We start from the raw sequence: 288,358 nt of genomic DNA, 5'->3' as shown, positions 1-288,358 counted from the left end.
TACCATACTTTAATTCATCTGTCCTTAACACTTTTTTCCAATCTTCCTCTGTCCTTTTGCCCATATTAATCTTTTCCTTTTATTGGCCTTTCTCAGACATGACTTTTTCTTTGCCACTCTGCCTAGAAGGCCAGCATCCAGGAGTCACCTCTTCACTGTAGACATTGACACTGAAATGTTGATGGTACCATTTAATGAAGCTGCCAGTTGAGGACCTGAGAAGCATCTATTTCACAAACTAGAGACTCTAATGTACTTGTGTTCTTGCTCAATTGTGCAAGGGGGCCTCCCACTTCTATCTGCTCTGGTTAGAGCCTGTTTGTGCTGTTTTCTGAAAGCAGTAGTACACACCTTTGTAGGATTTTTTCATTTTCTTGGAAGCATTCGTGTCGTTGAACAAGAATAGACTGTCGCGTTTCACATGAAAGTTCTTTTTCTGGTCATTTTGAGAGTATAATCGAACCCACAAACGTGATGCTCCAGATACTCAACTAGCTTAAAGGGAGGCCCGTTTAATAGCTTCTCTAATAAGCAGACCCATTTTTAACTGTGCTAACATAATTGCACAAGTGTTTTCAAGGATTTTCTAATCATCCATTTCCTAACAGTGATCGCAAAAACCTCAAAAAATAGTGAGTCCTTCCTGTCCTTTATTCGGTCTCAATGGAATAAAGCCCCTCCTCTCCTCTTCTGCCCAGCATGGTACCTACAGATGCCACCTCTTTTTCCCCACATTGCATATACCCTGAGCCAAGGGCCGTGCCGAGCATATATTTTTTTGTAAGCAAACATAGATTTGTGCGCCCCTCACTGTGGCTATTGTGGGTCGAGGGGAAGTATCAATTGGCCCATTCACATAAGGCAAGACAGACATATAATAGCAAAGACATAATCTGGAAACAGGGACAGTGCATGCCGAAGGCATGCACCAAAAATTTAGGGCATTGCTTTGTGGGGAAGAGGCATGGCCACATAATAGTACCAATTTACATTACACCACACAAGAATGGCACTTAAACACACTGCACCAGGATTACGCACAGCATAATGCCCATTATGCATATGCCACACACCATTATGCATTATGCCACATCTATATGCCCGTTACACAACATGCCACACCATTATTCCCGTTACACAACATTCCACACACTATAATGCCCAGTACATATTATGCCACACACCATAATGCCCCAGTACTGTCATGAGCATCACTCTGGGGATATAAACACACTGGCACTTAGAGGGCTGGCAAAATGACAAAGAGCAGGGGAGAGATAAAAGGGGACTGCGAGAGAGCAAAAAAGGAAAGAGATGGAGTGGGGGTGATGAGGGAGTGAGGTGATGTGGTGAGATGACGGGGGCAAGGTGATGTCGGACGACAGGGTGCAAGTTTACGGCGAGCAAGAGGTGGTGACTGGGCACAAGGGGGTGAGAGGAGGTGATAATGTAATGGGGGGGGGGCAAGAGGGGGTGTAGTGATGGGGGGGGGTAAGAGGGTGAAATCAGGGGCGTAACTAGACCGTTACGGGCCCCATTGCAACATTTTGAAAGGCCCCCCTGCTCTCCAAACAGGGTTGCCAGGGGGGCCAGCTGCAGGGAGAGGGGTTTAGGGTTAGGCACTTAGTATGGATTTAGGTGAATAATTGCCACTTGATGGTTTTTATTTTAAATACATGTTTCTAACTCAGAAAGTAGAAACACAGAAGTAGCCATGGGAATGTTTCCTGCGATGTGGCATGCTGCACTGGGCTGTGACTATTCGGAGCCAATCATTGCTTCATTTAATCCTAATGGAGCGATCACCAGCTGCAAATAGTCACAGCCTGGGGCAGCATGCTGCATTGCAGGAAACATTCACATGGCTACAGTACTTTTGTATAGGATTAGAAACATTTATTTGACAATATTCTTTAACCCCTTCCTGACAGAGCCAGTTTTTGCGTTCCTGACAGAGCCCTTTTTTTCAAATCTGACATGTCTCACTTAAGTGGGGATAACTTTTTTTTGCTTTTACTTATCCCAGTGATTTTGAGATTGTTTTTTCGTGACACATTGTACTTCAAGTTAGTGGTAAATTTGGGTCGATGCAGTCTGTGTTTTTTTGTGAAAAATACCAAAATGTCGTAAAAAAATGGAAAATTTAGCAATTTGCAAAATGTTAAATTTTCTGCTTGTGAGACAAATAATCATACCACTCAAAATAGTTAATAACTAACAAAGACCATATGTCTACTTTATGTTGACATCATTATTTCAACTTCCTTTTAATTTTTTGGGACACTAGGAGGCTTACAATATGAATAGCAAATTCTCAAATTTTCAAGAAAATTTCAAACACTGATTTTTTTAGGGACCAGTTCAGTTCTGATGTGACTTTGAGGGACTTGTATGTGAGACACCCCCATAAATGATGCCATTTCAAAAACTGCACCCCTCACAGTATTCAAAACAGCATTTTGGAAGTTTGTTAACCCTTTAGGTGTTTCACAGGAATTAAAACAAAGTGTAGGTGAAATTTCAAAATTTCTTTTTTTTTGCAGATTTGCAATTTTAATACATTTTTCTAAGGAACACAGTACATTTTACTAGAGAAATGTGACTGAAAATTGATTCCCCCAATTCTTTTGTTTTCATAAATATCCTATATGTGGCCCTAGTGTGCACGGTGACCAAACCACAGGCTTCATAATAGAAGGAGCACCTACTTGATTTTGGAGCCTCCTTTTTATGAGATTATTTTTTAGGCACCATGTAGGTTTCTAGGCACCATAAGATGCTAAAAGTTAGGAACCCCCCCACAAGTGACCCCATTTTGCAAACTACACCCCTCAGGGAATTCATCTAGGGGTATAGTGTACATTTCAAACCCCCAGGGGTTTCACCAATTTTGATACAAGTGGGCAGTGAAAATGAAAAATTACATTTTTTTACACAAAAATGCAGTTCTGGCTCCAAATTTGTCCTTTTCAGAAGGTATGAAGGAGACAAAGCACCCCAAAATCTGTGCCCCAATTTCTCCCGAGTACGGCAATGCCTCACATGTGACCAAAAAATACCAGTTGGGTGCATGGCAGGACTCAGAAGGGAAGGAGTGATTTTTGGATTTTGCAGCACAGATTCTGGTGGAATGAATGGTGGGTGCTATGTTGCACCAATACAGTGGAACCCCCCCACAAGTCACCCCATTTTGCAAAGTACACCCCTCAGGGAATTCATCTAGGGGTATAGTGTACATTTCAAACCCCCAGGGGTTTCACCAATTTTGATACAAGTGGGCAGTGAAAATGAAAAATTACATTTTTTTACACAAAAATGCAGTTCTGGCTCAAAATTTTTCATTTTCAGAAGGTATGAAGGAGAAAAAGCACCCCAAAATCTGTGCCCCAATTTCTCCCGAGTACGGCAATGCCTCACATGTGACCAAAAAATACCAGTTGGGTGCATGGCAGGACTCAGAAGGGAAGGAGTGATTTTTGGATTTTGCAGCACAGATTCTGGTGGAATGAATGGTGGGTGCTATGTTGCACCAATACAGTGGAACCCCCCCACAAGTGACCCCATTTTGCAAACTACACCCCTCAGGGAATTCATCTAGGGGTATAGTGTACATTTCAAACCCCCAGGGGTTTCACCAATTTTGATACAAGTGGGCAGTGAAAATGAAAAATTACATTTTTTTTACACAAAAATGCAGTTCTGGCTCAAAATTTTTCATTTTCAGAAGGTATGAAGGAGAAAAAGCACCCCAAAATCTGTGCCCCAATTTCTCCCGAGTACGGCAATGCCTCATGTGTGACCAAAAAACTGCAGGACTCAGAAGGGAAGGAGTGATATTTGGATTTTGCAGCACAAATTCTGGTGGAATGATGGTGGGTGCTATGTCGCATTAGCAAGACCCCCAAAGCACCAATACAGTGGAACCCCCCCACAAGTGACCCCATTTTGCAAACTACACCCCTCAGGGAATTCATCTAGGGGTATAGTGTACATTTTAAACCCCCAGGGGTTTCACCAATTTTGATACAAGTGGGCAGTGAAAATGAAAAATTACATTTTTTTACACAAAAATGCAGTTCTGGCTCAAAATTTTTCATTTTCAGAAGGTATGAAGGAGAAAAAGCACCCCAAAATCTGTGCCCCAATTTCTCCCGAGTACGGCAATGCCTCATGTGTGACCAAAAAGTTGCAGGACTCAGAAGGGAAGGAGTGATATTTGGATTTTGCAGCACAAATTCTGGTGGAATGATGGTGGGTGCTATGTCGCATTAGCAAGACCCCCAAAGCACCAATACAGTGGAACCCCCCCACAAGTGACCCCATTTTGCAAACTACACCCCTCAGGGAATTCATCTAGGGGTATAGTGTACATTTCAAACCCCCAGGGGTTTCACCAATTTTGATACAAGTGGGCAGTGAAAATGAAAAATTACATTTTTTACACAAAAATGCAGTTCTGGCTCAAAATTTTTCATTTTCAGAAGGTATGAATGAGAAAAAGCACCCCAAAATCTGTGCCCCAATTTCTCCCGAGTACGGCAATGCCTCACATGTGACCAAAAAATACCAGTTGGGTGCATGGCAGGACTCAGAAGGGAAGGAGTGATTTTTGGATTTTGCGGCTCAGATTATGGTGGAATGAATGGTGGGTGGTATGTGGCATTAGCAAGACCCCTGAAGCACGGTGAAATTATGAACCTAATAATCCATAGATGTGTGGTATATTTTAAAACACTCCTTTATACATAGGCCGGGTTTGTCGGGGCAAGTGTCACACTGGAAAATAGTTTGCTTTCTTATTCCCTTTTTATAGCAAACTTTGCACCTTTTTTGTGTCCTGCCCTTTTTTCCAGTGGAGGGGATTTCATCAGGAAAATGCTGCCCTGGTACAATACGGGGGCCAGTACTAGAAGTACTGGGGCCCTCAGCCTGCTGGTTCCCAAATATTAGGCCCTTTATGACTTCCTCTTGAAAGTGCATAAATGTCCCCCTCTGGCCGGTAGAACGGAATAGCACGTAAGCGTTATACAGTGCCATCTGGATGATATACACGGCCAGCTTCTTGTACCAGATTTTTGTTTTCCGCAGGGCACTGTACGGCTTCAGTACCTGATCTGAAAGATCCACTCCGCCCATGTACCTATTGTAATCCAGGATACAATTAGGTTTTGAGGTGTGGGTACTGGTACCTCGTACAGGGACGGAGGTGGTACTGTCTCCGTGAATTGTTGTCAGTATAAGGACATCCCTCTTGTCCTTATATTTGACCAACAACATATTTTCGGTGCATATTCCCCTGCTTTCACCCCTTCTCATTACTTGGGCAATGTGCGTTTTTGGGAGGCCTCTTTGGTTCTTGCGCACAGTACCGCAAGCTGCTGTACCTCTTGAACCAAGGGCCTTAAACAGGGGGATGCTGGTGTAAAAGTTATCCACATAGAGGTGATAACCTTTATCCAGGAAGGGGTGCACTAAATCCCAGACAATTTTTCCACTAACACCTACGAGGGAGGGGGGGCATTCTGGCGGTTCAATTCTTGAATCCTTCCCTTCATATACCCTAAACCTGTGGGTGTACCCTGAGGTTCTCTCACACAACTTATACATTTTTATGCCATACCTTGCCCTCTTACTGTGAAGGTACTGGCGGAATTTAACCCTTCCTTTAAAATGTATAAGGGACTCGTCTATGCAAATGAATTTATCTGGGATGTACATGTCTTCAAATTTGGCACTGAAATGATCAATGACCGGCCTGACTTTGAATAGCCGGTCAAAGGTGGGATCATCTCTGGGTGGGCACTGTGCATTATCGTTGTAATGCAAAAATTTAAGGATCGTCTCAAATCGAGCCCGGGGCATGGCCATACGGTAAAATGGGGTGCTGTACAGAACATCTGTACTCCAATATTGCCTAATTTCTGGCTTTTTTACTATGCCCATATGAAACACCAGACCCCAAAACGTCATCATCTCTACTGCATCTACAGGGGTCCACCTAGCAAATGATGACGTGGGGTTTTGAGCAATAAACTGCTGGGCATATAAATTAGTTTGGTCCACCATTAAATTTATAAAATCATCAGAGAAAAATAATTTGAAAAAGTCAATTTCTCTGAGACCTGTGGAATCAAATTGGATTCCTGGCATGGCCAAAAACTCAGGAACCTGGGGCTCAAAATTGTCTGGTGGTGGGGTCCATACGAGATCAATTATTGGGGGGGGGGTCTCAGCTGCTCTATGGGGGCGTCTTTGAGGGGGTCCCTCATCACCAGAGGAGGAAGAGGAGCTTAAGGCGAATCCTTCAAATTCCCCGCTTGCATCACTGGCTGTGTCAGAGTCAGAAGCAAGCAGGGCATATGCCTCCTCCGCTGAATACATTCTTCTGGATGACTGGGATGACATTTGGGATGACATTTGGGATGCCATTTTTATTTTTGTGTTACTGGAAGTGAAATGTTTCAACACGTGTATAGTGTAGGGGGGGGGTACAAACTTTTTTTCAACCCGGGGGGTATGTAGTGTGTATGTAGTGTGCAGAAAAAAAAAATACTTTATACAAAAAAAAATGGAGGGGTTAAAAAAAAAAAAAAAATTGAAGGGGTTAAAAAAAAAAATTGAAGGGGTTAAAAAAAAAAAAAAAAAAAGGTCCTGCGCCAAAAATTGAGCACAGATGTTGGTCAGTAACGTCCGTCACTGAACAGCGCTGAAAGGCAACAGGAATTTGATCAAAAAAAAAAAAAAAATAGATCAACCCTGTGCCGAAAAAGATGATCAGTGATGTACGTCACTGATCCGCGCACAGCGGCCACAGGACACCCACAAAATCACAGTGTGTGTAAAAAAAAATTTTTAAAAAAGACCCCACAGCACACACAAAAAAAAAAAAGGTGATCAGTGATGCGACACTGATTACCAGTGAGGGGCAGCAGGTGCAACTGACAGTGCAACTGGCAGGTATATATATAAAAAAAAAAAACCTCTGCACCCCTAAAAAGTTGCTGATCACCTCAGATATAGTGATCAGCACAAAAGGCGGGGGCAGCAGACACAAAATTTAGCACTCTCTATCACTCTCTGTCGCTATCTCTCTCTATCTCTCTATCTCTCACTATCTAACACTCTATGACACTGCAGCAGCAGCAGTGACAGGTATATATATATATAAAAATACCCTGCGCCCCCAAAAAGTTGCTGATCAGTTAATTTATACTGATCAGCACAAAAGGGGGGGCAGCAGTCAGTTATATAAAAAATATATAGCACAATCTGTCACTATCTCTATCTCTCTCTCTCTATCTCTCTCTATCTATCTATAACTATCACACTGCAGCAGCACAAAATATAGCACTCTGTCACTAGGCCTCTCTATCTCTCTCTCTCTATCTCTCTCTATCTCTCTCTATCTCTCTCTATCTCTCTCTCTATAACTATATCACACTGCAGCAGCACAAAATACAGCACTCTCTGACACTATCTCTCTCTATCTCTCTCTATCTAACTAACGCTATTACACTGCAGCAGCACAAGTTCACAGGAAGTCACAAGTAACAGGATCCAGGAAGCATCCAGCACACTACAAGCACAGATGAAGCAGCCAAGATATTTGCAAGGATCAGGTAAGTATTTTGCAAGGTTCTGGTCAGTATATCGCGGCAGATTGGCACGGTGACCGCACTGCACGCAATTCCAGACCGGAATGGCGTCTGCAGTGCAGTCACCGTTAGTTTAAACCCCCCTCCATGGCTGTGATTGGTCCGTCGGTCCGACGGACCAATCACGGCCTTTGGGGGCGGGCGGGGTGAGGTGGGGTGACACCAGTGTCACCCTTACACCCCGCGGTGATTGGTGCTGTACTTTACAGCACCAATCACCTCCGATCGCGTGTCACCGGCGAACGTTATTCGCCGGTGACACAGAAAACGCTGTAATTGGCTGTTCACACTGAACAGCCAATCACAGCGATCGCCGACGGGGGGGCGGCATCGCAGCCCCCCCTGGGCATGCACGGACATGTCTGCTGTCAGGGACAGCAGACATGTTGAAACTGTCACCGCGTCTATAGACGCGGTGACAGTTAAATGCCATGACGTACATTTACGCCATGTGTCGGGAAGTACTTCCCGACCATGACGTAAATGTACGTCAATTGTCGGGAAGGGGTTAAAATAAATCAATTACATTTATTTAAACATTAGCATATGCTGCTCTTATTACAGACTATTATCCACAGTTTGGCTGCCCAGCACACCAGACAGCAGCTGCAGGATTCCATCAGTCACACTGCAGTCACACTCCGGACTTCTGGACACTGGACAGTCTTTCTTCCTCTCCAGGCACCAACCCCCCCCCCCCCCGTGCGCGTGCGACGTGCTGCTCCAGCTAGGCGCACTACATTGGCTCACCCAGTAAGTCATGCTACTCTGGATTCCCCGCCTGGCGCATACTGTGGCTCCGGCGAGCTACACACTGGCTCCACCTTCCTGTCCATCATGCTTCTACGGCCCCCCGATGAGTGCACCAGTCCTGCTCCTGCCAGATGCGTTTCTCCGGCGCCTGCTTGGCGTGTTAGCGTTGCTGCTCCCCCACTAGCCAGCTGTGTGCTGCTACTCCTACCTTTCTATATGACCGGGTGCCACTGCCTCCTCATCCCTCCTCTCCTTCTTGAAATGCCTGGCAGCAGGAAAGAGGAGAAAGCCCTGCCAGACATCTCCAGATACCACAGGATTGAGGGGGGATCCCCTCAGTTTGTAAAACTGACACCCCGGGCCGCAATTATGAGTAAAATACGCAAGTGCGAACCCTGTCTAACACGATTAGCAAACACAATATATCATTAGAACACTGTAGTGACGGTTGCTGGAAATGGGCCTTTATACACCTATGTAGATATTCCTTTAAAAACCAGACGTCTGCAGCAAGTATAGTCATTTACCACATTAACAATGTATACAGTGCATTTCTAATTAATTTAATGTTCTCTTCATTGAAAACACAAAATTTAAAATTCTAAGGACCCTCTGATCTTAAAAAGTTGGATTGAAGTAATGTTTATGATGCATAAATGAAGACCTAGTTTTGGAAGTTGGCAATTAGTGGCTATAGTGCCAATACCAGTTATCTGCTTTTAAGAGCATTTCCAAAGATATGTTCTGTTCAGGTCAATACCAGTGCTTTCTTTTGATAAATAATAATTATGTTATATGGAGGTGTCTATATAATATCCTATGCAATATATGTAACTCAACATCATGCATATTATACTTGTGCTGTGTACAGGTCCTAATAATCTAGGTTATAATTGTGCACGCTTTGCTTGTTTTTTAGGAGCAGAGCGTTAAATACCATTTTAAGCTATGTTTTCTGAAATATTTTACTTAAACGTACAGCCTTAAGAAATGTTTTCCCTTACTGTTGCTAGGTCATAGAACAATTAAATTGCAAATATACTTTACAGCAAAATAGACAGACAAGAAAGATTTATGGGACTGAGTGTACCTATGATAGGATCAATAAATATTGATTAATACAATGTCAATGCCATCTATAAAGTGAAGGCATTCAATTTGAAGGATTAATGGGGGGAAATTAAATGTTTTATTAAAGAGTTTAAAATAAATCCTTGCATTAATATAGAAAATCAATACTTATTATGTGTATCCTAAATTCAGATTTATTCAATCAAATAATTCAGACACATAAATAGGATTTTATGTATCTATGTGAACATATAAATGAATCTAAACAAGAAACTGTAGTGTATCAATATTGCAACTTTACCCTGAGTTCATAATTTGTATTTATTACACAATATTAATGCAGGCATTTTCTAGTCTGAAATGAGACAAATAGTTAGTTTTCAAATTAATTTCTCAATGAGGTTCTCATTTTTCTCAGTGCAAAAAATGCTGCTTACATATATTTTCATTTGTTTGGCTTCCTGTGCAGCCACCGATTTAAGGGGGGGGGGGGGGGGGGGCGTGTATTCAATCTGAGATTCAGACTGTCAGAATGTTCCAACAGTCGGAATCTCAGATATTTTCACCGACTTCCGTTTCCGCCAAAACAGATCCGACTTCAATGTCAGATCTGCCTTCAGTGCTGTTTATAACTGCAGCATTGCTGTAGTTAACCACAGCATTTAATATACGAGTGTCTTTGTGATATATTGGCACCTTTAAATATACCCTAATGCTGGCCACACATCAGACCAACTTTCCTCCAACCATCCAACTAGTTGCTTGGATGGAGTAAAAATATGGTACTGGTTGGGAGCAAATGTAATATTTACTTCAGAAATTTGTTCCCAAAATCTGTAAAAGGACAAAAACTGTCACTCAGACACGGTACTGTAGTTGAACCTGTTTGATATAAACAATTTGACTGAATGTTTTTGTCCCTTTTCCTGGTGAGCACATTTCTGATTGTCATTTGCTCTCATTCATTGCCATATTTTTATTCCATCCAAGCAATTAGTTGTGATGGTTGGAGGAAAGTTGGTCTGATGTGTGGCCAGCATATGTCTGTATGTTTAAGTTTGACACAGGTCTACACACTTTGACAGTGATTTTTGCCCATTCTTTCTTACATATTTGCTTCACATTGTTTAAGTTTGTTGGATGACTCTTGTGGACTGCAATTTTTAGAGAGTGCTACAGATTCTCAATTGGACTGAGATCTATACTTCTATGAATTTGCGTTACTTATATGTTAGTTGGGCGCCCATTACGTAGTTTGCGTAGTGGTGGATGGAGAATACCAATACACCACTATGCTAGTTACATAAACTACGTAAGTTACGTATTTGGATCTACGTTAATGTATAATGTTTCATATGTCCACTATCCACGTCATACCTCCACTATCCACGTGGTCGTGGAGTTAATTTTATAAAGTGTGTCGAGCGCAGCGAGCCACCAAGCCCGAAACGTGGTGAGCGGACGCGTATCCCCTTACGGACGTATCCACGTCCCCTCGCTGTGCTCGCCAAACTTTATAAAATGAACTCCACGCCCACGTGGACAGTGGGGGTATGACGTGGATAGTGGGGATATGCTCTCTGTGGGTCTGCCATGACAGTCCCAGCGGTTAGGGATGACCATCGATGTTTACAAAACATCAATGGTTTATGGCCAATGTCGAATAGTTTTGACATCGATGGGGGAGAACCAGATGGTTTCCCACCATCGATGTCACCATCCCTGGATGACAATCGATGTGTAAAAGCATCGATGGTCATTAATTGCATACTTATACACCATCGATGGACAGTTGCACTTTTGCCATCGATGTCACCCAACGCTAGCAAAGGCAACGATGGCCATCCCTGGATGACAATCGATGTGTAAAAACATTGATGGTCATCCATTGCATACTTATACACCATCAATAGTCAGTTGCACTTTTGCCATCGATGGGGGTCCATTGTTAAAGTAGAGTTGCACACACGCCATTTTAGGATAGTATGGCCGCCATCTTGGTTCGCACAAAATAAAATATAGTTAATTTAAAGTTTAGTGCACCACACCATAGGTTAATCAACAATACACAATTGTGTCTGTATAATGTTTAGTATTGTTATGTTCTGTTTCTCATGCGCAGCACTCCGGTCGTAGCGAAAACTTCGCAACTCATAAGGTCCGATAATTACGGACAAAATCCATAATTCTATGTACTATTTCTGTTAGAGCTGTGTGAGACAAAGGAATCAAGTTATAACCGGTTCTTGTTGCTTTTTACGAACCCGACGACGATGCCAACACACAAAGGACAATGGAGTACACTCCCCCTGCACCAATCCTATTCAAGTGTAATTCTTTGCCCCAATCACTGAGGACTGGACATTCGAACCCTTGACCAATTACAACGGCCTTTGACCCCCCTTCTTGGACCCTATAAAATAGCTATCCCTGAGCTGGCTCGGTCACTTTGGCACTGCATCTATCCATTGACCGGGCTAAAGTTCTATTTGAACATAGCGAGCTTCGACCGGACTGCGCTGCGCATATCTGATGAGACGGTAAATGGTTGCATTCCTTGTGCTTTCTTATATTGTTTATTGGCTGATTGTATTCTGTAATTGTTTTCTTTCCCCTAGTAGTATTTGACCTGTATTAGTATTGTTAAGGGAATTGTATCACGTGTTATCCTGTATTTCTTCTTTCTGTAAACCCCCTTTTTGTCCGCTAGGAACTAAATACACTATTTGGAGAATCTATCTCCCCCTTTGTTATATCCTTGTCTCGAGTCTCATTCGCATTAAGCGATAAAGGTTTATTACGGACATTGTCCTTAAAAAGGTGTTCGCAGTTAAGGAATTAAGTACTGTGAAGGGATATCCTATTACTGGTACTGATCCAGCGTGTACAACACATGGAAAAGGTCCGCTACGCTTTGTTCGCACGTAGCTAGGGATAAAGGGTACGCAGGTTACGGAAAGAGTACGTAAACTGCGCATTTCACTTATTGTCCTTCTGGTTATATTAATATCGGTATTAACAATTGCGGGCTTCGTCCGGGCGTTTCATACTGTAGAACACTGTACCAAGCGCACGACTTGAGCCTATACCAGCAAAAGGGTGGAAGTGATCATTTAACCATTGCTGGAGAGGCCAAGTCCGCGGCGGTGCAGGGTTTGAGAGGTGCTACCGTATGAACCCGAGGCATAATAAGTGAAATCCAGAAATAAATTATGTTACATGTTTAAAGTATATAAAGTGTTTAGTAATCTGTACTTCTGCCTGCCACAAGTAGTTTAACGGGGTATAGTGTCTTGAATTGCTTGTTTATTATAGTATATGTGCCGCGTGCGATAAAGTTTCGCACGCGTGGAGGCAAAGGCCTGTGTTTATTATAGTACATAGAGGATCCCTTCTGTGCAAAACTATAATCTCTTATTGTAAGTTACTGCAGGGCCAGGGACAAGTTCTGGGCCTTTAAAGTAACGTGAAGCGTCTACAGTGTATTACGTAAGGTACGCACACACGTGCTTACGTTAGGTAATTTTCCATCTTTGTACGTAATTTACCGATTTAGTGCGGGATTTATTTCGCATCTTTATACGTAACTTTCGGACCGAGTTAAGGGATTCATTTCGTTTTTTTGCGCAATTACTGCGTTCATCGAAATCCGATCGCGACCTTACAAATACACTGTAGAACACGTGGGTGGCCGATTCATCGGCGGCCTGTGAACAGGTTTTAACAAACACACGTGCATACGTGGCTGTTCGCGGGCACTGCACATGCAGCACACATAGGAGCCCAGAGGTGGCTAGTATTAATCACAAGCTCTATTTGAGCGGTATATTAACATACTGTGGATAAAGCGGTAATTAATAAAAGAAAAAAAAAACATTTTTTGGTTCATTTTTCAAAAGCCAGCAATTCAAGCATTATTTTAATAGATTCCTATAGCCATTTAAGGGGTTTATACTCGCAATAAGCATCTGGTGAGAAACTGCCAACAAGGGAAAAATTTTCTGTACAGAAATATTTCAGGTTTTAAGTGTAAGGCCCAGGTGAAAATAGCATCCAGTGTGGAAATCATTGGGTGAACGGGTGCATGACGGTGTAACCCATAGCGCTATAGAAATCAGAGATAGAAAGTGTGTGTTCAGATAGGACATAGGCGGTACGTGACGACGTACCCATAGGAACTTCCCCTTTTATAGATCCGCCTATTTGGATTTATCGGAAGGGTACAAGAAGCTAAATCAGAACCCAGTGATCTGATTAACTCTTTATTTAGAGATACCAGTTTTGAGGATACAGGAAAAACCATTTTTTTTGTGTTCTGCAAAACTTAGCCGCACCCTGCAAGTCGACTAGCGATTCATTTCTAGCCGTAAGCAAGTGGTGATTGAGTAGACTCAACCTCGTAGAGTGGGCTTCACACTTAAGTGCGGAATAGTGCCACACTACGGAGAAGGAGTGTTTTGGGAATGACTCATAGACAAACGACCCACCGGCCTCTGCTAGCTGTGAACTTTTAATTCCTATAACAATGGGGAATAACGGGTCACACAGGGAAGCTGTGCTACTTAGGGAAGAATCACGCCGACCAAAAGGATCGGCAGCATTCATTATGTGCAGGAAGCACGGTGAACGAGCAGTTGTTTACCAAGAGAAATGGAAGAAGATGACACGGTTCAGCAAAGTAGAATTTCCCAGTGTTGGTAGTTTTGATCCAGAAATCTTATCTGCGGTTAAAGATAAAATATGTTTACTCTCTTCACGTAGAAAAAGAGTGAAACACATTGAAATACTTAATTTGTGGCAGAAGGAAGGCCAGGAACAAAGGGGAATTGGATGCCCAGAAATTGGCAGGTACAATCAGCCGTAGGAATGCAACCGCTCCACCCCCCCATATGTGCCGGAGGGGTTAATAACCGCTAAAAAAAATATGAGTAAAGATGTAACCATTACTAACCTGTACCCTGTTTTATCCCCTTACAAGGAAACCAGAGAGGAAAACGATCTGCTGTTGACAGATCGGCCGTCTCCCATGCAATTAACATGCATGAAGGGAAGGCTGAACCAGCAAAACCTGCTGCTGGGGCTCCAGCACAGGAAGAGGAGACAGCTGATGCCAACCGCATAGTTGTAGACCCAGGTAAGAAAGCACCACACAGCACAGACACAATCGACCCCACACCAGGACCCTGTAATGCGGATGTGGTGCAAACATAGTACGTACACTGGAGGTTCCCTATGGTAAGGCAGACAGAGAGGGTTTGATACCTACCAGGAAGATGACCAATTTAAATCCATGGACACGGTTAGAACTGCGGTCCATCATTTCAGATTTCCCTGATCCTAGGAAAGATCTGGCACTGTGCCAGAAATTTGTAAGGGATTTGGGAAACTCTGATGAACCCACCAACAAGGATTGGAGAATCATGTTGAGGGCCTGTCTCCCTACCCACATAGACATCCCGAAATTCATTCAGGATAGTGGGTTGAAAGTGGACAAGGAGATAAATGATGAGATCAACCAGGAAAATATACGCCTGATCAACTTGCAGTTGGGGGTACATTTTCCTACAGCAGTGGAATATAGCAAGATATTCACCATCAAACAAAAGGATGGTGAGTCCGCTAGCGAATATTTCAACCGGGGCTTTGCTGACGGTATCCAAACACACTGGTGTCGCCGATCCTAAGGATAACCCAAACCTGAGGGTAGTCTCTGTGCTAGTGGAGGGGCTTAGAGACAAATTAAAAACCAGGGTCCAAACATCTTTTCCCAATTGGTGAGGAATGACCGTAGATGCCCTACGGGAATCTGCTGTCGATCATGACAAAAACATACAGAAAAACCGAGAGATACAAACAGAAAAATTAATGATGGTTAGCATCCAAGCTTTAACTAATGCCCCAAACTAGACCGCATACCAATCAAACACCAGAGACACAGGGAGAAAACCCATGGTATGTTACAACTGCAACAGAGAGGGACACTTTGCCAACCAATGCAGATCAGGAAACCCCAGGAGAAACAGAACACATAGAAAGGACTGGGAACCTCACCACGGTGAGACACGTAGGTACCCAGCGCCTAGACACTGGGAGGAGGCAGATAGGTCACGCAACATGCCTCCTCCCCATTTGATGGCTGACTCAGGGCTAAGAGCAACACAGGTGCGACAATAGGAAAAAGGTCATACCTGTATCCTACAGCCAGTTAGATTGACACAACACCTTAGAGAAGAACCTCAGGTAAAGGTTGATATAGCTGGGGTAAGGCAAACCTTTTTGGTTGATACAGGGGCGGCCAGATCTGTTCTCAATACTCCTCTTAACTTGGGTTTCACTGATCAATCAGGGTAACAGGAAAAGTGCAACATTACCCACTGACGAAACCAGCAGAAGTTACAATCGGGCCTCTGCATACCAAACATTCTTTCCTGTTGGCTGCAGCGGCTCCGACTAACCTCCTGGGTAGAGACTTACTATGTAAGATGGGATGTGTCCTCTATTGCACCCCCGATGGGGTATTTCTGGATACTCCTAGAAATCTTGCACAGGAAGTGCAAGATTTGCTGGACAGTCCTCAGAGGCTAATGTTGCATTCAACTGTTGTAGATCCATCTAGGGTAGCTGAAATTACAGCACAAATACAGAGTTCCCTTTGGACTAAAGGTGGACAGGAAGCTGGGTTGATGGAAAACGTAGCTCCAGTAGAGATTTGTTTAAAGGAAGGCAGGATAGCCCCAAAAATACCACAATACCCTTTAAAACCCGAAGTCGAACTAGGTGTGTACCCTGTGATCCAACGATTGCTCCAACAAGAAATCCTAGTTCGAACCTCTAGCACGGCCAATAGTCCCATCTTTCCTGTGAAAAATAATAGGGATATCCTATTACTGGTACTGATCCAGCGTGTACAACACACGGAAAAAGTCTGCTACGCTTTGTTCGCACGTAGCTAGGGATAAAGGGTACACAGGTTACGGAAAGAGTACGTAAACTGCGCATTTCACTTATTGTCCTTCTGGTTATATTAATATCGGTATTAACACCATCAATGGCAAAGGTAGCTGGCTAGTGCCGCTGGAGGAACCGGGAAAACATGTGATGCTCCCCCGCGGCCGCATCGCGTCACCGCCGCCCACCCTCCTGCTCACGTCAACGCCGCCCACCCTCCCGCATCACCGCCGCCTCACCTCCTGCCCACTGCTTAGCCGGCTGCCCAGCAATGGCTACGCTGACAATGTAGCCAAAGCTACGATGTCAGCATAGCCGGGCGCCCAGCTAACATATAAGTACCGGAATGTCTGTGTCACAATGCTGTGAACCTTGATGGTTGGTTCTGAACAGTAAGGGCTGGCCTATCCCGGTAGCCTGCTGAGGGTATCCCCTGGGGCTCTCTAGCTACGTCACTTATGATGGTATGCTGTTGGGACTGTAGTTAGTCTGCCGGAATGGGGTTCAGTCGGTCGGGCGGTCAGGACCATGCTGATCAGTGGGGGGGGGGGGTGAATAAATGCCCAATTCAGTTCCTGGTAAGGGGGGGGGGCTGGATTGGGTAAGTGTGATCCGGAGGCAAATGTAGCGGGGGTGGATACAGACATTCCAGCACTAACTTTCATTCCCTATATACGTGCTTTTTCAATTCACTGTATATATCTGATACTGATCAGTTTATATCACCTTGTTGTTTTTTGCACCAAATAAAAAGCTTTTTGAGAAATAAGCTTTTCTCTCCATTCATTATTTATATAGGGGCAGAGCGCCGAAATTCCTCAAATTATTTTCTACCTCTGCAGACTGATCTCCTGCATTTTTCTAGCAGCTAACCCCGCACATTCGCACTTAGTGCGCAGTCTCACAACCAACCTTTATCTTAACCCCTTCACGACAATTGACGTATATATACGTCATGGCCGGGAAGTACTTCCCGACCGTTGACGTATATATACGTCATGGCTTAAAACTGTCACTGCGTCTAGAGACGCAGTGACAGAGGGACGATGTCTGCTGTCCCTGACAGCAGACATGTCCGTGCATGCCCAGGGGGGGCGGCGATGCCGCCCCCCCGTCGCCGATCGCTGTGATTGGCTGTTCAGTGTGAACAGCCATTCACAGCGTTTTCCTGTGTCACCGGCGAATAACGTTCGCCGGTGACACGGGATCGGAGGTGATTGGTGCTGTAAAGTACAGCACCAATCACCGCGGGGTGTAAGGGTGACACTGGTGTCACCCCACCTCACCCCGCCCGCCCCCAAAGGCCGTGATTGGTCCGTCGGACCGACGGACCAATCACAGCCGTGGAGGGGGGTTTAAACTAACGGTGACTGCACTGCAGACGCCATTCCGGTCTGGAAAAGCGTGCAGTGCGGTCACCGTGCCCCACCTGCCGCCTATACTGACCAGAACCCTTACCTGATCATTGATCATTGATATTGTGACATTTTGTGACATCCTGTGCTGCATCTTGTGCTGCATCTTGTGCTGCTGCGATTTATTAGATAGATAGTTAGAGAGAGTTAGAGAGAGAGAGATAGAGAGAGATAGAGAGAGATAGAGAGGCCTAGTGCTATATTTTGTGCTGCTGCAGTGTGATAGAGCTATAGATAGAGAGATAGAGAGAGATAGAGAGAGAGAGATAGAGAGAGAGATAGTGACAGATTGTGCTATATATTTTTTATATAACTGAAAGAGATAGAGAGAGATAGAGAGAGATAGAGAGGCCTAGTGCTATATTTTGTGCTGCTGCAGTGTGATAGAGCTATAGATAGATAGAGAGAGATAGAGAGAGAGAGATAGAGAGATAGTGACAGATTGTGCTATATATTTTTTATATAACTGCTGCAGTGTCATAGAGTGATAGATAGTGAGAGATAGAGAGAGATAGTGATAGAGTGCTAAATTTTGTGTCGGCTGCCCCCGCCTTTTTGTGCTGATCACTATATCTGAGGTGATCAGCAACTTTTTGGGGGTACAGAGGTTTTTTTTTTTTATATATACCTGTCAGTACCACCAAAGGTTGTGCACCTGCTGCCCCTCACTGGTAATCAGTGTCGCATCACTGATCACCTTTTTTTATTTTTTGTGAGTGCTGTGGGGTCTTTTTTACATTTTTTTTTTACACACACTGTGATTTTGTGTGTGTCCTGTGGCCACTGTGCACTGATCAGTGACGTACATCACTGATCAGCTTTTTCGGCATAGGGTTGATCTATTTTTTTTTTTTTTTGATCAAATTCCTGTTGCCTTTGAGCGCTGTTCAGTGACGGACGTTACTGACCAACATCTGTGCTCAATTTTTGGCGCAGGACCTTTTTTTTTTTTTTTAACCCCTTCCATTTTTTTTTTTTTTAACCCCTTCCATTTTTTTTTTTTTTAACCCCTTCCATTTTTTTTTTTTTGAACCCTTCAATTTTTTTTTTTTTGTATTTTTTTTTTCTGCACTACATACACAATACACACTACATACCCCCTGGGTTGAAATAAAGTTTGTACCCCCCCCTACACTATACACGTGTTGAAACATTTCACTACCAGTAACACAAAAATATAAATGGCATCCCAAATGTCATCCCAAATGTCGTCCCAGTCATCCAGGAGAATGTATTCGGTGGAGGAGGCATATGCCATGCTTGCATCTGACTCTGACACAGCCAGTGAGGCAAGCGGGGAATTTGAAGGATTTGTCTTAAGCTCCTCTTCCTCCTCTGATGATGAGGGACCCCCTCAAAGACGCCCCCGTAGAGCAGCTGAGACCCCCCCCCCAATAATTGATCTCGTATGGACCCCACCACCAGACAATTTTGAGCCCCAGGTTCCTGAGTTTTTGGCCATCCCAGGAATCCAATTTGATTCAACAGGTCTCAGAGAAATTGACTTTTTCAAATTATTTTTCTCTGATGATTTTATAAATTTAATGGTGGACCAAACTAATTTATATGCCCAGCAGTTTATTGCTCAAAACCCCACGTCATCATTTGCTAGGTGGACCCCTGTAGATGCAGTAGAGATGATGACGTTTTGGGGTCTGGTGTTACATATGGGCATAGTAAAAAAGCCACAAATTAGGCAATATTGGAGTACAGATGTTCTGTACAGCACCCCATTTCACCGTATGGCCATGCCCCGGGCTCGTTTTGAGGCAATCCATAAATTTATACATTACACCGATAATGCACAGTGCCCACCCAGAGATGATCCCACCTTTGACAGGCTATTCAAAGTCAGGCCGGTCATTGATCATTTCAGTGCCAAATTTGCAGAGCTATACATCCCTGATAAATGTATTAGTAACGACGAGTCCCTTATACATTTTAAAGGAAGGGTTAAATTCCGCCAGTACCTTCCCAGTAAGAGGGCAAGGTATGGCATAAAAATGTATAAGCTGTGTGAAAGCACCACAGGGTACACCCACAAGTTTAGGGTATATGAAGGGAAGGATTCAAGAATTGAACCACCAGAATGCCCCCCCTCCCTCGTAGGTGTTAGTGGAAAAATTGTCTGGGATTTAATGCACCCCTTCCTGGATAAGGGTTATCACCTCTATGTGGATAACTTTTACACCAGCATCCCCCTGTTTAAGGCCCTTGGTTCAAGAGGTACAGCAGCTTGCGGTACTATGAAAGAACCAAAGAGGCCTCCCCAAAACGCACATTGCCCAAGTAATGAGAAGGGGTGAAAGCAGGGGAATATGCACCGAAAATATGTTGTTGGTCAAATATAAGGACAAGAGGGATGTCCTTATACTGACAACAATTCATGGAGACAGTACCACCTCCATCCCTGTACGAGGTACCAGTACCCACACCTCCAAACCAAATTGTATCCTAGATTACAATAAGTACATGGGCGGAGTGGATCTTTCAGATCAGGTACTAAAGCCGTACAGTGCCCTGCGGAAAACAAATATCTGGTACAAGAAGCTGGCCGTGTATATCATCCAGATGGCACTGTATAACGCTTACGTGCTATTCCGTTCTACCGGCCAGAGGGGGACATTTATGCACTTTCAAGAGGAAGTCATAAAGAGCCTAACATTTGGGAATCAGCAGGCAGAGGGCCCCAGTACTTCTAGTACTGGCCCCCGTATTGTACCAGGGCAGCATTTTCCCAACGAAATCCCCTCCACTGCAAGAAAGGGCAGGACACAAAAAAGGTGCAAAGTTTGTTATAAAAAGGGAATAAGAAAGGAAACTATTTTCCACTGTGAAACTTGCCCCGACAAACCCGGCCTATGTATAAAGGAGTGCTTTAAAATATACCACACATCTATGGATTATTAGGTTCATCATTTCACCGTGCTTCGGGGGTCTTGCTAATGCCACATAGCACCCACCATTCATTCCACCAGAATCTGAGCTGCAAAATCCAAAAATCACTCCTTCCCTTCTGAGTCCTGCCATGCACCCAACTGGTATTTTTTGGTCACATGTGAGGCATTGCCGTACTCTGGAGAAATGGGGGCACAGATTTTGGGGTGCTTTGTCTCCTTCATTCCTTGTGAAAATGAAAAATTTTGAGCCAGAAGTACATTTTTGTGTAAAAAAATGTATTTTTTTCATTTTCACTGCCCAGTTGTACCAAAATTGATGAAACCCCTGGGGGTTTGAAATGTACACTATACCCCTAGATGAATTCCCTGAGGGGTGTAGTTTGCAAAATGGGGTGACTTGTGGGGGGGTTCCACTGTATTGGTAATGCAACATAGCACCCACCATTCATTCCACCAAAATCTTTGCTGCAAAATCCAAAAATCACTCCTTCCCTTCTGAGTCCTGCCATGCACCCAACTGGTATTTTTTGGTCACATGTGAGGCATTGCCGTACTCTGGAGAAATGGGGGCACAGATTTTGGGGTGCTTTGTCTCCTTCATTCCTTGTGAAAATGAAAAATTTTGAGCCAGAAGTACATTTTTGTGTAAAAAAATGTAATTTTCCATTTTCACATCCCAGTTGTACCAAAATTGGTGAAACCCCTGGGGGTTTGAAATGTACACTATACCCCTAGATGAATTCCCTGAGGGGTGTAGTTTGCAAAATGGGGTGACTTGTGGGGGGGTTCCACTGTATTGGTAATGCAACATAGCACCCACCATTCATTCCACCAAAATCTGTGCTCCAAAATCCAAAAATCACTCCTTCCCTTCTGAGTCCTGCCATGCACCCAACTGGTATTTTTTGGTCACATGTGAGGCATTGCCGTACTCGGGAGAAATTGGGGCACAGATTTTGGGGTGCTTTGTCTCCTTCATTCCTTGTGAAAATGATAAATTTTGAGCCAGAACTGCATGTTTGTGTAAAAAAATGTAATTTTCCATTTTCACATCCCAGTTATACCAAAATTGGTGAAACCCCTGGGGGTTTGAAATGTACACTATACCCCTAGATGAATTCCCTGAGGGGTGTAGTTTGCAAAATGGGGTCACTTGTGGGGGGGTTCCACTGTATTGGTGCTTGGGGGGTCTTGCTAATGCGACATAGCACCCACCAAAATTCCACCAGAATCTGAGCTGCAAAATCCAAAAATCACTCCTTCCCTTCTAAGTCCTGCCATGCACCCAACTGGTATTTTTTGGTCACATGTGAGGCATTGCCGTACTCGGGAGAAATTGGGGCACAGATTTTGGGGTGCTTTGTCTCCTTCATTCCTTGTGAAAATGAAAAATTTTGAGCCAGAACTGCATGTTTGTGTAAAAAAATGTAATTTTCCATTTTCACATCCCAGTTGTACCAAAATTGGTGAAACCCCTGGGGGTTTGAAATGTACACTATACCCCTAGATGAATTCCCTGAGGGGTGTACTTTGCAAAATGGGGTGACTTGTGGGGGGGTTCCACTGTATTGGTGCTTGGGGGGTCTTGCTAATGCGACATAGCACCCACCAAAAAACCACCAGAATCTGAGCTGCAAAATCTAAAAATCACTCCTTCCCTTCTAAGTCCTGCCATGCACCCAACTGGTATTTTTTGGTCACATGTGAGGCATTGCCGTACTCTGGAGAAATTGGGGCACAGATTTTGGGGTGCATTGTCTCCTTCATTCCTTGTGAAAATGAAAAATTTTGAGCCAGAACTGCATGTTTGTGTAAAAAAATGTAATTTTCCATTTTCACATCCCAGTTGTACCAAAATTGGTGAAACCCCTGGGGGTTTGAAATGTACACTATACCCCTAGATGAATTCCCTGAGGGGTGTACTTTGCAAAATGGGGTGACTTGTGGGGGGGTTCCACTGTATTGGTGCTTTGGGAGTCTTGCTAATGCAACATAGCACCCACCATTCATTCCACCAAAATCTTTGCTGCAAAATCCAAAAATCACTCCTTCCCTTCTGAGTCCTGCCATGCACCCAACTGGTATTTTTTGGTCACATGTGAGGCATTGCCGTACTCGGGAGAAATTGGGGCACAGATTTTGGGGTGCATTGTCTCCTTCATTCCTTGTGAAAATGAAAAATTTTGAGCCAGAACTGCATGTTTGTGTAAAAAAATGTAATTTTCCATTTTCACATCCCAGTTGTACCAAAATTGGTGAAACCCCTGGGGGTTTGAAATGTACACTATACCCCTAGATGAATTCCCTGAGGGGTGTACTTTGCAAAATGGGGTGACTTGTGGGGGGGTTCCACTGTATTGGTGCTTGGGGGGTCTTGCTAATGCGACATAGCACCCACCAAAAAACCACCAGAATCTGAGCTGCAAAATCTAAAAATCACTCCTTCCCTTCTAAGTCCTGCCATGCACCCAACTGGTATTTTTTGGTCACATGTGAGGCATTGCCGTACTCTGGAGAAATTGGGGCACAGATTTTGGGGTGCATTGTCTCCTTCATTCCTTGTGAAAATGAAAAATTTTGAGCCAGAACTGCATGTTTGTGTAAAAAAATGTAATTTTCCATTTTCACATCCCAGTTGTACCAAAATTGGTGAAACCCCTGGGGGTTTGAAATGTACACTATACCCCTAGATGAATTCCCTGAGGGGTGTACTTTGCAAAATGGGGTGACTTGTGGGGGGGTTCCACTGTATTGGTGCTTTGGGAGTCTTGCTAATGCAACATAGCACCCACCATTCATTCCACCGAAATCTTTGCTGCAAAATCCAAAAATCACTCCTTCCCTTCTGAGTCCTGCCATGCACCCAACTGGTATTTTTTGGTCACATGTGAGGCATTGCCGTACTCGGGAGAAATTGGGGCACAGATTTTGGGGTGCTTTGTCTCCTTCATTCCTTGTGAAAATGAAAAATTTTGAGCCAGAACTGCATGTTTGTGTAAAAAAATGTAATTTTCCATTTTCACATCCCAGTTGTACCAAAATTGGTGAAACCCCTGGGGGTTTGAAATGTACACTATACCCCTAGATGAATTCCCTGAGGGGTGTACTTTGCAAAATGGGGTGACTTGTGGGGGGGTTCCACTGTATTGGTGCAACATAGCACCCACCATTCATTCCACCAAAATCTGTGCTGCAAAATCCAAAAATCACTCCTTCCCTTCTGAGTCCTGCCATGCACCCAACTGGTATTTTTTGGTCACATGTGAGGCATTGCCGTACTCGGGAGAAATTGGGGCACAGATTTTGGGGTGCTTTGTCTCCTTCATTCCTTGTGAAAATGAAAAATTTTGAGCCAGAACTGCATGTTTGTGTAAAAAAATGTAATTTTTCATTTTCACATCCCAGTTGTACCAAAATTGGTGAAACCCCTGGGGGTTTGAAATGTACACTATACCCCTAGATGAATTCCCTGAGGGGTGTAGATTGCAAAATGGGGTGACTTGTGGGGGAGGTTCCTAACTTTTAGCACTTATGGTGCCTAGAAACCTACATGGTGCCTAAAAAAAAATCTCATAAAAAGGAGGCTCCAAAATCAAGTAGGTGCTCCTTCTATTATGAAGCCTGTGGTTTGGTCAACGTGCACACTAGGGCCACATATAGGATATTTTTGAAAACAAAAGAATTGGGGGAATCAATTTTTAGTCACATTTCTCTAGTAAAATCTACTGTATTCGTTAGAAAAATGTATTAAAATTGAAACTCTGCAAAAAAAAAGAAATTTTGAAATTTCACCTACACTTTGTTTTAATTCCTGTGAAACACCTAAAGGGTTAACAAACTTCCAAAATGCTGTTTTGAATACTGTGAGGGGTGCAGTTTTTGAAATGGCATCATTTATGGGGGTGTCTCACATACAAGTCCCTCAAAGTCACATCAGAACTGAACTGGTCCCTAAAAAAATCAGTGTTTGAAATTTTCATGAAAATTTGAGAATTTGCTATTCATATTGTAAGCCTCCTAGTGTCCAAAAAAATTAAAAGGAAGTTGAAATAATGATGGAAACATAAAGTAGACATATGGTCTATGTTAGTTATTAACTATTTTGAGTGGTATGATTATTTGTCTCACAAGCAGAAAATTTAACATTTTGCAAATTGCAAAATTTTCCATTTTTTCACGATATTTTGGTATTTTTCACAAAAAAACACAGACTGTATCGACGAAAATTTACCACTAACTTGAAGTACAATGTGTCACGAGAAAACAATCTCAAAATCACTGGGATAAGTAAAAGCAAAAAAAAGTTATCCCCACTTAAGTGAGACATGTCAGATTTGAAAAAAAGGGCTCTGTCATGAAGGCACAAACTGGCTCTGTCATGAAGGGGTTAACATATAAGTACCAACTTCACCACTGCAGATCACTCCGCTTTATGATGTACAACCAGGGCCGGCGCCACCACTAGGCAGCTTCAGGCATTTGCCTAGGGCGCCGGCCACTGGAGGGCGGTACCGAGCTGCAGGATAGAAGGAAAGCAGCTGCGGCGCGAGGAGCAGGTGGAAAGCACCCGCCAGAGGAACAGAAAGAAAGCAATCACCAATCATTCATCCCAGCCTTCAGGGAAAGTGCAGGTGAGGCGCAAACCCCACCCCCCACCCACACACTCCTGGAGCTGGTCAGTGTTATCACTGGAGGTAGCGCCCGCACCCCTGCCCCCGGAGCTAGTCTTCAGCGGGAGGTAGCGTCCGCAACCCCCCCGCCTCCTGAAGCTGATCAGTGTCATCGGCGGAGGTAGCGCCCTCACCCCCCCTTGCCCCCTGGAGCAGATCTATGTCATCAGCGGGAGATATCGCTAATTGGAGTGCGGGGCCGCCTGTCACTTGCATCCCCGCCCCCTTTGCACATCACCCGGTCACGCTGTCTTGGATGGAAGGATGAAGCTCCGTGTCCATCAGGAAAGTCAAGTGCAGCAGCCCCTTGCCTCTTTCTGTGCTGTGCTCCTCTGTCACACCGTCAGCAGTGTCCAGTATGCAGAATCTGGAGTGGAGACAGTGCTGGCCGGGAGAGACCAGCACTGTCATCGGCATCCAATATATATACACACACACATGAGATATGGAATGCTCCCTTATTGTTTCTTCACCTATCATGGTTGCTGAGAAACAATAAATAAATAATGCCTCTTTCCTAAGGGTTAATTGGGGGGGGGGGGGGAGTTGGCAGAGGTTTTGCCTAGGGTGCCAAGAACCCTTGCACCGGCCCTGTGTACAACCACACCAGTGTGGCCATGTGCTCAAAATCATTTTCCTATTGAAAGATTAAGTTTCTTACTAGCTTTCCAGCAACCTGAAGAAGGTTGTGGTCTAGATGCTCATTCTCCACTGAGTAAAAGCATCCCCACAAATCTGGTGCTGCCACTCTTTGAAAGAGATCATATTACATGAGTAAAACCAATTAGAGATTGTACCTGAAGTTTATTGACATCACTGACATCCACTTAGGAGTTCACCCTGTGAACAAGTGAAGCTCGCATTGTGCTAGCTGCGCTGTAAAATATTTGTCATCTGAAGTATCAGCACATCACTATAGCTTATACAGCCATCAAGCCTTTACAAGCAGCCAATACAGCAAATAAAGCATCAATAAATTGTCTGTAAAAGTCAAGAGCAGTGTGTAACCACACCTTTTTTACTACAGTGTGCATTGGAGGTCTCTATTCATTTCACTTTGGATCACTTCAGTACAAAATAGAATAAAAAGCTTACCTAAGCTTGAGATGAAATAACCACCCTGTTTTTTGTAAGAAGAGTTATCTGCTTTGCTATTGGTTAGTTAGTGTAGTGGCTTATTGAGGTGTCAATCAAGCTAGTGTAGCCAGTTGGGTTAGTGTCTGGGGGAGGGCTCTAGCAGCATATATAGGTCTTGGCTGAGGTAATTGCTTCCTCTTGACAAGTTTGGATTCCCAGGAGTCTGTATAAGCTGTGTGCTATATAATTCTTATAACTTTCTCTAGTCTATTTTTCCTTTTCACTATATATTTTCCCATCCTAAACCTCCTTCATAACCCCCCCCCCCCCCCCCCCCCGGTGCTGAGGTGGCCAGGCCTCTTCAGGCAGCTGTGGCTTCCCCGGCTATTCGGGGAGCCAGGATACCAGTGGCTTCATTCTCAGTGGGTTTGTGGGCAGCCCTGGCTCCCGCGGTCAGCACTGTGGGAGCGGGTGCAGCGGTGCGTGGTCGCGGCGCTTCAGCGGCTGCCCCTGTGCAGCAACCAGACCACATAATGGTGGCCGTGGTGGTGGGAACGCCGTGCCCAGCCCCCTCTCCTTCCAGCCTGCAGGCTTGGTTGGCGAGGGGGGCACAGAGCAGGAGTCCAGCTGCAATTGGGGGAGAAAGTTTAGCAAGGCCAGAGAGTAGGTTGGCATCCATTACAGCAAGTCCCGCACCCTTAGACCTGGCAGACATTTTGTCTGAGGACAGGCCTCAGGCAGCAGGGGGCATTCCCACGGTTTCAGGAGCTGAGGAAGAGCAGCATCAGGGTCAATTGCTGAACCTGTCCCCTGTTAGCAGGCAGCCAGTTATTAGAATAGCTGACTGGCAATCACCGAATTCTGTTAGGGGATCTTTTACACCAATTGTACATGTTAGGTCATCCCCATTGCCAGTGCTTGCTCCACCTTCACCTCCGGTGTTTTTACAGAGGCCTGTACCAGTTGTGCAGTCGCCAGGGATACAAGGTTTAAGCGGCCGTTTAAATAGCGCATCCGCAGTTCCGGATGGATAGGCTGTTGGCTGGTCGCCTAATACAACAACAGAAAAAAAAAGGCAGCGCTGCATTTAAATTAACACATGAAGGGATTGCCTGTTAAATGAATTTTGTTCATAACACAATAATAAAACATATAATAAAATGATGATAAAAAGTTAATAAACCTTCTTCTGGTCACTTATCATTTTTAACACTCCTCCTTTGAAATAGGCAGGTGACGGCAGTTCATAGTAGTTAAATTCATATAAACACAGTCTCACCACTTTAGTATGGGATTATTTCCAAACTTGGGTACATGGTCCTCACTAGTATGCGGAGATATATTTGTTGGTTTCCGCTGGAGGAATATCTAGAACCTTGTGGAGCTTCCCAATTAGCAGGGTTAAGTGTCCCTTTAGCAGGGTTAAGTGTGTTGTAGATTCCCATAATTAATCAGGCAATCCCACTAATTAAAAATGACATTACACAAATTAGAACTTAAGATAGTACAATATGAGCGTAAGACAAACCTAAAAGAATCGTTTTTAGAAAACTTTAAAAACGAGTCGAATTATTGGAGATAATACTTACAGAAAGATATTCCGGAGACGCGGTACTTCCGCTAGACTTCCGGTATCTGGAGTGTGAAATTACGTACTTCCGGCTTTTGAACGCAGCTGGCTACTAGGTCCCGGAACGCATAGTTTCCGGTGGCTGTAGCCAGCGTCTATTTACAAGGTGCCATGGCAACATTGTGCAGTGGCCGTTCTTCGTGTAAGCTGATTGAGCAAGCATAGCAAAATATAATATGTGAAATTATCAATCTAAACGATAAAAAGGGGGTTTGTGTAGGCAGATGAATATTAATATTTTCCTTTTTTTTCACCTCTTCCCATAGCGTGCCCTCCCTTAGATATACATGTTTAACACAGAATGAAACCTTTTTCCATAATGTACTGTAATGGATTTTAATTATATTATATTTTGTGTGGGGGACATGCTCTAAACCCGAATTTAAGTTCTTTTGGGTCACTGTTGTGTTAAAGGAAAAAATGTCTGGACACACTATGGGTCTGTATTTGGTTCAAGATGTTTCGTCTACGTTCTAAAAAGTTTTAAAGGTCTGGTTTTTCTTCCTATGTACCTCATGTTACAACTGCACTGCAGTAGGTAAATTATATAAGAGGTATCACAGTTGATGAAATTCTTTACCACATATGGTTTTTCATTGTTTTCAGTTTTTATTGTGGTTACCTTGTTTGTAATATAGTTACAAGTGATACATTTATTTTTACCACATTTATAACATCCTAAAATTTGTGCTTTATCCAACCAGTTTTTTTTTCCTTAGTTTCCCTTGTTTCAGTTTTTAAATAGCTAGGTACCAGAACATTTTTTAGAGATTTATTCTTTCGGAAAATAAATGTTGGTTCAAATGGAATAATAGAGTAGCAGAGTAATTATTATATGTAGTTATAAATGATATTTTGTCTTCTTTGAAGAGTGCCAGGTCAATCCTGGCAGCAGGTGGGTGTAGGGAATCATGTCCATCAGTTTTGGCCTGTAAAAACAGGTTATGGGCAAATTTCCCTTAACATATATGGGGCACAAAGTCCTCAGGTAGTCGCACAGCAGGCAGGGCAGCAGAATATATCGCAGATGCCCCCGCCCAGTAGCGCACGCAGGGGGGGTTTCTGAGTACCCAGAAACCCCCACAGGAGTCTAAGGGGCCTAGACTGAAAGCTGAGGGTCTCCTCTTTCCATGGGTACAAAAATTTTACAAATCGTCCCTTGGGAACCGGAGATATCTGACTTCAAATCAGTGGTCCCTATCCAAGCCTATTAATTGCTCTTCCCAGTCAGATATTTCAGGTTCTCTCTGACTGAGAGTTTTTCTGAGGGTATATTCCAAAAGCTGGGACTCTCCCCCTTTGAGGGACATTAGTAGCTTGTCCCTACTGTGCCCACAACCAGAGATATCAGCCTTCAAGCAGCTGGTTACTGCTCCAGCTCCACACACCTGGTATGTAGTTTTATATACTTGTTGGCAGATTGCTCTGCCTCCTGAAATCACATCCCCTAGTGCCCAATAGCATTTGGTAGGTGGGATTCTCTAGTTTTTAATTTCAAAAGCTAAGAAATCAATTTCCGGGAACTGGAGATATCTGCAGTCAAGCAAGCTGTCCTCCCACCAGAAAATTATGAATAATAAGACCACTCCACTATACACCCCTCCTCTGCATATTAAATATCCTCTACCACCCTGGAAGTTATGTATCAGGGCCCCTTCATTCAGCCCAATGCCCCCTTCTCCTACCTCATCTCCCACCATCTGTGTAGTAAAGGGGTAATAAGTGGAAATTACTGATCCAGGCCCTACGTGCTGAGCGGTTGATATCATATCCCGCTGATGTCCCACTGGTGGTAGACCTGTGGGACATCAAAGCTTTCCCCACCCCTACCGCTGGAGGATCGGTAGGGGCCCCAATACATTGTTATGCCCAGGGGCCTACACTGCAGTTGATGCCCCTGTATGTATATATACATATATATATATATATATGTGTATGTATATATATATATATATTTTATTATTATTATTTATATACATTCGGTCTATCTATAATACTTTAACTGACCCGGCATATACTGGGTCACCTAAGTATCCATCTCCGTGCTTTGCTCTGTCCCTCTGGAAACCCCCTTCTGAAAATCCTGCGTTTGCCACTGCCCCCGCCCCCTCCACCTCCTGGTGTTATGCCTGCTGCTCAGAAAAATATGCAGGGCAGGGAGCAGGAAGAGGACTTGGCCGTGGGCCATAATCTGATTTCAGTGAGTAATATTGTGGAAAATGTTGTGAACCAAAGTTCTGTCAATATTCAATTACAGGACGTTCTGGCAGTTCCAGAGCCTAGTAGTGTCTCAGAAGTTTTGGAGTCATCGAGTCAAGTAGCAGTGGGCGCACTGCGCAGCAAGGGACTTTTGGTTGGAGCAGAAGTGACAGCGCTGCCATCGACGTCTGGAGCAGGTGAGAATAACCTGTTAGCGCAGCAAGCAGAAGGGGGGGTCACATTCTTATAGTTCAACTGATTTATCTAGCTCAAATGGTAGGCCGCGCAAGCTTATGAAGTATTTTGCGCAGCAAATTAGAGGGAAAAGGAAGGGGACAGGAGGATCTAGGAGCGTAGCTAGCAGTGCAACCAGGGTTGCTCCTGATGCTTCAGGGGATGCTGAGCACTGTTCAATTATGGCCATTTTAAGGGGGGTTAGGTCTAAAATTAGGGATAAAATAAAGAAGGGTCATTTTGTGGACATGTTCGCGATTACGCATGAAGAAAAATAGGCTTTAGATGCAGCAAAGGCAAAAGGCTCAGTAGTGGAGGAGGCTAGGAGGAGTTATTCAAATTGGCTGACAGGGGCGTACGTATTTGTAGCATATTATACTAAGACTAGGCCATCTGAGTCTTTAAACATGTTTAAATATTTACATTTGGTGGATAATATGTATGTATCAGGTAGATTAAACGCATGGGGCAGTATGAAGAATTGTTGGGCAGAAGGTTTTTAGTTTTGGATTTAGGGATGTAGAGGTCTGGCTGGAGGTGACCCAGCAGATGCGCGCTTCTACAGAAGGAGTGCTAGGATGTAGGCAGCCTTTTCTTGGCAAGCCTGGGTACAAAGTGCCCGGGAAAAGAAAGTGCAATCCATACAGCAAAGGATTGTACAAGAGCAGGGGGGGGGGGGGGGGGCATGCAGCTGGGAGGGGGGAACCCAGGCCTATTGTTAGGCAAGGCGGGGTCCCCAATTAAGTTAGAAGAGTTAAAGCGCTGGTTGAGGCTCTATCCTCTTAGGGAGGAGGCAGCCTTTTTGTTAGAGGGGTTTTCAGTAGGTTTTCGTTTGCCAAAAGTGGATAGGGTGGTTGTATCGGCCAATAGGAATTTGAAGTCAGCCAAGGATTTCCCAGAAGTAGTGAGAAAGAAGGTGGATAGTGAGGTAAGATTGGGTATGAGGTTTGGGCCTTTTCAGGAGTCTCCAATTGAGAATCTGTGTGTTTCTCTGCTAGGGGTTGTGCCTAAGAAGGAACCTGGGAAGTATAGGTTGATACAGCATTTGTCATATCCAGAAGGAGGTCAGTAAATGATGCTCTGGACCAAGGGGTTTGTAGTGTTCGTTATGAATCGTTTGAGCATCTGTTGAGCTTAGTATAGGGTTACGGTAAAGGGGCGCTTATGGCTAAAGTTTATGTGGAGTCAGCATTCACAATCCTACCTTTACACCCAGAGTCATTTAAATACATGGGTTTTAAAGTATAGGGTGAATTTTATGTCGACAAATGTTTACCGATGGGTTGCTCTGCATCATGTTTGTTTTTTGAATGTTTCAGTAGTTTTTTACAATAGTGCATTAAGGCTGGTTGCAATCAACAAGGGGTAACGCATCTCGATGATTTTTTGCTCATAGGTCCAGCTGATAGTGAGGTGTGTGAAGAATTGCTTTTTTCAGTTCAGGCATTGTTTACGGTGTTGGGGGTCCCTATTGCTCGGTAAAAAACGGAGGGCCCTGCCAGTAGACATACTTAGGTATTGAAATAGAAACAGAATTAGGTGTGTGCAGGCTACCAGAAGAAAAAGGTTAACCATTTAAAGGAACAGTTGGGATGCAGTTACAATCCCGGCGGTCAAAATCCCGACCGCCGAAATCCCGACACTTTCTCCCTCTGTGGGTGTCCACGACACCCATAGAGGGAGAATAAATTAGTGTGCCGAGCATAGCGAGGCACTGCGCCCGCCGGGTTTTAGAACCAATCCCGAACAGTTGGAGGCATTTATGTAATTGAAGAAAGTTTCATTAAGGCAGTTACAATCTCTGTTGGGATTGTTAAATTTTGCATGTAGGGTAATCCCAATGTTTTGCCATAGGTTGGAAAGGGCTAAAGCGGGGGTGAAGAAACTGCATAATTTGGTTTCAATTTCTAGGGAGTTAAGAGGATTTGAAAGTCTGGCTTGGTTTTGTTCAGGAGTTTAATGGGGTTAGAATTTGGCAGAAAGTGGTGGAGAATGCAGAACTTCAATTGTTTACTGAAGCCTTAGGGTCAGTTGGGTTCAGAGCATTTTTCAAAGGGCAATGGTGCGCTGAGGCATGGCCAGAATCTTGGAGGCGCAGGGGTTACATAGGTAATATGTTGCTTCTGGAGCTGTTCCCAATAATTCTAGCGGTGGAATTGTGGGCAGTACAGATATCCAGCAATTCTATAACTTTTTAGTGTGACAACCTGGGTGTTGTTCATTCAATAAACATTCAAAGGTCAGATTGCCCCATGGCTATGCGTTTGCTGAGGCATGTTATTTTGCGTTGTTTGCAAGAGAATATCTCATTCTCTGCAAAGCATGTCCTGGGGGTGGATAATGAAATAATGAGATAGCAGTCTCGTTGTCTAGATTCCAGTGGGATAGGTTTAGGAGGCTCGCTCCGGGAGCCGATCATTATGGTTTGTCATGTCCTGTTCACTTATGGCAGTTCATCGAGCCGGCATTGAAGGCTTAGCCCTGAAGGCCTTAGCCCCAAGCACGCTGAAATCCTATTCAGCTGCTTGGAATGAGTGGTCAGCTTTTACTGCAAGGTTTTAGAGTTTGTTTGGGCTTGCCCTGAAGAAGGAGGATCTAAAGCTGCAATGTCGGGTGTGTTAGCAGGAATTACATATTTTTCAAAACGGTCATAGGGACCCAACAAAGTCATTTTTATTATCCAAGGCGCTAAAAGGATGGGCCAAGCAGCAGAGGTTAGAAGGCGATTTGAGAAGGCCTATTGACTTAAGTTTGCTGCAGGATTTAGTTACAGCAGTATCAGGTGTAGCAGTAAATGCATATGAATATGCGCTTTTTGGTTTAGCATTCGTTCTGGCATTTTTTGGAGCATTCAGGATTTGTGAGTTTGTCGCGAAGAATAAGTCTTGCCTGATTACTGGAGTTCTTAAGGACAATTTTTTTTATAAAAATAAATCTTATTTTAATAAAGTTTCAGAGATCCAAGATGGACCAATTGGGTAGAGGGCGTTTGATTTCGATTAAAAAGGAGGATAGGAAAGAAATTTGCCCAGTTGAGTAAGCGAATAGATATGCTAGGGTTAGGCCAACAGGGGGAGCTCATAGGGATGAAACTCCTTTAACTAAATTCCAATTCTCCAGCGTGTTAAGTAAATGTATAGTGGCTTTGGGTTTGCCGATTGAGGAATATGCTACACATTCATTTAGGATTGGGGCGGCAACTTGCGCGGCGGAGGCAGGCAGTTTGGTAGAATCCATAAAGCTGGAAGTCTTCAGCTTATAAGGCGTACATAAAGGGGGGGGGATTATAGAGCAAGCGCTCCTTGCGAGTTTGTTCTTTGGGTAACCCAGGGCAATAAGCTACCCGCTTTCATCAAGGGAGTTTGGATGGCGTTTCACTTTTTTCCTCTTAAAATCTGAGGTTTTGTGTTGTTTACATCCATCTGGGTCGCCTACATAACTAAGTTTACCTTTACCTTGGCTAGTTTCTGTTATTTCAGTTTAAGTTACGATAAGTTTCTAATGTTATCTATTATAATTTCTGTTATAGGTCTGACTGATGTGGTGGGTAGGGTGTGGATTGTAGGACTACATCTATTGGGCAGGAAGGCATGAAGCTAGAGCTAAGAATGCACATAAGGTGCAATGGATTGGAGTTAGGGGGCTGTGTTGCTAAAGGATTTTGGAAATTTTATTGGCTTCAGAGGCAAAATGGGGTGCTCCAGATGTTCTGATTATTCACACCGGAGGCAATGACTTAGGGTCATGCAAGGGTGTTAAATTGATTAGGGCTATAAAAGATTTGCAGAAGATAAAGGAAATCTGGTCAGAGGTGAAGTTATTTTGGTCAGAAGTGATTCCAAGGAGGGTATGGAGAGGGTCACAAGGAGGCGCTGCATTAGATAGAGTCAGGAGGAAGCTTAATGCAGCAGTGTCTAAGTTTGTGGTGAGCATTGGAGGCTTTGTGATTAAGCAGTCAGGTATTAAGTACAAGGTAGTGGAGCTTTATAGGGCAGATGGAGTCCATTTAGACAGGGAGGGTATGAAGTTGTTTGTCACAACCCTGTTGGGGGTGCTGGATAGGGATGGTTGAATAGTTAGGTGGCGTACTTCGGCCTTCTTTGGCGGCCTTTGTGTTGGCGGAGAGCATGGCTCCTCAGTGGCAAAAAATTTACGTGACAGAGATTGACTAGCATTTCCCCTAGGCGAGGTGAGTCGGTCACTACCTTAGGGGAGTAACAAGGCCGCCATCTTACGGAGGTATCAGTACTTTGCCAATTAAGGGGAATTGGACCTACTCGGTAATGTTATGCAGGGCGTGGAAATGTCCACGCCCATTTATTTAGTTATACATAGGCTATTGCCGAGGGGCCATGCTTCTTGGCCACTTTTTGATCAATTCTTACATTCCAGCTATTTGATTATAATAAATTCTGGCTGTGACCTCAATTTTTCCAATCTATACAGTTGTCCGAGTCTTTATTTATTTGCGTTGAGTTTCTGATTAATAAAAACATATGGGTGACTTATACTTTGTGAGTAATTCGCAAGTTTATTAAACAGTCTGCACACCCAGGAACTTAATATACAGTAGGTACTTCTGTAGTGATTACTCCCAGGATAATTCAGATAATCCTGGTTTTAAAGATAGTGAACAAAATGCAGAATGTTTATTGTGAAAAACACTTAAAACAGGAAACTTTTAATCTCAGACTTGGCAATACAGATAACTAATAGTCCAGAAAACCAGAGACCAGGATTCTTGTAATTACAAACTTGGACAAATGCAAATAACTGAAAAGTCCAGGACACACAGAAAACAGGAACGTATACAAACTGAAGCAGTGCTGGTTGGTAGTGAGGCAAGGACAGTGGAGTGTAACTATAGCAGGTACAGGATCCAAAATTAGAAGCCGGCAGGCTGGGGAAACACAGAACCAAAATCAGGCTTGTAACAAGCAGGAACAGCAAAACTTCCTCCAAAACAGGATTAATGACCAGCAATGAGTGCTGGCATCAGGCAGCAAAAAAGGCCAGCTTGCAGCTCTCCCAATTTAGATGATTAGGCCTCATTCCCCAGGCACCTGATCCCAAATGAGGTCCATAGAGCAGCACTTCTGGCTGAAATAGGAACTGCAGTCCAGAAGTGCCTGATGACCCCTAGTGGTGAACCGCATATTAACAGGTAGATGTAACATTATACCCCATTGAAGAAGGTGGATTCCAGACGCCTAAAGTGTCATATTTTCATCCTCCTCTTCTTCTTCTTAGTACCATCTGAAGGAGCCATAACAAAAAAAAACAGACAGATTTTTCAATGTTGGATCCTTTCGATCTACTAGTAGAAATTGGAAAGAAACAAGTTTTGTCACAGTAGTGGTGCACCACAAAATAATTTCTAGACTTAAAATATACCTTTTATTGGTTTAATTTTTAAAAAAAGCTGCGAAATATGACAGACTACATGAAACAAGGAAAAGTGAAAAAATAGTGCAAGTTAAAAAACTAGGGCTCATGCGGCATCCCATAACACTTTAATCCCAATGAGTTCTGTTACGTTATAACGTCTCTTCCCTGCGTGTCGGCTGTGTTGCCTGTAGTACACTCGGGGGATGTATTAAACACCTTTATATGAATAAATTGATACCTTCCTGTCTGTGTGCAATGTCTGGTTTTTCCAAAGTATCAATGTGAAATAAATTCACATCCAGTATAAAGAATGTGTCAATTTGTGTCTTTATTCGCAATTAAACAGATACCACAAAGGTGCTGTAGTCAGTGTTACAATATGGTTTGCTTAGCAATCCTAGTAATGCATTACACTGTGTAACGTATTATTGGACCAACACAGTAAATGGGTTGGACTTCGGGCAGTAGGCAGATATTGCCTGGTGTGTGCTGTTTAGCACTCAAATTGCTTATAGTACCTGTTCTATTGCTATATCGCAGATACCGGATTGCTGACAATTGTACAATTTATTTGCTAAACACAAATCCACATAGGGCGGGTGACTTGTGATAATACACTAGGTCAGGCGGCTGTAACCCCATACGTGCCAAAAGGCATAGCTGCTAGTGCGGGTTTTTACCCGTATGCTTGTGTTCTCTGCTGGACGGGGTGACTGTCAGTCCGCTCTGGTCCCCTTACTATACTGGAGTTAGCGGTAATCAGCACATGGACCAGTCATCTGGTACCAGAGGTGGCCGTAATTGACACAAAGACAATTGCACAATATTTAAGCAAAACATTAGAGTCCTTAAAAGGACTGGAAATCAAACATCAGGCAGGGGTAGGGAAGGTTTAAGGTAGCGGCCGCACGGCTGTGGTGGCCGGCGTACGCTTTGCAGTTCTTCTTCAGGGCAACTTCTGCCTACTGCCCGAAGTCCAACCCATTTACTGTGTTGGTCCAATAATACGCTACACGGTGTAATACATTACTAGGATTGCTAAGCAAACCATATTGTAACAATAACTACAGCACCTTTGTGGTATCTGTTTAATTGCGAATAAAGACACAAATTGACACATTCTTTATACTGGATGTGAATTTATTTCACATTGATACTTTGGAAAAACCAGACATTGTACACGGACAGGAAGGTATCAATTTATTCATATAACTGTGTTTAATACGTCCCCCGAGTGTACTACTGGCAACACAGCCGACACGCAGGGAAGAGACGTTATAACGTAACAGAACTCATTGGGATTAAAGTGTTAAGGGACGCCGCATGAGCCCTAGTTTTTTAACTTGCACTATTTTTTCACTTATCCTTGTTTCATGTTCTATGTAGTCTGTCATATTTCGCAGCTTTTTTAAGAAATTAAACCAATAAAAGGTATATTTTAAGTCTAGAAATTATTTTGTGGTGCACCACTACTGTGACAAAACTTGTTTCTTTCCCATTTCTACTTGTGATACTTGTCCTGTGGTAGCACACCCCCATGGAGCTCATATAAATACCCAAGCTATATCCAACGGGGGGCCTCCTCTACAAATAATTTAGTACACACTACTGTCCTGTGCGACTGACCTACCAAAACCCCGTTTGTCCTTTCAATCTACTAAAGATCCTGCCCACACCAAAGCATCTCCTTTAAATGTCATCAACAATCTCTTCTTGGGTACCAAATGGTTAAAGAAAAAATGACTGAAGTTGGGACACAATCGCCATCAAAATATATGGGCTCGAATTCCCCTATATCCTCTTTCAACGATAAAGGCACCTCGGGCACAACCGGCATCTCTGAGGAGTCCGGAACAGCAGACACCTTGGACATGGCATGCACCTCATACAAAGCATGCTCATTGGACAAGGCCAGCATCTCTGGATCATCGGGCATTGCAGACAAACCCTCTTGGACTTCTGGCATGGAAATCAGATCCTCTCAGACCTCTGGCATGGCAGGCGAACCCTCACAGACCGCACGTCAGATGGATTCTCACGAACCTCTGGCATGGCAGGAATTAATACACTGTAATATAAAAACATTGTGACTGACAGCCGACAAAGCGGCCCTCAACTTATGCCCAATGACATGAGCAATAACAGACTCAGACCCAGAACCCGTGGTGACAACAGACTCTTTTGACCCGGAGGCCACAGAGGCAACAAACTCAGGTGTGCAGGTCGCAGAAGCAACAGACTCCTCTGACTCTGAGGCCAGGGCAGTAGCATCTTTTGACATGGGGGGTCAGGACAGTGGCATCTTCTGAACCAGAGGCCAGGGCAGTAGCATCCTCTGATCCGGAGGCCAGGGCAACTGGAACCCCCTCCTGGGGCTAGACAGACAGGCCCCCCTCCTGGGGATATGCCACCGGCTGAAGCCTCGGCCACCCCTCCTGGGGTAACGCCACCAGCCTCTTTGGCGGGGACCAGGACATTGGTGGAGACAGAGACATCACATGCGGACTACCCTCCTGGGGTGAGAACATCAGCCTCTTTGGCAGGGACCGGGACATTGGGCCATCTGGCAGGGACATCGGACCCTCTGGCAGAGGCTGGGACATCGGGCGTGGACTCCACTCCAGGGGTTGGAACATTGGATGCGGGTTCCCCTCCACATAACAAGATCATAAACATCTTAACTAGGCAGCTCTCTAGGGAGACTCCGGCTGGGCAGCTCTCTTTGAATTGGAAAACTCTCCCACCTTGAGACTGGCAGACAAGACGCGAATTCCCACCTTGGGACTGGCAGACAAGATGTGAAGTCCCTCTTGTGGGACTTACTGAGCAATAAATCCCTGCTGTGGGACTGGCTGGGCAAGAAGCTCCCCAATATTGGACCTGCAATGTGGACAATAGTGCAAGAAGTGTTCAGGGCTGGCACAATATAGACACAAAAAAAATTATTTCTACGAAAAGCATGCTCTGTTATAGTAAGTGGAGCACGAGGACCACTTGAACCTCTGAGATTCACAGTTCTTGTTTGGACTGTATCTGGAGCTGCAGCGACAGATGGTAAAGGGGTAACCTGTGGGCTGAAATAACTTATAGGACCCTCTTGCAGTACAGAGGTTTGTTTTTCTGGCAACTGTTCAGGAATACATGAAGCAAAATTAACTTGAAGCAATGCAGAAATTTTCTTCAAAAACTCGGCAAAAAGACAAAAATTTGAGCTACTGTAACTGAACACAAAGTAGAATTATATCTGCATGCAAAGTGTTAAGTGCAGCTTTTCCACAGGGATCATTAGCAAGATTGCAAACACCAGGGAGCTCTGCAACAAGGGTTTTAATTAGAGAATCCAAACTGACATGTCCTTCAATATTCTCTTGTTTGTTTAGGCTGTTTATTCTATTATGATTCAGAGATCCAGGTATCAAAGATGGTGAACAAAATGCAGAATGTTTATTGTAAGAAACACTTAAGAAAACAGAAAACGTGTAATCTCAGACTTGGCAATACAGAAAAAAGTCCAGAAAACACAGAGACCAGGATTCTTGTAATTACAAACTTGGGCAAATGCAAATAACTGAAAAGTCCAGGACACACAGAAAACAGGAACGTATACAAACTGAAGCAGTGCCGGTTGGTAGTTAGGCAAGGACAGCGGAGTGTAACTATAGCAGGTGCAGGATCCAAACTTAGAAGCCGGCAGGCTGGGGAAACACAGAACCAAAAGCAGGCTTGTAACAAACAGGAACAGCAAGCTCTTCCTCCAAAACAGTATTTATGTCCAGCAACGAGTGCTGGCATCAGGCAGCTTAAAAGGCCAACTTGCAGGTGTCCCAGTTTAGATGATTAGGCCTCATTCACCAAGTACCTGATCCCAAATGAGGTCTATAGAGCAGCACTTCTGTCAGAAAGAGGAGCTGCAGTCCAGAAGTGCCTGATGACCCCTAGTGGTAAACCGCATATTAACAGGCAGATGTAACAGCTTCTTCACTGGCGGTTACAATTTAATTTGCGTTCAGAGATCTTTATTTTCAGTTTTTATTATATTTAGTGACCTATTTTAACAAATTATTTTACACTATTTGGAGAAACCATTTGCCAACCCCCTTCCCCATCCTTCTTTTTGAATATTGAATGCTTAGTATAAGGGGGAAATTTACTAAAGGAAATTTGTAAAAAATAGGTGTAAAAATAGGTGTATTTGTATCCAGAAATACACTTATTTTTGACATTTACTATCCCAAAAATACGGAAATTCGTATTCGTATTGATGTGCTATAAATACGAATATGAATTGCCGTATTTTCGGGATAGTAAATGTCAAAAATAAGTGTATTTCTAAATACAAATACACCTATTTTTTACAAATTTCCTTTAGTAAATTTCCCCCTAAATATTCGTCTTAATAAAACAATTTATGATTCTGCATATCAAACTGACCAGTGCAATACCAAACTTTTTTTTTCTTGTGCTGCCACCTAAATACTTCAACGTTGGGATGTTGTGTGCAGAGGAATGGGTAATTGTCAGCTTCCACCACACATTGAAAATTGGGATCAGAATTACCAATTTCTCTGGATAACATTGCACCTTATTCTGGTTCACTCTTAGAGGCAAATTGCTTCTCTAATGGACCAAACCATGTGCACTGCAGGTGGGGCAGATGTAACAGGTTCAGAGAGAATTAGATTTGGGTGGGATTTTTCTTCAAAGTGAGATCCATATTGCAGAGTAGAAATAAAGCAGTCAGTATTTTCCCTGCACAGAAACAAAATAACTCACCCAAATCTAATTCTCTCTGCACATGTTATATCTGCCCCACCTGTAGTGCACATGGTTTTGTCCATTTGAGAACGAATTTGCCTCTAAGAATGAACCAGAATAAGGTCAATTATCCGAAATTTTAAATAAACCACTCTGGTGTGTTCTAGCAAATGACAGAAATACTGTGATATGATTCTTACTTTTTTACTGCAAACAAACTAATTTCTCTAACCATATTACACTAAACAGACTTACACAGTCCTCTACACATGCTCAGTATAGCTGACAGTGGCCATCTTGGAATAGGGCATTAAGCATCCCTGGAAAACTGGAAGACTATTTATTGTGCAATGGCACACTCTTTCTACATATTCAGTATTATGCTCTATTTTAACTGGTAATCTGGACTATAACTACCCCCAGAGTTACTTGCTGTGACCTTAAGCAGTTCTCTTCCCTCTTGTTCTTCACTTGAACTCTTTCCCACAAGTGATCTTTGTATTTTGTCGCCTCCCCTTCAGCAACTGTGACACTGCGAGGTCATTGAGAGCTGTTAAACCTTTGCTCTGACTCTTTACTGCTCATTGACTGTTAGATACCTTTTCATTTGCACTTGTTATTATCTGTTTATGATTTAAAGCAATGTTTGTATTTAAGATTTGTACTCACTGCTCTGCATAAATGGTATAAATGACATAAATGGTATGAATGCTTGTTTTTTATTTATACCTTTTTCACTATACTGTGTACACCTTGTGTTAGATTTATTAAGTGCGGTGAAGTGATAAAGTAGCCGGTATTATCACCGCCTAATCAGCTCCTACCTGTCATTTTTCAAACCAAGCCTGTAGCTTCACAGTTAGGAGCTGATTGGCCATTGGTAAAAAACACACTTTATCACTTCACTGAGCTTAATAAATCTACCCCTCAGTCGTTTATTTACCCCACTGACTAACTAGTGACATAGCCGACATCTCTTCCCCGCATTTTGGAGGCTCAGCCAATGGCCCCAAGTTTTGTTGTATATTATTGAAATCTTTGATGATTTCCTTGCCATCCGATCCCACACTTTAGTGGTCAACTTATGCTTATATTTTGATTTGTTGCCCTACTGGACATTCAGGTGACAATTAGACACATAGAGAAAGCCTGTGTGTTTCCATGGATCATGGGAGTTTAAGCAAAAGAGAATTGGGTACTTGTGTAGTTTCATGGCGCCACTTACATAGTCAGTGTTGTGTCCCTGTCAGCATCAGCATTGTATTCCTGCAGCCAGCGTAGTCAGCGGCCCTGTCAGTATCAGCATTGTGTACCTGCAGCCAGCATAGTTAGTATGTTCGCAGTTAACCAGAGCTTACGCAGTTAGCATAGTCAGTCAGCGTTGTGTCACTGCTTATTACATTGTGTGGGCTATGGCTGCCTTATGCGAGAGGCGTGTACCCTTGATCTCATGGCACAACCCCAATGCCGGATTGGTGGAACTGGGAAAATCTTAGAGGTGGACAAAAGTCTTTTTGTTCAACGCAAAAGTCACATTGGCCGTGTCCTACCACAACAGTGGCTCTTTGGTGGGATATCACGTAACACTGGTAACTGTTTCATCACACCAGTGGCCAGCCGTGATGCCCGGACCCTATTGTCTGCCATCGAAGCACACATTGAGCCAGGTACCACCATCTATTCGAACTGTTGGCGTGAAGAATATGCAAGAACTTGAGCAGGCGAGGTACCACCACATGCGCGTCAACCACCGTTATAACTTCGTGGACCCAGACACTGGGTCCGTCCCCATTATATCGAGAGGCTCTGGGGCTCCTGCAAGTGGAGGAATAAGAGGCAGTGGGGCACTGCACGCCACTACCTGGACTCATACTTGCAGGAATTAATGTGACGCAAAACCCTAGGGGCGGAGGACGCTTTCCTGCGCATATTATTGATGATTATTGTTTCAGATGGATGACATGACAGGTGTGAATGTGTTCCTGAAACACCCCCACTATCCATGTCAGCCCGAAGCATGGCGAGCGCAGGCAGTAATCATCCTCCCAACCTGTTCATACCCCCACTATCCATGTCACGTGGAGTTGACTTTCTAAAGTGTGGCGAACGCAGCGAGCCACCGAGCCTGAAGCATGGCGAGCGCAGCGATCCCCGCGAGGTGACACATAAAACAAGCCCGAAGCGTGGCGAACGTAGCGGATTACTTGACATGTATTCTGCGTCCACTCGCCATGCTTCAGGCTCATTTTACACTGCCCCTCACGGGACTCGCTATGCTCGCCACGCTTCGGCTCGGTGGCTCGCTGCGGTTGCCACACTTTATAAACTCCACGCCGATGTGGATAGTGGGGGAATCAACACGCGTATTACTGTGCTAGCCAAGCTTCAGGCTAATAGTGGGGGTTTGACATATAGGCATATGCCAGTATGTAACATGGAGCACTGGCAAATGCGTCCTTTATTGTGCATGAGACACAGTTGCTCCGGCAAACCCCCCCCCCCCTTTGTGCACGAGACGCACGCTCTACCGAACCCCTAACCCTGACCGTCTGGGACAGAGCTGCAGCTCACTGTACGGTGACTATGCTGCCTGAGGGGGACACTACGCAGGGCTGCTGCGGCGACACTATGCTGACTACGCTGGGCTTTTGTTGGGCTACGCTGACCACGCAGCATAAGGTGGTGCCGTGAAACTACACAAGTACCAAAAATTGTGTAGTGGAATTAATGCCTTACACCTATTATTTGCAATAATGCAAGTTTGAACATGGACCTACATAAAATATTACACTTTGTGCCTAAAAATTCCGTGTTTGGTACACTTTCCAAGGCTTCAGTGTGCTTCATGCTTGCATCATTCTCTTCTACTATAGCAGTGAGCTTTATCCCTATGGTCACATATTGAAGTCATCACCGGAAGTGTTTAAATCTGATTTCACTATTTAAGCATTGTCTTTACTGCAAATGGTTGCCAGCGCATTGGACTCACTAACTAGCTTTACTATACTGAGTTGTCAATCCTAATCAGTGCGAAGAACTGGCAGGTACAAGTCATAATGGCAGCGGCTGGAGTTTACGACAGCCAAGATTCACTGCCCCATAGGGCCCCAAACACTCTGTGCAAAGTGGTCCTGATTTCAGCCCCTGAAGGGTGCAAATTCACGATTGTTGCCTGTGTTAAAATGCATCAGAATGACACAATGCACCCCTTGCACTGAATAGGATCGACCCCAGAGACTTTTTATCTGTTTAATCCTCTGTGTGATTCAGCACCCTCCTGGCTTTTCCCTGCATAACCCTGGTGACCAGTACGTGATATTTTGGTATTCTGAACTGGTTTTGTAATGACTTTTCCTTTACATTATCCCTGTGGTTTATCTGACCTTAGCTAAGTTTATTTTCCAAAAATCATAATAAAATATATTTGTCATCTAAAACTATTGTAATGTTCATATACTAGTTGTAGCCTCCAGAGAGGTATTTTATTCAATATGCTCGTAATGGGGATACAAGCTTGAGAGTAATTTCATACAAATGGAAGTAAAATGACCATTGTTTTGTCTTATTAGTCAAGACTTCAACGGGGGGGGGGGGGGGGGGGGGGTTCTTCCAAAAAAGGAAATAATAAAGAATGGTAGTGTCTCCAGGTCAGTCAGTTGGAGTTAGAATGGTAGGATTTTTTACGAATACCTTCTAAATATAAAAGTGAACCAATAATAGAATTAACTGGAGGGTTCACTACAAGTGCCAGCGCGTACCTCCATTTGTCAGACTTCCAAGGTAGCTGTCTGCAAACCAAATGTGTGTGTGTGTGTGTGTGTGTGTATATATATATATATATATATATATATATATATATATATATATATATATATATATATATATATATGTGTGTGTGTGTGTGTGTGTATATATATATATATATATATATATATATATATATGTGTGTATATGTAAAAAGAAGGGGGTGGGTAGAGCGCTGAGAACAATAATTGGTTTACAATCAACATGAAAAAAAATATTTCTAAGATAAAATAATCAATTATTAATAATCAATTGATGATTTTATCTTAGAAATAAATTTTTTCATGTTGATATAAATTGATTGTAAACCAATTATTGTTCTCAGCGCTCTACCCACCCCCCTTCTTTTTCCATTGTAACTTTACCAGGGGATTGACACCCCCGAGTAGGAGCAGCTTGAGAAACCACCCCAGAAGGCGCCCTATAACTATAGGCCACCAGGCTACTAGTTATTTCCTTTTTTCGAACCAGTTGTGTATATATGTGTATATAAATATATATATAATATATATATTGGGTCTTTTTTGTTCCTGCGCACGGAATAGGAAGTGACTGGCCCGGCCAGTCACTTCCTATTCCGTTGGCAGTGTCCAAACACAGCTCAGCATTGCGGATGTGGCGAATTTCAAACTTGCGGGTTTGTACTGTACGTACCGCTGCTGTGTTATCTGCGCCGTGACAGCGCTGGGAGCTCTCCGTTACCGACGTCACCGGGTGTCATACCGAGAGTAACGGCGGCGCTGCCTGACAGGTAATTTAAGCACCCAAAACCTGCCTAATAATTGTGTCATCGCACCGAACACCAAAGGGGCGGAGCGCTACACTGAATCCACCATATATATATATATATATATATATATATATATATATATATATATATACAACAGTATGTGGGAAACACACACTTCCAATGTAATTTTGATCGGGGTTCAAGTTCAAATTCAGAATATGGTAAGTCAACCAGAGAGACGCTCAATCTTCTAGAACGACAGGACCAGCACACCCTCGGTAATTGATGCACAAAGTGTATTTATTGAAGCATTGTGTCAAACATCAATATAGCCCAAAAAAATTTCATACTTAGCAGTGACTGGCCAAGGACTGAAGACAGCGGCATACACATATGCAGATATATATAGGAATTAAGGGACTCTGCCATATTTGGCCTCCCTGATCCATATAAGTATGATTCACCCATCCGGAGGGTCATTCTCTTATTAAAGTCAATTAGTGAATGGAATTGTATTTTACACATAAACGGATCGTTTTTTTGCTATCGGAATAAAGACGAATAATAAAAAATCTTCTAATTAAGGAATAATTACTACAGTTTTTATATTTTTTTATATTTCGCTATATTTGGAAGATCCAATAAATCATTCAAACTTCCTTACAAGTTAAAAGCATCTTTAATTGATTAAAGATTAATATCAAACCCCTGATGAAGTCTCATTAAGAGACGAAACGCGTTGGGTACTTGGTATGATCCACACTCCAAGAAAGTACTTCTAATTCCAAGTGTATTACCTTCTTTAATATATTTTTTAATAAATGTTTTATATCTGAAAGAAGTCTTGGTTGATAATAATTCTACATCAAGTGGAAAGAGTGAATACTTTGTATTGTTGAATTGTACATGGGCGCTTAATAACACTATTGGGTTGTGTATTGGATTGTGTGGATCCCTCTAGTAGGGGGTCTAGTGTTAATAGCGACCGTCCCATATCTAGCGCAAATACTTACTGATATTGTATTGTTAGAAATAAATATATATATATGTATGTATGTAGAGATTGGTCGGCACTCTCATCGACTGTAGTTAAGCGCCCAGGTGCCTTCCTCAAAATGGTGTCGATAAATGAAGCTTCGGAGACCCAAACAGGCGACCCAAAGGAACAGGCGGCACTCAGTGGCTGAGGATTGTATCCAAGTTTTATAATCTTAATGCTATGGTACAAGTAGGGTCATGTCGACATTTCAAAGCCGGGCAGCTTTTTCTTCAGGATGTCTGTCTTGTAAAGTGCATAAAGTGCTAAATATATAAATATATATATATATATATTATATATATTCATTCTAGCACCTGCTATCTTTGAAAACCCATGCAGTTCCTCTTCCCTGCCTGGGGTGTCACTGTCTGCTGTAGTGCATCTAGCACAGTGTGGTCTGTATATCAGCACTTATATATACAGTTATCTATGTACTTGTTTCATTTATGTGTTTTTTACCATTTTATCCTATTGACAATAACTCTCATTTTAACAAAAGCTAAAGGATATATACAGTATATATACACTTATTCTATAGTTATAATCACCTCACCCAAGGTTATGTATAGCAAAATCGTCGCCTCTTCTCTCTTCCTTTATGCTCAATTTCTTTTTTTAAGTATTTAATCACCACTTTTTATTTAGAGATTGGCTGGCGCCCCCTAGGTTTAAGGGTTCAGTGTATTTCCTACTATTTATAATTTCAAAATAAAATTAAGAGACTAGCATACACAAGTGGTGGCACTCATCCATATATATGTATATATAATAAGATAAAGTATTGTGCTTTAATCAACGGCATTTCGGGCGAATGCCCGTCTTCAGGATACACTTGTGTATCCTGAAGACGGGCATTCGCCCGAAACGCTGTTGATTAAAGCACAGCACTTTATTATTGAAAGTCCCGGAGTGACACTCATTTTTCATTGGACATATATATATATATATAACTGCCATATTTCTGTATTATGTGAGAAGGTTATTTGAGAAAGGCCTTCCTATAGTACATACATATATGCATATGATTTATACAATGTAGTTAAATAATTTCAGTTTATACAGTAAATTGATCTAGATTCTAAAATATTTGCACAAGGTTAGCAATATATATCACTTCCAGGAGGATAAATAGATGAACTAACAGACATTGATGCACTATTCAATTTACTGCTCTTATTCTCGCTAAACTTGACAATGGTTCCTAACCCCTCCCCTGACTCATTCTCCATAGCTAAGGTTCCTGCTTAATTAAAAAAACACTACATCATTGTTAAATAAAACTGTACCCAGGATTACCCTAATTTCCATATGCAGATTTATCTGCACTGACAGCCCTCTCTTCCCTTCCTTCTCTCTCTCAGTGTGTCTAACCATATCTTTGGGCATTGCATTGAGAGTGCTCCCAATAGCTACCTTCCTAACAGTCACACAATCAAATAATCTGCATAGTAAGGATAACAACCTACTGCGTCCTTTTGCCTTGTCTTAACTTCTTCATCCTGTGGAATCTGTTTGAAATGGATTTAAAGATGAAAAACATCATGCAGTGACCAACAGCTGTTTCTGATTTTGCACTCCAGGAAAGGGAACGCTCAACATGTGAAAGAATATTGCCTTTTATATTATATGGCAGTGCACTGTTGCTTTTATCAGAATATCAACATGTACAGCCCTGGACTAAGTGATGACCAGACAATCGCATGAAACATTTAATCTTCTCTCACTAGAGGTAAGAAAATTGCATCTGATTTTGTTTAACTGCTTAATGTGGTGATGATATCATATAAATATACATTCTTCTCAACATACATATTTAGGTCAATGATATATAAAAGTGCATTGTGTTTGTTTTATACAGTGGTAGCAATAAACCAATAAAACAGAAACCTATTGCACGCGTATGCATCACAAGGTCACAGTGGCTGCCCTAGCAATTTGCTTTTATTTAGTTTGCATAAGATATAATATATTGCATTTCTGTAGATACTTCAGTCCTTTAGATAAACATTTTCAGGCAAATACATTTAAGAAGCTTCATGTGTGTTTCTGCTTTCAAGTAAATATTTGAACTTTGATTAAAACAGTAGTTTCCTGTAATAAAGTAATTAATGTTACAAAATTAAGTACAGTGTTTAATTTGTCTGTTGTGGAGCAAAAGAATAAGGTAATAATTTTTATTGTACTATTCAGTCTCAAGACGTTCTCTGTGTTAATTGGGTTAAAAAAATTGCAGTACTTATTAGAAATTCTAATTTCACAATGCAGCACTGACAATACGCTCAGCCTGTGAATTATTCACATCTTTAATTTGCTCATTTAATGACAGTGTTCTGTAATCAGAAAGCAGAGCCTGCTTCCCATGCATTATGTATGACGCTCAGGACTTAAATGCAGGACATTATGAAGCTCTCAGTGGTTCAGTAATTAGTTTTCCACAAGGCGGTACTTAGATATTAAAGTACTGGAACGCATATTTCAAACAAACTGCACGCTGTAACTAATGATGTTTTATCCCCAGACAGCCTTGTTCCAATATTTTTTCTAAAGAAACACTTGTGGATCCCAGGAAATAAGGACAAGTGCAGACCGGCATTTTATAGAAAGTATTGTTAGTTACATATTTATTTCTGATGTTATCTTTTTAGAATAATGAACTCCCCTTAGCTAAACACATTCTGTTCTTTTGTATCGCTTTAGCCAAAGGTAAACAATATAAACATAACAAAGAAGTGTCTAAAATGTTCTACTATCTCTTTGTTATATATATTAAAGGAGAAAGCCATGTAAAACTCTTTTGCCTATAATTCCCTCATATTATATAATTAAACAGTTGTTGGTATTTTCAGAGACATTTCTCCTTCATGCTCCTGAGGCACATGATGTGGAGATCTTCTAATTGAATCTGCATTGTACATACAGTAGTTGCCTGCTACAATCTGATTGGATGATTTACCCAAGCCAACCACTGAGTGCATTGTTATTATGCTTGTGCTGTGCTTGAGGCCTGATTCAGCTTTGTTAGCAAAGCAAAAAAGCACACAAGTGGCTAAAAGCATGTTGCACTACAGGTGGGGCAGCTGTAACATGTGCAGAGAGATTTAGATGTCAGTAGGGAAGTTACAGTGTAAAAACAAAGCTGTCTAACTTATGCAGGATGCATGCAAAAGCAGCCTTTGTTTATCCTTCAGAGAAATAATAAAAATGCATTTGATCCCCTTGCATTGCAACATGGTTTGTTCCGGACACAATATTCCTTTCTGTTTTTCTTTACTGAATCTGTCACTCAGGGGGGTATTCAATCTGGAGGTCATGGCAGTCGAGCTTTCTCGATCGCTGTGACCCTGTCCTGTTCTCGGTCAGCTTGACCAAGAACATGCAGGCGGGATTCAATGTCCCACCTGCAGCGGGATGAGAAGGGGGCGTGGCCGCGAGTTGCGGCTGGGAAGAGGCGAGCTGCAGCCGGCTGCTCGTCACTTCCCAGCTGTTCTTTGCAGAACGAACCCGACAGCTTGTGTAGTTGTGCTCGTTCTGCCGAGATACCCTGCTCAATGCTGTAGAGGAAGACAGCATTGAATAGGGCCCGGCGTGGGGAGATGGTCGCCGGTGATTGAATACCTCCCTTAATCACTTAGTCCTATTGCCCATATCTACTGCCTGAAAGTATATTTTTCTTTTTATGCTATGTGTCTTTTTTTGTTAATAGGGGCATATTTCTAAAATTAATTTTGAGGGAAACTCTGATTTTTGTGTACTTTACAAGTATTAACTATCCTAGTGTTGTATGAAGGGGTGGGGTAATGTCTGCTGGCCCGCATTCATGATTGCAAAATAAGCTGTTATAAGTTTTGGGATGTGATGTTTCCCAGTGTTTTGCCCTGGTAGCTACCACCACCTTCAAATGGTATTAGTCCGTAGTACCTGTGTATTACTGTATTATCTTTTTTTCAGAGAGAACTCCACAATCCACTATTTTATGACCCATTATTGCTAGAAACGTGCAGTGATATGAAATTATATTTATAATTTATGGGTAAATTATCCCCTTAACACCCAGAAACACTTTCATTTCAGATATCAGTCATATCCAAAACTCATAAATGAAAAAAAAAAGAACCAGAATCATTTTTAACTTTCAAAACTGACTAGCCTTAGTCAAACATCTACAGTATTTGTTTACTGTACGGAGATTCATGATTTATTGTTGCAGGAATATTCAGTCACTACTCAAATTGTTAATTTGAGAATACTGGGTCTGATTCCAGGGCTGGATTATAGTGGGGTCAGTAACCCTGGGCCCCCATATATCTAGGGGCCCCCTGTGGTCGGCATGTATTTTTCAACAACAAAAAAAACTTTTTTTTAGCTAATGGTTTTGTGTATGGGAGGGGGGTAGTCCTGCAGCTTCACCTATCTGCCAATGTGTCAATGATTTATGGTGCTGAGCATCAGGAGTCAATGCACTGACTGCACAAGTGTGCAATGCATTACAGTTACACGTGTACAATGCATAACACTTTGCACAAGAGGTCAGAGGCTGAGAGGCTTGTGCTGAGCTCTGCTTGGTGGAGCTCATCATATGCTTCTCAGGCCCATGAAGGATAGCAGCAGCAGCTGCCTTGTCATGGGAGGGTTTTTAATCAGAGGCAGCACTGAGCCTGTCAGGGCTCCTACAGAGTAAGGTACAGAGGGACAAACACTGGCTTTTCATGTGTTATTTTATATATATATATATATATATATATATATATATATATATATATATATATATATATATATATATATATATATATATATATACACGATCTAGCACATAACGTATACGATTCTCGCAGCGTGTATGGGCACTTTTAGTGCCTGCTGCATTTTGCGAACACAGCACTGAGATGGTGTATGCATACATGTTCATGAACCCGAGATCCTCCATAGGATCACATGTTGCATACGCTCCCACAATCGGGCTGCAGCTTGTTGCAATGGCAATGTGAAAGGGTGCAACATTTATGGTTTGCAGGAGGGCGCCGGACACCCTAGCACCGGCCCTGGACAGGGGTGACCGGGAGATTAATTGTTAAAAGATGGTAAATAAAGCTGGGCACTACCTTTATGGACACACATTAAAGTAAAGGTAATTATAGGAAATATACTTCCTTGTTAGATGGTGCTGGGAGTGCGGTCTACTCCAATGATGTATTTTCAGATGTTCAAAATCATAATAACAGCAAAATAGGGTAAAAATGCAGAGGATACTGGGTATTGTAGGATATAAGGAATAACAACGGCAGCTTTTACACAAGTATCAACTTATGTTCTAGATTGGATTAGATCAGTGGTTCCCAAATTGTGTGCCTAGGTGCCCTGGGGTGCCTCAGGATGTTTGCAAGGGTGCTTCGGGTTGGCGTCCACAACCAAAACAAATTATTTATGCTCAAAGTGATAGGCAAAACCAGTGCTGGTGACTGTCAATCATAAAAGGTATGGACAATTAAAACCATGCCTCTGATCCCCACCACATAACTTAACCTGATGGTGACCGTTAAGCACAATTTTTTTTTTTTTTTATTCAACCATAAACTTTTGGTTAGAGGGGGTTAGTGCTCACCTAGCCACCCTTCAATGAAAGGTATAAAGCAGAAATATTGGGGACATGCGCTAAAGTAGTTTACAATGTGTGAACCTGAGTCACAAGCTGTCAGACAGTATATGTATAGATCACAAGAAAACTGTGCTTAACTAAATATAAATATATTTCTGACAGATAAATGATGAAAGAAAAGTATGTGATGCAAAACTATAAATTTATTATGCAACATGGTAGTTCTGGTCAGTGCCAGTAACTTTGCATAAAAGAAACAGCAGTATGCAAGGGGAAGGGTTTTGGGCCAACTGGGCAGGGTGTGGGTGAACAGCTATTTTAAGCTGTGGGTTAGGGGTGGGCAAAGTCACAGTGGTGGGGGCGGGTAGCATCTGCAAGTGCAGATGAAAGTTTTATGTGTTGTTGATATAGCTTCCACAGAGTGCAGGCCAAAGTCGGGTGTGGGAAAACACAGGCTGGTGGTGCGGGAGCCTGGCATCCTGTCCCCTCCAAAGTGCACCTCTCACCCGTGTGTCCTGATGTGTCTTCTTGCGGTCCTCCATCTGTCCCTCAGCGCCTTCTTCCAGACACCGCTAGGTTGGCACTGCAGCTCCACAACCAGCCCGGCTGCGGGCACTATACCTACAACACATAAAACTTTTATCTGCACTTGCAGACGCTACCAATCCCCACCACTGTGACTTTGCCCACAACGAAATGACAGCTTTAAATAGCTATTCACGCACACCCTGTGCATTTACCCCAAAACCTTCCTCTTGCATTTCTTTCATCATTTATCTGTCAGAAATATATTTATATTTAGTTAAGCACAGTTTTCTTGTGACCTACAGTATACATATACTGTCTGACAGTTTATGACTCAGGTTCACACATTGTAAACTACTTTAACGCATGTCCCCGCCATTTCTGCTTTATAAGAAACTTTTTGACTAATGGTGCCTTGAACAAATGCTGATATTCTAGGATGCCTTGGTTAATAAAGTTTTTGGGTACTTGTTTCCTAGCACGGCGCCCAATATTTTGATCGTAGTACATCTTATACAATCGATTCGATTTTTAATTGTACAAGCACCCATCTGATGGGTGCTTTCAATGTTAAATGCACCCCCATTGTCAACGCCACCCCCACTATCAACGGCAACCCAAAGTGTGTCGAGCGGCGGCGGTACGCGTCCTCCGACCTTTTCATACACCCGCTATCCATGTCGGCGCAGAGTTGAATTTAGATAGTGTGGCGAGCGCAGCGAGCCACCGAGCCCGAAGCGTGGTGAGCCCCGCGAGGCGGATACGGATTACTTTACATGTTTTCCGCGTCCCCTCGCCGCACTTCAGGTTCGTATTCCACGTCCCCTCGCGGGGATCACTGCGCTCGCAACGCTTCCGGCTCGGTGGCTCGCTGCGCTCGCCACACTATCTAAAATCAACTCCACGCCGACGTGGATAGTGGGGGTATGAAAAGGTTGGAGGACGTGTACCGCCGCCCCTCGCGGGCTCGCTGTGCTCGCCACGCTTTGGGTTGGCGTTGATAGAGGGGGTGGCGTTGCCAATGAGGGTGCATTTAACATTGAACAATTAAAAATCGAATCGCATGCCATTAGCGGGCATGCAATGCTATGCGATATTTCATTGTACAAGCACTCCTGTTAATTTAATATGAATATTGCATCGCACACCACTAAGTATGGTATACGATGGCCGCCTTGCTAGGAAACAAGTACCAGTTTGGGAACCACTGGATTAGATGTTGTGAATTAATAGCTGTTGGTCTTACCTTTTCCAGCTCCAGCAGTAGACTGTCTGTCAAACACTCTTTCTAAACCAACATGTTTATGGATTTCTCTCCCTTCTTCAAGGTTCATGTGGATTGGTTGATACTAGTGGGTGTTTTTAGAGTGACATGCTTTGTGACAGACCTTCTGTTTCAAGTATATTCACTCCCGGGTCTGATTTTCTGGACCGGAAGTGTGTAAAAAAAAAAAAAAAATTATCAGTGACAATCTAGAATAAATGAATAAAGCTAGGAGAATAGCACATATTTGACTTTGAAGGAAAGTCTAGAGAGATAAGATGGAAAGGGTCTGAATTCCTCAGAAGTCTTGATTGAGTCCTTGTGGGCTGAGTGTTTTGAGTTTATATAAAGAGCCGGCCCTAGTCTAAATGACGCCCTAGGCAAGATTTTGGTTGGTGCTCCCTAGCACCGCCACTAGTTCCGCCTCTGACCCTGCTCCCCTTTCAAAGCAGCATCAACCCTCATCATAGCAGTCATCATTTTGGTGCTCCTACCTGCAATATTTTAAATAGAAACAGTGCACACATTCAGTGCGCAGCCCAAACAGGGGTGTGTTCTTGCTGGGAAGGGGCATGGCCACCAAATAGTACCCCCAATTAAAAATTGCCACACAGTAGTGCAACTTTATTCACATTATATCATGCGTTGGTGTCTCTTATTCACGTTACATCACACAGTAGCACCACTTTACCTTATGTACATTACTCCTCGCATTATTTACATTATACCCTTAGAAAAAAATCCTGAGAAAATATTGTATTTTAAGCACCTCCATGGCCACACTGCAACCCAGCACAAAGCAGTGTGTGCTGGGCAGAGGAGAAGAGCTGCTACTGTCACTTAAGGGGCCCTTCCAACGGACTTTGGCCTGGGTAATTTGTACCCCCCACCCCTTTCTCTCGGCACCCCTGATAATACCACGCAGTAATGCCGCTTACACATAACACACATTATTAATGTCCTTATAACCATAATGCCCCTTACACATTATGCCAACCTTTATTAATGCCCTTCATACACATAATGCCCCTTACACATATGTTGCACATTATTAATGCCCTTATACACATGACACACATAATGCCCATTACACATGTTGCACATTATTAATGCCCTTATACACATGACACACATAATGCCAGTTACACATATGTTGCACATTATTAATGCCCTTATACACATGACACACATAATGTCTGTTACACATATGTCGCACATTATTAATGCATTTATACATGACACACATAATGTCCCTTACACATATGCCGAACACTATTGCACAACCAACCCACCCGCAGAGAGCACTCACACAGCCGCTAACACTGTGACCTCGGCTTGGATGCAGATGTTTCCTCATACATCTTGCCTCAATAGGCCATGTAGCTCCTGGCCAGTTCTGCTAACGTTGGGTGCCTTTTTCCTGAAAATTCATCTTATTTGCATTGTTATGACCAGTACACACAAAGAGCTTCCGATGAATAAAATGATATGTTGCATGAATATATTCTGGGTGCGACTGTGGCTGTACCTGCATACAGAATGCTATGATAGTGATTTCCATGAATACACTATTTCATATGCAGATACAGCCGCACTCACACACATAATATAGGCATGCTGCATATCATTTTAATCAACAGAAGCTGCTGATGCCCCTAGACATTCCAAATGCCCATGGCAATTGCCTAGTTTGCCTATGCCTAAGGCCGGCTCTGTTTATATTTTTATATATATATATATATATATAATAGAAAGAACTCACAACAGCGGCACTCAGCAGGAACTTTTCAACGTGTGTATTCAAAACCAAAAACCAACGTTTCGGGGCCCGTGGTGCCCCTTTGTCAAGGTGTGGGTAACAATAAAATACAAAACAAGTCTTACCTATATAGCAGGTGAAACATAGGTGAACGAGGATCAGCTGCACGGTGGCGCCGCGTCCAGCGCCGGCGGAAATGGTCATAGACAGAAGTGCTATGGACAGGAAGCCAGGGTGGAACGCAACCATCCGGGTTGCTTGATACGCAAGCTGCCGGGGTTGTCAGGGTGATGGGACGGCTGTGGAGACGCGGCGCGCTCGTGTCGCTGAAAAATCACAAAAGTGGGGACATGTCAGTTTACACAACATTGGAAGGGTAAATTATACATTCTCGTGAGATAACATTTACTGTGACTGTTCTGGTGTACTGAAAGACACAAACATCTGGTTACAGAATAGCCTGTAGACGGATCTGGTGTCAAGTCCCTTCGCAGGGCATATACACCAATATACGGTCTCAGGTGTGGTCCCACTGATAACAGTGGTGGACTTAGAGAAACAAATTCAGGGAAAGTTTTTCGTTCAGTCCATGTGGGCTCATGGAGTTCAACCGATGGATCCACAAGACTTCGCGTTTCAATAATTTGCCATCTCTATCGCCTCCTCTCAGGTTCTCAGGTATGTGATCAATGATCATGTGTCTTAAACTTGCCAACGTGTGACCTTTCTCGGCGAAGTGTCTTGCCACCGGTTGGTCATTATCCTTGTTCTTACCCAGGAGGGCTTTGGAGATGGCAGATCTATGAAGGGCCATTCTGACCCTTAATGTGCGGATGGTTTTGCCTACATATAGAAGCTTACAGGGGCACTGTATCACATAGATGACATGTGTCACTGTACATGTCAGTACGTGCTTAATGGGGAATTTCAAATTATTGCCTGGATGTTGGAATGTTGTGCCAGTGATCATGTGCTGGCACGTGGTGCACTTGATGCACTTGTAGCATCCGTTCGGTCTCCCTAGGAACCCCTTAGGTTCACGTACTGCAGAAGAGAACCCCGCGATGTCGTTGTGGACGATGTGGTCTCTTATATTCCGGCCTCTTGTGTGGCAAATCATCGGGGTCTTGTTTGTGAAGCATGGTAGGCTTTTATCTGACTTCACGATTGGCCACAATGCCCTTGATGCCCTGGGTAGTACATTGCTAGAAATGTTGAATTTAGTGACGAAAGGTAGTGAGTTGGCTTTCTTGGGATCACCCCGAATGTCCTTGAGCTTCAACAGTGTTTCTCTGGGTATCTTAAGAACTTCTTCCTTTTGTTTCAGTAGAAGGTTTCTTTTGTAGCCCCTTTGAAGAAATTTTTCCATCATGCTGTCCAGGACCACAGGGTGGACAGAGGGTTCACTTACGATTCTTGCCGCTCGGGTCATTTGGGATTTTGGGAGAGCTTTTTTGAGAGAAATAGGATGAAAACTGTTGGCTTTAAGAACATTGTTTTTTATCAGTCGGCTTGGTATAAAGCTGGGTGCTGATTTTTCCATCTTCCAATTTCACCTGGATATCCAGGTAGCTGATGCTTTGGGTTGAAAACTGGAAGGTAAACTGTATGGGTCCATCTTCCTGATTGATGTGTAGCATGGTCTCCTCAAATTCTTCCACAGAGCCTGTCCAGATTACAAACAGGTCATCTATATAGCGTGTGAACACTCTAATGTTCTTCTTGATGTTAGGGTTGTCAAAGAACATCCTTTTCTCTTCTTTGAACATATAGATGTTGGCGAAGGAAGGGGAGACATTGCTGCCCATCGAACAACCGGACAGTTGTCTATAAAATTTTCCGTTAAAGAGGAAGTAATTTTTGGTTAGGGTCAACCGTAGTAAATCGATGAAAAGGTCTATATCAAGGGACATTAAGTTGTTACTTTCCAGAAACTCTCTCATGGCTGTGAGGCCACCCTCGTGAGGGATGGAGGTGTAAAGGCTTTTTACGTCCATTACACACAAAAGGGAGTCTTGGGGGAGAGTCTCCACTTGTGCCAGGATGTTCAAGAAGTCTGTGGTGTCCTTGATGTAGGTCGGCTGTATTTTTATCAGTGGTTGTAGGATGCCATCGAGAAATTGGGAGATGGGTTGGTATAGCGAGTTTTGGGCGGCAATAATGGGGCGTCCAGGCGGGTGTGTTTGATCCTTGTGGATCTTAGGTAGCGTAAAAAATATGGGGACCACAGGATTTTCCTGGGTCAATGCTATCCGTAGATTCTCTGAGATCTGTCCCTTATTCCGTGCGATCAGGAGTATGTTGCTTAACTCCTTCTTGTAGGTCCCAGTCGGATCCTCCAGTAATAATTCATACATGGCGGGGTCGGATAACTGGCGGTCACATTCCATGGTGTAATCTACAAGGTTTTGTATGACCAGCCCGCCGCCTTTGTCGGCTGCCCTAAAAATGACGTCACGATACTTGCTAAGTTTTGCAAGTGCATTTTGTTGACACAATGTTAGGTTCTGGTGTTTGGGGTGTGGTGCTCCCATATACCCAGTCACTGATGAGTCCAGTAGCCGGGAATAGGTGGAGATGGAGGCATTAAGTGAAGGGGGATCAAATGTGGATTTCTTTTTGCTTTTAATGAATTGATGATGTGGTTCCTCCACAGGTAGACTGCTTGGACGATGCTGGAAATGTTCTTTGAGCCTGAGATTTCTATTATGTCTGTGGAGGTCAATTTTCCAAGACAACTCATCGTAGGGGGTGGTGGGTACAAAGAAGAGACCATGTTCTAAGACTTTTAGCTCGTTGTTAGTAAATTGGCGTGAAGATAGGTTGTAAACCATGGAGGCAGCTATTTGGTTGCTTTTCTTGAGGCGCGAGCACTGCCCACCCCTGCGGGTGGTCTGCCTGCTCTTCTTTTTGGGGTGGCCGTTAGAACATCCACCGCGGGGGTCCCTAAAGGGACAAGGCGTTCAGGAACATCAGACTCCACACCGAAATCACTATCGCTGTTCGATGAGGCATGTGATTTCTTATGGGCTCCGCCTTGTGCTCTTCTAAAAGGTTTATAACGCTGCGTGTTTCCATACTGGCGTCCATCTGGTTCATTGCCAGACAACCATCTGTAGACTCTGTTATTGTCTTAAGGTGCCCACAGACGCTACAATTGTACTGTGCTATGCGTTTTTGTCTGTACAATGGTTCTATACAATTTTTCTTCCAGCTTGCTATGAGATGTGCATTGGATGCATGTGATGAACCCATGTTTGTAATGTTAAATTTCAGATGTAGTCTAAAAAGTACGTGCAGCACGTACTTTTTTAGACATACAATATCGGGCTTATCGCATCGCACAAACCCATAAACACCATCCAATAATTGTACATAAGATGCAATTTGTGCTTAAAAAGTACAAAACGCATTCGATAATTGATGCGTCTGTGGGCACCTATAGTCTTCTTTTACAGTAAAATATTTGTTGCGCTTAAACTTAAGCAGGTCTCTCTGATATCCATCAACTTGCTCCTGTAGTTTCGCTAGCCAGTCCTGTGAGGTGTCAGCAGTGAAGTCTTGTTGGTATTTAGCTTCAAACTCAGTAATCAACTGTTTAGCTGCTTTTAATTCGGTGCCAGCCTCTTCAATCACCAGGAGGATGAGATCCTGGCTGCATTTATTTAAAATGCCGATCCAACGGCGACAGAAGTTGGGACTATGGCGTCCAATAGTCGGCATGTTTCTGACTCTGAACCACTGGGGGATCATTTTCTCCCGGTGGTATTCAGACAGGGACACGCCATGTAGTAGGTAGTCTACCTCTCTCTTCTTAAGGCGGTACCACTGTCTGTATAGGACCTCCAGGTTAGGCTGTTCCTCCATGAGATGGAGTCTCTGTTTAAACAGGAATTTTTCAGAGTCATCCTCAGAGTAGCTGAATAATTCACCCCTATCAACGGTGATACCTTGATATCCGGGTGTCTCTCTGGAGGAACCAGGCCCATCTGTGTCGCTCCTTGCAGAGGTGCCCTTTGCTTGCATGTTGAGAGTCTGCAGGGACGATTAGGAATTTTTGGAGATACGGCACCAGTTGGTGGTATAATTGTATGGTGCACTGGAATGGTGGGGAGGGGGCGGCCAATAGTTATTTTCACCTTGAAATGGTAGGTAACGGCTGGTCAGCAGTTTGGGGTGCCTTGGCTCCTGTCGACAGAGAGGCTGTCTGTAGGATAAACTGGTTTGGCGGCCTGGCACTCACCCAGCGGGGTACAACTGCCTGGGTGCCTTCCGGGTACAGTGAATAATAGAAAGAACTCACAACAGCGGCACTCAGCAGGAACTTTTCAACGTGTGTATTCAAAACCAAAAACCAACGTTTCGGGGCCCGTGGTGCCCCTTTGTCAAGGTGTGGGTAACAATAAAATACAAAACAAGTCTTACCTATATAGCAGGTGAAACATAGGTGAACGAGGATCAGCTGCACGGTGGCGCCGCGTCCAGCGCCGGCGGAAATGGTCATAGACAGAAGTGCTATGGACAGGAAGCCAGGGTGGAACGCAACCATCCGGGTTGCTTGATACGCAAGCTGCCGGGGTTGTCAGGGTGATGGGACGGCTGTGGAGACGCGGCGCGCTCGTGTCGCTGAAAAATCACAAAAGTGGGGACATGTCAGTTTACACAACATTGGAAGGGTGAATTATACATTCTCGTGAGATAACATTTACTGTGACTGTTCTGGTGTACTGAAAGACTGGTCTAGCCAGAACAATACGTGAAGTAGTGCAAACGTAGATAGTGTCCACATATAAAAATAATAAAGGGCTTTTAAAATATTTTAAAAGCCCTTTATTATTTTTATTATTTTTATATGTGGACACTATCTACGTTTGCACTACTTCACGTATTGTTCTGGCTAGACCAGTCTTTCAGTACACCAGAACAGTCACAGTAAATGTTATCTCACGAGAATGTATAATTCACCCTTCCAATGTTGTGTAAACTGACATGTCCCCACTTTTGTGATTTTTCAGTGACACGAGCGCGCCGCGTCTCCACAGCCGTCCCATCACCCTGACAACCCCGGCAGCTTGCGTATCAAGCAACCCGGATGGTTGCGTTCCACCCTGGCTTCCTGTCCATAGCACTTCTGTCTATGACCATTTCCGCCGGCGCTGGACGCGGCGCCACCATGCAGCTGATCCACGTTCACCTATGTTTCACCTGCTATATAGGTAAGACTTGTTTTGTATTTTATTGTTACCCACACCTTGACAAAGGGGCACCACGGGCCCCGAAACGTTGGTTTTTGGTTTTGAATACACACGTTGAAAAGTTCCTGCTGAGTGCCGCTGTTGTGAGTTCTTTCTATTATTCACTGTACCCGGAAGGCACCCAGGCAGTTGTACCCCGCTGGGTGAGTGCCAGGCCGCCAAACCAGTATATATATATATATATATATATATGGAAAAAAGGGTGAAAAGAGCGCCTCCTAGTGTAGTATTTAGTGTAATCAAAAGACACTTCCACCAATTTTACAACACCCCAAGTCGTGAAGGTGTACCATTTATGGTGGTATCCAACCACCTTGTGTATCACGTTTCTGTTTGTCGCTTTCAAGCCACACTCAGTCAGCAGAGGGAGCCTCCTCAGCCTAGAGATCAACAGTGATGTCCCTTGCTTAATTCATAAAGTGGAGCCATAGTCCTCGACCAGCATCATCTTCCCAGTGATATTTGAGAAGATGGCAAATGTGTACTTAAGAGCAGAGTCTATGGTGCAGTGCAGTCTCTGCTTCTTTCATGGAGGAGGATACACTTGCTTCCCAGAGTTGCTCTGGGAAGCAAGTGTATCCTCCTCCATGAAAGAAGCAGAGACTGCACTGCACCATAGACTCTGCTCTTAAGTACACATTTGCCATCTTCTCAAATATCACTGGGAAGATGATGCTGGTCGAGGACTATGGCTCCACTTTATGAATTAAGCAAGGGACATCACTGTTGATCTCTAGGCTGAGGAGGCTCCCTCTGCTGACCGAGTGTGGCTTGAAAGCGACAAACAGAAACGTGATACACAAGGTGGTTGGATACCACCATAAATGGTACACCTTCACGACTTGGGGTGTTGTAAAATTGGTGGAAGTGTCTTTTGATTACACTAAATACTACACTAGGAGGCGCTCTTTTCACCCTTTTTTCCAGATTTGTACATGAACAGGGCTAAATTGGACTAGCCCACTGGAAAAGAGCAGCCGCCCTGGAAAGAGGGAAAAGTGGTGTAGAAGAAGAGACTGTGTTCCTTCTGAAAAATATTTGACACTCTTTTTAATAAGGACTTTTGTGAGAAATAGTGGGACTAGCGCGGGTACCATCACTTGTTTTCCATATATATATATATATATATATATATATATATATATATATATATATATATATATATATATATATATATATATATATATATATATATATATATATGTATATGTATATGTCTGTTTATTTTAGCTTTTGCCATTTTGCTTTCAATGTTCCTATCTTTTCAATTTGCAGCATTTTTTTGTATCCCAATGAACTTCTTGATGTGTTGAATTGAACAGCTTTTCTTTGAAATTTTGGGAAAAGTCATGGTTCAAAAGTCCCTTTTTGGTGTTCCTTTTACAGGGTGTGAAGACTCAAATAGATAACATTTGAGGTCTGACAGGTAATAACATCTTTTATTTTGAATGATATATTGTTGACCTCCACGTTTGTTGTTTTAGAGAATCATGTTTGGATATTTTTACATCCAGTGCAAAGTCCGCAATGATTAAAACTTTTTGTCCGTACTACTGTATGTTAGGTTTTTCTTCCAGTAATGCAGTGGACAGGGTGTTTTTTTTTTAATTTGCTGATTTCCTGTATATGAATGTTGTATTATCCGAGATCATGTTTTTCGAGACTGGGTCTCTCTGTAGAAGGTGCCAGTTTTTATTTTCAACACATATCTGTGGTTTTTGTCAAATCTGCGGATGAAGGCAAACTGTAGTCCTTTGTCTTTTTTTTTTGTTTTGGTTCGAGATAGGTACAGTGAGTTCTTGTTTTTTTTTAAGTAAGCTGATTCTTTCTCTCGATTCTACTTCTATTTATTTAGTGAGTAGTGTAATATCATAGCCTTTGATCAAGAAAATTTCTGCAATTAAAGGTGAAATTTATGTTTCTTTTGCTGAAATTGAGGGAGAGTATAAAAGTTGTCTAGCATCTGTTGGTTTCCTTCCCACACCAACAAGATGTCATCAATATACCTTCTCCAGTCAATTATTTTAATACCCCAAAATGTGTTCCTATAGATTTAACAGAGATAAATGCCAATCGCACAGGAAATATCAATTTAGGTATGGTTAGGTGGACCCTTTTTATTTTGTATTACTCTGTGACTTTATCACATAGAGACCAGTAAGGGTGTGCTACCATAAGACATTAGGTACAAGCAGAATTTTTGGAAGAAAAAGAATGTCTGTTGCTGGTACACCAAGGATTAACGATACAATAAGATATAACTTTTATTAGAGATTGTTAAAAGATTGCGAAATAAAACACACAAACATATACATAGACACATACTAGCGAAAATAAAAAAGCATAAGAATCCTTATTCAGTTGAGCTCCCGATATGTTCTTTAGTTTGTCGGACAAATCAATATATTATCACAGATCCCCCAGTGTGTATGCAGCAATATCCACGGGGAAAACCCTGTTGGAAATGCTGGATATCCCCCAATATAAAGTTTGTGCTGTATGTGCGATTAACCTGCTAGATATCTCCCATTTAGTCACTCTACCATGAGAGGGGATTGATATCTATTGCAGGAAAAAACTTTAAGAAACAGAAGACGGCATCCTATGTATGGATTCTAGACCTCTGGTGCAGTGTGCGGCTAGTGTTTTTCCTTCACCTGCCCAGGGTCTGATGCTAGCCCTCTCGGACTGTCAGCCGTGGTTCTAAATGCAGCAGCGTCTGGGAGTTATACCCATGCAGCTTCTATAAGTATGCCTGTGCAGAACTCTGCAATACAGGCTGCCTGTTTGCGGTGGGCTGTCCAGCGTTTAGACACCACACTTTCCGGCAGGGGGTTCCGTGTACAGCGGAGACCCATCAGCGCATCATACAGTAATCAAAATACATTTGTATGTGGGGAGGGGGTATCGGGAGTCAAAACTGATGTGCGGTCGGCGCACGCTTCACAAGAGCTTCCTCAGAACCACGGCTGACAGTCTGAGAGGGCTAGCATCAGACCCTGGGCAGGTGACGGAAAAACACTAGCCGCACACTGCACCAGAGGTCTAGAATCCATACATAGGATGCCGTCTTCTGTTTCTTAAAGTTTTTTCCTGCAATAGATATCAATCGCCTCTCATGGTAGAGTGACTAAATGGGAGATATCTAGCAGGTTAATCGCACATACAGCACAAACTTTATATTGTGGGATATCCAGCATTTCCAACAGGGTTTTCCCCGTGGATATTGCTGCATACACACTGGGGGATCTGTGATAATATATTGATTTGTCCGACAAACTAAAGAACATATCGGGAGCTCAACTGAATAAGGATTCTTATCCTTTTTTATTTTCACTAGTCTGTGTCTATGTATATGTTTGTGTGTTTTATTTCGCTATATTTTAACAATCTCTAATAAAAGTTAAATCTTATTGTATCGTTAATCCTTGGTGCACCAGCAACAGACATTCTTTTTCTTCCAAAAGTTCCTATAGATTTGTTCTTCTTCCAAAAATTGCATAAATAAGTTTGTGTAATAAGTGCTGAATTTCATCCCCATTGCGGTCCCTTTAATTTACACAAAGTATTTCCCATCCAAATAAAAATAATTGTTGTTTAAATTAAACAGGGTAGATTTATATAAAAGACTTCTGGGGTTCTTTTTATTTCTACTTAAGGGGAAAAGGGCAAAATTAACCAGTGCACAGGTTAATTTTGAATTTAATGATGCTTAGTACAGTATGTTCAATCCACAATTGGATTAATTTTAGAGGGAGAGTGCAAGTCTTGTCCCTCACTTAGTACATGGTGTGGAGGTACACCCTTGAGAGTAGGTTCAGTATTTCAAAAGAAAGCTGCCCATACAAGGTCCGTTTAACGGATCCGTTCGGGACTTACATAGTACGCATCGCATTGCATGCCTTGTGCATGCAGTGTGCATGCGATGCGATGAACAGCTAGTACAAAAAGTATGTGCAGCACATTGTACCGTACGATGAGATGCGCGGGAGCGCGCATCTCATAGTACAGAATGGACGGTCCAGGAACGGACCGTCTATGGGCAGCTGAAGAAGGAAAAGACTCTCTTTTTTGTCGGGGCACTCTTAAAACAAAGATTATAAAAAATCCTGTAGGATAAAATTTGGATTTTTGTTTTATTGTTCCTTTTTGTTTCACTGTCCATCCATCTTGGATTCCTGTTCTCTTCTTCCTCTATATTATCTTGTTTCTCATTCAGAAATTTCTGCAAAGTTACATGTCTTGTAAACTTGTAACAGAAACAACGGGGGTTTTACCCGCGCACTGTCCTCTGGTCGGTGCTATCTGCGGCACTTGCCGTTTTGACCTAAACGTCTGTGGTAGACTGGTAATTTGTGCTGTGCTCTGCTCCTATTTTTCTGTGTGAGTAATTGATGACAAAGGTACAACACCTGCTAGAAAGGAATTACCGCGTCTTCATCCCAGGAACGCAGCACAACAACTCCCCACCCTGAACCCCAAGGAACCCCACCACCATCTGAGCCCATCCCAACCCATAACACCTGAAAATAGCAAATAGAACAAGGTTTGAGCGCTAGGGACAAGTGCTGTGTGCTGTGTACAGATGGCTGCCCTCTGGAGGAGGGATACCACCCTCAACAGTGGGAAAAAACAGGAAAAAGAACCAGTGGGCACCTTGTGTACACATAAAGACAATTTAATTAAATAACATAAAAACAGTAAATTGCATGCATGCAACAATTAAAGGGGGTATTTTACAATTAAAATAACCACATCAATGCACATATAAAGGCATTAGGATAAACAATAGTTACCAAGTCCTGATTTAAACGATCAGAGTTGGACAGATTGCTGTATATTCTCAACAATTGATGGGGATAAATTGTATGTCCTCCCAGTAGGTAAGTGGGTGAGTTGATGAATTTTAAATCACTCCCAGGTCTCAGGTGCCTGTATTCTGTATTTGGTGGCAGCACCCTGCAATCCACTGTTGGCAACACTGCCCCGAGACTGCTCAAGAGCAGCTGACACCGTCCATCAAAGCTTCCCACTGGGCTGTCGCAAATGCCAAGATGGTAAATGGACACACGCACCGCCGTGCTGTATGAACAGCAAATGTTTTGTATTGCATATCCACAGTAAAGTGATCAATTCTTTTACAACAACACCCAACCTTTGTCATCAATTACTCACACAGAAAAATAGGAGCGGAGCGCAGCACAAATTACCTTTAACTACTTGTAAACTGAATATGGTTAGATAGAATAGTTAAGATTTTCTTTTCCTGTTTTCCTTTTTTTTTTCATCCCCTCCCCTGTTTTTTTGTTGGTACTTGTTTCCTAGCACGGCCACAACGATCATAATCGTGGTCATCGGGGGTAAAATCGCGGGCATCGCGGCCGCTAAAAAATCGGGTGCGATGGGCCAGACGCGATGCCCGCGATTTCCCCATAGAGAACAATGTTAAATGCCTCAATTTACCCGCGATGACCACGATTTCCCATAGGAAACAATGTGAAATGGCTCAATTTAGCCAAATTATCATAGGAACAATAGTAAATGGGCCAAAAACACCCCTGAACATTGAAATGTCCCCCCAAAAGTAGTTGAAGCCACCCCGCCATCAAAGTGAACCCGAAGCGTGGCGAGCGCAGCGAGCCCGCGAGGGGCGGCGGTACGCGTCCTCCGACCTTTTCATGCCCTACTATCCACTAGGGCGTGGAGTGAGAATAGAATAGTGTGGCGAGCGCAGCGAGGGGACGCGGATACCTTCACAGTTATACGCGTCCCCTCGCGGGCTTCCCAGGTGTCCATGGCGACGCGGACACCTGGGAAGCCCGCGAAGGGACGCGTTTACCTGTGAAGGTATCCGCGTCCCCTCGCGGGGCTCGCCACGCTTCGGGCTCGGTGGCTCGCTGCGCTCGCCACACTATTCTATTCTCACTCCACGCCCTAGTGGATAGTAGGGCATGAAAAGGTCGGAGGACGCGTACCGCCGCCCCTCGCGGGCTCGCTGCGCTCGCCACGCTTTGGGTTCACGTTGATGGCGGGGTGGCGTCAACTACTTTTGGGGGGACATTTCAATGTTCAGGGGTGTTTTTGGCCCATTTACTATTGTTCCTATGCTGATTTGGGTAAATTCATCCATTTAACATTGTTTCCTATGGGAAATCGGGGGCATCGCGTCTGGACCATTTAAGCATTTTTAGGTGCACACGACGCGACCGACCCGATTTTTCACTGTTTTCAATGCATTTCAATGGAAAAATCGGGGGCATCGCGTCGGACGCGTCGCAGGCCACTCAAATTACCCCCGATGGCCAAGATTTGTGGCCGTGCTAGGAAACAAGTACCTTTTTTTTTTTTCATTCCAACACCTGTTCCTTTTTTTCGTGATCTTTAATTGTCGAATTCCAGTCTACTTCTCCTGTGATTTTTCTCCAGGGTGAGTTTTCTCTTCTCCAAACTTATTCTCCTTTCTACTGAAAAAGTGCTGATGAAGTACATCTCTCTCTCTCTAGGGACTGATCTCCTTAAATTTGTGGACTTGTGGTCGATGTTTCATCTCTCTTTGTCTGGACTATATGATTCTGATCTAATGTGTTTTTTTCTTTCTTTTGGTTCTAATGTAGTATTCTTCATTTATTTCTTTGTCACTCGCCCAGTTGTCTCTTGGATGAGTATCCAGGTGATTTCTTTCTGATAGGAATTTCTTCTAGTTCTAGAGTTTCTCCAGTTTTCTGAAGAATTCCAATTCTAATTCTGAAAGTTCTTTGTTTCTATCTCTGGTATAACCTTATCTCTTATTCCGATATGTGTATATTGATATTATTTGTTTATATGATATATATAATATTATGTATTGATCACGGAATGGGCATGGCATATACATTTTCTCTTCCATATATCATACGTGTGACTTTGAACATCTGGAGTGACATCATGGGAATAGACCATACCCCCAACACTGTCTAAGAAGGAAGTGTCTTTCCTATAACTACCTTAACTTTACCTTGGAATTATCTGTGTGTCCATAAAAGTAGTGCTCAGCATTACTTACCATCTTTTAACCATTTACAGCCATTTTAGTCCCAAGGGTTAGACTACAGTGTTTTGTATAGCGGTCTGAGTACCTGCGGAGCACTCTATTATACTCTCAAACCTTAACTACATTTGTGATAGGAAGATAGTAGGTGACTGGGGAAGCATGGGTTACAGGGAGATAGTAGGTGACTGTAGAGGCAGTGGTGACAGGAAGATAGCGTTATGACCTCCAGAATAGACACCAAAGTCATAACTCATTTTCTTCCTGCCGCTGGCACAGTTTTGGCATGGTGTCTGGGGAATCTGTGGACACATGATTTATGTGACTCCTATACCTGAGTCTAGTGGTAATGTGGAAACAGCGCACAGTTACAGGAAGCATGATGCTGCAGGAAAGGTTGGTGCTTCCCTTGGCCCATATCTTGCTAAATCATCAGTATGGACATGGCCATGTTGATCTTCAACATGTGATCCTTCCACTACTAATACCAGCCAGTAAGGTAAACCATTGACGGGGATTTTGACAAAGGGTATAAAACTCTCAGACCAATCAGCCAGGGGTTGCCTCAAAAGTCACCAAGTGCAACCAGCCAGTATTGCTGCACTATGACCTCATCACTAAGCCTTCTGAAAGATTTCCTAGTCTTCTGTTTCAGTCTGATAATCCCTGTGCCATTGGTTCCAGTCTGATTATCTCTGAGCCATTGGTTTCAGTCTGATAACCTCTGCACTTTTAGTTCATGTCTGGTTACCTCTGTGCCATATGTTCCAGTCCAATAAAATCTGTTCCATCTGTTCCAGTCCAATAAAATCTGTTCCCTCTGTTCCAGACTGAAAACCTCTGTGCCACCAATTTCACACAGATAACCTCTCTCATCATTTCCATTCGATAGCCTCTGTGCCATTGGTTACAGGCAAACATTCCTAGCACCATCATTTTTGTGCACACTAAATCAGTATTCAGACCTTTTAAGACATCTCTAGTGCTGGTACTTAGTAACTCAGACAGGGAGCTGGGACCTGCCAGTAGGCTGCTGCAAAGCCCATATCCCCTTGCGAGGTTCCATGTAAAGGCCACCGGCGGGATAAATGCTGTGACCCTGTTCTGAGTATCCGGCAATCACCTAGTTCTGGTTATAGTTCCTTTTTGCCCGCTCCTATGATTGGTCTTGTATCTTCTTCTGCACATCCAGCTGCTTGCTGCCTTCCTTTATGTGTAGGAATTAGTGTATATCTAAACCTCATGATTATAATACACCACAAACCAGCCTCCTCTCAGCTCTAACACTGGTCCAAATACTGCAACAACCCAGATTGTAACAGATAGTGGGTGACTGGGTCACCAAGGTTGACAGGCAGATAGTACGTGCCTTGGGACGCAGGGCTGACAGGGAGATAGCGTGTGACTGGTGAGGGAAGGGTGTCAAGGAGATAGTGAGTGACTAAAGATGCAGGGCTGACAGTGAGCTTTCCCTTGTGCTCACATTCAAACTTATTGTCCCGGTAAGAGGCAGTGCTACATGAGAACACTGATATTGATCTTAGTACAGTAGAATACCACAAGCTCAGTAGCAGGGTCCTGGAGGAGCTCATTTTGCACCACAGGTGGATCCACAGTACTGGAACTGGGGCCACAATCTATAATCACAGCACAAAAGGCCCAAGACCAGATCGCTTAGAAATGAAGCACTGATTGCTCCGTGTGTATGGCTCTGGGTGATGGCAATGCGTGGTCCTGCAAACTGCCACTGCCCGCAGGGAAAGACAGTGCTTGCGCTGTCTATCCTTCTAGATTGCGGGGCACATCGTGTTGTGGATCATGGTGTATCGCATTGTGTGCTGAGTGATTGTGCCTTAGGCTTCCCATCACCCCTTGTGTGTTTGGGGCTTTATTTTAAATGTTTCATGATAGTTCTTGCTATAGCGCAACTCTGGGTTTGTTTGAAATCGGTGTCAGAACTTGTGAGTGGTTGGCCCAGGTTCAAAAATATAATTTGGGGCCCCCTCTCCTCCACTCCACCCAAGTTCTCAATATGCATCACAGCAGTGGGTTGCAGACTAGTAGTGAACCCCTTAGTCCTCAGGGGCCCCAGTGCAATGCAGCTGCTTCACCAATGGTGTGGGTGAATTGGAAGGTGGAAATATAACCGTGTAATGTGTTTGTGCTCTTATCAGGTTGGTCTTTCATTAAAACATACAATTGCAAGAAAAAGTATGTGAACCCTTTGGATTTACCTGGATTTCTGCATAAATTGGTCATAAAATGTGTTCTGATCTTCATCTAAGTCAAAACAATAGACAAACCTAGTCTGCTTAAACTAATACCACACAAATAAACATATGTAAACATTCAAAGTGCAGGGTGGACAAAGAGGCAGAACTACCAATGGTGCAGTAGAAGCAGTGCATGGGGCCCCTGCAGGCTAAGGAACCCACTGTTGACCTGGCATCCTCTTCCTATCACCCCCTGTTATTCCTGTTACACTCTGCCTCCCACTGCCCCTCCCTTTCACCAACTGCCTCTCCCTGTTACCCACTGCTGTTAAATATTGTGAACTTGTGTTGGGGTGGAAGTGGGGGGCCCAAATTATATTTTTGCCGTGGACACACCACCCACAAGTTCCACCACTGGCCTCTATGGTGAAAATGTATAAAATAGTGGAAGACCGCGTCACTCGGGACTTGCTGGATAACAAACAACTCGTAGCCACAAGGTGGATAAGTTGACGTTTCAGCCCTTAGGCTTTTATCAAAACAGCTTACATAACTTGTACAATGTGTGCTTACCTCATTAAATAGTGCTGCACTATTAGCCTGTGAGTCGGGACAGAGGTCACTTGTTGACGCCGGGGGGCGCTCGTGCAGTGATGTCATTGTCAGTGAGACCGTTGCCTTGGTGAAAATGTATACAATACATTTAAGTTTTATGGGGAAGGTGGGCCTCTCTCAGCTCTGGGCCCCATATTAGCTGCACTCCCTGAACCTGTATTAGCAGTATAAAGTATACCCTGAACCTCTTGGTTGCAGTATTTATAGCAAGAGAGAATCTTTCCGGAGTCAACACAGTTTAGTACACTTATAATATCTATTTTATATTATGGATTGACTAAGATGTTGCCACCAGAATAAAAATATTCTGAACATGCAGTTAGGTAGGGACAGAAAGGGGAAAGGTTTGTTAATTGCTAAGTTGATTTACACTACTAAATGTGTGCTCTATGCAGTGGATTGCTGATTATTTCCAGTAGCTTGTTTGGAACCACGAGGGCATTCCAGCCTCTTATGGAAGACATACATTGCAAATGACTATTTTAAATTCATACTGCACATAAAGGGGGTTATTCCGGTTGATTAGCAAGGCTGCGAATTCGCCCGGCGAACGACCGCCCGCCGCCCCCTCAAAGTGCGGCTTCGCCCGAACAGCTGCGAATGGGTGTTTTGCATAAACATCCATTCGCATGGCTCGGGTAACCACCCACATCTTTCGATGGTCACCGACCATCGAATGATGTTTAGCGTGCACGCATATATAAGTGACTTTTTAGTTTCTTACATTTGCGTGCGTGCTGGCGTGGATATGGGCGGGCAGCTGACATCCGGTGATGTCAGCTACCCGCCCCCCACACCCGCGTCACTGCCTCATTACCATGAGAACACCCAGCGTTCTCATGGGAACGCCCATGGAACGCTGGGCGTTCCCATATGGTAATGGGGCAGCCGGCACCCCCTGCCCATCTCAACCCCCCTCCATGCCGCCATGGGTGCGCGCACCCGGCGAACCAAAAGGTCGCCGTGGGTGCATGCACCATACACCTGCACATGCGCAGATACCCGCATGCGCAGACGCGCAACATCGGTCCTGCGTGCAAATGCACGCAGGACCGATGTGATCTGAATGAGGCCCAAAGTGTAATCTATTTTGACATCAAAAGGGCTCAATATTATCCTAGAAGAAGAACTTATTGTTAAGAAATGCCTCATGAACACACATTGGGATCTGGACAGCAGATAATTTAATCAGTACATCTATAATGAGACAATGGTGGAAATGTAATATAATAGCCTGCCACTTACAGGCGTTGGCAAGATCGTGACGATTCTGCCTGACCTTTTTAAGTGTCCATTATTTTAAACCAACCTGTGGTGTATAAACGTTTAATGTATTATCTATTAACTTATTAATTTGTTTATGCTCTATTCTAATTAAAGTGAATTTATGAGATAGTCTAAAAGTGCCTTAATTTTTCTATAAAACAAAAATTTGTCTATAAAAGTAAATATGCTAGTGTGGCTTCTGCAGCAAACTGCTTAAAAATATGTCTAAGTGTTACAGGTCAAACTTTGTGGTGGGCAGCTGTTACCCAAGTATTTATGGCCCTTATTCTGATCGGTGCGGATATTCCCGAATTCTTACGGTGCGGTCCGCACGCCACGCTGTGCGGCGGCGTGCGGGCATCGTCCGTAGAAACGCCCACGTGTCCTCCGCATTCGGACGGACTCACTCTTTAAGAACAGGGCGTGTGTACGGGCGACATACAAACCGTGCGTGTGCGGTGGAAACGTACAGATTCTTGCACGGTCTTCCCGCACAAGCACGGTCTTACCGCGTCAGAACGTACGGGAAGCTGTCCGTACGCCCCGATGCGGAGTATTTACGCACAATCCAACACTTTTGTACTGAGTACACACATCGATCACATGACCCACTTAGGCTATTAGGCAACCTCCTGAAAAAGGGATTGTTATCAATTTCAATCAATTAAATGCTCATCTATACTAACCCACATTCCTACTTCATTCATGACACACATTAACCCTTACAGCATGTGACCCTATCATACATCTATATACACTATGTACATTTTGCTTATTTTAAACATTTTAAACAACTTACACATATACTTTAGCATGTTAGGAAAAAACACTGACAACTTTGAACTTTAAATAAATATTTATTCACAAACAATAATAACAAAAATGAAAATTAATTTTCAGCATCAATTATGCTTTCAATGAGGCTCATCATTTGCCGCATCAGGCCTCGTAGACGAAGGAGGGCCCCACGGCGACCCTCCTCTGCTTGGGCAGGCTCATCTGTGGCGGAAATTCAAATTAAAAAATGACTAATGATATTCATGCATACATTTAACATAGTCAAACCTACATTTTAAACATGCATTCTGACAGGTGTGTGTGTGTATATATATATATATATATATATATATATATATATATATATATATATATAGATATCTATATCTATATATATATATATATATATATATAGATATATATATATATCTCTATATATCTCTATATATCTCTCTATATATATATATATATATATATATATATATATATATATATATATATATAGATATATATATATCTCTATATATATAGATATATATATATATATATATCTATATATATATATATATAGATATATATATATATATATCTAGCAAGGTGTGTGTTGACCTGGCACTCCCCCAGCTGGTCAGGGACCCAGGTGCCTTCTGGAACAGTTGTGCAGGAGTAGGCAAAGAAGCAGACAGCGGCACTCTGGGAATTTTCAAAAACGTATATTAGTGCAAAAATAGCATACCAACGTTTCGGGGCATAAGGTACCCCTTTGTCAAGGTGAACAGTGCAGTAACAAAAACAAAGTGCAGTGTGCTTACCTAAATACAAAGTGTAACTGAAGAGGACGAATCACGCCGTTTGGCATGCTGGAGCCATGAACCCGGAAGTGAACTCTGGCAGGAAGTGCCTGTCGGTGGATATCCTGTCCGGGAGGTGTGGGCTGGAGTGCAAGCATCTCCATGGTAACCGGCTTTCACAGGGGTCTGGGGGTGGCTTAGAGGAACACCCGGCGTGATTGGTCCATTTAACAATACAAACAGTAACAGACCTGTTGAATGCTGAAGTGACAAAAATGCATTACTGAAAGCATATGTGAGCAGGAGTGGTAATATTAAAGCATGAGTGACGACAGTGATAGTGGTCAGATACTCAATCCATGTGAGAGTGACATTAAAATTACACTTCTAAAAACAAACACAGGTGACATGTAAAGAAGAATTCTGTCGGTTAAAACATCCAGTGATATCTCCAGACCGTAGGGGGTTAATTGTATCTGTGTCATATGGGTGGACGCATAGTATCGTCTCTCTCAGTTAATCCTTGTAATAGGATTCCTATTTAATTAATTTATGGTGCTGCTGACACTTGTCAACAATAAGGGTGTCGACCTTAGATTATATGTCACTGGCTCAAGCAGGAACGTCTGTCTGTATTAAAACCCATACTGGTCAAATTACTTGGTCACTGCTAGTACATGTATAACTAAACAATAGGGTATAATAAATGCGGGACAACTGAGTATAATTGGAAAGGGGGGCAGGGATAGCGAGATAAGCAGAGAAGAAGAAAAAGCACACCAGAAAATCTCAGTGAGGGTAGTTGGTCTACCTGTCGGCACACTGTATGCGTGTGTCGACTGTCTGGCTGAGAGCCTCAAGTAAGATCCGGGCTTGCATGCTAAGTTGTACGTATTAGCACAATATTAGTAGGGTCAACTAAGCATATCTAACGTGGGACAACCAAAAATACCTGGAAAGGGGAACAGGGACAGAGAGTTAAGCAGAGAGGAAGAAAAAGCACACCTGTGATGTCTACCTAGAAACTGGTCGACATGGATGTGTTGTCCTTGGTAACATGGGCCTAATGAGAGCTCACTTGCTCATAGGTTTAACAATGAACAATCTCGGAGGGTGCCAGTAGCTTCCTACGACGGCCGAACGGCTGCTACAAATGTATCCAGTGTACGACATGTCAGCATATGTTGAAGGGCACAGAGTTCGTCCATCCAATTGACGGCAGATCCTTCCCCATAAGGCATGTGGTTACCTGTACCACAACACACCTCATCGACGTCATCCAATGTCCCTGCAAATTGTTGTATGTAGGGAAGACGATCAGATCTCTACGTACAAGGATGGCCCTACATAGATCTTCCATCAGCAAGGCACTCAGTGGTAGAGAAAATGAACAACCTGTGGCAAAACATTTTGCAGCAATGGGCCATGCCCTGAGTGACCTCAAGCACATCATTGTCGATCACATCCCTGAATCTCTACGCCGTGGTGACAGGGACAAAGCGTTACTCAGAAGAGAGGCTACCTGGATTCACAAATTGAACTCTGTCAAACCGCATGGACTTAACGATAAATTCAGTTACTCCATATTTTTATGAATATACCGATACTTGTGTGCTTTTTCTTCCTCTCTGCTATTCTTACTGTCCCTTTACCCATTCTCTTTGCATCTCAGTTAATCCCCAACCTTAAAATTAAGTTCATCCCGAATCAGGCTAACCAACCTATAATATGAGGCCATCTGACCTATGAGGCCTCTTCTGACACAATAGGCTTCCCAACCCATAAAATACTGGGAGCCGACAGGGTTGACATGCAACCAACTGAGTGCTTTTCTTTCTTCTCTGCTTAACTTACTGTCCCTGCACCCTTTTCCAATTCAGTTTAGTTGTCCCACTTTAGCGATATTATGTTGTCCCCTGATGGTCAACTATCTGGAACAGACAAAATGGTCATTGTTAAACCTATGAGCAAGGGAGCTCTCATTAGGCCCATGTTACCAAGGACAACACATCCATGTCGACCAGTTTCTAGGTAGACATCACAGGTGTGCTTTTTCTTCCTCTCCACTTAACTCTCTGTCCCTGTTCCCCTTTCCAGGTATTTTTGGTTGTCCCACGTTAGATATGCTTAGTTGACCCTACTAATATTGTGCTAATACGTACAACTTAGCATGCAAGCCCGGATCTTACTTGAGGCTCTCAGCCAGACAGTCGACACACGCATACAGTGTGCCGACAGGTAGACCAACTACCCTCACTGAGATTTTCTGGTGTGCTTTTTCTTCTTCTCTGCTTATCTCGCTATCCCTGCCCCCCTTTCCAATTATACTCAGTTGTCCCGCATTTATTATACCCTATTGTTTAGTTATACATGTACTAGCAGTGACCAAGTAATTTGCCCAGTATGGGTTTTAATACAGACAGACGTTCCTGCTTGAGCCAGTGACATATAATCTAAGGTCGACACCCTTATTGTTGACAGGTGTCAGCAGCACCATAAATTAATTAAATAGGAATCCTATTACAAGGATTGACTGAGAGAGACGATACTATGCGTCCACCCATATGACACAGATACAATTAACCCCCTACGGTCTGGAGATATCACTGGATGTTTTAACCGACAGAATTCTTCTTTACATGTCACCTGTGTTTGTTTTTAGAAGTGTAATTTTAATGTCACTCTCACATGGATTGAGTATCTGACCACTATCACTGTCGTCACTCATGCTTTATTATTACCACTACTGCTCACATATGCTTTCAGTAATGCATTTTTGTCACTTCAGCATTCAACAGGTCTGTTACTGTTTGTATTGTTAAATGGACCAATCACGCCGGGTGTTCCTCTAAGCCACCCCCAGACCCCTGTGAAAGCCAGTTACCATGGAGATGCTTGCACTCCAGCCCACACCTCCCGGACAGGATATCCACCGACAGGCACTTCCTGCCAGAGTTCACTTCCGGGTTCATGGCTCCAGCATGCCAAACGGCGTGATTCGTCCTCTTCAGTTACACTTTGTATTTAGGTAAGCACACTGCACTTTGTTTTTGTTACTGCACTGTTCACCTTGACAAAGGGGTACCTTATGCCCCGAAACGTTGGTATGCTATTTTTGCACTAATATACGTTTTTGAAAATTCCCAGAGTGCCGCTGTCTGCTTCTTTGCCTACTCCTATATATATCTCTATATATAAATATATATATATATATAGATATATATATATATATATATATATATATATATAGATATATATATATATATATATATACACCTATACATACATGCATACATACTACATGGAAAGCCTGATTTTGGCCCTCTACCCTTTACTCTGTAGAACACCTCACAGTCATACTGCTCCTTCTCAATCCAAACCCACCCATGACTAAACTCTGAGAAGCATGCCACGCGCTGCACCAATCACAATTCTGCAAACAAAGTTCAGTGTCTGTTATATGATGGAGCCTGGCAGGGGAGTTACACAACTCTCAGGAATGCTCAGTACATTTGTGCAATCAAGCATGGCTTGCCTGCTGATGGTCTGCTCCAGAAATCATTGTCATAATGCCAGTTATGGGGAAGCTGCAGCACTAACCCACTCCCATGCTCAAAAGCATTACTAAGACCAAATCCACACACAATTATGGTGCAAAACATACATGCAGACCGCAGGGGGTGGTTAGCTAGAGGAGGGCCCAGGGGCACTGATCACTTGTTACTCCAGTCTAAGCCACGCCTGGCCATACTCCATTTATGCCATACTGAATCTAGTTTACACAGATCAATCACCAGTAAACTCTACTCACCTATATGAGGCTACAGATTGTATGCAAGCAGCAGGGACATGTAACCCTTACATGAGCAAGTCATCACTTTCTTCCAGGATACAGATTAACTACACAGGTTCAGTGGCACTTAAAATCGACCTGACAGCCATCCGCACAACCTGTGTCATTAATATGTGTCCAGGATGAAAGGGATGGTTTGGCCACCCTATCTAACCCCAAAGTGTGTCTGTTGCTATCCAGTTTGTTTTATCACTTTATAGTATTGCAAAAAACAATTGAATCACCAGTGCTACAAAGCAAATAGAAGATGACTAAAGGAATAATTAATCTTTATGTATACATACCACTTTCCTCCGCCTGCGCCACCTCACAGGCCTCCTCATCCTCCTCTTCAGCTGGCACCACCTCTTCCTCCACCAGCTCCTCCTCCTGTGGCACCATCTCTTCCTCCACAACCTCCTCCTCCTGTGGCACCACCTCCTCCTCCACAATCTCCTCCTCCTCTGGCACCACCTCCTCGGCCATCTCGGCAGTGCCCTCCTCCTGGGCCTGGGACGCCTCTGCCTGCTCCCGTGCCTGTCTTGCTCGATCACGGGCTGTGTTTGGGGAAAGTAAAAAAAGTGCCAATTAGTGGTAATTTGTATTAAGCCTTATCAACCTATAAATGCAAAGGTTATAAGTACAGATAATTGTACAGGCAAACAGCTCCTCAGTGGCCTTTACAAAACACAGCCTGTAACATGGCAGGTATGCTGTGACATTTGGGCCATTGTAAGCATCACAAGCATTAATCCTCCCCAATAACATATTTTATGACCATTACAGGGTGTCAAACAGGAAGTAGCACTCATATATTGTATGCCATGTTTAACTCATGATCAGGCTGGTGACCTTAGTGGATTAAATAATGTCAGGTAAGCAATCATGTCCAAATCCACATTTACTGTTGAAATACTCACATCTAGCAATGCTGGCCCTTATTGATTGAAGCCTCTCTGGCTCCCTGCGCCGGAGGTCGGACCACCGCCGCTCCAGCTGAGCGATGGTCCGCCGCACCTGGGTGCGTGCGTATATCCGGCGGCGGGCCACCGCATAGGCAGAGCGTTTCTGCCTATTCGTTATAAAGGGGCCCGCACGCCCCAGCCTGGTCTCCATAACGGAGACCAGTGTCCTCAGCTCTGCTGACGAAAAAGGTGCTGCTCTGCCATAAGCCGCCATCTTAGCAATGGCACAAATCAAACAATCATGTGCTGTCATTGGTTGATCAGAGTGATATTTGGTATTAACTTTATTGTTCATTTTTACACTAACAGCGTGTATGCGCCCGAACAGACGGCTAAGCCATTGCATCGCACACCCATCCTAAACAGTGTAAAATAAGATGGAAACACATTATATCTAATCTATAACATTCACCAAACATGGGTATAAGCAACAGGTGAAATAGTGTGCATCACTAGACACTTACACCTAACTCAACAAGGTTCTAAACAGCTAATTTATAATGAAAGCTATGCAGCAGAAACATAGCAAATAGTGGCAGACCTTTTCCCAAAATTAGGCCATGCTGCCATGTGTACACTTACCTTCTACTGGCCCCTACTACAGAGGTGGAATGAAAAGTAGCTAGCATCTAAGCTGAATTTGGAGTGGTTTCACATGTGATTTGGATGCTAGCACTGATTACTTGTGGCTAAGTGGTGGACTGGATTGACATATGGAATGGGTAGTGTCAGTTGTACTACATAGCAAACAAGTGCACAGTACAGAAGTACATTCAAATATACATGTCATGTCTGACCTCAGTTTTATTTGGTCATTGGTGTTGGAATCTGCATGTAGCTAATAAATCAGACTTACTGAGTTTGCCAGGTTTTTTTGAAATATTTTTCAACACCAAGGGGTATGCGCCGCACGGTTGACGCTGGCGTACGGGACGCGGCCGTACGGAACGCAGGTTGCAGCTGATTAACGCCAATTACAGAAATAGTATTTAAAGTTGTCCTAGAAAGGCAAACACTTGTTGCAAACATGGCAGGCTCAGAGTCAGAGGAAGACCAGGTGGTGCAGAATCTCTTGTCCCGCATGGAGGCCAACACCACCTATGTCCCACTCAACCCAGAGCACCCAGATGGCCCATCAACATCAGGCCAATCAGCAGCTGGGCCATCCTCAGCAGAATCATTGGGAACACAGCAGGTGGCTTCCCAACAGAGTAGCCAGCCCAGCACTTCAGGTACAGCAACCGGTGGCAGTGCCGTGCCAGTGGCCGTGCCCGTGGCCGCAGTGGGGCAACAGAGGAACCAACCACAAGAAACATGGCATATGAACCGCGGGAGCTTGACATCCTGATGACCCGGGCACGTGATTTAATTGAGTGCCCAGCGGTGAAGTTGACACACACAAGGAGATGGAAGATCTGGGAGGAGATAACGGCGGAGGATAATGCAGTGGCTCCACAAGTTCGTCAGACGGAGCATGTTAAGAAGAGGCAAGTACATGTGTGTTACATTTGAGTAGTACAAGTCCAGTAATGTTAACATTCAATATTAGATGGAGTTGGGCAATGGGTGTTCACGTTGCTTGGAGGCACAGACATGTTGGCCATGACATTGAATTGATAGTTATTGGAGGGTGACTGTTTTTGTATCTTCTAAGGGTTGGTTTGAAAAATGAATATAATGTAAGTTTGGTGTCAGTAGGCACATGTTGTATTATGTTTCAGATTGCAATGGGTGCTACAGCAAACATGAGGAGTTACATGTATTAATATGTACACTTTGATTGCAGGTGGCACGACTTCAAAGGCAACCTCAAGAAGAAATTGACCCAGCGGTGGGAACACAGCCACACCTCTGGGGCTGGCCCCATGCCATCCAAGCTGGAGCTTACCCCCCTGGAAGAGATGGCCCGGTGCTGTATTGCAGTGGAGGAGGTCCGGGGGGTGAGCACTATAGACAGCGAGTCCCCAGCGGAAGTGATGGCTTCTACGCTTGAAGGTAATTATTTGCCAGGCCATAAGTAGATGTTTAAAATTTGGCATGGAATGTGTGGTAATTGGTAATTTCTCGTTCAACAGCATCCCCACCGCTTGGTCAAGATTCTCTTGAGGAGGTTGTGGAGTCTGTGCCACCTGGCCCCAGTAGCAGGCCCGTGCAGCAGCAGCCGGGATTGTCCGCGGCTGAATTGTCCATGTGGGGCCGTGTGCTGGATAGTATTGTGCAGCAGGGAGAGTTGGCATTCGAGCGGGTGCGTAGGGCCGAGGAGGTGCTGCAGGGTTTGACCACCAGCCAGCAGAGTATTGCTGCGAGCCTGCAGGCTATGAGTGCCAGCCAGCAAGCTATGAGTGCCAGCCACCAAGCTATTGCTGCTAGCCTGCAGGTGCTGGCTGATCAAGCCCTGCGGCAAAATGACCTCCTCCTCCGCCATAATGAACTTATGGTGGAGCTAGTTACCAGCAATAGGGCCCTAATGTCACCCGCTTCGGGTGCATTACCAACATCATCACTCCCTGCTGCCAGAGGGGGAAGAACATCCACCCCCTCACCAGCATGTGCTCCACATGAGCCACCATCTGACTCTGGCCGTGGACGAGGCCGAAGAGCTGCTGCACGTGGCAAGGAGCCTGCCAGGGGCAAACGTGCCCGCAAATGAACTTGTGTCCCCATTAATCTCCACCGTTATGTCTTCCCAAATCTTCCATTGAGCTGTGTGTGTCAGCATCCTGTGTCCAAATCCGTGCCCAGGGTCACCACTTTTGCCCGCGGTTCAAATGTCATGTTTGGTTCCCCTGTTGCCCTGTTTCGGCTAGCATTACTGTGTGCTGTACTTGAAGTGTTGGTGCTGTACTTTTTTTGTGAAGCCACCTGATGTGTTCCTAATGATTCTGCTGTGGCTATTTATTCTATATTATTTCTTTTTTGTCCTGTTATGGTCCCATTTGTTTTGTGATGTTTTTGAAATTTTTACCAAAGTTTCTTTAATAAATGTTATTTTGGCCCCACAAATGTCTGTATTAATTGATACATGCAGAAGTGCCATGTGTATTAGTATTATTAATATTAAGTTGTGTGCATTATTTGCAGTGTAAAAGTGTGTGACAAGTGCAGCATGTAATGTTCCCTTTAAGCTGCAATGCTTCCAATTGTAGCAGTGAGAAGCGTGTAATTAACAAGTAATGGGTAAAGTATGTGATTGTATTGGGTTCAGGTGACATTGGTTGAGGTGCGTCCGTCCTGATTAGGCGTTCCGATTGCCTAGCGCATGACCGAGTGGTGTCCGCAAAGCAAGAGTAGCCTTTTGGACACCGCACATTTCTTCCCTTTTTGTTCGCGTGCATTCGGCGTGCTGTCCGAATGCACGCCTACCAAAATATGTGTACTCCCCCGTGTCCGCCCATGTTTCCGCCCAGTTTAGCCCACTTTGAAACTACGCCCCTGTGTCATTCCGCATGACGCCCATAACACACCCATATTGCCCGAGTGATTGCGGTGCACATTTCTGTACGGTATTAATGAGAACAAGTACGGAGACCATGCGTGGCACATGCGCGTCGCGTTTTCCACGCATGCGCAGACGGCTAAAAAACGCCATCCGAAAGAATTCGGAAAAGTACGCACCGATCAGAATAAGGGCCTATGTCCCACGCATTCCACAGAAAAGCAATGAGGCCTACACACGGGGCGATTCAGGGCATATTCTAATCTGACTTAATTTTACTAGATTTCTTAGGAAATGCCCTACATCGCTCCGTGTGTAGGGGCCATAGCAATTAAAATCCAGCATGCTGTATAAATCTAGTTAGATCGCCGGTCAGTGACAGTATTCTCACTGGATAACACTGGCCCTGACAGATCACTCCGCACACATCGCTGTCTAGCATCGCTCAGCTTGCTCAGCAAAATCACGTGTAGGCTCCATAAATCACATGTGAAGATGGGTGGAGTTTTTGCATCCACTACTCACACTGGACCAGTGAAGAGATCTTCCATATCAATACAATGATTTGTATTGTCCTACATTGGGACATTTGCATATAAATATAGCTGGTTGCCTACTAATATGACTTCTGTTGTCCATAAGGTTTCCATTCTGAAGAGAAAATAAGATAAAATGCAAAGTCATATCCAAGTAAAAGGCAGAGTAAATGACAGAAAAAATACCATATTGTTATATCGCAAAACCTAGGTCACTTCAGGTCTCCAAATTTCTAGTTTGTTGCATTTGTCCAGGGACTAATTAAATATTTAATGGATATGTACTGTGGTTATTTAACATTTAACACAATACTTAATAAACAATTCACTGGTGTCTCCCTCTATTCTATTTGTAAAACGTAGATACGGTAGATTAATTTAATTTCATATACTTTATCTTATTAGATAAACAAATCCCTTGTGTGGGAATTTATTAGTTGCTATTTTGTGTTTAAGATTTTGAAATATTTACCAGCCCTGCTCAAGTTTTCCTGAAAGAGTTAACAAGATATTTAGTTAATAATGTCAGCACTTTTGCGAGTAAAAAGATTTTATGCTCTGTTAAACTAAACTCTCTGTGCAATTCTATTTAATTAGACCTCCTCTGTGTGAGGAATACTCAAACTTGAATTGCTTGAAAGGGTCATTGCAAGTGATGCAATGAAATACATCCCTTAGTGATAGTTAAAGCTGCTCATGGCAAATAAAGGTAGATGAGAACCAATTCATTGGTATAAACCGCTACTCCAAGTATAACCTTCCTGTTTTTGCAATTTACATTAGTTACGTTGCCTGCCCTTATCTGTCACTGTATGATCTGAAGCTCTGTTGATTTAGTGTTTTCCTAATGGCAAGTAACAAGAAACTTAGATTTACACTAGCAACAGCAACCTGGTTATTGTTTGTTCTCTAATGCGGTTACATTGAGACAGAATTCAATATAATTAGCCAATAAACTGATATTCACTAGGGCTCATGTAGTATTAAACACAATTGATATAAAAAAAGGTATGAATTGCATTAAAAATGTCCAGTTTGCATAATGTATAGAGTCTGTGCATATTCCTTAAAATGCATACATTGCATAAAATATATCTCTTCAGTGTATTACAGTAAAGATTACTCACGGTTTGATTCACTGTATATATCAAATTATCCCCGGGACTTTCTAAAACCCTTATAAATGGTCCAAGTGTTGGCACTCACCTGTACAAACACATTACACTGGGATTTTACTTTTGATTTCAGTTATACTGAGATATCCTGATCACATTGCCAATACGCCTGTACCTTTATAATATACCTCAATCTAATTTGTGATCTGTCTAAAATAAATGCTGAAAAGACACAAAGTGGTGCTGCTGCTGATGCTCCATCAGTAGATCGATTGTACACACTTCAGTTATAGTCCAATATTGTAACATTGCATCTGATGAATATTAAACTATAAAACCTGATCTTCAGATACAACTTGTTTTCTTCCTATAGAACATGATCGCCGATGGTACACACTATTAAGATATCTCATGAATAGGTCTTAAAAAACAGTGTATACCAAGCTTTACTCACATAAGGGTGATTTAGACTGCTGTTGGGAAAAACATGAGAGATTTAGATTGAGAGGAGGTTTTCCAAATTCAAATCTAAATTGTTATATAATAATAAAATTGTCCATATAACTCTATGCGCAAGATTGGGAGAATGATTTGGGCCAACATTTCGATGAGGAAGATTGGGACGTAATTCACACTGCAATATCAAAATGTTCCAGAAGCATAGCCATAAGAGAAAATTCTAACAAAATATATACAAGATGGTATTCAGTTCCAAACCACCTGCATCAGACAGTATGTATCCTAACTCTTCTAGCCTGTGCTGGAGAAACTGATTTGCAAGGCACATTTTCCCATATATGGTGGTCCAGTCCAACACTTCAGACTTACTACAATATAGTGAGTTCACTTCTTTCACAAGTCATTGCTCTCCCTACCCCTCCTACACCTGCCATTAGCTTATCTTATGTGCCCCTTTAGACCACATTTCCATGGAAACCAACAAACTCCTTCTTCACATCTCTTGCACAGAAAAATACCAAATTGCTCGTAACTGGAAAGTCCCCACTTCCCCTAGTCATTGAGAACTTTTAAATAAGATCTGGTTTGCAACAAAATGGATTACATTTCTAGCTTTCAAAATAACATGGTACACCCCTTTTCCAGGCCTTAAGTAATATTTATTCCCATATAAAACCCATTATGTCCCAACAGATGTAATGGTCATCCTGAGTTGCTAGAATATTGCTTTCATTAGCTTTGCCTCCCCTCACTGATATTCTTTATATCTATGTTCCAACAATATTTTTTGTCTATATTATTTTTATAAAACTTTTGTGACAGATAGTTAATAACATGGACAAGTTTGTAGAGAAATGTATGGTTTTATTCAGAATTTTGTATACATTGATGACAGAATGTTTTAATTTATATATACAATTATTATATTGTTTTAAAAAATGTTCATTATGTTAAATCAGTAATAAATTGTTGGGAATAAAAAAAAAAAAACAAATAAAACAACCTCCATTATGTGTGAGTTATGTACAATAGTTACCAGTATTTACCCATGGGCTGATGTGGCAAATTATCAGTATTAGAAGATCAAAATAACCTATACTAAATATTTCACAGTAAAATAAAATTGCAGATAACAATTGATTGTTAAAATAACACAAAGGCTTATAAATTAATTTGTAATCACACTGTGTGGTGTGTGAAAAACCACACATTTTGCAGATCAGTCTGCTTTCTCAGGCAGCGTTGGTTCCTGAAGTACCCCAAGTTGAAATGTTGTGAGCACCTCATGCTTTTAGCTCCCTGATTTTGCTGCTAAAATGCCAATATTATGTGTAATCATACATCTTCTGAGGAAGCTGCTGTGAATTTAATCATACTTGCCTACTCTCCGGGAATGGCTGGTTGACTACTGATAATCAGAATGTACTCCTGAAGAGTGGGCAAGTCTTCCGGTCAGCCACCACTGCCTGCAGTCCACTGTAGCCACACACAACTCTTCTGCAGCCGAGGGTGTTTGTGCGGGAGACAGTGATGCGATTTGCTGTGAATTGTGTCATTATGGCCCATCCCGCTGCCTCACAATGCATATCAGCATTGTGTGGTGGGGGTGGGTCTCTGATGGTGAAAGACACGCTCATGTTTCCCTCCTCTGCAGCAGCACCCCATATACTGTACCACGCCGGCAGTACGCCATACCACTTGAACCAGCAATGCTGAGCTGGCTAGCTCATTCCATAGGGGGCAGCCAGAATATCAACAAGTATGGAGTATAATTAGGTGGGAAAATTCATCAAGACACTTTAAAATAATGTACTGTATGAGATATTTCACTGCACCAGCTGTTTCAAAATGGAAAAAAAGGGATATAGAATTTCTTTCTTATCTGAATTGATCTTAAAGTTAGTGATGTAGTCATAGATGTCTAAATCCTAAAAAAAACATAGGGAGTAAATCCATGCAGAAGAGAGATGCAGCTCTCGTGCAGAGCGGAGTGGTCAAGTTGGGAGATATTTAGATATAAATAAAAAGATATATAATGGAGTAGTATGGTTAATAGCTTTATATGTGAGTAGAAGTATATATAGAATATGGTAAAATACAGGAAACCAATGGAGGGACTGGCAGAGCGGATCAGCAGACGTTGAACAAGAATCTGTTCTTAGGAAAACCAGTAAAGAGACTATTGCATTAATCAATGCAGGATATGAGTGCATGGATAAGAGATTTAACAGTGGGCGGTATTCAATGAGGCTGATTCGCCAGGTTTTTATGGCGATTTTGTGCTGTAAGGCGAATTTTTGACAAAAACGGTAAATCACCCTATTCAATGACCAGATGGCGAATACATTTCAAGGTTTTTTTCGCCATGATTCACCGAGTAGCAATCGCTATCTTTTTATGGTGAAGTGGAATGTGAACTTTTAAAATAAAGTGTTTTGTTTTTTTACATTTGGTGTAAAAAAATCAGGAATTTTATTCTGAGGAGGGGCATGCTATTTTTATTTATGTGCTGTAAGCACATGAATATATATTTAATAAAAAAAAAAATATATTTTTTTTTTTTACACTGACCAGCCAGCAGGGGGTGCCAGAGCCGAGCCGCTCATTAGATATTCATATATTCACTGCACCCGATCGTTACATATGCCTGATCGGGTGTAGTGAATATACCCGGTCCCCTGCTGGCACCCCCGGGAGGCAGCCTGTGCTGCCTGGCACCCGGGGAGCCCACCTCCCCCCCACATACGCTCTGGGGCAGGCAGGGAGACTTCCATCTCCCTGCCTGCCACCGTCCTCAGGCTCCCTGCGGCGTTCGCCGCAGGAGCTCAAATTCGCCGGTCAGGGGCAGCGAGCCCCTGACTCGTTGAATACCGGAGCCGGCGAGGCTCCGAAACGCAGCGACCAGTGGCGAATCTACAGCGAATCCTAAACAGGATTTGCTGCACGTCGCCGGTATTCACATTGAATAACGCCCAGTGTCTAATGTAAGATTGGGTCATATTTTGGATATGTTTTTTAGATACATGTAACATGTTTTGAAGACAGATTGAATGTGGGGATCAAAGGGCAGTTCAGAGTCAAGAATGATCCCTAAGCAGCGAGCTTGTGCTGTATGGTAGATTGTTGAGTTGTCAACAGTTATGGAGATATCAGAATGGTAACTGCTCTTGGCTGATGGGAATATAATTAATTTGGTTTTGGAAATGTTGAGTTTGAGGTGGTGAGAAGACATTCAAGATGAGATGGCAGAGAGGCATTCAGAGACTTGGTCGAAAACCACTGGTGACGATTTTGGGGTTAATAGATTTGAATATCGTCCACATACAAGTGATACTGAAATCTGAAAAAGCTTATTAGTTTGCCAAGAGATGAGGTATAGATTGAGTAAAGCAGAGGACCTAAAACTGAGCCTTGCAGCACTCCTACTGACAGATGTAGTGAAGAGGAGGTGGAATCAGAGAAGCAAACACTAAAAGAACGATCTGATAGGTAAGATGAGAACCAGGAAAGGGCTGTATCATTGAGACCTAGGGAATGTAGTGTTTGTATGAGAAGAGTGTTCTTAACAGTGTCAAAAGCAGCAGAAAGATCTAGAAGAATAAGTAGTAAGTAATGGCCTTTAGACTTAGCAGTGACCAAATCATTCACCACTTTAGTCAGTGCTGACAATGGAGTGTTGTGAATCAAAGCCTGACTGAAGTGGGTCTAATAGGTTGTGATAGTTAGGGAAGTGTGTGAGATGAGAGTAGACAAGTATTTTGAGTAGCTTGGATAAGCATGGAAACTGAGAGACAGTATGGTAGTTAGAGAGAGAGAGTTAAGTAAGGTATACACCAGAACAACCATTATTGTGTGACAATCTTGAAACTATTTCCTGAAATCATAAGAATGGTTGCATGATTAGATTGGAGAACATGATCTGCACACAATCTACACACGATCAGTACCCAATCCAATGTAGATGAACAACTAATCTTTTGTGCAGCAGGTAAAATCTCCAAAGCGACTAAATGACTGTTGGGGAGGCGCAATATATCAGAATCACATTAAAAACATGTACAATTCTGGTCTTTTTACATACAATCGGACATTAGAATCATTCTGGTGTGTGCCCAGCATAAGGGTCAGAATTGGGATTTTTCGGAATGGGAGTAATCACTGCATTTTTGAATAGAGAAGGAAAGTACCAGTAGCAAGAGTGAAATTGCATATTTTAGTTAAGGTTGGGACAAGCACAGGAGATAGAGGTATAGAATCAAGAGGAGAGGTAGTATAATAGGAGAATAAGAAGAGGGTGGATGCATCCTTTTCATTTGTGGGCTCAAATGAAGAGAAAGTGGCAGAGGGTTCAGGTGGGGAATTTAGTAGTTTAGTGGCTATGGAAGAGCAAACAATTTAATCTAGAATGTTATCAATCTTGTTATTAAAGTAGGTGGCAAGTTCTTGTGCACCGATTGTGATCAGAAAGAGAGACGGGAGAGTTTGTTAAATCAGAGCCTGAAAATAGCCTGGTGAATACAAGAGCAAGGCAGTGGCCTTCCTCATGAGTACAGTAGTCAGACCACTGGGAGAGGCCAAAAGAGGAGGTTAGAGAGAGGAGTTTGGAAACATGCAGAGATTGTGGACTGTCAATAGCGATATTGAAGTCTCCCAGGATTATGGTTGAGATAAAAAGTGAGGGAGAAAATCTTCCAGAAATTGAGGTTTGGGAAGCCCAGGTGGGAGATATATAGCAGCAATATGCAGAGAGAAAGGGAAAAAATTATAATAGAGTGAACTTCAAATGATTTGAATGTGAGTGAAGGAACTGGTGGCAGAACTGTGAAGGATTGGGACTGTAATATACCTACCCCACCTCCTTTACTGTTACCAGGCCTGGAGGTGTGAGTGAAGTGGAAAGCACTGTGTGACAGTGCTGCAGGGGAGGCTGTGTCTGATTGTGTGCATCACGTTTCTGTAATAGCCAGCAGGTTAACGTAAGATATGAAGAGGTCATAGATGAATGTTCATTTGTTGCAAATAGAGCGTGCATTGAAAAGGGCAAATTTTAGTTGGGTGGTGGGATGCAAGTGATATTATAAAGTTAGCTGAATTTCCATATGGCTTAGAACCACCTAAATCTGAAGATTACAAAAGAGAGATAGATGTAGTTGGAAGTTTTTTTATTTTTTTTTTGGTGGTCAGATGTGGATGTGAAAGTACATGTAGAGAAGTATGTAAAAAGCTCATGAGTGTTTAGAAGAGGGGAGTGGATAATAGAAAAGGCAATGTGCAAGTGAGTGTCGCAGATTATAGAATGTATGAAGTTTGATGAAAACTCTATGTAATGAAATGAGATCTAGCAGATTGGTGAGCATGCTGTGATTGTGTGTTAGAGACAGGGTTATGTAGAAAGGGTATGTATAGTAATGAAGATTAATAATTTTTGTATTTACCTTTTCATGATGTTTTTCAACTGTTATTTTTAACTGTTCTTTTAAAAGTAATTCCCACTTTTTAATTTCTTACTTCATTTATTTCTAAATCAGACAACGTCCCTGTGAGACAACTGTAATAATACGTTTGATATATTGGTAATTGTTTCCTAGCACAGCGTCCATTGCATCGCATACCATAACACTAAAAAAGGTATACGATGGTATGCGATGCGACGTTGTACAATAAAATATCGCATCGTATGCCATACAACGGCATAGGATGCGATCGTATACGATTTTTGATTGTACAAGCACCCTAATGGGTCCTTACAATGTGAAATGGCCCCCCATAGTCAACGCCACCCCCAGGATCAACGCCAACCCGAATTGTGGCGAGCACAGCGAGCCCGTGAGGGGCAGCGGTATGCGTCCTCCGACCTTTTCATACCCCCACTATCCATGTCGCCGTGGAGTTGATTTTAGATAGTGTGGCGAGCCACCGAGCCCAAAGCATGGCGAGCGGACGTGGAATACATGTAAAGTAATCCGTGTCCCTTCTCGAGGCCCACCACACTATCTAAAATCAACTCCACACCGGCGTGGATAGTGGGGGTATAAAAAGGTTGGAGGACGCGTACCGCCGCCCCTCGCTGGCTCGCTGCGCTCGACAAGCTTCGGGTTGGCGTTGATCCTGGAAGTGCCGTTGAGTATGGGGGGCCATTTCACATTATAAAGACCCATCAGGGTGCTTGTACAATAAAAAATCATATACCGCATCGCATGCATTGTATGCGGCTATATGGCATGCGATGCGATGCGATCGCATAAGATGTCATAAGATGAAAATATTGGGCGCCGTGCTAGGAAACAAGTACCGATATATTTTATACAAGCTCTGCCTAGTGCCCTGTACCAGGCTTCAACTCACAGCAGCGCTGCGGCAGGGGATCTGTCCCAGCACAGTGCTGCTCATACAGTTTAAAACACATCTTAAACATGTCAAGTGCCCCTGTTAACCACTTCAGTGCCGTGGCTGCCATTACCCACGTATGGCTTGGTCTCTGGCCACAAAAGTGATGGGCCCCCTATGTATTTAAGAAACCAGCGCTGGGCTTTTGGACCCCACCTGATTGAAAGTAGCCATCTCCAGCTCAGCCACAATTGGTTGAGGGAAGTCACTGATGTCTCTGGGATTAACCTCGGTATCATGGAGGGCCTGCATGTGCCCACTGACCAGCCAGGTGGTGATGTTTTGGCCAGGGGAGCTTATATAAAAAGTCTGCCCCTGGTTGTGGCATCACCCTGATGTCTGTTGGAGTCCGGTGCAGGTTCCAAAATACTGTACAACTGTTTTTGGCCCCCATATTTTTTAAACAGGACCAGTTCAAGAGCCTAGTGCTGGTTTCTTAGATACTCAGCTTCTTAATTACTTCAAAGGAATCATCTGCCACAGGTTTAAATAACCTTACATAGGGACATGTTAGGTGCTGGACTTGTCTGTGTTAATAGGGATGGGTCAGGATATTTCCTTGTGGTGATTCCCAATGTGGAACCAAGTGAAAAAGTTTGTGTAAATAACACAATACTGTATATAGTAATGGTGATTGTTAAAAATAAAAAAGGGGGAGGGGGGGAGAATTCGTACAGAACTCACTATAAAGTAGCGTGATTGTGTGTACAAGGGTTTCTTTAGCCCTTCTTTTCATAGGGTCACCGTGTGATGAAATAAAGGCACTATTATTCCAGAGGAAAATAGTGATTGGCTTGTTTCATATGCGTACCGTACTCACTCGGATATCGGACGTGGTGAAACATTGTAAATCACCACGTGGAAATATCCTGACCCATCCTGACTACTTTTTGTTTGTTGTAACTTTATATAGGGGTCCATGAGAAAGCTATTCATTAATTATTAACCCAAGTATACACAGGATATACACAGAATTCCTTTTACTAGGAATGGGGTGCACACCTGTACTCGCCATTTCCAGGTTGGGGTGCAATGGCCTGCGACTACATTGCCTAAATAAATAGAGAGAGCTCAACACTCACCATGGTAAACTCACTCACCTTACTACAAAATAATTCAATAAATAATGGGTTTATGGTTTATGATTGATCAATGCATTTTAGAGATATGACCAGTGTAAGAAAATTAAGCGCCTACTTTTTGCCCACAGTAGATCCAAGTACCCTGATTCTAAGTCATCTTTCTCTCTGTGTTGTCAATGGTGGATTGATCTTGGTGGGACCTGTTATGAAGTATAACTATACACAATGGAATCTTCTTAAGATTTATTAAACATGTCTTTTCAGAGAAAGTATAATCATATATGCAAGTTAAATATCCTAAATATATTCACAGTCATCATGGGCAGGGGCGGATCCAGGAAAAAATGACAGGGGGGGGGACAATGATAGGGGAGGGGGAAGAGGGGTGTTAGTGGTGCCAGTGTGCCCGCTCAGAGTGGAGAGGGAGAGGAGGAGAGCAGAGAGAGGACGGGAATGAGCAGTGGTGTAGCTAGGTGTCACGGTGCCCGGAGCGAGGGCATGTTTTGCACCCCCCCCTCCATTTGTAGCTGACGGGGCACTTGCGCAGAGAAGAGGGGGCGCTGCCAAACATTATACCACACACCATAATGCCCAATGCACATTTTAGCGAACTTTGTAATACCCATTACACATAGTGCCATATGCTGTAATGCCAATTACACATAATGCCACACATGATGCCCATTACATATTATATAACAAACCATAATGCCCATTACATACTATATAACACCGTAATGCCCATTACACATCTGACACATAAGTGCCACTAACCGTACATGCTAATTGCTAGTAACTTCATGCTCGATGCCAGGGGCTTCATGCTCTATGCCAAGGGGCTTCCTGCTCGATGCCAAGGGGGCTGAAATATCTTGTTGCCAAGGGGGACTGAAAGAGCTCATTGCCAAGGGGGACTGAAATAGGTTGTTACCAAGGGGGACTGAAATAGCTTGTTGCCAAGGGGGACTAAAGGTGCCCATACACGTTACAATTATTGTATACAATATCGCATCTCATTGCATCTCGGTTTTGCGCTAAAATCATCTGCTCTCATCGCAAAACCGAGATGCGATGAGATATGATATTGTATACAATATTGTATACAATATTTGTAACGTGTATGGGCACCTTAATATTGCTCGTTGTCAAGGGGGACAAATATTGCTTGCTGCCAAGGGGCACCAATTCCCTCCCCCCTCCTCGGTTTGTTCACTATGGTGCACCCTGCTGCTGTGTCATTCAAGATGAGTCTGCAACCTGGGATGCACAGAAAGGGTGGGCAAAGAGTAAACAGTGGAAGTAGACAAGAAATTGATAGAGAGAAAGAAAGGAGAGTGAATGAGGGGAGTGATACAAAGAAGGGGGGAAAAGGGGGGAATGAGGGGGAGAAAGAATGAAAGAAAAGGAGAGTGAAGAGGGAGAAAAAATACAGATGAGTGAGATAAAGAAAAGGTGAGAGAATGGGGGAATGAAAGGAGAATGGGAGAAGAGACATGCAGAGAAAGGAGGTATAAAGAGAGGGATGAGGGGGAGAGAGAATAAAAGAAAAGTATAGCAGTGCGAGGGAGAAGAAAAAAGAAAAAAGGAGAGCAGATATGACTGTTCCTCCCCTGCCGCTTTCATGATATAGTTGTGCTTTGTGAAGTACCTTAGTCTAGCCGCAGGTCCTCTAAGCCAGGCATGTCCAACGTTGGCCCTCCAGATGTTTTGAAACTACACATCCCAGCATGCTTTGCAATAGTTTTAGCCTTCTCTAATAGCAAAACTGTGGCAAAGCATGCTGGGATGTGTAGTTTCACAACATCTGGAGGGCCAACGTTGGACATGCCTGCTCTAAGCTAAGCAGCGTTCCCGTGCTGGAAGCTTTGGCAGTAGAAGGCGCCTCCATCATCACCTTCTGCAGCAGCGGGTAAGCGTCAAGCGAACAGGCGGCAAAGTCCTCTTCTATGCGCCGAGGCAGTCACTAGTTTGTGACGTCGCACCCGGCAGCAGCGTCAATAGAGGAGGGGGAGAAGAGGGGATGGGCTCCGGAATTAGTACAGCCCGCAGCAACCTGATCGCATTCGCATCCACACTTACTCTGACACTGTGAGCACAGGACGAGCAGGCAGGAGAGTAAAGAGCAGCACAGGTCTCATTCCCTGTGCCTTGTTTATTGTTGGCGCTCCCTGCAGACCCCGCAAGCCACTGCCGGTGCGGTATGGAAGGAGCTCCCCATACAGCCGGGCTGGGGGGGTGAGCGGGCTGCAGGGCTCTGGCGCCAGTTGATGTATCTGCGCCCGGAGCTAGTGCTCCGCCCTCCCTACGCCCCTGGGAATGAGATTACAAATAGGCCCTGGCATTTAAAGTACACAGGCCCACCTTGGGGTCAAAAGTGAGGGAAGTAGTTGTGCGTGCTCTGGAAAAGGGGGTGTGGCCAATAAAATGGGGCATGTCCTTGAGTGTATTGTACCACACCATATACCACTTCTACAACAAAATAGTAGACCCCATTATACTTGCTCCTTACACATGATGCCAAACAGAATGAGCCAAAATTCACATAATGCCAAATGGATTGAGCCAAAATTCCTATGCCACACAGATTAAGCCAAAATTCACAATAAACTCCATAAACAGTGACATTGCAAGCAGAAGGCACGTGCCAAAAATGTACACCATAATGCCCATTACATGTTAAGCCACACACCATAATGTCCATTACGTATTATGCCAAACACCATAATGCCTATTACAAATTATGCTCCATAAATGCTGCTTACCTAAATGCTTGTTGCTAGGTGTGCCCTGCTCATTTCCAGGGGTTCCATTTTCGTTGCCATATGGATTACATGATTGTTGCCATATCGGATTACATGGTCATTGCCTTGTGGGAATAAATGCTCATTGCTAACGGGGAATATGTGCTGTAACAAGGGGACAACCGCTGCCGGGAAGAACTCTAAGCACTGACAGCCGGGCAGAGAGCCGAGGAATGCCCAGCTGTATTTGCAGCACTGCACGTCCCGGCTAGTTTAAATCTTGCGCTGCCGCCTGACGGGTCTCAGGAGTGGCAGTGGAGGCTCCTGACCCGGCAGGTGGCAGCGCGAGATTTCAAAGAGCCAGGACGTGCAGCGCTCTGAATAGTGTCAGTGCTTACAGTTCATCCCGGCGGTGTCTGTCTCACACCCTGTTACCGCGAGTGGCCCTGCATGCCTGGTGGCAGGGGCGTAACTATAACTTTGAGGGCCCCATAGCAAAATATTGAAAGGGAGCCTCCTACCATTTTCTCTATAATGCCCCTTAGGGGGAAGAAGAAAGAGGAAGGCGAGTTAGTGACAAAGGAGGGATCAAAGAAAAAGAGGAGAGAGAGAAAGAGTCAGAGGGGTGGTCAAGGAGAGAGCTTCATAGTAACAGTAATAACTTTGTAAAGCACCTCCAAATTGCACCCCCTTCCTGGGTACCTGGCTAAGTACCCAGTCTCCCTTCAATAATACGGACCTCCTGCTGTAGCTGGCATCTCCAGCTATAGTAATCACTGGCACTGTGTCCAAGGCCGGCTGTCAGGAGCCGCCGCCGCACTTACGCCTCCCCGTCCTCCGGGGTGCGCGGCAGGCGGCTCTCTGACTGCCGGGACGTTGCTGGGCAACGTCCCGAGCTTCGGCCACATCATGTCCGGCGGCCGGGCGTCGGGACGTTGCCTAGCAACGACGTCCCGTTGTCGCCCGGCAGTTCCACCAGCGTCCGCGTCATCAGGACGCGTCCCCCCGCAGCGTGCAGTGCGCATGCCAGTCTTTATAACGCGGCCAGTCCAGCCAGATAGCGCTGGCTATAGTACTTTGTTTGGCACCCTGTGGGGGTCTTTCCCTCACCATCCAGCTTCCCTGCAGTTGGCTCCTTTCCGTTGGATTCTCCAGCTCTGCCTTCCTGCATTCGGGCTTCCAGTGTGGGATCCTCCAGCTCAGAGCTCTGGCTGCAGTTCTCTCAGGCATCCGGTGTTCCTCAAGCTTCCCGGAGCCATTCCTACTTTACTGCCTTCGTTCGGAGTGGTATCGTTACTACCCCTTATTGTTATTTTTTCTTGCTGTACCGTTTATTATTTTTTGTACTCTTGTTAGTGTCAGCTTGTTTTTATTACGGGGGTTGGTTAGGGTCTCCCGTCCATAGTGTTACCGTCATCCTTTCCTCTGTCTCAGCCACCGGGGGTTATAGTCAGCCTTCCCCTTGTCCACCTTGTTCCTCCGTTGGTAGGTTGTGGCCACCCCTTAAGACGCTTTGGAGGGCACCGGAGTTGCACAGGCTTAACCCGTGCTTCAAACGTGGCTGCCGTGCGGGAAGATTTAGGGCCTCTGCATCTACCAGTGGACGTACAGAGTGGCAACGGAGTCAGGGGCTGAGACAGTCTCATCTATCCCGCTGCTGACCACTCCACCTCTGGTCAGTTGCTGGTACACGTCACTGCCACACCAGTTCTCCTCACGTGGCACTCACCCTTCATTCCCCTGTCGGCCTCGGTACGGTGCATGTCGATCGGCTATGATTACTGGCTAGCACCTATCGAGTTCTCTAGCTTCCTTGGTTGCCTAGCACGTCTGAGCCGTGTCGACACCACCTCCTGGGTATACAGCACCGTGCGCCTAACAGTATAGCCAGCCGAAAAAAGATATCAGGCAGACACCCTGCTGCTGGTGCAGTGTTACAGCAGTGTGCTGCCCGTGTTACTTTGACGTTTAATTTTTTGTTTTCTCCTATTTGCTAGTTATCATGGATCCCAATGCGGCCCAAGCCCTGGCCAATCAGGTTTCCCTCCTTACTAAGCAATTACAGGAGTTGTCTATTAAGGTAGAGGCCAGATTCTCACCTGGAGCCTCTTACAAAGAACCTAAGGTTAATCTCCCTGATAGGTTTTCTGGTCATAGACCGCTCTTCATAAACTTCAGGGAGAGCTGTAAGTTGTTTTTTCGATTAAGACCACAGTCCTCAGGGTCCGAGCAGCAGAGAGTGGGTCTTGTTATTTCCCTTCTCCAAGGGGATCCTCAATCTTGGGCCTTTAGTTTGGCTCCGGATGATCCTGCTCTTCGCTCGGTAGATGCCTTTTTTCAGGCCTTAGGTATTCTTTATGATGATCCTGACAAGTCCGCTGCGGCTGAGGCTCATCTTAGGGCCCTCAAACAGGGTAGTCTTTCTGCCGAAGAGTACAGCGCCAAGTTCAGACGTTTTGCTGCTGACTCTGGGTGGAATGATCCAGCCTTACGTAGTCAGTTCCGCCTAGGACTGGCGGATAACATCAAGGATTGTCTGGTGCAGTATCCCTCGCCATCCTCTCTGGATAACTTGATCCTGTTAGCCATTAGGATCGATCGGAGAATTAGAGAGAGACGTTTTGAAAAAGAGGGTCACTCGTTACCCAGTTTTGAGCTCGCTGAGGAGGCTCCCCCAGACCTGGGTGAACCTATGCAGCTTGGGACCACCAGGTTATTTTCTAGATTGACTCCCAAGGAAAAGGCCCGGCGACGCTCACAGGGCTTGTGTATGTATTGCGGAGCTAAGGATCATATTCTTAACAAATGCCCGGTTTTGCAGGGAAACGGCAGAGCCCAGAAGTAATGGGGAGTATCTTCTCGGGCCTTTCTTTATTCTCCCCATCTGACTCTTTGTTCGTCCCTGTGGGGTTTCCAGGGTCTACTCGCTCCTGGGAGGGTAAGGCATTGGTGGACTCCGGCGCCGCAGCTAATTTTTTGGATAGCAAGGTCGCCACAGATTTGGGGTTATCCCTGCAACCATTGACTTCCCAGCTTACCGTTTGTGGGTTAGATGGTAGTACTCTGCTTAGTGGAGCCATTACTCACTATGTGGAATTATCGGATTTTCAAGTTGGTTTCTCCCATTCGGAGAGTATTCGTTTTTTTGTTCTGCAGTCTCCCATTGCTCCGATTGTGCTCGGCCTCCCGTGGCTCAAAAGACACAATCCAGTTTTTGATTGGCATTCTGGGGAGTTGATACGGTGGGGTAAGGAGTGCTTTGGGCGTTGTATCATTCTTTCAGCTCTTCTCACCACTCCCATTCCTTCTGGGTTACCTGTTCAATATGCGGAGTTCGCAGATGTTTTTTCTAAGAAGGAGGCGGATTCTCTTCCTCCGCATCGCCCATACGACTGTACCATTAATTTATTACCCGACTCTAAACTACCTAAGGGTAGACTGTACTCTTTGTCTTTGCCTGAAGAGAAGGCAATGCAGGAGTACATTCAGGACAGTCTGAAAAAAGGATTTATCAGGCCGTCAAAGTCTCCAGTTGGAGCAGGTTTTTTCTTTGTTAAAAAAAAGGATGGGACCTTACGTCCCTGCATTGATTTTCGTCAATTAAATGACATAACGGTAAAGAATTCATATCCGTTACCGTTAATTTCTGTTCTTTTTGATCAGCTGCGCTCAGCCGTGGTATTTTCTAAGATTGATTTACGTGGGGCGTATAATCTCATCCGCATTAGGGCCGGGGATGAGTGGAAGACGGCCTTCAACACTCACTCAGGGCACTATGAGTATTTGGTCATGCCCTTCGGCCTTGCTAACGCACCTGCCGTATTTCAAGACTTCATCAATGATGTCCTCAGGGATTTTTTGGGCATTTTCGTTGTGGTTTATCTTGACGACATTTTGATTTACTCTTCTTCTCTGGATCTTCATCGTCAGCATGTCAGGGCTGTCCTTCAGAAACTTAGGAAGAATAATCTTTTTGCCAAACTTGAGAAATGTGAGTTTGAGGTGGATACCATTTCTTTCCTTGGTTATATTATTTCCCCCAAGGGTTTCGCCATGGATCCTGCTAAGCTTAAAGCCATTCAGGAGTGGGTTCAACCTTCCAATTTAAAGGCTGTTCAAAGGTTTTTGGGTTTTGCAAATTATTACAGGAGGTTTATTTCGCATTTCTCAGATATTGTTGCCCCCATTGTGGCTCTCACTAAAAAAGGAGCTGATCCGGCATCTTGGTCTAGTTCTGCTATTGAGGCTTTTAAGAAGCTCAAACAGGCATTTTCCTCCGCTTCCATCCTTCGTCATCCTAATCCTGAATTTCCCTTTGTCCTCGAAGTGGACGCTTCAGAGATTGGCGTGGGTGCTGTCCTCTCCCAGATGGATAAAGTTGATGGCTTATTGCATCCTTGTGCGTTCTACTCCAGAAAATTCTCAGAGGCTGAATCCAATTATGACGTCGGTAACAGGGAGTTATTGGCTATCAAGTGTGCCTTGGAAGAATGGAGGCATTGGCTGGAGGGGGCCAAATTCCAGGTCACCATTTTTACCGACCACAAAAATTTGGCATACTTACGATCAGCCAAGAGGTTGAATTCGAGGCAGGCCAGATGGGCGTTATTTTTTGCCAGGTTTAATTTTTTAATCACTTATCGACCTGGGGCAAAAAATGTTTTAGCTGACGCTTTGTCCAGAAGTTTTTCAGCCATACAAGATCCATTGTCTCATCCTGAGCCCATTATTCCTCCTTCATGTATTCTGGCTGGGCTCACTCAAGGTCTCATGGATTCAGTGCTTTTGGCCCAAGCTTCGGCGCCTGCTACCACTCCAGAGGGTAAATTATTTGTTCCTCAGAAACTTCGTGAAAAGGTGTTTTTGGAGTTTCATTCTTGTAAGTCCGCTGGTCATCCGGGTGTTTCTAAAACTTTATCTTTAATGTCCCGGGCAGTCTGGTGGCCAGAAATGAGGAGAGAGGTGGAGCATTTAGTTTCCGTGTGCAATACATGTGCTCAGAACAAATCTTCTCGTCTTTCTCCCATAGGTCAGCTCATTCCTTTACCTGTGCCTGATAAACCTTGGACGCACATCTCCATGGATTTTATTACGGATTTACCACCATCGTCTGGTTTTAATACCATATGGGTCGTGGTAGACAGATTTAGCAAGATGGCACATTTTGTTCCTCTCAAGGGCTTACCCTCGGCTAAAACATTAGCCTCTTTATTCATCATCCATATCTTTCGTGCTCATGGGCTGCCCTCTGACATTGTGTCGGACAGAGGTGTCCAGTTCGTTGCCAGATTCTGGAGGACGGTTTGTTTAGCTTTACAAGTTAAACTTAGTCCATCGACTGCCTTTCACCCACAATCGAATGGTCAGACAGAACGGGTTAACCAATCCTTGGAACAGTTCCTGCGATGTTACGCTTCCAAGACCCAGCGGGACTGGGTTGAGAACTTGCCTTTCGCTGAATTTTCATATAATAATGCTTGGCATGCCGCCACCAGAAAGTCTCCGTTTTTCTGTAATTACGGTTTCCACCCTAGAGCAAATTCTTTCTTTCCCACTTATGCCAAAGTGGGTAATTCTAGGTGGGTGGCTTCTAAGAGAAAAATTTGGCGCGTGGTTCGGGGAGCGCTCCTCTCTGCTGCCATGTCGGCCAAACACTTCTCTGACCGCCACAGGAGACCTTGCCTGTTTAAGGTTGGAGACTGGGTTTGGCTTTCTACTAAAAACATCAAGCTCCGGCAGTTCTCACGTAAATTGGGTCCACGTTTTATCGGTCCCTATAGGATCGTTAAAAAGGTTAACCCGGTCGCATTTAAATTGTGGCTTCCCCGTTCTCTCAAAATTAATAACACCTTCCACTGCTCCCTGTTCAAACCTGCTCTCCAGCCAGTAGGTCATAGACCAGTGCCCATCCTACGTCGTGGTCAAGAGGAGTATGTGGTTGAATCCATCTTGGATTCCAAGATTTCCAGAGGAAAAATTTTTTTCTTAGTGCATTGGAGGGGATTTGGACCTGAAGAGAGGTCTTGGGTCGCAGATCAGGATCTTCACGCTCCTTCACTCAAAAGGAGTTTCTTTCGGTCTTTTCCTGACAAGCCCGGAATTAGAGGTCAGTTGACCTCTCCTCAAGGGGGGGGTACTGTCAGGAGCCGCCGCCGCACTTACGCCTCCCCGTCCTCCGGGGTGCGCGGCAGGCGGCTCTCTGACTGCCGGGACGTTGCTGGGCAACGTCCCGAGCTTCGGCCACGTCATGTCCGGCGGCCGGGCGTCGGGACGTTGCCTAGCAACGACGTCCCGTTGTCGCCCGGCAGTTCCACCAGCGTCCGCGTCATCAGGACGCGTCCCCCCGCAGCGTGCAGTGCGCATGCCAGTCTTTATAACGCGGCCAGTCCAGCCAGATAGCGCTGGCTATAGTACTTTGTTTGGCACCCTGTGGGGGTCTTTCCCTCACCATCCAGCTTCCCTGCAGTTGGCTCCTTTCCGTTGGATTCTCCAGCTCTGCCTTCCTGCATTCGGGCTTCCAGTGTGGGATCCTCCAGCTCAGAGCTCTGGCTGCAGTTCTCTCAGGCATCCGGTGTTCCTCAAGCTTCCCGGAGCCATTCCTACTTTACTGCCTTCGTTCGGAGTGGTATCGTTACTACCCCTTATTGTTATTTTTTCTTGCTGTACCGTTTATTATTTTTTGTACTCTTGTTAGTGTCAGCTTGTTTTTATTACGGGGGTTGGTTAGGGTCTCCCGTCCATAGTGTTACCGTCATCCTTTCCTCTGTCTCAGCCACCGGGGGTTATAGTCAGCCTTCCCCTTGTCCACCTTGTTCCTCCGTTGGTAGGTTGTGGCCACCCCTTAAGACGCTTTGGAGGGCACCGGAGTTGCACAGGCTTAACCCGTGCTTCAAACGTGGCTGCCGTGCGGGAAGATTTAGGGCCTCTGCATCTACCAGTGGACGTACAGAGTGGCAACGGAGTCAGGGGCTGAGACAGTCTCATCTATCCCGCTGCTGACCACTCCACCTCTGGTCAGTTGCTGGTACACGTCACTGCCACACCAGTTCTCCTCACGTGGCACTCACCCTTCATTCCCCTGTCGGCCTCGGTACGGTGCATGTCGATCGGCTATGATTACTGGCTAGCACCTATCGAGTTCTCTAGCTTCCTTGGTTGCCTAGCACGTCTGAGCCGTGTCGACACCACCTCCTGGGTATACAGCACCGTGCGCCTAACACCGGCAAAAGAAATATGACTGGTATCTCTGGCAAGCCCCCCTAACCCCGCCCCGTTGAGCTGAACATTTTTAATATACTGCATTTTTAATGTTTTTTTTTTTATTGTTACAAAAAAAACAATTAATATTCACTAATATTGGAGGGGGTGCCTTTATAAACCATTGCTAGGCACTGCACTGCAGCAGCTATGCTTACAGCCCCTGAGTGCCTTGGGTCCCCTCACAAGCTTGAGGCCTGGTACAGGTGTCCCCTTCGACCCCCCCCCCCCTGTCGCCTGCCCTGGCTGTGTCGCCCTGACAGACACTGGCAGCTGCACATTGTCAGTTCCCCGGCACTGGAAGCTCCAGGATTACGTGTATTGAGCCTCGGTGCCCAGACTCCCGCTGACCGGCACCATCAGGTGGGTGAGTCGTAGGACAGGGGAGGAGCCCACAACAGAAGCAGCCGTTTGGGCTTAAGGGATGGCAGCATCGCTGTCCCTACTCGCATGGCAGTTTAAAAACAAAAAAAGCTGTTAATGTCTATTAAATATGACCAAAGAACAATAAGTGAAAAGCGTAGGTTACGTATTATGTCCGTAACCTGCGTACCTCTTATACCTAGCTACGTGCGAACAAAACGTAGCGCAGCGTAGCGTACCTTTACTGTGTGTAATACACGAAGAACCAATACCTTAATAAGAGATCCCTTCGCAGTACTTTGTCTCTAATCTGCGAATACACCTTTAAGGACAGTGTCCGTAATATACCTTTGTCGCTATGTGCGAAATAAACAGACGAGACCACAGTCTAGAAGTAAGGAGATAGAAACTCCGTAAATGATGTATTAAAGTCCCTAATGGACAAAAGGGGGTTACAGGAATAGAAAATAACAGGTATAACAAGTAATGCAATAGTCTAACAATGAGTATAATAATCAAGCTCTACTAGGGGAAGAAAAACAGACACAGGATACAATCAGCCAACAATACAATAAAAGAAAGTACAGTGAATGCAACCGTTTACCGTCTCATCAAATATGCGCAGCGCAGTCCGGTCGGAGCTCACTATGTTCAGGTTTGAACTATAGTCCGGTCAATGGTCAGGGAAAGGAAGATGTGCCGAAGTGACCAAGGCCGCCCTGGGTCACCTATCTTATAGGGTCAGAAAGGGGAGGTCAAAGGCCATTCCTATTGGTCAGGGTTCGTATGTCAAGTCCTCTGTGATTGGGGTAAAAACGATGCACCTGGTTTGGATAGGTGCAGGGGAGTGACCTTTGGAGTCCTTTGTCTGTTGGTATCGTCGTCAGGGGTTGTAAATAGCAGTAAGAACCGGTTACAACTAGATTCTTTTGTTATACACTTTTTAACAGAAACAGTCTTGGGAATATGGATTTTGTCCATAACTATCGGACCGTATGAATTGCGAAATATTCGCAATGACCGGAATACTGCGCATAAGAAACGGAACGTAACGGTACTAAACATTCTACAGACGGATGTATGTAATGCTAACTAAGCTATGTGTGGTGCTCTAAACCTTTAACTATATTTTATTTAGTGTAAGTATGTTATTATGAATTTATGTGTAATAGTATGGCAGCGCTTCTGGTCCACTTTGTCACACAGACTCGGGTATGGAAACTTTATTTGCGCAACTCTGCGAACCAAAATGGCGGCCATACTATCCTAAAATGGCGTGTGTGCAACTCGACTTTAACAGTCCACCCTTTGACAGTAAATATAAAACTCTCACAGTACAAACATTTTACATAGCAATACAGAAATTCATAATCCTAACAGAGAAATTGGGATCCGTGAATAAAACATATAAGGGGAGTAAACCATCTGCTCTTTGGCCGATCCAGGATCATGGATAAACGATGGGCCACATTTATCGAACAATCTACTCAGGGTGACGAAGGATAATGTACAATTTTTGGGATAAAAATAAAAACAGGGGAGGTTACAACATATACACTTTTACAAATATGGTTTCTTTAAAGAGTGGTGGTTTCGATTCTAGGGTCATATACCAAACCCTGGTCTTCCTCTGCATCTCTCGTTCTTACACTCATGATTTCAGTACGTTTTGTCTTTCCCCGGGTCACCACTTTTAAACATTTGAACAATAACACAAAGACTATGATTGCACCACCGATACAGAGGAGGAGTTTTCCGATGTTAGCTATAATTCCTTGCGCCCATTCTCCTAAACCGGAGAACCAGTGCATTGGGTTCAACCAGGAGGCCCATTCACTGACCTTATCACCTATTTCTGCCAGGCTGATATTGTGTTCCCTTCTAAATTCCCATTTAAGCTGAAGAATCTCATCCATCCGATGATCGATGATTTCTTCTGGGTCTTCAGTATTGTTGGTGATGTATGTACAACACTTCACCCCAAACTGTGTGGAGAGGGTGACACAATATCCTCCTGTCATGGCTGTCAGATAGTTCAACACCATCCGATGTTGTACTAGCTCTCTTTTATATGCTTGTAACTCTCTCCCAGTGTATCTAAAGGTGTCATCATAAATCTCAGTGATGTTATCTACCAAGCTGGCTAATGCTTGGATATATTAAAAATTTATGACTCCTCTGGCGGTATGGGTGATATCTAATGCAATGAGGAGTTGGATACCGAATGATTCGTGTATCAATTCAGAAGCTAGGGGTTCTTTCTTGATTGTTAAATCCCTTTTATGGATTTGGTCATAATGCGTATGAGTGTAAGGAGGAGGTATACCTTTGTGTATGCTCACCATTTCATCATGTGTAAGGGTCATCACTTCAGGTAACACTCTACCTAAATAACAAATTCCCACGTAGTTCATGGAGAGCCATTTATACGCCCTTCTACCACAAATATAATAAACATCGTCAGGGAGAAAATAAGGGACAGAATATTTCATGATCTTGTCACATACTATCCATAAGAACATTCCCGTCCCGTGCTCCCTGACCTGTTCCTCACAGATTTCTGGTTGTAAGGTCATATTACAATAACCGGCGGATACTCTGCCGGCCATCATTTTACTTTTCTTCACAGTGTAGACATATTTATAGTGTCTCCCACTGGTGCGGATCTTTAACAATAATTCCTTATCAATAGGCTCTCCATCTGGACGCTGGGAGTAAGTTATTGTCTGGTTGTGCCATGTCACTTCCCAAGTACCAATCATTCTGGAACTAGAGAAGTTCATACATACCAGGGACTTATCCACTTGGTATGGGTGTAATCTAAGACTAGTGGACCTGGTATACAGGTATCTCTTATCCAGGGGCCTCCCTTTATTTAAGACGCTTATCTCTGAGATATTTAGCGGGTATGGGACTAGGCCTACACTACTTCTTTTATGTAGTACTTGTGAACACACCCAGCATTCTGTTTGGTTTAAGACCTTACCCACTAGTGAGTGGTAATCACTCAAGGGATGTCGGCCCGTAGTTGCCTTACTCATCGACTGACATCGCTGGATGCACTCTTCTTCTATTTTCGGCTGACAATATCTACAGACACAGTACTCACCAGACAATAACTCATCGCATAGCCCTTGAACTACGTTTTCCTCATACCTTTTACCTTCTCCTGTTATGGGTAAAGTATCAAGCTGGTTTAGGGATTCTACTTCACCCATATCTGGGTCCATTATTACACTGTCAGAACTCCGCTCCGATCGCTCTAGAATGTGGCAGCCACCGAGTGTCCTTGGATGAAGAAGAGGAAACAGGAAGAAAACAAAGAAATAGATACATAACTGTGAACCTGTTGCTTGGAGTCCTTCCATCATCTCTACCAGGGGACTTTTATTTGCTCTGTTCTTTGACCTTTGCTTGCTCAGGTTGCTTGACCTTGGCTGCCTTTCAGTCTTCCCGGAACAATGCTTCTAGCGATACTTCTTCTCTTTCGCTCTCTGCACGCGGGAACTCTGGGTTACTGGCTTTCTTGCAGTGGGACGAATGTATCCAAGTCTCTCTCTCTGCGACTTTAATTGATGTAGTGCTGGTCAACAAAACTTGGTACGGTCCTTCCCAACGGTCTATCAAACAACCTGAGCGTAAAAAATTTCGGATCATAACAGTCTCCTGGTTTAAGATTATGACAGGTGTCAATAAATTCAGCTCCTTTTGTTGTTTCCTTAGCTGTTTGTTTAGCTTTAGGATATACTGTACAGTTAGCTCATTGTTACACTTGAGATCATCCTGTGGGTCTATCATGATGTGTGGCTGCCGACCAAACAATATCTCGAAGGGGGACAAGTTGAGCGGAGCCCTGGGAGTGGTCCTAATGCTATACAGCACAATAGGCAGTGCCTCTGGCCATAACAACCCTGTTTCAGCCATCACTTTACCCAATTTGTTCTTAATAGTACCATTCATTCTCTCAACTTTGGCGCTCGCCTGGGGACGGTATGGAGTATGAAGTTTACTATTAATCCCCAGGAGTTTACACATGATTTGGAAGACCTCTCCTGTGAAATGAGTGCCTCTGTCACTCTCAATGACCTTTGGGATACCATATCTACAGACAAACAATTGACATATGTCACGGCTAAAGGGCTGGATGGAGTCGTGTGGTGCACAGGAACCGGAGACGGACCAGGAGGAGTAGGATTGAAACGTGCAGGTTTAATAACGGATTTCATAAATGATAAACTTCACTCAAATACTTCTTTAAGTGACAGTTGGAATAAATTAAATAGAGTCCAGCACAATACTAATAACGGGCAGGGAAATCTGGAAACGTATACTTGGTGAGCCAGAGTACATAGATGAGGATCCGGAAGGAGGTTGATTTGATGACAGAAGAAATGGATCCGGATGACTGAAAGATGATGGAATGAATGAGTTGTATGAAGGAGGACAGCGGGAAGCTGTGCAGGGTAATTCTGGGACACAAGCAGGAACAAGCACTAGGTAGGACTTGCAGCATTGGTGTCAGGAGAAAACTTCCTTGTAGCAAGATGCAGGGAGCAAGGCACCAGAGTCAGGAGAGAAAGAGCCAGGATCCGGGAATCAGCTAGGAGTTGTGAATGACTCCAAAGACTCATTGCACTGACACTGAACAGCCTAGGCAGATCCCCTATATCCCCAGAGGATGGCTGCCATTGGCTGTCAGCACAGGATGAGGAGGGAACCTCCACTCTGGGCCAATCTGTCTCCTGCCCTCAACCAAGATGGCGACGCCGGCCTCCCGGCACCACTACTGCTGCCATCCCTACCCAGAGCTGCCGCTACCCGCACACCGCAGACCGGAGCCTGCACACGCTAGCCGGCGGCGGGCGCGGACGGGTGAGTACTGTACCCGCCGCGCTCCGTCGCGGCTACGTGTGACAGTACCCCCCCTTTTCAGGGTGACCCCAGGGCGCCTATGGGCCTTGTGCGGATTTCTCTGGAGAAATTGCTTTACCAGTTTTGGAGCGTGCAAATCAATGGAATCCACCCAAGAGTTCTCTTCGGGACCAAACCCAACCCATTCCACCAGATACTGGGTACGAGAATTGCGGCAACGAGAGTCTATAATGCGTCTTACCTCGAATTCAGCCCCACTTTCGGAGTTAATCTTGGGCGGTTTGGGAATCTTCTTTTGATAAGAGTTCAACCTTAAAGGCTTGAGGAGGGACACATGGAAGGAATTCGAAATCCTTAGGGAAGGAGGAAGTTGAAGTCTATAAGCGACAGGATTAATGACTTGGATGATAGGGTATGGCCCAATGAACCGGGGAGCCAGCTTCATAGAGGGCAGACGGAGGCGTATATGGCGGGTAGACAGCCATACCCGGTCTCCGACTTTCAATCTGGGCGCTGCCCTTCTTTTCCTGTCTGCCATCCTCTTGTATCGGGCGGAAGATTTAAGAAGAGCGGTGTGGACATCCGACCAGATTTTAGCAAAGCGTTGTAATGAAGTGGTTGCTGCAGGAACTTCGGAAGAGGATAATTCTGAGAAATCCGGAGATCGTGGATGTTTGCCGAATACTGTAAAGAAGGGGGTGGTTCCGGAGGAAGAGTGATAGGAGTTGTTATGCATATATTCTGCCCACGGGAGAAGATCCACCCAGTCATCTTGGGAAGACGAGACAAACAGTCGGATAAAGGCCTCCAAGTCTTGATTCACCCGTTCTGTCTGGCCGTTGGTCTGGGGATGAAAGGCAGTGGAAAACTTGAGTTTGACCTGTACCGCGGCACAGAGAGCTCTCCAGAACTTTGCAACGAACTGTACTCCGCGGTCGGATACAATCTCTTTGGGCAGTCCGTGAAGTTTAAAAATGGTTGAGATGAATAGCTGAGCCAGGACTGGAGCAGAGGGGAGACCTTTTAGTGGGAAAAAATGGACCATTTTCGAGAATCGGTCGACCACTACCCAGATTGCGGTATGACCTTTTGAGGGAGGTAGTTCGCAAATGAAGTCCATTGACAGATGGGTCCATGGTTCTGTGGGAATGGTTAGAGGGCGGAGAGGACCAGCGGGAGTTGTTCTGGGCACTTTATGCTGAGCACATCTTACACAAGAGGCAACGAAGTTGGTTACGTCGTGGCGGATGGTTGGCCACCAATAAGAACGTGACAGGAACATCAAGGTCTTTTGTGCTCCTGCGTGCCCTGCGAAGCGGGAAGAATGTGCCCATGACAATATTTTCTTGCGAAGTTCGGGGGGAACGAACGTTTTACCTGGAGGAGGAGATGGCTGTACGGTTACTTGGGCGAAGACCAGCGGATCGAGGATTGGACGAGGAGGTGTCTCTAGGTCAGAGGTCGTCTCAAAGGAGCGGGATAGAGCGTCTGCCTTAGTATTCGTGGTTCCAGGTCGGAATTTAATTTGGAAATCAAAGCGTTCAAAAAACATGGCCCAACGGGCTTGGCGGGCAGTAAGGCACTGAGCCTGTTTAAGAAAGGACAGATTTTTGTGGTCTGAATACACGGTGATCTTATGTCGTGCCCCCTCCAGAAGGTATCGCCACTCCTCTAAAGCAGTTTTGACTGCAAGCAACTCCTGTTCCCCGATGGGGTAATTCTTCTCTGCTGGGAGGAATTTTTTGGAGAGGAAGGCACAAGGGTGTAATTCTTGATCCTCACCTTTTTGTGACAAGATGGCCCCGATCCCTTCCGAGGATGCGTCCACCTCGAGAATGAAGGGCCTGTCGAGGTCTGGTTGGAGGAGGATTGGTGCCGTCATGAATGCTCTCTTTAACTGCTGGAAGGCAGAGGATGCTTCTGGCGACCATCGGCTTGGATCAGCTCCCTTGCAAGTGAGAGCAGTGAGGGGAGCAGCGATAGTAGAGAAGTTCCGGATAAATCGCCGGTAATAGTTTGAGAACCCTAGGAATCTCTGAATTCCTTTGAGTGTTGTGGGGGCTGCCCAGTCTTGGATGGCTCTCACCTTCTCTGGGTCCATTTCTATCCCAGTGGCGGAGAGAATGTGACCCAAGAATGGAATGGACGTGACCTCAAAAACGCACTTCTCCAACTTGCAGAACAGTTGATTTTGGCGAAGACGTCGTAGGACTTCGGACACTGTCTGTCTGTGAAGTTGGAGATTTGGAGAGAAGATGAGTATATCGTCTAGATAGACTACGATGGAGTGGTACAGCAAGTCCCGAAAGATATCATTTACAAACTGTTGGAAGACAGCGGGGGCGTTACAAAGGCCGAAGGGCATCACCAGGTATTCATAGTGGCCGTCGCGCGTGTTAAAAGCCGTCTTCCACTCGTCACCTGGACGGATCCGGATCAAATTGTAGGCCCCTCGCAGGTCCAATTTAGTAAAGATTGCTGCCCCTCTGATCTTGTCGAATAGTTCTGCGATAAGGGGTAAGGGATAGCGGTTTTTAATGGTGATGTCGTTCAGGCCCCTATAGTCGATACATGGCCGAAGACCGCCATCTTTCTTTTTCACAAAGAAAAACCCGGCCCCGGCCGGAGAAGTAGATGGTCGAATGAAACCTTTGTTTAAGTTCTCTTGAATGTACGAGGACATGGCCTCAGTCTCAGGTAGCGACAGGGGATAGATGCGGCCACGAGGAGGGAATTTCCCGGCCACCAGCTCTATCGGGCAGTCCCAAGGACGGTGAGGAGGCAGGGTGTCGGCACCACCTTTACTGAATACATCTGTAAATGAACGATATGGTGCGGGTATCGACAAGGGTGGAGCTGAAGAGGATGAAGGACAGTTACCCTCACGTTGTGGATGGGTCTGGTAGACCGGAAGGATCTGAGGAATGCAAGTAGACTGGCAATCTGTTCCCCAGGCCTTGACCTCCATATTGGTCCAATCGATGTGTGGGTTATGTTTGGAGAGCCAGGGAAGGCCCAGGACCATTTGGTGTGAGGACTGTGGAAGAATGAAGAATTCGAGGGTCTCTTGATGTAGAGCTCCTATGAGCAGTGTCACCGGGGTGGTCTGATGGGTGATTTGTCCACTACGAATTCGACTCCCATCCACTGCAGTGAGGACCAGCGAGTGATCCAGGGGTTGCACAGGCAGGGCATGTTGGGTAACAAAAGAAGAAGAAAGGAAGTTTCCCGCTGCTCCAGAGTCCAATAGGGCCTGAACTCTTTTTCTCCCTTGGGGACACACAAGGGTAACCGGAATGGTGGAATCAGAAGAAGAGGGAGATGGAAGCAAGACTCCTAATCGGACCTCCCTCGGGGAGATTAGGAGCGGTCGTTTCCCGGCCGCAGCGGGCAGGAAGCCAATAAGTGAGCTGAGGAGCCACAGTACATGCATAGATTCTCTCGCCGTCTTCGGGACTTCTCTTCGAGAGAGAGACGGGAGCGGTTGATTTGCATGGGCTCATCTGTTGACACCGCAGGAGGCGGGGTTGGTTTGGAGGCTGGTGCGACATTGGAAGGAAATCGAGGGCGAAGGCGATCAGAGCGATTCCTCTCAAGTTGGCGTTCTTGGAGTCGCAGATCGACTTTGTTACATAATGAAATGAGTTCAGCCAGGGTGGAAGGAGAATCGCGAGTTGCTAACTCGTCCTTGATGCGCCCGGCTAGGCCGTTCCAGAAGGCAGAAACGAGAGCCTCTTCGTTCCATCTGAGTTCGGAAGCCAGGGTTTGAAATTGTACGACATATTGTCCCACTGGGCGACTGCCCTGACGAATCCTTAGGATCTCCGTGGCTGCGGAGGACACTCTGCCAGGCTCGTCGAAGATGCGACGGAAGGAGGCCACAAATTCTTCATAGTTATTGAGGATGGGATTCGCACGCTCCCAAAGGGGGGACACCCACTCCAGGGCTGGACCCGCCAGTAGGGACACGATGTAAGCCACCCGAGTCTTGGGAGAGGGGAAATTGGAAGGCTGGAGGGTAAAATGGACGTCACATTGATTCAGGAATCCTCGACACCCCCTCGGGGACCCGTCATATTTACTAGGGGTTGACAGGTGTAGCTGGTGAGGAGCAGCTGGCCCAGGGGGAGCAGCAGGGGCCGAAGCTCCGGAGGTTGGTGCTGCTGAAACTGAGGGAGCCGCCTGAGGTGATGACAAGGTCTGGAGAAATTGAGCCACTTGACGCTGGGTAGTCTCTACTTGTTCCAATCGAGCCATGATGCCTTGAAGAACATCCGTCATGGAGGCCTGTGCTTCACCCGATTCCATCGGGTCAGTGCAAACTGTCACGGCTAAAGGGCTGGATGGAGTCGTGTGGTGCACAGGAACCGGAGACGGACCAGGAGGAGTAGGATTGAAACGTGCAGGTTTAATAACGGATTTCATAAATGATAAACTTCACTCAAATACTTCTTTAAGTGACAGTTGGAATAAATTAAATAGAGTCCAGCACAATACTAATAACGGGCAGGGAAATCTGGAAACGTATACTTGGTGAGCCAGAGTACATAGATGAGGATCCGGAAGGAGGTTGATTTGATGACAGAAGAAATGGATCCGGATGACTGAAAGATGATGGAATGAATGAGTTGTATGAAGGAGGACAGCGGGAAGCTGTGCAGGGTAATTCTGGGACACAAGCAGGAACAAGCACTAGGTAGGACTTGCAGCATTGGTGTCAGGAGAAAACTTCCTTGTAGCAAGATGCAGGGAGCAAGGCACCAGAGTCAGGAGAGAAAGAGCCAGGATCCGGGAATCAGCTAGGAGTTGTGAATGACTCCAAAGACTCATTGCACTGACACTGAACAGCCTAGGCAGATCCCCTATATCCCCAGAGGATGGCTGCCATTGGCTGTCAGCACAGGATGAGGAGGGAACCTCCACTCTGGGCCAATCTGTCTCCTGCCCTCAACCAAGATGGCGACGCCGGCCTCCCGGCACCACTACTGCTGCCATCCCTACCCAGAGCTGCCGCTACCCGCACACCGCAGACCGGAGCCTGCGGCGGGCGCGGACGGGTGAGTACTGTACCCGCCGCGCTCCGTCGCGGCTACGTGTGACAACATATTTTCTTTGCTGTAAAGGTAGCAGTGTTGGAGGCAGCGGGGAAAGCCTCCACCCAGCTGGAAAACATGTCAACACATACTAACACATACTTCAAATTTCTACAGGGTGGTAACTGTATGAAGTCGATTTGTATTACCTGGAAAGGGCCTTCTGTAGGAGGGATGTGGGATGGCTCTGTTGGGATGGCTTTTCCAATGTTCTTCCTCAAACAGGTGAGGCATGACATTGCCACTCTACCTGCTTGAGAAGCGAACCCTGGTGCACACCAGTAGGCCTTTACCAGCTTGCACATACCTTCCTTCCCAAGATGAGTCAGCCCATGGGCCGCCTCGGCTAGACTAGGAAGGTATGCCCTGGGGGCCACTGGTTTCCCGTGTCCATCTCTCCAAAGTCCGGTGGACTCTTGGCCACATCCCTTCGACTTCCATACTGCTCTTTCCTGTGGGGAACACAAATTCTGCATGTCTATCAGTTTGGATGTGGATACCATGTTCAGTGTACAGAGGTTTGTAGGGTGGGTGAGAATATTTACAGGGCATGCGGCCCTTTTCGCTGCCTCATCAGCGCGGCTGTTACCAAGGGACACCGGGTCCTTCTCTGATGTGTGAGCTTTGCACTTGATAACAGCCACTCTGTCTGGAAGCTGGATAGCTCCCAGAAGTCTTCTAATGTATGTCGCATGCGCCACTGGTGTGCCAGCCGCCGTCAGGAAATTTCGGAGGCGCCATAGGGCTCCAAAATCATGTACTACTCCGAAAGCATATCTGGAGTCGGTATATATGTTAACTGATTTTCCTTTGGCCAGTTCACATGCTCTGGTCAGTGCCACCAGTTCCGCTACTTGTGCTGAGTGAGGTGGTCCTAAAGGTTCAGCTTCCACAACACCTTCTCCATCTACTACCGCGTAGCCTGTGCACAGCTCTCCCGTCTCCGTTTGTCTGACAGCTACCATCAGTGAATAAGGTTATGTCTACCTCACTTAATGGGCTGTCGCTTATGTCAGGACGTGCTGTAAAGGTCTGATTCAGGTAGGTCATGCAATCATGTTTGTCCTCACCTTCACTAAACTCTGCCTTACCATATTCAGCAACATTCCCATCACCCTCCACCCTTTGTGCCTTGGAGGGCACATGAGGAAGGAATGTGGCTGGGTTTAGTGTGTTGCATCTTTTGATGGTAATATTTACTGGGGCCATCAGCGCCAGTTCCCACTTGGTAAACCGTGCTGAGGACACATGACGTGTTTGGGCAGAATTTAGGAGGGCAGAGACAGCATGGGGAGCATGAACAGTTAAATCGTGTCCCAACACCACATCCTTACTCTTGCTTACTATTTGTGCTATCGCAGCTACGCTTCGTAAGCAAGTTGGGAGTGAGCGTGCTACTGTGTCCAGCTGGCCACTGTAGTACGCTACTGGTCGATTGGCATCACCATGCTTTTGAACAAGTACTCCTGCCGCACACCCAGCTGATTCAGTTCCGTACAGTTCAAAGGGTTTCCCATAATCTGGCATTCCCAGTGCTGGGGCCTTTGTTAGGCTCACCTTTAGTTCCTCGAAAGCCAGCTCAGATTCCTCAGTATGAGAGACCCGGTCTGGCTTAGTTGAGGAAACCATCTCTTGTAGTGGTAATGCCAGAATAGAGAATCCTGGGATCCAATTGCGACAGTATCCACACATGCCTAGGAACGTACGGATCTGGTGCTGGGTCTGTGGCAGTACCATGTTTTGAATCACTTGGATTCGGTCGTCGGTGAGGTGTCTCAGCCCTTGGGTAAGGCAGTGGCCCAGGTACTTAACCCTGGTCTGGCATAATTGTAGCTTATCCTTTGATACTTTATGTCCTGTCTCTGAGAGATGCATCAGCAGCTGTCTAGAGTCATCCACTGATGACTCCAGTGACTCAGAACACAACAATAAGTCATCGACATATTGTATTAGTATCGAACCACTCATGGGTTGAAAGGATTGTAAACAATCATGCAAGGCCTGTGAGAAGATGCTGGGGCTGTCTATGAATCCCTGGGGGAGTCGTGTCCAGGTATACTGTACTCCTCTGTAGGTAAAGGCGAACAGATACTGGCTGTCAGGGTGTAAAGGGACAGAGAAAAACGCAGAACACAAATCAATGACTGTGAAATGAGTACAGTGAGGTGGTATTTGCATCAGGATGACAGCTGGGTTTGGCACTACGGGGAATTGGCTCTCAACTACTTTGTTTACCCCTCTTAGATCCTGCACTAGTCTGTAGCCCCTCCCTCCGCTCTTTTTCACAGGGAAGATGGGACTATTGGCCGTGCTGGAAGTTCTAACTAGGATTTCTTGTTGGAGCAATCGTTGGATCACTGGGTATACTCCTAGTTCGACTTCTGGTTTCAAAGGGTATTGCGGTATTTTTGGGGCAATCCTGCCTTCTTTTAAACGGATCTCTACTGGAGCTACATTTGCCATCAGCCCAGCATCCTGTCCATCTTTAGTCCAAAGGGAACTCGGTATTTGTGCTGTAATTTCAGCTACCCTAGATGGATTCGACTCTATAACAGTGGAATACAACATTAGCCTCTGAGAACTGTCCAGCATATCTTGCACTTCTTGTGTAAGATTTCTAGGAGTGTCCAGAAATACCCCATCGGGGGTGCAATAGATGACACATCCCATTTTACATAGTAAATCTCTGCCCAGAAGGTTAGTCGGGGCCGCTGCAGCCAACAGGAAAGAATGTTTGGTATGCAGAGGCCCGATTGTAACCTCCGCTGGTTTCGTCAGTGGGTAATGTTGTATTTTTCCTGTTACCCCGATTGCTGCTACTGATTGGTCAGTGAAACCCAAGTGAAGGGGAGTGTTGAGAACAGATCTGGCCGCCCCTGTATCAACCAAAAAGGTTTGCCTTACTCCAGCTATATCAACCTTTACCTGAGGTTCCTCTCTAAGGTGTTGTGTTAATCTAACTGGCTGTAGGATACAGGTATGACCTGTTTCCTATTGTCTTACCTGGGTTGCCCTTAGTACAGTGTCAGCCATCAGATGGGGAGGAGGCATGTTGCGTGACCTGTCTGTCTCCTCGCATTGTCTAGGGGTTGGGTATCTCCGCGTCTCACCCTGGTGAGGCTCCCAGTCTCGCTTATGTGTTTGGTAACTCCTAGGGTTTCCTGATTTGCATCGATTTGCAAAGTGTCCCTCCCTGTTGCAGTTGTAGCAAATTATTGGCTTTCTACCTGTGTCTCTGGTGTTCTGATGGTGTGGGGTCTTGTTAGGGGCTTTACTGAAAGCTTGGATGCTAACCATCATTAATTTATCAGTTTGCAGCTCTCTGTGCTTCTTAATGTTACGGTCATGGTCCATGGCAGATTCCCGTAGGGCATCTACTGTCATTCCACACCAATTTGGGAAAGATGTTTGGACTCTGGCTCTCAGATTTTCTTTAAGCCCTTCCACCAGCACAGAGACAATCATTTCCCTCAGGTGGGGGTTGTCCTTAGGCTCGGAGACACCAGTGTATTTAGATACTGTTTTCAAGGCCCTGGTGAAATAATCACCAGCGGTTTCACCATCCTTTTGTTTGATGGTGAATATCTTGCTATATTCCACTGCCGCAGGAAAATATACTCCCAATTGTAAGTTGATTAGGCGAATATTTTCTTGGTTGATCTCATCATTTATTTCCCTGTCCCCTCTCAACCCACTATCCTGAATGAATTTCGGGATGTCTATGTGGGTAGGGAGACAGGCCCTCAACATGATTCTCCAATCCTTGTTGGTGGGTTCATCAGAGTTTCCCAGATCCCTTACAAATTTCTTGCTCAGGGCCAGATCTTTCCTAGGATCAGGGAAATCTGAAATGATGGACCGCAGTTCTAACCGTGTCCATGGATTTAGCATGGTCATCTTTCTGGTAGGTATCACACCCTCTCTGTCTGCCTTACCATAGGGAACCTCCAGCGTGCGTACAGGGTATGTTTGTACCACATCCGCATTACTGGGACCTGGTGGGGAGTCGTCTGTGTCTGTGCTGTGTGGTGCTATCTTACCTGAGTCCATGACTATGCTGTTGGCATCAGCCGTCTCCTCTCCCTGTGCAGGGGCCCCAGCAGCAGGTTTTGCCGGTTCAGCTTTTCCCTCAAGCATATTAATTGCATGGGAGACGGCCAGTGCCAACAGCTGCTCGTTTTCTTCTCGGGTTTCCTTATAAGGGGATAAGACAGGGTACAAGTTAGCAACGGTTACATTATTACTCATGTCTTGCTTATTAGTTATTAACCCCTTCGGCACATATGGGGGTGGGGGAGCTGTTGCGGTTGCATTCTTATTGTGGCTGATTGTATCTGGTATTGCCAGACATCTGATTCCCCATTGTTCCTGTCCTTCCTTCTGCCAATATTTAAGAATTTCTATGTGCTTCACTCTCTTCTTACGACTGGAGAGTAGACATATTTCATCTTTTACTGCCGATAAGAATTCTGGATCAAAGCTACCAACGCTGGGAAATTCTAACTTGCTGCCCTGTGTCATCTTTTTCCATTTCTTTTGGTAAACAACTGCTCGTTCACCGTGCTTACTGCACATAATGAAAGCTGCCGACCCTTTGGGTCGACTAGATTCCTCCCTAACTAGCACGGTATCCCTGTGCGACCCGTTATTACCCATGATTACAGGAATAAACGTTCACAACTTAGTAGACACCGGTGGGTCGTTTATATCGTGAGTAGCTCCCAAAACACTCCTTCTCAGCGACCTAGAACGTTCCCACAATCAAGTGAGGCGCGAAGGGTACGAGGTAATAATACTCAATCACCAAGTCTTTCAACTAGTAGCGAACTACTAGTCAACTTGCAAGGTGCGGCCAAATTTTTCCAGGACACAACAAAACTGGTTTTTCCTGTATCCCCAAAAACTGGTATTTCTAAAGCAGCTGATCGGATCACTGGGTTCCGATTTAGCTTCTTGTACCCTTCCGGTGGATCAAAATAGGTAGTTCCACGGAAGGGGCAGTTCCTATGGGCACGCCGTCACGTGCACCTTGTCCTACACCGGACTGTCCTACACCGGACAATGAACCGTCCTACACCGGACTATGCTAACTGCGCTGAGTCGTGTCGCCACACACCCGTTCACCTCAGTTTTGTTTCACACTGGGTGCTAGTTACACCTTGGTCTTATACTTAAACTTGAAATATTTCTGTACAGAAAAATCTTCCCAGGCTGGTAGCTTCTCACTAGGTACTTATGCAGGTATAAATCCCTTTTAAATAGCTATAGGAATCTATTAAAATAATGCTTGAGTTGCTTGTTTATGAGAAAATGAACAAAAAGAAAAAAAAAAATATTTTCTCTTATTAATCACCGCCTTATCCACAGTATATTACTATACTGTTTTAAATAAAGCTAGTGATTTAATACTGTTCACCTTTGAGTTCCTATGTGTGCTGCATGTGCAGTGCCAATGAACAGCCACGTGTGTACGTGTGTTTTGTTAAACCTGTTCACAGGCCGCCGATGAATCGGCCACCCACGTGTTCTACAGTGTATTTGCAAGGTTGCGCTCGGGTTTCGCTATACGCAGTAATTGCGCATAAATATGGAATAAATCCCTTAACTTCGTCCGAGTTACGTATTAAGATGCAAAATAAATCCCGCACTTAATCCGTAAATCACGTACAAAGATGCGAAAATTTCCCGATGTGAGCACGTGCACGCGCACCTTGCGTAATACACAATAGACGCTTTACGTTACTGTAAAAGGCCCAGAACTTATCGCCACGTGGCGGAGTCCCTGGCCTTGCAGTAACTAACACTAAAAAGTTATAGTTTTGCACAGAAGGGATCCTCTATGTACTATAATAAAACACAGGCCTTTGTCTCCACGTGTGCGAACTTTATCGCACGTGACACATATACTGTAATGAACAAGCAACTCAAGACACTATACCCCGTTAAACTACTTGTGGCAGGCAGAAGTACAGTTTACTTAACACTTATATATGCTTTAAAACACGTGGCTTAATGTTTCCTTGGATTTCACTTATTGTACTTCGAGTTCAACGCTAGCACCTCTCGAACCCTGCACCGCTGCGGACCTGGCCTATCCAGCAATGGATAATAAATACTTCCACCCTTTTGCTGGTATAGGTCAGGCCGCGCGTTTGGTACTGAGCTCTAGAGTGTGAAACGGCCGGACGCAGCCCCCAATTGTTAATGTCTATTAAATATGACCAAAGAACAATAAGTGAAAAGCGTAGGTTACGTATTATGTCCGTAACCTGCGTACCTCTTATACCTAGCTACGTGCGAACAAAACGTAGCGCAGCGTAGCGTACCTTTACTGTGTGTAATACACGAAGAACCAATACCTTAATAAGAGATCCCTTCGCAGTACTTTGTCTCTAATCTGCGAATACACCTTTAAGGACAGTGTCCGTAATATACCTTTGTCGCTATGTGCGAAATAAACAGACGAGACCACAGTCTAGAAGTAAGGAGATAGAAACTCCGTAAATGATGTATTAAAGTCCCTAATGGACAAAAGGGGGTTACAGGAATAGAAAATAACAGGTATAACAAGTAATGCAATAGTCTAACAATGAGTATAATAATCAAGCTCTACTAGGGGAAGAAAAACAGACACAGGATACAATCAGCCAACAATACAATAAAAGAAAGTACAGTGAATGCAACCGTTTACCGTCTCATCAAATATGCGCAGCGCAGTCCGGTCGGAGCTCACTATGTTCAGGTTTGAACTATAGTCCGGTCAATGGTCAGGGAAAGGAAGATGTGCCGAAGTGACCAAGGCCGCCCTGGGTCACCTATCTTATAGGGTCAGAAAGGGGAGGTCAAAGGCCATTCCTATTGGTCAGGGTTCGTATGTCAAGTCCTCTGTGATTGGGGTAAAAACGATGCACCTGGTTTGGATAGGTGCAGGGGAGTGACCTTTGGAGTCCTTTGTCTGTTGGTATCGTCGTCAGGGGTTGTAAATAGCAGTAAGAACCGGTTACAACTAGATTCTTTTGTTATACACTTTTTAACAGAAACAGTCTTGGGAATATGGATTTTGTCCATAACTATCGGACCGTATGAATTGCGAAATATTCGCAATGACCGGAATACTGCGCATAAGAAACGGAACGTAACGGTACTAAACATTCTACAGACGGATGTATGTAATGCTAACTAAGCTATGTGTGGTGCTCTAAACCTTTAACTATATTTTATTTAGTGTAAGTATGTTATTATGAATTTATGTGTAATAGTATGGCAGCGCTTCTGGTCCACTTTGTCACACAGACTCGGGTATGGAAACTTTATTTGCGCAACTCTGCGAACCAAAATGGCGGCCATACTATCCTAAAATGGCGTGTGTGCAACTCGACTTTAACAAAGCAGAAATGACGGGGGCATGTGCCCGGGTGCCCCTCCCCCCCTAAATCTGCCCATGATCATGGGTGATTTCAATATAGCTATTGTAAGCCCACTTTCTCCTCATGCCACAAAACTCATCTCTCTAACTGCCTTTTTTGGCCTCACCCAATGGTCTGACTCTTCTCACAGAGAGGACAACTGCCTTGGGGGGGGGGGGGGGAATGCTCTAGCATCCGTGCCCCCTATCACCGGTTACCGCATTCATAATTATCGCATATGCTGTAACATATGCGATAATTATGGCAAAGGACAGCTCTTGCGTTGAGCTGTCCTTTGTGGTGAGTCAGCGGGTCCCATCTGGACCCGGTGGCTCCCTCCCTTACCCGGCAGCTGCTGCTGCGGGGGGGCTGGCTCTCCTCCTCCCTGCACCTGGAAGAGGATCAGTGCAGGGAGGAGGAGGTCACAGGTCCGGGCAACACAGCTCTGTGCTGCCCAGACACAGGTGAGGGGGGGCTATGTGGGGCAGCGGGAGGGGGCGTTAGAAGCCCATCGCCAGAAAAATCTGGCAATGCCCCCCGTTGGGGGATGCTTAGTGCATCCCAAAATGTGGTAAATACCCCGATAACGGGGTTTTACCGCATTTTTAGCTTAGAGAATCTCCCCCTTGATCTTGTATTCACCAGGCTATACTCTGTTTCCGAATATGCTAACACCCGTATTACGCTTATCACCTCAATTTCCTCCATTACAAAAAACTCTATAAAGCCACAATCATGCAAGCCTCCTCAAACCCACAGGAAAATGAAATATATTTGTTGCTATGGGCAACATCCCATCTTCAATAGAACTCCCATCTTAGTAAATTTACCCCAGAGACTCTAAAACTTTTAGGGTTGTGCTGTACTTTATGTTGTAGCTCTCCTGATGGTAAAAACTTCACTGGATGGGATTTCCTGGGCTTCATACACAGATCGGTGTCCTTTTGACACTGCCTACTCAGCCGATGGCCTGGCTGCCAGTGAGTTTGTGGCAGGTTTGGCTGGAGATTCCCAGCTTGTGGTCAATTTTGAATCCATTGATCTTTTTTCCAACCATTTTGGCTATATAACCAGCTTCCCTGTTTAGTGGTTGCAAAGGCCCCTGGGAATACATACAGTCTGTCTTTTTTGTAAATTTCATTTAATTACTTAAAGTTCTACAGCTAGTATTCACAATGTGTAAAGCTTTTATGCTTACAATACATATCATCTGGGATCATTCCCAGGCCATTGTTTTATCTTAGCAAAACAGGTCTCCTAGGGCTATTTATCGAGGATAAGTGCAGTTTTTAAGAGCTAATTAGATAGCCCTCGGTAATCCATGAGCCACAATAATTTGCCACTGCTAATTGGATACCTTCTATAACGAACAAATATGGAATAGGACATGAGATATAAGTGCAAATACTGGGGAGCATATAAGAGAATGTGGGTCTAAATCAGAGGCAGAACTCCCACAAAGAATGGAGTAAGTTGCTGCTGGGCTCCAGACCTAACAGGGCACCTCCTCCATTGTCTCCCATTATTTGTTCTTCCAGACCAAACTGTAAATTAATAAGGAAAGAGGTCCCGCTGGCCATTCCCATGTACCCCTCTTCTGATCCTGCTATCTGACTCTGTTGGCCAGCTGCTGCAGTTACAGAATATTCATTCCACTTTGGAATACAAAGCAAAGCTCACAACTCCACCATCATTATACAGTGTCCATTCCTTCAGCCTTTGCTGCCCGCCGACAGCCCTCCAACTCTGTGTAATTATCGGACCGCCTGCAAGGCCACAGGAGATTAGGTGGACCACGGCAGCAGTACATGCAGTGCATAGCTGAGAGAGGGACAGTGGCTTTTTCCCCGTTTGCAGTCTGTCCCTACTTTGCCTGCCAGATGCTGGTGAAGGCAATCATCTACCAAGCGGTGTGGGAATGGGGCAGCAATATCTGAGTAGCTGGGGACATAAACTTGCTTATTTTGGCTCTTGAGCTCTTATCATTCCCTATGTACAGTATCTTCTGCTCTCATAAGCTGGCACACCATAACATTTTTAGTATTATGTTTATAGTAGTGTGTATAGTGTTCTATTGTATTGCTGTACTTTGCTTTGATGATACATTCTAGAATTATTTATCGGTGTATTTCATGGTTAAAATATACTTTTTTTTCTCTTTGGCATATATTTTGCTTATGTACAGATTTAATAATTATTTGTAATACGTGGCATAAGCTTGTATGGATGTTTTATATTAATGGTATTTAATGTTTAGCTAATTTTTGTTAGAATTATGATTTTCTTTTTAATTGTTTCTTTTTATGTGTTACTTTTACTCTGATATTTTCCTTTATTCATCAGTTTTCATTTGTTTTACTATTTATTCTTATGTTTTGTTTCTTTTTATTGTATTTTCATTCTTCTTTAATTCTGTTTTTTTTTTATTTTGTCGTATTTTATATAACTGCTCTCTATTATTGGTTGCTTTTTATACATTGTTTGCCCACATCACACACTATTTAAAATATGCGATGTTTGCTAATTATTGTTGTGGGTTGCCTTGATGACCAGGAGGTTGTCCTATATGGTGGCCTTTGACAAACACTGTGCTGATCGTGTTGCTCAGTGCATCACCCCTGGCGTGCAGCTGTGACATCACTAGGATGGTGCTGATAGAACTCCATAGAGTCATTTGTGAATCTTTGGAATATAAGTTATGTAAGTGTGTCATGCACTTGTGTGCTTGACACAGATTGAAATACAGTATACCGAAAAGTTGAACCGAACCTACGTCCCTGACATCAAGTTCATACCCTACCATTTGAACCCATAGGCATACAGTACCCCCAAGGCCAGGGACGTACACTACCCACCAAACCCCAGAGACATACATTGCACTGAGAGAGACACTGTGGAGGCCAATGTGTTTTTTCCAGTGTCACTGTATTTTTTTGTTTTCTGTGGGAGCTAAGGTTTTATTTTTTCTCTCTGGTATCATTGTGGTGTTTTTATCTTGTGCATTGTCTATGTTACACTGCACATTTGACCTGATGGTGTTCACGCAAGCTCAGTCACATGCACAAAGTAGTATACAGAAGATTGGATATAGAGATAGTGAGTTGCTCACATTGGAGGCCATACTCAGTCGAATGATCTGCACCTAGCATAGGGATAGTGAAAGTTTCAATGGTGGGACCGTGGTGGCATTGGAGGTGTTAGAGGGAGACTTTTTGTTTTGTTTGGAGCTGCTAAGTTTAGGATGGTGGAGGTGGGGATGTACTGTAGCTCTCTGTGTTGCAGGGGTTGGCTTGTTGTTATGGGGGCATCAACTATTATCTTGCCTCCAGGTACTTGATATGAATTTACTGGTCTAAATCTGAGTTGTATGAAAATCCAAGCCTGTTTTTGTGTGCCTAGTATATAGCTGATGTGTGCCAATAATGGTGACAGGTAGTGTCACAAGCAGATCTATAGGTTTGATGCAGCCGCATACATACAGACACTCTGAATACAGGTTGAACTCCACATATATCTGAATTATGTGTGACTCAGTCAATGACGAACAAATCTGAGATATTCTGGAGTGTAGAGCAGAATTCTCTAAATCAGTGTTTTTCAACCACTGTGCCGTGGCACACTAGTGTGCCTTGAGCTGTTCTCAAGTGTGCCCCCAGATTTAGAGATGCCCAAACCAGTTTACAGCAATCACCAGTTCAACTGTTATTTACTGGTCTCTTCTTTTCATGTGAAGGGCCAATGTATTTTATTTTGTTACCAGCGTGTTTGTTTTTTTTCCTGTGGGGGCCAATGTTTTTGCCCTGTGGGGATCTCATGGTGTGCCTTGGCAATTTTAGAATCTTATTTAGTGTGCCGCAAGGTAAAAAGGTTGAAAATCACTGCTCTAAATACATAAACCACATACAGAACTAAGCTGTAGAAAAGTGACAACACTTAAAAGACACGGAGAGCACAAATGGAATAACAAATAGTTTGCATGGATATGTATGTATAACATACAGTTAAAGGCTGAGGAGAGTAGAATTAAAGAAGCTTGCAAGAAAAAGAAGCAGAAATATGAACCACAAGAAAGAAGAAAACTTTTTTTGTTGATTAAATATGTTTTATGTTAAGTAAGGGCCGCTGGTAATTGAGTCTGGATCATGTTTAATAGTTTTGTGGCTTTCCAGTAAGTTAATGCTATCTAACTCTTTTCCAACACAGTGTACAGGTTGAGTATCCTGTATCCGAATATTCAAAAAGTGTGGTTTTTCAGACTATTTCTGGGTTTTATTTGTTTCGCCCCCCTGTCCCTTTTTTGATACTTACCATGTCCGCCATCGTCCACGGCAGGCTTCAGGATCCTCTTCAGAGGCATCTCTGGTCCCAGGCGTGCATTGCGTGAGTGCGATGGTGATGTCACCGGCGTGCCTGCAAACTCACACAATTATTATTATGATAATATTATTTACTGTATAAGGCGCCACAAGTGTTTCGCAGCGCCATACAAAGGAACAGTACAGGGAGACAAAGCTTGGCATAACATTGGATAAATAACAAAAATAGGAGTACAAATAAAGAGCGCCACAGTTCAATACACATTACAGCTTAAATATAAGTAGTGAGGACTCAATTAACATACAACTAGAGGCTTGAGGCCAATGATGGAGATGAGTATGCAGACGAAGATGGTCACTGAGTGTTTGAGTATAGGAGAGCTGCGAGTGAAATGTGAAGAGAAGTGGGCTTTGACAACAGGAGGGAAGAGGGCCCTGCTAGGAGGAGCTTACAATCTAGTTGGAAGGGGAGACAGATTACAAGAGGTGCAAGCAAGTGGGTGGTAGCTAGATAGCCGGATGTAAACCGGCAAGGGGTCAGAGAACCAGCTAGTTTATGCAGTGGAAGTGTACGCTTTGATGAATAGGTGAGTTTTCAGTGCCCGTTTGAAGCTTTGCAAGGTCGGGGAGAGTCTAAGGGAGCAAGGGAGTGCGTTCCACTGAAGGGGTGCAGCACAGGCAAAGTCCTGTACTCTAGCATGGGAAGCAGTGATCAGGGTCAGCCAACCGTAGAGGGCGGGAGGGTGTATGAATGGAGATGAGGTTAGAGATATATGGAGCAATGGAATTAGAGATGGCCCTGTATGTGAGTGTGAGGTGTTTGAAGTGGATTCTGTAGGGGAATGGGAGCCAGTGCATATTTTGTTGAAGGGGAGTGGCTGAATTAGAGCGGCGGGAGAGGAAGATAAGCCTGGCTGCAGTGTTGACAGATTGGAGAGGAGCCAGTTGGGATTGAGCGAGGCCGGTGAGGAGAGCATTGCAGTAGTCAAGTCGTGAGATAACCAGTGAGTGGATGATCAGCTTAGTTGCACTCTGTAAGAGAAAGGGCCTGATGCGAGCAATGTTGCGTAACTGGAACCGGCAACAATGGGCCAGGGCTTGGATGTGGGGTGCAAAAGAGAGGGAGGAGTCGAGAGTGACACCCAGGCAGCAGAGTTGGGGAACGGGGGAGATGATGGTGTTGTTAACAGTGATAGAGATATTCGTAGAGGGCATAGCTCTGGGTGGGGGAAAGATAATACGTTTGGTTTTGTCCATATTCAGTATCAGAAATCGCTCAGACATCCAGGAGGAGATGGCAGAGAGGCAGTTGGAAACCTGAGAGAAAACAGTGGGGGACAGATCAGGAGAGGAGAGGTAGATTTGGGTGTCATCAGCATAGAGGTGATATTGGAAGCCAAAGGAGTTAATGAGTGCACCCAGAGAGTAGGTGTACAGGGAGAACAGAAGGGGGCCAAGGACAGAACCCTGAGGGACCCCGACAGGAAGGATGGAAGGTGGGGAGGTGGATCCAGAGGCAGAGACTGAGAAGGAATGGTTGGAGAGGTAAGAGGAAAACCAGTTGAAGACCGTGCCAAAGAGGCCAATGTTTTGGAGTGTGTGGAGGAGGAGAGGGTGATCCACAGTGTCAAAGGCAGCAGGTCCAAAAGGATAAGCAGGGAGAAGTGACCCTTGGATTTGACTGACAGCAGGTCATTGGTGACTTTCACTAGGGCAGTCTCTGTGGAGTGAAGTGGGCGTAAGCCAGATTGAAGGGGATCAAGGATGGAGTGGTCAGACAGGTAGTCGGTGATACGCCTGTAAACCAGCCATTCTAGGGCGGGATGTATTAATATACATCGCCACCCTTCACCTAACAGCCGCCGCGATGCTGCCGCATATGTACTAACATATGCAGCTACTGTAGCATCGGGTTGTGGTGACTGAGACCCCTGCGATACCTGTGATGTGGTCTGCGGGGGTCTTCGTCACCTCTCGGCGGCTGCCAGCGTCCCCCTGCGTCTCCTCCTCTCCACTGAAGCCGGACGTCCTCCCGGCTGTGACACCTGGGGAAAGAGGAGATCAAAGGAGGATGGGAGGGGGACAGAGGGCGGCGAAAGAAGCCCATAGGCTTCTATAGGGTATCGCCACCCAGAGGGTGGCGATACCCTACAATACGATGACAGGGCGGCGGGGTTTTAATACATAGGGAAATGCGGTAAAACAGGTGTTTTACCGCATTTTCTCGTTAGTACATACCACCCCTAGTATTTTAGAGGCCAATGGGAGAAGAGAGATAGGGCGGTAGTTTGTGGGAGATAAAGGGTCCATGTTTGTTTTTTTAAGAATAGGTGAGACCAGAGCATGTTTGAAGGGTGAGGGAAAGATGCCAGTAGAAAGAGATAGGTTAAAGAGGTGAGCAAGGTGGGAGCAGCCAGTGGGGGAGAGGGAACTGAGGCGAAGGGAGGGGAGAGGGTCCAAGGGACAGGTAGAGGGGGGAGAGGATGAGATGAGGGAGCGGACCTCCTCAGCTGTAGTAGGGCAGAAGGATGACAGAGTGGGGTGGTTGGGAGGGGAGGATGATTGGGGTGGGTGGGCAGCAGAGGGGGTATGGGAGGAGATATCATGTCGTATTATCTCAATTTTAGAGAGGAAGAAGGACGAAAGTCAGTGGCAGTGAGGAATGAAGGGAGGAGGGGTGGTGCAGGGCAAAGTAGAGTGTTGAAGGTTTCAAAGAGACGGCAGGGATTGGAGGAATGAGAAAAGATCAGAGATGTGAATAAAGATTGTTTGGCAGAGGAGAGAGCAGCGCTGTAGGAGGAGAGAATAAACTTGAAATGGAGGAAGTCTGCCAGAGAGTGAGTTTTCCTCCAGAGGCGTTCAGCAGAGCGTGCACATTTTTGCAAGAATCATGTTATTTTGTTGTGCCAGGGTTGGGGTTTAGAGCATCGGAGACGGACAGTGTGGAGGGGGGCTACAGAGTCGAGAGCAGAGGTGAGAGAAGAGTAATAGAAAGAGGCAGCCTGGTTGGGGCAGGTCATGGTTGAAATAGGAGAGAGGAAAGTCTCCAGGGAAGACAGGACAGTAGGGTCAAGAGACCCGAGGTTACGTCTGGTGACTGTGGATCTGGGCAATGAGGGGACAGGGGAGGATGAGAGGGTGAAAGACAACAGATTGTGGTCAGAGAGTGGGAAGGAAGAATTAGAGAAATCAGAGAGATTACAATGGTGGGTGAAGACTAGATCAAGGGAGTGTCCGAGATCATGAGTGGGGGTGGAGGTCCATTGAGAAAGTCCAAAGGAGGTGGTAAGGTCAAGAAGATTATAGGAGGCAGCATTATTGATGTCAATAGGAATGTTAAAGTCACCGAGGATGATAGAGGGGAGGTCAGAGGCAAGAAAGTGTGGAAGCTACGCAGCAAAGTTATCAAGAAAAGGGGAGCAGGGGCCAGGGGGACGGTAGATTACAGCCACAAGGAGGTGAATGGGGTACCATTGGGACAGCTGAAGAGGATCCTGAAGGACGCCAGGGGACCATCAGAGCACCACCAGGGGACCAGGTAAGTATGTTAAAAAAAAAACTGAAAAATCCCTTATCCAAAATGCTTGTGGTCTCGAGCATTTCGGATAAGGGATACTCAACCTGTACAATGTTTTGGGACAAGAAGCTTTTGCTTATAAAAACAAATCTTTGTTACTTCCTGTCAAATGCATAACAATTAGGAACAACTTGTCTTCCATATTATGGTTTATTCCAGAAATCTGGACCAATTTATAATTAAAAATGCAGAAGGTGTATTGCATAATTTTGCCCTGAGAATAAATATGGCCTGAATTAGTTAATTGTATTATGCTCATGCACCTATATCCTATCTCCCTTTACAATAGCCTTGAATTTTTTTATGCTAACCATAGCCTAGTCAATGCTGAAAATGCCCAAGACGTGCTTTAAGTCCAGTGCCTAAAATGTTGGAAATAGAACTGAGCTTCTTCAGAATGGTAGATGGAGACATGGCACTACCAGTAGGCAGCTTAAGATACCCCCCTAGTGGGTGCCACTCCTGGGGCGGGTGGAAGGCTCTGCATAATGAAATTATAAAAAGACATATTATCGATTGTGCTCTGTGATGGACTGCTCCACATTTCCGGATTTTCTCCTGACTGCTGTTCCTCACTATCCTGCAAAATCTCTCTCCTACGCTCTCCCCTTCCCCAACACACAGACAACCTTCTGTCTGGACATCTACCAGTTGAAGCCACTGGGAAGAAAACTACAGCATGGGAAAAAGAATAAGAATGCAAGGGGACATACCATGGGACCAGTCAGTTTCCTTAATTTGAGGCACCTCACATCAGTTCCACTGGTATTCTTTTCAAAAGCATGATGGGGTCTGCATGTGCTACTGATCTGCAACATAAAACACATTGTTTGACAGTGACTACACTGTAAAGACAATCAGCAATAGCTGGGAGAGCTTGGGGGACTCATAGAAAAGTTAACATTAGCGATGTGCACTGACCTCTGAGTTTTTATTCTAGTTTTGTAGTTTCCAAAACCGCCATCATGGTTTTTTTTTTTATTTAATTTAAATTTAACCTCAATAACATTCATTTCCAGTGATTTCCAGTGAATGGTGTCCACCCTCCGTTCACATTATTGTTCACCAACGCAGGCCAAATGTTTTTCAAATTAGTAATGTATTTGCAATAATCAATTGAACCAACTGTTTAAACTGTTTGTTTAATAGTTTTGTGGCTTTCCAGTAAGTGAATGCTAAAACATAAAACACATTGGCTGACAGTGACTAAACTGTAAAGACAATCAGCAATAGCTGGGTGGAGCTCAATAACATTCATTTCCAGTGATTTCCGGTGAATGGTGTCCACCCTCCGTTCACATTATTGTTCACCAACGCAGGCCAAATGTTTTGCAAATTAGTAATGTATTAGCAATAATCAATTGAACCAACTTTCAAGTACTTTCAATAGAAAACAATACAACACAGAAATTTACTAAGATTTGTGTATCAGTGCTCAAATGTTGTAGTAGTTAACAAACGGCAAAGAGCTGTGTGCAAGATAGCCGCCTACACAAGTGCAATTGCTCTCAGTATACTGTATATCTATTCTTACGTCACTATCACTGTCTATGGGGCATTAAAGTATGGGGGGGGGGGGGGGCGGTGTAAATTTAGAGTTTACAGGGAGGTGTCAAATACCCTATCACTGCTTACTATGATAAGCATGTACTCCATTTGTTTAGTAACTCAGAAGGTATAGAATATTTGTTAACATTACTCAAAGTGGTAAACGGCACTAAACCATAACAATCTATCAACAAATAGGTATTGTGAAATGTCTTGTTGATTGCTGGTTTTAGCACACATTTCAACATTAAAACAATATTAGTAAATAGTTATTTTAATAAAAGATGGTTGTTGATATTCAAGTACCTAAGATTTATTATATGGAAAGCACAACAATAAAATATTCCATGTACTGTATATTTCACTTTAACATATTAAGTCAACCATTGACATTTTACATTAAATGCAATTACTGCATGCTTAGAACCATATCTGCTTGTTACTGCAACTTGTAAAGGAGAACTAATTTCTCCGAGGTGACTGCCCTAACCAGAAATTGATTTTAACAGCCTCTTCACAAAGAATATATGTCCCTGTTATTGCTCTGGAGTTAATAGCATTCTAAGATACTAATCCAAATCTGAAAAGCTTTTGTTATAATTGAGAAATAGCATTCATTTTCACTAGTTCAGAGAATGATATTTAATCCATTTTAATTAGGACAGGCCAAATGTATTGCAAAGCAGTGCAGTTTACTGGGAAGGATGAACAAACACTTTAACAGGAATAAACTTTAAGAAAATATGTTTTAAAGCTTTAGTGCTATGCATTTAAATGATAATGGTAAAGGTTAGGTTGAATTTTTTATGTTCTATAAATCCTGCTTATTTATTGCTATTTATATGTGGTATTGTCTTATCTTGATTTTTTTTTTAATGTATAATAAAGTTCCCTACATAGACAGGTACAGTGACATAGCATGCAATATCCCCCGCAGACACCATGGTGGCTTGGAGGCACTGGGTGGCTGTAGGCAGAGACTGCAGGGGCTATTGTTATCTCTGCCTGGTCCTGCAGATACGCCCCTGCCGCAGTCTTTTTGTGCCTCCCCCCCTGTTGAAAATTTCCCTGCGCGGCAGTGCATTATTCATAGTTATGCCGCTGGATAGGTATACTAACTAAAGCTTGGCAAACATGGGGCCTGATTCAGAGCTGCACACAATGCAGATGTTCTTGGAGTTGAGTGATTTTTTTTCTGGTACTGCCCATGAATGAATTTTCTTAAAAGCTAATAATACTACTATGTTACATTGTGCCCGATTCAGACCTGCTCGCTAGGCTGCATATACTCACTGCGTAGCAAGCAGGTAAACACCGCCCGCTGCACCACTGAACGCACACCCACCCCACCACCCGACCCCCGCACCATGCTGCGAACAGATGTGTACACTTACACATCCGCTCTTATGCATCCGCATAGAGGAAAATTCATTTAATGGTTACTCACCATCAAATGATTTTTTCCTCTGTTCATTGTGAAAAGTATGTCAGGATTTTCCATTTGAATGCTTTCCGACGAATTTGTGGTGGGCGGTGAGGGGGAGGACTGTGACTAAAGGAGTACACAGCTCATCTTCTCTTATGGCATCAATAATCAAGATTATAAGCAAATATTGGACACCTAGACTGTTGAGAGGGAACTCAACAGGGACGCTTGATGAAGAATCACCTCAAATATGCAGAAACTGAAAGTGTTAAGAGGTAAAACACAATCAGGTTTCTATTCATCATAACACACTGTAGGATATATCAATACTTTATATATAGAAATATTGTAGTTAATTGGTTAGAGGTTTGCGTCGGAAGTGATGGTCAGGTGGGCACCATGCTGGAGCTGCTGCAGCCATCAGAAGCAGGTCACCCGTTATAATAAGTCAACATTCTAATATGTTGATATTTTATTAGTGCCTATAAGATGAATGTTGACATGGTCAATGTCAACATTATGATCATGTGAGCATTATGAATATACACCACACCCCTTCTGTATGTCATTAATATAAAGACAAATTTAGCAAAACAATGATGGTTAAATAAACATTGACAGAGGTACTAATTAAGTCTGACATCAGTGAAATATGGACTGTTAGAGTACCTAGAGGACTAACGGGTACATTTACTAAAGCATCATACAACGAAAAGAGGTGATGTTGCCCATAGCAACCAATCAGTCTGTCTATCGTTTCAATTTATTGGAAGAAAAAAAAGGGTATGAATGGATTAAGCCCATTCAAATACAATTGTTACTGCAAATGTAATGAATGAGACAAAGAAAAAAAGGATATCACTGAATGCTGATCTATTTTATAAAACACCCTTTACAATATGAAGCTATTTTACAAGGGATACTAGCCCATGATACATAACCAAATAGAATATACAAATAAAACAGCAGTTTTGAATTGGAATAATTGCACTTTAATTAACAATAATTCAATTTAAATTGGCCGGTGTATTAAAACATATAAATTCTTTACATTTTCAAATCACTAAAAATACCACTCACGAAGGGTTCTGTTGAGTAAGCATATCTGTAACGATGCAATAAGAAGTTTTGATTCAACAGCTGTTTGTTCTATATAGAATATGGTTAGTAATATGTATCCAGGCTTCTTAATGTTAGTTCAACAGATCCAGTTAATTCCAAATGGGTTTTAGTTAGACAAAGATTAAAGAACGTCATAGTCAATGCATAGGTGTTAATAATACTTGCATGCAATTATTTTAGAAAAAGACTGAGGTTTATCAATGTTTAAAATTTCCATGTTACACCTGTTTTGATGCACAACTCTATAGCAACAATTGTTAAGCTGGCCATACATCAGAAAGATCGATCTTAAGATCGATTGCGCTCATGATTGTATACAATTTACCTTAAAATCCCCGGCAGTCCTTGGTGGTTTTGGACACACAATCTACTCACAATCCATCATACAATCAGTCATACAATCCATCTGCTGCATGATTGTGTACACAAGATGTGCACACAATCTGCATACAATCCATCATACAATCAGTCATACAATCCATCTGTTGATTGATTGTATGATTGTGTACACAAGATGTGCACACAATCTGCATACAATCCATCTTACAATCACTTGAGATTGTATGATTGGGTACAATATCTTTCTGATGTATGGCCACCTTTACCCTCTGTCTCCCACGTGGTGCCTCCCCAGTAGTGCAGTCTTTCAGGAGTGTTCTCCACAGGAAAGGAATAAATGTGAAAGGTTGTCCATAATGTATTTCCCTGCAGCTTCCTCAGAAGTAGTCTTTTTTTATTTATTTATCAGGTGCAATACAGGGTGGAATCATTATTGGAAACCATTTGCTTACAATATTATGAAAATAATTTTAAAAGCCCATTACCCATTATTTTCGTATGGATATTTTTTTAGAAGGTTAAATTGCTTTTATTTAAAAAAAAAAAAAAAAAAAAACATTGCTATACAGGCAAAGAGAGCAGCTTAATATTTTGTATGTCAAACAAGGCAGGTTTTACTTATGTGGAAATGGCTTCCAATCACCACATTATTCCCCTGTCAGCTGTTCTAGCAGTCTTTTGTTCATAAAGATGTTACTTTTGAAATGCTTTGTGATGCTACTATCTTTTCATTATTGCTGGTCATCCCTGGTTTTTTTATTGCCTAAGGGCATGTCTCTTCAATTTATTCTTATTTAATCATTTTCTATTTTATTTTGATAAAGGAGCTTTATTTTCTTTGTCAGATCACTTAATTAGGCTCTCTGCAATATGCTTATCCCAGCAGTTACTTTTTCATTGTTTCATCACAAACAAATCCATTAAAAACACTTTAGGTCCGTGACTCATATGAGCCGTAAATCCTCAGCACACTGTCCTGAGTGAATTACAGTAGAAGAGAGATATTTCATATCACACAATAACTGCACAGTACGTGACCTTCTGTCATAATCAAGTCACATTTGAATTGTGTTCCCTTTCCCATAAACCATCACAGGTTTTCCTAGACATTTACCATCTATGCTGTGCTTTTATAGATGTGATGCAGCTTGCATAATAATAAGCTGTTTCTTGCAGGGATATTAATTACTCAATCTATTTGCATACTAAATAATTATTTTTACATAAACTAACCCATTTAGTGGCAATAAGCTGAACATAGGTGTTCATGTTAAAGAGTCTAAAAGCAACCTCTGATTGTGTTAATGTCCGTTATTTCTAAGGCAATGCTTTTATTAACAAGAGATGGCTCCTTTAGTATTGCCATTTTAAATATCAGGCATAAACACAATCAGAAGTGCCAGGATTTACAACCTTAATAGGGGAAACAAGGGTGTTGCTAATTTTGCGCTTAATGTTATTCCGGGTCAATCCGTGTATGCACTATAAAGCCTTCACCAAGGACGCTAAATGTATACAGTGTAACAAAAACAATCGTGTAACACAGTGGTGATTCCGAAATATTATCCAAACACTCCAGAGGGCAGGTGTCCAGAGGTTCAAGAACAAGGAATTGGCTTACATCCGAAAACGAGTTTAAGACAATTCCTTGTTCTTGAACCACTGGACACTTGCTCTCTGGTGTTCACACCAAAAGGACTTTTGTGGGGTTTCCGGCTACTACACTGTAAAAACATCTCTGACTCTGGGAGGAGTAAGGAACCCATGGAGTGAACTACCTTAAATGGTGATATGTGATTTTAACTTGTATTAAATTTGAGTGTATTTTAAAAATAAATTGTTCCCTTGTTATATAGCCGAGTTGCACTATGAGTGTATCTTTTGGAGTCTTTCACAGCACGGAAGTTTTCCACTAAAAGAAATAGAGAACATTCAAGCTGTATATTCCTTCAAAAAATAACTTGCTACACGCTTTGAAATGTACAAATATATGTGAGTGCAACAAGGAAAATTTAAAATAACACTGAATTTGAATGCCAAGCAATCATTTTAAAAAAAAAGTACATTTTGGATACTATGGTTTCCGGAATAATTTGGATAACGGATATTTGGGTAAGGGATTCTCAACCTGTATACTATAATGTATGTAATCCACAGGCTTAAAACCTCAATATCTGCAATGTCCTGGATGTCACGGTCCAGAAACTTAGAAACACTTTCTTATCATTTAAGTATCTCTCTAAGCTTGCTCTGCGGTAAAGTATGTGGTCTGTAGGTAAATTGGCAACAGCCGGTGCGGCTCCCGCCCATCTAGCAGCACTCATCCAGACACCTTGATTGTGACTACTCCGCAACAGGTACCTGCTCCTCACGGCCCTCCCCCATTCTCATCCTCACTACCATGTTTGATTTGTATCATAACATGACGTCCCACAGCCAATCCTGTTACCTGACATTATTGGGACACAGCTGCAATCCCTGCTTCTTATAATCTGCATGTCTGCTGATCACTACAGTACCACCTCTCTGTTATGTTTTTTCTTATGCTTCAAGTTCAAGTTATCCTTCTGTCCATGGACACTGAACTGCAAGGTGGGTGGCCTTTCCAGATCATGGGAGAAAGAAAGTGAATAAAATTCCATGGAAAAGCATCTCATCTTAGATCCCATTGCATTTTCCACTGTAAAAGTTGATTCTGCACCTCCTCCTGGGAAATCATTTATAAAACAAGCACTATAAAATAAACTTCACTGGGCTTTTTATTTTTTCACTTAAGTCATGCAAGCATATAAAAGGCCTGCAGATTGATTGCCAGGTCCTACTGATTGCCATCCATCAAGAAAAATGTCCAATAATTTGTTGCTTTCTGTCCTAAGGGCCTACAACATAAAAGCAGTCGACAGTCTCCTGCAAATCAAATGATTCTGTTGTCTATGCCTCATCATCCTTGGACCCACTTGTCAATGGATTTCATTATTGATCTTACAGAATCTATTAAATGCAAAACCTTCTGGGTTATAGTTGACCAATTCACTAAGATTGCTCTCGTCATCCTGCTCACTAGTCTTCCATCTATTCACCCAGAAGATCTTCAAGATTCATGGTCTGCCTCAGGAAATTATCTCTGATGAGGGGTTCAATTTGTTTCTAAATTCTGGTGTAATCTCTTTTTCATCCATACTCTATGTCAAACTCAAATACTCTACAGCATACCACCAACAGACAAATGGACAGACTGAAAGAGTCAATCAAGACTTAAGACCCATATTGTATGTTTCTTCATCATAAGATGACTGGGTTAAATTTCTTCAGTGGGCAGATTTCTGCCAAAATAATCAATATCACACTTCCTCTACTTCTCCACCATTTTTCGATAACTATGGGTTCCATCCCAAAGTACCTGAGATCCACCATTGTTTGCCTTATCTGTACATTCAGCATTTCATTAAGATCTGTTAAAAGAATACAGCAACTATAAGAAGTTTGCTGAAAGGAAACGCAAAGCAGTTTCCGGCTCTTAAATCCATACAATTTTTACAGGCTAATATCGTGAGTTTAGCCCGACCATCATTATTGGGCAATCCAGAAAAAAATACTTATTTTTGGGTGATAACAAATGGGATTCAAGATAAGATTTGGATCCCATGTGTTATTATAGTTTATGGTACTGTATAAGGTATTTTTTGTTGTCTATGTGGAAATGGACACGTATAAGTGTACTGCGCCCCCTCACATTGCTCTCTGAACTTATTGTGCTTCAGGCACGGTGCCTCGCTACTTGTTGGCACACCTATTATATTCTCACTTTGTACCCACTTGAATAGCAAAGTATGAATCCAGTGAGTCTGTTAGGACTCTGGGGAATACCACCGAACTAGAACCCTGACTCCGTTGCCTCTTTTTGTGGTCTGCGGACGCAAGCATTGCTAGGCTTCACCTATAACATCCGCGTTCGATGGAGCTGGTTATGCTGGCTCCGCCCCAGATGCTGGCAGGTCTTTTTGGTAATACAATGCATCCACCGAGGCGGGGAGATGGCAAGAGGTGAAACTAACTAATGACCCACACAGGACGGGGTACCCCCAGAGTCTCCAGGGGGGCAACAATGCTCAAAAGGTGACACACTAATACAAATTACAGGTGTAACAATACACAAGATGATACCATAATAAATGGGATAATAATAGCTGCAAGATGCAACAATGCACAAGGTGACTCCGGAAAGATAAATATAAAAAAAACAAGTATCCCCTGACTTAACTGAGAAGATGAAGATAGACAAGCCCAGGGGTTCTGTAGCAGACAGGCAGACTGACAGACAGGCAAGCAATACTGAAGCACTAGAACCAGGAACACGCTGACTGAGGCTCAGGAAGCACACAGGACACTGGGTACAAGGGCTGGGACCGGGAACGCTCTGGAGCAGGAACCTAGACAAACAGACTTGCACTCAGAACTATAACTGGCAGGGTGGTGCTGGCCGGAATGCCTTATGATTAACACAGCTGTGACAGATCCAGCCCAACTTCCAAGCTCGGATAACAAGGTCAGACTTGTGCATAATTATACACAGAGAATGAGCTTCAATGGCACAGACTAATCACCGGAGGCTATAAGAGAGTAAAATACCAAACACAGACTGAAAATAACACAGAACAAACAAGACAAAAATGAACCATTATTAATGCATACCTTCCAACATGACCATCTCCAGGAGGGACGGAATGTTCTGTTTCTGGACTTCCCTCTCAATTAATGATTGCCATCACCTGTTTTAAACAAGTTAATTAAAAAGAAAGGTGTCACCACAGGTGATGGCAATCATAAATGACGAGGGGAGTCCAGAAATAGAGCATTGTGTCCCTCCTGGAGGGGGTCATGTTGGGAGGTATGTTAATGGCTCCTAACACAGTCTAAACAAACATAATCTTGTGTTGACCTTTTGAGTGTCGACCATGTCCACCTGAAGTTTGTGTCGAACTTCTGTAATTGATTGCCTAAATTATGTCGACCATTCTTAGGTGTCAACCTAGTCACTGTTGACCAATAGTGGTCGACCTAGTGACTGTCGACCCTAGGACCGGATACCATATTATGAATCCGAGGGCTGCTTTTCATGGATTTTGCTTTGATTGCCTGAGGCACGTGGAGTAATATCCTTGATAAGTACCAAATTTTGGGGCTAATTGGATAGCCCCTGGCAAATCCTTTAGCTGCACTAAATTACTGCATCTAATTGCATCCCACCCGAACTGTCTTGCCACCAAATTGAACACAAAAAATAAATATTATGCTTATGATTAATGTACAGTATTATTCAATTCTATCAAGTATAAAACAAACAGTTAGACAGAAATACTAATTGCAAGAGTATTGTGAAAGGATTGCTATTTGGCATCCACTCACAAATGCATACTCAATTCCCAAACCAGGACTAAGATTTTGCTGTCTGTGTAAATGTGCACAAGTTTGAAGCGTCCCCTAATCTGCGACCGAGATAGACTGGAAGTGGCCATTGCTGACATCACAGACCCTCCTCAAAAATGACTGGGCACACTGTTTTTCCTGACAAACCCAGAAAATGGCAGGTTACCACCCCAAAACGCAGGCTTCCTGTTAGTCAAATTGTGAGAGTACTACAGTTATGAAGTATATGCATTTTCTGTTGCTACATCCCCTTGCGCATGTGCAATGCATATGAGGCCCGATTCTGGTTGGTTTGCAACCGCAAACTCCTTTAATGGACAAATCCATGTGCACTGCAGGTGGGGCTGATGTAACATACAGAGAGAGTTAGATTTGGGTGAGTTATTTTGTTTCTGTGCAGGGTAAATATTGGCTGTTTTATTCTAACACTGCAATTTATATTTCAGTTTGAACACACCCCACCCAAATGTACCCTGCAATGCACATGGTTTCGTAAACCAAAGAAGAGTTTGCTTTTGCAAACCAACCAGAATCAGGCCCACAGTACGCATGCACAGTCATTGAATAATCTCTTACTTTGCAAATTCACCATTGAGCGATCCATGCAGAATTGTTTTTTAACATGCTCTATGTATCATACATTAGTCATGGGCGGCATGGATGGTGTAATGGTTAGCATTACTGCCTCACAGCACTGAGGTCATGGGTTAGATTCCCACCATGGCTGTGCAGAGTTTGTATATTCTCCCCATACTTGCAAGGGTTTCCTCCTGGTACTCTGGTTTCCTCCCACAATCCAAAAATATACTGGTAGGTTAGTTGGCTTCAAACTAAATTAACCCTAGAATGTCTGTGTGTGTATATGAGGTAGGGAATTGTAAATTCCACTGGGGCAGGGACTGTAAAGCTCTGTAGATGCTCTCTGTATTGTAATGAGTTCACTAAAATGCTCTCTCTAGTGTATAGCAGGCCTGACAATGGTCTCTGTATTGTATAGAAACACTTAGATTGCTCTCTGTAAGGAATAAATAGCTTTTAATTGATCTATGATTTACATAAAGATTACTAGAATTCATTATGAATTGTAATTTTTCAATCACTAGAATTCTGCCTGTATTGTATACTGTTTATTAGAATGCCTAAGGCATCCATAATTGCAATTAACCCTAATAAAAAAATCCCCTAAAACTCTAACTGAAATAACAACACAGAAAATATTTGCATTAAAAGTTGCATAATTTATTAATTTATGTCCAAAGTGGAATTTGCAAATTGGTGGGCAAGAACACCCTACAAATATCAGTACTAGCCCAATAAACAAATTGAGGCAACTATACAACTAACATTCCCCTCCTGAAAATGTAACCTGTTTTTGTGAGGAATCCTCCCCTTACTTTGTCAAGGGGTAAGGGCTTCTGAGTTGTAGGGCCATCCCCCAAAGCTAGGTTCATCAAATTGCAGCTTGTGACCCTTGCCTAAAAACAATCCAAGCTAATCAAAAACTGAAAAAATAAACCTTTTAACAAAAATCCCCAAATTAATTAAATTGACAAAATCAGTCAACGAAAAGGCCAGAACTTAAAATGAAACTGCTATTTTTGGCTAACTTTTTCATGCCATTAGTGATAATGGGCTTATTCCAAACCAACCTGGGCACTATCTCTGACACAATTAGCATCATCCAAGCCATCCAAGCATCATCCCGATTTTAAAATTTTGAAACAGAAATACAGTATCTGCCTTAGTCTTCAAGATTAAGTCAATAATGTAAATCTGTCATAAATCAACACCCATAAGGTGAATTACGAGTCAGTCAGGTAAACCAAACCATTGTTCAGCACCATTCTGGTTATATCTTTGTGATCTGTGCACAATAGGAATTTCCTAAAGTCAATATCAAAAAAGGGAAAGACCTGCAAAACATAGAAGGGATAATTACAGAACAACCCAATTGAAGGAAAAACTCCAATGGACCATAAGACACAACCCAATTGTAACAGTAGCCTTGGAAGGAAAAATGTTACTTCCCTTCACCTACCCACTTTTTTTTAATGCTAAACATTCAGAAACTGGTGTTTTTTGGGGGGCTAATTGCAGGGAACATAAGACAACAGCTCAAAGAAGTAGTTCCCAAACTCAGTCCTCAAGGACCCTGAACAGTTCATGTTTTCGAGGTCACCTGTGATTTTTTTTAAAGGTGACAGTGATACACAGTGCACCTGCTGGGTGACCTGGAAAACGTAAACTAGGGGTCCATGAGTACCAAGTTTGGGAACCACTGGCTTATAGCAATGACCATAAAACATGGATAACTTCTGTCCACTTGCTGCTTAAGTGGCAGACGGAGAGAGCCGACAAGCCCCAGCACATTTTGCTGCACATTTTGTTAAGTTAAAAACTGATGCAAACTAAAAAAGCGTAAGCAGAAAGGAATCAGCATGAACCAACTTTTAGTGTCCTCCAACAAACGCCAATAAATACTGATCCAACAACTGACCTGTTTATGCTGAGCACAAACAAACCAGACCGCAGAATAAACTCTAAGGGGGCAATTCTATTGTTCTGTGTGCACCCAAAGCTATTTATGTTTTCCTCCCATTGGGCATACATGCCCAATGTGCACACCTATTAGTAATGGGTTAGCCACACAAAGCGACTAAAACCCATCTAAAGTCCAGGTTAGGACAATTAACTACCATTTTGAGCACCCAAACCATGGTATTTTCAAATATTTCAGCTCACACCTCAGGAGACTGCGAGCTGAAATGCATGACTAAATGGAGCAACAATTAAATTGCTCAATTGTGCGTTAACTAATGGCACCTGGAGGGAGCAACAATTTAATTGCTCCTTCAGTGTAAACAGAGCCAACATATTTTGTGCTAGTCCTTCCATGGGTGCCCAATAGTCTTTCAGACAAAGCACCCAGTTGGGAGACAAAGCCATCAGGGCAAACGTTTTGTGATCACAGGAAGATGTAAGTCGAAGCACAGTGAGCGGATTTTGGGCAAGTTCCCGATCCCAATGCAATCTATCCATCAGCAAGGACAGCTTATGCGTGATGCTCCTGCCTACACAAGGTGGATGGGGGGAGCAGTTATCTTGGAATGGAGTATAACATCATGGGAGAGGACCAGAAAGAGAGGGAAATAAATTAAATTTAAGAAAAACAAGCTAAAAAATTGGACATTCGTATTTTTGAGCAGAAATCAGAATGACAGGGTAGTTATCCTTCCTAATGGAATAAGATGGATTCAAACTTAAAAAGCCGCAATTCTGTATATAATCTTACCACAAAACTCACCCTCTAAGTTCCCATAGGCTAAGGATAACTAATAAACATCAGCTAAGAAGCTAATTTTACCTAGTAACAAAGCTCTTATTATTAGCTAATTACACAATACCCTGTATCATGATTCTTACATATGAGGAAATTTACTAAGATGTGTATTCTACTTTACATGTGATGTTTCTATGGGCAACCAATCAGAAACTACTTATTATTTATTTAGCACCCTCTAGAAGATAGTAGACAGGATCTGATTGGTTGCCCATAGCAACATCACATGTGAAGTAGAATACACATCTTTGTAAATATCCCCCATAGTCTTAAACTTAATCAGCCTTTGTGTACTAATCTGTATTGTAGATAGGTAATTAGTTTTTTTTTTTTCAATTGGGGGGGTAGAATAGTATCTTCACTGAAGAGTTTTTAGATGGGGCTGACATATGTTGTATTTCATTATAGCTCTTTGAGGTAACAATTTTTCATGTTTCACAGGCAAAATGAAACAGAACCTACAATAGACAACCTGCGCTTGCGGCTTTAATTTTTACACAATGGTAGAAGACATTTTACAATGCAAAGGTAAAAACATGTGTGAATGTCTTTATCAGACTATGCACACACACACAAACACACACACACATATATATATATATATATATATATATATATATATATATATATATACTGTATATTGTACTACAGGCTACTGAACACTTAGGTGCACACTGTATTTGTTATTTATCAGAACAGAATTGCAGTGTTGTCTGTCTGATTGTCTTGTTTCTTTTCTCTGCTGAACTATGTAATAATAGAGTAGAAGCACAGAAATGATACGTTGTGTAATCATCTTGTGTGCTTGTTAGGGTACATACACAGTGGCAAATGCAGGATCTTTAGAGGGGCTTTCCAAGCGTAATCATAAATCTCCCACTCTGCAGCGCATTGGAGTAAGTAGAGGAGTCTGAGGGAGTGGTAACAGCCCTGAAAATTGTTCTTTTTATACACTGCATAATGTATGGAATACTGTATTAGTATTTAAAAGTACAGTGGTCTGTAGTATAGGCTTTTTCAAACATTTAAATAGGAAAAGTTTAAACATCATAATGTATAAATACACAAACATAATAGAACCAGTACTGCACTTTCTAAGCTCACAATCTCTCACTATGGTAAGGCTCCTGTCTCTTCCTCCTGGTAGCTGCTCTCTTGTCCATTGCAATGTTTGGTACACATACTGTACAGTAAATGTGGCAAAGGAAAAAGCTGGTACACTGGGCATGTGCAGCAGCTCTGCCCTGCCCCTTACACTGCATGATGTGGTGGTAGCTCTACTGATCATATATATCAAGTGGTATTGTTGTAAGAATTTAAGGCACTTGCCAAGAGGAGAGGGTTTCTGGACCTAGGTGATTTCATCAAAGTTTTAAAGGTATCAGAGGTAGTATCTGCCTTCAGAGATATGTCAGAGAAAGTGCCAAACATGTGTGTCTTACAAGTGATCAGGTGTATAGAAGCACATATTAGTGCACACTGTTTGTTGATGAAGTTTCTTGTCTTAGGAGCTGATTTATTACCATCTGCACCTGAGAATCTGAGGATGAGGATGTGTGAGGACAACATCACCCAACTCGCAATGCGATAATTGACTACATGTATCAATTATCGCATGCAGAGACAGAGCTTCTGATAAAGCTCTGCCTCTGTGATGGTTCTCGGGAGCACTATTGGAGTAGTTTTCATGAAAAGAACCCAGATCCAGTAGTCCTGTACAAGTACCGCAGCATCTCCTCCCCATGGCAACAATCTCCCCACACACCTGATGAAACCCCTCCCCCACAGCTGATTCATACTTACAAACCCCCCTCGGGGATTGGCTCCTGCAGTGTTGCGGCTTCCTTTTCTTGTGACCCCTGGTGCTTTAAAGTACAGTAAGTGGCCGCTTTGCAGCATGCTCTGTTTCTGAACTTCCCTGTTGCAGATGTGAGCCTGCAGCACAGTCCAAAATTCTAAAAGGAGAGCCACACCTACTGCCACCCCAAACATCACTGTCCTGGACTCAGTGGCATTTGATGTGACCCCCCTCTGAAATTTGGACTTTGCTGGAGCCCCACCTCTGTAACTGCCACTGGCAGGGAAGTCCAGGAACAGAGCATTTTGTACCTAATGGAATGGGTCATGTTGGAGGGTATGCCACACTAGACTACCAATCCCCAGATCCCGGGGAGGTGAGTATGATTTTGTTTATTTATTTATTTATTTACATTGTGATCAGCTCACATACATTGTGATCAGCTCACATACACACATAGCTGATCACACTGCCCCTGTCTCTGTACTACTTTCTCTGCCTAGGGGCAAAGAAAGCTGTGCAGAAGCCCCCAATTCCCACCTGTGCCCTGAAGCTGTCAATATAATCACAAGACTCAATATAATTTTTTTCACATTTTTTTTTTAATTAAATTTGTACAGATCGCATTTCCCATTATATGTATGGGAAATGCAATCTGCTTACTAAAATATTGCAAATTAACGGGTTTCGAAGCCCTTTAAGGCATTCATGTGATACTAAGATGATGTTAACAGGGTAAGAAAACACCACTTTTTAAAATTTTTGGCCATGCACTGTACAGTCCAGACCTGGCTTGCTGACTTCTTTGTGTTCCTCCCCACAAATCAAACGCAAGATGCATGGGTATCATTTCAAGTCACCAGAAGCCGCCTTGAAACACTTCTTACAGCATGTACAGTAGAAAGCATACTTATTTTGGACAGGTCCAGCTGTATCACCAAGTGGTTTAAGTGTATGCAACTTTGCATATACTCCTCTGACAATTACTTTGGAAAAATATCATATTCACTTTATTCTTTTGGTGCATCCATAAACTTACTGCACACCGCTTACACCGGCCGCGGTGAGAAGCAGTGCCTTTCTGCGAACAGCCACCACCGCACCACATAACTGAACCTACTTGCAATAAGTTTAGCACAAATACAATCAAGGGATTGCCTGTAAATATAACATTTATTAACAAAACAATAAATATAAAATGTATTAATAAATGGGTACTTGTTTAGTTTCACGGCGGCATCCATAAACTTACTGCACACCGCTTACACCGGCCGCGGTGAGAAGCAGTGCCTTTCTGCGAACAGCCACCACCGCACCACATAACTGAACCTACTTGCAATAAGTTTAGCACAAATACAATCAAGGGATTGCCTGTAAATATAACATTTATTAACAAAACAATAAATATAAAATGTATTAATAAATGGGTACTTGTTTAGTTTCACGGCGGCAGCGTCTCAGTCTCAGCAGCTTCGCTCGCCCACGCTACGGGCTCGGTGGCTCGCTACACTTGCCACGCTATCTAAAATCAACTCCATGTGGATAGTGGGGGTATGAACTATTCACGTTGGCATGGACTTATATCTACAGGCAATCCTAGATATTTAAAACAGCGCTGCTTTATTTATTTTGTTTTGCATAGCTTTTTTCTAGTGGTCCACTATAACCACTTTTTTGCAGCTGCTAATTATACATAAATTGGAGGCACCTCATACTAGCGCCTGGTCTTTTTTACCTTGGTAAAAAAAAAACACTTGTGTCTTGAAAAAATGCTGATACTCTAGATTGCCATGATTACAGAAAATTTGGGAACCACTGCCATAGGCTGAACATAGCATTAGCTTCTGGGACCAAACCTGGAATACTGACAGCTTTACAGTCCCCATAGAATCTTGGAGATACTGTATCTGATGTAGTAATCCCTCCATGGTACATTTAGCTGATACTTAAAATTTGAGGGCATTCCCTGAAAACATGTGCCATAAATATTGAAGATAAACAGTATCCAAAGTATCTCCAAGTGTTCATGGGATAGATAGACTTAGATATATACATTTATTTTCCTTGAATTGACTACTGTATACAACTTAGTGCTATACTGTTGTATGAGGCACAACAAACGTAAAGGCCTCCTTCCCAAGGAAAAACTTAGAAACATTACTTCCAGGAGATATCAGTCAGCTTAGAGGCCAGGAACTAGTACTTCATTATCTGTGTTGCAGCAATTTATCTAACATGAAAGGTACTTCACCTGGTTAGTACTCTCTTGCTGTGATCCAACAATACAATTGGTCCCTTATGTGGTGAGGAATTTTAACACTATTTACTTTAACTTCAATTGATTTTTGATTCTTTTGCAGTTACATAGTGCTTCTTTCACAGAAGTCATTATTTACTTCCATAAAATTCTCCCTCTTCCAGATAATCTCTGTTAGAAAAATAGCTTTCTCTCAACAGCATAGCAGCACTGCTCATCGCTGCTGTTCCAGAAAACAGTCCCTCCGAGGCTTTTGCTTTGCATGACAGATACTGTTTGTTTTATGGGTTAAAACGGATTCACTAATTATCATCATATACAAATTATGTCTGGGAATTAAAAAATGTTTTATACAGAAATTCCCAACACTTATTAGCATGTGAATTTGAGCAGAATTTACAATGTATTTCTCAGTGTTTTCCAGGTGCAACTTAATGCTGCTTCCTATAAAGGGTAAATATTATATTGAACCCTTTCTGGAGTTTTTTTGTTTTGCAAAAATCAATAAAAATGTTTCTGTCGTATTAGTGAATAGGTCTTTAATGGGGTGTGGTGTGGGACTCCGACAGTCAGGATCCCGACAGTCATTATCCCGACGTCGGGATCCCGACTGGTCAGAGTCAGACAGCATGGCGAGTGCAAAAAAGCCCCTTGCGGGCTCGCTACGCTCGCCACGCTGCGCTCGCCTTGCTGCAGGCACGGTGGCTCGCTACGCGAGCCACCTATTCTATTCTCCCTCTATGGAGGTCGTGGACCCCCACGAGGGAAAATAGCGGGTGGCCGTCGGGCACCCAGCTGTCGGCATTTTGACAGTCGGGATCCCGACGTCGGGTAAATGATTGTCGGGATCCCGACTGTTGGGAACCCGTCCGGCACCCCTTTAATGTGCATCTAAAGAATAAACAATTTAAGGGTCTATTTATGATTAAACCCTATCACCGGGGAAACCCCAATTTTTCATTATTTATTAAATGCCACAACCAGTTGATTTTCTATATTGGGTACAATGTGTGCATGGTGCACACGGGCCCCTGGTTCCAGCGGGGCCCACACCACACACTGCACCTACTGCCACCCCAAACATCACTGTCCTGGACTCAGTGGCATTTGATGTGACCCCCCTCTGAAATTTGGACTTTGCTGGAGCCCCACCTCTGTAACTGCCACTGGCAGGGAAGTCCAGGAACAGAGCATTTTGTACCTAATGGAATGGGTCATGTTGGAGGGTATGCCACACTAGACTACCAATCCCCAGATCCCGGGGAGGTGAGTATGATTTTGTTTATTTATTTATTTATTTACATTGTGATCAGCTCACATACATTGTGATCAGCTCACATACACACATAGCTGATCACACTGCCCCTGTCTCTGTACTACTTTCTCTGCCTAGGGGCAAAGAAAGCTGTGCAGAAGCCCCCAATTCCCACCTGTGCCCTGAAGCTGTCAATATAATCACAAGACTCAATATAATTTTTTTCACATTTTTTTTTTAATTAAATTTGTACAGATCGCATTTCCCATTATATGTATGGGAAATGCAATCTGCTTACTAAAATATTGCAAATTAACGGGTTTCGAAGCCCTTTAAGGCATTCATGTGATACTAAGATGATGTTAACAGGGTAAGAAAACACCACTTTTTAAAATTTTTGGCCATGCACTGTACAGTCCAGACCTGGCTTGCTGACTTCTTTGTGTTCCTCCCCACAAATCAAACGCAAGATGCATGGGTATCATTTCAAGTCACCAGAAGCCGCCTTGAAACACTTCTTACAGCATGTACAGTAGAAAGCATACTTATTTTGGACAGGTCCAGCTGTATCACCAAGTGGTTTAAGTGTATGCAACTTTGCATATACTCCTCTGACAATTACTTTGGAAAAATATCATATTCACTTTATTCTTTTGGTGCATCCATAAACTTACTGCACACCGCTTACACCGGCCGCGGTGAGAAGCAGTGCCTTTCTGCGAACAGCCACCACCGCACCACATAACTGAACCTACTTGCAATAAGTTTAGCACAAATACAATCAAGGGATTGCCTGTAAATATAACATTTATTAACAAAACAATAAATATAAAATGTATTAATAAATGGGTACTTGTTTAGTTTCACGGCGGCAGCGTCTCAGTCTCAGCAGCTTCGCTCGCCCACGCTACGGGCTCGGTGGCTCGCTACACTTGCCACGCTATCTAAAATCAACTCCATGTGGATAGTGGGGGTATGAACTATTCACGTTGGCATGGACTTATATCTACAGGCAATCCTAGATATTTAAAACAGCGCTGCTTTATTTATTTTGTTTTGCATAGCTTTTTTCTAGTGGTCCACTATAACCACTTTTTTGCAGCTGCTAATTATACATAAATTGGAGGCACCTCATACTAGCGCCTGGTCTTTTTTACCTTGGTAAAAAAAAAACACTTGTGTCTTGAAAAAATGCTGATACTCTAGATTGCCATGATTACAGAAAATTTGGGAACCACTGCCATAGGCTGAACATAGCATTAGCTTCTGGGACCAAACCTGGAATACTGACAGCTTTACAGTCCCCATAGAATCTTGGAGATACTGTATCTGATGTAGTAATCCCTCCATGGTACATTTAGCTGATACTTAAAATTTGAGGGCATTCCCTGAAAACATGTGCCATAAATATTGAAGATAAATAGTATCCAAAGTATCTCCAAGTGTTCATGGGATAGATAGACTTAGATATATACATTTATTTTCCTTGAATTGACTACTGTATACAACTTAGTGCTATACTGTTGTATGAGGCACAACAAACGTAAAGGCCTCCTTCCCAAGGAAAAACTTAGAAACATTACTTCCAGGAGATATCAGTCAGCTTAGAGGCCAGGAACTAGTACTTCATTATCTGTGTTGCAGCAATTTATCTAACATGAAAGGTACTTCACCTGGTTAGTACTCTCTTGCTGTGATCCAACAATACAATTGGTCCCTTATGTGGTGAGGAATTTTAACACTATTTACTTTAACTTCAATTGATTTTTGATTCTTTTGCAGTTACATAGTGCTTCTTTCACAGAAGTCATTATTTACTTCCATAAAATTCTCCCTCTTCCAGATAATCTCTGTTAGAAAAATAGCTTTCTCTCAACAGCATAGCAGCACTGCTCATCGCTGCTGTTCCAGAAAACAGTCCCTCCGAGGCTTTTGCTTTGCATGACAGATACTGTTTGTTTTATGGGTTAAAACGGATTCACTAATTATCATCATATACAAATTATGTCTGGGAATTAAAAAATGTTTTATACAGAAATTCCCAACACTTATTAGCATGTGAATTTGAGCAGAATTTACAATGTATTTCTCAGTGTTTTCCAGGTGCAACTTAATGCTGCTTCCTATAAAGGGTAAATATTATATTGAACCCTTTCTGGAGTTTTTTTGTTTTGCAAAAATCAATAAAAATGTTTCTGTCGTATTAGTGAATAGGTCTTTAATGGGGTGTGGTGTGGGACTCCGACAGTCGGGATCCCGACAGTCATTATCCCGACGTCGGGATCCCGACTGGCCAGAGTCAGACAGCATGGCGAGTGCAAAAAAGCCCCTTGCGGGCTCGCTACGCTCGCCACGCTGCGCTCGCCACGCTGCAGGCACGGTGGCTCGCTACGCGAGCCACCTATTCTATTCTCCCTCTATGGGGGTCGTGGACCCCCACGAGGGAAAATAGCGGGTGGCCGTCGGGCACCCAGCTGTCGGCATTTTGACAGTCGGGATCCCGACGTCGGGTAAATGATTGTTGGGATCCCGACTGTTGGGAACCCGTCCGGCACCCCTTTAATGTGCATCTAAAGAATAAACAATTTAAGGGTCTATTTATGATTAAACCCTATCACCGGGGAAACCCCAATTTTTCATTATTTATTAAATGCCACAACCAGTTGATTTTCTATATTGGGTACAATGTGTGCATGGTGCACACGGGCCCCTGGTTCCAGCGGGGCCCACACCACACACTGCACCCATGTTTATATTATTACCATGCTGCAGCCGTTGCCAAAAATCACAGGGAAAATGGTTTTCGCACATGCGCAGTAGTGTATAGTCACAAAATGATTGAAAGACATCATGTTTCCAGATAACTGCATGTGCGCCTTAGTGTCTATGGTGCCATAGAGAGGAGGGGGCCCATATGGATTCTTCACACGGGCCCCCTTCTCTGTTAATCCAACCCTACCTCAGACCACTATTGCCATCTCCTGATAGGGAATAGCATGAGGTGGTAAAGCAAGAGAAATAGTTTTATTATTAATACAAGGAATTTTTCTTTGCATACTTGACTCATTTATCATTCCTTTTTTACATTTAAACAAAGTATGTACAGTATGTGTTCTAGAATGAAAGGCAGGGGGGGGGGGGCATATTCAAACTAGGACGACTGTATGATGTAGTGGGATTCAGATCTTTCAATTCGTAAAAAATTTAATTTTCACTCCCTAATAAATATTTGTATAGATATGTGCAACTGCGCCATGCTTGCACAGCACAATTTGATAAGGATAAAAACAATTTAAAGGTCTCCTTAACCCAAAAAATATTAAAAAGATACCTAGTGCTTCAATGGGTCTCTTTTCTCTACAAGGCCTGTATTCGGGAAACCCTTGATGATGATTTGCCAGAATTGAAAATAAAATGGGAAAATGATATTTGAGCTATATTGGGGAGGACTGGAATGGGGGCCCTGGCAGATATATGGAGGGCAACAAAACAAGCAAAGTTTCAGCAGGTCCAATTATACAAAGAACATACTTGACCTCAGACCGACTGTATATAATATTTGATTAACATAGAAACATTTGGCATCTGATTTGGGCATGTCCAAAGGTGGTTGCGTTTTGGAATGCGGTGATTAAAGAGCTAGTAGCTATGGGTGTTCCTAAAGATAGATGTTCACCATCAGCTTGCATATTGTCTATAGTAGAAAAGAATAAATGGATAAATATTTAAGACAATTCATGATTAGTACATGTGCTCTGGCCAAGATTTGTATAACCAGGAAATGGATGGCGGGGGAGGGACCAGATTTAGCTACCTGGAAGGCCCTAGTCAACACGACAAAAGCGCATGAAAAATGTGTGTACTTGGTCAGAGGGAACAGTTACTATATTTTATAAAATTATGGAATGGTTGGGCAATTCAATCAGGAACTTGAACACCAAGCCGACAGTAGCTGATCGAAGTTCATAAAGTAGGGAGCTTTCTTTGCATCCCAAACAATTTTCCTGGCAGTTGTGGCTGAAATTTTTGTTGGTCTACCTGACCGTGATTTGGTTTCCACAGAATACCGCATTTTCCACTCCATAATTAGAGTTTGAACACTGCTGATTGGCATTCTCAATTGCTTGGATATCTTTGTATATCCCTTTCCTGTTTTATACAGTTCAATTACCTTTTCCCGCAGATCCTTTGACAATTATTTTGCTTTGCCCATGACTCAGAATTCAGACACGTCAGTGCAGCACTGGATGAAAGATGCAAGGGTCTTTCAGGAGACCAGAAACTCACTGGCCTTTTATGCACACACACTGATTACAAGCAAATAGATCACAGGTGAGGATGGTTACCTTTAGTAGCAATTCAAACCCGTTTGTGCCAACTTGTGTGCATGTTATGAGGCCAAAATCTCCAGGGTATGTAAACTTTTGATCAGGGTCATTTGGGTAGTTTCTGTTGTCATTATGATTTAAAAACATGTAAACACAGTTGTTTGACAATAAATGGCTTCACCAAACCACTAACCATGAGTTAAAGAAGTTTGTGAATTATCATTCATATTCTCTGACAAATGGCCAGAAAATGATAAATTCTGCTAGGGTATGTAAACTTATGAGCACAACTGTGTATATATATATATATATATATATATATATATATATATATATATATATATATATATATATATATATAGTCCAGGATCCACACTCAGTGTGGAAGCAGAGCACTCTCCAAAATCACAAATCAGCCTTGTGATTTAGATAAAATGATAATTTAATCCAATAGGTGCAGTTAGGCAATATACTTAAGTATATTGCCTAACTGCACCTATTGGATTAAATTATAATTTTATCTAAATCACAAGGCTGATTTGTGATTTTGGAGAGTGCTCTGCTTCCACACTGAGTGTGGATCCTGGACTATTAGTTGGGTACATGCTTTTGCATGCACCCTTGCCGGGCAGCCCAAGTGTTGCTTTGTTGGGTGAGAGTGCGGTCTTTCCAGATATCTATATATATATATATATATATATATATATATATATATATATATATATATATATATATATATACAGTAGTAGGGAGCGGCACTCAGAGACTTGCAATATTGTGGAAAACTGTTGTTTATTAGCAATTTTTCGTGGCTCGCACCCCTTCCTCAAGCCACACACGCACTTGTGTGTGGCTTGAGGAAGGGGTGCAAGCCCTGAAACATTGCTAATAAACCTCAGTTTTCCACGATATTGCAAGTCTCCGAGTGCCGCTCCCTACTACTGTATGTATATGCTGCTGGGTCTCGACCGAGTACCGCTATAAGAGAAGGCACCTGAGCAAGGTAACAAAGAAAGACATTGGTTTACCCTGTGAGTGCCGGTTTTCTGGGACTGTATATATATATATATATATATATATATATATACAATATAGAGGGTCCGCACTCACATCCAGGGGTGAACTTGGTCGTGGGGTGCACCTTTAGAGAGATCCCAAGGGGGAAATCCAAATATAGCAACAAAGTCCAGTATTCAAATAGAACCACTGAGGAGGGCACTCACCAATCAATTGCAAAAGATGATTTATTCAGGAAAAATCCATATGTCGACGTTTCGACCCTAAACGGGTCATTATCAATAATGTCTTCCTGCTGGTATACTGCTGCTGTTTTACAGTCCCGTTTAGGGTCGAAATGTCGACATATGGATTTTTCCTGAATAAATCATCTTTTGCAATTGATTGGTGAGTGCCCTCCTCAGTGGTTCTATTTGAATACTGGACTTTGTTGATATATAGATATATAGATATATATCTATATATCTATATATATATAGCAGCGTATCTCCAGATACAAGGAAACAGAGTTCCAAACAAAGGAAGACAGGAGGCGGCACTCTCAAACAACGTGATGAACTGTATTTAAATCATAACAAACGTGAAAAACAGAGTCAGCATGTAGGTGTCGACAAGTTTCGAGGCATTGCGCCCCTTCCTCAGGACAACTGACCAGACAAAAAATCAAACGTGCAGTGCAGAACTAACATGAATACATATTACTTGTGCCCTTATATAAGGAAGCATACTTACGTGACACGCTGTGTAGAGCTGTGCGGCGGGTCTGACCTCCGGTGGCTTGTTCACGTGATGAGTGACGTCAGACTGTAGTCACGGCAACCAGCTGGCGTCTGACCCGGCGCTCAGACGGTGTCTGTGGGTGGACAAAATAGTTAAATGCGCAAAGCAACATACAAAGACGAGCGCATTGTATTTGAAGTGGTAAACGCTTAAAGTGCATGGTGCTGTAGAAATATATTAAAGTTTAAAAACGCAGTTAAAAGGACATGTAGCGCTATCACTGTTATGTAAAGCATAAATGAGTGCAATGTGGGTCACGTAAATAAGCTTCTTGTGACAACATTTCAAACAATTTAACAATTAAAACATGAGGGCATACTTTTTTAGTGTAATCACAGTATGGATTAATGTAGACACTTCTGCAATGTTAAAGCTAGCAGGTCATAAAACAATACATGCTTTTATGGACGATATGGTGTCTACTGTACTATGCGATACTAAGTGTGTCCCAGATTGTGACTACGTCCAATAGTACAATATGGAAGTTAGCTGCAATATTTCTATCGATAATAAGATAATTATAATCGAGGGCTGATGTAGATCGTGCAATATACGTAGTGTAGACAATTTATAGAAATATATTTAAGGAGGTTTTTTCATTTAGACCACGGGGAGCCACTGTGTCCAGTACATGGATCCAGTGGTTCTCCCTTTGTAGCAATTTTTTTAATCTGTCGCCTCCACGGATGGGCATGGGTACGTGTTCTATGATTTGGTGCTTGAGACTAGCCAGCGTGTGCTGATGTGCCTTGAAGTGGCGAGCAACAGGCTGGTCTATGTCTTTGCCGGCAAGACAATTTTTGATGGCTGAGCGATGTGCTGTGGCTCGCTCGCGAAAAGGTCTGCTGGTCTGCCCAACGTACAGGAGCCCGCACGGGCACCTGATGACGTATACCACAAATGCTGTAGTGCATGTGATTACCTGATTGATCTTGTATTTATGGCCAGTGCGGGGGTGGGTAAAGAAGGTGCCTGTATCCATGTAACTGCATGCAGTACATGTAGGGCACCTATAACAACCCGGGGCCTTAGTTTGTACGCCCTCGGGTGTAATGGGGGTCAGATTGGTTTTAACCAAAATGTCTCGTATGTTCTTACCCCTTTTGAAACTGGGCATAAGTTTAGTGTTGGCAAAGCACGGTAGGTCGTGATCACTGGTGACTAACGGCCAAGTGGCTTTTAGTACACGTGGTAGTGCGGCGCTGGTTGAGGAGAACGTGGTGACAAATGGAATTTTGCTGTTAAGATTGGTCTTGGGTTGACTACGAAGCAGGGTGGACCTAGGTATGTTAAGGACCTCATGCTTCTGTTTTTTAAGTAGCCTATAGTCGTATCCACGTTCCAGAAATTTTTGAATGACTGTGTCCAGGGCCTGATCCAATTTTTCGTGGTCACTAGTGATGCGTGCGATGCGCAGCATTTGAGACCGCGGTAACCCCCTCTTCAAACTAGAAGCATGATGGCTACTGTTGTGAAGCAGGGTGTTGCGGTCTGTCGGTTTTGAAAAAAACGTAGTGTGAAACCTACCATCCGTTAAATGGATGGAAACATCAAGGTAATTGATGGTTGAAGGGTGACACTGCAAGGTAAGTTTAATGGGGTTGTCCAACAAATATATATATATATTAGGGCGGAGTGAAAAAACTGAACTTGAGAAATTCAAAATTGGCTAGTGTGGGAAAGTTGTGACTTGACCTGATTAAGAAACGTGCAAAAGCTTTTTGATCTGAGTCAACATCTTCTGTTCCGGCAAGAGGCCTGAAGTTTCACTTTTTTGGTGAAAATGACGAAAACTGTGAAGATGCTCCAATCTAGTTAAAATGATGTCATGATGTCTTTGAGTGGTTTATTAATATACTTTAGCTTAGTAAAAGAGAGTACGAGCTTGTCCTAGTGCAAAGTGACTGAGTTTGGCGGGAGAAAAAATCCCTGATAAATTACCCATTTTCATGGTTTCAATTGTGAATATGGTGTTTTCTCCGGAACGTGTTTTTTTTTTTTTTTTTGGGGGGGGGGGAATATTTGGTGTAGAAGCAGGGGGGGGGGGGGGTAGAGGATGCTCTGTAATTGATGTGTTCGATGGTTACAGGTATAAATTTACAGATTTCATACAGTATGAAGACAAATATGAGAGGCATTAGAGGGTGAGAGGGTGATGAGAGAGAGAGAGGGAGCGCCCTCTGGAATATTTGGTGTAGAAGCAGGTGCTGTATATTAGAGTAACATCTGTATGCAGACACCTTCCTTATTATGAATGTCCAATGAGTAAACAGCTTGAATATGAATTGAGTGATCAAAGGTATAAAAAGCAGCAAAAAGGTCAAGAAGAAAGAGAATTAAAAAATGACCTTTGATTTAAGCAGAGTGGAAGTTGTTAGTCACTTTGCATAGGGTAATCTTAAAGGTTATAGGTATGTTGGTGACAGGGAGGAAATTGGACAATCAAAATGAGTCCATAAAACAATGCAAAGGAGCTAAATATTTAGGCATGGACAAGATCAGAAGCGGAGGGCTTCAGCAGGTTTAAAGGGATAGAGAGTATGCGTGGTCAATGGACAGGAAAGAAACCTCTGACGCAAACACAAGAGAAAAAATGTTAAATTGATGTTAAAAAAGGAGATATTATTAGATCAGAGAAAGCCCAGACACATCTGCAGCATTTACAGATTCATAGACACTCTTTAAATTAGCACCATGATTTTCTCTAAGAACCGCACTGTTTTTATTTTTTTTTAAATCAGCTTGTTTTTATTTTCTTTTATTGGCTAAAAAAAACATAAGGTGTGATATGTTTTTTTCCAGCTGGTGTGTGACTTTTTACAGTATCACTATTGAAATAGTCTAATGTGTATTAATTACCTGTGCACACTGACCTTGGCTTTTTATATTATGCACACTGACCTTGGCTTTTTATATTCACACAGTAATAAATATGTTAGTAGTGATTCCCACAGAGACTGTAGGAAGAGACACTTGATGATCTTAGTCATAAAGCCACTATGCTCGGTTTCTGCAGGGGTTGGTCTCTGGTTGGTCAACGGTGACTACTATAGGTTGATATTGTTCTTACTTCAGGATCCCATTGGACATTAAGGGAGAATATAATAGTGTGCCGAGTGCAGTGAGGCACCCTGCCCGAAGCATGGCGAACACAGTGGTACACTAATACGGAGTATAAAAAACTGAAAACCTTGTGTCGACATTTTTACATGTTGATTATTTCATGTATTGACCAATTGTGGTTGACCCATTGACTGTCGACCTAATTAACTACACCGAAAGGAGTCATGGTCATTCAGGGAAGCATGGCCTCTGGAAAATAATTCTATGTGCGGTGCTCTTCACCAGCTGCCCCTTCAATACTTTCAGGCCTGAGTAACATACATCTGCCTCCCTCCCCCTCTTGTTACTCATGCCAATATGTAGTTGTAATGTGGGTAACATATTCAGCAATGGTAAGAATTTGCAAAAAAAAAAATATTTTGTTCTTTAAGCAAATATGCAGGACATATTTAATTCCTGTTTTATGCACAGAAACATCCCTGTTTTATGCACAGAACAAAGAAGGTACTACACACGTGTTGCCATTGATCACAGTGTAAGGCATCTGTTATGTCAAATATAATTTCTACATGGTCTCATTTAGGTTTTACATACTTAAATTACTTACTGATTTGGAAAATCATTCTCTGGAAGTGCAACTGTTATAGAGGGCACACACGGTGAGATATGCACTATTTTTCTATTCGATTTTACTTATAGAAGCAAAATCAAATCGAAAATCGAATGTGCATCTAATTGTTTAAATTGAATAGAAAAATCTTTTCAGGCAAGACTATATGGTAAAGAGCTGTACTATGTAGTCAAACCAAATGCGTGCAATTCTATTCGATCCCAATCGAATAGGAATCAAATCGCTAGCAAAATCGCACCATGTGTACCCATTATAAGATTTTGTGGTTTTACCATATTTACAGTACAAACTGTATTTCTCTACAGTGTTTTCCAGTTAAGTAAAAAAATAACTAAAAATATTAGAAATTAACAAGCAGTAAAGCAAAATTGTATATTTTTTATAAAGATACATTGCAATATCTGTCCTATATTCATTTTACACAGTTAAATATTTTTAAGAATATATTATTTTTTTAACTTTAAAAAAGATTACCATAAAATGCTTATATTTTCTGTGTTTTTGAAATAAAGGTTATCAAAATGTATCAAGAGCCACTAGAGGGCAGGGAAGCTTCAACAGCTGAATCTTTCTAGGCTTACAAATTGATGGTGACAACAGCACAGGCAAGACTCCTGGCCAAACAACAAGGATTTCAGCTCTTTTCAAAGGTCAGCACATATTTAAACCTGCTTCATTATTGGCACCCTTTATGCTTAGATTTTCATTTTACAAAAATAAGTTTACCTGGATTCCTTTTACAGACACAGAAATGAAAGAAGTGAATTATATTTTCATTTAGAAATATTGAGAGTTTTTTTAATAAAATCAAATTACAAATGTGGTGTTTGAAATATTTCATACCTTATGATGAATTTGTAAATATTTAAACACACACACACACACACACACACACACACACACACACACACACACACACACACACTCTATATAGAATATTTATATTGTGCTTCAGTCAGTAGATTATTTTTATTTTAATGAAATACTCATAATGGGAGTAGCCTTACAGAAACTACTTGAACAGTAGTGATGAATGCATCTATTAGATAAATATGCAGTAAATATATTTTTGGAATAGATAAACTTTAATTGTAAGAAAAAATTATTTACTTTTAATTATTTTTACCAGATTACATATTTATCCAACTAGATGATTTGATGTACACAAATCTCAGGTCCCCTACAGAACTGCAAAGCACCAATCTTCAATCAATCAATCATTCAATATATTAATAAATCCCCAATATCTTACGCATTTACAAATCTTTAGTCATTTAATATGTTATGGCACCATGTAGCTCCCCCAAAATATATTAGTGGTTTTTGTATAATGATCATTACACAATGACATTTTCATTTATCTCTTCATTTTCTACAGGTGTTTTACAAGGTAAAACGCATTGGTGTTCGACGTAATTTATTTTTAAATGTTGCACTTTGCAGATAAATATGATGCTGGAAAATATGTTCCCAGGATCGATCTGCTCTGTATAATATTGACAGGCACTTCTACTATGTCACAATCTGCTTAGTATAATATTTATTTTATTTATTGATTTTTATGTAGTGCATGCAATTTTATGCAGTGATATATAGTTTCCCTGCCCACTAGCGCTGGAATGAGAGACTGAGAGACACAGTGACATGTCCAAGGTTACAAGGAGCAAATACAGATTATTCACAAGAAAGCATCTGCTTAGTGTAATATGTGTAATATATGCACTACTATTGTTCCATGTTCTGTTAAAACCTATTTTGCTGCAGTTCTACTGAGTTTAATAACAACAGCCTATTCCACAGTTATGGTTTACTAGGTTTAATGTTAAAGAGACACTGCAGTGTTCTGCATGGTGACTTTTGGAAAACATATGAACAAGAAGGGAATTTGGGTGATGAGGGATTAGTACATGATTACTGATGCCCACCTTAATACATGACATAAATAGTAGATACAGCAATTGAAATACTAAAGACTCCCTCCAAAACAGATTTGTATTGGAGAGAAAATAGTGTGCTATTCAGTCTGGCTAATACGCTATCTTCCACTTTCACTCAGGAAAGGAAGGGTGGCCACACCATGCTATCTTGCTGTGTACTCCTCACCTTTGTTACACGTATCAGCGCCCACTAGAGGCCTCTGCACAGACCAAAGTACCCTATTGTGTGCTGCAAGCTGTCACAGCAGTAATTGAAAGTGATAATGCTGGTACAATCAAATACTAAAAATACTGATATGACTGTTTTACACTTGTTGCATATGTATAGAGGGTGCTGAGGAAAGATGGAGAGACAGAGAGAGCAACTAAATTCAATAGCTGCCTACCCTCCTGCATTCTGCCGTAGATGCCCTGATATAGCAACAATCTTCCTCTCTCCCTCATTAGTCTAGCAATCTCCCTCATTTCACCTAGCCCACATTAGACTGTTACATATTTGGCGGGGAAATGGAATAAGAGAGAGATACATTTACAGTAAATCATCAGTGTCATTTTCCAGCACTTTAGCAAGTGCTTTGGGACTCATCTACATTTGGATATAAGTCATTTTAAAAGACTCCTCTCAGATGTAGCCGTACACACCCACGCTTCTAGGTGCCACGTTCACAATCTCTCAATATATGGAACTAGCCACCCCCTTTGGGAGGAGCATGACATGCCCCCTCAATGGGGCGCTTTGCAAAAATATATTACCAGCTATAATCTCCCTGAAACTAGTTTTCAAAAGTAGGCAAGTATGCAATGATATTATGCACATATTTTTTTAAATTATCAGAATTAACTAAATCTAGCATTGATAAGTGGGATCCAATGTTAAATCAACTAAAAAATGACTTTTAGTTGTATTTGCATCTCTGTTCGGAGCTCTTTTCGGCACACAGACACACCCCTCACCATATGCTACTCCTATATACACACTGCATGCCAATACCCATCCATACAGTGCAATGCCCAGACCCCTCTCTCCAGTTGCTCATGGCTACTGTGGTCCTCTACCCCCATACAGCATCATTATAGCCTGCCCATTTTAGATATGCAGTCTCTCACTATCTATCTATATCTACACACACACACACACACACACACACACACACACACACACACACACACACACACACACACACACACACACACACACACACACACACACACACACACACACACACAGCATGACAGAGCCCTGGATCCAAGCAGTAAGACTTCCAGAAGCCTGGCAGCTCACGTATTCGCACCAAATAAACAGAAAGATAACCAGCGCTGGCTTGTTCTCAAATGAATCAAAAATGACGGTTTCTTAGTATTAAAAAGATTTAATAAAAATTAAACATATAAATTAAAAATACACATACATGAAAAATATGGGAAATGGACACAATAAGATAAATTAGAAAGTGGGTAATGACCCTTGAGGACACTTTAGGACTCCTATATCCAGGATAATAAAACTGGAGGGGAGGTCTCTATTATGAGCAGCAGTATATTACCAGGTGGCTGGTTCCAGATGCTTGGTGGAAAGATAAATTCTGTTCGCTTTTCCGGTATACCTGGTGGGAAATTGTGGTGATCGCTGCAGGTCCAATCTTTATGTTGAAAAAGATGACCATGAAGAGATGACTAGTCTAGTCCCATATCCAGTGATCAATTGATAAAAGTTTGTAATCCTCAGGAGTCTTGGCAGTGTCAGGGTATAGTGGTTCTTAAGGCTCAACGCGTTTCTCTGGGAAGGGTCTCCCAGCTTCCTCAGGAGCAAGTTGACACCAAATGACACCTGCACTCTTAGCCCTTTTGTCATGATCCGGGTAACTATATACTCATTTCTACATGTTACTCGCTTTCTCAGAAAGTCTCAGCACATTAGGCTTGGATTCCATGAGCGCTGCCTGCGTGCTATTTGCCACACAGTGTTTTCTTCTGAATCAAGTCTCCACTGTGTTATTAACATGCCAACAGACCCGGCATCTGGCTGTCCATTTTCATAGTCAAGAGGCTGCACAGGGGAAAAAGGTGCAAGTCTGACAAAGACAGCCTGCCATGGCCGGTGCAAGGTTTCTTGGCACCCTAGGCAAAACTTCTGCCAACTCCCCCTGCCCCCCCCCCCCTCATCCACACTCTCACTCACTCATACATACACTACCTCCATACATACACACATATTTACAGTACATACATCAATACATACACTGCCCACATACTTTTAATGCCTCTCTCATACTGTTTAAGTGTATGTATTAGTGATACATGCATACATACACTGCATCACTCTATTTATATATATATCCCCCCTCCCCCCCACAGCAAGTATACATCGTGATACCTACAACTTAGCGCTGAGGGAGGGGGGGTTACTGCACCCCGCTGCTGACACCTTCTCCCGATGCCATCTGCCAGGTTGCCGCTGCTTCTGCTGGTGGGGAAGCGGCTGCTTCCTGATTCTGATGCTAGCAGGGAAGCGATGCTGCTGCCGTAGGCTCCATAGCGCCGTCAGCGCTAATGCTGGTGAGGGCCGGGCGGCTGCTGGATGACTGCAGGGGCACTTCCTGATTGTTCTGCTAGCAGGGAAGCGCTGCTGCTGCCGGCGGCTCCATAGCACTGACAGCGCTACCGCTGGTGAGGGCTGAGCGGCTGCTGGACGACTCCTGGGGCGCTTGTGAAACTTCACGTCCCAGCAAGCCTTGACATAGTTTTAGCATTCCCTAATTGCAAAACTGTGGCAATGCATGATGGGATTTGTAGTTTCACAGCTGGAGGGCCATAGTTTGGACATGCCTGCACTATACCAAACAGATTGAGCAATAATGCACAATATGCTTCAGAAATAGGGGCATTGCGCGCCAAAGGCGCACATTAAAAATTTACACCATAATGCCCATTACATGTTAAGCCTCACACCATAATCTCCATTACGTATTATGCCAAACACCATAATGCCTATTAAAAATTATGCTACATAAGTGTTGCTTACCTACCCATGTTCATTGCCAGAGGTTCCATGTTCATTGCCAGGGGTTCCATGCTCGTTGCCATGTGGGATTACATGCTCATTGCCAAGGGGGAATACATGCTCACGGTAACTGGGGGACAGTCGCCGCCTGGCAGAAATGACAGCCATTAACAGCCAGGCAGAGAGCAGGGGGCTGCCCGGCTGTATTCAGAGCACTGCTATTTGAAATAATACCCCTTTCACACTAGAAAATGCAGGGATTTACCCGGGAATATGGTCCCAGGATCATGCAGGGACATTCTCGGACTGGCCCCTTTTACACCAGTCTAGTCCCTGCATTTTCTGGTGTGAGGGGGAGAGAAAACCACCCCGCCCCCTTTAAATAACCAGCTCTATCTTTGGAACCAACTGACCCATTTACATGTAGCCTTCGAATGATTTTGGTCCCGTGAAACTGGGCCATTTGGTTCTAGAGAAATCTGTCCTCAAACAACATGAACAGCCATGAAATTACATAGTTACATAGTTACATAGTAGGTAAGGCTAAAAAAAGACTTGCGTCCATCTAGTTCAACCTGGTATAGATATCCATTGCTGATTTGGTAGGTTCTGGTATTTTACAGACAAATTATATTTCTTATTTGTACCCATGGATGTTTTTCTCCAGTAAATGTTTGTCCAACTTTGCCTTGAACGCATTTAATGAGCCAGCCGTTACCACCTCTCTGGGAAGAGAGTTCCAGAGTTTGACTGTTCTGACCGTAAAGAAATTCTTTCTACTAGCTGAATGAAATCTTTTTTCTTTTAATCTATACTCATGCCCTCGTGTCCTAGATTCCTTTCTAGTAGAAAAGAGGGTGTGTGACAGTTCCTTATATTGGCCCTTGATATACTTGTACATGTTGAGCATGTCCCCCCTTAAACGTCTCTTTTCTAATGTAAATAATCCCAAATTGCTTAATCTCTCCCCGTAGCTTAAATTCTCCATTCCCCTAATAAGCTTTGTTGCTTGCCTTTGGACTTTTTCTAATTCTATGATGTCCTTTTTATAGTGTGGGGCCCAGAACTGTACTCCGTACTCGAGGTGAGGTCTCACCAATGCTTTATATAGTGGCATAATTACCCTTGAATCCCTAGTTTCCATTACCCTCTTAATACATGCCAGAATTTTGTTGGCCTTTTTTGTAGCTACATTACAATGGGCACTACATCCCAGTTTGCTGTCTATTTAAACGGTAGACTTGGCTCACCCCTGGAATTATACATGACACATGGCAGCACCCCTGGAATTATACATGACATAAGGCAGCACCCCTGGAATTATATACAACACATGGCAGCACCCCCTGGAGTTATACTGCACACATGGGGCACCATTGGAATTATATACAACACATGACAGCACCCTTGGAATTATACGGCACACATGGGGCACCACTGGAATTATACACCACATATGGCAGCACCCCTGGAAATATTTACAACACATGGCAGCACCGCTGAACTTATACAGTAGTATCACTGTACTTTACTTTAACGGCAGTATTACTGGACTTTAAAGGCAGTACCACTGAACTTTAATGGCAGTACAACTGGACTTTAATGGCAGTACCACTGGTCTGAATTTATGCAGCAGTATAACTGGACTTTAATGGCAGTACTACTGGACTGGACTTATGCATCAGTATCACTGGACTGGATTTATACAGTATCATTGGACTGAAATTGTACAGCAGTATCACTGGACTTTAACGGCAGAACCAATGGACTGTAATGGCAGTACCACTGGACTGGACTGGACTTATGCAGCAGTATCACTGGACTTGAATTATACAGCAGTATTAGTGGACTGGAATTATAAAGCAGTATTACTGGACTGGACTTTAATTTCAGCACCAGTGGACTTTAATGGCAGTACCACTGGACTGGACTTATGCAGCAGTATCACTGGACTGGATTTATGCAGCAGTATCACTGGACTTGGATTGTACAGCAGTATCACTGGACTTTAACGGCAGTATCACTGGACTGGAATTATAAAGCAGTATCACTGGATTGTAATTATACAGCAGCATCACTGGACTGGACTTTAACGGCAGTACCAATGGACTTTAACGGCAGAACCACTGGACTTTAACGGCAGAACCACTGGACTTTAACAGCAGTATCACTGAACTTTAATGGCAGTACCAATGGACTTTAATGGCAGTACCATTGTACTGGACTTATGCAGCAGTATCACTGGATTGGACTTTGATGGCAGTACCACTGGGCTGAACTTTAACAGCAGTATCACTGGACTGGACCTGAACAGCAGCACCAATGGACTTATGGCAAAACAGGACACCAGCACTAGGCAGCACAGGACACCAGCACTAACCAGCACTAGGCAGCACAGCAGAACAGGACTGTACTACCCCAAGCCACCACCCCCACAGAGCACTACAGACCAGCACAGCCCCAGAAACCTGTCCACCCACTTCCCTCTCCAATGCTGGAGTGAAAGATGGCGCAGACAGTGTGGGACTTATATCGAGAATGTACCAGCGCTGGCTATTTAAAGAAAAAATACAATGCAATAGGAACAGTATCCTTTACAAAAACTATTTAATAAAATAACATAAATTAAATATGAAATTCCATATAAATATAGATATAAAAAGTACAAGTGCACTTATATACAGTAGCAACTGCATTTAGGATAAAATCGAGCATACTACCATATAGACATGGTCTGGACTGTGATGTCTCCAAATATCAGCAGATGGATACCAGGTGGCCAATAGAGTCCCAAAAAGAGATATGAAGAATGGAGGGTTGAATTCTTGACCATTCTTCTGGAAGTGGGAGGTGGTAAACCTGGATGACTGTGCAAGTCTGTTGCTGCCTCGGATAGGCTTCCGAATGTAATTTTAGGAGATGGGTGGTAATGAAGGGCTAAATGTCCATGTGTCCATATATTGACTTTCAGTGGTAGTATTGCCAGATGTATACAGTGGAGCAGGGCTGGACTGGGACCAGAAATCGGCCCTGGCATTTTGAGCACACAGGCCTATGCGCAGTAGGAGGGACCCTTGCGCGGCAAAAAGGGGCGTAGCCTCATGAAAAGGGGGCGTGGCTTCACAAAAAAGGAGACATTACACATTATGGAACACACCGTAATGCCCATCTGCTTTCTCTGTCTAAGTAGGGTGTCACTTGTGGGGTAAATGGTAATGTCTTTCTGCATGCAGATTAGTTAGAGTTTTGAGCTTATAGAACTAGGAGGGAGACTAGACAGGCTTCAGGTGATTCATGGGAACCCCTTTACAATCTCATAGGCATTCTGCCTATGTCCTCTCCCTTTAAAAATAGCCATGTGCTCAGTGTCAATGTTGCCCTTAGATTAACCTGCGGTGTTCTGCTCCATATGTTGAGTGGTGTGTGGTTAGGTTTGTCACAATTCACTGTTTTGTGCTGCGGCTGGGCTCTGCATTGAGCAGTCTTGCCTCCGTACTCACAGTCCAGATCGCGTCTCTCCCCAGGTGCCGGACAGCTCTCACGAGCGTGCAGATCTTCTCTAGCTGTAAAGTCACTGCACTGCTTCCCCCGTCTCTCGTGGGATCTGGCGGATCTCTGGGCTGGATACCGCTGTAATGATGCGTGGGGGAGGGCTGCACAGTGCACAGGACTCAAGGCAGCAAGGTGGGCTCAGCATTACTGCAGAAAGTTCTCAGAACTTTTTGCACAAAGCGGCCCACAAGGCCATCGGCCCTTCTAGCATTTGCCAGAAGTGCCAGATGACCAGTACGGCCCTGCAGTGGAGCTCAACACGTTTTCCTGGGATCTGCCTCCCAGCTTCCTCAGGAGCATTCTGCATTCTGCTCCTGAGGAAGCTGGGAGGAGGTTGATCCCAGGGAAACACGTTGAACTCCACTATATACATATGGCAATACTACCATTGAAAGTCAATATATGGACACATGGACATTTAACCCTTCAATACCACCCATCTCCTAAAATTACATCCAGAAGCCTATTCGAGGCAGCGATAGACTTGCACAATCATCTACCACCTCCCATTTACAGAAGAATTGTCAAGAATTCAACCCTCCATTCTTCATATCTCTTTTTGGGACTCTATTGGCCACCTAATATCCATCTGCTGCTATTTGGAGATATCACAGTCCAGACCACCATGTCTATTTTTTAGTATGATCGATATTATCCTAAATACAATTGCTACTGTATATAAGTGCACATGTACTATTTATATTTATATGGAATTCCATATTTAATTGATGTTATTCTATTCAATTGTTTTTGTAATAGATACCGATCCTATTGCATTGTATTTTTTATTTAAACAGCCTGTGTTGATACTGTACATTCTTGCTATATTTCTTGTACGTTTGACTTGGGGTTGACAACCCCAGTATCAGCTGCAGCTAGTAGCGCACCAATCACGCTCCATTATATTGGGACATATATCAAGTCCGGATCTCACTAGATCTGACGCATTATGATGATGTTTTGTCGTGTTCTGAGCTCCAAGTCTGGGCGGGAATACCCGAAAAGTGCTCAGGTCTGTTCTTGGATAAGGGGTGTCCGGGTGTATTCGGATTTTGGAAATCTGAACCCGCTCACTCCTACTGTATAGGTAACATGTTTAGCTGTACTCTGTTTGTCCATATACTGTAAATGTTTCATGCAGTTGTGTGTAGGTCACACATAATTTTTAAGATTTTGGACCTGTGAAATGCTATGTTACAGTGTTTTCCTGGAAAACACTGTAACATTCCTTTCAGTATACAGGAACAGCTGGAGTCACACACAGAATATATATTTATGCAAATCATTTTATTAAGCAATGTCTGTTTGCACGTCTCATATGCATAGCAATGTGAATAAGACACATTTTTGAAAAAAGCCACCCAAGGGGAACTGTTTGCTCATTCTCATTATGGATCTCGTAGCACATGGCGTATTGAAGCTAGATTTGTGAGGACACATCTTTAGCTCATATCAGAGCTGGATACACTGTTTTGTATGACCTCCAGCAGAGATTGTATGCATATACAAACAGAAGTGTAAAATTTGTGAGACTATTTAGCAATATCTCACCACGGCTTCTTCTATTGACAAATTGGCAACCTCACACCGGGATCCATAGATGCTGTCAGGATGGCCCTTTAGTACCTGCCATGAGGAGGAGCCTAGGCGAGAGGTTACCAGTGAACTGGCTAGGTGTGTAAAGCCCATTCACTGACTGCCTTCCATGGGTATTTCTTACATGCATACAGTACATTAGCTAGGGGGAAATTTACTAAAGGGAATTTGTAAAAAAAATAGGTGTATTTGTATCCAGAAATACACTCATTTTTGACATTTTCTATCCCAAAAATACGGCAATTCGTATTCGTATTGATGTGCTATCAATACGAATACGAATTGCCATATTTTCGGGATAGTAAATGTCAAAAATAAGTGTATTTCTGGATACAAATACACCTATTTTTTACAAATTTCCTTTAGTAAATTTCCCCCTAGATATCAGGTAAAGCCCAGCTTGATGTGGTCTCATCTGATGCAACATGCAAGGGGTTAAGCATAAAGAAAATTATGAGAAGGTACTCTCTGTAACCCAATGTTGTTCCTATCTTAAATTCAGCAAAGACCCTGTTCCCAGCTTTATGAAAATAAGTTCCTTCATCAGAGTTTGTTAATGAGTCCATTGAAATCAAATATAAAAGTATTTTCTAATTAGTATCAGTATTAATAATTAGAGATGTGCGGCCGCCACTTTTTCGGGTTTTGGTTTTGGTTTTGGATCTGGATCTCCCTTCGTGTTTTGGATCTGGATTGGTTTTGGCAAAACCACCCTTGTGGGTTTTGGTTTTGGTTTTGGATCTGGATTTTTATGAAAAAATTCTAAAAATGGCTAAAATAACAGAATTTGGGCCTGTTTTTGCCCCTAAAGTATTATTAACCTCAATAACATTAGTTTCCACTCATTTCTAGTCAATTTTGATCACTTCACAGCTTACAAAATTGTTTTCATTTACTGTAGTTGGGCCAAAAGGGTATACCGAGGTAGCTGGATGACTAAGCTAAGCGACAGCAGTCGGTATCACATACATGTGGACCTTACACTTCCAACCTGGCAGAGCGGCACTGCAGGGGCAGACAGGGTGGCAGTTTTATAAACTATCCCAAAAAAAGAGAAATGCTCCAAAGAGCAAATACAAAGAGGTATCGGCCTTGTCATGACTGGTGGTAGAAGCTTTAGCACTTCTATCAGGTTGCTGATCTCCCACTATTTCCTCCTCCATCATCCTCCAAAAATGTGTTTTTATTTTATTTATTACTTTTATTTATTTTTCTTACTTTACACTGGACACAGCCCCTTGGACACTGGACACTGCCCCTGGACACAGCCCCTGGACACTGCCCCTGTACACTGGACACAGCCCGTCACCCTGGACACAGCCCCTGGACAATGGACACAGCCTCTGGATACAGCTCTTGTACACTGGACACAGCCCATCACCCTGGACACAGCCCCTGGACAATGGACACAGCCTCTGGACACAGCTCTTGTACACTGGACACAGCCCGTCACCCTGGACACAGCCCCTGGACAATGGACACAGCCGTCACACTGGACACAGCCTCTGGACACAGCTCCTGTACACTGGACATAGCCTTCACACTGGACACTGTCCCTGGACACTGGACACAGCCCGTCACCTGCTGTATTCTGTTTGTCCATATACTGTAAATGTTTCATGCAGTTGTGTGTAGGTCACAGATAATTTTTAAGATTTTGGACCTGTGAAATGCTATGTTACAGTGTTTTCCTGGAAAACACTGTAACATTCCTTTCAGTATACAGGAACAGCTGGAGTCACACACAGAATATATATTTATGCAAATCATTTTATTAAGCAATGTCTGTTTGCACGTCTCATATGCATAGCAATGTGAATAAGACACATTTTTGAAAAAAGCCACCCAAGGGGAACTGTTTGCTCATTCTCATTATGGATCTCGTAGCACATGGCGTATTGAAGCTAGATTTGTGAGGACACATCTTTAGCTCATATCAGAGCTGGATACACTGTTTTGTATGACCTCCAGCAGAGATTGTATGCATATACAAACAGAAGTGTAAAATTTGTGAGACTATTTAGCAATATCTCACCACGGCTTCTTCTATTGACAAATTGGCAACCTCACACCGGGATCCATAGATGCTGTCAGGATGGCCCTTTAGTACCTGCCATGAGGAGGAGCCTAGGCGAGAGGTTACCAGGGAACTGGCCAGGTGTGTAAAGCCCATTCACTGACTGCCTTCCATGGGTATTTCTTACATGCATACAGTACATTAGGGGGGAAATTTACTAAAGGGAATTTGTAAAAAAAATAGGTGTATTTGTATCCAGAAATACACTCATTTTTGACATTTTCTATCCCAAAAATACGGCAATTCGTATTCGTATTGATGTGCTATCAATACGAATACGAATTGCCATATTTTCGGGATAGTAAATGTCAAAAATAAGTGTATTTCTGGATACAAATACACCTATTTTTTACAAATTTCCTTTAGTAAATTTCCCCCTAGATATCAGGTAAAGCCCAGCTTGATGTGGTCTCATCTGATGCAACATGCAAGGGGTTAAGCATAAAGAAAATTATGAGAAGGTACTCTCTGTAACCCAATGTTGTTCCTATCTTAAATTCAGCAAAGACCCTGTTCCCAGCTTTATGAAAATAAGTTCCTTCATCAGAGTTTGTTAATGAGTCCATTGAAATCAAATATAAAAGTATTTTTTAATTAGTATTAGTATTAATAATTAGAGATGTGCGGCCGCCACTTTTTCGGGTTTTGGTTTTGGTTTTGGATCTGGATCTCCCTTCGTGTTTTGGATCTGGATTGGTTTTGGCAAAACCACCCTTGTGGGTTTTGGTTTTGGTTTTGGATCTGGATTTTTATGAAAAAATTCTAAAAATGGCTAAAATAACAGAATTTGGGCCTGTTTTTGCCCCTAAAGTATTATTAACCTCAATAACATTAGTTTCCACTCATTTCTAGTCAATTTTGATCACTTCACAGCTTACAAAATTGTTTTCATTTACTGTAGTTGGGCCAAAAGGGTATACCGAGGTAGCTGGATGACTAAGCTAAGCGACAGCAGTCGGTATCACATACATGTGGACCTTACACTTCCAACCTGGCAGAGCGGCACTGCAGGGGCAGACAGGGTGGCAGTTTTATAAACTATCCCAAAAAAAGAGAAATGCTCCAAAGAGCAAATACAAAGAGGTATCGGCCTTGTCATGACTGGTGGTAGAAGCTTTAGCACTTCTATCAGGTTGCTGATCTCCCACTATTTCCTCCTCCATCATCCTCCAAAAATGTGTTTTTATTTTATTTATTACTTTTATTTATTTTTCTTACTTTACACTGGACACAGCCCCTTGGACACTGGACACTGCCCCTGGACACAGCCCCTGGACACTGCCCCTGTACACTGGACACAGCCCGTCACCCTGGACACAGCCCCTGGACAATGGACACAGCCTCTGGATACAGCTCTTGTACACTGGACACAGCCCATCACCCTGGACACAGCCCCTGGACAATGGACACAGCCTCTGGACACAGCTCTTGTACACTGGACACAGCCCGTCACCCTGGACACAGCCCCTGGACAATGGACACAGCCGTCACACTGGACACAGCCTCTGGACACAGCTCCTGTACACTGGACATAGCCTTCACACTGGACACTGTCCCTGGACACTGGACACAGCCCGTCACCCTGGACACAGCCCCTAGACAATGGACACAGCCCATTACTGTGGACACAGCCCCTGGACACTGGACACAGCTCCTGTACACAGCTCCTGTATACTGGACACAACCCCTGTACACTGGACACAGCCCCTGTACACTGGACACAGCCCCTGTCACACTGGACACTGGATATATGTAGTCACACTGGACAATGGATATATGTCACACTGGACACTGGATATATGTCGTCACACTGGACACTGGATATATGTCGTCACTCTGGACACTGGATATATGTCGTCACACTGGATATATGTCGTCCCACTGGACACAGAATATATGTCGTCACACTGGACACAGGATATATGTCGTCACACTGGACACAGGATATATGTCGTCACACTGGACACTGGATATATGTCGTCACACTGGACACAGGATATATGTCGTCACTCTGGACACTGGATATATGTCGTCACACTGGATATATGTCGTCCCACTGGACACATGATATATGTCGTCACACTGGACACAGGATATATGTCGTCACTCTGGACACTGGATATATGTCGTCACACTGGATATATGTCGTCCCACTGGACATAGAATATATGTCGTCACACTGGACACAGGATATATGTCGTCACACTGGACACATGATATATGTCGTCACACTGGACACAGGATATATGTCGTCACTCTGGACACTGGATATATGTCGTCACACTGGATATATGTCGTCCCACTGGACACAGAATATGTGTCGTCACACTGGACACAGGATATATGTCGTCACACTGGACACTGGATATATGTCGTCCCACTGGACACTGGATATATGTCGTCACACTGGACACTGGATATATGTCGTCACACTGGACACTGGATATATGTCGTCACACTGGACAATGGATATATGTCACGCTGGACACAGGATATATGCCAGCACACATTACATGTCACACTGGACACAGGATATATCTTGTGACTTGTGACACTGGACACAGGATATATTGTCGTCACACTGGCCACTGGATATATGTCGTCACACTGGACACAGGATATATGTCGTCACACTGGACACAGGATATATGTCGTCACACTGGACACTGGATATATGTCGTCACACTGGACAATGGATATATGTCACGCTGGACACAGGATATATGCCGGCACACATTACATGTCACACTGGACACAGGATATATGTTGTGACTTGTGACACTGGACACAGGATATATTGTCGTCACACTGGACACTGGATAGATGTCGTCACACTGGACAAAGGATATATGTTGTCACACTGGACACTGGATATATGTCGTCACACTGGACACCGGATATATGTCGTCACACTGGAGACAGGATATATGTCGTCACACTGGACACAGGATATATGTCGTCACACTGGACCCAGGATATATGTCGTCACACTGGAGACTGGATATATGTCGTCACACTGGACACAGGATATATGTCGTCACACTGGACACAGGATATATGTCGTCACACTGGACACAGGATATAAGTCGTCACACTGGACACTGGATATATTTCGTCACACTGGACACAGGATATATGTCGTCACACTGGAGACAGGATATATGTCGTCACACTGGACACAGGATATATGTCGTCACAGTGGACACAGGATATATGTCGTCACACTGGACACAGGATATATGTTGTCACACTGGACACTGGATATATGTCGTCACAGTGGACACAGGATATATGTCGTCACACTGGACAATGGATATATGTCACGCTGGACACAGGATATATGCCGGCACACATTACATGTCACACTGGACACAGGATATATGTTGTGACTTGTGACACTGGACACAGGATATATGTCGTCACTCTGGACACTGGATATATGTCGTCACACTGGATATATGTCGTCCCACTGGACACAGAATATATGTCGTCACACTGGACACAGAATATATGTCGTCACACTGGACACTGGATATATGTCGTCACACTGGACACTGGATATATGTCGTCACACTGGACACTAGATATATGTCGTCACACTGGACACTGGATATATGTCGTCACACTGGACAATGGATATATGTCACGCTGGACACAGGATATATGCCGGCACACATTACATGTCACACTGGACACAGGATATATGTTGTGACTTGTGACACTGGACACAGGATATATTGTCGTCACACTGGACACTGGATATATGTCGTCACACTGGACACAGGATATATGTTGTCACACTGGACAATGGATATATGTCACGCTGGACAATGGATATATGCCGGCACACATTACATGTCACACTGGACACAGGATATATGTTGTGACTTGTGACACTGGACACAGAATATATGTCGTCACACTGGACACAGGATATATGTCGTCACACTGGACACAGGATATATGTCGTCACACTGGACACAGGATATATGTCGTCACACTGGACACAGGATATGTCGTCAGTCGTCACACAGGACAGGACACAGGATATATGTCGTGAGTGACTCGTGACACTGGACAATGGATAAGATATAGGCCGTCACACTGGACACAGCCCCTTGTATTACTGCAGCCCCTGTACACAGGGGATACTCACTACTCAGCAGCACTGCAGCCCCTGCGTGTGAGCACTGCAGCACTGAGTTAGTTAAATCACAAAAAACACAGGGTTCAGGGCTAAATAAATCACAACACAGGGCTTAGGGCTAAATAAATCACAACAGGGCACGGGCCACAGGACAGCCCCTGGACAGTGGACACTGAAGCCCCTGCGTGTGAGCACTGCAGCACCTAGTTAGTTAAATCACACTACATGGCTCAGGCCTATAAACAGTCACTGACTCTCAAGTCTAAAACACAGGGCAGTGAGGGCACAGGGCAGGTCACGGAGCACAGCACAGGGCAGTGAGGGCACAGGGCAAGTCACGGAGCACAGCACAGGGCAGTGAGGGCACATGGCAGGTCACGGAGCACAGCACAGGGCAGTGAGGGCATAGGGCAGGTCACGGAGCACAGCACAGCACGGAGCACATGGCACGGAGCACAGCACAGGGCAGTGAGGGCACAGGTCAGGTCACGGAGCACATGGCACAGAGCACAGCACGGAGCACACGGAGCTTCCCAACCACCCTCTTCCCTCTCCAAGATTGGAGTGAAGATGGCGGGGCGCGCGTGCGTCTTTTATAAGATCCCGCTCCCGCGAGAATCCGACAGCGCGATGATGACGTTCAGCCTCGTTATTGGTCCGGAATTCAGGCGGGAACTCCCGAGCAGGCTCGGATCTGACCCGGATACCCGATATTCGGATCTGTCGGATCTCGGGGATCCGGACCCGCTCATCTCTATTAATAATAATTAACATTTAGTGCCAGAATATTCCATTGTGCTAGAAAATTGTCAACTAATAAAATTGGTTGACAGCAGACAGAGAGTTACTGTAAGAGGATAAGGGGTGCACACATGGTGCGATTTAATTTCTATTCAGTCAGTATCGAATTGGGATTGAATTGCATGGCGTGGTGTACACAATTGTTTTGGACTATATAGTACAAATCTGTATTGTATAGTCTTGCCTGCACAGTCTATTTGTCTATTCAATTTCAATGCCACAGGGCCGCATATTGGTATCGAATCGAAATCGAATACGTTTTTTTTTTCCAATTTTGCTTATATAACCAAAATCAAATAGAAAAATAGATGAAATCGAGCCGTGTGTATTCCCTATTAAAATAATAGGGAAAAAGGCATTTGATAGATGAGGATTACATGTACTGTAAATTGGTCAAGCCAGATTGCAAAGGTTTTTGATCTAGTCACAAAGCAATGTTGGTCTTGGGTCAGAAGGTTGTGTAAATGTAAAAAGTGATATGTGTCCTATATTTGTGTGTGTGTAGACTTGATTTGGTGGGGGCTTCAATATTTTGCTATTGGACTCACAAAGTTCTAGTAATGCCCCTGCCTCCTGTGGTTGTGTTCTGTATTACTTGTTATTCAGTTAGCCTTGCTAATACTACTTTCTAAAGGGTTTTCCATTTGTTGTCCGTCAGTACTTAATCCATGAAAAACTTCACCAGAGGCTAGCAAAACATCACATTTTCTGACACATTCTAGTTTGTACAGCTTGTTTTTCTTCCATGTGCCTGTTGAATAAGCTAAATATCGACTGATCTCCCTCTGTGTCATCTTGATTGAGTTCAGCTATCTGTGGAGATTGCCCCAAGTGAGTAACATCCATTCTGTGTACATATTAAAGTTTGTTTATCTATAGCAATTGGAAACAGAATATTGCTATATTTATTAAAGTTTGGTTTGATCATAGTGAATAGCATTTAAGGTCCCCAACAAGTTGAGTATTAGTTCTTATTCAGGACCTTTGGAAGGCACCACTAAATAATAAGCAATTGGAGCATTTGTTACTGCAGTGTAAATGATGCACATCTGGTTTAATAAATAAATATAATGGTACATTTAGAGTTATTCAAACTATTTGGATAATTTAAAATTAATTGTTTTGATTTGAATAACTTTTTTCAATTTTGGAATCGAAATTTGGTTCATTACCTTGTGTATATTCCAACTGCAAAGAGGTTAACATTATGGGGGTATACAATCTCCACCGCTATTTCCGAAGGGAGGTAGGGAGGGCACAGAGAGACACAGGGCGGTAGGGATGGCATGAAGAGATACAGGGTGGTAGGGAAGGGAAAGTGAGATGCCAGGTGGTAGGGAGGGGATAGTGAGATGTAGGGCAGTAGGAAGGGGAAAGTGAGACACAGGGCGGTAGAGAGGGGATAGAGATGCGGGTCGATAAAAAGGGCATAGAGAGATGCAGACTGGTCGGAATAAGATATTGAGAGGCTGGGTGGTATGGGGGGGATTGTGAGATGCATGGCAGTAGGGGGGGCAGAATTGTAGGGAAAGGAAAAAGAGATAGAGGGTGATAGGGAGGGCATAGTCAGATGTAGGGTGATAGGAAGGGCATAGTTAGATGTAGGATGATAGGAAGGGCATAGAGAGAAGCAGGTTGGTAGGGAGGAGATAGTGTCATGCTGGGTGGTATGGAGGGGATAGTGAGATGCAGGGCAGTAGGAAGGGGATAGAGATGGGCAGAATGGTAGAGAAGGGTTAGAGAGATGTAGTGTGTAGGGAGGGGATAGCCATATGCAGAGTGGTTGAGAGGGGAGAGAGAGAGATGCAGGGAGGTCATAGTTAGATGCAGGGTGATAGGGAGGGTAAAGAGAGATGCAGGGCAGTAGGGGGGCATTGATAGACTCAGGGTGGTAGGGAGGAGATAGAGAGATGCAGAGTGGTAGGGAGGGGATAGAGCATGGGTTTTCAAACTGTGGCCCTCCAGATGTTGTGAAACTACAAATCCCAGCATGCCTTGCCACAGTTTTAACACTCCCTTATAGCAAAACTGTGGCAAGACATGCTGGGATTTGTAGTTTCACAACATCTGGAGGGCCACAGTTTGAAGACCCATGGGATAGAGAGACACAGGGTGGAGGGAGGGGATAGAGAGAGGCAGGGTGGAGGGAGGGGATAGAGAGAGGCAGGGTGGAGGGAGGGGATAGAGAGATGCAGGGTGGTAGGGAGGGGATAAAGAGACACAGGGTGGTAGGCAGCTGCCTTTTTGTCTAGTGGCAAATCCACCACTTACCTGAGGCACTCCTGCAAGTGTCAAGAGATCAGTCAAATATATAATTTTTGATATTTGTTTATTAGTGATAAAAAAAGTTCTCATCCTTTAAAAAAAAGTATCTATTGTTATTCCATGATAAAACACTGATGAATATAGAAATATTATAGTCCAAGACTCATTAAGGGACTAATTCAGAGTCAAAAGCAGTGGCATCCATGACTGCATCTTTTGCTGACATTGGATCTCTGATATTATGCTAATGTTGCTACAAGTCATTCTCTGGTGTATACTTTAAGTCATCATAATAAATGTTATGGTTGGTAATGATGCAAAATGTTGCCCAAATATTGTCATGATACAGTTTGCTGAGCTTAGCTAAGGTGCTGGGTCAGTACTTGCACCAAAGAGCAGAACATCAATTTAAAATCCAAAGAATCAAAGCCTGTAAGACCAAAAGAGTAACATTAGTTTTTTTGGTACTTATATGTTAGTTGGGAGCCCACTATAGTTAGTATGCTCATACCCCCACTATCCATGTCCGCGTGGAGTTGATTTTATATAGTGTGGCGAGCGCAGCGAGCCACCGAGCCCGAAGTGCGGCGAGCGGACACGGAAAACTAAGCAAATAGCTTAGTGGGCGCCCAACTAACATATAAGTACCATTTTTTTTTTAGTAGCCACCAACAGAGCTTGAAGGGTAGAGACAAAATCTTCTCATAAAGTAATTGTTTTCTCAATTTTGCTTAACTAATTATTATTTTAGTTTTAATAGCACATTAGTCACATATATTTGTTATGGTTCCAAATAATTACTCTACTCTTTTTGGTTGTACTTTATATCTTTGTTGGGAATTTTGTGGACCCTCATACATATAGTAACATTGTCAGCGTTGGCACCCACTCAACTAAATAAGCTAACTGACAAGACAAATAATTACATGCAGTAAACAAGGGCAAGATATCTTGTGGCTTTAGAGTTTAGACCAACTCAAAGTGCTAATTTTAAGTCTAGCCTTCTTGCCTGCTGATAGAAAATCTTATTTGTGATAGAAACTGTTGAGGTTTACAGGAGATAGAGGAATTTAACCTGGATGACCATTTAAAAAAATGTTTTCCTAATTGTAGAGAATGGGCAAATGTTGTGCTCATCATAATTAAAAGCATAGACAAAATTGTAAGTAAATGAAACAACATAGCTCACAGTAGTTGGCAAAAGGGATGTGTTGAATATCTTTTGAGTTACTGGACGATGCAGTAGACCCCATTATCCAGCATATAGAAGACATACCTGCTTTGGACTGGTCTAGCTGCTTCCCATATATACTCATCTGACGAATTCTTCTGTAATATTTATGTTGTATGTAAATATACTTTTTTGTGCATCTGGAAACTTACTGCACACACCTTGTATTTGTGTGCTTGTTCTCAGGATGCTAAAAAAAACCAAGCATGGGTCCTAAGCAACTGCACAGCACAAAAACATCCATTTCAGCCAGCCTGAAAACAGAATATGAATAGAAGCTAGTAAAAAGGTTCCTGTATTTGTGTGACAGTGCACTGTGCATCTCTAAGTACTCATGCTATGTTAATATAGTATTTATTGACCAATACTGTATTGTCAAGTGTCCTCTCAAAAGTAATTAAATATTAATTAGACTTCTAATACACGCAAGTGAGTTTCCTGGCCCGAGTACCACATAAATAATGCATGGAGTAGGATACCTGAAGGCTATGCCTAGGAAGCTGATTGGCCATTTTAGTTTTGTGGAATTATGAAGTTTCATTATTAAGAGTGTAGGCTGCTGAGAGATACGCTTAGCTTCAGGGACTTTGAAAGCATAAGCTGTCTCATTAGGGAATAGGGAATAAGACAAAATATGCAAACATGTTAGCTATAGAAAAAAGGTAAGCTTAACACTGAATATTTTTCTAAATATACAGTTTTCATTTTATGCAACTTAAATTCCACAAGCCTATTTATTTCAAAGTAAAATTATTTCATCAGTAAAGCTTTCCTCTCTCAAAAGCATTTTGTTTTGTATGAAAAGCAGTCTTTAATATTTTACTGAAGAACCCACATGTAGCTTAATAAGCTGTGCAAGCCAGGCTGGAACTTGGAAATGAGAGAAAGAAGACAGTCCAGGGTTCTTGATAGAACGTGTGTTGTGCATGCAATTAAATCTCAAGGTCAAACAATTTACAGACAATTACTTTTCTCACATCTCCTGAAATGCCTGCTTACGCGCCTTTAATTTTAAATGATACTGATATTCCAATTCTCTCCAAAGGTTAATGCTGACTAAATCCAGCTGTGACCTGACACGATACGACAGCACAGTGGCTAATTATCCTCTGGATAGTCATTTACTTGAAACCATTAAGAAATAGACTGTGAGGAAGATTTAGGACCTTGACAAAATGTTAGCCTGACTTTTTTTTTTTCTTCAAGAAATAGGACAGTGCAAAAAATAAAATAAAAAATAAAAATACCTGCTAAATGTTAGTCATTTGCTTTGATGGCAGAAATTTGTTCATCCCACTGTGTTTTTTGCAGGTTAAGTTGCTAACTAGCTAATTTTATCCATTCCCTTAGGCTTGCATTAAATGTCAGTGACAAATTTTGTACTTCCAGAGTGAATTATGTTGTACACAAAAGCAATAAATTGTACAAAGTAAAAAAAAAAAGAGAAAAACTTGGAATAAAAGAATATTTCTATTAAAGTTATCGTCTATTGTCATATAACCAAGGTAATGGTTTCAGATGATTTCAACAGATCTTTTACAGAGCATATCCATTACTAGATTCCTGTTTGAAAGACATTTAAGTGATACACTTTGTGATTTATTACCATTATTATCATATGGCTTTTAATGTAGTAAGGGAATATCTAAATTTACATTAGATTATGCATTTCGACAGTTTTCATTGCCTGTGAAGGCAAGATTTTATGATGTCCTAGTGGAGAAGGAAAACCTCAGGTAGTACAAGTTGTCTGTCTTATTCTGTGTGTTTACTGTAATAATTACATTTGTATTTAGTATAACCCAGTATATTACATGGGTCTTCAAACTGTGGCCCTCCAGATGTTGTGAAACTACAAATCCCAGCATGCCTTGCCACAGTTTTGCTATAAGGGAGTGTTAAAACTGTGGCAAGGCATGCTGGGATTTGTAGTTTCAAAACATCTGGAGGGCCACAGTTTGAAGACCCATGCAATATAATATTAACAGTAATATGCATAATAACACATGTTACCAGGAGATGGTCTGACAATAACCAGTATCCCCTTAGAAGCAGACATGTATCTTAGGAGATCCAATATTTTGATTTTGGATTGAAAAAAATGACATGATTTTATCTGTTTTCATTAACCTTAATTTATTTTTTTTACAAATAATTATAGATTTGTTTTTATTTCATTTTCATTTCAAACCAAGCCAAAATATGAACTAAAACACTTGAGAGTGGTCTTGTCAAAACGAAAACACAGTGATGAATGAGAAACACAACTAAAGCCAAAAGAAAGGGCTCTACACAAATCTTTACTTAGAAGATACAATAAAGAACTGAAAACCCAACTTTTTTTGGTATATGCTATTTAACATGTCCACTGCTGTCTTCCTCTGTACTGTACACGTTCTGTCAAGAATAAAACTTACCTTCTTGAACTACTATACTCAACCTATTTGTACCAGGACAATATTTATTTACACTTAGCATTGAAATGAAGTTACCGGTATATGTAGTTGTGAACCCTATTGTGTTTAAGTTCTAAAATAATTTGTATGCTTCGGTTTTCTCAAAGCAACCCCAACATTGTTAAAAACAGGTGAAATTGTGAAGTGTATTTTGGAACTCTTTTTGTTTCCACATCAATATTTCAAACATTTACATTCCTTTACAGCCATTAAAAAACATTGGACGTAATTTTTTCGATGACCATTTCACAACTCCCAATTTATTTTCAATAGCAATGGCCCAAGGCTACAGAGCAGAAATAGAAACACATGACAGTTTTATAAAATATATATGACATCTAACAATCATGGTGGCACTTCAGTGGCAGGTACAATGTCAAGGTAAATAAATTCACATTTATTTTTTTTGCTACTAGTTAGCACAGATGTGATAGTGAAAAATGGACCTAGGTTTTAATTTTTAATGAGAAAATATTTGAATTTTTGTTGGGAATGCTGTAACATTCTGCATTTGAGTAAATGAACCAACAGGTCATATATTGATTAGATAATACTATTGATACTTGAACAGAAAATAAAAATGTGTGTTGTCTTTGAAAGAAAGTGCTGCTGTGAATCCATCACTGGTTTTCTTGCACCCTCTCCAACCCACTAGACTGTTTAAGCAGACCACCAACCACCTACTGTACTGCAAACACTATCTAATCTAACATCAACTGAAATCACTTTATACATGCCTTCAAAAAACACAGCATCCTACATCAACAGTAAAGGCATGTACAACACACAGTAGTATGAACCCCCCCCCCCATCGGCTATTATATTTACTAGACCCAGGGTTATTATGACAGGGCTGTCACTGCAGTTTTTTTTTTCCTGAAAATAGCTCCAAAAGCACTTTCATACATTTAAGTGAAACTAAAATTATGGGAAAAGGGCGTTAAGACATCCCTTTTCACATTATTTTAGTAAAAATTGTAATAAATCAACCCCAAGATGTTAAACAGCATGATACATATAAGCATTAAGGGCCTTATTCTGGTTCACTCTTAGAGGAAAATTAATTCTCAAATGGACAAAACCATGTGCACTGCAGGGGGGGGGGGGGGCAGATATAACATGTGCAGATAGAATTAGATTTGGGTGGGGTTTTTCTTCAAAGTGAGATCTATATTGCAGTGTAGAAGTAAAGCAGTCAGTATTTTCCCTGCACAGAAACAAAATAACTCACCCAAATCTAATTCTCTATGAACATGTTACATCTGCCCCACCTGCAGTGCACATGGTTTGGTCCATTTGAGAAGGAATTTGCCTCTGAGAGTGAACCATAATAAGGTCCTACGTGACAAAAGGCTATAGCAGAGAAATATATAAACAAGCAGATGACTTATACGGATTACATAGATATCATTTTAACTAAAAGTGCATAACTATTTTCCACTTTTTTCACTTTTTATAATGTACTGATCAATTGAAGTGAATTGTACTCAAAAATATTTTGGCTAAAATAACTACATTGTAATATAATAGCATTCTAGAGATGCTCAGTGCATAGAGTGTTTGCTTAGTTCAATGAACCAATCCCATTTATCATGGTAATTTAGGCACTGTTCCATTTCTCAATTGATGATTTAAAAGTTTACCTTAGCAGAACAAGCCATATGGCAACCTCAGCCTATGTGATTGACTATTTCACTGAACAATAATAGAGATTTACAGATGGGATAGTGTCTAGAGTATATGGCAATTATTTTAATCATTTAAATATGCAAGAGCATCTCAGTAGTATACATATTTTCTGTGAATATGTTTTCAGAATTCATAGTAAATCAAATGCACTGGTTAAAGAAAGAGAAGCTATTTGTCCCATTGTCTAATTTATTCTCAACATAAGATTACAATAATGACACGACACTAAGCAATGGAGAATATATGGCTATAGCCCTACATTTGCTTGCTTTACCATTTGTGGGATGTATTAAAGGGAAATGCATCATAAAACCACCAAACAAATGTTTTTGAAGGTTTACTTTAAGGCAAATGAATACCCATATGTATTAAAAAGGTCTGTAGAAGATTTCTCCAATATCTGCTGTGGTCCCGTGGTACACCAAGCCCCATAGAATGATAAATGCTATCATCAATACATATTGCCCTATAACATTATGTGGAGGGGTGTACTGAGCAACTTCGCTCACTACCCAAACCTATTGTAATAAATCATATGCCCATACAATTGGCCACATACACATTACATCTTATCATATGGAAAATGTTAAGGGGTATCACCTAGCCAGATCCTTGATTTTATAGAGAGCATAACCAATCTGTCTCAGTGGTCGAATTGGGAATTCAGTGGGGATATGGAAAATTTTATAGAATGGCCAGGGGTTAATGGCATGGGGGCTTTCCCCATACACCCGCAGGCAATGGGCTCCTTCCAGCTGTTCTGCCTCTCTCTGATGGCTAGGCTTCGGCTGCTGCTGCTTGTCTAAGTGAAACAAGACAGCGGTGATAGCGGTTCCCCTCACATTCTATTCTACTCATAGTACATAGGTACTGTAGATCTCTCTCACCTCTCCTTAGCTTGTAAATAATTTCTGCAGTGCGAAGTCAGTGGGGAAATAAAGTAACGGTATATCATACCATTCAATACTGCTCCACTTTGAGCACTGATCTGTCTGCTAAAAAACGCATGAGTTAGCCCCTTCCCTTAATAACATTACAGGCAAAGTAAACTTGACCAAAGGCAAGTTTTTTTTTCATACATGTATTCCCTTTCTTTTCATTTCCTTTTGTGTTGTTTTTTTCTTTTAATATTTATTTTCTTTTTTATATGATAACTTAACATTGACTTACACCTCAATTAACACAACTGAATATTGTTTTCTTATACCCTCTTGCCTCCTAACTGGTTGAGCTTAATAGGGTTGCTTCCTTATGCTGTGCTGGAAAGAGGGGGGAAGTGAATGATTTTATGATGCTGCTAGCCTATCTACTGTATTCCCCTTTACTCTCATATCCACATACTGTGTATGCAGTTCCTCTAAGGGGCTGATTTATCACCATCCGCATCTGAGGTGATAATATCGTCCCAATCCGCAAGGCATTAACAGATCAATTATCGCTTGCAGCGATAGAGCTTGTGAGGAAAAAAAGCCACTACAGGTTAATGACTGAGCCAATGCCAACATCGCCACTACAGCCTCTGCTGGTACCTTCCTCCCCATCGCAGTGATAAACCCCCAACCTTGATCTACACTGGAGATGAGTAAACAGAGCTTCTGGAGGGCTACCAGTCATGCTGTTGTGACCTCCAATGCTGTTAAGTGAGCTGCCACTTTGCAGTATCACTTGGCTGCACTGTAGTTTACAGGAGAAGCAGGGAGCCCCAATCACCAGCAGCATTCACAGGGGCACCAATCCTTATTCCATGGTCAGGTGAGTATGAATTTTTTTTACACCATCAGACACACATACTGTAGCTGATCACACAGGCTGGGTCTTTGCTTTTCTTAGGGCAGAGAAACCTGTTCATATTGTAGGCGTTAGTGTTATTATCACAGGGTTCTCTTTTGAATTGTTTTACATTTTTTTATAAATTTGTCCAGATTGGATTTCGCATTATAAGGACAGTGTTATGTTTAGCATTACTGCCTTACAGCACTGAGGTCATGGGATCGATTTCCACCATGGCTCTAACTGTGTGGAGTTTCGGAATTGTCCCAATGCTTGCGTGAGTTTCCACCTACATTCCAAAATATACTGGTAGGTTATATGGCTCCCAACAAAATTAACCCAAGAGTGAAATCTATGTGCATGTACATGTGGTAGGGAGTATAGATTGTAAGCTCCATTGGGACAGGGACTGATGTGATTGTTCAAATATTCCTCTGTAAAGCGTTGCAGAATATCTTTACATTGTATCAAAAATAATTTTCTTTTTCAGAATTGTCAGAATAAAGGAACTTTTGCTAAGTAGGCAATTTAATGTTTTTTAGAGCTCAGTCTTAGGGATGTGTTTTCACTGTCAGGAATTTTGTAAACTACGATAATGTTTTGACAGACTAACATGTACAGTATGAGACTTTTACAGAAGGTGTCAGAACAGTTTAAATCAATTGCAATCAATTACATTACTGCAACAGTTATCACTGTGTGTTGTATTGTATTAAATAATAGTTACTGTCCCCTTCTCTCTCTCAATATAAGCACATAAAATGTATGACATGGTGGGAGAACATTAAGGAAAATATTCAATTAAATGCGAAGTCCTACAGGAGCCTTACTCAGTGCATCTCCATGGGATATTACAAAACATCGACTACTTTTGCTTAGACCTCTATGAGGTGTGAGCAAACCTCTATGAGGTGTGAGCAATCCCCAGATGTGTATTTAAATTTCTCTCTAAAAAGTCTTTTTTTTATATAATGAAAGACTATGGTAGTGCAGGAACCGCTGGAAACTCCTGTGCATTGTATCACTGTGCATTTTTATTTAATATTTTTCAGTAATAAGAAGGGAACTGTGGCTTCTAGGCATGGAAAAGTAACATAGAGCTCTGCTTTCGTGGCTCATTTCTACAATGCTGAGTTTGTAAATTTATAAAATGTATTGTGGTTTTTTTAATCCATCTGTTTATGTTATAATACAATAGAAAATAAGGAAAAGCGCCCACAGTTAGGCAATGGTGCTTACGTCCCAGTCTCTGATTCAGGTCTTAAAGAGTCTTTGGCTTTCTTTCTCAGTGGAACATGTGGAAAAATGGGATAGAAAAGAAAAAAAGACAATGTGTAGTCCAAATGTTTCAAATGGGGTACAGTATTCTTAGGCTTCTTGGACCACTAGAAGTTCTACTGGTCCAAGAAACCTAAGAATATTGTACCCCATTTGAAAAATTTGGACTACACATTGTCTTTTTTTCTTTTCTGTCCCACTTTTCTGTCCCATTTTTCCACATGTTCCACTGAGAAAGAAAGCCAAACACTCTTTAAGACCTGAATCAGAGACTGGGACGTAAGCACCATTGCCTAACTGTGGGCGCTTTTCCTTATTTTCTATTGTATTGTATATTAGTATTCCAGGAAGGTAACTCCTGGCTAGGAAAGTGCTGCTCTTTTTAGCGCCATTGATTGTAATACTTTGTATTTTATTGTTTATGTTTATACCTGTACAGTGGTGTGAAAAAGTTGAAAGTTGTTTGCCCCTTCCTGATTTATTATTTTTTGCATAGTTGTCACACTTAATTGTTTCAGAGCTTCAAACAAAATTTAATCTAAAATGAAGACACAGTGAGTCGCATGCGATTTATCGCATGTAAGAGGACTCCTGTTGAGCTGCCAATAGAGTTCAGGGGAAATCTGATGTGATACATTGCAGGTGATAAAATGCACCCACGATGTGCAGCAGGTCCGACGTCTGACTCATGGAACATGCATCGGGTCGATTTGGATGTCAAACAAATACAATTTGGTCATATTTCACCCAATTTCTCAGCCCAATCTGTAGGAATTGGTTGAAAACAGGCCAAATCACACTACTGTATGGGGGCCTTTATACTCATCCTCCACCTTCTAGACTGGCAGAAAAGTGACAGACACACCCAGCATTCTAGAGGTAATTCCTCACAGGTGCTTTGGTTTATAAATTACATACTTTCAGCCACACCACACCAGGCTGCAAGAAAGAAATGCAGTACTGGTAAGACACACATGTTCAATCAACAGAATTTACCATAGTTGGACTCCAAGCTGTAGGAAGGATGAACAGTCGAAACAGGATGCACCTGAGCTCAATTTTGAACTTTATGGCAAAGGCTGTGAATACTGATGTACATGTGGGGTGACATTCTATGGGCTGAGAGAAAAGCGCATATATTTTTCGCACTCCATATCGCCGCTCTTCGCACTTTCAGAAATCGCATTTTTTAGTCATAATTCGCATATTTAATGGGATGCGCATTAGAGGCTAAAAAGTGCAATGTAGTGCGATTTGTGGCGAATTGATGCGAAATTATGTCACTAAAAAGTGTGATTTCTTCTGCCGGTCATGTGCGAATTTTAGACCAACCGGAGTGCGATTTACAAGACTGTCTCCACATGCCAAATAACCATCTAATCTATTGGCCCACCTAGGTCCCCTCCATTATGCATCACACCCCCTATATAAAGGGGCATTGGCGCCATTTCACTCTTTGATAGGAAGAAGCATGGAGAGGAGCAGTGGCAGTGTGAGAAGAGGAAGAGGTGTTGGTGGCAGAGTGAGGAGTGGCAGAGGGGCCAGTGGCAGAGGGAGCAGTGGCAGTGTGACCAGAGGAAGAGGGGCCAGTGGCAGAGGGAGCAGTGGCAGCAGCCAGGCAAGAGGAGCCAGTGGGAGAGGCAGCAGAGGACTGGTGAGGTCGACCTCCATTACAGGGAGTGGCAGCAGTGTGGCAGCCACCATGGCCACTGCAAGGGCAGCCCCAGACCAGGCCCTGGCGGATCAGGCCCAGCAGGAGGAGGTGGAGGATCCGCTGGCATCCCCATCCTGTAGCCAGGACCTTGCCCATACCCCACAGAAGCTGCAGGAGGGCCACATCTCCGAGATGGAGGTGAGGAGGAGGAGAAGGAGGAGGAGGAAGACACTGGCATGGAGGAGGATTTTGACATGCATGTGGAAGATATAGAGGATGAGGAGGAGGGTGAAGCTGGCCGCACCAAAAGTGGGAGATGTCACACGTAGCCGCGACGGAGCGCGGCGGGTACAGTACTCACCCGTCCGCACCCGCCGCCGGCTAGCGTGTGCAGGCCCCGGTCTGCGGTGTGCGGGTAGCGGCAGCTCTGGGTAGGGATGGCAGCAGTAGTGGTGCCGGGAGGCCGGCGTCGCCATCTTGGTTGAGGGCAGGAGACAGATTGGCCCAGAGTGGAGGTTCCCTCCTCATCCTGTGCTGACAGCCAATGGCAGCCATCCCCTGGGGATATAGGGGATCTGCCTAGGCTGTTCAGTGTCAGTGCAATGAGTCTTTGGAGTCATTCACAACTCCTAGCTGATTCCCGGATCCTGGCTCTTTCTCTCCTGACTCTGGTGCCTTGCTCCCTGCATCTTGCTACAAGGAAGTTTTCTCCTGACACCAATGCTGCAAGTCCTACCTAGTGCTTGTTCCTGCTTGTGTCCCAGAATTACCCTGCACAGCTTCCCGCTGTCCTCCTTCATACAACTCATTCATTCCATCATCTTTCAGTCATCCGGATCCATTTCTTCTGTCATCTAATCAACCTCCTTCCGGATCCTCATCTATGTACTCTGGCTCACCAAGTATACGTTTCCAGATTTCCCTGCCCGTTATTAGTATTGTGCTGGACTCTATTTAATTTATTCCAACTGTCACTTAAAGAAGTATTTGAGTGAAGTTTATCATTTATGAAATCCGTTATTAAACCTGCACGTTTCAATCCTACTCCTCCTGGTCCGTCTCCGGTTCCTGTGCACCACACGACTCCATCCAGCCCTTTAGCCGTGACAGTTTGCACTGACCCGATGGAATCGGGTGAAGCACAGGCCTCCATGACGGATGTTCTTCAAGGCATCATGGCTCGATTGGAACAAGTAGAGACTACCCAGCGTCAAGTGGCTCAATTTCTCCAGACCTTGTCATCACCTCAGGCGGCTCCCTCAGTTTCAGCAGCACCAACCTCCGGAGCTTCGGCCCCTGCTGCTCCCCCTGGGCCAGCTGCTCCTCACCAGCTACACCTGTCAACCCCCAGTAAATATGACGGGTCCCCGAGGGGGTGTCGAGGATTCCTGAATCAATGTGACGTCCATTTTACCCTCCAGCCTTCCAATTTCCCCTCTCCCAAGACTCGGGTGGCTTACATAGTGTCCCTACTGGCGGGTCCAGCCCTGGAGTGGGTGTCCCCCCTTTGGGAGCGTGCGGATCCCATCCTCAATAACTATGAAGAATTTGTGGCCTCCTTCCGTCGCATCTTCGACGAGCCTGGCAGAGTGTCCTCCGCAGCCACGGAGATCCTAAGGATTCGTCAGGGCAGTCGCCCAGTGGGACAATATGTCGTACAATTTCAAACCCTGGCTTCCGAACTCAGATGGAACGAAGAGGCTCTCGTATCTGCCTTCTGGAACGGCCTAGCCGGGCGCATCAAGGACGAGTTAGCAACTCGCGATTCTCCTTCCACCCTGGCTGAACTCATTTCATTATGTAACAAAGTCGATCTGCGACTCCAAGAACGCCAACTTGAGAGGAATCGCTCTGATCGCCTTCGCCCTCGATTTCCTTCCAATGTCGCACCAGCCTCCAAACCAACCCCGCCTCCTGCGGTGTCAACAGATGAGCCCATGCAAATCAACCGCTCCCGTCTCTCTCTCGAAGAGAAGTCCCGAAGACGGCGAGAGAATCTATGCATGTACTGTGGCTCCTCAGCTCACTTATTGGCTTCCTGCCCGCTGCGGCCGGGAAACGACCGCTCCTAATCTCCCCGAGGGAGGTCCGATTAGGAGTCTTGCTTCCATCTCCCTCTTCTTCTGATTCCACCATTCCGGTTACCCTTGTGTGTCCCCAAGGGAGAAAAAGAGTTCAGGCCCTATTGGACTCTGGAGCAGCGGGAAACTTCCTTTCTTCTTCTTTTGTTACCCAACATGCCCTGCCTGTGCAACCCCTGGATCACTCGCTGGTCCTCACTGCAGTGGATGGGAGTCGAATTCGTAGTGGACAAATCACCCATCAGACCACCCCGGTGACACTGCTCATAGGAGCTCTACATCAAGAGACCCTCGAATTCTTCATTCTTCCACAGTCCTCACACCAAATGGTCCTGGGCCTTCCCTGGCTCTCCAAACATAACCCACACATCGATTGGACCAATATGGAGGTCAAGGCCTGGGGAACAGATTGCCAGTCTACTTGCATTCCTCAGATCCTTCCGGTCTACCAGACCCATCCACAACGTGAGGGTAACTGTCCTTCATCCTCTTCAGCTCCACCCTTGTCGATACCCGCACCATATCGTTCATTTACCGATGTATTCAGTAAAGGTGGTGCCGACACCCTGCCTCCTCACCGTCCTTGGGACTGCCCGATAGAGCTGGTGGCCGGGAAATTCCCTCCTCGTGGCCGCATCTATCCCCTGTCGCTACCTGAGACTGAGGCCATGTCCTCGTACATTCAAGAGAACTTAAACAAAGGTTTCATTCGACCATCTACTTCTCCGGCCGGGGCCGGGTTTTTCTTTGTGAAAAAGAAAGATGGCGGTCTTCGGCCATGTATCGACTATAGGGGCCTGAACGACATCACCATTAAAAACCGCTATCCCTTACCCCTTATCGCAGAACTATTCGACAAGATCAGAGGGGCAGCAATCTTTACTAAATTGGACCTGCGAGGGGCCTACAATTTGATCCGGATCCGTCCAGGTGACGAGTGGAAGACGGCTTTTAACACGCGCGACGGCCACTATGAATACCTGGTGATGCCCTTCGGCCTTTGTAACGCCCCCGCTGTCTTCCAACAGTTTGTAAATGATATCTTTCGGGACTTGCTGTACCACTCCATAGTAGTCTATCTAGACGATATACTCATCTTCTCTCCAAATCTCCAACTTCACAGACAGACAGTGTCCGAAGTCCTACGACGTCTTCGCCAAAATCAACTGTTCTGCAAGTTGGAGAAGTGCGTTTTTGAGGTCACGTCCATTCCATTCTTGGGTCACATTCTCTCCGCCACTGGGATAGAAATGGACCCAGAGAAGGTGAGAGCCATCCAAGACTGGGCAGCCCCCACAACACTCAAAGGAATTCAGAGATTCCTAGGGTTCTCAAACTATTACCGGCGATTTATCCGGAACTTCTCTACTATCGCTGCTCCCCTCACTGCTCTCACTTGCAAGGGAGCTGATCCAAGCCGATGGTCGCCAGAAGCATCCTCTGCCTTCCAGCAGTTAAAGAGAGCATTCATGACGGCACCAATCCTCCTCCAACCAGACCTCGACAGGCCCTTCATTCTCGAGGTGGACGCATCCTCGGAAGGGATCGGGGCCATCTTGTCACAAAAAGGTGAGGATCAAGAATTACACCCTTGTGCCTTCCTCTCCAAAAAATTCCTCCCAGCAGAGAAGAATTACCCCATCGGGGAACAGGAGTTGCTTGCAGTCAAAACTGCGTTAGAGGAGTGGCGATACCTTCTGGAGGGGGCACGACATAAGATCACCGTGTATTCAGACCACAAAAATCTGTCCTTTCTTAAACAGGCTCAGTGCCTTACTGCCCGCCAAGCCCGTTGGGCCATGTTTTTTGAACGCTTTGATTTCCAAATTAAATTCCGACCTGGAACCACGAATACTAAGGCAGACGCTCTATCCCGCTCCTTTGAGACGACCTCTGACCTAGAGACACCTCCTCGTCCAATCCTCGATCCGCTGGTCTTCGCCCAAGTAACCGTACAGCCATCTCCTCCTCCAGGTAAAACGTTCGTTCCCCCCGAACTTCGCAAGAAAATATTGTCATGGGCACATTCTTCCCGCTTCGCAGGGCACGCAGGAGCACAAAAGACCTTGATGTTCCTGTCACGTTCTTATTGGTGGCCAACCATCCGCCACGACGTAACCAACTTCGTTGCCTCTTGTGTAAGATGTGCTCAGCATAAAGTGCCCAGAACAACTCCCGCTGGTCCTCTCCGCCCTCTAACCATTCCCACAGAACCATGGACCCATCTGTCAATGGACTTCATTTGCGAACTACCTCCCTCAAAAGGTCATACCGCAATCTGGGTAGTGGTCGACCGATTCTCGAAAATGGTCCATTTTTTCCCACTAAAAGGTCTCCCCTCTGCTCCAGTACTGGCTCAGCTATTCATCTCAACCATTTTTAAACTTCACGGACTGCCCAAAGAGATTGTATCCGACCGCGGAGTACAGTTCGTTGCAAAGTTCTGGAGAGCTCTCTGTGCCGCGGTACAGGTCAAACTCAAGTTTTCCACTGCCTTTCATCCCCAGACCAACGGCCAGACAGAACGGGTGAATCAAGACTTGGAGGCCTTTATCCGACTGTTTGTCTCGTCTTCCCAAGATGACTGGGTGGATCTTCTCCCGTGGGCAGAATATATGCATAACAACTCCTATCACTCTTCCTCCGGAACCACCCCCTTCTTTACAGTATTCGGCAAACATCCACGATCTCCGGATTTCTCAGAATTATCCTCTTCCGAAGTTCCTGCAGCAACCACTTCATTACAACGCTTTGCTAAAATCTGGTCGGATGTCCACACCGCTCTTCTTAAATCTTCCGCCCGATACAAGAGGATGGCAGACAGGAAAAGAAGGGCAGCGCCCAGATTGAAAGTCGGAGACCGGGTATGGCTGTCTACCCGCCATATACGCCTCCGTCTGCCCTCTATGAAGCTGGCTCCCCGGTTCATTGGGCCATACCCTATCATCCAAGTCATTAATCCTGTCGCTTATAGACTTCAACTTCCTCCTTCCCTAAGGATTTCGAATTCCTTCCATGTGTCCCTCCTCAAGCCTTTAAGGTTGAACTCTTATCAAAAGAAGATTCCCAAACCGCCCAAGATTAACTCCGAAAGTGGGGCTGAATTCGAGGTAAGACGCATTATAGACTCTCGTTGCCGCAATTCTCGTACCCAGTATCTGGTGGAATGGGTTGGGTTTGGTCCCGAAGAGAACTCTTGGGTGGATTCCATTGATTTGCACGCTCCAAAACTGGTAAAGCAATTTCTCCAGAGAAATCCGCACAAGGCCCATAGGCGCCCTGGGGTCACCCTGAAAAGGGGGGGTACTGTCACACGTAGCCGCGACGGAGCGCGGCGGGTACAGTACTCACCCGTCCGCGCCCGCCGCCGGCTAGCGTGTGCAGGCCCCGGTCTGCGGTGTGCGGGTAGCGGCAGCTCTGGGTAGGGATGGCAGCAGTAGTGGTGCCGGGAGGCCGGCGTCGCCATCTTGGTTGAGGGCAGGAGACAGATTGGCCCAGAGTGGAGGTTCCCTCCTCATCCTGTGCTGACAGCCAATGGCAGCCATCCCCTGGGGATATAGGGGATCTGCCTAGGCTGTTCAGTGTCAGTGCAATGAGTCTTTGGAGTCATTCACAACTCCTAGCTGATTCCCGGATCCTGGCTCTTTCTCTCCTGACTCTGGTGCCTTGCTCCCTGCATCTTGCTACAAGGAAGTTTTCTCCTGACACCAATGCTGCAAGTCCTACCTAGTGCTTGTTCCTGCTTGTGTCCCAGAATTACCCTGCACAGCTTCCCGCTGTCCTCCTTCATACAACTCATTCATTCCATCATCTTTCAGTCATCCGGATCCATTTCTTCTGTCATCTAATCAACCTCCTTCCGGATCCTCATCTATGTACTCTGGCTCACCAAGTATACGTTTCCAGATTTCCCTGCCCGTTATTAGTATTGTGCTGGACTCTATTTAATTTATTCCAACTGTCACTTAAAGAAGTATTTGAGTGAAGTTTATCATTTATGAAATCCGTTATTAAACCTGCACGTTTCAATCCTACTCCTCCTGGTCCGTCTCCGGTTCCTGTGCACCACACGACTCCATCCAGCCCTTTAGCCGTGACAGGAGAAAGGTCAGATTCAGCTATGAGGAGAATGTGGCGCTTGTCCAGGCCATCATACCCCTGTATGACCGCTTACTGGGGAAAAACCAGCACAAGAACACCTCACATCTTAAACGTGGTATGTGGAAGGACATCACCCAGGCGGTCAACGCTGTCAGTCACCGCAAGAGGCTAATAAAAAACATTAAAAAGCGGTTTAACAACATCAAGCGGCAGCTGAAAAAGAAAATGGCCATGGAGATGGAGGAGGCCACCAAGACTGGCGGAGGAAGCCCCACCACAATATCCTACACATCATATAAGGTGAAGCTCCAAAGAATTATCCCCCCTGAGGTCCTGCCTGGGATGCACATTGCGGATACCGATAGGCAGGCAAGCCCACCCCTAGCTGGTAAGTGTCACCACCTGCAATATGAAACATACATGCCAATGTATTTAAACTGCAATGTTATTTTGTATTGTTATACTAATTAATGTGGTGCTGTGGAACTACATAGCCCAGCAAGGTCTGTCAATGGCAATAGTTTACACCTACTTTAAAAATGATCAGAATGCTGGGCCTTGTAGTTCCACAACTGCATATCTATTGTTCCACACTGTAAAAAATTTTCTAACAGCTTCATATGTATGTGGCCCAAAAACATTGGTGTACTGGTGGTTTAGCAGTCATGCCTACATACCACAGATTTGCCAACTACAGGTGCAAAACATCAATGTAAAAATATGAATAGTAAATAATATAGCCCTAAACCAAAGGTAAATTTGTCCATTATTTTAATTTATTTGATGATTTTGCACAAAAGCATCTTCATTGCTCGGTACATAAAGTCTGACGATCTTTCCTTTCACAGTGGGTCCATCCCGAAGTGATCAAGCATCCAAGAAAAGAAGCTCCGATGGTGCCGCATCTGTGGAAGCAGGTAAATGTTCAAACCACAGGCCATTACACATACAGTACACACACCCATGTCACATCAAATAATAAATCACATTACAGTCATCTCCAGCTGCTACATTGCAACGGACATGAATGTAATGTGGCCTAGCCATGTCAATGAAGATTATTGCCAATGTTTCATGCAGGATCGGGGTCCATTTGTAAGTACATAGTACCCCTAGGTATGGGCGTCTACCATCTCAGACCCTTTCCAAAACAGTACTGACGACAGAAAGGACAATATATGCATCTGTACTTACCTCTTTCTTTATATCCACAGGTACTGTACAACTAGGACAACAATCCACAGAATCCTCTGATATGCCGGTGGATGACATAGAGATAATTGTGGAACCAGTGGACACGTTTGCGGCTGATGAGGAAAAAAACACATCATCACAGAGTGATCTTCCACCAAGAGGGGTGACTCCAAACCCACCCCCACCCAGAAATGCTCCCCCTACAGCTGCTTCTGCTGCCCAAGTAGCTACCTCCTTGGTACATTTCAAGGACAAACAACTAGAATTTATGGCCTCCCAAAGTCTGGAAATGGGCAACATTAAGGGGTACATGCATGACACCTTTCTACAGTTGAGAAAATTGTCTAGGAGTGTACGGGTTGGTGTAGGCACTCAGGTGCGTATGGCAAATAGCATAGACACCCGTCTTGCTGAACTTTGTTCTGCTGTAAGGGAGCAGAATATCGATATTGGCAGCCTTGCACAAAGTATTCATTCAATTAGTCAATCGTGTACTGCGCAGACTAATGCGTTGATCGCTATGCAGGCACAAATCCATCAAATGGAGGTGTCAGGTGTCATAGGTGCAACTACATCTACAATTAGTAGTGTATCTAGCACACCAGTAAGTGGCTCACCAACTTCCCCAACCCGTCGGAGTATTAGGACCCGGGGTGGCGTGTGCGCAGGGTCTTGAGGTGGTAGTGCGCGGCCTGATGGAGGGAAAAAATAATTATTTCACATAAAATAAATTGATAATGCATGTACTATGCTTGAATTTTTGTTACATTAATACACATTTCTATTGTTTGCGACTGACAAATGCAGGTTATGTATGACATAATATACTGTAGTAAAAATGTCACAACACATACCATTTTGTCTGTGTGTTATTCTTCAAACATTTGTTGTGTGATCTGTTCCATAATGTAATGATATATGGGCAAGGTATTGGTGAAAGATGCTGTTGTCTCAAATCTGGCCCGTCCGAGGTTGTGGAACTACATATTTCAGCAAGCTGTGGCAGTCATGTTTTGAGCTGTCATGCTTACAGTGTGTCAGGGCATGCTGGGCCATGTAGTTCCACAACAACAGGTGAGCCATAGTTGATTGCACAAAAATCACATACATGTTGTTAATATACTTACAAGGTTTTTTACAGCAAGGGATAGGTCTGCACCACCAACTGTACCCTTGGACTGTGTCTATTGGGCTAAATGTGGGGGCAAAAAGATGTTCGTGATAAATGTAATGTAGGTGAGTTCACTTCCAGCAAAGGTACATGTAGGAATAGAGGTCACATGTGCTTACCAGAAAAGTAGTGCCTGATGATGTCTGTACGCACCAGATTCCCCCTCTGCGTACCCCTCACTACCCGAGGTGTGGTAGGTTGGGCTTCCTGCACGACTGCTGCATGATCCTCCTCCACATAGGCTGGTTAGTATAGGGCTATGTTGTGTAACATGCAGCAAGCCTGGACGATCATCACTACTTTTGCAGGGTGGTAAAGCAGCAAACCAGATGTCCGGTCCAAACACCGGAATCTACTTTTCAACACTCCAAAGGTACGCTCCACCACATTGCGGGTTGCAATATGGACTTCATTATACCGGTGCTGTGCAGGGCCATCGGGGGTGCGCAAAGGTGTCATGAGCCAGGAAAGACACCCATATCCTAAGTCACCTAAACCAAAGAATGGAAGTTATTGCCTTATATGGTAAGGTATGTGCAGTGGGCAAATATTATTTACTTGGACAAGAGTAGTAGGCTGGTGAAAATTGAAACACACACACACATTTCAGCAGGTACAAATACCAATAGAGAGGGTAATATGTAAAAATGTACTTACCAAGTAGCCAGCCCTCTGGCATTTGTTGTTGGGTAAATCGGTTCCAGAGGCCGGATTGTCTCAGAATATAGGCATCATGGCAGTTCCCAGGAAAGCCTGCAACCACACTTAGGATTTTGAGATGAGCATCACATACAACCTGCACGTTCAGGGAGTGCCGCCCACGGCTATTGACATAGACGTGGCCCCGCACGTGCGGTGCCCTAATCCCAATGTGTGTGCAGTCTATAGCTCCCAGCATGTGAGGGAATGCTGAGAGTCTATAGAAAGAAACCTTGTGGTCCTGCCACTCTGACTCTGAACTGGGGAATCTGATGTATGTCCGCCACAACTTCTTAAAAGCAAGTAACACTTGAGTAAAATGCTTTGAGAAAGTGGCTTGTGATACCCCCAAGGACCATGAGGTCACGGACTGAGTGGAGCCAGTGGCCAAATAGTAGAGGGTACACATTAATTTCTGCAGCCCAGACACTGCATAGTTGCCCCCCCCCCCCCCAAAGGGTCCAAATCATCTCTCACCTGCTCATATAAGTTCAACAAGTTATTGTGGTTTAGCCTAAACATCCCCACAACCTGTTGATCCAAGAGGGAGTCCAGGTACAGCCTAGCACGATACATACGTGGGGTACGCACTATTTGGGGTGGTACCTGGTTCTGGTGCGCAGCTTTCTCCCTCCTGCCCAGCTTCTCCAAATGGGCCAAATCCAAAATGAGCAACTCAAATCCACTCTGCACAATCTCCATGTCTCAAACCCTCACAGGTGTCCTTAATGATGTGGGGGTATATGTAGGAGTGTTTGTGAGTGAAATTAAGGACACCTGTGATGACATTAACCATGTGTGCACTTGACCAAATTGAGTTCTGGGCCAAATCGCCCAACAGAACCTGGTCTGAAAAAATGGCGATTATTAGACACCTTAAAAGTGCAATTTGCGAAATCCCATTCCATTAAATAAGCAAATTTTTTACTTTTCTATTGGAAAACATCTGGATGCGATAAAAGTGCGATTTTTTACTGCACTTTCAGTACTCATGAATTATCGCATGACTCCTGCGCCAGGGACACAGCGCTCGCTTCCTCACCGTCTCCTCCCTCAGATCGCCTTCTCCGCTCTGCTCCCTCCGACCGCCTCCTCTTCCCACCGCCGCCGCTTCCATCGCCACGCTGCTCCGGGGGCCGGGGATGGTGGAGCTCCGTGGATGGGAGATTGGAGCTCCACGTGATGCGACCATCCCCGGCCCCACTGGAAGTAGAAGTAGTAAATAAGACAGCCCTTAAGATCTGTGTAAGAAAGCAGACACTCTGCACTTGTTAATTTGAAATTTAAAGGCAGAGACTAATGATCATTCAGGTGTTCACCAGATTGAATACCAAAACAGATGAAACCAAAAATTGAACAGAAATTTAGGGTTATGAGGCAGGTAACAGAAAATGATAGTCAAAAGTATAAGCCTCGGTCTTGGGAGACAGATGTTAAGCAACTCCAGGACAAAAAACAATCAATATTTATACTCCACTATATTTAGCATCAGTGCAAAATAGTAAATTACTATGTGGTGCTAGATTTAAAAGTAAAATGTTTCCCATCACTGTCTAAATGGATAATACAGGTGTACAGGGCCGGCGCCACCACTAGGCAGCTTCAGGCATTTGCCTAGGGCGCCGGCCACTGGAGGGCGGTACCGAGCTGCATGATAGATGCTGCCGGCCGCGCGAGGAGCAGGATGGACGCACCTGCCAGAGGAACAGGAAGAAAGTAGCAGCCTATCATTCATCCCAGCCTGCAGGAAAGAGCAGGTGAGTCTGCAAAACCCCAGCTCCCCCCCCCCCCCCCCCCCACACCTGGTCAGTATCATCGGCGGGTGGCAGGGCAGCGCCCGCATGACACCCCCCCCCCCTGTTCAGCTACAACCCGTAGATTTGGTCAGCGCCGCAGCGACAACTGTCTCTGTATTATTTAAGAAAACCTGTTTCCGCGGTTTTCGGCACCCCGCGGCGCCATAACAAAACTGGGGCATCCATCAGAGAGCAGCTGCCCGCCCAGCCTTCCCTCTCCACCCGCAGAACCCACGGAGAGCAGCGCTTCCCTGTCAGCCCCCCACACCAACAGTTGAAAGCTTCTCAGTGTTGTGGAAGTATGGCACTTGCAGCAGTGGCTGCCTGGGGGGAGGGGGTTATAATCCATTTATTTATGACAGACCCCGTGTATGGCTGTGTATATGTATATATATATATATATATATATATACATACATACACTGTAGATATATATCTATATATATATATATATATATATGTCTGTGTATATATATATATATATGTATGTATATATATATAAAATAAAAATGTATTTTGCAGAATTTTGTTTGAAAGTGGTGAATGCCCCCTTCTTTGCTAAGTATATATATATCTATATATCTATAGATATATATATATTCTCTCATGTCTGCGCTATATAAGAAACTGTAAATAAATAATACCTCTTTCCTAAGGGTTAGTGTGTGTGTGTGTGGGGGGGGGGGGGGGGTGTGGGGGGGGGGGGGAAGTTTGCAGATGCTTTGCCTAGGGTGCCAAAAACCCTTGCACCGGCCCTGCAGGTGTAAGTAGTGATAAATTGTCTATAAAACAGAAGGACCAATGACTGATCGTTACTGTACTGCCAAACAAAGAACATGGTTTGCAACTTTAAACAAGCATAATCCCAAACCCATTAATAGGGGATAAATATAATAGTTAAAATTTCATGATACTTTCCCCATCCTAAAGAAATGGTAATCTCAGGATTATCCATATTAAAAGGTATGAAGTGTATTCTGTACATGTGGTTTCCTCAATAGACATAAGCAGTTGGGTTTGTGATGTGTTGGAAATCTGTGCATGATTATGAATACAATAAAGCAAAGTAGCAGATATAATAAGGATAGGTTGGTGAGGAAATAAAAAGTTTGGTACTGTACAATGAGTTTCTGAAGGGGTTTAGTAGTACCACTCTCGATATATTCAATACTGTAGTGAATTCCATTTGCTGAATTGGTTACCTGTATTTTATTGTCTTCTGGGTGTATATTTTGGATTCACACCGACAGGTGACCCACTCATATATGTATGTATTTTAGCAAAACAGAAGGATCAGGGTCATTGTTTCTCTGTAACAGCAGCTAACAGACAAGAAAAATTCTGATTTTGGATGCTGAAGATACAATATGATTGTTTAAAATCCAAGGCAAAAAAGTTTTGATTAGTTGATCCATATCTCAATTTATACCAAGTGTTTCTATAGTTCCATATGAACTTCCAAATTTTGGAGAAAGGAACAGAGATAACTTGGGTTAGATTTTTGGGTACTTGTGTAGTATCACGGCTCCCAAGATGGGCATCGCATAGTAAAAAATCGCATCGCATGCGATTTTGATCACAAATGCATCCAAATGCATTTAAATTAGTAGGAAACATGTTAAATGCACCCCAAATGCCATTTTTCACACTGTACCACCCCCACTATCAACGCCAACCCGAAGCGTGGCGAGCGCAGCGAGCCCGCGAGGGGCGGCGGTACGCGTCCTACGACCTTTTCATAACCCCACTATCCACGTCGGCGTGGAGTTGAGAATAGAAAGTGTGGCGAGCCACCGAGCCCGAAGCGTGGCGAGGGGATGTGGACACCTGTGAAGCACGCGGGGGGACGCGGATACCTGGGAGGGTATCCGCGTCCGCTCGCCTCGCTGCGCTCGCCACACTTGCCACACTTTCTATTCTCAACTCCACGCCGACGTGGATAGTGGGGGTATGAAAAGGTCGTAGGACGCGTACCGCCGCCCCTCGCGGGCTCGCTGTGCTCGCCACGCTTCAGGTTGGCGTTGATAGTGGGGGTGGTACAGTGTGAAAAATGGCATTTGGGGTGCAATTAACATGTTTCCTACTAATTTAAATGCATTTGGATGCATTTGTGATCAAAATCGCATGCGATCGCATCGTATGCGATGCGATGGCATGCGATGCGATGGCATGCGATTTCTTTCAAAAATGCATAAAAACTGGAAGCATCGCATCGCATGCCATCTCATGCCACAACATATGGCATGCGATGGGAGCCGTGATACTACACAAGTACCGATTTTTGTTTCAGTTCCATTTTAAGTTTCATTTTTTTGGGATTATCTCTACACTCTTACTGTATGTGTTATTATCATTGTATTATTAATTGTGTTAATGTGCATATACAAAGTGTGATATGAGATGCCGATTTTGCCTTTATAGTCAACATCGGTAGAAAACTTAGCACATGTGTGTATACAGCTTGCAGTCCTGATGCAAGCACCTAGGGATCGGATTTGCAATAAAAAATAGACTGTACAGGCAAGCCAATTTTGACTATATTGGGTACAATCTAGTGTTCTATTATAGTCAAATCTTAGGCCCTTATTCTGATCGGTGCGGATATTCCCGCATTCTTACGGAGCGGTCCGCACGCCACGGTGTTCTGCCGCGTGCGGCCATCGTCCGTAGAAACGCCCACGGGTCCTCCGCATTCGGACGGACTCACTCTTTAAGAACAGGGCGTGTTTACGGACGACATACAAACCATGCGTGTGCGGGAGAAACACTCCGATTCTGCACGGTATTACAGAGTATTACAGATTATGCTCGGGAATACCGCATCCGAACGGGAGCCAAGCGGTGCTACCGCCCGTAAGCGGAGTATTTACGCCAAACAACCCACTATTATGTATCTTCTGCAATACATCACATGACCCACTTATTCAATTACCTATCCTCATAAAAAACTTCTTATTTGGAATTGGAATCAATTAGATGCCAATATATCCTTACAAGCATGCCTAACACATGCATTGCACACATTAACCCTTACAGCAATTGAAGTGCAATGGTTTCTATTAGACCCTGTGTAAAAGATTATAAACAATCTACACATATACTGTTTAATGTGCAAAGAAAACCAACAACTGTGAACTTGCATAAAACATTTATTATAAACCAAAATTAACATGTCAATCACAAAATATAAAATTATAAATTATATCAGGAGATCGCGAAGGTCCTGCAGATCTGCTAGTAAGAGCCTCAAATGGTGCTCCGCCCGCAGGAGGGCCCCAATAACTCCCTCATCTGCCGGTGTGGTGTCATCTGTGGGCATGTCAAAGGGGCAAAAATTAGTCATGATATTCATGCATACATTTCACATACTGCTACATAAATTGCACAAATGCTAGGTGACATGTGTATATATATATATCTATGTAGAGAGATAGAGACACACATAGATAAATAGATATGACACATACATATCTACATACATACACACTTATTTACTACATACTGTGTTTTTGTCCATCTACCCTTTACTCTGCAGAAGACATAACAGTCATAGTGTTTCTTTTCAGTCACAACCCACCCATGACTAACCAATGACAAGCATGTCATGGCCTCCGTCAATAAGAACTTGTCACAATCTCCTCAGTCTAAGTTCAGTGATGGTTCGTGGCATGGGAGTTATGCAAATGTCAGGAATGCACAGTACACATCCTCCAAATCATAATTCTGTCTAAACCAACCTACAATTCTGTGACGGCAAAAAAACAATCTGAACTACAGGGGGTGTTTAGGTAGAGGAGGCTCCTGGGACACTGGCAACTTGTGACTCCATTCCAAGGTAGGCCGGCCCATACTCCATTTATAGCATACATCCTATAGTTTAGAAATAACATTCACCAACAATATAGATTCCACTATTTGATGGGTCATAATCAACGCTTGCAGCAGGTGAATTTAATCCACAAATGATCCACTCATCCCTTTACTCCAGGATCCGGTTTAACTACAACGGTTATGTGGCAGTCAAAATGGAGCTCCAAGCCATCCCACAAACCTGTGTAATTCAGAGGTGTCCTGGATGAAAGGGATGCCTTGGACACCCCATCTAACCCGTACCTGTATCTGTAGCTACCCACTTTGGGGTCTGTATTAATAGTATTGTAACAACATTTATCATCACCAGTGCTACATAACAAATACCAGTACAACTACTTCATGAATGATGCATTATGTAAACATACCGATCAGATGGGACTCCGGGGCCTGACACGCCTCCTCCCCCTCGGAATCGGACACCTCTGGGGCAACCGTGGCCTCCTCAGCCCCCTCCTCCGCCAGCTCCTCCGCCACCATCACCTCGTCCACCTCCTCCGCCACAACCAACTCCTCCACCACCACCACCTCCTCCTCCACCTCCTCCTCCACCACCACCACCTCCTCCTCCACCTCCTCCTCCGCCACCAACACCTCCTCCTCTGCCACCAACTCCTCTTCCACCTCCTCCACCACCACCTCCTCAGGCACCTCCTCCTCCTCCACCACCTCCTCCACCATCTCCTCCACCATATCCTCCACTTGCTCCTCCAACATTTCCTCCTCCTCCTCCACTTGGTCCTCCTCCACCCTTGCCGCCACCTCCTCCTCAGGCTCTTGCCCCTCCTCCTCGGCCATGGCTGCCTCGGCCTCTTCACGTGCCTGTCGGGCTCGGGCTCGTGCTGTGTGGTAGAAAAAAAAATCATGGTCAATGTCGGGTCATTGGGGCACATGTATTAATCCATAACAAGACATACATGGAAGGGTGATAATGATGGCAAACGATGCTGGAAAGTAGCTCCTTACTGTTAATGGACTCCAAAATGTGACATTTAAAATATTATGTGATTGTTAGTAATTTGTTCAAACATTACAACCCTGGCATTTATCAATGTGTAACACATATTAGATCTGGCACATTGTATGCATCAGAATCATCAATGCTATGTCATTACATATAAAAGCCACATGACTGCATGTTAACCAGGAAGAAGCACACATAACAGTCTATGGACTTTAAAACCCATGGACACCCACTTATCATGAGACACATTTTATTGTTTATATATGCTATGTTGTAAGTGCGAATTTTCATAGCTAAAATACTCACAATCAGCTATTTCGCCCCTAATTTGCTGTAACAGCTGGGGCTGGCGCCTGCGGAGGTCCGACCACCGCCTCTCGAGCTGCCCGATGCTCCTCCGCACCCGAGTGCGGGCGTAAATCCTGCGCCCTGCCGCAGCATAGGCCCGGCGTTTATGTCGGTTGCTGATAAAGGGCCCAGCACGGCCCAGCCTTGTCTCCATGACGGAGACAAGAACCCTCAGCTCCGCAGGAGAAAACGGGTCTGCCCTTCGTGTCTCCGCCATGTTAACAATGGCATCAATCAACCAATCAGGTGGTGGCATTGGTTTATCACAGTTATTTGTGTTAATAACTTTATTGTTCATCTTTACATGAGCAGCGTCTCTGCGCCAACACAAATGGTGACAAATTCGCATGCCTTCAAAACAGTAGTGCTGATGTATGGCAATGAACAAATCTGATATATATAAAACACAGTGTGTATGCACTTAGCAAATCCAATGACGCCTCGCTCCGCCAAGCAACGCGTGCTATAGCTTAGCAACGCATAGCTGTACTTCGCATTACTTACTCTATGCATCTATGTGTATGCGTACATTTATGTTTAAAAGACACATACACATACTTGCAGGTATCCTGAGTCCAGCATTATACACCAGCGCTGGCTGCCTGGGTGCCTGCCTGGCTGCCTGCCTGGCTGCCTGCCTGCCTGCCTGCCTGCTCCTTGAAATGTTTAAACATGTTAATAAATTCAAATATCATATATATATATATTTCTGCAAACAAATCATACATCAACACAGGAAAAAATCCCCAACACATTAGAGAATAAATCAATGTACTCACCAGTCATCAGGGATAGTATCAACTACAATAATGAAGATATAACAAACACATAAGATCCCTTGTAGAAGGTATAATAATGAGCACCTATATTGTACTTCCCCCAAAACTAAGCACATATGATAAATATCTACTATTTCTTTGCCATTAGGAGGGCAGGCTGGATAATTGTCGTTTTGTAACACTGACAACTACCACACTGTACTTATTTGAAGGGGTGATTTTGACAACAATTGGTGTGTTCTGGTCAACTAGATAAAATGTACCTGAAGTATCTTTGCGCCACAGAGTCCCGCAGCTGGTATCCCCTCCGGCATTCAGGGGCGCGGGATGGGCGCATGGGCGGATCTTGCGGCTCAGATGGTACCTCCCACTCATCAAAGGGTATCTCACGCCGCACAGCAATGTTGTGGAAAAATATACACAGGCCCACGATCCTCGACACCATTTGAGGCGCATACTGTAAGTCACCACCAGTGCGGTGGAGCACTCTAAATCTACCCTTTAAAAGGCCAATTGAGCGCTCCACCACTTGCCTGGTGGCAACATGCGCCACATTGAATGCCTCCTGTGGGCCCGGTGCTGGGTAGCTGTACGGCGTAAGTAGCCAGGGCGTACATGGGTAACCGGAGTCACCCAGAACCCACGCATCACGGCCTTCCAGCTCTTGTAGTCTTTGCCATATCCCGGTTTGTCGGATAACATGAGAGTCATGGGCACTTCCGGGAAACTTCGAGTTGAAGGCGAGAATCTCCATGGATGGGCCACATACCACCATCACGTTCAGTGAGTGGAACAATTTGCGGTTCCTATATATCTTCTCACTTCGAGATGGAGGCACAAATGGTACATGGGTGCCATCCACAGCCCCTATCACATTAGGGAAGCCAGCAATTTGATGGAAGGCCTGCTGGCTTCTGCGCAGGGTCTCGGTGGCAAATGTCATGGCCATGAAGTGCCCCTTGCGCCTGAACATGGCCGACGTCACACGCCTCAGGATTCGGCAGAAGGCCGGCTGAGATATTCCAGCAAGTACTGCCACTACTTGTTGGAATGATCCTGAGGCGCAGAAATGCAACACCGCCAGCAGCTGTGTGTGAGGCGGAATTGCTGTCGTGATCCCGTGTAGAGGTTCCAGATCACTCTCAATTAACGAGAGCAGATCCAGAATTACATGTGGCGGTAACCGGTACCTAGTAAGTACCTCATCATCGGGCATAGCAAACAGAGTCACCCGTGTGCGATAGATTCTAGCACGTCCTGGCCTCCTTGGGCGACGAGTGGGGAGAGCCGCAAGTGCCCTTAGCCTCCTTTCCATGTCCCGCAGCATTGCTTCAGCAACCTATAAAGAAATGAACATAAATACTGATGGACCTATGCACATAATGGCCATATCCCACTACAAATAGATTTGTAGGCTTCAATACGTACAATAGATGGCCGCCCCGTAAAATCCCGAGGATCCATTTGACTCTATAATGATGTAACAATAATATGAACTCAATACACACCGTCCTAAACACACAGATGCTTACAACATCGAACTACTAAACACTACTTGAGTATCCAAGGTGTCTGCATTTGTTGCCGACATCATGTACTATGAGACATTCCAGCTATTGCTGGGACATGTTGTCCTGCAATAGATGAACACACACAGGTTTCAGACCTGTGAGTGAAATAGTGAACATGTGACATGTTGCAATAATGCTACAAAGACTTTGCTGGCCCAACAATCTGTAGTCAGTGAGCCAATGGTGCATACATTCATACACTTACATTGTTAATGGATATCATATCTACAAGGACCATGGAAGAGCTTACCTTACACCCTGACAAGGCCAGATCTGGAGACAAATGATTCTAGCAGCAACTCACTATTTATAGGCCTGTCACATGTGTGGTCTATAACAGTAGTGATGAGTATTGCATGACTTGTGGCCTGGATTTTCGAAGGGATTGGGCTACTTTTAGCTTGCAATCAAACGCCACAATACCACAGTAGTCATGAACCAAATGTCATGTCATGCTAGCAAATAGCATGTGTATTGTGCGATAGTCACAGGTGTAGCAGAAGATTCTATGCAATGTTAGAATTGGTGACCAGTATTTCATGTCGAAGTTTCGCCAGGTTTTACACAATGGAATTTCCGCCACCGTATGCGGCGCGAAAAAACAGCGACGTACGCTCGTGCACGGAACGCAGCTGCCGCTGATGTCCGCCAAACAGGATACACAAACAGTATATAAAGGTGTATTAGAAGGTGACAATGTTGTTGCTAACATGTCTGGATCACAACCAGAGGTGGACCCAGACCTGCAGCAACTATTTGACCAGATGGACTCCAGCACCACCTATGTGCCACTGCACATGCGGCCAGTGGGTAATGAGGAGGCTGCTGGCCCTTCTACAGCAGGGCAACCTGCACCTGACCATTCTACAGCAGGGCAACCTACACCTGGCCCTTCTGCAGCAGGCCAACCTGCAGCTGGCTCATATGCACCATCAGCAGAATCTTTGGGAACACAACCGGGGACTTCACAAGATAGTACCATGGCCAGCACTTCAAGTGCAGCGACAGGTGCCAGGGGGCGTGGCCATGGACGTGGCAAGGGGAGAGCAAGGGCAACAGAGGAACCAACTACAAGAAATAAGGCATATGAAGCACAGGAGCTTGCCATCCTGGTTCCCCGAGCACGTGATTGGATTGAGTGTCCATCGGAGAAGCTGACACACACACGCAGATGGAAGATTTGGGAACAGATAACGGCAGAGATTAATGAAGTAGCGCCACAAGTTCGTGAGACGGACCATGTGAAGAAGAGGCAAGTTGTTTTGTGATACATGTGCCCAGTAATAGACAAGTAATGATTGAATTCATGCTTAGATGGATTTTGCAAATGCCCCGTGAGGTTGTTACGATACACAGACATTATTGCCATGTTATTTAGTTGAGAGTTAGAGTATGGTGATTGTGAATGTGTATTGTAACGGTTGATATCATAGTTGCATGTAATGTTATCTTTTGGACATTAAGCACATGTCGTAATATGTAGCACAGAGCAATGGCTGCAACAGCAAACATCTGGAGTGACATGGATTAATATGTCAACTTACATTGCAGGTGGCAGGACTTCAAAACCAACCTGAAGAGGAAGATGACCAAGCGGTGGGAACACAGCCAGAGATCTGGGGCCGGGCCCATGCCATCAGGGCTAGAGCTCACCCCCCTGGAGTTGATGGCCGAGAGCTGTATATCAGTTGAGGAGGTCAGGGGGGTGAGCACGATGGATAGCGAGGCCCCAGCTGAAGTGTTTGCGTCTTTTCTGGAAGGTAAATATTGGTCATGCCATAAGCTTGTGCAAGTAATTATCTTAGAATGTGTCCTAATTGTGTTTATCATTTTCCACAGACACCCCACTGCTTGGTGACGACTCTGCTCAGGAGGTGGAGGAGTCCGTGCCACCTGGCCCCAGTGGTAGGCCTGTGCAGCAGCAGCCGCCATCGGCCCAAGCCGATTTGGCCAGGTTGGCCCAGATGCTTGGGGACATAAACCAGCAGGGAGAGTTGGCATCAGAACGGATGCATAGGACCGAGGAGATCATGGCGAGCTTGGTCAGCACCCAGCAGGCCATCGCTGGGAGCCTGCAGGCCATGGCTGAGGCGCATCAGGCCATGGCTGCAAGTGCTCAGGTGCTGGCCGAGCAAGCCACCCGCCAAAATGATCTCCTCCTCCACCATAATGAGCTTATGGTGGAGCTGGTTAACAGCAACAGGGTCCTAATGTCATCCGTTTCTGGTGCATTACCACCAGCAACACTCCCTGCTGGCAGGAGGGGTAGACCAGCCAACCCCTCACCAGCATCTGCTCCACCTGCCCCAGCATCTGGCCGTGCCCGAAGAGCTGCTGCACAGGCCAAGGAGCCTACCAAGGCCAAACGTGGTCGAAAATGAACTTGTGGCTGCATTAATCTCCACCGTTATCTCATCCCAAATCTTCCATTGTACTGTGTGTGTCAGCTTCTTATGTCCAATCACGTGCTGAGGGTAACCAGATGAGCCCTTGCTTCCAATGTCCTTTTTGGTTCCCCTGTTGCCCTCTTTTGCCTGCCATTACTGTCAGCTGCACTTGATGTGATGTTGCTAAGTCCCCGGTTGTGTTCCCAAAGATTCTGCTGATTGTGCATATGAGCCAGCTGCAGGTTGGCCTGCTGCAGAAGGGCCAGGTGTAGGTTGCCCTGCTGTAGAAAGGTCAGGTGCAGGTTGGCCTGCTGTAGAAGGGCCAGCAGCCTCCTCATTTCCCACTGGCTGCATGTGCAGTGGCACATAGGAGGTGCTGGAGTCCATCTGTGTGCAATTATATTTGTTTTGTATTATAATTTATTTTGGTACATTCCTGGCATGGTTTTTTTTTTTTGGTATTTTTATTTTTTTGTCATTGTATCACAGTGGCATTGACTGTGACATGTATATAAATAAATTGCTTTACTTTACAACAATTGTGTGGTTTACTTAGTACATGTCGCATACACATGTGTATTGCTAGTATTAATATTCAGTCATGTCCATTGTTAGCAGGTTTAAAGTGTGTCAGAAGTACAGCATATGTGGGTGATTAGTAAGGTTTCCTTGAAGCAGCAATGGTTTCAATTAAAGCACTGACAAGCGTCCTATTAGTGAGTAATGAGTAAAGGAGTCGATTCTATTGGGTTCAGGTGTTAATGCTTGTAGTCATTAGGCGGTCCGTTCACCTCCCGCAGGAACGAGTGGTGTCCGCAAAGCAATAGTGGCCTTTTGGACACCGCACATTTCTTCCCTTTTTGTTCGCGTGCATTCGGAGTGCTATCCGAATGTACGCCCCCCAACATAAGTGTACTCCCCCGTGTCCGCCCATGTTTCCGCCCCGTTTTGCCCACTTTGAAACTACGCCCATGTGTCATTCCGCATGACGCCCATAATACGCCCATATTTCCCGACTGATTGCGGTGAACAGTTTTGTACGGGATTTGGCCGAACAGGTACGGAGTCAATGCGTGGCACATGCGCGTGGCGTTCGCCACGCATGCGCAGACGCCGTAAAGACGCGATCCGAAAGTATGCGGTAAAGTACGCGTCAATCAGAATAAGGGCCTTACATAGCCAAACTCTCACTGTGTTTGCACCTTTAGGTTCCCTATCAGAACCAATTCCTTAACTTTAAGAAAACAATTCTTAAGGAACAGTTTCATTTTACATGTAGCGGGTGTTAATAATTTAGCATTTTTCATCAGATTACAGTTCATACCGAATTGATTTTTATTCTGGCTGGTTGAGGAACTCTTTCTGCTTCTTGTGAATTCACGTTAAATTCTATTAAGATCTGATCGCAGTACAAATTTGTTCTCAAAATGGGCAAAACCATGTGCACTGCAGGTTTTTCACATCTCACTAAGTATGCGAATTCAGGTAAAAGTGCGATTTTGGCCGTTTTTGCTGGAAAAAAAATCGCAAAAATCAAATTTTCGCATCTCATTAAATATCACTCAGGGTATCTTTGTCAGGCTGAGATGGCACACTTTCTGGCACACACTAAGAGAGTGCAGATATCCTTTTTAACGTGCTGTGGATTAAGTTTGGAGCCTTGGAGACATTGGGGGGAATGTAAGAACTACTGCATTTGAACAACTGCAGAGTTTTAATTATGTTTCTAGTAAGTTTTATGTTGTATTAGAATGAGACTAACAAACGGCAAAGGGCTTGAGTCACAATTGTGATACTGACACAAATGTTCAAAGGTTTTTGTATTGCGAGCAACACTATGCATATACAGTACTGTGATGGTTTTGTGATGGTGGCTGTAGTGTTGGTTAGAATGCAGAGTGGTTGACAGATATTGACATTTGTGGGAGGTAACTAGTGACTGATGAATAAAATGCAGATGTATCATGATTATTTCAGGGTATGCCACAGTCTTGGCGGCAGTATTATTGGCCCTGATGGTTTGGTTGCAATGGAATTTCTTAGTAAACATATAGTTGCTTAGAATTCCTATGGTTCGACCGATGTTTGTCCAAAGTTTCACCTGTGTATTCAAGTGCCAGATCTGAGATGCCGGCTCTGGGTCTATACCAGTGGTTCCCAAACTTTTTTGAATCACGGCACCCTAGAGCATCAAAATATTTTCATGGCATCCCTAGGCCAAATGCTTCTTATAGAGAAATATTAAATTAAGTGCATTGTGTTTATATGTCACAGTTTTTGCTTCTGTTTGTCCACATATATTATAATTGGCAGCCACAAGCACTGGTTTTGCCTGGTACATTGACCATAAATAATATGAATTTATCTTGGTCCACCAACCCAAGGCACCCCTGCAAGTGTCCTGAGGCACCCCAGGGTGCCTAGGCACACAGTTTGGGAACCACTGGTCTATACAAGCTAATAGTGAACATGGAATAAGAGTATTTGGTGTTTTTTGTTTTTTGTTTCACCAAACATTTTAGTTGTTCGGCAGTTTTCAGTTCTGTTACTGTTTTTTACTTTTTTTGTTATTATACAAGTTATATGGTCATTTCAGTTATTTTACTTATATTATGTGTACCTAATAAAGGGCCTTATTTTGGTTCATTCTTTCTGACAAAATCCTTCTTAGATGGTTTTGTCCATGTGCACTGCAGGGGGGGGCAGATGTAACATGTGCAGAGAGAGTTAGATTTGGGTGAGTAATTTTGTTTCTGTGCAGGGAAAATACTGACTGCTTTATTTTTACACTGCAATATAGATCTCACTTTGAAGTAAAACCCCACCCAAATCTAATTCTCTCTGCACATGTTACATCTGCCCCACCTGCAGTGCACATGGTTTTGCCCATCTAAGAAGGATTTTGTCAGAAAGAATGAACCAAAATAAGGCCCAAAGTTCTTAAATCCCCTCAAAAAACATTAACAGTTTTAAGACTGAAACAACAAAAAATACAGAAGTCACCATGTTTTCAGTAAATTGATAGTGAACTGGAACATTTATTCTCCACTCTTCTATCACTACCAATTGATAATTGACAGCAATTCTCTACTAAACATCAAAAATGACATTATCTATTTTAATCAAATCATTTTAAGTAGAAAGTGTCTTTAAGTGAAAGATTCTGACAAAAATCAGAACCTATTAAATTTTGCCTTGGAGAGTGGTCTTGTTGTAGCTCCAGTGAAGAGAGGAGGATTGATTTCAGGGCAAATACGTGTTGAGGTGTGTTATGTGGATTTGGGTGCTTGAGTTGTTAGGGGTTTGGTGATGCTGAATAGAAGAGATTGGGGTCAGTCAGTTAGTAATCTAGAGATTGAGAAGATGATTTCAATTAATATGCAGTCCCTGCATTTCTGCTGCCCTTAGCTTGGATCTGTGTGACCTAAACACATATCTTGGAAATAAAGATTACCTGCACAGTGTCACTACACCTATCTCGTTTGTATCTAGGTACACAATGTGCAAGGAATACTGCAAGTAGGGCTTGTGGATTTTTGATTCCTTAGAAGACATGACTTCAAAATGGCTGTGTTCATAAGACATTTGATTGTTTTTTTCTAAAACAGGTGTAACATGATGATCTGAGAACAACAGAAGGTTTGCTTGAGATTTTAGATTTTTAGCTTTCCATCATTATGAATAATAATACTTTACCTTTAAAATGCACTACAGTTTTCATAATACAAGTATTTTTTTTAATGTAGAATGATAAAACATGGTATTTCCTCATGTGCATTTAAAATGAGTAAATATGTTATAAATACTAAAACACATTATACACTTTCATTGCCTGTACATTTCAATGGAGGTGCAACTAATACCCCATTCACACTGCAGCTCTTAAATGGTATATTGACGTTTTTTTTGCTTTTTAAAACAGTTAGAGCTGCAGTGTGAAAGCTCCACGGTGCTTTAACAGTTTAAGAAATACCGGTATTACTTAAACGGTTAAAAAGCAGAGTCCTACCCGTTTCAGAGCCATTTTTTATGCAATGTGAATGGCTCTATTTCTATGGCATGAAATATGTTCTTTGGGGGTTAAATGGGTTGAATGTGAATGGTACTTAAATACTGTTTAAAATGGTTTATACCTGCAATGTGAAAGGGGTTTAGTGGCTCAGACCGGTTTTAAATACCATTTCCAAATACCGGGTCTTAAACGTTTAGGCAATGTGAAAGCAGTATATTACCGAAAGACCAAACCTGGAATCTGGTTCTAGCTGCTAAACAGTATAATTTTCAAATAGCTTATCATTTCTGCAAAGTTTATAACATAAATAAATAAAACTTTATTTTGAATATGTTTACTCACAAAATGTTATTTTAGAGTAAAGCTCAAATTCTTCTTCAATTATTTCCACAATGAGCTTAGCGATATCCATTGCCTCTGGATGCCAAGGAAATATTCACTTCTTTTATTTGTTTAATGCAGAGTAAGATGCCTTTTGGCAATGAAGAATGTTTGCTCCATCTTCGTAGATAATAAAATTGCATATGAAATGGGAGGAAAATCTTGCAGTAACAAACCTCTGCAAGCAGCAAGCCTAGTGATTGTTTATGCTCTAGAATCCCCTGTGGTGGAATTAGGTGAGCATAGCTTCACTGAATATTTCTGGGGAGTTGGACAAAGATTTTTTTTTACACTGCTTACTACCTGAGTCTTCCCTCAGCAGTTGCTGGTGCATGATTTCAAGACCACATGCTATATACCTATTTCCCTTCTGAGTTCGCCTACACAAGGCAATTAGATAGCATGCTTGATTAGAACCTTTCTGCTATCTATTAAACATCAAAGTTGTCAATCCTGAGCAACCAGCCATGGAAATTTTCTTAGTCACGTACTGTTTGTCTTTCGGTGAACAGTTTTATCAAATTTCTGTTTTTTTAATGTAATCAGATTTATTTACTAATTAGTAATTTGACATTTGCCTGTATGTTATATTAAGACCTGTTTTCATTTTCATGCTATATGCTATCACTACAGTAGTTTAACATACAAATAACAAATGTGTGTGTTTATCTTTCTATAAAGAGAAGTTTTCTATTGCTGCTGTTTATATATTCAGATCTAATTTCCTGTAAATATTTTTCATCAGTTGCATATGATTTACCTACCCAGTCTAATGCTGTGTACACACGGTGAGATTTGACATTAGATTTTAACTATATAGTCAAAATCGCATGCAGATCGTATGCAGATCGCATGCAGGTTTTTTACCTTGCGATCCCGATGCGTGCTTCCAGGACAGCAGAAATCGAAACCCAGATAGACAGGGCAGCAATGACTATATAGTGGAAATCTAATGCAGATTGTATGAATTGTATGTAAATAGTACAGAGATAGCAAGATTGCATAGCACTCGAATCTCAAGTCGAATAGCAAGGGAATCTCACCGTGTGTACACACTATAAGTTAGATGTTATTTATAATACATACAATGTGCATTATTTTTTATAACATCCCCTTTGTACAGCTCACTTGCCTGCAGGTATTTTCATGGAGCAAAACTGCATTAACCACTTAACTGGCAATTTTATTTCCAAAAACTGGTCAGAAATGTAAATTTTTTTATGATTGAATCAGGTCCAAAACACCTATTTAGAACTTTTCCAAATCAATAAAATAAAAAAAAGCATTTGCAAACTATTGGTTTTTACCTTTGATTTCCCCCTGTTCCTCTATGCAGTTGCCAAGTGGGGGGTTCTGCCATACTGACTGATCATTAGTCATTGGCAGCATGTCAGACCCAATGTCTGCAGGGGAAGTAGAGGGACCAGGAGGTCTGTCTGTGATTGGTGGCTGCTAGAATGTCTTCCAGCAACCAGCCACTCTGTGTTTCTGACTGATCACATTGTTTGATGTGGTTAATGGCTGTTTTAGAATGTATCAACATTTAAAATATTAGCACCAGACTACAGTACATGTTCTAATTCTTGTCATTCAGAATGTTTACATGGATTTTAAATGACTTGTCAAATGTGGGCATTCACCCATCACAAAGGATGGTGCCTGAAATATTGGGAAAACAATGCAACGTCATGTATCACTCTACAAATAAAAATAAAAAAATAGTTTGATGTACTGTAGTTCCAGACACACACAGGGACTGATTCTAAGGAAAACATAGATGCCATTGCTGTAGTATATTAGTGTAGCTTTACACTAATGCTAAAGATGTTTTTGGCTATATATATTAAAGTACCCACCAGGAGGTACTGTATCTTCAATGCCTCAAGTTATCAAATGTTGATTCAAGTAACTCTTCCTGTCTGTCTACTATCTTCATGATTGGATGCTGCTGTATCCAATATCAATTAAAATGTTCTCAAAGAAACACACAAGCTGCCAAACTTGCTGCTGGTTTTCAATGTAGCCAGGGCCGGTGTAAGGCTTCTCAGCGCCCTAGGCAAAACTTCAACCTACTGCCGCCCCCCCATACTGCCACCAATAACCATTTTCCAATCCTTTAATGCATACTTGCCTAACATTCTGAAATGGCAGGGAGCCTCCCAAAATTCAGTGGTCCTTCCAGCCCCTCAGGTAGGTGGGCAAGACCCCTGCTTTCTCTGGAGGCCCCCAGCACCCTCCGCTTTGCCACCCACAACAGAGTACAGGAAGAGAGGGCAGCAAAATAGGGAAGTATGCCTCAAGAGAAAGTATGGAGGTGAGGTTGTAGAGGTTCCACAGCAACCAATTACAACAAGGATCCTCACAGACATCCTTGACTTTTTGATAGGCAGACTTGGTGGCGCCCCCCTAGATCCTGGCGCCCTAGGCAGCTGCCTAAAGCTGCCTAGTGGTAGAGCCGGCCCTGAATGTAGCAGATATACACAATGCTACTAGACAGCTCCTTTGGCAAGTAACTGGTTCAGTTTTTCCAGTGCTGAAGGGACAACGGCCCAATGGTATTGGAAGATTTTTCTTTGGCGCTAGAGTCTACAGTGGTGTATCTTGTTACCCTGCAGCCACCATGTAGGAGGATTTCTAGCCTCCACAAAACAACAAGAACAGAAAAAAACGTGGGGCGCCCAAAGGTAAACAAGGACTGACAATTTATTAAAAAACACCAATACAACAATACATACACTAAAATAAAATAAATAAAAACACAATCAAATACTGTCACTGAATATTTAAACACACATTGAGCCCAGTGTAATAACTATTCTAATATTGCAAATAGCCTTAAGCTTATAAGGATGGGTCTTACAGGTAAAGCCAAAAGCCTAATGGCACAATCCAGACAACAGAGTGGTGAATGTTTCTTACCACTTGGCAGGGCTCACACCTATATGGCAGTGTGTGTTTAGCCTCAGCGTCCGCTCCGTCCCGCTGCCTCCTCTGACCCTCTGCTTAGAAATCAGCTGGGTTGGTTGCTCTATGTGAGCCGTCTCCCATTCACAATTGAAAGTTCTCTCCACACTCTGGGGGTTATTCTAGTTCATTCTTTCTGACAAAATCCTTCTTAGATGGACAAAACCATGTGCACTGCGGGTGGGGCAGATGTAACTTGTGCAGAGAGAATTAGATTTGGGTGGGGTTTTTCTTCAAAGTGAGATCTATATTGCAGTGTAAAATAAAGCAGTCAGTATTTTCCCTGCACAGAAACAAAATAACTCACCCAAATCTAATTCTCTCTGCACATGTTACACCTGCCCCCCTGCAGTGCACATGGTTTTGTCCATCTAAGAAGGATTTTGTCAGAAAGAATGAACTAGAATAAACCCCTCTGTGCGGCGCTCTGCCACAGCGTCCGCTGGGTGTCTGTAAGCTGTATTCAGGGGAAGGTCAAGGGGAGATCAGCTGGCGACTTGGAGGTAGTCAGGCGGGTGTCAGAGGTATCCTTAGGGAACGCGTTTCGCCGCACTCTGGGCGGATTTTTCAAACCAGGCCCAATGGCCCATTTTCTAATTATTTATGTTTATTATTACAGAGGGCATGGTAAATTAGTATGTTTCAGTTCTTGCTACTGTCCAGTCTTTCCTATAAGCCACACTTGCCCATCCTGTCACAGAACTAACCTTTTCCAGGATTTTTCAGCAATAATCATAATAATGTTTCTGACCTTAAGCTGCTTCAGAGCACACTGCATATGCGCTGTCTAGAAGTGTACATACAGTACATATAAAAATGTTGCTGGAAAAATGACACATCAGTGCACTTACTAAATGTATACATTTTAAAGAATCCTGAAAATGTTTATAAATGCGAGTACAACCATGTTTAATAATAATATATTTGAAGCAGATGAATACTTTGACTGAAAGTATTTATGAAGAACTGAGTACTACGCTGTTCTTTGCAAAAGATCTGCTGTAATCATGGTTTGGCTAATTAACACCTGTGTTTTCCTGCTAAAAGTCTGTTACGAGCCGAGGGTTAATGTTAGTGGCTGGGCAATAGGCCTGGAGTGTGGGAACTATGCTAGGGACCCTGGAGTGTTAAACCCACATTGTGAAGCCTGTTTATTGCCTGCTGAAAACCTGCAATGCTGTGACTTGTAAATTGCCAAACTTTCCAGCCTGTATGCTATCTACAAATAAAATAAACAAATTTGTTTTCAACCAGTGTATGTTATTTCTCTCACAGTAACTAAGATGTGTAAACTTATGGGGCAGTATTCAATGAGAAAAATTCTCCGTGCTTTATGGAGAATTTGTGCTTTTTTCGCGTTAGACTGAGAATTTTGGTCTCAAAAAGTGAACCACCCTATTCAATGTGAAATTCTCGCCGTCTTTCTAAGTGATTTTCGCCGTCTCTCCATGTAGCAATTCTCCATCTTTTCATGGAGAAGTGGAATGTGAACTTTTAAAATAAACGTTTTTTTTCTTTAATTTTGGTGTCAAAAAATCAGGAATTTTATTCTGAGAAGGGGCATGCTATTTTTATTTATGTGCTTATAGCACATGAATATATATTTAATAAAAAAAAAATATATATATATATATTTTTTTAAACATAACAGCCAGCAGGGGGCCGGAGCCGAGAGCCGCTCATTAGATATTCATATATTCACTGCACCCGATCATTACATATGCACGATCGGGAGCAGTGAATATACCCGGTCCCCTGCTGGCTCTGGTGGGGGGGCAGCCTTTGCTGCCTGGGTCCCGGGGAGCCCACCCCCCCTCCACATACGTTCTGGGGCAGGCAGGGAGACTTCAATCTCCCTGCCTGCCACCGTCCCACGGCTCCCTGCAGCGGATGCTCGTCCACTGCAGGGGTTAAGATTCGCCGGAGGGGCAACGAGCCCCTGCGACATTGAATAGTGTATAAAGACCCGTGACGGAGAATCTCCAAACATGGAGAATCTCCGTGAAAACACGGCGAGTGCATGGCAAGAGAAAAAAAAACCTCTCGCCATGCACGGAGGAAATTCTCATTGAATACTGCCCATAGTCTTATAGTCTAAAGCTGCTATTGCAGTCAATGAAAGTTTTAGATAACAGCTAACAAACTTCATAAACAATATAACAGAATAAACATATATTGTAGATGCTGTTAGTTATAAACTGATGATACATAAGTAACCTATTGTTCAAGTACAGCAGACGCATTACACCTCCCCATTTTTAAATGTAAATATAAGAATTATATTGATAACGTTTAAAGAATTTTAAGTGCCTCGTGTGTTCTAGATTCTGTAACCTGCCCTTTATCCACTATCATTTAGCTAGTTCTATGCCTCAAATGATATTCGTAGCAGATTGTCATATGTGCACCTACAGTATACTGAATTTCCTTGGCTGTATTTGATATTTATGGTGCTTGGTGTTTTCAGCTTTATGTATGAAAGAAAGAAGAGTTTACAGGAGCTTTTATGCTGCAGCAACATGCTGTCTTCAGATATTAGTTTATTATCGTGAAATAGCTATTGAAAATTTTGCTATAAATGTAACTGCAAAAAGTTGACAGTAAATCAAAGATTGTTTGGCAAGCTAACCCAGTATAATTTTCACAAACGCCATATATTTGTTGAGTTACAGTAGACACAGCAGCCTGCTTGCAATGAGAAAATAGAATTTTTTTTCTCAATCCATTGGGCCATTTAGGGTGTTAGCAGTTTTACAAGATGGAATCTATCTGTCACGGCATTTAATCAATGAAAGGGTGACTGTAAGATGTATTTTTTCTCAAGGGTATAAAGAAGCTCGTTTAAAAAATGTAACCTGTCTTTTTAGATACAGCTGGAAATCTTTACCTTAAACAAGATATGAGCATGGTTCTTGCTGCTTTGTATTAGTCCCTGGAGAAACTGGCGCAGGTCTACAGCTGTGTACTATTGGTGGAGGTGTATGAATCTTATTGCAGGTGTACTGTCAATGCTTCAGTGCTCCTTTGCCATAACAAATTAACATCAAAGGGTTAGCAAACTGCTATATAAAGACTTTTACTCCATATTCTATTTATTATCATCATTGGATACTTGACACATAACCCCTGCTTACTGAGGCACTAACGGAAAACTGAAATGTTTAAATGTGTAGGCTTGTTTAGCCTTGTCTGTGCATTTAGGTTTCATTGTTAATCAAAAGATAATAGATCTAATAGTTTTTGGGTGATTCGTGTAGGCTGTAGTATATTCTAAAGTAATTCTTCGTATTTTTATCCACAAACTCCATTTTCTCTAGTGCATTGCCCTCTGTAGAGTTTCTCAGGAAAAGCATTAATTTTAGATGATGCTGCCTGATGCTGAAAACCGGTGGACAGGGTTGGGAGCTGTAGCTTTTCTTGATTTCAGGGTAATGTGACTAAGGAGGTCATTCTGGTTGACTCGGTATGCTTTGAAACTCACAGTTTACCAAGTCCTTGTTACTCTGCCCGCCATGCGTGCGAATGCCCGCCCCCCACTAGTCACCGATTTCCTCGCATTGATTATTTGCATATCATTTGCAACGTACAGAAGGGAGGCCCTCTCAGCGTTGCGAGGGCTGGCGATAGAATCACCAGCTCTCGTCAGCCGCCAGCCCTTGCCATCCTTTGGAAGGGGGCATGTGAACACAAGTTGCTTGTGCACCCCGTTCTGACGGAGCTCCCTGCTGCCATCTGCCGCCTCCCCGTCACCGTTCATTGGTCCCCACTGCCTCCCCACACCCCTAACCCTGCCTGTCTCCCTGAAGTGAAGATGGACAGGGTTTCCACCGCCCAGCCGTCGAGAGACTGGGACGCACGTGCGCGTGAGACGCTCACGCGTCCCATTCAGATGGAGCGAGCAGGGACATTCTGGCGATCCCCGGCGCTGGGTGAGAGGCGCTCCATCTGTAGTGTGACAAGAAGAATGACCTCCTAAATGCATTATGGCCGGCCCCAAGTCCTCTGCTATCCATTTATGAGCCTACAGTATTTCAGCATGAACCGCTAATCAGAGAATTTGCAGTAGACTACGAGCAGAAAGCAGCCACACAGACAGAAAGAAAAGATGCCCCTTGGGAAATTGAAAATGCATCGCAAATATTTTCACAGAACCAATTGTCAATACTACAGGTGTCCCGCTATGTTGATGATGCGTATAACAGAGTTCTGTAGTGGTACCATGGTGCGTACTAGTCATGGCATGCCGCTCTATATGTATCGCTAGCAGGCTCCAATTACACTGAATGGGAGGCGGGTACATGCACCACCAGCTCTCATTCAAATCAATGCTTAGTGGGATCATTAGCATTGAATATGCCTTGCTACGCTACACATGAAGACAAACCTGTATGTGGACTATTTTAAACTATATTTATTTCTAAAATGGCCATTTATAATCTGTTTTCCTCTACATGTCCCGCATGATGCTTTATTGAAGAATCTAATCAAATCATTAATCACTGTAATTGTTGATACCTCTATGTACAGTAAGTCAATTGTCAATGTCTAACTAATGCAAGTCTAACTTTTGGAGTTGACCTATTGACTGTCTGACTAGACATGGTCTGTAAGGCCCCCTTACACTAGAACTATTTTGCAGGATTATGGCCAATTATGACCATTCGGGTCGATATATCGTCTGAATAGTGCCACATCGTTTGTGTTTTCCATCCGATGCGATGCATGGTACCGTGAGAGTCATATAGGAGCCTCTAGGTTAGTTGGACTGCACCTGTGATGTATCGGAATCGGATGGAAAATGGAGGGCTTTTTTGTTCCCTTGATATATTGCCTGTTATGGCCACCCCCTCCTAGCACTCTGGGCATCCCCTAAGTCCTCCCATCAGTATACTTGCAATTTGGCCAGATACATCTCATACAATTTATTGGACCAAATTGTAAGTAAAAAAATTACACCAAAGTACCAAATCACTCCCGAGAAGGTCCAAGGGGGGTTCAAAGGAAATTGCATACAATTTCAGCATCGATATATCGTTCTAGTGTAAGGGGGCCTTTAGCTATACCACACCCGCCATATATGCACTATAACATTATCTTTCCAATCTGGTTGGTTGGAAAGAAAATCTGAAATTACCAGATTTTCATACCAACCAGTCAGATTGGAAAAATAACCTTAGGAAGTATATCCATAAGTGTTCATGTTAGACATGGTATATATTTGAGAGGTCAAGCAATATAAGACAAACAATTACATTTTATGACATTTATGAAATAAATTGGCTGGTTTATAAAAGGATTATGGCAAGATTCAGACCACAAGTCAGCAGACATAGGATGAGGCTGAACAATTAGTTAGGATCTCAACTAATCCCATTTCACTTGGATGGTGCTTTATAAGCATTACGGCATAATGTTTCCATGGAACAATTATGCAGAATAGTAAAGTGACTTTGGTTCAAAATTCATAATTTTGCATCCATTGGATTTAAAATTTGTGTTCACATTAGACTGAACACACATCCCCTATGGACAGCTTTTGTACATGTTCATTTTAAATAATTGTGCCCAAAACAAAGGAAAGAGAAATCTAGATTTTTTTTTGGTATTTACCAGTTAACCATTTCCTTAAATGAATCTGGGGGATACTTCTGTCCCTCCCTTGTAGGTTGTGCATATTATAAGGATGCAATCAAGTCCTTAGATCTTCAATGTATCCTTAAGGCTCTTTAAGTTCAAACTCAGGAAGGGGTTTGAGGGGAGGAGTTTATCTTTCCTAAAAAGTTATCTCATTAAGTATTGGCTCCTCAATAATCCTCACTAACTCCCCCATGGTGAAGAAGTGTCCCCCAGATGAACTTAGAGAAATATATTTTACTGGTAAGCACCAAACAAGCTCATTTTTGCAAACCATTTTAGATTTGGAGCCTCTTAATGATTTAAATTATTACTGTGACATTAATACCCGAGATACATAATGCTATGAAATGACATTAAATTAAAGATTTAGTGTATTAACCGTCTTTATCCTACATGCCCTATAGGGTGTGGATCAGTTGGTCATCAGCAAGTTGTTAGACAGTCATGTCGACACCATTAGGTCGACATGCATTTAGGTTGACATGTATCTAGGTCAACATGTAGGAAGGTCGACATGAGTCTAGATCGACATGGGTTAGGTCGACAGAGTCATAAAGTCGACATGGGTTAGGTCGACAGTCAAAAGGTTAACATGGGGTTTTTCACTGTTTTTTTTACCTGAATGTCGACACAGTCGACATGGGCACATGCTAAAAACAGATACTGCAATCAATGATGGTAAAAAAACATTGCTGTTTATGGAAAGAGTTTTTGATAGGCAATCACCTATTTTATACATTCCAAAATTCTGACTTTCCACTCTTGGAAGAGACAGTCAGGTTGGCACAGCATGGAGAATGGTGCAGCATGAGGGGGGCATGGCATGACTTCGTGATGTCATATAGGGGTTGGGCCAAGTGTGTTACAATGTGATCAAAATATCATGGCCCTGTCCTCACTACCCTATACCAAGATCACTGGCATTATGAGGGAACTCTGTTAGACTTGGGTGGGGGCGCCCTACTCGGAGACCTGCCCACTCTACCATTACAAGAGAATAGGCAAGTATGCTTCAACCTGACTTTAACCATTATCAATTTTTTATTTGTATTTTTTATTCATATTTTGTTTTCATAATTTTATGTACTCCATGATAACATACTTCCATTTCTTGTGTGTTTATCCTGTGGTGTTTACATGTAAGTAGTCCATAGAAATGATTAATAATATAGTTTTACAAACTTCTACATCATATTTAAAGAAATGCCATTTATTTATCATATAAAGAAATATTCCATTAAATCTGACACACCAAATATTGATTAAGACAGAAACTGCCCAACTGAAAGAAAAGAAAAAAAATTGTAATCTTGGATTCCATGAGATGCCATGCTATTTTATGCTATGGAACATATCCATCAACGTGTCCAGTATATCTACATTGTTTAATGATTAAGGTCTATACAATAACACTGGAAAGCTCTATTTATGTCATGTGGAAGAAAGAAGATAATTTAATATACAGAAAAAGTCATTGCTCCTTTCAATAAACTACAGAAAACAAGAATTACCTTTATACAGTAAGTAGCTGAAGCTATTATGAAAACATATGAGCTTTTGCACTGTGGCCCTCTTCTGGTTTTGTACAAATTATTTTGTTAATCTTTTATTTTAAATAAAATTAGGTAATTTTGAAATATTTAGTGAAAAATGGCAGGCTGGTAAGCTTGCATTTTATTTAACCCCTTCCTGACACAGCCAGTTTTTGCGTTCCTGACAGAGCCATTTTTTTCAAATCTGACATGTATCACTTAAGTGGGTATAACTTTTTTTTGCTTTTACTTATCCCAGTGATTTTGAGATTGTTTTCTCGTGACACATTGTACTTCAAATTAGTGGTAAATTTGGGTCGATACAGTCTGTGTTTTTTTGTGAAAAATACCAAAATGTCGTAAAAAAATGGAAAATTTAGCAATTTGCAAAATGTTAAATTTTCTGCTTGTGAGACAAATAATCATACCACTCAAAATAGTTAATAACTAACATAGACCATATGTCTACTTTATGTTTCCATCATTATTTCAACATCCTTTTAATTTTTTTGGACACTAGGAGGCTTACAATATGAATAGCAAATTTTCAAATTTTCAAGAAAATTTCAAACACTGATTTTTTTAGGGACCAGTTCAGTTCTGATGTGACTTTGAGGGACTTGTATGTGAGACACCCCCATAAATGATGCCATTTCAAAAACTGCACCCCTCACAGTATTCAAAACAGCATTTTGGAAGTTTGTTAACCCTTTAGGTGTTTCACAGGAATTAAAACAAAGTGTAGGTGAAATTTCAAAATTTCATTTTTTTTGCAGATTTGCAATTTTAATACATTTTTCTAAGGAACACAGTAGATTTTACTAGAGAAATGTGACTAAAAATTGATTCCCCCAATTCTTTTGTTTTCAAAAATATCCTATATGTGGCCCTAGTGTGCACGTTGACCAAACCACAGGCTTCATAATAGAAGGAGCACCTACTTGATTTTGGAGCCTCCTTTTTATGAGATTATTTTTTAGGCACCATGTAGGTTTCTAGGCACCATAAGATGCTAAAATTTAGGAACCCCCCCACAAGTGACCCCATTTTGCAAACTACACCCTTCAGGGAATTCATTTAGGGGTATAGTGTACATTTCAAACCCCCAGGGGTTTCACCAATTTTGATACAACTGGGCTGTGAAAATGAAAAAAAATAATTTTTCATTTTCACAGCTCAGTTGTATCAAAATTGGTGAAACCCCTGGGGGTTTGAAATGTACACTATACCCCCTGATGAATTCCCTGAAGGGTGTAGTTTGCAAAATGGGGTCACTTGTGGGGGGGGTTCCACTGTATGGGTGCTTCAGGGGTCATTCAACCAGAATCTGTGCTGCAAAATCCAAATATCACTCCTTCCCTTCTGAGTCCTGCCATGCACCCAACTGGTATTTTTTGGTCACATGTGAGGCATTGCCATACTCGGGAGAAATTGGGGCACAGATTTTGGGGTGCTTTGTCTCCTTCATTCCTTGCGAAAATGAAAAATTTTGAGCCAGATCTGCATTTTTGTGTAAAAAAATGTAATTTTTTACACAAAAATGCAGTTCTGGCTCAAAATTTTTCATTTTCGCAAGGAATGAAGGAGACAAAGCACCCCAAAATCTGTGCCCCTATTTCTCCCGAGTACGGCAATGCCTCATATGTGACCAAAAATACCATTTGGGTGCATGGCAGGACTCAGAAGGGAAGGAGTGATATTTGGTGGTGGAATGAATGGTGGGTGCTATGTCGCATTAGCAAGACCCCCGAAGCACCAATACAGTGGAACCCCCCCACATGTGACCCCATTTTGCTCACCAGCTTTGGGAGGGGGGCTGGCGCTGCGGCTGGTGGGGGGGTGGGAGGGGGGCTGGCGCTGCGGCTGGTGGGGGGGTGGGAGGGGTGCTGGCGCTGCGGCGGGTGGGTGGGAGGGGGGGCTGCCGGGTGGGAGGGGGGGGGGCTGGCGATCGGTGGTGATCGGTGCTGTACTTAACAGCACCGATCACTGTATATATATATATATGTGTGTGTGTATATATATATATATGTGTATATATATATATATACACACATATATATATGTATATATATATATGTGTATATATATATATACATATATACATATATATATATATATATATATATATATAGTTCATCCCATTTCACTTATAATTCATATTTATGCTGCTGTGCTGCGGCTGGCAGGGGGGTGGGAGGGGGGCTGGCGCTGCGGCTGCTGGCTGGGTGGGAGGGAGGCTGCCGGGTAGGTGGGAGGGAGGGTGGGCTGGTGATCGGTGCTGTACTTAACAGCACCGATCACCACAGATCTCTGTGTTACCGAGCGGCTTAGGTATACAATAATATGATTGTATGTCCCCAAAATAGGTTTAACACCCCCCCCCCCCACTATCCACGCCACCCCGAAGCGTGGCGAGTGGCGGCGGAACGCGTCGTCCGACTTTTACATTACCCCACTATCCCCTTCGGCGTGGAGTTGATTTTACATAGTGTGGGGAGCGCAGCGAGCCACCGAGCCTGAAGCGTGGTGAGCGCATCGAGCCCAGCGAGGAGACGCGGAATACATGTGAAGTAATCCGCGTCCACTCGCCACCGTTCGGGCTCAGTGGTTCACTGCGCTTGCCACACTATATAACATCAACTCCACGCCGATGTGGATAGTGGGGGAATGAAACTGTCGGAGGACGCATTCCGCCACCGCTCGCCACGCTTCGGGCTGGCGTGGATAGTGTGTGTGTGTGTGTGGGGGGGGTGCGTTAAACCTATTTTTGGGACATACAATCATAATATTGTATACCTAATGTGATGGCATCGCACACCCTATAAAATCGCATGCAATTTTGCGGGACATGCGATGCAATGCGATGCGATATAGTGGGGTACAATGAGCATAGAAAAAATTACATAATAAAATCGCATCGCATTGCATCGCATGCCGTTATAATGGCCCATGCGATGCGATTTCCTTATGGTGCCATACGTAGGAAATCTGGGACCGTGCTAGGAAACAAGTACCTAAAATAATAATAATAATAATTGGTTAGCACCCACAATACCACACTGAATGTCACACTGTATATAGCTCATTGGTTGCAGTGATGTAAATCAGGGTGGGATCTAGGTTGCTAGCACCTAAAATGTTAAACAGAGCCAATAATTGAAGCTACACCCAAAAGTTCAGTACACAGGTAAGTATGGGAATCTGTTACTGCTAGCCAAGGGATGATAAATGGGAACATAAGGAAAATTAGAACCATTGAGAAAGTCATTCTCTATAATTACAATGATGTTTGCTTTTGGTTTTTTGTATTATTTGTCCCATATGTACTTTTTTAATTACGCTATTGCTAGGACATTAGTACCTACACATAAGTCCTGGTGTCATCCTAGTACCAGTAAGCACATCTGGCTTTATGTGACAGGAAAATGTTATACTGTAGGTGAAAAAATTGCTTCTGATCCTATAGGTTTATGATTGTGTTACCAGTGTGATTCATAACATACAGGTGAATTGAAGAGGGTTACGTTTGGACTACAAATAAATAAATAAATTACTAATAGCAATAAGCCAACTTTTATTAATACTGCTGATCTTCTCATTGTGTAATTTTCTCATTATGTCTGCCATTCTTTCTTGGTGGAGGTATCTTGCAGAATATTATAAATTTGGTAGTAACGTGTGTGGCAAAGTCGAAGGTTAAGTGATTTGAGGATGTGTGTGTAAGAGGGAGAATTCCTGCAGTACTGTTTGGCAGTGCAGAAACATTTCTGTAAGTGAATTTGGATTACCAGAGTTGGACCTCGGAGCATCAATGCCTGAGAGTATTGCTTGGGCAGTAGAGTCCGTAGACGAGTTGAGGCTAAAGTTGTAGGGGTAAATTTACTAAAGCTTTTAAGAATAAAAAAGGAGGTGATGTTTCCCATAGAAATCAGATTCTGTCTATCATTTCTCTATTGCATTCTAAAACCTGAGCGCTCTAGTGCTCAGGTGGATATTTACTAAGATGGGAGTTCTATTTAACATGGGATGTTGCTATGGGCATCAGAAACTATTATCTTCTAAAGGTGCCGCAATATGGAGATCACCAGAAAAAATGTCCACCATGCCATTTTTCCAGAGATTAACTCTGCTTCTGACAGAGAAGGCTGCCTTGTTCTCTTTTAAAATGCAGCTGCACTTATAAATTAGCAATACTATATGATTAGGGCCAGGGCTGGCGCCACCACTAGGCAGCTCTAGGCATTTGCCTAGGGCGCCGGCACCTGGAGGGCGGCAGTTTGCCCCTCACCCCCAGCATATAGCTGGCTGAATCTCAGCCAATCAGCGTGCGGCAAGTGGTTTCAAACCCAGAAGCGCTTCCCGCGCTGTCGCGCGCATAGCGCTAGTTATTCTCTAGTCACTGCAGGGACCCCGCTGCCGCCAGCAGCTTTATACAGTGACAGCGCCGCAGGTACCCCCGCGCCACGGACACCCCTGCCCGCTCCAGCAGGGACACCGACAGCGTCCACCACAGGTACCACCCCCCCTGGGCACCGGGGCGCCCCACCCCAACTCGCCTGAGGGACTTCTGATCAGGGTTGGTGTAAGGCTTCTCTGCACCCTAGGCAAAACTTCAACCTACTGCGCCCCCCCATACTGCCACCAGTACCCACTTTCCAACCCCTTAAGGCATACTTGCCTAACATTCTGGAATGGCAGGGATGCTCCCAAAAATTGGGTGGTCCACCCAGCCCTCGCGGGAAGGTGGGCAAGTCCCCTGTTTTCCCTGAAGGCCTCCCTTTGACACCCACAATAGAGTAAAAGGAGGAGGGGCAGCAATGTAAGGAAGTATGCCTCAAGGGACAGTATGGAGGTGCGGTCTTAGAAGTTCCACAGCAGCCACCTGCATTAAGTACATCAAAGATCCTCATAGGCATCCTTGATTTTTTGATTGGCAGACTTGGTGGTGCCCCCCAGATCCTGACGCCCTAGGCAGCTGCCTAAAGCTGCCTAATGGTAGAGCCGGCCCTGTATATGATCCTCTTCATTCAGTGTACTTAAATATATACTGTTTTTATTTTAATGCAGTCATTGGTAAAAATCAGATGTTGAAATAAAGCATGATATTATTTTAAGACCTGTTACCTCATGCTAATAATTACATTTGCATGCATGAATTGTTAAGTGAACTAATAAACTTTATGTCACCAAATAAGTCTACATACTGTTTAGTTCTATGTGCATGGAATTGCAGTAGAATTATATGGTACTGTATAACCATTACCTAACATAATAGGTGAATGCAATAGTAAATCACATGTTTTTTGGTTAATGCTTGATTGAAATTCTTACAAGCATACAGTACTGCCCAGCAACCCAGGTATAAACAGAAATCTCAAAATAAAAAAATTAAATAAAAAAAAATGGAAAAAAAGATCCCTATATCTTAAATATGCCTCATAGATTCCAAAAATGAAAAGAAATTGGAAGTGGATAGTGCTTACTCAATACACTGACATGATACATGGTAAGAAGGTGCACTGTCTGCCCTGTGATAGATTAAACTACTTTGTAAGAAAATTACTGTGAACCAGTCACTATCACCACCGTGTCTAAATCTTTAATAACATTCTCTTCCATATTCAGTAGTGAGGTATGAAGTATACAATGAGTAAGGGGGTGGGGGAGTACAGTATCATTTATCAAACACAAGCAAGGTCTGCAGTCTTGGGCTGAATCCTGCTATTCTACTTGATTTGTCTTCATTTTTCTAAGGACATTTTAAACTGCATCTAAAATACGTATTTCTTCCTTCTTTAGATCTTTTTGTTTATTCTGTTTAATCTTGATTTGTGTGTTCTATTAAGTCAGGTGTCAGTTTCAAAATGATAAATCAAGATTTTTAAAAGTTAATTTTATGTAAAATGAAAAGAATTGTATAGATTTAGGAGTAAATTCAGCTACTTTATATGGTGTAATTGTACACTTTGGCAAAACCTTGCATAGAGCTGGAAAAACATAAAATGTTATCACTGGGACTGGGGATAGTCCTAGTTCAAATCTAAGTAACATTATTTAGCTAGATCTTGTTCTTCCTCTGAGAATATATTATACAATTACAATATACATATATATATATATATATATATATATATATATATTGCGGAACAGCAGCACTCACGTCACACCAGCTACAAAAGTATATATATATACAGTATATATATATATATATATATATATATATATATATATATAAATTATATAATTATCAATCGTGATAAAAATGTTTTCAATTTGTTTCGACTTTAAAGAACCATACAGAGTCATCATTCCTCATTAACTCAAATATCAGTTCCCAAAATTGCAAATACAGAGGCTCCTAGTGGTTGGAGGAAAACATAATCAGAGATATTCGTTACAGGGGGAATCATGTAGCTGCTGGTATACCCTAGACTTTGCTGCCACATGGTATAATCTTGGCTTCCACAGAAGTGAACTACTGTACATGAAATCTTTTTGACCCCGAAGACTGGGATCATCTGCTCGTGCAAGACTTCATCTTAGCTCTACTCCTCTGCTACTGTTGGCTCTCAGTAATGCTACGCATCATTGCTATTTACTATTACTGCTGTTTCTAATGGACTTGTGAAGTTTTATGTGACCTTTGTATTATTTTCATGTACCAGGACTTTGTTTGCCTCCATCTGCTATATCTAGTGAGACATGTAGAGGACAAACCCCAAACCATCAAAGGGTGCTATGGCTTGGCTTTTCATTTATGTTCATTTTCCTCCTTCCAGGTCTCTGTTAGATGTTTCTTATTTCATTGATGTAAAGAGTGTACTAGCAGAGACTGATGTCATCCCAGAGGGAGTTTCCCCATATCATGGGAATTTGTGTAGGCAATGCGAGATTGTGCTTAGGTGGCTTCCAAGGTTTCAGCAACAGTGGGGGAAATTTACTAATATGAATTCGTAAAAAATAGGTGTATTCGTAGGCAGAAATACACCTATTTTTTACACATTTGTATTTTCGGGATTTACTATCCCAAAAATACAGCAATTCGTATTCCTAAAGATGGGACATTCCGATTTGTATTTACAAATACGAATGTCTACACCATCGATAGAATACGACAGGAATCACCATTCAAAAGAATGGTGGTTCCTGATTTACTAAGCAGCCATATTGAAAATACGGCTGCTAATTGGCGTGAAACAGCCATGAAAATACGGCAGGAAAATACACCTTGATTTCCCTGTCGTATTTGCTTTAAGCCTGCATGGATCAGTCAGATCCCTGCAGGCTTTAGTGTAACCAAATAGAAAAATAAATAAATATATAAAAAAAAAACGGTGTGGGGTCCCCCACAGCCGTAACCAGCACCAGGCTGAAAGAGCCGGGGCCGGTACTAAAAAATCAGGGAACCCGACAATTTTTTTTACAACCAGCTCCAGGTCCGGGGCTGGTTCCCAAAATACGGGGGACAAAATGACTAGGGGTCCCCCGTATTTTTAGAACCAGCCCCAGGCCAAACCAGCCATGTCACAGCTGGCGGACACTTATTATATAAGGTGCCGCGGCCAAAACATCACCCTACTGACCAGTCAGCCTGGCCAGGGGCCCTGGGGGAGTGGGGACCCCCCCAATAAAGGGGTCCCCCCCTCCAGGACTTACCTGAACAGGCTGAAACCTGGTGCTGTCCCCGGTGGCCCTGCGCGGTGGCCACCGGGCTGATTTCAGTGTAAAAAAATAGATGAAAAACTATTGTTTAAAACTGTGGAACTATGAGTCCCAGCAAGCCTATAATAAGTGTTCCCTGGCTGTGACATTACCCTGCTGGCTGGTTTGGCCTGGTTCTTAAAATACGGGGGACCCCTAGTCATTTTGTCGCCCGTATTTTGGGAACCAGCCCCAGACCTGGAGCCTGGAGCTGGTTGTAAAAAATCGGGGAACCCCTATTTGTCGGGTTCCCTGATTTTTTATTACCGGCCCCGGCTCTTTCAGCCTGGTGCTGGTTACAGCTGTGGGGGGGGGACCCCACACTGGTTTTTTATTTATTTATTTTTTCTATTTTTTTTTTACACCTTGCAGCCTGCACGGATCTGACTGATCCGTCCAGACTGCCTGAAAAATTCATATTAGCGGCTGTATATATTGCCAGCTAATACAAATTAGTACGACATCGGAGCGTTACAAAGCAGTCGTATTTGACTGCTTTGTAAATTCCCCTCCGGAAAACGACTTTGCATACGGCTGAAACAGTCGTATGCAGTCGTAGGGAAAATACTAATACGAAAAACTAGGTTTTTCATATTAGTAAATTTCCCCCAGTATTTCTGCTTGATGGGTCTTTTGCTCAGAATGTGGATTTTGCTTCCGAATTTGAATCTGTTCTGTTTGGTGGGGACATTCTCTTTAAACCAAATTTGAATACTATTAATGCCCAGTCTACCGGGGGAGTGGGGCACTTTTCTTCTGGCGGCTGCCCCTAAGCTTTCAGGGATTAGCATCTTGAGGTCAGTCTTGCAATGGCTGCTTCTTCCCAAGAAAATCTGCCCTTAAGAAGATTTTCTGGTGCCAAATGCTGCTCGGGGAACAACACTCCAGAGAATTCTAACATCTGATGGGGTGTCTGTCTAGTCCAGTTAAAAGTCAGAGGGCAGCTGCTCCAGTTCAGAGACCATGACATTAAGTCATTTTCAGATGCCTGGGTGCTTGATATCATTTTTAAGGGTTGCAACATCTCAGGGGTCCACTACCATAGAGGATTTTCACTGCCACTCTAAGAGTAAAGGATGACATTAAACAAGTTTATCACTTTTCTCCTCTCAGTGTGCATCATTGCACTGGTCAGAATATTGAGGTATTTACTGTACTTCAACTTCCTTGTTCAGATGCTGAATGACTCATTCTGGTCATTATTGAGTCTTGAATAAGAGGTTGTGGGTATATAATTTTTGGATGGTATCTCTTATCAGTAATCGATAGCATAAAGGCCAATGAATTTTTGGCCTTCCTTTACACTAGAGATGCCTATATTTGTGTTCCACTTTATATTTGTGATCTGTCACCATCTTCTGATTACTATCTGTTTCAGGCCCTACCATTCTGTACAGCCACAGCTCCATGAGTTTTCATTGAGATCATATCTGTAATGGAGAGCTGGGCGGAGTCATGGGTGGAGTTATAGAGTGACAGATCGAGTAGCCTATCAAATAGCAAGAGAATAAGGAGATACCCATGTGATGATCACAGACACACTGCTGTATCTACAGTAACTACATACATGCTACATGTCACTGCCCATGTGATAATCAAACAGAGAACAGATGACAGGGAACATGCTGGAGGAGAGGAGCTGACACAGGTGAGGGACAGCCGGATACTGAGCACTGCAGCCTCCTCCTGCTCTGTGTTCCATTCCCCACCACCATGCTGCTAGAGACGACAACTCCCGGCATGCTATGCGGTAAAGGGTGACCTCTGATTGGCCGGATTGCAGCCTGCCTATGAACTGTGCATGTGAGAGAGGAAGTTCAGCAGCAGCACTGTCCCCTGCTATGCAGCAGCAGCAGCTATGAAGTGGGGTGAGCATTATCCCAAGCACTGCAGCCTCCCCCTGCTCTGTGTTCCATTCCCCACCACCATGCTGCCAGAGACTACAACTCCCGGAATGCTATTCGGCAAAGGGTGACCTCTGATTGGCCGGATTGCAGCTTGCCTATGGACTGTGCATGTGAGAGAGGAAGCTCAGCAGCAGCACTGTCCCCTGCTATGCAGCAGCAGCAGCTATGAAGTGGGGTGAGCATTATCCCAAGTGATGCTCAATACTGAACACTGCAGCCTCCACCTGCTCTGTGCCTCCTCTTCTGCTGCCTGTAATGTACCCTAGCACTACTGATATATATAAATATATATTATAGCCCTACCATGTCATAGACTTACAGATTGGGTAGCCTATAAAATAGCTGTGATGAGCGAGAGAAGGTGTATCCCCAACTCCCCCTCTTGATCCCTCAGCTGTATCCCCACTTTCCACCGTGCTCCCCCCAGCAGCATCCCCCGCCATCTCTTGGCTCCGTCTATCCATCCATGAGAGGGCCTAGAGCCGGCACCTATCATGGGCAGCATGCTGCCTGTGACCATGTCTGAGTGGCCAGAAGTGACTCCGCTCCCCGCTCGGCCATAAGTGCATGGAGGGAAAGCAGAGCACAGTGGCGTACAATACTAAAGAGTGCTTCATACCCCGCCTACACCACCCAAAGTATCCCCGAACCCGCCACGCCACCCACATAAACCTCTAACCACCTTTCCCCACCCATAGCCCCCTTGCACCCAACACTCACCCACGCAATAAATGCGTTCACAGGTTAAGGGGCAGCCCCCCATGATGGTGTGAAGAGCGCCCGTAGGGCACAATGAATCACCTAGTATAAACACCTAGTGTGTATATATATATATATATATATATACATAGAAATTTAAATAAAAATTGTTGTGTAAAAAAAAGTTTATATTTCCTATATAAGGAAAACATTACATGTCACTTTGATGAATATAAATATTTACTTGGCAGTTTTCACACTTACTGTATTTTGACAAATTCACTTGGCTCTCAAAGGGTTAAACATTTGTTCAATATATTTCTATTTATAAGTACTGTAAAAAGTTAATCAGAAACACAAGTAGGTGCAGTTTAGTATTAAAGTGGTGATTAACATTGAATATTACAATATTCTAAAATAAAAGTGTATGTTTACACAATTGAATGGCTCATTCATATCAAACTTTTAGAGAAATAAATTAAATTGTAAAATTGTACATTCCATATTTCAACCACTAATTACTATTGTCAGAGGTGATCACATTTTATTGTGTCTGTGGAGGACTAATTAAGCAATTGGAAGTTTTCAGTTAGCTTAATTAGTCAGTAATTACTCACTTTATGAAGTGGTGCCTTCTTCACAAAGTGTCAGTAGCCAGGTCAACAGCGGTGTGTGTAAGTACAGTATGTATAAGTGTGTCTCTGCGAGTGTATGTGTGAGGGAGTGTGTGTACATACTCTTGTATGTAGTTGACATCCCCCAGGAGGCAGCAACAGGGAGGACTACATCTATGAGCAACCTCCTCAGCAGATAGATGGAGGGAGAAATCAGGAGTCTCAGAAACAACTGGAACAAAGAGTTTTCGTTTTTTTTTAACTTACAATGCAGGGTGTTAAAGGCTAAAAACCCTGTGTGCATTTTTTTAATTGGACACTGCATCTATCCAGGAGCATGGATACCTGTGATAATCCAGTAGAGCACAAAGCTGCTAGGTATTTTTACCTTGGTTTCCAAGCCCTTTCCTGGTGACCCATTTTAAATGTCACAACTCTTGGATGTATTTTATTGATACTGACCTATGCCAGTAGGATTTTCTTATATACAGAGCAGAGGCAAAGAATCTAATGTGTCTGTTATTTTTTACCAGGGACCTTCACAGGGGGGTTGGGATTTGCTGGAGATGGTCCTCTACCGGTTTTTCTTATTTACAGGTATGAGGTTAGGAACACTTGAGGAATTAAAAGTGGACACAAGGATGCATACTGGAACATAGTGCAGGGTTGCCTACCCACCTGGAATGGCCGGGAGGCTCCCAAAAATTGGGTTCACCTCCTGGTCCCCAAGAAGGGTGGGCTAGTCTTCCACGATGCCACCAGTCTCCCACACCTCCCCTCTGTGGTGGATCTGTGGGGATCAAATGATGCTAATAGAGTAATCGTATCCCTGTCCTTACTGTGCACTGCATTTATTACCAGCATTGCATGGCGAGAAGCATGGCCATGATGACTCGATTGTGCTGGTCATGCCCCCAAACATAGTTCTTTCCATAAGCTCCACCCCCATCTGCCTCTTTATGGCTTCCTGGCAGCCCTGCCCCCTGCTGCTCAGAGCTGTCTGCCCTCTTCTGGAGATGGCAGCATAAAAGTAGGCAAGCCTGACAAAGTTGGTTAGAAATGAACAGGCAATTCAGATGGATATAAATAATCCAATGTTTAAGACAGCTCCCTGGTTCCCTGGTTTGTTCATATAAACCCTGTCAAATAGAGGAGACACGGCCTTTATTATTCCAAAAGACTTCAAAAGCAGCATATCACCTCAAGCACAATTGAAAAACATACATAATTTTACATACATTTTGGCTTTACATGTGACTTTGCATCATTAAATAAGGGGCCTATGCCTTATAAACACCCATTGGCCCAATGACAAGAATCCACCTAAGGAATTTTGTATTTCTACATTGTTGTTAGCTGTCCCACAACCCCTAAAAGCCACACTTTTTGTATTTTTACTTATGGACAGTTCTATTGTGAATTCAAGAATTTACCTCTAGTTCACACATGTGCACAGTATGCAATTTGTGCTTAAAAAGTACAAAACGCATTCGATAATTGTAGCGTCTGTGGGCACCTTAAGGACTGGAGAGGATAGGATCTGAATTGATACATCTTCACATTTTGGATACATTTTCTTTAGCATCCATCAATCAATCAAGCAAGCAATCAATCAACTTTATTGGCCATGTGTGCTTGTGCACACTAGGATTTTTTTGTGGATTTATAGTGCAGCAACAAGCAGGGATGTGGGTGGGGGGAAGGGGGGGGGGCGGAGACATTACATGCATTACATTGAGACATTACATGTGGGAAACACATGCCAGCCAAGCAGCACAGCACCTAGGCAGCCATCAGCGGCGCCACTAGTCGCTGCAGCATGTCTCAGTGTGTTAAAATGGTCTACCCATGATGTCAGTCCCACCAGTAATATTCTGAAAAATGACAGTTTTTAGAGCTTGGTTAGCAGATGAAGGCCACAATGGGACACATATGATAAATTACAAAAAACATTGAGGTGGATTCATACAAAAGTTACACACAGAAGACCAGGGACCAGCTGCATATAGTATGGTGGTGCTATGACTTATTTTATTCTTCCTTAGTGCTTTCACCTGACTTTCCACCTTTGCATTCTCTTATGTACTCTATGGGAAAAGTTACATGGATGGTGACTGTATGGGTTTTTGCAGTGTCTTCTGTGATACATAATCATATGCTGAGTATGTGTCTTAGATGTGTGCAACAGGATTTGTATGAATGTGAGGAACACAGGACAGCCCAGAGTAAAGAAAGACAGCAAAACTGAGAGCTAGGACTTAATATTGTGTTGGTAACAGATATAGAGATGTCAGGTCAGTGACTACTATTGGCCAGAAGAAATATTATTAATTCTGTTTTAAAAGATTATCGGTCTCATTTATCACCATTATTTATTTTACTAAATGAATGTGAAAATGGTATTTTCAAGCCCTTTTCACATTATTTTAGTATCACCCAAATGTACTTAAAAGGCAATTGGAGGAAACTTCGTAATTGTCCTCCAAACCCTAGTATCACATTTTGTTGGTAAGCAGATCACATTTCCCATACCTACAATGAGAAATGGAATCTGCTCAAATGTACTAAAGTTAAATTGTTAGAAAAAAAAGTGCAGAGAGGCTTATGATATCAGATGGCAGCTGCTGGAATGTCAAGGTGTCCAGGCAGAGACTGAGATAACAGTACAGCTCCATCAGACCCCTTCTCACCTCTTGCTGTGGATCATAGTGCATTGTACAGGCTGTCAGAAGTGCGCTGTGTGAGCACCCTTGCCGGCGGATGGAGTGATCATTACAGCTTTAGTGATCATTACAAAAATTGCACTGTGAAAATAATCCTTATTTTTGCATTATATTAACATTTGTTTTACAAGTATTAATTAATTTGCATCAAAGAATTACAAATGATATAAAGACATTCAGTAAAAGTGCAACACAGAGGGATGGAAGATAGGTACATTTGGGTGCCATCCACATTCAGATGATACTGAAATCCAAAAGAGCTGATTTGTTTTCCAAGAAAGGTGGAGCCTAATTCAGATTGGCTCTCAAAAGCAAAATCTCTCTCTAATGGGCAAAACCATGTGCACTACAGGTGGGGTAAATGTAACATGTGCAGAGAGAGTTAGATTTAGGTGTGTTCACACTGAAATCTAAATTGCAGTGTAATAATTATGCAGACAGTTTTTTCAAAATTCTCAACCAAATCGAACTCTCTATATTATTGTAGCAAATAGGTTTAATGTAATAAAAAGTACATTTTGTTTAGAAGTGTGAGCTTCTGGAAATATGTTAGTAGCAGTGTTCCCTCTAAGCTGTGCGCGCGTGCGTGCGCACACAACTCGACGAGCGTGCGCACAGACATTACAACAGAGCGCACAAAGCAGCAGTGGTCCCTTTTTGCAGTTGCTGACTCAATTAATGTGTGTTTCACCCATTAACTACATTGTGTGCTGTGTTTTGAATGTTTAAATGTTTAATATAATTTTGAAGTAAAGTTAACATAAATGCTGAACGTCATTTTCCAGTTATATATAAGTGGCGCACAAAAATTTAAATTTCCTTCAAAGTTGCACAGCCAAAATCTTTTGGCGCACACAGCCTTCGTAAAATTAGAGGGAACATTGGTTAGTAGTGTCCAGAACCTTTTGATAAAAGCTGTAGATAACCTTATAAGTAACAAAGGGTCAGATGTATCAGTAGGGATGGTGTAATGGTTAGCATTACTGCCTCACAGCACTGAGGTCATGGGTTCGATTCCCACCATGACCCTAACTGTGCAGAGTTTGTATATTCTCCCTGTACTTGCGTGGGTTTCCTCCTGGTACTCCGGTTTCCTCCCACAATCCAAAAATATACTGGTAGGTTAATTGATTCCCAACAAATTAACCCTAGAATGTCTGTGTGCGTGTGTACATGTGGTAGGGAATATAGATTGTAAGCTCCACTGGGGCAGGGACTGATGTGACTGTTCAAATATTCTCTGTGAAGCGCTGCGTAATTTGTATGCCCTATATAAGAAACTGTTAATAATAATAATAATAAATGTATCAAGCTTCAAAAAGTTGTTACATAAGTTGTTACAGACAGAAAACTTATTACAGACAGGTAAAAAGTTGTTGAAAATGTAATTAACTTTTCTGCGAGTCTGAGAAGGATAATTAAATAGCAAACTGATTGTAGTAATGTAGGAGAGTGTGCAGGTGATAAGACTGTGATCTCAAATAGGGAAGGAGTGTCACTGAAATCAGAACCATAGCCTTGTTAATACAAGATCAAGGAAGTGACAGTTCCACCAAAGAGTAGAAGATTAGAGGAGAGGTTAGACTGAGTAGCAAGGAGAATAGGGAGCGTGAAGGAACCCATGATCATTGTGGGAATGTCAGAGGATATGAAATGCTGGAGCCAGGTAAAGAAATATTTAAGGAATTGTTGGTGTTGTCCGTAATGCCTTACACTATAGTTTGGAAAATAGAAGAACTAATGTAGCAATAAGGGAGGGTCTGTGACGTCAACACCATCCTTGACCATCCTGTCTCAGTAGTGGAAGAGTCAGACTTACTCATACTTGCACAGACTAGGGAAATGATTTGATGGTTCGTGAATTGCGTAAGGATGTGTGACAGGATAAAGGATTTTCACAATTCTCTCTCAGATTTACACAGGATGGGTTTACACTCTATCTGGATGGTGGCTAACTGCTCGCAGTCATCTGCAAGTTTTCAGATGAGCAATCAGGCTCTAAGGGCCTTATTCTAGTTCACTCTTAGAGGCAAATTCCTTCTCAAATGGACGAAACCATGTGCACTGCAGGTGGGGCAGATATAACATGTGCAGACAGAGTTAGATTTGTTAGATTTCTCTCTTTAATAGACATATTTATATATTGTTCTGCTTATTTTTTAGATTGGTGTTATGTATATTCATCAAAACTGATACATTGCACTCATTTGCACTTTTGTATATTTGTAGCGATCCACCCGGCTTATTTCCCCATTCTCGCTATGAAAAACAAGAAGTTACTTATTCCTTAATATTCAGCAAAATCCTCCGGAAAAAGGAATGCTGCCTATATTTTAAAAATAATTTGCACAATTTATATTCCCTATAGAGTTGCAAAACTAAACAAAGATTACACTTTTTAAAAAATGTGTGTACATTTAAAAATGATTTCCTTCTTTAGTGCAATACATAACAAAACTTGTCTCTCTCTTCTTCCGTATAAGGAGAAATGTTTTTGTAATCTTACCTTTTAATGAACCTGTTTTTGTCCTCATCAAGCCATAATAAACCTTCTGTATAACTTTACAAAAAAATAACTAATATGAAAACATTTGTAGAATTTTAACAATATGCTGTAGCTATTGCTCAGAGCGCATTCATGATTTAATCTGTAAGTATGCATAAAATATATATTTCAGATTTTTTAAACAGCGAAGGAGCCTGGCAGCTCAGCTGAAACAAAGAGACTTCTCTGGGGGGACAAAAACTTTCATGACTCAGGAGGATTTTCTAAACCGCAGGTACATTTTTATTTTTAACAACTGTTTTATTTGTAAAGATATTTTGTTTTGGATGGTAACTGTTTAGATACATTTTGTTGAAGAATCCAAAAATATACTGGTACTGTAGGTTAATTGGCTCCCAACAACATTAAATATATGTGCGCTATATAAATAACTGTCTATGGTACTGCTTTCCTAGCACGGTGCCCGTCTCATTGATTGTATGCCTTAAGTTTAAGGTACTTAAGGCATACAATCAACGCGATGGACCCGATTTTTTAATCTCATGGATATTATGCATCCATAAGATGCATGAGATCCATGAGATCCATGAGATAAAAAATCGTGAGCCCCCAATAACCAATGTTAACGCCACCAGCACTATCAACGCCAACCCGAAGCGTGGCGAGCGCAGCAAGCCCGCGAGGGGCGGCGGTACGTGTCCTCCGACCTTTTCATACCCCCACTATCCACGTCGGCGTGGAGTTGATTTTATATAGTGTGGCGAGCGCAGCGAGCCACCGAGACCGAAGTGTGGCGAGGGGACGCAGACTACTTTACATGTATTCTGCGTCCCCTCGCCACTCTTCGGGCTCGGTGGCTCGCTGCGCTCACCACACTATATAATATAGTGGATAGTGGGGGTATGAAAAGGTCGGAGGACGCGTACCGCCGCCGCTCGCCACGCTTCGGGTTGGCGTCAATAGTGGGGTGGCTTTAACAATGGGGGGGGGGGCATTTCACCCATGAGGGGGGGGGGTAGCAATTAAAATTGGGGTTTTGGGGCCTTTTTACATTGATTCCAATGTAAAAATCTCATTGATTGCGTCGATTGCATCAGCTCATGCATCTTATGCCGGACAAACACATAATATGCATGAGATGCTTGAGATATCAGCCCCACACATACAATGATCGTGGGCGCCGTGCTAGGAAAGCAGTACCCTGTCTATACATGGGCTAGATAGCTATATCCAACAATTCTCATGCCAATCCGTAAAGGGAAAACTCACCTGTATAATTACTAGTAATATATTTACCCATATTCCTGGCAACCTCCTCCTTACTTCAGCACCACTCTATTGGGGTGATTCAACTTGGATCGGTCCCCAGTGTATTCGTGGCGGGGACCAATGGTGCGGCTCTGAGCATGCATATGGGTGATTATACGCATGTGCAGGGCTGCTGAGCAAACGCCTTCGGCGACTATCACAGTCAGCAAGGCATTCGCACAGGGGGTGTGGGCAGTGGGCATGCAAAGGGGGCAGGTGTTTGGCTATTATAGGTGAAGCCTTAGTACTGCAGGTGCCTATAGCCTCTGGAGGGATTAACAGAGTCAGGGATGGAGTTGTGGCCAGTTTCCTTCTCTAGTTGTAATACTTGTATCTCCCAGAGTCGTAATAAAGTGACCAAGGGGCCAATTCAGACCTGATCGCAGGGCTTCAACTTTTTGCAGCCCAGCAATCAGTAAGTATACTTCCTGCCAAAGTGAAATCCTGCTCATGTGCACGGCAGCGAATGGCTTTGCAATTATGCAAAGAGGGGGAAATCCATTCACAATCACTCAACATCGAATGAATCACCCCCGTGTGCATGCTGCATAATGCAATGGCCATGGGGAGAGTAGAGCCTCCGTCAGCGGCCCTCCCTCCCAACAATCCCATAAAACTATGGGATGCCTCCCACTGGGGCCAGCTGTCTGTCAATCAGCTGGCTGTCTCATGCGTGATCCTCCGAAAATCACTGCCCTGGTCTGATGCTCTCTTGCAGTGGTCAGGTGCTCTCTGATCGGGAAGTGAAATGGCACCCAAATCAGAGAGCATCTGACCACACATATATCCATCTTAGATGATGTAATTATACTCTGTCAGGTGACTTCTTTAATATTTGTTTCAGTGGTTAGAGAAAGACAGCACAGACAATCCAGTAATAGTGATATATGATCACTTTAACCAACATATACAGCAGGGCACAGGATCAGTATAAAACACACATGCTTCAAGAAATGACTAATTGACCAATAACGAATTGTGTGTGTCCAACAAAATATTCTTGATTTGTTTTGGTGGAAAATTAAAATAAAATTAAGTACAAGCACAAACATCAGCCACTCAAATTCCAAGTGTACTGGAATGTCAGCAGCCAATGTGCAATTAACCTGAGCAGCACATACTGTACTAGGTTCAAAGGGTATAATTTTCAGAATGAATAGTTCTCCAACAGCTTCAAGCCTAGAAACACCTACAGTACATTGCATTGCCCTGCACTGTAGTCTTCATAGCATTAAAGTAGTGCAAAGACAAAATGAGAACTGACAGAGTTTCTCACAAGAAGAAAAATATATAACCATATCTTGGAGAAGTCATTTACAGTTCTATGCATCAGCTTTAGAAGTATGCAGCAATTTATTTGAAGCAGAGGCAGTGTGAAATTTCAATAGCGTTATGCAGTGGTTTTACCAGCAGAGCTGAAGCGAAACATACATTTTACTCAAATTCCCTGTCTCCTTAGAGAAGAAATATACTGAATTAGTTTCACCTGCCTCTAGCCATTTAGTACTTGACCTAATAGTCTTCCCCTGCTTTATATGTGCACATGATTTTGCTCGCTTTATGACTCAAATAAAACACAAAGCCGAACTAAAACATAAAATAAGATTTAAAGGACATCAGTAAAAAAGGCAAATATTGGTATTTCTGATAATATTTTTGAGCTTGACAACTTATTTTTCAAATACCTAAACTAAAGATAAATCTTTGCAGAATTCATTGTAGTAGCTTGTACATATGATAAAAAAGCAGCAATGCTAAGGAAATCTTATTGAAACAGTGTGTGTGTGTGTGTGTGTATATATATATATATATATATATATATATATATATATATATATATTTAGAAATATAATATTTAAATACCCTTTACTGTTATGAAAGTAATGATAAGGGACCCTGATCCTTTCACAGACCCTGCCCCTTAATAGACCCTGCCCCATTAGGGCTGCTTGCATACATTTCCTAGAATCATTTTTAATTTCAGCTAGCCCAGTGTGTACAAGTTTTTTGGTCTTATTTAATGCTGCACACACTTTGAATACATATTAAATGCAATGCATTTGCTCAATTTAAAAAATGTTTGTGGAAATAATTGTAGGATCCTTGTGTGGGAATCCACAGCTGGATACTTTGGAAGGTGGAACCTATAGCTGTAAGGGGCCTGCAAAATAGGGTGGCCAATCCTAGGATCGGGATCGGTGGGATCCCGGGATTTAGCTCCAAAAATGCATTCACAGTCTAATGCCAGGCAGCGTTTTAGCATTCGCTCAGATGCTGCCTGGCTGCTCCTTCATGACTGTGCGGCTCTACGCTGTATGATGTGGACAGAGGTCACACTGCGCAGCCTGCTGGCCACGCCACTGCACCCTACTCCCAGTCGAACTGTTGATTCTGGATGCTCTGCTGCTCCTGTCTGCCGTGCTCCCGGCCGCAAACTTGCGTCAGTGTGTGGGGTGGGCGGTTTAGAGTGCAGGCTTTTTTTTATTAGGGAGGCCAATTCCAGGAATCCCGAGATTGAGCATTTTTCAATCCTGAAATTTGCCCCAGGATTTGCATCCCTACTATGGGGAGTATTCAATGTTTGTGTTCTCCATGTGCAGCGAATCCTGTTTAGGATTCGCTGCACATTCGCAGGGTTCAGGAGGGCTGCAGCATTCGCTGCCAGCTCTCCCTGTCACCCTATTCAATGCAGCAGGGGCTCGCTGCCCCTGCTGGCGAATTTTAACCCCTGCGGCGAATGCTGCAGGGAGCCGGGCGGGGGGGGGGGGGGGGGGGAGGGCAGAGGCAGGCAGGGAGATTTAAGCCTCTCTGCCTGCCCCAGAATTTAGGGTGGAGGGCTCCCGGGGCACAGGCCACAGAGGCTGCCCCCCAGGAATGCTGGCACGGTGGGCGGGGGTAGGGAGCCGCTCCTCTGGTCCCACACGTAACAAGCCGGGACCAGAGTGAAGTGAATATATGAATATCTAATGAGCGGCTCCCGGCCCCCTGCTGGTGAAAGTGTAAAAAAAAAATGTTTTAAAAAATACAATAAAAATAAAATATATATTAATGTGCTTCAAGGACATGAATACAAATAGCATACCCCTTCACAGAAAAAAAATCAGATTTTTTGACACCAAAAAAACCCCAAACCCTTTATTTTAAAAGATCACTTTCCAGTTCACCTTAAAAAGATGTCGAATGCAAAATGGTGAATCATGGCAAAAATCAGGGAGAAAGCAATTCACCATCCTAGCATTGAATACACTCTCGGCGAATCCCAGTGAAAACCCAATTGAAATACACCAGCGAATTGCAGCGAGCATGAAACGGAGAACTGGTTGGCATTCACTGTTCGCTTTTCTTTTTTTCAGATTAACAGAAGCAGTGTAAAGCTGGGTACATACTGTATTATTCGATTTTTCTAAATGGTATGCATGATATCGTTAACATTTTTTGTGCATATCGTTTAGTGTGTACGCTCTATATGGTTAATGATGCACGCTTCTATAGGTCAATATGGACCCCCTTTGTTGTCTCTACATGTAAAATCTAGACTATATGGTCAATGAAAGCACACTCCTGCATGTGACCGCTGAATGATATTATTAGCGATATCATTTTACAGTATGTAGTGCCAGTTCAAGTGAAATCTATGATGAAATTGCATAATTTTCATTGTCTAATGTGTTCTTAAGACAGTAATTTGTCATTTCAGTACAAGTAACACATACTATAATAAGCAACTTTTTATTTGTAGCTATTTAGCACTTAGTGTATTTTTTACCGGCTTCAAAGAATGTATTATATTAAACATATGTACTATATTAGCAGCATGAAAAACTTTTTCAGATATCATAGAATATTTTGGTTTAATCATAACTTTCATGCTTTTTTCTCCTAGTACAAGAACAATCCCAGGGAAATTTGTATCATTAAGAATCTAATCTGAAGGGAGCCCAAAAACTAAATACCCGTCCAATCATGCGTGATGTAATTTACATATGTTTGATGAAGTCTTAGAGGCCCAGCAACAAATAATTTGTGTTATTGTTCGTGATACTAGAATTCAGCTGATATTTGTCATGTTCTCATTCTTATTAAAAGTCACTTTGAGCTTTTAATCAACTATTGAAATGAAACTTACTCTACAGCAAGGGAGCTGCAAACATGTTTAATATATATACACCTAACCAAAATAAAGGGGATTCTCAATATGCTTATGCTTGTGTTTAGGGACTACAAGTGTTCCCCCCCCCCCCCCCCAGGTTGAAATGGTGGAGGGGTGTGTATGTGACAAGTACACTGGAAATGTGTCTAAAAGCAGGTATGTTTATACCAGGTTTCTAAACCTAAATGTATTAATAAACCCAGGAAAATGTTTTAGTTGCGTTATTTTTGGTAAAAGCTTTCTTAGTGTTCCTGGGTGTATAGATGAAGAATGTGGGTGGGCTCTATCCATTAGCCCTTTCTGCTATAGGTTAATGCCTTCTATATAAATCATTACCAGTTGGGGCCTTCAGAATAGAGGCTTTTTATGTAGTTGAAAATGGGGGAACTGTTGCAAATATCAAATACACCTGCTGCAGTTCCCCGTGGTTACATTCATGGGATCCATAATATTTGTTGGTTTCCATTAAAATCTGGTAATTTTAGGGGATACCCAGCAAAAAGTTGGTACAATATAATAATTATCATCATCAGCCTTTTAGTGTGCAGAAGAAAGTTCTATTAGTCCAATGTGTGTGGGTGTGTCACGTTTCGTGAAGCACCAGCCGGAGTGTAACGGAGGCTGAGTGATTTGATGTAGGGCGGTTGCATGAACGACAGAAGAGAGTGAAGCAATTGGATAAAATTAAAACTTTTTTAATAAAGATACTGTGGTACAAGATATGAATGATGGCACAATGAATAACTGTAGATTTTGATAAACTGGAAAAAGTCAATAACATACAATACTTATTGTAGAGCTTTGAAGATGATGAATAAATTGAATGATTGGATAATTGCAGAATTGGATGATTGGATGATTTGTAAGAAGGATTGGAGGATTGGATAAGGATTGGATGATTGGTTGAAGAATTGGATGATTGATGAAGGATTGGATGATTGGATGAAGGATTGGATGATTGGATGAAGGATTGGATGATTGGATGATAAAGAAGATGAGTCCAGATGAATCTGTGCTGAGTAGGATCGTAGCTGCAGAACCAGGGATGCGACCACAGATAACAACCGTCAGGAATGAAGAAGAAGATGATACCGTTTGGGGGGTTAACCTTGTCCTATCCTTATGGGCGGCAGAGTGTTCTGTGATGATATGGTAAGCAGTAAGATGATCAGCAGGAGATTGGAGTAGACTTCACCAAGAAGCGCAAGGAACTGTAGTGGGAACTACAGATAGTCAGGAGAGCAATGATGTTTGCGGGTGGACACCGTTTTACTGACTGCCGGTCTGGCCCGGCTAGTCAGTATTTGAAGGGTAAGCTGAACGGTGATTGGTTGTGCAAATGACCTCACCGAATGGAGCCGCACAGCATAGGCTGTAGGATCCAAGAACATGGCCGCCGCCAGATGCGGCGAAAGAAACTAGCTGGCGGTGAGTGTGCGCGGAGGCGCTGCAGCCGGATAAATTGTATATTTTGTGCCATTAAAATTGTTATTTTAGATAACACAGTAAGACAATTAATTTATTTTATAGCGCTGCTTCCATTTCTTTTTCTTGTATTTTTGTTGTTAGGGAGCTGACTACTCCCTTTTTAGCAGATGCTTATAGATTGAGAGAACAGCTAGTGACAAGCGCTCCTAATCAACCTAGGTTGATCTCTTTTTTCCTGTGTTCAGCCAGAGGCCTGACCTGACACAGACCCATCATGGCGGTTCATGTCTCACGCCGCCCAGAGCCGGCAGGGCATGAAACCGCATGCCACCACTGTCACCTGGCGGTGACACAGCGACGGAACTCAGGCAGGCAGCATGGGAATCAGCAGCGGAGGTGAGCGCCAGGGCAGTGGATAGGCTGTCAGAGGTCTGTGGGCTTGGGACAGCACAGAGAGCTAGAGTAGCTGACATGGTGGTCGTGACAGTGTGCTTTTAATTAATTAAACAACTACTAAGACTAATTACAAGCATATTTTAGTGAGATAAAAGAAATCCTTACACACACACAGAGACACACACACACACACATACACATACACACACACGTACAGAGTTGCATGTAAAGCAGCTGCAACTGTTGGCATTTTCCATATTCAGAAATGAATGCAGATAGCTACCTGTGTTTATAGTGTAACACACCATTGGCTACATCAGTACTGTGTCCACTCAAATGCAGATGAAAGCAACCATAATCATCATTATCAACAACATGCATTTACACCAACCCTAGTTTTATGTCAGACAGATCTCTTCAATGTTCAACTCTGGTTAGCCTGAAATTTTATCTATACTGTACATTCACAAAGTTCTCAAATCACACTTATCCTACATGCAAACACCCAGTTGTTGCACAGTTATACTCAGCTGCAAACAGAAATACGGTTGAGATATGTATTACTCTAGATTCCATAATTGCTTGTAAAAAAAGGGAAGGTCATAAGATCGTGCACAGAAAAAAATTGCTTTAGATCAGTATCATACATCCCAACATGACCCATTCCAGGAGGGACAAGATGCTATGTTCCTGGACTTCCATGCCAGTTGCAGAGTCGGAGGGCTGCAGCAAAGTACAAAATTCATATAGGGGAGCCCCACCAACTGCCACCCCAAACACCACAGTCTGGGACTCACTGTGTGGCTTCCCTATCTGAACTTTGGACAATGGTGGAGTCCCACCTCGGCAACTGCCACTGGAAAGGAAGTCATGTTGGGAAGTATGCAGTATACCAGTCCAGGGTTATTGTTATTAATCTGAATGTTGTGATTAGTTGCAGCATAGAAAAACATCATAAAGGAGAAGTATTTTAAAGTAAAATGTACACTATGGGGTAAATTTACTAAAATGGGAGTTATATTGTGGATGGGATGTTGCCCATAGCAACCAATCTTTCTATAATCATTTTGTAACTAGGTAGCATTATATTATTATACATTTTAATTTTGCTTATTGTGGTAAAAGTGTAATTTGCTATGACTTTCTGATGGGCATTCCAGGAAGTCTGCATCCACATGCTGTAGGACAAAGTTGAACATTTCTATTTGCTTACACAAAAACATGATTGTAATAATCAACAGACCGACTGTGCCCCTTATACACAACAGAAAAATATAGAACTATTTTCCAGAAAGGCTGGTGTAATGTACCAGATTCTTACTGCAGCACCCAGCAGCTGTTACATCTGGCATATGCCACTTTTCCTCAAGGGCGTATCACAGTTTAAACTTGGCTGCTGCTGGAAGCTTCTCATATTTTATGCGCTTTTATCACTGTTTTCATCAAATACCTGAGAGCTGCTCCTTTACTTTACCCACGTACTGGGGAGGTGAGTGTGTTTTTAAGGAATATTTTATGGATATTGCACCATTGTTTAATTACTATATTAGAGTGCCGCCTTGTCTGCAAATCCGATGTATATATATCTACATATTTTACACATACACAAACGTGACTGAAATAACAGTATCGGATATATAACAGTATCGCAAGTGGATTTACAGATCCAGGCCCTCCATTTAAAATAGGCCCATAACATTTTAGTGGATTAAGATATAGGGAACAGGCCAGTAAGGTGCCAACCAGCCTGCCCCCTGTCCTATGGGCTGAAGCTGGTTGGTTGACCAGAGGGTCTATCACTCTGTCAGCCACCAGCAGCAGCAAAAGATGAAAAAAAACAAAGACATTTTTTTTAAGGAAACATTGGTGGAGACCTAGCGATGGTTAAGGGTTAAATAGTGACCATCGGAACCATTTTGCCGATGGTTCTGCTGAAACATCTAATGATCCCCATCCCTAATTTGCTAAATAGAATGTCATGTGTCATGAATGACCAACCCTCCTGCTTTAATCCTAGGCTGGTATTGGAGAAATACATGTGTGATGTGATCCTGATATTTCACTAACCAGCTAACACTGGTCGATATTGTTACCGCTACAGTATATCACCCAGTGGGCGGTATTCAATGAGGCTGATTCGCCAGGTTTCTATGGCGATTTTGTGCTGTAAGGCGAATTTTTGACAAAAACGGTGATTCACCCTATTCAATGACCAGATGGCGAATACATTTCAAGGTTTTTTTCGCCATGATTCACCGAGTAGCAATCGCTATCTTTTTATGGTGAAGTGGAATGTGAACTTTTAAAATAAAGTGTTTTGTTTTTTACATTTGGTGTCAAAAAATCAGGAATTTTATTCTGAGGAGGGGCATGCTATTTTTATTCATGTGCTGTAAGCACATGAATATATATTTAATTTAAAAAAAATATATATATATATTTTTTTTACACTGACCAGCCAGCAGGGGGCGCCGGAGCCAAGCCGCTCATTAGATATTCATATATTCACTGCACCCGATCGTTACATATGCATGACCGGGTGTAGTGAATATACCCGGTCCCTTGCTGGCACCCCCGGGGGGCAGCCTGTGCTGCCTGGCACCCGGGGAGCCCACCTCCCCCCCACATACGCTCTGGGGCAGGCAGGGAGACTTCCATCTCCCTGCATGCCACCGTCCTCAGGCTCCCTGCGGCGTTCGCCGCAGGAGCTCATATTCGCCGGTCAGGGGCAGCGAGCCCCTGACTCGTTGAATACCGGAGCCGGCGAGGCTCCGGAACGCGGCGACCAGTGGCGAATGTGCAGCGAATCCTAAACAGGATTCGCTGCACGTCGCCGGTATTCACATTGAATACCGCCCAGTGTGTAACCAGCTAAGTGGAAACACCTTTAACACTTGGTACATCTCCACCTTGGTTTTTCAGCACCCTGGCTCCACTCAGAGGCGGAACTAGCGAGTTGTGGGCCCAGGTGCAAAAATATGCTTTGGGCCCCCCCTGATGCTCGAAATAGGAACAGTGTGTGCCAAAGGCGAGCAACAAAAATTGATGGCATTGTTTTGTGGGGAAGGGTCGTGGCCACATATTAGGCTGCGGGATGTGTGTATGGTTAGGGGTGTAGGCTGCGTGGTGTTTATGGTTAGAGTTATAGTCTGCAGGGTGTGTGCTTATGATTAGAGTTATAGGCTGCATGGTGTGTGCATATGATTAGGGTTATAGGCTGCGGTGTGTGTGTATGGTTAGGGTTATAGGCTGCAGTGTGTGTGTGTATGGTTAGGGTTATAGGCTGTGGGGTGTGTGTATGGTTAGGGTTATAGGCTGCAGGGTGTGTGTGTATGGTTAGGGTTATAGGCTGCGGGGTGTGTGTGTATGGTTAGGGTTATAGGCTGCGGGGTGTGTGTATGGTTAGGGTTAAAGGCTGTGGTGTGTGTGTATGATTAGGGTTATAGTCTGCGGGGTGTGTGTATGATTAGGGTTATAGGCTGCGGGGTGTGTGTGTATGGTTAGGGTTATAGGCTGCAGTGTGTGTGTGTGTGCGTTTGGTTAGGGTTATAGGCTGCGGGGTGTGTGTGTATGGTTAGGGTTATAGGCTGCGGGGTGTGTGTATGGTTAGAGTTATAGTCTGTGGTGTGTGTGTGTATGCAGGGCAGGCGACAGGGGGGTCAAAGGGGACACTCGTACCGGGCCCCAAGCTTGTATGGGGCCCCAAGGCTCTGAGGAGCTCAGGGGATGTAAACTTGGCTGCGGCAGTGCAGCCCTAGCAATAGTTTATAAAGGTGCTGCCTGCCCACCTGGCTTCCTGGAAGGAAACTTACATGTACCCTAATCCAGTAACCCCCCTCAGTCTGGTCACGTGTCCAGCTACCAGTGACATCACACAATACAGCGTACCAATGCTGCGCTCTCCCATCTGCCCTGCCCTATATTGCATAGTGAATATTATAATTTTTTACTAATAATAAAAACACATTCAATGTTATTAAAATCTGGGTATGTCATTGGGAGGACCCCAGAGATATCAGTGTACCGGGCCTCAAGATTTCTGTTGCCGGCCCTGTGTGTATGGTTAGGGTTATAGGCTGCAGTGTGTGTGTGTATGATTAGGGTCATAGGCTGTGGTGTGTGTGTATGGTTAGGGTTATAGGCTGCGGTGTGTATGTGTATGGTTAGGGTTATAGGCTGTGGTGTGTGTGTGTATGGTTAGGGTTATAGGCTGCAGTGTGTGTGTATGGCTTGGGTTATAGGCTGCGGGGTGTGTGTATGGTTATGGTTATAGGCTGCGAGCAGTGGCGTGCAGTGGGGTGAGGCAGGTGAGGCACAGCCTTTCCTGTCATACTAACGTATATGCCAGAGTTTTTTAATTTATAAAATATGTCAAAAATACAACTAAAATATAAAAATAAATCTTATTTTTATTATTCTAATAATTTTTATAGTCAAAACTCTGGAGTAAAAAGTCTATGGCAGGTGAAGCAGTGCCTCACCTGACTATCTTTTCTGCACATCTCTTATCAAAACTCATTGAATCTCCAGCAGTATATACTGCTGCACATGTGTAGAATGCTGGCATGTACCCCATGGCTCATATATTGTGTGCAAATCTGGCTCTGGTACTTGCCAGAGACTCCTCAGCCATTTACCTCACTGCACGTCCCTGGCTGCGGGGTGTATGAATGTATGGTTATGGTTATAGGCTGCGGGGTGTGTGTATAGTTAGGGTTATAGACTGCGGTGTCTGTGTGTGGTTAGGGTTAAAATGTATTGGCGGATGTATGGTAAGAGGGAGGGGTATAGTGTTAGTGATATGCTGTGGGGGGCTGTATGTTTGCTACTGTAGACAGAGGGTGACACAGGTGGGAGGCAGTGGGAGATAGACGGAAGGTAACACATAGACACATATCAGCAGATTACATGGAGGATTGGGGATGCTGCATGTGGCTGTTTAGACAAGTGAGGGGAGAGTGGGTATGGTGTGGAAAGCAGCTCTGGCTAATATAGAGCACTGAACTAGACAGGAGGAAGAGCCAGCATGAAGATGATTGGGGCATGTGGGCCAAACCTTGGCTGTGAGCGGCTATTCTCTCTGGTTACACCAGTGCTCAGCTGTGCTGATACCTCCTCCTGCAGATGTGCGAATCCTGACCCCTCAACATCCATTCTGCTCCATGCGGGTCTGCTCAGCTACATCTACGGCTCTTACAAGCGCAGGGGCTGCTGGGAGCAGGTACTAGCAGTGCAGCAGGTGGAAGTTACCCAGCCGCACACTGCACACAGTCACAGCCAGTTCCAGAGACAATCTGCGTGTCCTCCCACGCCCCCCCTATTCTGACACCCCTGGCCCGGTACCACTGTCTTCAACTGATTGAGACCGCCGCCCGCGGACATGCGCCGCACATAAAAAAAACTGAAAGTTTGGGCAGACGGCAGCGCTGGCCAGCGGGCCCCTTGAACGCCTTGGGCCCCGGTGTACTGCACCATCTGCACCGGTGGTTGTTCCACCCCTGGCTCCACTACTTCATTGGTTGGCACAGATACAAGCATCTCTTAACCCAGGGCTGGGCAACACCGGCCCTCCAGATGTTGATGAACTACACATCCCAGCATGCCTTGCATCAGTTTCAGCATGGCTACATAGCAAAACTAATGCAAAGCATCCTGGGATGTGTAGTTCATTAACATCTGGAGGGCCGGTGTTGCCCAGCCCTGTCTTAACCTGTTAACGATAAGCACATGCCATCATTAATTACATAGATATCATTCATCAGCCGCTGTGCGAATTCACATAGCAGCGATCAGGTCTGAATAAGACCCAATGGGCCTTCATCTTCAAGGCATGTTTCCATTTTCACCTACAATGTATTTATACTGAATCTTCTGGGCCCTGAATTTAATTGTAAAAGTACAGTATAACTGAATTGCATCCAAACAAGACCTTGCGATCATTTCCAGTGCAGTGTCTGACACGCTTGTGCTCAGAGATTGCTGCAGCTGCTTTCTAGCAAATATTAAGTGATAGTGATAAAGAATGGGGGCGTGGCTTGAGTCTGCGGCATCCCGTGAAATTTTGGCATACATACAGGAGTGGCGGTGGGGATACCAGTAGTCAAAATACCAATGCTTGCATCCTGATGGAAGGACAGAACCCAACCTCCCCTTTAATGCCTAACCGTAACCTTAAACTTTACCCCCACCCAGAAGCCTAACCCTAAGCCCCCTTCTAAGTTTCTAATGCTCTCCCCCCAACCTTATTACCAGCCACGGCAGGCGACAGGGGGGGGTCAAAGGGGACACTCATACCGGGCCCTGACCAGTTGAGGGGCCCCAAAGCTTTGAGGAACTCAGGGTCTGTAAGCATGATTGCCTAATCACCTGTCTGGCTATCCGTACTAATGAGTTTAATGAAACAAGACACCAAACCACACAACGCACAATGATGTGCCCTCCCATCTGCCCTTCCCTATTATATTGCATTGTGAATAGAAATTATTCGTTTATTTCTATTAATAAAAAAATACATTCAATATGCAATGTAATAACAATCCGCGTTCGGTGTTGGGGGGCCTCAGAGATATCAGTGTTCCGGGCCCCAAGATTTCTGTTGCCGGCCCTGATTGTGGCTGCTGGTTTGCAAGCTCTGAGAGGCTGGTTGTGCTAAATTGATGAAAGAATAGACACAAGAGTTGTTAAAATAAAGTGGTGTACATTTCTTAATAGATAAAACACAATGAATTTTAAAAATAGTAATAAGGGGGATTTGTAAAAGCTACGTCCGGAGAGATAAATATTTAGTAACGTCACCTTTTTTGGAGTGCTCAGTCCTACTTTGTGGGCCCAAAAGTGTTGGTTCTGATGTATTTTGTGGTATCCCTTGGGGTGCTTCCTCCAAATGGGTGGTGGGGGTGGCGTACCTCCCAGCTGGTTGGAATATCTGAAGCAATGTCGGTGTCCACTTGGTCTCTGAGGCAGGTCTTTAAAGAGGTGGCTTTCCTCCAAGATGTGGTGCCATGCCTTGGTGGAGATGGGGGACTTTGAAAGGGATGAAGTTGTCCCGTCTGTGGTTAAAAAGCACTTCAGGTGACAGTGGGTGATGTCCGGGGTGGCAGTGTAAAAAGAAGAGGTGGCTGTGTGCCTAGAACCGACGCGTTTCGCTGCTATCAGCAGCTTTTTTTTTATAGCTGCTGATAGCAGCGAAACGCGGCTGATTTTCACTCTGGCTGGACCGTGATAACCTGATCAGACCTGAATAGCCTCATAATGCAGGTTCTTTCGAGAACTAATGTAAACTATAATCTATCAAAATGCTATATACAGTATTGTTCTTTTTTTCAACAATCGAGAACGTTTTCAAATATTCACTTGGATAAATGTAACTGAGATCAATACATGTAAATTATTACTTTCATATTTTATCACCATATTTTGAGGATTTATATCTATTACAACATGATTCATATTTCGTGATAAACATCATAATACTCAATATAATAATATAAAAGAGTGAGTTACTGCTAATGGGTACATAATAAACGAGGCCATTTTTACAATGCTGTTATGAGTTAAGTTATACAGTGACATTTACAACAGCCTATCAAAATGTTTTGCACTCACTCCAGGATTGCTGTGTGTGTGGTGCATAGACAAATTATGGAAAGTGCGACCATTAGTATAGACTTGGTCTGCCGCGCTTTTACCTTATACACCGTATTTCTTGTAGATCTAAATTCTGGAAAAATCAACTCACTGATCAAAGTCTGAATCAAGAAAAGTGAGAAGTCCTAAACTAATATATGTTAAATACATAAAAAGGCTGTTCGGGGTGTTGAGTTCATGGTTAACTGTTCAAAGGACACCTGCTGTGTTACAAAAGATAAGGCGCTGGGAGCAAAAGGGAATTAATGAGAAGATTCTGTGGAGAGGGTGCGTTGCACGTAAGTCAGAGCTCATTATGGATTAGAATGAAAAAAATTAGAAACTAAAGAGGTGATAATTCTAGGTGATGGTGAAATGGTTTAGGATTTATTTATTCTATTTTACAATTGTTTTGTTAGTCTTCTCTTTTTAACTGAATTCCATTATCGACTTTTTTGTTATTCTAGTATCTTCCTTCCTGCTTCACATTATCACTGCCATATATTGAAATCTGCCACCTCATTTGGATTTATTAATTGGATTCTTTGACCTACTACTTATTGTTTCACAGCTGCATGATATCTCTCCAACCTCCTTCATCAGTGTCTTCTCTTTACAAGCAAGGTTATCCCCACTTTATGCACTTAGCTTTTCAGCAACTCTTCACATTCTTGGTGTTGAAAATATGGCAAGATATCATTCTGGAAATGTAAACTACTGTCTTGTATAGTATGTTCCAATAGATACATTTTTACTTCTCATGTTTCATGCTGTTATTCAAGGAAAACATTGAATAGTAGTATTAACCTTAAAAACCAATTAGATTGTATCATTTTCCTAGAACAGGGTTGTATTGAATGCTAGAAGTTATGCGAAGTGCTAAATCTTTAAAAAGTAGTAGGGAATGCCTTGTTTTACCTTCTGTCTCAAATGTATTAACCCTTTGAGTGACAAAGGGCCTTATTCAAGTTCACTCTTTCTGACAAAATCCTTCTTAGATGGACAAAACCATGTGCACTACAGGGGGGCAGATGTAAAATGTGCAGAGAGAATTAGATTTGGATGAGTTATTTTGTTTCTGTGCAGGGTAAATAATGACTGCTTTATATTTACACTGCAATATAGATCTCACTTTGCAGTAAAACCCCACCCAAATCTAATTCTCTCTGCACAAGTAACATCTGCCCCACCTGCACTGCACATGGTTTTGTCCATCTAAGAAGGATTTTGTCAGAGTGAACTAGAATAACCCCCAAAATCTCTGTTAAGGCCCCCTTACATTATGCGATTTGGGCACGATTTTGCCCGATTCGGATGAATCGGGCTGTGAAATCGTCCCAAATCGCATATGGTGACATCCCCTCCGACCCGATGCGCGGCCCCGTGCGCATCGGATCGGAGATGGGAGGTCGGACGGGCTGCACATAAGATTTGCTAAATCATATGTGCTGCCGGAGCCGTGCTCCCCCACAACAGGGGACCTACCAGAGTCAGGCGCAGGGAGCTGGGCAGCATCAGCGGGAGCAGGGGGGGCGGTGCAGAGTACCAGGGAGCCGGGCAGGAGAAGACGCTGCAGCAGCAGCACTTAAAAAAAAAAAGGGCCATACAAACGCTTAGTCAGCCAATCAATGGCTTCCTATTCGTTTGTATGGGGTTTTTCTTTTTTTTTGGAAGTGCTGCTGCTGCATCGTGTTCTCCTGCCCGGCTCCCTGGTACTCTGCGCCGCCGCCCCCCCTGCTCCCTGCCCAGCGGCTTCCTGCCCGGCTCCCTGCACCCCGACCCCCCCCCCTGCCCACTCTCTGTTTGCGGGCATATTCCTGCTGCTGTCCCCCGCTCCCATTGTCCCTGCAGCTCCCCGGGAGTGGCATGTGATAAATCGCATGCGATTTATCACATGCAAAACTTGGCACATGAAGTGCCATCGCATGTGATCCCTCCCGGGGAGCTGCTGGGACAATCGTGTCCGACTTGTCGTTATGACAAGTCGGACAAATGTAAGGGGGCCTTTAGAGATGTGCAAAATATCCACTTAAAATGCCAGCATCTCTCATATTTGTTATATAAATTCAAATAAAAATGCTGTGTAAAAAAAATGGTACTTATATGTTAGTTGGGCGCTTACTAAGCTATTTGCTTAGCTTTACGCATCCGTTTGCCATGCTTCGGGCTCGGTGGCTCACTGCGCTTGCCACACTATGTAAAATCAACATGGATAGTGGGGTATGAGCGTACTTACTATAGTGGGCGCCCACCTAACATATAAGTACCAAAAAAATTATCTTTTCTCTATACAATGCAGTAATGTAAACATCACAGGTCATTATGATGAATACAAATGTTTGATTGGCAAATTTGAAACCTATTTTGACAAATTTACTTGGCACGCACAGGGTTGAGTGTGCAAAAGTATTTGCACACAATCTATTATTGTGTAACAGCAGGGCTGCTATCAGAAATTGTGGGACTTTGAAATGACAAAACAGGCAGGCTGCGATGAAAGCCAGCAACGGCTTTTCATTGACGGCCATACGCAAGATGTCGAACACGCTTGGGGACGGCACCTGGCCGAGTACAGGGAGTGTCGGGGAAAACGCAGGCAAAACCCTCCATTGGAAGGAAGGTATGACGATGTCAGCTCCAGCCAGGTTCTTCCATTCTTAATAGCAGTGCAAAATAACTATCTGGCTACTGAAGCTACTGCACATGGGGGGGTCCATTTTATGGTGAGTGATTGTGAATGGACCCCCCCCCCCCAGACATTTCTAAAACCAGCAAAAATGTATTCTTTGAGGTGCAGCTCACTAACATACTGTACACGTTATTCCCCTGGAGACCACACGCTAACCGTAATAACACCAAGTGCAGTAATCAGCTTTTTCTTCACTCAAACACAATATAGTATTATTTGGTCAGCAAAGCTTAACAGCACTGTCTCTGATTCTAATGCACAAGATCAGGATCAGACTGCAAATGCCAGAATGACTGATGGTTTGTTGGTGTTGCCCCACAGAGAAACCTCTTGGCTCTGCTCAGCCACCTGCATACACAGAGACATGGGGGCCAGCCTGTGGCATGTGTACACTGTGTGCCATCATAGTGGAATATCAGTGGAGGCACACCTCCAACTGGAGCACTGGGACGACTGTTGCTCGGTCTTGGGATCCAAACTGTCAATCTCTCAATGGCCGGGGCCTGACGGCTCATAACACTAACTTGGGCCTTCTCTTATACATTAAAAATCAAGGCATTTTATGGCTAGGCTGTGACGTTGGGCCCCACTGAATGATAACAAAAGCCTGCATAAATATCCCATTTTTACCTTTATCTTTATACACATAAAGTAGCAGTGTTACTGATTACAGTCAAAGTCAAATAATTTCTGGAGTAGCTGTTCCCTAACCTGAGCAATACTGTCTGGTAAAACGTATCCCCCTCCATAACAGCCCCATAATAATGTTTGCCCCCTCAAAATATATTTGCATACCGCATTGCTTTAAAAAAATCAGATCACCAAGTGCATCAGTGGTGGATGATTTTTGGAGCTTTGATCAAAATCTTTCCCATTCCTTCCCCCATTCTAAAATTCGCACGGAGGACCGATGGTGTGCGTCTGTGCAAATGCATATCTGCGTATGTGCAGACGCAGGGTGTGTGCACCCATGGCGAACATTCTGTTTCTGGGTGCCTGCACCCTGCACAGTGCATGAGGGGCAGAGAAGGGCGGGGGGTGCCGAACAGCACTTTTAGCATATGGGAATACCCAGGGATTCATGGGCATTCTAAGGCTAATGAGGCCGTGACGCAGGTGTGGACAGCTGACATCACCAGATGTCAGCTGCCTGCCCTGTCCTCGCACAGGGTGCCCACAATTTAGAAACACCATATAGGTGTCTCTGAACTCAAAAGCTGGAGAAATCATTACATGCCCGCCGACCATAAAATGATTTCTCCTTGCCTGCAAATGGATGATTATGTAAACCATCCATTCGCAGTTGTGCGTGGGGGGGGGGGGTGTGGCCGGCACTGCGGGCAGCGGGCAGCGTCTGATGGATTTGCAAGGGTGCGAAATCAGAATAAGGTCCTTACCGTACTCTTTTACATGTGCTGAATTTTGTCCTTTTACTCTGAATGCTAATTACAAAAACAATATCAGCAAAATAACAACAATAATAGTTGTAGTTGATTATATTGGTAGCACCAATTCTATACCGCAGATTGCTGTAACATACATAGTGAGAACTAAAGATACAGTATTATTACTACAGCTTTAAAGCTAAAAATCCTACCTGCTTTCTTAGAACCAATATAACGGAATATTTCAAGCACAACTCTTTTCCTCTTGCAATCAATGATGAAATGAATTCATTTTTCCCATATATCTAGCACTTCTAAAAAAATTTAAATGGCCTACAGAGGATATGAGTTTATTGAATTTCTTTACTGTTTCACAGACTACATCCTAAGCAGATGGGGTAATCTAATTGCAGTAAGAAAGTGCAATATAGAATTTTATTTTAATGCTAAAAAGGTCAATAGCTTTGCAACTTAAACTCCTTACTGTCTTCACCACTGCACCTGAGGATCAGTAGAATTTCTTCATAAAAATGAAGAACAGTTTTATAAACTCAAATCTACTTACCTATTTGTTTCTTATGAGTTCTGCATTAGCGACTTTAAAAATATATATAATGTAGTCCAATACATTCTTCAATATAAGAAAATATATTTTGCTAATGTTGTTACTTTTTACATATTTAAAGAATAAATCACTTTACAAAAGAGATTTTTCTTTGACCAATGCTACACCAAAAATACTCAACCAAAAACTACAGTAAGTGCAGGGACGTGCAACCTGCCTTCCCTGTCATTAATATTTAACATAATGAAATAATACAAAGAAAATAATGACACATATTGTGTGTCATAAATATATGCTTTATATTATTTTAATCATTTTTACCCCATATATTTTTTTTTATAGTGCTGAACTACCGGATCAGCTTCATGGTCCACTGCAGCCCACAGCTCTCCTCAGTCAAACCTGCACTAGCAGGAGCTGCACAGCCCCCAGCCATGCAGCCCGGGCTTGCAGATACCCTAGCTTCCCTCACCGTGCTTACTATTCCCAATAGATGTCCATGCAGATAGTAAATAAAGCAAAAGTTGAAAAAATGAGGAAAAAAAAAAACCCTGTGGGATGCTGCTCTCTGTGATATTTTTGTAACGCACAGTGGTTGACAGGAAGTAACCATTTGAGGGGTGGTTACGGTGAGTTGCAGCAAAAGTTCTGTGATGCCATGACAGTTTCGGTAGTGTATCTGCGTTCAGCTGCAATCATGTACATAGAGAATTATGGTACCATGTTGCTTCTGCTTTGACCAGTCTTGAATTTGATGGATTGACTATAGGAGTCAATGTTCCTTGTTAATGTGTCAGTGCTGTCTAAGTACAGAGTTGCTGAGGAGTTTGCAGTTGCTCCAGCCTCCAGTGGGCGTCTATCCCTTATTCTGCTTACAAAGTACAGTATATCAGCGAGTACCTTATGCTTAAGTATACAAGTGCCCATGTTCCATTAGCCCAGGCTGACATCCCATTGACATTACACTAAATGTCAGTGACAGACACCCTACTGTATGTCAAACACGATTACATTTGACATCTGCTGATATTGGGCCTAATTCAGACCTTTTATCTGCTGCGATCAGGAATGCGTGGCGCTGCCAGAGGAAAATCCAGACCTTGCAAGCCTGCATACTGCTTAACACGGCTTGTGAAAAATAACTGGATCGGTGAATAGCTGGAAATACTTTCACAAGACAATCACCACTGAATAATTTGTCTACTTATAGTATAGTATGTACTATATAGTATGTATAGTATGTACTATATAGTAGTATAGTATGTGTATAGTATGTACATAGCCCAGAACCTAATCAGCAGTTGCGATAAAATGTGGGATCGGGGCCAGAGCTGATATCACATGACTTCCCCTAAAATGCCTGCATATGTCTGTATTTACCCAGACACTCCCAGAAAATGGCAGATTAGCACCCACAAATGTTGGCCTTGCCTATCCATACAGTGTGCCGTACATATGCAGTCTTTTATGATAATTGCCTGTCTTGTTCTGAATTAGGCCCAATGAGCGGTGTGATGGTGAATGGAGAATAATTAATTATACATAATCAGAAGACAAATACCCTCAGTACAGTGTGCATTCCATATATGCAGTGCAATTGCTTGTAGGTATGAGTTCATTGTACCTTATCTGTTTCATTGCTACAAACAAAACACATATTGTGACACCAGTGGGTAATGGCCAAAGGCTGATGGCATAAGACAGGGTTGGAACTATAAAAGTGTGTTTCACTTTTAAAGGCGATTTCTCATTCCATTATCCTCTATGTCCCATTATGTCTTTAGCAAAGCTATGTCTCCTTATCTCGGGTCATAGGTAGCAATGCTCTTAGAAAAGAATTTTGCCTGAAGGAAATGTTAACATTTTGTGAATGTTTGTTGCTCTGTGGAATCTGAAAATGTGTTGTATGAGTAAAGTAAGAAATGTTTCATAGCTAAGAAAGATGAAATTGAAGATAATTTTACATAATACAAACGGTCTCACATTCATTCTGTAATAATAATAATGCTTCTATTATAATGTAATTTCTGTAATAATAGCACTTCTGTTATAGAAACACTATTATTATAGATACGCTATTATAAAACAAGCACTCTTTCTTAGAATTGCTTCTGGAAAAAAGTGCTAAATAAAGTAGCTTGAATTATAGAAAATTATTGTAAATTTTCTTTGCTAAGTAAGAGAAAAAACTTTATCCTTGTAGTGTAAAGTTTTCTAAATACATTGTAATGGTTAGTTTCTCTGTGAAATACTTACGCAACTGGCATTTCCTTAGTACTAGTTAGTTGCATAGAACTAATATATTAAGAATATATTAAGATTAGCATCACTGATATTATCCTACTCTTAATAAAGAATGGCAAATGACACATTTTTTACGTGGGATTTTCTGTGGCATGGAGTGAGGTTTTGCTCTTCAGCTGAATTTACTAATCACTATATAGAAAAGGCAAAATGCTTCTCACCTTTTTGAGGGACCAAATTACTCCTTAACAGAAAGTGAAACCAAAATTACATGTTTCAAACTTCCTGGATGTGGAGCTGGGACAACAGAGATTGGAGGAAGCTTTCAATAGAGATGAGTGTGTTTGGATTCGGGGAATCCAGACACCCCTGAACACCCCCTTATCTGAATGCGTTCGCGGGCCTGTTCGGGTTTTTCCACCCAGACTCGGAGCGCGTCTATCCGGCGCTCGCGAGATCCCGCAGTCGGATCTTGCGAGTTCCGGTCACCATCACAATATAAGGACAGCCGGGCGGGCGCCATGTTCACTCCAGTCTAGGAGATTGAACAGTGTGCATGTGTCTGTCTGGCAGTCTTCCCTGGCGGCCGCCCGTGTGCTCACTCTCCCGCCCCGCTGTACAACCTGCATGGTGTAGTAGTTTTAACTACTACACTGCTGATAGTGACAACTTGCTGAGTCTGACTGTAAGTGTTAGTGTAGTGTAGTGTGGTGGTACACTGAGAGAGTCTGTGCTGTATATTATATATTTATCCCTGTAGTCCGTGCCTCATATAGATTGATTTACCTGTCCTCCAGTCCCTACCACCAATTAGTAACTTTGAACTACTAGGTGGCACATACACAGTCATCCAGTGTACTGTACAGCAGTGGCAAACGCAGGATTTTCAGAAGGGGGTTTCCAGAGGGGTGGAGCAAAGCACAGAGATGGACACTTAGGTGACCCAGTATATGCCGGATCAGTTAAAGTATTATAGATAGACCAAATGTATATAAATAATAATAATAATTATATATATATATATATATATATATACATATATACATACATATATATATATCAATACAGGGGCGTCAACAGCAGTGTAGACCCCTGGGCATAGCAATGTATTGGGGCCCCTACCGATCCTCCAGCGGTAGGGGTGGGGGAAGCTTTGATGTCCCCCGGGTGGTAGGGGTTATTATATCAACCGCTCAGCATGTAGGGCCTGGATCGGTAATTTCCACTAATTACCCCTTTACTGCACAGATGGTGGGAGATGGGGTGGGAGAAGGGGGCATTGGGCTGAATGAAGGGACCCTGATACATAACTTCCAGGGTGGTAGAGGATGTTTAATATGCAGTAGGGGTGTATAGTGGAGTGGGCTTATTCATAATTTTCTGGTGGGAGGACAGCTTGCTTGACTGCAGATATCTCCAGTTCCCAGAAATAGAGAATCCCACCTACCAAATGGTATTGGGGACTAGGGGATGAGAGTTCAGGAGGCAGAGCAATCTGCCAACGAGTATATAAACTACATACCAGGTGTGTGGAGCTGGAGCAGTAACCAGCTGCTGGAAGGCTGATATCTCTGGTTCTGGGAACAAAAGAGACAAGATTCAAGTGTCCGTCAAAGAAGGAGAATCCCAGCTTTTGGAATATACCCTCAGAAAAACTCTGTCAGACAGAAAGTTAAATATCTGACTGGGAAGACCAATTAACAGGCTTGGATTAGGACCACTGCTTTGAAGTCAGATATCTCCGGTTCCCAAGGGCCGATTTTTAAAATTCTTGTATCCATGGAAAGAGGGGACCCTCAGCTTTCAGTCTATGGCCCTTAGACTCCTGGGGGGTTTCTGGGTACTCAGAAACCCCCCCTGCGTGCGCTACTGCTGTACAGTACACATATTCTGTAGTCCAGTCCTGTGACTGTCTGTGGCACTACTACTACTATTATAACAGAGTCTGTGCCTGTGATATTTTGTAGTAAATTTTATCTGTAATCTGTGCCTTCGCCTCATAGATTAATATTTAATAATACCTTTAAATTATTGTTTTTCTGTGTCTGCTGCTGTGTCTGTGCTGTATATTGCTGTTAGCTGGGACAGGGTACTACACAAGTCTCACCTCACCTGTGTCCACGCCGATGCTGCAAAATAATCAGGGCTGCATAATAATCAATCTAATTTTTTTGGAAAATAAGGGTTACTGACTTAAATTCCTTAATAATAATCCTTTCCAATTTTTCTGTGTCTGCTGCTGTGTGACTGTTAGCTGGGACAGGGTACTACACAAGTCTCACCTCACCTGTGTGCACGCTGGTGCTGCAAAATAATCAATCTAATTTTTTTGGACAATTAGGGTTACTGACTTAAATTCCTTAATAATAATCCTTTCAAATATTTCTGTGTCTACTGCTGTGTGACTTTCAGTTGGGACAGGGTACTACACAAGTCTCACCTCACCTGTGTGCACGCCGATGCTGCAAAATAATTGGTGCTGCAAAATAATCAATCTAATTTTTTGGGACAATAAGGGTTACTGACTTAAATTTCTTAATAATAATCATTTTGAATTATTCTGTGTCTGCTGCTGTGTGACTGTACTCCAGAAAGATAATGGAGAATCAAAATAAGGAGGCTCCAATAGTACAAGAACCACTTCCTCCAACTGCTGAAGCTGTGCCACTACTCAAGACATAGAACATGAAATGCCATCAACGTCGTCTGCCAATGTTGATGCCCAATGTCATTATCGAGGGTTTGTGAAATCCAAAAAGGCAAAGTTGAGTACATTTAAGAAAAAAAATAAATGTAAATCCTTGGAGGAGAAACGTATGCTTGCCAATATATAATTTACCACACGGAGTGGCAAGGAATGGCTAAAGGCCTATGTTCTTGACGAGTGGTCCAGCTTCACACGATGATCACAGCCCTCCTCTTCATTCTCCTCTCCCACCCCTAGAAATGTAAAGAGAGTTAAGCTGTCAACAAAAATGAAATGTGGGGCCTAGGAGCACCGATGGAGCCAGGCAGCTGGTAGCTGGAGTAGACATAGGACCTTAAAGGAAACAAATCCTCAGGAAAAGGAACCTGGAAAGCAACTTGGAAACACAGAATACACTCATGATGAGATCAGTAGCACAGGAAACTGGCCTTACTTACCCAGCACACATATAGGGAGGAGTGGAAGAGGATTGGCTGGGTAATTAGCCAGAATGGGGAACCCAGTGCATAGGCTGGAAATGGACATGTGACAGGAAAAAACATGACTGGGAAAAGCGGGAAGTCTGTTTGTTTAATACATGGTCTGAGGCCTACTGTAATGGCGGTGGTGTGATAGCCACAGGAGGCTGAAACGTGGCCTCAGGGATGACAGACAGGGAGCGAAGTGTAGCTGGGGGCATAGCGGCACTGGGAGACTGCTGATCTTGCACACTGTGGGCTTAGCCAACACATTGCTTATAGAAACCATGTCTGGAGCGCAGAGGCAGTCTTCTCAGGCATCTGGATGGTAAATATGCTTGCTGTAGTACCCAGATCATAACAGCCTACATGTTTACAATATTGGCATCTGAAATGTTGAAATGTGAAATCCCAACATTATCAGAATGTCTACAATAGGATTAGGCTGTGGGACTGGAGGGTTAGAGTTAGGCACTAGGGTAGGCTAAGATTAGTCCATGTATGTGTGTGTGTGTGTGTGTGTGGGGGGGTAGGCTTAGGTAGTAGATGGAGGGTTAGGGATTAGGGATAGGGAAATAATAATCACTGAAACACTTTTCCTTCAAATTTTGCACTGGAAGTCACAGTCATATAACTCTGGCATACAGGAGAACATTTTATAACTGATGCTGCCATCAAGACCAGGTAAGTGCCACTAGGAATGATATGTTCACACCACACCCACATCACTACCAAGTAATAATAGAGGATCCCACTTTATCTAAAGCTTCCTGGTTACCTCCAGCCTCACCTAAGATTGCCTCATAGTGACTCTGATCTTACTCCAAGGTGAATATAATCTCATTACATTTGACATTTCAATGTTCTGATTCATTCATAAATTGGTGGCATCTAGGGTTATTGGGAAATTATTACATAAAATGGGAGTTCTATTGAAGATGGGATGTTGCCGATAGCAACCAATCAGATTCTACTTATTATTTATTTAGCACCTTCTGGAAGATAATAGATAGAATCTGACTGGTTTCTATGAGCAACAGCCCATATTCAAGAGAGTTTATCTGTGTGGTAGCATTAAGAAATACATTTATAGAGCAATTTTTTTTTCTTTTTAAGTTGAGCTCATGTAGGATAGAAACCTCCTGTGGAGCAGAAGGGCAATTTTTTTGGTTGTGGACATCAAGAGCTTTTTCACTATGCCCATTATATGGCACAAATAGAATAATATTCAATATCCTTCTGATTATAAATAAATGTGTTTCCATTTCCCTACTTGATAAAACCATTGCTCTGAATTATCATTGATTAATTTGCTACAAACCTACTTATTCAGAGATTACGGAAATATCTTGTGGACCGTGACCTGGCCAAAATCCAAAGAATCTCAACTGGTGCCAAATCTATTCATTAATATAAATTTTTCTATCTCAAAATCAACTCCAATTGGATTGATTCCAAACTAATGAATACTTTTCATAATTTAAATCTCCTGATGTTATTTCTTAGGTCTCTACACAAAGGACCGTATTCAGGTCTGTTCACACGACCGCATGCGTTCGCACGGGGCCGATGTTTTCTCTTAGCGCATTTCTGCGCATGTGAATGTGCTTGGTGCGTGCGGCCACGGCGAACAGAATGTTCCCCAGGTGCATGGACCCAACCTGCCCATGGGCGGCGGGTGGTCTATTAGCATATGGGAACACCCAGTGTTTCATGGGCATTCCCGAGAGAACATTATGCGTTCTCATGCTAATGGACAGATGACGCGGGTGCGGTAGGCGGGCAGCTGACATCACCCACTCTATTCCCTCAGAATGAGCATGCAGAGCAACCTTAGATCTGCGTGCACGTTCCACATCATTCGATGGTCGGCGACCATCAAATCATGTGAGTGTTCCCCCACAGGCTGAAAATAGATGTTTATTTAAAACATCCAATAGCATGCTGTGTGAACGTACTCGCCGTACGAATGGTGGGCTGGCATAAATCCAATCATATGGCGGGATCTGGTTGACTCGCAAGGATGCAAATTCACATCCGAGAGAATCGACCAGAATAACCCAAAGTGTTACAGACAAAAAGCTATCTTCATCATTTTATATGCTTTATTAACTTGGGAGTTGAAATTAATCAAAAGCAACATTTGATGGAGTGTAGAACAACATATTACAGTACAGTATTTAGTTAATTTGTAATGTTATTCCAAAAATCACCATGCTTGATTTGCAGGTGTCCACAAGCATTACCAGTATGGTATTATCCATTTTTGCATACAGTAATGCTTTTACTCACTAATGTTGGAAGTTTTAGTCTAGATTGAAAGATAGATAGATAGAGGTAAAAATTAAAAGCACTCTGGGACTAAAATGTATCTAGGGGTAGAGCTTTTAGCCATATGTCTCTATGGCACTTGTTTCTCTGCACAGTTCGAGAGGCCCCTCTCTAGAAGGTTATGGATTAAAGGATCAACGGATTGACTAGTGGTCAACAGCGTCTAGTTAGACGTCTATACTTGGTCGTCCACTTTACATAGACCATGACGCTAAATTGACGGTAAACCTGGTCTACAGTAGCAAGGTCAACATGGGTTTTTCTGCTTTTTTGTCAGAGGGGTGCCCGTGCACACTGGGGGTTATTCTAATTCGTTCGGTGCATGTGCAGATGCAGGGTGCATGTGGCCCCGGCAAACATTAAATGATGTGTGTGTTCCCCTATAGGCTGCGAATGGATGTTTATGTAAAATTCATATTAGGATGTCAAAAACTCACTGATAGATTAGGATTGGCTTGGAGACAGAGCAGAGGCACAGAGTCTGATTTGCAGGGCGGTTTCGCCAGGGACCCCTTATTTATGCTTTGCTGTGCCTCAGGAACGGATTGCAGCAATATAGCATCAAACTGGTAATAAACTTAGGAACATACTAGTATGCACAAGAATTGGATGTGAAATATGGTATGTGGGCTAAAACATACAAAGCTCATCTATTCATAAATGGAGAATGCATCTCGTCTTGATAACATATATGGTATTCTTTATGGTATGAACAGGGGTTAAAGTGAGGGGGAACGGGGTGGGGGGGAGGTGGAACATTTCAACCTCCACATTGGCCCTGCACAGTAATTAACAGAAAAGCATTCTAGTTTGCCAAAAACCATACCAATGGCCCTGTCTCTGCCTTATGGGGGTAGGGAAGGGGGGGGGGGGGGGGGGGGGATAGGTGGCATAGAGAAATGACTTTCCCCAGCTCTGCATGACCACTTTAAGCCCTGGGCATGAACTACATATATATTGTTTCAGATTTGTGGCAGCCCCACAAACTAATGTAATATACTGTAGTATATGTGACAGAGTGCTAGATAGTGAAGGATACATTTGTTATTTACTCTTTGAGTGCCAACATTGCTTTGAGAGATCCTTAAAATACCCACTAAAAATGCCAGCGTACCTCACAGCAACTTTTATTTTAGTATAAATAAATACAAATACAGCCAAGTCAATTAATTGATGTTTAGTTAAATACTGCACCCAAAAAAAGAACAGCCGCTCTGAGCACTGCTGACAATTTTTACCAGATATTTTGAGGATCTATCACCGCAACGTTGGCACACAAAGGGTTAAGGTTAGCTTAGCAAGACAAATTCGTTTTGCAAGCTTTTTCCCTAATGTGCAAAAATCATTTTAAACTGGTTTAGTAAATTAGCAATAATTAGTTGAAAACTTTGCGTCAGTGTAATATTTTAACCTTTTAAGAATTATATAAAAATCACTATAATTCAAATAAAGCTGGTAATGTACTTAGAGGTGCTCTAGATCCCAAACAGAGGCCACCTCTGCAGTCAATGGTTAATATGCAGGTTATACCAGAAAGGATGAATTTATACCAGAAAGGATGAATTTGTAGCTCATCTAGAATCTGCAGAAGAGGCTCTTTTGTTTGACTGTCTGTCATTGTGTCAGTTACCCTATGTCTTACATCTGGATGAATGATTCCAGAATCCAGATGGAACATGATATTCTGAGTGTGCAAGGAAATAAAGTGGCGGTAAAGCTAGATTTAATTTCTGTAGCTTGTTCTTTTGTTATTTATATAAAAAAAATGTTTGTGGTATTAATTCTGAAATTGGCAATAATGATTGTCTAGGAGATTTATTTATTATTTATTATAACCAGCTATTTCTATAGCACACATATATTTTGCTAAGCTTTACAGAGATGATATGAACATTCACATCAGTCCTACGCCAGTAGAGCTTACAATCTATATTCCCTGATACATGTACACATGCACACATTCATTCTAGGGTTAAGTTTGTTGGAACCCGCCAACCTAACCTACAGATGGAGCGGAAGACATCTTTGGCCGGGGCTCGCCAGATCCCTTGCACTGGCGAGCGCCGGCGATAGAGACTGGGACGCGCATGCGTCTCACACGCACGTGCGTTCCAGTTTCCTGATGGCGGGGGGACAGGAACCCTGTCCGTCTGCACTTCAGGGAGATGGACAGGGTACAGGGTTAGGGGAGGGTGCAGCAAGGCGGCGGTACCCGGGGCGACCGTCGTCAAGGCGGCGGGGACCCGGGGGGAGCCCCGTTGTAAAGGGACGCGTGCGCATCTTGTGCGCGCGCATCCCCTTACGGCGGCTGGTGGGGGATGGAAGATGGCAACTCTTCCGCCATCCCCTGCAAAGATGTCTCCCGCTACATCTGTAACACTAATTTTTTGGGGTTGTGGGAGGAAAATGGTGTTCCCAGAGTAAACTCATGCAAATCCGGGGAACATACCCCATGACCTCAGTGCTGTCAGGCAGTAATGCTAACCATTACACCATCTGTGGTAAGATTGAAAAGACACCAAAACATTTGTGTAAAATAATGGAAACAGCATATTACTAGAATATATAATGTTGTAGTCAGCTAATATATTAGCAAACTAATGTTATATCTGTACATACTGTACAGTTAATATTGAGACTAATATCTGAAGTGTGTGCAAAAGCAGGAAGTTCACACTCTGGAATATGATAGGGTGGTGAAGTGTGGAGCGACTTTACATTTTCTGTTTGTGCCACAGAAGTCTCTGGCAAAGTGCCAGGAATCCTCCATGGAATACTCTAATGAAGCAAAGGCAATGAGGACCTGAATCCTTTGGCCGACAATGTAAAATTAATCTAATTGGGAACAGATAGTGGTGCAAACTTTTCCAGTTTAATTGGAAAGGGGAAGCGTGTGTTACAGAAAATATATGGAGAATACAGAAAGTTTTCTAACTGTTGAACTGCACACACAGACTTATGTGCTGGTAAAAGTGAAGGAATTCAATTTAAGGCAATTTGCTCTGCAAGCTGGTCTGCAGGCTCCTGAGGGAAAAGGGATGAGGAAAATATGAAAGCTATACGGGGACTTGATAAAATCACCTAGTACATGCAATCTCTGTAGAATATGTTTTAGTGAGTTAAATCTGTCCCAATCAATACGATTCTTTTCATTTAAGTTACACCTGAAGAGACGTCGTATCACAATGGAAATTTAGTTTGTAGTATTGCTCATGGTGCTCTTGAGGGGTTCTTATTAGTTAGGTATTATTTCTTGCAACCATATTGTTTTCTTTGCCAAAGACAGGGAGGAATATTGCTTCTAGAAATAATCTATATTATAGCTGTCATTCCTACAATGCCTGTATTTACCAAATATAATATCTGAATCTCAGTTGTGCATTAATCAATAATGTATTGGCATGCATTTGCAAGCGTTCATTTTCTGCTTTGCCAGGCATATTTTTGTTGTTCTGCCAGCTTGCTAGCCAACACATATGCAATGTAGCTGTAATCCCAGGTATATTGCACATGCGTAGGGATTTTAGTTAAAAGTATTAAATATAAACACAAACAGTCATTATATGTGTCAATTAACTTACATTGTGTATAATGCTTTATGTTTTTATGTACATATATAACAGAAAACTCCTGAGGGCTCCAAAACCTACCACCATCAATCAGGACCATAGGGAGGTCAAAGTGGACATTTTTGGCGGGAGGGGTGGGGGCACTTTGAAGTTCAGGGGACCCACTAAGCAAGCCCAGTTGGTATGGGTATACTGGGGGGGGGGGTTGATTTGCTCTAATAGTGGATTGCTATCTAATTGATTCCAGGTGGTAACAGTGCCACAATAGCAAAACAGTTTCTTAGTGGTAGTGATATACAGTAGCAATATACATACAGTACCAAAATAGTCTCTGGGAGATTTTTTTTATGGTTATCAACTTCATTTGTTGCTACTTTTGGACTTACTGTATGTTAAAGACAATATAAAACATGCATGCAAATTTTTTAAATTTTTATCCGTGCAATTTTCCCAAGTCATTTCTACTCAAAGTAACATAGATGAGAAAAATCTAAATGTTTTATCGGTTCATCTTCTAAAAAAAAAGCAGAGAAAATAGGTTTCACACAAAGAATGATTATCCTATTTGCAAAAAAATAAAATAAAACATCATAATATTTAAAGTCATATCTATATATAATTTGAGTCATATAGAAAACACTAGTTAGAACATCATCAGACCTAGCGGTATCATTTGTATCACTTAGCAGGTCAATCAGTTTTTAAGCAACCATTATTCTTGCCATTGTTTTGCATTCTCACGAATCTGGCATATGGCCTGGTCTGCTGGGAGGTTCTCATTTTAAGTTTTCAGGTTTTGACTTAAGTGATGTGTGGAAATTTGCCAGGTGAATGGGTTGAATATGTTAGGTTAAATGAGGCTGCGGATGGAGAACTCTCTTATCTATTTATCAGAATGAGGGAAATTTAGATGAGTAATTTTTATTGTGCGAGATATAACATATGTTTGAATTATTTTATTGTACAGTGTACATGGTAAAACAAGTAGGATAGTATGAAAATATACCTGTTAAATAGATCAAGATTTTTCTTTTGTATGTACTCATTAAGGAATACAAAAGAATATAAAAATTGCATAGTCTGGTTGAAAAAATGGCAATAGCAGCTGCATTTATTTTGTGTTTTTTTCATAAATTTCGACAACATAATCCACCAAACCACAATGCATTCTCCGGCTTGTACAACATTCTCAATGTGTTATCTGGCTTGATTATCATATCCCTTAACAGGGAGTCATTATACAGTATATACTTGCAATTTAATGTTAGGAAAAATGAGGAAGAAAATAATTCCTGTCCGGTAAACATATTTTCTTCTCAAATGTGAGCAGCTTGATTTAAATTTTTGACTGGATATATCTTTAACTGCTCATTTGAAATGAGATATTTTGCTATCTCACGCCGCATAATGTGTACGATTAGTAACTCTGAGCTAGAACACACTTGTTAATGGCCTAACCCATGCCATTTTTAGTGATAGTCAACACAATGTGTATACATTAGCATGAATAAAGGAAGTGTCTTAAGAGGGAATTGTAAATATTTTAGTAATAAAATAAATTATTCCTACAAAATGTCCTCACATAAAAATAATGTAAAGAATATTGAAACATGTATTTTGTTTTAATATGATACTTAGGGATGTGCACCGGCCACTTTTCGGGTTTTGAGTTTTGGGTCTGGATTTCCTTCGGGTTTTGGGTTCTAATGGGTTTTCTCCTATGCTATTTTTAACCTCAATAACATTCATTTCTACTCCTTTCCAGTCTATTTTAAACACATCACAATATTGTTTTTAGGCCAAAAGGTTGTACCACTGGACTTAATGGCAGTACCACTGGACTTAACGGCAGTACCACTGAACTGTCACTGGACTTATTTAGCTGTTGGCTGTACCACTGGACTTAACAGCAGTACCACTTGACTGTCACTGGACTTATACAGCTGTCTGCAGTACCACTGGACTTAATGGCAGTACCACTGGACTTTATGGCAGTACCACTGGACTTTATGGCAGTACCACTGGACACAAGACTTGACGACAGTACCAATGAACTTTATGGCAGTACCACTGGACACAGGACTTAAGGAAAGGCAGTAACACTGGACACAGGACTTAAGGAAAGACAGTACCACTGGACACAGGACTTAGGCCCATATTCATATTCAGATCTGATCGCAGTACAAATCGGTTCTCAAAATCGGCAAAACCATGTGCACTGCAGGTAAGGCGGATGTAATATGTATATAGAGAGGTAGATTTATGTGAGTTATTTTGTTTCTGTGCAGGGTAAATACTGGCTGCATTATTTTTACACTACAATTTAGATTTCAGTTTCAACACACCCCACCCAAATTTAACTCTCTCTGCCCATGTTACATCCAAATAAGAATTTTTCAGCTGTATTTAGCTTAGTAAGTTTGCCCTAATAAGCCTAAGTCAGCATGTTTCTGCATTTTGCCAAACTAGTCGCACACAGACACCTAGTTGCCTTGATAAGAGTGGCTATATTTGTATGTGATATTACATTTTGCACAGTTTAGAGGCAAGCATAAGTATAGAGGTTAGCACAATTGCACGAAGTTAATCAGTTAATTTCCAAGTCATCACCACTACCGGTAAGGTGCCCTATGGGTTTTCATCAGTTTCCTCTTTATGCTCCAGTTTCGTACCACACTCCAAAATCATACTGGTAGTTGGCTGCTGACTAATATATAACCCATAGTGTGCATGTGATAGGGACTACAGCTTGCAAACCTCACTGGGACTGATGTGCACTGGGACTGATGTGCACTGGGACTGATGTAACAGTGCAGCCGGGTGCTGTACTGTTACATTATCCTGTCACTGAGGAGAAGCCGGTAGTACAGCTAAAATTTCCAGGGGCTGCCCAGTATGTAGAGGGGATGTGATCAAAATGGGGGCATGTCAATAGACCACACCCATTCCTGCAAGGCCATGCCCCTTTAATATAAGAGCAGTGTTCTGTATCTTAACAAACATCATTCTCCCACAGGTTTTAATGAAAGTATGAGATAGCACCATCCTTATTATAATATTTTTCCTTTACCTATTTGATGCATGCATACAAAGTTAATCTTTTTATAACATTATATTGGCAAAGAAACATATTCAGTATTTTATTTAAACATTTTTAATATACCGGTACATCTTTACATATAGTTACATTTCCTTTTATTTATTAGCCATATTCATTATTGCTTCCAGATTGGACATTGTTTTGGCTTTAATTAATAATGCATTCCCTTTTTCTCTAATTTTGTCTTTCATGCTTGTGCTCCAGTGAACTTCATTCTGTGAATTATATTACCCAAACTGTGCTTGGACTTTAGCTTTGCAAAGACCGGAATTGCGAGGAAGTGGCTATGTACTCCATGGTGGAGAAAGCCGGTGCATGTGCATGTGCACATGAGATTGAGGAAGGGCAGAAGTACTTTCCACACATGCACAGATGGCACCATGGTTAAACAGGAAGTGATGCAATGGCCCGGGGACAGGAAGTGTCACAGATCCCCTTTTACTGTCTGTTTTAATTCTACTTTACACATATTGAACATATTTACTGATTGTTTTACTAATTGTACAAGGAGACAGTTGGTCAGGGCTGGCTACAAGGGGGTCAATGGGATTGGGCCTGACCATGTGAGGGACAGCTAGGTTCTAAGAGCTGTAAGCATGGCTGTGGCAGTGCTGCCGATACCTAGTATTTATAAAGGTGCTGGCTGGCTGGCCACTCACCAGCCTGTCTACCTTCCCATCTTGATTCCTTGAAAAGAACTTACTCAGACCTCCCTTCTGTAATCCCCCTGGGCCTGATCAATTGACCGGCTATTGGTACTACTGTGTTTAGTGACATCTCTTGTTGCACTGAACTGCACAAAGCTTCTGTCCATGCACTGGTTACAGTCTATCCGCTGAGCTGGAGCACGACTGCAGGGAAAACTTAGGCTGCATAGACTGGAACCTGGAGCCAGGATAGCGACACTGGCGGTATCAGGGAGGTGCACTGGTAACACTGTGGAAGTGTTGTCACTCAATCATTTATCATTTATGAACATGCAGTTATTAATTATAATCCCCCTCACAAATAATTAAATATTCACTATGCAATGTAAATGTAATATCAAAGTGCAGATGCTATTATGGCCTACTATTCTCAGCAGCAGTTGAGAATGTGTTACATTGCATTGTGAATTTTAATGATTTATGTTTTTATGTAATAATAGAAAAACACTTACATTATGCAATTTAATAAACATACTCTTCTCAAGGGGGGGTTGGAAAGGATACAGATATCAGTGTACAGGGCCCATAGATTCCTGTTGCCAACCCTGCAGTTGGCGCCACTGATTAAAGGCTTTAGAAATTACCAAATCCAGAAGGTGTCACAACTGGCTTTAAAATGACTTTACTTGCCTTGGCATAAATATAATGTAGGCTTGTCCCATAGTTCTAGATCCCATTGATGATGTCTGTACAGTAAATGTACAAAACTCATTGGAAATCTCTTGTTTGAACTATGATCTGATAAGAGAAGGGTTTTTAAACATTTCATTACTGCTTTTGTGTCATTTGAAAATAAATATTTTGGGAATTTTTTTTAATGTTTAATTGGAATAAATTGTTATCTCCATTTTAAGAAAAATATTTGGACAAACTGTATTAGGAACTACTATTTGGTTCGGTATTGTTGCACTTTTAAGCAATATACCTATTCCCCTTTACCAATATTCGATTTGTGGCCTACCAACATTAACATGTTGTGATTGAGCTGTTAATTAATGTGGAAGGCCACTTGTTGGATTGGTACTGCTGGTATATGTGTATTAAGAATACAATACATAACACGCACTTACTGATGTATGCAGAATCATTAGCAAGCAATAGCCCAATGCTGGGTATTTTGCAGCACTAGGCTATGCTCCTTGCGTCCCACATTGCTGTGATTTGTTTTTCTATAGTGAAAGGGTGGGCTAACATGATACAGTTTTATAAAATATCGCCATACCTGTCACAAATATGTGAATCCCAGCACTATAGTTGCAAGGGGGTGGGTTTAGTCATTGTAGAGGTGAGACACAAAGCTGTCTCTATCGGAAAAAAAAGTTTGGTCTATCAGAGAGAGTACTCCGAAACCCCCACTTCCCACACCTTTACCTGTAGATGCCACTAGTAAAGTGTACCTAAATAGTAGTCACAATAGTCTGTGTTCAGTGCTCCATCCTTCCCTCTCATGCTCACCTTCTGCTGCTTTCTGAAACCACCCATCCTGGTGGCCGTAGATGACCACCACTCATGACACACTTACATTACTTACAGTTATGCCTATTGAGAGCAGGCTCCTCTGAGCCTGACTGTGGTCTACCTTTTTTATTTGTAAGTATACCCCAGGAACCAGGAGTGCCCTCGCTGCCAGCTGTGTGACCCCTGTGGATATTTGCAAGTAGAATGCAGCCTGCTTGTGGCTGCTGCTTGGTTGGACAGGAGAGGCAGAGCACTTTAGTGGGGGTGGAGTTGCCTGTTGACTCCTCAGATTTCTAAGCCAGGTGAAAAAAAAAATCCCTGATGGCTGTCAGTTTTGGGACTGATTGGATTACCCAGGGGATCAGTTAGCTCACTGTTGTCTTCTAGGGCTAATTGAATTCCCCCCGTAGCCTCTTAAACCCCATACATACAAAACAATGTTTGAAACAATATCACTAATTTTTCCCCTTCTGAGCGATATAATTTATAATATCACTTATTGTGTATGCTCCATGTCGTCAACGATGTGCGCAACTGTGGTTCTTTAATGATGTTCTCCGTCGTCACCCTTCATGTACAGATAATGGAGCACATCGTTACTGAGGGGAATGCAGCATGGCTGTCCCACCCCTACATCTGAGCAGCTGCTGACATCGACAAGTGTGTATGCACTTGCTAATGCCAGCACCCCGCTGAATCCTGCCAGCAACTGTATCGCTGGGTATACATGTTGTTTAGTGTGTACCCAGCTTTAAAGGTAAATTTACTAAAGCTACTAAAAATTAAAGCAGGTAATGTTGCCTATGGCAACCTTTTAGATAATGTGTAATTTTCTAGGATGCAATAGAGAAAATATAGACTCTGATTGGTTGATATGAGCAACATCACTTGATTTTAAGAAGCTTTAGTAGATTGACACCAAAATTGTTAATATTGTTCATTTAAAGAGTTGGTAATCCTAAAATACAAGTTGCAGCAGGGTTTGTTGTCGCTGTGCTTCTTGCTCCATGTTTGTTAATCAAAATAACAATATTGTTACCACAACAACAAAAACTGCTTCTGCTTGTCAGTCATGCACCATTTAAACATTCCTTTACTATTATTATAACATTGATATTTTACAGAACTGTTCTTGGGTAGAATACAAATGATGTATTTTAAATTCTCGCAACTGATTTGAATTACCCATATTATCTCACAAGCAGGTTTTTGCAAAAATAATTTGTACCTCTCTGCAGAAAACAACTTAATATTGATTGTGCTGCCTCATGATAACATTTTTCATTGCATTGTAGTGTTGCAGAAATTTCTAATTGAAATGACAGAAAATGGTACATAACTCCATATTTTTCATAAACTGATAGTTATGACAGAAACATAATACAATGAAGATAAACTATATGATATAACCAATGATTTCAAGTGTTCCCCACCCTATTCGCTCAAGTAATTCCATGTCTTCTTTATCGTAATCATTTTCAGATTTTTCTTCATTAAACATTTAAAATGCCAATTTGTCATGAATGAAGACGGAATATATTGCTAGTAAAAAAAATAAATCTTAGTAACTCTCAGTGGCAGTACATTAGCATGTCTTACAATTATACGATTTGCTTGTTTGCGCTCTTTTCTTTATAAAATCAAATTGTGCGGAAATTAAATATTTACAGAAAATCTTTATTTAAATGTACTGAATCCTTTCAAATTTCTATAAATAATTTCACATAGTCACTAATGTTCGTAGAATGCTGTAGAAGAACATTTACTTGTCAATCAAAAAGGTAAAACACTAACAAAAATAAATAAATAAAGCAGGGGAATTGAATAGATTTTATAGGTTACCTTTACTACTCGGGTTTGATCGTTATTAAAATACAGTGTCCCAGAAACTGTGTAAATCCAGCAGATGCAGGTGTTCCAATGTGCTGTCAGCGAGGAATGATTAATGAGGATTTGCCCCCTCTGAAAGCAGCGTTTGGTACATTGTTCAGGGTATCTGTAGAACTGTCGGGGGAAACAAGGACACAAGCGAACAACCAATTATTTGGCCATCACAGAGACAGCGTGAAAGAGATATCAATGTGGACACAGAGACAATGCTTTTGTTGTAATCCTACTTATTTAAGACACAAGTAACACAGGGGATATTACCTGTCTACTTATGCCAATATTTTATCCTACCGTCACCTGCTAAAAAAATACAGATATTTTATTTACAGCATAAGGAGGTATGAAAGTGAGAAGAAAGTGAAATATCAGAACTGTTACATTTATGACACAATCCATATAAAGTAAAAGCTTAAAAAAATGTAGTGATGGGATTTCCTACTGATTTTTAGAACATGACAGCTAGCTGTTCCACATGGTGATCTTATTTAAATTTGTCTGATGACTGCAAAGTGCAGTACAATAGAGTATACATTAAATTGTACTGTATAGAAAATATAAAACACTGCATATAAAAAGTGGATAGCGTATTCAGGGTATACTGTAAAACTAAATTATATTTTTTGAAACATTTAAGTAAGCCATGAAATAATTCTTTCATAACATCATGCTTTCATAATTCAGTAATCGTAATCAATATACATTTTTATTAAAGGCAAAAAGATTTTAAGTTCTTATACTTAGCAAGTTTAGAAGCTACAACATTATCCTAAATCCCCCATGGTCCCCAGAGCTTAAGGTGTTCCACCCATTTGTGTTAACATTTGGCATTGCTCTGCAATTTGTAAATCCAGTACCGTATGTGAAAATAGTTTGGAATTCCTATGATTCCCATAAATCCTATATCGAATTTCGATATTATTGCAGCAGTGCTGTGTTGTGGTCAAACACTGCCTGCTTCATTCATTGTGTGTAACTTGCAAAATAGGTACAGTATGGGCCTTTAGAGTTTCCATGCTGAGAACAGTTGTTATTTCAAGTGTTTATTTACCATGATTAATAGTAATTGAAGACTTGTGGCCTAATGTAATAGAGTGTGAGAATCAGAAAGTGGAAGATTTTGGGAGAGTTTTCCCTTTTTTTTTAAATGGCAATCATTTACATGGCAAAATCACCCTGTTTTCGCAATGTCATTAATTGTTGCTTTTAAAAAATGGGAAAACTCTCCTAAGATCTCTCACTTTCTGATACTCACACCCTTTTACATTTGGCCCCTGGTATCTCAGCAGATATATCTGATATCTACTGCAGTCCCCTGTACATAAATGCCAAACATACTTAATATTTGGGGATAACCCCTCAAAAAAATAACACCCACAAATCTTAGGTAATATAAAGCACCATAGCTGTGATATGTTAGGACCATAGCAAGGCAAAATTGATCAATGCATGACAATCACAGAGAAATTAACTGTTAAGCTTTGTAATCTTTTGTCACAGTCCGTTCATGTCGCTTACCAGTCCGGGTAGTGAGGCGGGATCTGGTCTAGGTGCGTGGTCTCTGGCGCTTGAGCAGGGCACCAGGGGGGTCTGGGCAGTCACCATTGTGCGTGGGTGACAGTGCCCGCTCTGGCTGGTCGCCTTGTGCTGGCGCGGAGTGCCCTGGTCTGGATTCCGGCTCTGTCTCCTCGCCCTGGATGGCGGTAGCGGCGGAGCGGCACTTGCAGTGCTTCTGGCCGCCTGTGGGGACTTCACTAACACAGGGCATACTAGCTCTGTTGCAACGTCTGTGGAAAGGCGCCATCTTGTTGTAGTCCTCCAATAGCAACCCGGGCTGAAGTCAGCAGCCTATCAGAGACTCTCCAGGGGGATAAAAGACTTATGTTTGAAACAAGCTGCCGCCAGTGCTTTGCTTGTCACTCCTTAGGGAACACCAGCGTCCTAAGCTCTCCTGACTACCTGTGCACCTCCAGCATCTTGCTTCAAGGTGCAATCAGTCCTGATTACCTGTGCACCTCCAGCGTCTTGCTTGAAGGTGCAATCAGCCCTGCTCGCCTGTGTAACTTCAGTCTGGGTGCAACCTGCAACAACCTCCTGTGCACCTTCCGTTTGGGTACAATCTGCTGCAATCACCTGTGTACCTTCTGTCTGGGTGCATCCTGCAACAACCTCCTGTGCACCTTCCGTTTGGGTACAATCTGCTGCCATCACCTGTGTACCTTCAGTCTGGGTGCAACCTGCTGCAACCTCCTGTACACCTTCCGATTGGGTACAATCTGCTGCCATCACCTGTGTACCTTCAGTCTGAGTGCAACCTGCAACAACGTCCTGTGCACCTTCCGTTTGGGTACAACCTGCTGCAACCTCCAGTGTACCTCCCGATTGGCTACAACCTGATACAGTCTCCTGTGCACCCTCTGCTTGGATGCTACCCGTTACAGACACCTGTGTACCTCCAGTCTGGTTACAACTGGTTCCTGATTCCTGTATCCTGTTCTTCTATCATCTTTCCCGTGGCTACTCCCGAGGCTCATCTACCTTATTAGTGTCCATAAGCTCCGAGCTCCTCCCAGGTCCCGTATGAGAAGGACCTATATGCGCCCTGCTATCCTCAAAGCTGCAACCGTTCCTGGTCATCACCCGGGCCCCCAGGTACTGACATCTTTTCATTGGAAATCAAGTAATCTAGCTGCTACTGTAGCTACTGTACTTCAAAATCTGAATGACTGGCTTAGTAGTAAGGACTCTCTAACGTTATCTGTAGAATAACCCAAATGGGTTATAAGCTAGAGCACCCAAGTTCCAGGAAAAAAAGATGCAGCTTTTCTACGTTAATTTTAGAAAACCTTGTGTAATCATAATGTACCTTTGACAAAGCTTTATCTGGTTACTGCAAAAAGCATTAGGAGCTAGTGGAACTAGTGGTTGTTATACTATACCATCTTACAGAGAGATATATTTATTCTTCATTGGAGACTTTGCCGACCATTTTTGGACCCCTTATATTGGCAGTATCTATAGGAACAGATTATTTTTCTGATCATAAGCCAAACTGATAAAGTTGTTAAATATGCCTTGTGTTTTATTTGGTTTTATATGTAAATTTGTATGTATTACTAAATATTTTGAATTCAACGTGTTCACACGTCTTCATCAAGAGCTCCTGAGGAAGATGTGTTAAGATGTTGAAACATGTTGAGCCCCTGCCTCATAATTTGCTCCAGCCTGCACCTCTGGAAAAAAAACAGACCCAGTTTTGTACCATTCTGGACCAGTTATTTACTACCAAAGAGGACCAATCTATCTCAGACTTCCACGCAGTGACAAGCCAGGAATTCATATACTATCAACAATGCATATACTGTATACAGGCGTATTTTTCCTGAGTAATTCAAGATCCTCTACTGGCCAATATTTTGGGACACCTACAATATCATCTATTTCCAGCTCAAGGAGACACTATATCCATCGTCTTTATAGTCTGATAACTATATACATCTCGGTGCAGTGAATTGTTGCAACTTTTTCTGTCAAATGGAGCATTCGTGCTAGCAAAAATACCCATACGAGTTTTTACCTTTTTTATCTATTTTTTCTTTTTTCATTTTATAGAATTCTCTATTATATTTTATTCATATGTATGTCATGTTGTTTAATAAGTGTATGTGAACTTTTATATGTAGGTGAACTTTTATATGTAGTAGCGTCCATCATTCAGTTAATCCCAAGCGCTGTATACATCTCTTTTTACCCTTGATCTCAGCTGGTGGAGATGGGAAGGTGGTGCAGCAAATTAAGACTGCAAAGGTTTTAAAGAGAAGGTCATGCAAAATGATGATAAAATGTTTGGGGAATGTTTATTAGCATATATTTATATACAGTGTATACATCCCAAACCTAGAGGATTTTGAAATAAAAATGAATGTGGGAGTTACAGTATAAGAGGGAGAGAGCTATAGTAGAAATGTCAGCTCTATAGAGGAAAGTGATGTGAAGCCCATTGTTCACTTCCCCTTCCTGAAATGAAGGATGTCTTTCAAATTGCCATTAGCTTTTATATTTTGCTCTGTTAAGGCTGTTAGCTATAGAAATGCTAAATATACAGAACAGGTTTATGATCCGGAAAGTGGATCCCAAGCTGTGTGCTTATGCACCTGAGGTTCCACAAGGTGCTTGCAGGGGTGATGCAGGTTGGTATCAAATTATTAAGTGTCAAACCGATAGGAGAAACCAGTGCTAGTGGCTGACAATCATAAAACAAGTGGACAGCTGGAGGGCAGCAGGTTGGACATTCCTGGTTTACAGCATAGAGAGCAGGATCCACAGCACTTTAATATAATGTCACCTGCAAGCACTGGCAAAACAATTAACACTGGGATGTCTCTGGAATAACCCGGGTCAGGGCTCCAGTGTCTGTTCCAGGTCTGACATGGGCTAGAACCATTTTCAAAACCTGGCTTGGACCTGGAATTTTAGTGTTAAAGGTGAATAACATACACAGGGTCAGCGGTGGCTCTTACCTCGGTGGAGGAGGGGGGCTGCTATGATGCACCCCCCACTCCGCTGCACCGTTGCTGTGCTTATGGTCCCCGCTGCTGCCACTGCAAATCCCGGTCCCAGGCGCTGGTCCCCGGGCCAGCGCATGCGCAGTAGTTTCTTACATACTGCGCTTGCGCTGGCCCCAGTCTCTATGAGCATCTTTTGCAGCAACCGATGGAGGCATATTCAGGGTCCGGGTATGGCGCATGTGCAGAACCCGTTTTGGGGGCTGGCCAACATGCCTGCCCCCATGTCTGCAATCTTCAGCTGCACATAGAGAGGCATCCAGGAGGGAGGGAACACCTCCCAATAGGACTGCATTAAGTGACTGGCAGGTCGGACTTCCAATAGGAAGTCACTGCCAGACACAGTGAAGCCAGAGCAGTCTCGCAGACCGCATCTGGCTTCACTTAGGCAGAGAACAGTGGCAGATTTTATGATAGGTAACAACTGTCGGTACTGCTTTCCTAGCACGGCGCCCGTCTCATTGATTGTATGCCTTAAGTTTAAGGTATATAGTGTGGCGAGCCCTAAGCGTGGCGAGCGTACGCGGACTACTTTACATGTATTGTGCGTCCGCTCGCCATGCTTCGGGCTCGGTGGCTCGCTGTGCTCGCCACACTATATCAAATCAACTCCGACGTGGATAGTGGGGGTATGAAAAGGTCGGAGGACGCGTACCACCGCCCCTCACGGGCTCGCTGCGCTCGCCATGCTTCGGGTTGGCGTCAATAGTGGGGTGGCAGTAACAATGGGGGGGGGGGGGGGGCATTTCACCCATGAGGGGGGGGTTAGCAATTAAAATTGGGGTTTTGGAGCCTTTTTACATTGATTCCAATGTAAAAATCTCGTCGATTGCATCATCTCATGCATCTTATGCCGCACAAACACATAAGATGCATGAGATGCTTGCAATGTAAAAATCTTGTCAATCTCGTCGATTGCGTCGATTGCATCATCTCATGCATCTTATGCCGCACAAACACATAAGATGTATGAGATGCTTGAGATATCAGCCCCAAACATACAATCTAGATCGTGGGCACTGTACTAGGGAAGCAGTACCCAACCGTCACTGCACAAGGTAACTATAGTTGAACAGCTTCAATAATGTCAGTCCAGTCTTGTAATTTCACTGCATGTGGGTTACAAACTGTCACTGGAGTCATGTGTAGCTAGCTGCCATTTCAGCATCTGGGTTGTATTTTGAGGTTGTGAGTTACAGGAGGCCACTAGAAAGGAAGCTGGAGTCTTTTAGCCCATTGCTACAGTGCACTGCCTGCTTCAGCTCCCCATGTTGCACAGTTCACAAATCACCATAGGAAGAGCATCTCCACAAAATAATTATTTAAATCACACTGCTGACCTTGTGCCCTAGATGGTCCCACACAGGGCCGGCTCTACCACTAGGCAGCTTTAGGCAGCTGACTAGGGTGCCGGGATCTGGGGGGGGCGCCACCAAGTCTGCAAATCAAAAAATCAAGGATGTCTATGAGGATGCTTGTTATACTTAATGCAGGTGGCAGCTGTGGAACTTTTAAGAATTCACGTCTATATTTTCCCTTGAGTCATACTTCCTACATTGCTTCCCCCTCCTCCTTGTACTCTATTGTGGGTGGCAGAGGAAAAACAGGGGGGGGGGGGGGGGAGTAGGTTGAAGTTTTGCCTAGGGTGCTGAGAAGCCTTACACCGGCCCTGGTCCCACAAGTCACACTTCCTAGTTATAGCTCTGTGAATTCACAACAGGTGCTAGAGGGGGAGACAATAGTATATAAATGGTAAATATCTTATTGTGTATACAGTACATGAAATACTTGATAAAATTAGCATTACTGAAATGGTACTGTACATGGAGTACATCACAAATGGTTGACAGTCATCAGATCGACACATGAAAAAGGTTGACATGCATTACGTTGACATGGTCAAAAGTTCAACAACCTAAATGTTGACATGGAGATTTTTATGATTTTTTTAAAACCGACTTGTTCATACTTTACCCTCCTAGTGTGCATAGATGTTAAATAAAAGAGCATGTGCATGGTGCAGTGTGCCATATCAACATGGACATTTATATGCGTACCGCGTACTCTCGCCCACGATGTGCTATGTCCACTTGGATAGTAAATATGAACCAAGTTGGTATAAACAAAAATTACATAAAAAATTCAAGTTTTTCAGTGTAAACCATGTACATGTCAAGCTTAAACTTGTGTCAACCTATCATTGTCAACTTAGGATAAGTTGACCATTCTTAGGTGTCAGCCTAGTGACAGGTGAACTGGACAATGTTGACCCAGGGACTGGATATCATCTCTGCAATGTCTCTATCATATTGCCTTATCTTTTTCCCCATCTAGGCTATCTCTCAATGGGGCAGATGTATTAAGCCTGAAGAAGGGATAAGGGAACTTATTCTGGTATACACGCAGTGCTGTGAATTTTGCAGCACTACGTGTTTTAACGCTGCCCGCCACTCATAAAGCCACCCACCTCCCTCGCTCGCCAAGTTCCCTGCACGGCTGCGAATGGATGTTTTGCATAAACATCCATTCGCAGCCTTGGGTACAGGGACCAAATCAATAGATGATTGCTGACCATCAAATGATTTGGAGCGTACACGCAAAACTAAGGCACTCTCAGTTTCCTTAACTTTGTGTATTATCTGTATGGGAACATGGCGGGCAGCTGGCATACGGTTATCTCAGCTTCCCACCCCCAGCAGCTGCGTCACTGCCTATTTGCCATGGAAATGACCAGCGTTTTCATGGAAACCCTCGCTGCCGCCCAATGCCCCCCGCCCACACTGGTGGATGTGAACGGGAAAGCAAACTAGCAGTTCGCCGTGCTCGCTCACACCTGGCGTATGCACATGCGCAGAAATATCGGACTCCCCTGCGAACGTGCAGGGGACTGATGGGACCAGAATAACGCCCAAAGTGTAAGGTAATAAAGCACCAACCAATCAACTCATAACTGTAATTTTTCAATCATAGCTTATTGGCGGGTGCGTTATAACCTTCTCCTTTATCTCATCACCAGTCATAATACATCTGCTCCAATTTTTTGGGACCACTGGTAAAATTTGCACAAAATCGTCATTTTTTCAACTTGCTGCTTTGAAGTAAATCAGGGTTGCCTACCTGATCCTCTCCTTCAGGGAGAAAATGCCAGCGGGGAGCTAGACAATTGATAGGAAAGGTGTTTCACCTAGGGTTACCAACTCATCCTTTTAATCCGGTACACATATTAATTACACAGGTTCTGTGGCAGTTTAAAACCAGGTGAAATGGAGTCTTCAGGTGTGGCAGTTTAAAACCAGGTGAAAGTCAGCCACAGGACCTGTGTAATTAATATGTGTCTCGGATTAAAGGGATGAGTTGGTCACCCTAGTTTCACCACAGGTGATGGCAATCATACATTACCAGGGAAGCCCAGGAGCAGAGCATATTCTCCCTGAAGGAGAGGGTCAGGTAGGCAACCCTGAAGTAAATCTTTAGCCTGTTGAATTACGTGGAGGAACCATAATGCCCGCCTCCCCTCCCATGTGTAAGCAGCAACAAATACATTGTTATTTATTAATTATCTATTATTATTCTTTTGTTTATGTGGTTCAGACTTGCATAATAATTAAGAAGCCCTGAATCAGTAATACTGCTTTCACATTGCAGAAATGGGTAATGACACGGTATTCTTAAATGGGACTTTAAAACAGGTCTGAGCCTTGAGACCTTTCACATTGCAGGTGAAAACCGTTTTAAAAATCATTTAATACCATTCAAAATTCAACCCGTTTAACACCCAAGGGACACGTTTCAAGCTATTGAAATAGAGCCATTCACACTGCCTTAAAAACGGCTTTAAAACGTGTAGGACTCTACACTTTTTAACCGTGTTGAAATACCGGTTATCTTTAACCGGTAAATCAACTTTGGCACTTTCACATTGCAGCCTTAAACGTTTTAATATGGGAAAAAACGGCAATATACCGTTTTAAAAGTGCGATGTGAAAGGGGTATGAATGTGTTCCCAAATTTTCTTTTACAATGGTGTGTAGTGCAGGGCAGTTGTCTAATGAACAATACATAGCACTAACATGATAAAGCAGTACCCCTTCTGTCATATGGGAATTTTCACATACATACTGTATTTGTGAATGCTTCAAAATGTATTTCCATACAGTATCTGCTCACAGAAATTGAAAGCAGACAATTTGAGTTAAGGCTTTTTAAAAAAAAAACATATATATAAACTCCGTAATTTCACTTACATAACAGAACTGAAAGTGAGCAGGAGCCAATTAGTAGCAGCATTTGCAACACGGAGCTTTGGTGCAAGAGAACCACCAGCGAAATTAGCTGAGAAAATCTGTCTCCTCAGTTAGTTGCTTAAGAAAATAAGAGCTCTCTGCTCCAAAGCAGCTTCTCAGAGGTCTTGTTAAATCCTTAATTTGGACCTCTCAGTCTGCCTCTTATTAGCAAATACGATTGACAGACAGCAGATGTGAAGGGTGGGAGGTGATGTTATGGCACAGGGACAGCGTAGTGTGAATGTAAATGAGGAATACAAGCATATAAGTAATGGAATAATACCACAGTGTTATTTTGCTAAAATAATTGTAGTGTTTATATGACTACATCAGAAGCTTTTACCAAGATCTCAGTCTGAATCAAAGCAACTCAACCTAATGTCTTTCATGTTATGGCTATTTGCATAATTGTGTCACCCAGATTATGAATCTTGTTCTTTGTTTCAATTATCCCAGTTAAAAAAAAAATGTAAAAAATTATAAAAGCATGCTTGGTAAATGTTCACAGTATGTTTGAAAAGATTAATGAGTCACAAAATCAAAGTGACATTGTCATTCCACACTTAATGCAATTATTTAAGGTAAAGGAACTGGATCTAACACTGATACTGTGATCATGCAACTGAAGGCTGACATTCTGCTATATATCATTAGTCAGAATAAAAAATGTTTTCAGGTATTTGAAAATTGTAATTGCATAGACAACTTCTGAGTGTATGCGGGTGAATATGTCCACAACCGTTTTCATGGGAAAGGCTATGAAGTACTGTACATTCCTCTCCCCTCAAACCAGTGTTACATTTTACGTGTTTAATTACAGTATATCTTCAGTTAAAGATAATTTCCTTTTATATTTGAATTTGGTAATGCAGATGAAACTCAGGTAGAAGTCAGTGGCACGATTTGGAATAAGGCAGAAGACTGGACTGACATTATTGAAGCTGTTCAACTATAGTTACCTTGTGCAGTGACGGTTGTTACCTATGGTAAAATCTGCCACTGTTCTCTGCCTAAGTGAAGCCAGATGCAGTCTGTGAGGCTGCTCTGGCTTCACTGTGTCTATCAGTGACTTCCTATTGGAAGTCACTTAAGGCAGTCCCATTGGGAGGTGTTCCCTCCCTCCTGGATGCCCCTCTATGGGCAGCTGAAGATTCCAGACATGGGTGCAGCCGTACCGAGAACAATACTGCGCATGCGCCAGACCCTGAATATGCCTTCATCGGTTGCTGTGGCAGCGGGGACCATGAGCACAGCAGCGGCGCAGTGGAGTGTGGGGGGGGGGGGTGCATCATAGCAGCCCCCCTCCTCCACAGAGGTAAGAGCCACCGCTGAACCTGTGTATGTTATTCACCTTTAACACCAAAATTCCAGGTCCAAGCCAGGTTTTAGAAATGGTTCTAACCCATGTCAGACCTGGAACAGACACTGGAGCCCTGACCCGGGTTATTCCAGAGACATCCCAGTATTAATTGTTTTGCCAGTGATTGCAGGTGACATTATATTGAAGTGATGTGGATCCTGCTCTCTATGCTGTAAACCAGGAATGTCCAACCTGCTGCCCTCCAGCTGTCCACTTGTTTTATGATTGTCAGCCACTAGCACTGGTTTTGCCTATCAGTTTGACCCTTAATAAACTTTAAATAAAGTTTAAACTATCACATGGATTTTCAGTACCCTTTGGGAGGGAGATCGAAAGGACTGAATTCTGTCTATATTTGACCCTTAATAAGTTGATACCAACCTGCGTCACCCCTGCAAGCACCTTGTGGAACCTCAGGTGCCTAAGCACACAGCTTGGGATCCACTTTCCAGATCAATTCTATAGCTAACAGCTTTAACAGAGCAAAATATAAAAGCTAATGGCAATTTGAAAGACATCCTTCTTTTCAGGAAGGGGAAGTGAACAATGGGCTTCACATCACTTTCATCTATAGAGCTGACATTTCTACTATAGCTCTCTCCCTCTTATACTGTAACTCCCACATTCATTTTTATTTCAAAATCCTCTAGGTTTGGGATGTATACACACTCTATATAAATATATGCTAATAAACATTCCCCAAACATTTTATCATCATTTTGCATGACCTTTTTTAAAAAAGCTTTGCAGTCTTAATTTGCCCTATTGCAAAGGTTCACACTAATTCCTCGAAAATACAGATGGGTCCTAGATAACAGGTCACATATTTATCAAGAGGGAGGTGTTTTGATGCCTTGTCTGCATAATGCAGACACCTCGACACTGTTCTTAATCCACACAAACTATCACTTTTGAAAACATGTGTTAAAGAGAAGCTTTTTAATATACAGAATGCACAAAGAGGCCTTCTAGTTAAAGATATAGAATTATTCTGTTATACAGTACTGACAGTGACAATAGACAGACTCAGTGCTGCTTCCTCAGACATTTATCATTCCTATTTTTTGTATAGTTTGAACTATCATTATTGTTATTTTTCCTTGGTTGTTGGATCAGAAATAGCTGTAGACCAGGGGTTCCCAATCTTTTTAGAATCACGGCACCCTAGAGTACCACAATTTTTCCACGGCACCCCTAGGCCAAAAAAAATATATATAAAATTAAGTATATTGTGTTTATATGTGCTTCTAAGGTTCAGTTATGTGGTAAAGGGCAGGATTTGCTTCTGATTGTACACAATTTATAATTGGCAGCCACCAGCACTGGTTTTGTCCATAAATAATTGATCATAAATAATTTGAATGGTCCTGGATGACCAACCCGAGGCAGCCCTGCAAGCGTCCCGAGGCACCCCAGGGAGCCGCGGCACACAGTTTGGGAACCACTGCTGTAGACAGCAGAGGACACTGGTGTAGGAAACGTGTTTGAGTCCGTATCTTCTTAAAATTCAGTGGTGAGCTGAAGCCTTAGTATTCCATTATACATGTGTGCACCGCTGGTTGACTACCACTGATTGGTTGGCCAATAATGGAGAAGAAAGTAGGGATTTAAATATGTGTGGTAGGTCTCTGTCTTGAGAACAGATTCCATTTGCCCAATATATGTGTAAATACATAGAATCACATGTTTAGAAAAAGAGGGCAGAAGCCGCAAGAGCAGGGGTGGCCAAACCGTTCCTCGAGATGTTATCCAAATCACCTAGCTGGTGCACAGCTGTAGTCTCTACTAACTGTAACATTTTCCATACTGTACCTCCCAACTGTCCTATTTTGCACGGGTCCCTTCCTTTTTTTGGGACAGTCCCATGTTCCTTTGAAATGGTGATTGCACCATGGCAGTGTCCCACAGGGGATAGTTGGGAGTAACCTCTGCCCCCCCTCGCATGTGCACAGCATCTAGTCAGTGTCACAGTGGGACAGGTGGCATAGCTAGTAGTTCACACAGAGGTGTTGAGGATCCCCAAAGTGGGGAAAACAGGGGCGTGGCTTCAGAATCGCAGACAATCCACAAAGCCACGTCCCTTTCCCAGAAATCACGCCCCCTTTTCAGGCCCATGCACGGCAGGCCTGTGGGAGTCCTGACAGGCATGATTACAATGTTGGGAGGAATGCAATTTCAAACATGCTGCATTCATTCCTACTATAGATCCACAGGTTACCTTAAAAACAGTAAATGTTGGTAGATCTTGGGGACAGGTTTGGCCACCCCTGCTCAAGAGTGTACAAATGGGAATCTGTCTGACTACAGCACTCCAAGTGGCTGCATTGAGTTGTTTTGGACTAACCTTCTGTAACTATATTATTAAGTCACTTTCTGAAGAAAGGCAGTATTAAATATAAACACTTTTTGAGAGAAAGTTGTGCATATTCCATGAAAAATACATATCCAAGCTTTCACAATGGGAAAGAATAAGCAACAACACATTACTCAGCAAAATATCATGTTAAAAGATATCACATATGAACTTAGGGTCCCTTTCACTCATTCAAGATGTTGAGTCTATGGGACCAATTGTCAATCATTTTTAAACTAATGGAAGTTATCACACAATTTTCATGTTATTTAAGTATCTCTTAAATGTATTAAATGGATTTTGGAGGAATTGTTAATAAAAAATCTCCATGTCCTAAAAATTACATGTCCCTTTAGAATCGTAAATGCATTTCCCATACCTCTAATGGAAAATGTTATTGGTCTATACTTACCATTATTCAATTGTGAAAAATATCTTGTATTCTAAAGCAGCCTTTCTAAATTAACACCATCTTCAAAAGGTTTGTAATTAAACATACATTGGCACAAGAACCCCAACCCTCTAAAGCAGTGGTTCCTAACCCTGGTCCTCAAGTACCCCCAACAGTGCAGGTTTTTCAGGTCCCCTGGGAGGTGCACTCATTATTCAGACACATTTTAAAAGATGCACAGGTGGAGCTAATTATTTTGCTTGTGATTCCGTGTGGAGACCTGGAAAATGTGCACTGTTGGGAGTCCTTGAGGACCAGGGTTGGGAACCAATCCTTTAATATTTAATTCATTATCATTTTTGAACAAACTTTATGATAAGTATAACAGTGGAGACTTTTTGTCTCACTCAGTGATCTATTTGCAACAGCATCCTCGATCGAATGTGAGCCATGCGTTGTGTTATATGAGAGATATAACAAGACGCCTTACAATGTCCTGATTCTGGTCCCGATGCAGAAGCGGTGCATGCTTCAAAGAAAAGATATTTGGTACTATGCACATATACCATCAGGGCTGGATTTGACTTTGTCGCACCCAGGGAATGGATTGTAAATATGTGACAGTGGGGTGGAATCACAGGGATATGCTATGCATAGACGCCAATGGGAGTCCATAGACTTTAATGGAGCCAGGCAGTGATGCACATGCTATGTTCCTATTACAGCAAGCTGCTCTATGCCGCAAAACTGTAACAGGACACATCTGTACCTCTCAATGTGAAATGACCCATAAAAAAGAGGGACAAAATGCACTTACTGTATGCACAACTTTAAAATACACACAGAAAAAATAAAATCTATCATCTACAGTATCTTGAAACATGGAACAATAGCAGCAGCCTCTGTGTACACTGGGAGAGGACTTTGGAGGACCGATTTCAGGCCCCATTTATTGAACAATAGAGGGGAGGGGAACTCCATCAGTCAGACATTTTCACCCCAGACCAGGTGATAACTTGAACAGACAAACCCCTCCCACCCGCGATGGCAATTTGCACAGACCCCTGCTTCACCTCCAAACCTGATCACACCCCCCGGCACTTAGACAGCTCCACCCTGGCAGATTCTGGAACAGTTTTTACCTAAACCCGGCCTCTGCAGCATGCAGATGGTACTTCGAGTGGTA

The 288,358-nt window shown here is 43.1% G+C and overlaps 1 protein-coding gene and 1 long non-coding RNA gene across 2 annotated transcripts; both read left to right on the top strand.

The window, feature by feature from the left end:
• Window positions 1-47,594: 47,594 nt before the first annotated feature.
• LOC146064010 (uncharacterized) lies at window positions 47,595-275,313 on the top strand. The gene is made up of 4 exons (XR_014471733.1): window positions 47,595-47,997; window positions 236,385-236,486; window positions 268,867-269,292; window positions 270,373-275,313. It is a non-coding gene; the product is annotated as an uncharacterized LOC146064010 (long non-coding RNA).
• LOC146064009 (uncharacterized) lies at window positions 155,713-192,736 on the top strand. The gene is made up of 3 exons (XM_083177007.1): window positions 155,713-155,771; window positions 191,606-191,674; window positions 191,972-192,736. Exon 3 carries the CDS (start codon window positions 192,013-192,015, stop codon window positions 192,625-192,627), a length of 615 nt encoding a protein of 204 aa, XP_083033133.1. The 5' UTR covers window positions 155,713-155,771; window positions 191,606-191,674; window positions 191,972-192,012; the 3' UTR covers window positions 192,628-192,736.
• Window positions 275,314-288,358: the final 13,045 nt, after the last annotated feature.

Source organism: Crinia signifera, chromosome 3 (genome assembly GCF_055691185.1).
Source record: "Crinia signifera chromosome 3, ASM5569118v1, whole genome shotgun sequence".
In the NCBI taxonomy this organism is placed as follows: Eukaryota; Metazoa; Chordata; class Amphibia; order Anura; family Myobatrachidae; genus Crinia; species Crinia signifera.
Note: the sequence above shows the minus strand (reverse complement) of the source record. Positions and strands in the feature narration are given on the sequence as shown.

Bases quoted from the DNA above. Each gene is read 5' to 3' on its own strand.
- LOC146064009 (XM_083177007.1), top strand. From the start codon at position 192,013: ATGCCGGTGGATGACATAGAGATAATTGTGGAACCAGTGGACACGTTT.